Here is a 242,349-nt window from a genome sequence, read left to right as displayed (position 1 = left end):
TGAGCCTTCTCACGGGGGCTCTTTTATTACTGACGGGGGCTCTTTTTTATACAAATATCCATTGAAATGGTACCTATGATACTCCTCAATTATTTGCTATTTCATCATTATCATTTCAATCAGCATTTTCCCTCTTACAAATTTAAAAGCTACATAGCTGTTACTGGCCTGTGTATATAATATATACGCATACAACACTGATCTTTATGTTGTCTTTAACGTGACATATCGTCTTCTCCCCTTGCAAACGAAAAAGAAAACATGGTCATTAAAAGGGATTAAGCGACAAATAATGATTGTGATTCAAATTGATGCGAATATTTGTTTGAATAAGCACTGCTATATTCATCCGAATCTTCTTTGTAAAAACAACTTTTACAAATCTCAGCCATGCTTACTAAGTTGAGACGTTCCATTCAATTTAAAATACCCATTACATAATACACTCCTAATCTCAAAGTGATCTTACAGCACAGTGGCAGAATTGCATGGCTGAGATTTGTAAAAGTCGTTTTTACAAAGAAGATTCTGGAATCATGCCCCCCCCCCCTCCACGATTTTTCTGATTGCTCCGGAATGCATATGGATGGCGGCCCGCCGCTCGCTGACTTTCTTCTTTCGAGTCTTGCGCAACTTTAAACAAAAATTGAAAATCGGACCTACGGTTACAAGGTCGCGTGTCCTTTTGTCTTGGCATGTCAGCCCGAAAATCGCTCATTTTCGTGATTTGTGTACAAAACATATGGAAAAGTCATTTTTCCTAAAAACAGATCAAACATAGGTTATTGGATCTTGTTTCAAGTTTAGGTGGTTGTTTTCGGAGTCATAAAAGTTGAATTGTAATAATAAATGAAATAAAACAACAAAAACAATAAAATACATAAGTTAAAAAAACAATAAAATACATAAAAAATTATCAAAACAAGGGATAACATAAGGAATAAGCTGGCTCTTCCAAATTTTTTTGTCGTATTATTATTCAGAATGGTCTAATGAATATATGTAGTGAAAAAGAATGCTCAAATATGAATAATGATATATGGGTAAAAATGTGATTTTTATGACCTTATTTGCATAAATTACCATAAATATGCAAATGAGTGAATTTTTCAAAAAATTGAAATTACACTTCACTTGACATGCGTGTAAATTTTCGCGGAGATCGGCCGCTTCATGGCCGAGATCTTATGGGGGGAGCATAATGCCCCCACCCCCCCCCCCGGCCGTACTAAAGACCTCAAATAGCCCGGCCTTTTTTAGGGACTCTTACAGAGCACACCATCCAAACGAAACCCAAGAGAGGGAAACTGCTCCTTTGTCAATGACCGAAAATGCTTACGTAGTCGTTGTTGTTAAAACAGCTGAATCTTCTCATTAAGATGCACATAATCAAAAAGCGGTGACTATCATTGGATCAAAGAAAGAATCACATCGAATGCCCCCCCCCCCCCACTCCGGGAACGGGGGACCCCATGCGTGTTCCCAAAATCTCCGGCTCATAACAAAGAAAAAGATCTGCTCGTATTGACTTTGCACACCGGACTTCAGTGCAGTTTCAGTTTCAGTTTCAGTTTATTTTCATATTTCACACATGTAGTATAATACATCATTACATTTAGCATGTTACATTTTGTACTCATTTAGGATACGTTTATACAAACAAACAAGAATAATACATAAGACTAAGTTGAATAAGGGAAGAAATATGATGGAGGGGGGGGGGGCGCTGGGAACACGCATATGCGTACCCTAAATAACACTGAGTGGGGGGGGGGTCGAATGTCCATCCGTAATAGGTCCATGATTCAACATAATGTTGCTATCCCAACAGATTGAGACTCTTGCCATCTACTCTGCTGATATCAGCGAACGTCCCTCTGCATCACGTGATCTCGCTCAATTCATCTGTAAGATAGCTTATCTGAAGAACCTAACACTCGAGAGTCTGTATCACGATGACTTCTACTCAACATCGTCATCGATGGCATCATCTACAAACAGGCGCGGATCCAGGATTTTGCAATAGGGGGGGGGGGGCCGGAAATTTGAAAATTGCGCAGACCGTTTTTCAACTCAACATACCAATACTGACAAGGTCATATTAGAAGCACCATACCGGACATTTTCATCGGGGGGGGGGGGGGGGGGGCTGAAGCCTCTTGCCCGAAAAAGTAATTTTCTGGTTTCACAATTCGGCTAGTGAGCGAAGCGAGCGAGCAAAAATTTGAGGATAATATGTATTTTGTGAAAGTGTTATTTATCATCAAAATATACGAGAAAAAATATATAACAAATTCATATTCGGGCAATTATTCGGGCAAATTATTAAAGAAAGAAGAGGATTCGTTGTACCATTCTCGACTCTTATTCCTTGTCTGAATTCAGTTTTCCCCCTCCCGCGCGAAGCGCTGAAGCATTGACCTTTGATAGTTTAATGAAATTTTTAGAGAAAGAAGATAATTCGTTGTTCCATTCTCGACCCTCAATCCTTCTCTGAATTCAGATTCCCCCCTCCAGCGCAAAGCGCAGAAGCTTAACGTTTCATTAAATTATTAGAGAAAGAAGACGATTTGTTGTACCGTTCTCGATTCTTAATCATTGTCTGAATTCAGTTTCCATACCCCCTCCTGCGCGAAGCGCGGAAGCTTTAACGTTTCATTAAATCATTAGAGAAAGAGTACCGTTCTCGACCTTTAATCCTCGTCTGAATTGAGTTCCCCCCACATTTCCCGCGCGAAGCGCGGAAGCTTTGACGTTTTATTAAATTATTAGAGAAAGAAGACGATTCGTTGTACCGTTCTTGATTCTTAATCATTGTCTGAATTCAGTTTCCATATCCCCTCCCGCGCGAGGCGCGGAAGCTTTGACGTTTCATTAAGTCATTAAAGAAAGAGTACCGTTCTCGACTCTTAATCCTTGTCTAAATTGAGTCCCCCCTTCCATCTCCCACGCGAAGCGCGGAAGCTTTAACGTTTCATTAAATTATTAGAGAAAGAAGACGATTCGTTGTACCGTTCTCGATTCTTAATCATTGTCTGAATTCAGTTTCCATACCCCCTCCCGCGCGAACCGCGGAAGCTTTGACGTTTCATTAAATCATTAGAGAAAGAGTACCGTTCTCGACTCTTAATCCTTGTCTGAATTGAGTCCCCCCCCCCCCCTCTCCCGCGCGAAGCGCGGAAGCTTTGACATTTCATCAAATTATTAGAGAAAGAAGACGATTCGTTGTACCGTTCTCGGTTGTTAATTATTGTCTGAATTCAGTTTCCCCCCCCTCCGCGCGAAGCGCGGAAGCTTTGACGTTTTATTGAATTATTAGAGGAAGAAGATGATTTGTTGTCCCATTCTCGATTCTTAATCCTTGTTTGAATTCATTTTCCCCCTTCCGCGCGAGGCGCGGAAGCTTTGACCTTTCATAGTTTAATGAAATTATTAGAGAAAGAAGATAATTCGTTGTCCCATTCTCGATTCTTAATCCGTTTGAATTCATTTTCCCCCTTCCGCGCGAGGCGCGGAAGCTTTGACCTTTCATAGTTTAATGAAATTATTAGAGAAAAAAGATAATTCGTTGTTCCATTCCCGACTCTTAATCCTTCTCTGAATTCAGTTTCCCCCTCCAGCGCAAAGCGCAGAAGCTTAACGTTTCATTAAATTATTAGAGAAAGAAGATGATTTGTTGTACCGTTTTAGACTTGTCAAAAATGTTTCTTTGTCTGCTCCTTTTTTTCGTCCTATGTCCTCTTATTGCCCCTACCGCCCCTAGCTACGCATGCTTTAAAGGGAAAATGAAACAATCATGATTGTGATAGCATACGATTAGGTCAGTAGAAATGAAAGGGGAAAAAAAATCTATTTATACACCAACCATGAAATAATTACGACCGGGAGCGTCATATCTTAGTTTTGTGTTATCGGGCGAGGGCCGGGCCGTAGCGACCAAGCGAGATTTTGCAATGTAGAATGCTGAAATTATGCATTCTAGAAAATCCTTTAGTCCAATATGTACGTTCTTTCCGCTACATGTATATTTCTTTCTAGCTATATATCTAAATTTCCAGGGGGACGTGTCCCTCTATCGGGCCCAGGATCGCCGCCGCTGTCCATTATCACTACCAACATGAGTTCAAATATAAGCACAAGCGAGTTGGTATGAGCTGAATCCAAATGAAGGGCAAAATAAGAGTTGTGAAGCGGCCCTACCGTTAATTTAAAATTTGACTGTTTAGTATATAGCTTCTATTTGAAAGACATCCAAAATATTGTGCCCTTTTCAATTTTTTTTCAAAAAGCAGGGGCTGTTTGTAACGTTTAACTTTGAATCCGTGGCTCGAGATTTTATGCGGCCGGCCCGGCCCCCTCTATTCAATAACGTTTCCCAAGCCTTCCTACAGTTTTTCCCTTATTCGTCGTTACTGTCACTTAGCGCCATTTCCTTGTCTTTTCCCCTTTCTCACCCGACCCTTCCCACCCCACCCCCCACCCACCCAGTGTTATCTAGGGTACGCACATGTATGTTCCCTCTCTTAGTTTGAAAGCACCCCTTTATCTTCGGTGTGTAAAGTCAGTGCGGGCCGGATTTGTGTGTATTACGGGCCGGACTTTGTTGCGTGAAAAGTAACCCTTTATCGGAAATTTGGGGAACAAAAAATCGGTCCCTCCGACCCCGGAGTGGGAGTGAGGTTGGGGGGGGGGGGGGGTATCTTCTTCTTTTTTTTCTTTCTCTCTCTATCTTCTTTCTTTTCTCTTCTCTTTTCTTTTCTCTTCTCCTTTCTTTTCTCTTCTCCTTTTTTTCTTCTTTTCTCCTTTCTTTTTTTTCCTCTTTTTTTTTGCGCCGCCAATAGGGGGGGGGGGGGCCGCGGCCGTTTCGGCCCCCCTGGATCCGCCACTGTACAAAGGTATTGATATGATCATATTTTTTGGACTTCATGTTTTTGTTATACTGGAGGTGTACTCTTTCGTATGTAGTCAATCGAAAGTGTACAATTTTACTCTACCAATTCGTGTACCGTTAAAAGGAAGCAAGTAGGAAAAACGAATCATTTTAGGAAGTGGATGCGAAAAGTGAATTTCTGTCATAATACAAAAACAAAGTGAAAATTGTAAGATTGATAGTGAATAATTTAAACCATATTTTTCGTTTCATATGACAATTCGAAGTGCGAATTGTTAATACTGATGAGACTAAATATTTAAATAAAAAAAACCTACAAAAATGAATAATCGAATTTCTTCGTCCGCGTTTGTATTATTTCTATGAACCATTGGAAATTGCAAAGTGTTCCGTGTATATTTGTTTTCACACTTTTCTGCTACGTGAAATTAGTTTTTCAAAGTACTATTTTAATCAAATATCAGGAAAACGTATTGCTTATGTAAATGAATGAGGAAGGCTATACTGTATCATGATGTAAAGTGTAAATATATCAATGTTAGCAATTGTTTATCCAACACAATGTTATTACTATACCAGATTAAGACTTGACATCCAGTATGTGGATCACACCCACCCCTCCACCACTCCCTCCACATCCTCACTCATTCCGATGTGAATATGTATTAGGGTCAGTAAAATTACCAGATCATATGCCCGGGGAAAACAATCCCTCCTTTCTGACAATCATAGATCTCCCACTCAAATGTAGTCAATATTTTAAACAGATTGAGACTCTTTACATCCACTATGGTGATCTCAGCGAACGTCCCTCTGCATCACGTGATCTCGCTCAGTTCATCGGTAAGATGACTCATCTGAAGAACATGTCGATACTCGGCAGTCAGTATCACGATGACTTCTACTCAACATCGTCATCGATGGCATCATCTGCAAAGGTATTGATTTGATCGTATATTTTTTGGAATTTTAGCAAATCAATACATGTTTTTTGTTACACTGGAGGTGTACTCTTTTCTATATAGTCAATCGAAAGTGTACAATTTTACTCTCCCTATTGGAACACCGTGAAGGAGAAGCAGGTAGCAAAAGTTGATCGTTTCTGGAAGATGCTAAAAGTGAACTTTCTTTCATAATAAAAAACAGAGTGAAAATTAAGAGATCAATATTATATTCCCCACTTAAAAAATCCAGCTATCTGATTGGTCGAAATTGGAGTCGTGATATTTAGCCATTCCCGTAAAGAAACGAAAAATTCCCAAACCGGCCAATAGTCTAAGAGTGAGATCCCTCAAAGTTCCGGTTACCATGCAAATAGTTAAATTTTTCTGCGATCCCCATTAGTTTACGTGTTAAAATGTTCTTTGAGCGAGCGTGTACACCATACAGTGCTTTTTGTTTGCATTTCCCAACTGATCGAAAATTTCAATAATTTTTCCGGCAAAGATAAACAGACTGTTTCTCAGATTTTCCGTGATGTTTTAACCAATCTTTACTAAAAAAAAAGAATAAGGTAAGAATTCTTGGTATATTTTTGTTTGAATTCAGCACATAAAAGACATACCGACTGCTTTAATATTCGAGGTCTGGCTGATTTATAGGCTCTCGAGAACTTGCACATCTTGCCATGACCCCTCGGCGCGCGGCCAACCCAGGCGCGCCTAGGTAATGGCAAGATGTGCGCGCATTCTCTTCAGCATATAAAACAGCCAGGCCTCTCGAAGCAGTCGATATCTCGTAAGAGGACACTTTTTTTGTTGTGGTCACGTTATTTTTAAATTTGACATTTTGCTCCGTTGTGGGGGAGGGGGGGGGGGGTAAGGTCACTTTTTTAGGACAGCCATTGGCATTTTTTTTTTGTTAATAACAAAAAAAAAAAAAAAAAAAAAAAAAAAATCGGCCAGGGGGGGGGGGGGGTACGCCCTTGTTTTTCAGTACATTTTGGGCGAATTTAGGGCTGATTTTAACATATTTTGTTTGGCCGGGAGGGGGGGGGGGGGGAGGGGCACGTGCCCCCTCTCCCCCCCCCTGGATCCGCCAATGATATAATTCGGAGTGCTACGGAATTGCTGAGGGAGAGACAGCTATTTCAATTGTGCCCGTTTGTATTATTTCTGAAACCCTTTGGGAATTGCAAAGTGTTACATGTACATTTTATTTACATCTTATAATAATGATACTAATAACAATATTTATAAAGCGCAACAAATCCATCTCTAGAGATACTCAAGGCGCATAACAGAGGAAAAACAATCCTGATGGGGCTTTAAGCACAAATTAATCATGAAAGACTGAAATTATCTTTAATAAGAAACATAATTTTATCAAATTAAAAATGCTTTCGGTGAAATTTAAAAAAAAGTTGGTACTAGTTGCTTTAAATTAAGAGCACTTTTTTATGGTGAAAGGAACCGGGGGCACTTATCCAATGCGAAAAGGACATATTTTAGAAAAGAAAAAGAGCACATGTCAAAGTAAAAAGGGGATTATCAGAGATGAAAATAGGGCACTTCTCGCACCTGAAAAAGGGGTACTCACCAGAGATGAAGAAAGACATATTTTAGAAAAGAAAAAGAACACATGTCAAAGGAAAAGTGGCAATTATCAGGAGGGAAATAGCACTAATTAAAAAGGAGAAGGGGCAGGTGTCTAAATAAAATGGGCACTTGTCAGAGATTAAAAGGGGCACTTATAACAGAGTTAAAGGGGGTACCTCTCAAATTAAAATAAAGGCACTCATCAGAGATGAAAAGAGGGCATACAAAGGTAAAAAAGGCACCTGTCAAAATCTAAGGGACACCTCTCAGATTTGAAAAGAAGCAATTATAAGAGATAAAGGGGCACATATTGCTCCGGTTGTCTCATTTTCGCTCACTGACCCATTGGCAGCACAAACGTAGCTAGTTCGACGTCCCTACCAAACTAGAATGTTCCACTATGTTGCAGGGCCATTGCGTATGATGTGTGAACCGAGTGTGCGTAAATGGTGTGTTGGGGAGTGAGAGTACGTCTTCGTGTGTGTGGTAATTGTATGTGTGTCATCAATTAAAGAATAATAAATGATGGCTAATCATAAATTCACAATGACGAGTAAACTGTCTACATAACACTCCACATATAAACGTGCCTATATAGAACGTATATAGCAGACGGCAATCGGCGGATCAGACGACACTTGATAGTGATTTTGAAAGTGAGATTATTTTGCTAAATATAAAATACAAGAACCTTTTCCATATCTTTAAACTCTCATCGATAACTGATAATTAAACAGTTAGTAAAATAAACCTACCAAACTACATAATACAATGAAATACTTGACTGAAAGTAGGGGAGTTTGATGTGGTGCACAATTGCACCCCTCTGTAAATAATCGAATAGTCTATGGCGTGTCATGAATAATCATGTTTGGCTTAACTCGGCAAAATGTTTGCCTATACTAAATGGGGAAAATACGGTGGGGGGGGGGGGGGTTGGCTGAAATGGACACAATGAACCAATCAGAAGTGATCTATGATAATTCATGCTTGTTATCCTTCGTGTGCTTGACCTATAACCTTACAATCGCGTGGCAAATTGCGTCCAAAGTTCGACTTGTTGCACATGTGTTTATAGGTATTGGCGAGCTGGCGACCTATTTTGATCAAATTACGGTGGGTGAACTTTCAAAAGTCAATGGGACATGAGGGTTCCAATGAAAGAGCTAGTGTCAACGTACGTCGGGGTGGATGTGCTTCTCGTTTAAACAAAAACATTTTTTTTAAAACGATTTTGGGGGGTAAAAGTCCATAGGCTAACATGTTAGGCTGCTGGACTCTGACGATAGGGGGCGTTGTCCAATGAGACTATTTGGAGCCGTATGCTTATCTGAAATGGTGAGGGCCACTTCTTGTGCCTGAAAAGGGGCACTCACCTGAGTTGAATAGGGGCACTTGTGAGAATGGAAAGGGGCACTTGTGAGAATGGAAAGGGGCACTTAATACAAGGGAATATGGGCATTTGAAGAAGGACAAGGGCACCCATGAGATTTTAATAGAGACATCTATTAGAGGTGTCAGGAGGGGCATTTATGAGAAGGGAAAGTGGCTCCGATTAAAAAAGAAAAGGGGTATTATCAAAAGGGCACCGATGAGAAATAAAAAGGGGGCACTTATCAGAGGTGAGAAGTGGCACTCATCAAAGATCAAAAGGGGTACTTATCAGAAGTAGGAAGATGCACTCATTACAACTGTGCCCCGGATCCGTCGCCTCCTGGTCCAGGGGCGGAGCTGGGTTTTCACCGGTTTTCAGACCGTAAAACGCACAGATTTTCTTCCGTTTGTCATACCAGTTTAGCAGCAAAATCAGGTAATATTTATAATTTATTTATTAAAACATCTTTATACAGGATAATATGTTCAGGTTTACTGTTTTTCAATATGGTCCTGTTAACATTAAAAAGCAAATAACATATGAAATGTATAACAAAGTTTCAAAATACAATCATTTAACTGCATATGTTGACATGAAATTTAAAAAAAAATCAAACAAAAATCAGGAGTCATTATATTTTGTTTCAGTGATACGTAATTATATCCTACTTATCTTGACTTTTTTCGATAGCCGGGCTAGCTAGCCTTTTCCCATAGGCATTTATTGAGTTAAAGGTATTACAAAGTTTTGGTATGGGATCATGAATTTGGTTCAAATTAAAATATTGGAAGCATATGCGTATCTACAATATTCATTGATCGTTGTCCCCGTTGAAATCGAGTCTAAAGTTATGAAATTATAAATAATAAATTCTTTATGTTGTATAGCTCCCTCTCAAGGTCAAGATCTTAATTTAGCTATGAAAAAAATGTTTCTTGACTTAAATCGACCAATTAGCTATTCCCGTTTGGAAATTATATATCACAACTACATATTCTGAGATTTTCATGGTCGCAGCTACCATTGTACGGCCGTAGGCGCTATTTGAAATTTATCAAAATTTAATACCGGGAGCACCGGTAAATTTTGATATTCAATTTTTCTCGAAAACAGAAGTGTTTTAGGGGTTATTGTTTTTAGTGCTTATAATACATCCACAGCGGCATCCAAATATATCAAAATTGTAAAGATTCGCTATCAACCCAATTTTCAAAATTTCCCAAAACTTTGTATTACCCTTAAAGCTTATCTGCCGTAGTTTACAGGATGGATTAGACCGCTCTGCGAGGTCACTGGACAGGTGGTTATCTTATTAACTCAGCTCTCAGTTAACATAAGAAAAAGAAGATCATGGGGGACCAATGGTCACCGATTAGGCATTGTTTGTTATATAGAGGGCGCAAGTAGCTACCAGTAGTGCAGTGGGCCTTTAATGGACAGTCGCTACGACAAGATAGCATCCATTTCACCCCCAAAATCAAAATGTCGGTACTTACGATATAGAGGTCTTGTGGTCGAGTGGATACGTCACCGGACTGTCGATCATTAAGTTCACGGTTCGAGTCCCGCCATGGCACTAATGTCCTTTGGCAAGACATCGATCTACATTTGCCACCCTCCACCCAGGTGTTAAATGGGTACCCGGTAGGATGGGAAAGCCAATGTGGTATGCTTCGCAATAGCAATTTGAGCCTAGTAGCTCTTATTGGAATGCTCCCCAGGGAGTGGAGAAGGTGCATACATTGTGTGTGCTTAGAAACTCGGACATTCCCGACGTATTGAGCGCTATATAAAGCAACAAATAACTTTTAGTATTATTATTACTAAAATATCTTAAGTACCAAAATGTAGGCCCAGTAGCGAAAGAGGAAATGCCTTTCATTCTATATCCCGAGTACCATAGTCATACCTGTGCTAAAACTTATTTAAAGTGAATATTACTAAGAAACTTATCAGTTTCTTCATCTTGAACAGGATATTAGAAGATAGTAATAAGTAGAAATACAGGAATGCGATTGATCACACTCCAAATTTTATCCAGGTATATATCTACAAAATGCACTGCTCGTACGATCAATATAAAAACATGCACTGGCGTACTGGTGGGGGGGGGGGGGTGGCTTGGGGGGCGCCAGCCCCCCCCCCCCCCCCCCCTCCCAAAATAAAATTGAACCATGACTTATTTTCAATTCCATATATATACAAGTGATATATAAATGTTCGTGATATCACATGATTTTCAACAAAATGCGCGTTTCTCTGCATATGTTTTGTTATAGTCACTAAGGGGCCGTGGCCACTAACAGTAACACTAGTAAAAAAAAATCCTTTCCAGAAGCAACTGTGACAAGCACTGTCGGGCGTTCCTACTTACATCATGTAACACTGCGCATGTACCGTTAAATTGAATTCAGACAAGATTCAGACAAGAACACGATACAACGAATCGTCTTCTTTCTCTGATAATTTAATGAAACGTGAAAGCTTCCGCGCTTCGCGCTGGATGGGCGAGTATGAATTCAGAAAAGGATTAAGAGTAATAGTTTAATGAAACGTCAGAGTTTCAGCGCTTCGCGCGGAAGGGCGAAAATGAATTCAGACAAGGATTAAGAGTCGGAACCGGTACAATGGATTGTCTTCTTTCTCTAATAATTTAATAAAGTGTTAAAGCTTCGGCGGTTCGCGCGGGAGGGGGGATACTGAATTCAGACAAGAACATGATACAACGAATCGTCTTCTTTCTTTAATAATATAATGAAACGTGAAAGCTTCCGCGCTTCGCTCGGGATGGGTGGAAATGAATTTAGACAAGGATTAAGAGTAATAATTTATTGAAACGTCAAAGCTTCCACGCTTCGCGCGAGATGGGCGAAAATGAATTCAGACAAGGATTATGGTAATAATTTATTAAAACGTCAAAAATGCCGCGCTTCGCACGGGAGGGGGGGGGGGGGGGGGGGAGGGAAGTGGATCCAAACAAGAAATAAGAGTCGGGAACGGTACAACGGATCGTCTTCTTTCTCTAATAATATAATGAAGTGTCAAAGTTTCCGCGCTTTGCGCGGGAGGGGGGGGGGGGAGACTGAAAAATAACTTAGTTCCTGGCACCGGGTTTATAGGGTTTAAGTTGTAGACATTTGGACATTTGCATTAATATATTTGTCGATAATTGGTTGCTCGTTTCGTCGGTAATCGGTGGCCTCTACACCCTCCCCACTCCCCCACTGACAAAGATCTAGCGACGCCCCTGATAACGACACAGTTTATACACTCGAGACAATTTGTGCAAGTTCTACTGATGAAGTACCGGACCACCGTCTTGGTGCATTGTGCGGCATCAAAGCATATACAACGTCTCAAGACGTGACAGATCACTTTTCTCTAACTTCAAATCAATCAGAAGGCCTCGTTTTTTTCAGGAAGTGCCGGTTGACATTAATGCGCCTAAATAATGTGGTTCTCAAATTGCAGAAGATCCCTACTCTTTGAAGGGGTAGGAGAAAGCAATTTTACGTCATATTACTCCAGGAAGTGCCTGTAAATGCGTCTAATTTGGTTCTAAAATTGCAAGTGCTTCTTACTGTTGGAGGGGGCTAGAACCCCCTCCCAGACCCACCCCGCTTGGTCGCTCCGCTCCCTCTCCGCTAAAGCCTCGTTCTGTCGCTTCATCGTTCTACATATATTTAACCCCATGCCATTTTTTGCCCCCCCCCCCGGTAAGAAATTCCTGGATCCGCCACTGATGCCCATACCCCTTGAGCTTCGGGGGCTTCGCCCCTAGACCCCACTTTGCGAAACGTTCAGCGGGGCCAGCATGTTAGAGCTGGGTGCTGCGGATTTTTTTTGTCAGCCCCCAAACGTTTTTGCTCATTACGCCACTGAAAACATGTCTGCCATTTTAAGGGCCTCTTGATCTGAAATAATGATATTTATGAATATGAGATATTAGTAGTCATAATGACTCAAACATACAATCCCAAAATAACAGATGCGATTGTTTCCCGGGGTAACTTATATTCCAGCGTGTACATCATGTGCGTACACAAACACCGAGGAAAAGGGTATTGCCGTTGGAGGCGGAACGTGCGTATCTCATTGAGGGTATCAAAAACAAACACATTTTTGAAGAAAAAGGTGTTTAAATTATTAATACACATCGCTTACGTTAAAAGGGTACATAATTTACCAATCATACACACAAGATGACGAGAATGAAAAGAGCACTACTTGCGTGTTAAACCAGCACGCCGATTACACTGTTTGTTAATCTGGAAGAATGCCACAATCGTGTGCAGAAAACTGCTGAAATAGAAATACTCGTTATTATCAGTTACCGGGAATAAGGGAACAAAATCAACCATTCAACCACTGTTGTTTGTGTCCCCGGGAAGTGATCCAACTTTTTTCTTTCTCAATATTGTGGTAGAAAAATTATTTAAGGAGCATTAGCAACTGAGCATCGTACATTTGCAGCATGTCAAAAGCCTATATGGCAATTGCTTGTTTTTGTGAATATACCCCATTGACATTTTCCTCTAAGACTTTCTACAAACTTTGATTAACATATTTAAGGAGTATTTTAAGAGGAATAAAACATATGCTGATCTTGATCTTATGTCATGTCATTTGGTCGGTAAGGGTACTTGTAGCACACGACACACACCAGCACTATCATACACCACCAAGATCCGCGCGAATAATCATGGTTGATGATCGATGATAATACCAGTTTTCACCAATCAGAGAACTGGAAAAGTCTACGCCCCTTGTTAGCCTTGATAATGGTTTATATCTAAAATCTAAAGCACGATTTTAAGAAGTTGGGCCCCATAGAGCCTATTATACGAGAAACAAGACTTCCAAAAATTGGGGGGAGGGGGGCATACCCTATTTTTCTTTTTTTTTTTGGGGGGGGGGAGGACGTGTCCCCTGGTTTGTGACCGTCCTGCCTTCTTGCAATATTGTTTCATCCTCTTTTGCTCCGTAAGACTTGAGATCATGTTCGAAGTCCTTCATTCATACCCACTAATCCCTCAGTCAACAGGTCCATGTCACCATGTGATCTAGAAAACATGATCATTGACTTTATCCGTAATGCCCAGAGTACCGATTGGATCAATCAAAAACATATAGATCACCTCTGTCATTACCTATATGTTATGAATAAACACCATTATCCCGGTCTCAAAATAAATCCACGAACTATTGCAATTAGTGCTAATTTCAGGTTTCAAGACTTGTACATTATTACACAATAAATGTAATTGTGTTAAGAGTTTTTCATTGTGGCAACGATATTAATATAATTTTAAAGATATTGTTAATTGGTGGATATGTTTTATTGGGTTGTTATTTGTAATTATTCAAGATAATGTTACTATCATAACAGATTGAGACTCTTGCCATCTACTCTGCTGATCTCAGGGGACGTCCCTCTATCTGCATCACGCGATCTCGCTCAAGATAGCTCATCTGAAGAACATGTCGCTAATCATTGGTCAGTATCACGATGACTTCTACTCAACATCATCATCGATAGCATCATCCGCAAAGGTATTGGTTTGATCATACATTTTAGGATTTTAAGCAATCACTACATGTTTTGTTTTACTTTAAGTGTACTCTTTTCTGTATAGTCAAACGAAATTGTACGATTTTACTGTTCAAAGTACTACACCGTTAAAAGGAAGCAGGTAGAAAAAGATGAAGTTTCTGTCATAATACAAAAACGAACAAACGTCATAGCTATACTTCATCCAAATATATTGAAAAATGGCAATGGACCGCTTCTATGATGAGCATGAATTGATCACTTCTATTAGTTCTTTCAAAGCTATTGTGGCTGCAGCGAGGTCGACAACAAATCAAAGTCTAAACAAAGGCTTCTACGGGAATTCATAGCTCTTTAACTGGAGTAATCGTTTCGTTCCAATTCATTCCGTACCAATACATTCCATTTCGTTTCATTCCGTACCAGTGTATTCCGTTTCATTCCGTGAAAACTGGAGAAATCACAGATAAAGAATCATAAATACAAGTACATCATAGCATCATCAACATAGCAATAAACACAGTCTCTTTGAGAAACTCATAAAATAATTTACATTGTGTCATGATCTTCATAACTCATTAAAATAACCCGTGTTCCTATTCTAGTCCATCCGCATTATAGCTTTAAATACAAACTCGCACTACCAGTGTCTCAGCTAGACTTCACTATAGCTTGTTTAAACAATTAACTAAACAATTATAAATTCCAAATCTCTATACTTAGTGCTTCAGCACTCTCATAATTATATCTTTAAAGTATTTAGCAGTATCACCACTGTTATCTTTGTTCTTGATACAAGTTAAATGTACATGATAACATCATGGGCTTGCATGGCTTACATTACACTACATACTAACATCAATATCTCTCAGTAAGAAGTTCAAAACATACACACTAATTTACACTTTATGTTCCGACAATTCATAGAAATACATTCAATATAACCTCTTTGCCTGACATAATGACAACCTTATGACTGAAATCTCCTTGATGCTCTAGCAAAAAGGGGATTCTTGTACCTCAACACAACCATGTCTATTTAGCCTTCTGAGTGTTTAATATCAAGTGAATATCAATAGATGGCGCTATACTAGGCACCTTGCCTGAGGAAGTGCTATTACAAATATATGTGTATTCATGTCATGCATCAATAGTACAAGAAACAAATGACTTGGGTGATAAAGTAATTAAGTGCAACTGTCACAACAGCTATATCTAGGAGGGACTGTTAAAATGTGAACATTAGGCATAATTATCATCAATGCAGCCAGGTTAAACTGGTGATAATCCATAAAAAAAAAATATACACCAAGGGCCTGTAATTCTGTTTTTCACTAGATTAATCAGGTAATAGTTTGCACGACAGATTGAGACCCTTTTCATTGGAGATTTGTATCTCAGAGGATAATTATAATGATAATAATAATAATAAGAGTACTAATAATCAAATTCAAACAGCTCCTTTTCCAGGTGTTACAAGACGCTGAGTGTCAGCAACGATATCCGCTTGCACCACAAGATCACTTAACGGGATAAATAATGGCGGATCGAGAATAGAGTCAAACGCTCCACCCCCTTCCTTCGGCAAAACCCAATCTGGTATAATTATACAAAATAAGAATGGGTCCGTAATTTTGCAATATGCCCCCCCCCCCTCACCCACCCACAACGGCGCTTAAATGTCATAGGTCTTGTTTTTTTCTTCTTCTCCATCTCACTATGTATCGAATATTTAGAGAAGCTAAATACAAACTTCCATAGCGCTTACAAAGAAATAAACTCAAAGTAAATAGACTCATCATTGCTGGTCAGTGTTGGGGGCCCAAACAATTTGATGGAAAGATTTCACCTAAATTGTATCATATTGTAAAAGAGGATGTCATCAATATCAACATTTTTTGTCAGGGGGGGGGATCTTTGCAGAAATGTGTCTTAAATGGTGTCCTTTTTCACATTATGATGTAATTAAGTGAAATTTTGCCGTCATATTTTTGGCGAATTTGTGGCTCCCAACACTTTCAATTCAATTCAAATCATTTATTTCCAAATTCCAACATCAATTCAAACACTGTGTAAAAAAAAGATGGGCAATAAAAAAAAAAAAACATTGTAAAAGTATGACATTTCAATCAAACGATTAAGAAGATAAAAAACAGAACAATTATAATACATAATTAAGTATGAAGAGGGGCTTTAAAGATATATATATATATATATTTTTTTTTTTTTTTTGGGGGGGGGGGGTAAGGTCACTTTTTTATAATTTTTTTTGTTTTAGTTAATAAACTAAAACTGAGGGGTGGGGGGCGGGGGGGGGGGTCATCAAAAATCACACACATACACAATTTGAGGGGGTTCACCCCCCCCCCCCCCCGCTGCGTACGCGTCTGCGCTCAATTATATGGTGGTATATATGTAATTGTACCTGTAGGCATGTTTCATATTAAATAGCAGTTAATCCTGCAGTAAAATTTGACATCGGACATTCTTAAACGGCCCACTGTATATCACAATTCGGGTAATATGATCAATTAACTCTATATATCTCGATAAAGGTTTAAATATACATTTAAAAAACAAATAATTTTCAATATTACTATTTCAGACTCTGATACATGTATTTTAGTTACATTGTATTTGATTATTGCATATACGATGTACGGAATACTTGCGTTTGACTTATTTGAAATTATTTAGTAAATGTTTATCCTAACGTATGGTAAAATTAGGCTGGTTTCCGTTTCATTGAATCTATAAACTGTATTTGCTTTTAACATACCTCTATTAGGAAATAATGAATGATAAACATGTACAATTGCATTGCATGAAAGCAAAAAGATTTCAGAAAATTGACTTTGACTATCATGCAACTTATACTTGCTTTTGCAAAAGCTTTCTCGCATTTGCTCGGGCAATGTCTTTTAAAAATCCTTGCTTATATTCTACAATACCCATGAGGCTAGCATAATCCATTTTCACGATTTGGGTTGCTTTCACTATGAACATGACGGACAAAGAAAGCGGACAAAATATACAGTTCCTCAGGTAGACAAAGGAACATCCCTTCACTGCTATTATGTAAAAAGGTGTAGAACAGGTGTCACATGCATATTCACCTTTTTACATAATAGCAGTGAAGGGATGTTCATTTGTCTACCTGAGGAACGTATATTTTGTCCGCTTTCTTTGTCCGTCATATTCATAGTGTTTTTTTTTTCTTCATGAAACGTTATTATATTTACCAACAATCGAACCTACTACATGTGTGCTAGTGTACTTTAATTTCTTTTTTGTATGTACATGATAACGACCAGAGTTGTAACACGAGCCCCACCCTGGCTGAGCTGACAGTGGATGATCTCACATTAGAAGGATGGCAGGATTGTGGTTCGATGTTTGACAATGTGAAGAGGGTCACTATACAGGTATGGAGCACGATCAACTGTGACGTCATCCAGAGGATCCATCTACCAGGAGCAACAGAACTCACCATTCAAAAACATGAGTATGTACGTCCACCGACTGGTTTCCACGTGGATCACACTTCATTACCCAATGCCCTCCTGATTATCTCCCCTCAGCTTGTCAAGGTGACATTCAGCGATCTTGACATTGGTAACAGTAAGATGGAACTAATCTTACAAGCTTTCAGATCACCTCACAACCTCAAACATCTGAAGATTATCAGGTGAGACATGATGTCATTTGTTAAAAGAGCACTTTGATGTTTCATTTCTTTTACCCTCTCGATCCCTCCCTCTCTCTCTCTATCGTTATCTCTCCCATCTTTTTTCCTATTAAAATTCCTTTTAAATATTGACAGCAATCTTACTTTCAAACAACACATTAGTAATATTTGTAAGTCTGCTTCCTTTGGTATATATAAGATCAGTAGAATCAGGAGGCTACTTGACCGACCCACAACTTCAAAATTAGTCCATGCTTTTGTCTCGACCCATATCGATTACTGTAATTCTTCTCTTTCTCTGGCCTCCCTCAGTCACATCTAGTCCCACTTCAAAGGGTACAGAATAGCGCTGCTCGGCTTGTGACTCTCTCGCGTAAATCAGAGCACATAACTCCAATATTGAACTCACTACATTGGCTTAAAATTCACCACCGCATATCCTTCAAAATTCTTCTCCTGTGCTACAAAGCTATCAATGGCTTAGCCCCCTCTTACCTTTCCGATCTCATATCCTTACGTTCCCGTACGTCGTCACGAACACTTCGTTCATCTTCCACATTACTGTTAACACCTGGACCCCGCACTAACACCCGGTATGGTGACCGCGCCTTTTCAGTTATTGCCCCCGCTCTCTGGAACAAACTGCCCGCCTTTATTCACTGCGCCCCCTCTGTATCTCAATTCAAATCTCTACTCAAAACCTATCTTTTCAAATTGTAAATTGTAGTTGTGCGTCGGTCAATTGAGGTGCGCACCATATTTGTCTTTATTTAGTTGATTGCCACTGTTTTTCTTACCTTATCTATGTTACTTTTGTATTTTTGCTTTTTCTTCTAATTTAATTCTACGGGTTATAGTCTTCTCTTAATCAGAACACTGTGCGCTTAGAAACATCAGTATTAAGCGCCTAATAAATGTTATGTATTATTATTATTATTACTATCCATAATACACTCAGCCCCCCCCCCCCCCCCACACTATTTAAATTACGAATTTTCAAATTAAATAATTAAAAAGTACTTATCTTTCATATCTCAAAATAAACATAAATTATTCCTTTTTAAGATGATTTGCAATTGGTTGCATACCATTCGCCCATGGGTGAGATTAGTCGTTTAACAATAGTCTATCATGAAAGAAAATCGTAAATTTGGGGCATTTGGCCTTTCAAATTTTGATGAGCATTTCCAAAAAAACAATACAAAAAAATCACGAGGAGCACGAAAGGAGAAATGCTGTATTCCGTCTATTTTGATACTGGTAGATTCATACGATGCAGGTCAGATGAGGGCGTGGATGATGCCATAATTGCTTGCAATAAATATCAGGTCATGGAGGTGGAGGTGGAGCATGGCAGACCGCAGGTAAGTCCTTCAAACTCTTACTTCCAGGCTTGCAGTGCTCTTTAAAGTACTACATGTCCCATTTGCAGGTCAAACAAATGCAAAGGTTGATTCCAACGGCATTTGAAAGACAATACTTATTAAAGACTTCCCTCAAAAAGAAAAGGTTTGAACATGGCGTTTGTGGGAAAATAACGACTGTTAGTTGTCGAATCGACATAAGTGAATGCAATCCCCTAACTAGTAGTCTGATTTTCAGACCCTGGTTGTAGATGTATCCCTTCACAATAAAAAAAAATGCTATAATAGACATACATAAATAAGTGTTAGTTACTATGTTTAATTGTTATCTCTGTTTTTATCAAGAATCGGAAAGGAACTGACATAATGTACCACTCATATACAAATTACCTCAGAGAGAGCCCTCTCTATTCAGCCTCAAAACTTTTCAATAACCTACCGGCAAACATCCGATTCGAAAACGGCCTGGCAACATTCGCACGTCTAATAATCCCTCTCTTAAATAATACACCCCTCAATTGTTTCTGTTATCCAAGTAATTTTTAATTCATCTTGTTTGTCTTCATCTTATTATGTTATGATATTTTTTTGTGATTTCTTTTGTATATAATAATTTGTATTCGTTTACTTGTTGTGTTCAGTTGTTGTTTACGGCCTTGCTGAAAAGCAGCTTCTAGCTGATGGCAGGCATGTTAACCGTGATTAAAAAAATAAAATACAAAAAAATAGTCTCACATCAATTAATTTGTGCAAAATGTAATATAACAAAGAGTTGACAATGGCGTGCACATAAAATAATATTCCTTTGGAAATGTGTAATCATGAATGTTCAAGGGGAAAACTTGGCTTAGGTTACTGGATTAGCAAAGTGATAAACTGAAGGTATTTACCATTTTTTCATATTACATGTTGGCTTATTTCTTTACATTATTCGCGCATGTTTGTATTAAGACGTTTTCTACGTGCTCATTAACTGATTAACAGACTTTGCCCCTTTACATGTTGTAAAAGAAAATAAATTTTAAATTTGTAAAGATGGCTCTGTTTGACGTAAAGCTGTGTGATATTCACGCTCTGTTCTTTGTCCTCCGTTTACTGCTCTATGTGATTATTTTATAATGTAGTGCTGTTTGTATGCTGATGCACACATTTACACTTCTCTCTCTTTCTCTCTCTCTCTCTCTCTCTCCCTTTCTCTCCATCACTATAATGATCATTTCTTTCAGATGTCATAGAGATGGCACCACACTTGATCAGACGAATCAGACGGATCAGACAATCTTTGCACAAAAACAGGAAATGTGGGCTGAAATGAAAAGTGCCTCAAACACTCGATTTCAGTATTCATCCAATGAATCATGTTGAAATTCATAGATTTAGACGTAATATATGCTTTACATCCGTATTGCATGCAGCTCTTGTTCATTTGTTTAAACCCTAAAAAGGTATTTGAGGTCTTAGTACGGCCGAGGGGGGGGGGGGGGGGGGGGCATTATGGCCCCCCTTAAGATCTCGGCCGTAAAGCGGCCTATCTCGGCGAAAATTTGCACGCTTGTCAAGTAAAGTGTATAGAATAATTTCAATTTTTTGAAAAATTCACTTATTTGCAGATTTATGGTAATTTATGCAAATAAAGCCATAAAATCAGATTTTTGCCCATAAATCATATATTATTCATATTTGAGCATTCTTTTTCACTACATATCTTTATTAGACCAATTGGAATAAAATACGACAACAAAATTCGGAAGAGCTAGCTTATTCCTTATGTTATCTCTTGTTTTTATAATTTCTTATGTATTTCGTTGTTTTTTTTAACTTATGTACTTTATTGTTTTTGTTGTTTTATTTCATTTCTTACTACAATTCAACTATTTTGACTCCAAAAACAACCACCAAAACTTTAAACAAGACCCAATAACCAAGTTTTTAGGAAAAATGACATTTCCATATGTTTTGTACACAAATCACAAAAATGAGCGATTTTCGGGCTGACATGCAAAGACAAAAGATCACGTGACCTTGTAACTGTTGGTCCGATTTTCAATATTCTTTTTTTTTTTAAAGATGCGCAAGACTCGAAAGACAAAAGTCAGCGAGCGGCGGGGCGCCATCCATATGCGTTCCCGAGCAATCGGCCGGGAAAATCGTGGAGGGGGGGGGGGGGGCATAATGGCCCCCCGGCCTTAGCAGGGTTAAGAAATTGTGCTTTGGACTTCCCTTCAAAATGTCACTCTCATACTTTTAAAGGGTTTTACGTGGATTTACATGGTGAAAATGTCAAAGCTTGTTAAAGGGCCGAAATGTGTAAAATATCATGATTTATTAGAAAAAATACAGTAATATTTCTTTTCGAATTTGAAATTGTGCAACTGACAGTGCTTTACTCACCACATTTGCTATGTAGAGAATGTACACGATGTGGAATGTTCCTAGAGTATGACTGCGTCAACGACGGGCGGAGGCATTGACGCACCATGTGAGAGAAATATCGTACCGTAAAGTGAGTGCAAATCAAACAGTGCAAATCTCTCTTCGAATTAAGGGTGTTATAGTCCAAACTGAGTCACCTAGCTCGGTTAACCCTAAAAATGCCGGGCTATTAATTTGAGGTCTTAGTACGGCCGGGGGCATCATGCCCTCCCCCCCCCCCCCTTAAGATCTCGGCAGTGAAACGGCCAATCTCCGCGAAAAATTGTACGCATGCCAAGTGAAGTGTATACAATATTATATCCCTCATACTAAGAATCTTGCAATCTGATTGGTCTAAACGAGGTCACATGATCAATGATAGATATCTCCCTGCGATGGGACTTTTGTCCAGTAATTTTTGCTGCTGCCCCACTTGCCCATTGAATAAGCATAGCAAAGTAGGTTATGCGAAATGTCGATGTCAATGTCAATGTCAAATGAGCGCGCATCGACTTTATTACATGTATGCATGTTACGCTTTGTAAAATCTAGCTGAAGCTGAACTGTCTGCAGAATCAGTTCTTTTAATTATGTAAAATTCACTTTAAATAGAGCTTATTGCCAATGTGGGATATAAAACAAATATTAACCTCCTTTACTCGGGCAATGGATATAAACTATCATCGCCTCGGTGATAGTTTGTACCATTACCCTCGTAGTCGATTAATGTTTGCTTAGTATGATAATTTCAAATGTTTGAAAAATTCACTCATTTGCATATTTATGGTAATTTATGCAACTAAGGTGATAGAAATCACATTTTTACCCATAAATCATATATATTATTCATATTTAAGCATTCTTTTAAATTAAATATATTCATTAGACCATTTGGAATACTACGACAACAAATTTGGAAGAGCCAGCTTATTCCTTATGTTATCTCTTGTTTTGATAATTTATTAACATGCTATATGTAATGATGTACTATACAACATGTGAGAAATATGAAAATAAACTGAAACTGAACTGAACTGAAACTGTTTTTTTAAAACTTAGGGTAGGTGTAGGGAATTGCAGACCGTAGGAAATTGGAGACCACCAAGCTTGAACCCATCACTGTCTGTCCGTGTTGGCTCCAATATTGCCATAGCGCAATATGTGGTTATAACAACACTACTGCACAGGGGCGTACGCGGGGGGGGGGGGGGGGGTTTGGGGGGTTAACCCCCCCCCCTTTGGTATTTTTATGTGTGTAAACCCCCCTAAAAAAACCTAAACCCCCCCTTTGGTTTTTTTTTTTAATAAAAAAAAAAAAAAAAAAATTATGCCCACGGCTAACCTAAAAAAGGTGACCTTACCCCCCCCCCCCCCCAACGAAGAAAAATGTCAAATTTTCAAATTTCGAGACCCAAAAAAAAAAGAAAAAAAAAAGTGTGCGCTTAATTTGCATAAAATTAATGAATAGATAATTACTACAGAAATTGGAAATATACTCTGCCTAGAAGTCAAGTCTACTGGGACTGAAGAAAGTTGTTTAAACTTTTTTAAAGTTTTAAAGTTGTCTTAATGATGTGACCAATGTGCAAGTCACATTGCCAGGACAGTATTCTGAAAGCGTTTTTTTTTTTATTCCATCATGGTGTCATTCTCATTCCAATGCATTTCATATTAAGATAACTAGTTTTAATGTTTAATGATGTTAGTTTAAACAAGACCCAATACCCAATGTTTGATCTATCTTTAGGAAAAATGACATTTCCATATGTTTTGTACACAAATCACGAAAGCGATTTTCGGGCTGACATGCAAAGACAAAAGGTCACCTGACCTTCTAACTGGAGGTCCGAATTTCAAAAGAAATCTTTTAAAAGATGCGCAAGACTCGATTGAAAAAAGTCAGCTAGCGGCGGGGCGCCATCCATATGCGTTCCCAAACAATCAGAAAAATCATGGAGGGGGGAGGGGGCATAATCCCCCCGGCCTTATTAGGGTTAAAGCAAGGAAATAAAGCAATCTAAACGCAACCTCGTGTGCAACAGGCATTGTTCAAAATCATGTCTGTGCTATTAGAATCAATTGTCTTTCATGATTTATTTATTACGTTATGTCAAAACAGTGTGGTCTTCTCAAAATCAAAATGGATGCTTTAAATGAGAGACTATAAACACGGCACACATGAACAAATGAAATTAAGTTTAGTGAATATAATGAAATGTATAAATACAGAACATAACAGTAATGAAGAAAAAAAAGAATATATAAAAAGAACAAAAAGTATAAACGAACGCACCATATAAACGAACCAACAAAAAGTCAAAGCAAACATAATGACCGTTACTTTTGTCACCCTTTTCTGAGCCATAATCTAGGACAAGGTCATGAAATTTGCTAACTTGCAGGCCTATTGTCTTTGTGCATAATAATTTAAACTAAAATTATCGATTTTTTTTTTCTTCTAAAAATCGATTGCAAACTTAGAAATGATGTTATCATTGATAATGTTTTATATTGACGATAATTTCAGCACCAGGCATATACAAGCACGGGAGTTTTATGGTAAACATTTTTAATTTGTATCCACAGATGGGAAATGAAGGAAATGTATCTATTCGTACAGTTTTAATTCACAAATACTGTATAATATCTGTTTTATCCAATATCTCTTGTGTATGAACTATTGCATGTTTTACATGAGGTTTGTTTTGATTTATGTTTTATGATTTTTATTTTGAAAGGGAAAACAATCTTGTCTGATAATGTTTGAGTTGGTAATTTTGTCTGTTGATGTAAATAACGAAGCCAAATGACATGTGCCCACTAACTTTAAATGCATAGGAATTTTTAATATCCATTCAGCTGTTTTTCTACAAGTTCAACTAGTGATTGTACACTATTACATTCAATGCAAGAATCATGTGGCATTCAGCTTAATATTTTTGATATATTTCTGTATTTATCATGTTTATTGTATAGCGCACTGAGACATTACCGCATTTTGTGAAAATATTCCAAACGCATAATTTATCACTACTACTAGTAGTAGTACTTGATTATGCTCTTATTGTTGTGGTCTTTTTGACGACGTTGTTGTAGTGACGGTATTAATAAAGGTATTTATTATAATTATCATGATATATCAATATCAATTTTAATTATCTATTTGGTATAAGCGAAATATTGTTAAAACGTCAAATATTGTTAACTGAAGTGAGTATTTTGTACATATTGATTAGATTATATAAAGGATGTCGTATACGTCGTTAATTTACGATGTAGGTCTATTTCGTTGCACACACATGACTACCTATATATAGTACAAACCATTATCTTGGATTTAGCAGTGATGAATTACATTCATCTTCACTTGTGTATTGTAATCAGGGGCGTCGCTAGACCTTTTCAGTGGGGGGGGGGGGTGTAGAGGCCAACGATAACCGACAAAACTAGCGACCAATTACCGACAAAATTAAATGTCCAATATCTACAAATTTAACCCTATAAACCCGGGGCCGAAGGCTAAATTGTTTTTCCTATGGACTATCTATAGTACTTGCATATGCGCAAATGGTCATTTTCCTCGACGACATAAATATACGAATTATTTCGTCAACTTAGTCAGCATCATAGCTGATATATTTTAATGCAGGCGCGGAACTAGGATCTTATTTTAGGGAGGGCGGTAGTGAGCAAGCGAATCACTTAAAGAGCGCTCATTACGGTGTGGGTGATAGGCCTCTAAATTATTAGGAATAGAAGACGATTTATTGTACCTTTCTCGACTGGTAATCCTTGTCTAAATGAAGTCCCCCCCCCCCCCATCCCGCGCGAAAGCTTTGACGTTTCATTTAATTATTTTGAAAAGAAGACGATTTGCTGTACCGTTCTCTACTGTAAATCCTTGTCTGAATTCAGTTTCTCCCCCAGTTTTGACGTTTCATATAGAGAAATTAGACGATTCGTTGAACCTTGCTCGACTCTAAATCCTTGTCTGAATGAAGTTTCCCCCTTCGCGCGAAGCGCGGAAATTTTTGGCGTTTCATCACAATATAGAGAAAGGAAGACAATTCGTCGTACCGTTTTCGACGCTTATTACTCCCTATTCATCTGAATTCAGTTTCCCCCTCTCGCGCGAAGCGCGGAAGCTTTGACGTTTCATTAAATTATTAGAGAAAAAAGACGATTCGTTTGTACCGTTTTCGACTCTTAATAAGCCCTATTTGATGTACTGTTTTCGACTCTTAATTCTTATCTGAATTCAGTTGTCCCCCTTCCGCGCGAAGCGCGGAGATTTTGACGTTTCCTTAAATTATTAGATAAATTAGACGATTCTTTGAACCGTGCTCGACTCTCAATCCTTGTCTGAATAAAGCTTCTCCCTCCCGCGCGAAGCGCGGAAAATTTGACGTTTCCTTAAAATATTAGAGAAAGAAGACGATTCGTTGTACCGTTCTCGACTCGTCTAAATGAAGTTTTCCCCTTCCGCGCAAAGCGTGGATTTTTTTTGGGCGTTTCATCACAATACAGAGAAAGGAAGACGATTCGTCGTACAGTTGTTGACCCTTAAACCTTGTTTGAATTTAGTTTCCCCGAAAATTTTAAACCTCTGATTTCTTTAGCTGATATTATAGGAAAGTGAAACTTCGAGAAAATACAAGTATTGTAGTTGTAGTCACTCTCGAAGTCGTCACAGCGGATAAAAAGTCACAGTTCGTAGGGAAAAAAACTTGTCGGCCGACCGACAATATACATCTCACCGACTTCAAAATTCTGCATTGAAATACACGAGGATCGAGCAAGAATACCGTCACAGCTGACCCGACATAGCAACATATTTACCCGTGTCTTTCTTGCTCCCTCGACGAGACGACTCCACCCAACAACCCCCTTCTCTCTTTTACTCCCACTCCTCCTCTCTCAGGCTCTTACCTCTCCTCTCTCTCCTCTCTTTCACCCCCGTTTCTTTTGTTTCCCTTTTACTCTTTTTTTCTTCCCCCTTTTCTTTCTTTTCCTTTCTTTCCTCTCCTCCCTCTTTTTCTTTTTTCTCTTTCTTTCTTCTCTTTTCTTTCCTTTCTTTTCCTTTCTTTTTTTTCTTTTCTTTCTTTTCCTTTCTTTCTTCTCTTTTCCCTTTCTTTTTTCTTTTCTTTCCCTTTCCCTCTCTTTTTTCCCTCCCCCTTTTCTCTTTTTTCCCGACGGCAGCGCAATTTTACCGACAATATCCTGACAAGTGGGGGGTGTCGCACCCCCACACCCCCACACCCCCCCCTTTTGGCGACGCCCCTGATTGTAATATAACGTGACAGAAATGTTTACATGACAATTTGAATGTGGTTATAATGTAGGCTGTATTAACTAAATGTAAATAATATAATGTGCCTTAAATTTGTTGACTTTTATCTAAGTACATGTATCTATCTTTTCGTTTATTGCGTATGTTCCAATTTATCTGTAGTTTTGTGTATTTTAATGAGTATGGCTATATTTGTTTTTGTAATTAGTTTTCAGAATACAAATATTTTGCATTACCATGTACAGCGCAAAGGGACTGAACCGGCAGTATAATGCGCTTTATAAATATTTACTTATTGTTAATATCCGAAGATTCTATTATTTTGAACTTTGAAGTAGTCAGACTTTTGTCCACATTATTGAAATAAAATTCATTCTACAACTATTTAATTGTTACTCCAGTTTTTAATTCAGTCGTATAGGCCTATACCCCCCCCTTTTTTTTTTCCTTGTTGTCTGTTTCTCTCTCCTCATTGTCGAGTCTTTTATCAATCAGTTTTCAAGTTGACCAGCGAAATAAACGTTATTGTTTTGATTTACGGAATTTCCTTGCTCTTTCCCCATCATCATTGTAGAAGTCGAGTGGTTTCATCACTAACTGGGAATGCAAACATCTTTTGTTCGAGGCCCTGCACGACACTCATATCCTTGAGCAAGGCATTTAATCTACATTACTCCTCCCCACCCAGGTGTTTAAAATGGGTACCCGGTGAGGAAGCGATAGTCAATGTGATATTGGAATAGCATGTGCACGCATGAGGACAGTCGTCGTGCCGACTCGTGTTCTATATCTGCTCCTTAGCTTTACCCTTGTACACACACATAGGTCATTCAATGGTTTCTAATTAGTCTCCTTCTTGTATTATTCATTATCCCCAGCGATCTTAAGTCGACATATTGTGGTAGGCCTACATGTAATCTTTGCAAGTTTTGGTTTCATTGCTGATTTTTTTATTTTATTGTAAAACAATTTTGATGATGATGATGATTATTATAATAATAGTAATAACAATAATTTCAATAATTACCATTATTATTATTATGACAATGATAAATTATGAGTGACAGGCTGAAGAAGAAAAAAACTTCAAATAAAAAAAGTAAATACCACTTACGTTTATAAATTTAAAGGAGACGTCTTTTGTTAATTCGATGGGGCAATATTGTTTAACGGGTAAAAGGTTTTGATGGTGTAGTTGTAGAGTTATTGTAGAAACGGGAATATGTTTTGGCGCTATCATTACAATAATATCCGCCTATAACTAGCTCAGAACTTTAGCCTTAGAACTTAAGCCTAAAACCCCTGAGCTTACGGGAGCTCCGTCCCCTGGACCCCACCAAGGGCCCTAAGGCTGTCCCCTGGATGCTCATCTGACCGTAATTAAATACCTAAAACCCATGAGCTTCCGGGGGCTCTGCCCCCTGGATGCCCATCAGACCGTAATTAAATATCTAAAACCTCTGAACTTCCGGGGCTCTGACTCCTGGACCCCATCAAGGGCCCTAAAGAGAGCCCCTGAATGCTCATCTGACCGTAATTAAATACCTAATAAACCCGAGCTTCCGGGGGCTCTGCCCCCTTAAACCACCGTCAATTATAGTGACCTGCCAGTGTCACAAATAAGGTATCTAAATATGCTTATCTGACCGTAATTTAATGCCTAAAAATCCTGAGCTTCCGGGGGCTCAGCCCCTTCAGGCGCGGATCCAGGATTTTCCAATACTGACAAGGTCATTATAAGAAGCACCATACCGGTACAATTTTTTTGACATTTTCATTGGGGGAGGGCGATAGCCTCTTGCCCGAAAAGTCATTTTCTGGTTTCACAATGAGCGAAGCGATCAAAAATTTGAGCATTATATGTATTTGGTGAAAGTGTTATTTATCACCAAAATAAACGAGAAAAGATATCAAAAATTCATATTCGGGCAGCTCGCTGTCCCCCCCCCCCCCCCCAACCCATTACGCGCGAAGCGCAGAAGCTATATGATGTTTCATGAAATTCCATTGTCCATTGTTCCATTGTCGACTCTTAAAGAGATGGTTGAGTTCTGGGAAGAGGTGAAAAATAATTTGTGAGCATTACTCATTCTTATTATGCAAGTGTGGAAGAAAATCAATTAAGACATGTTCCCTGAAAAGCATGGCTCTTCAAATGCCTTCATATTCTAAATTTGCATGTAACATCGTAAAAATCGGGGGGCCGGCTTTTTACGCCACGTGTTCGTGTAGTCCCATATACATCTTTCTGTGCAAGTTTGTAACTTTACCAAGACTTGGCCACATTTCTTATCATTTTGATGATTCCAGAACCTTGCAATACACACAAATTCTAATATGCTAGATGATCAACCTTTTCTGGTCGGTTCCACACCCTTTCTTTCACAATGCAATCGCATGACCAGAACTCAACTTCATCTTTAATCCTTGTCTGAAGTCAGTTTCCTATCGCCCGCGCGAAGCGCGGAAGCTTTGACCTTTCATTAATTATTAGAGAAAGAAGACGATTCGTTGTTCAATTCTTGACTCTTAATCCTTGTCTGAATTCAGTTTCCCTCCCCCTCCCGCGCTTTGCGCGGAAGCTTAACGTTTCATTAAATTATTGGAGAAAGAAGACGGTTCGTTGTACCGTTTTCGACTCTTTGTCCTTGTCTGAATTGAGTTCCTCCCCCCCCCTCCCGCGCGAAGCGCGGAAGCTTTGACGTTTCATTGAATTATTAGAAAAAGAAGACGATTCGTTGTACCATTCTCGACTCTTTAATCCTTGTCTGAATTCAATTAGGGCTTTCTTCGTTTTATTTTCTATTTTTTTTCTCTCTCTGTCTCTCTCTGTGTTTCTTTACTCTTCTTTCTTTTCTTTTCTCTTTTTTTCTTCTCTTCACCTTTCTTTTCTCTTCTCCTTTTTTTTTCTTGTCTTCTCCTTTCTTTTTTCCCCCTTCTTTTCTTCCTCTTTTTTCCTTTAAGTTTGTGTCGCCAATAGGGGGGGGGGGGCGCGGTCGTTTCGCCCCCCCCCCCCCTGGATCCGCCACTGCCCTTGACCCCTGCCGGGGGTCAAACCCTGGATCCCACTGCCACTACGCTCGCTACGCTCTACCTGATCGTTAATGGTGGTGATGCAGGTTTTTCTTCTCCCTCCCCCCCCCCCTTCCAAACGTTTTTGCTCATACACGGTACTGCCCCGGCCTGGAAGGTGAACCCCCTATAGCTGGCATGTTTGCACCCCCCCCCCCCAATCCCAAGCTGCCTGGACAGCGGCGTAGATAATATGGGACGGGGGCCAAGCGCGGATCCAGGATTTCCGAGGGGTGCCGGCCGGGGCCCACATTTGAAATCAATTTGAAATATAGTGTGCTGAAATATGAAAAATCGTGAAGGCCAATATTTCACTCAGTGGTGGTGGGGGGGGGGGGGGGGGGGGGGGGGTAGTGAGCACTAATTTTTTTTTTCAGGGTCCTCGAATACTTGAAAAAGTGCACCACCCCCCTCCCCCCCTCCCCCCCTCCCCCCTCCCCCCCCCTCCCCCCCCCCCCCCCTTTGAGCGCCAGGGGGGGGGGGGGCATCTAGAAGAAAAGGTAAAATTAACGTTACACATTTTTTGTTCCGCCCCTGGATTCACCACTGACGGGGGCACGGTACGTCCCTCGCCCCTATCCGCTATGCATGAGTAGAAATAAGAATTTAGGGGTCGAGACTCGAGAGAAGGTGCCTTACGCACGTTGCGTAGCTAGCTCACTGACAGTACAGAGCTAGCTAGCTAGCTGTGCGATGCAATCATTTTGCGCTACGAACTACGTCCCCGCCTGGTGTACTTTATGAAGTAAAAATCAAGTAAAACAATGATTGTTCAGCTTTCAATATTTGCGATTATCGTCTACTTATTACGGAGATTTCAAATTTTCAAGAAGATGTTCAAGCCTGGAAGTCCTCTGTTTGCTGTCGGGTAAGATTGTCTCTTTGACTTTGAAAACTTATAATGTAATGTTTGTGGCTCCGAGTTGCGTAGGGGTTCAACATGCAGCAAGCCCCGCCGGACTTCCCGGGAATGATCGTGCGCTTTACCGCACGTGGGAGTAAAGTGAAGGGCAGTGCGTTCATGTACAGTGTACATGTGCTGATGCTGCACTGTGCACCGTGCACGGCATGGCATTCGTTATGTCTCATGATGACTATAGACTAGGCTAGGGACACTGGGGACTTAGGTAGTACACTCCAGCAAAGCATAGAGAGTCCATGCTAATGCGTATGGACCTCTAGCACTGCATGTATGTGGTATGCACGGGGTGGATTTTTTCCACTTTTAATATCATTGTGGGACGCGTGTTCCACGGTTCAAATCATAGCCAACAAAAATGAAGAAGTTGAGACGCCATGGTGAAGTGCAATGAAGCTGAAGTTTATAAGTTTTTATGAAGTAAATAACAGAAGAATACATTTAACATGCCTCGGTACGTTTCTACCGTACAGTGAATAAAACATCTCATTACATAATATACAATTAATGAACAGACTCGTATATCAATGATATTACGGCATCATAAACACTGGTAGCAAAGTAAAACTCAATAGCATCAAATATATTCAATTATCTCTACATCTACATACCTGTTAAAATGGTGCAACACAAACAGGCTACATTGACGGCAAAGCTTAAGCGTGTCGGAGTAAAATGGAGACAACCAGCTTCGCTTAAAGCAAGTGAACGAATGTCCGTTGTATAAAATGCCCATCAGGGCCTTGCCTGACATAGCGCACATTCGTAAAGACTACTTTTCGAGCATGAATGCACATCCTTCTGAACTAAGTATAATAATCAAGTTTATGATAGAACAATAAAACATACATGAGAAAATATCATAATTTCATTACGGTCCATTTAACTTTACCTACAAACAATTTATAGATAAATAATCAAGGGACTACTTTGTCCTTAACGTAAGTACACAGACCCACGTGACCATTAAAGTAATAAGGCTTCGGGTCTGACATGTATGTTTAAATTAGACACACACCCAATATGCTATACGGTGTTCTTCAATAAAAAACCAAGTTTTGAAATGGTAAAAACGAGTTTGGTCACTACATCATAAAATGTAAGACAAATACAACATAACAACTGTGTTTGTTGTAGGCCTACATCTTATTTAATGAACTAAAAACCTAGTAAAACAATGATTGTTCAGCTTTCAATATTTGCGATCGTCTACTTATTTCGAGATTTCAAATTTTCAAGAAGATGTTCAAGCCTGGAAGTCCTCTGTTTGCTGTCGGGTAAGATTGTCTCTTTGAAAACTTATAATGTCATGTTTGTGGCTCCAAGTTGCGTAGGGGTTCAACATGCAGTTAGCCCCACAGGACTTCCCGGGAATGATCGTGCGCTTTACCGCACGAGTGAAGGGCAGTGTGTTCATGTACAGTGTACATGTGCTGATGTAACTCCGGGAAGCTCCAACACCGGCGCCGGTGTTAGAGCTTCCGGAGTTAGTGCTGATGCTGCACTGTGCACGGCATGGCATTCGTCATGTCTCATGATGACTAGACTAGGCTAGGGACACCGGGACTTGGTAGTCCAGGGTCCTGGGCCCGTATTCAATAAACTTCTAAGACATTTTTCTTAAGTCTAAGAAAATGTCTAAGAATTTGTCTAGGTTAAAAAGTTGCCTTAGCCGTATTCTAAACACGTAAAGCAGTTTGTCTTAGCTAAGACGAAATATAAGACAAATTCTTAGACCCGATGACGTCATGTGGGAAAGTTGATGTGGTCGACTCGAGCAAATTAATTGCAACTCGATTTGCCTATGTAATTTGCGTGTTAAAATAAAAATCGCACTGCACGAAAATTATACACTAACATGTATGGGAGAGCGTAAGGGAGGAACGATGCTCACATAATTATTTCGGGATTGACCAACTGACACTAAAACAGTCTAGTCAAGACCACCTGAGGCTAGATCTAACATCCACTGTAGGCTTTTTATACTTTTCTGTCTTGAAACAACTCCGAGGAGCCCAACCGGGCTTACTTATTATGTCGCAGCCGCAGGGTCTGTGAGTATGAAGGGAGCGCCGTCACTAGCCGGCCGACCAGCACTAGCATTGGATTTGGAGCTACCCTTTCATTGTTTTACATCGTCTACTGTTATGATGGCCTAAAATTAATCAAATGGCTAGATGTAACCTTTATCAGACTCATACTATAACAAATTTTGTCTCACCTAATATTATGCCGATTGCACATTATTCCCTGTTTCCATACTTAAGCGCCAAAGACTTATAAAGTAAGAGACGGTTTCTTTATCTACGACAGCCATGTCATGATTTAGTGTTATGCATGTATGCTACTACTCGTTTAGTTGTGTACAAACAAACATACATAAGTACAAGTACACAGAGCCTATGGCGCTCCTGCGCGCTGCGCTGTCGATGCTGTATACGCGAAGCTTACGTTGTTATAGGTCAACTGATAACCTGCGCTCGCGCTGCATGCATTGTTTTTATTCCATTTGATCGAAACCCGAAGCGGTTGCTTGCAGCATTACTGAGCTGCCGGTGCCAAAGCCCCATTAAGCATCCTCGTAGTATGCTTAAATATAGGGTAGATTTCTTACTTATCTTAGATATCTCGATTGTATTAGAATACGACATGCTACTTAAAGGTACTATGTCCCATTTGCAGGCCAAAAAAATGAAAAAGTTAAATTCCAACTGCATTTGAAATATAATACTAATTTAGAACTTCCCTAAAAAGGATGGGGCTTGAAAATGTCTTCAAGTGGGAAAATAACGACTATTAGTTGTCAAATTGACTTTAGGGCTATAGAGCCCAAAAGTAATAGTCTTGATTTTCAGACAGTTGTACCGAATGGTCATACGTTTTATGCTGCGCAAAGATTCAATCAGTTTAATCTTGGCCATCACAAAAAGTGGGTTATTGATGTAGAAAAATGCTCATGTACCCTTTACAACTCTTTTCATGTATGTTATTACCAAAGAAGGAAAAAAGCCAGTCAGTCACTCAATAGTGTCTGACAGTGAAGTCTAGCAAGTAAACGGGTTTCCTTGCATAATTTGAATATGCGGACCCTGCTAACGTTTAAATTTCACAGATAGGACATACATGATATATTCATAATTCCTGCAAAGTTCTACAGAATTTGAGGTTGGCTGCAAAAGGGACATAGTACCTTTAAGTCCTTTTTCTTAGATAAAATCTAAGAATCCTTCTTAATCTTAAGGCAAATTTCTTAAGTCCCCATTGCTGTTATAGAATACGATTTTTGGCTAAGATTTTTTCTTAGCCAAAATTTAAGAAAAAGTACTTAGATTTCATGCTTAAGAAGTTTATTGCATATGGGCCCGGTAGTATAAATCATTCAGATCTAGTTCAATCAATCTTAACTTTATGAAGTAAAACTTGTGGTTAGTACTAGATAGAATAGATGAGATGAATGATGGCAGAGTTATATAGTTAGACCACCGTTTTACTTGTTACTGTGAAAGTGGGATGGATGAGATGGATGGGATGAAACAAAGACATTCACTAACATTCACTAACTTAGTAACTAACCTTATATTATCAGCTCAGCTATAGATGCTCAGCTTGTCACTCAGCTATACTCCTGGGTCGTAAGGTCGTAAGGGTCGTCAGCAGCAGTAGGAATCTGAATGATTAGACAGCCCGCGGCCCAGAACGCTATAGCACATCACACGCCCTAATATCATATCAAGAGGGTGGCGACAGACGGATGCGCAAGTGCATTCAAGATGCATACATGGTGTGAATACCGTACAAGCCGTACACCTGTACAAGCATCTCACATCGGCAATTTTGGGGATGTTCATTGGTTCATCAAACACACCAGTCGTGACGAAATCATTCAACCAATGATCCATTAAAAAATTCTTCCTGTATGTAGGAACTGTGAGAGGCATTGATCCATGTAACAGTTCCTGTTTATTTATAAGAATACAACTTTTGTCAGTAAAATACAACTTTTGGGATTAAAGAATACAGTTTTTTTAACTCCAGAGATTGGCATGTCTGGTTTGGTGCCTTTTCTTTCGTAATGTGTGGCAAAGGGAGTGATTGTGGGCTCCAGGTGGTCGTGACCAGGTAATGGTCAGATGTATTCAGAGGGTCATCCTCCCTTATGGATATGTTTCCAAATTGTGTCGGAGTAGTTGATGGTATCAGGAAGCCACCGATGCTTGATCGGTGCCAGGTAAAAATGTCAGAGGTAAAAATGTCAGAGGAAAAAATGTCAGAGGTAAAAATGTCAGAGGTAAAAATGTCAGAGGAAAAAATGTCAGAGGAAAAAATGTCAGAGGAAAAAATGTCAGAGGTAAAAATGTCAGAGGTAAAAATGTCAGAGGTAAAAATGTCAGAGGTAAAAATGTCAGAGGACAAAATGTCAGAGGTAAAAATGTCAGAGGTAAAAATGTCAGAGGTAAAAATGTCAGAGGAAAAAATGTCAGTTGTAAAAATGTCAGAGGTACAAGCAAAAAAAATGAGTGCCGTCATAATATCTCAACACTTTTATCACACAGAATGTTGAGACGTACTGCTACTGCATGGGCTAGTCTATTATATTCCTTTCTTCCATAATGTAAATTTTATAAATGGCTGTGTGTTGTATTTCGTACATGTCCCGAGGATAATACAATGTGGAAAATAGATTTTGAAATTTATTTTGTTGTGATCAGGCTTGCATATAATGAATGTGTAACATTTTTGATATTTTGAATTGGTTGATGTGTTAATGTTTGTGAAACGGACCGGTTTGGCCGGTGGCAGCCTGCAACATACATGTAGCCCGTGTAACATTCCAGAGACGAACAAAGACCAAACGAAGAAATGAAAATTCTCGACAAAAGTCAAGTGTTAAAGTGAGTAGTGCATTTAGTACAAAATAGTTACATAATCATGAGGAATCACGAAAAGTTACATATAAGGGCTGGGCGCCCCGAACTCTGCTAAAGCTTTTAGCACCTCATGGCGGCAAAGGAAGTGGAGTAAGAATGAGAAAAAACAAGAAGTCGCCCGAAAACTAAAAAGTCGCTCCGAAAACTAAAAACCCACTCCAAAAAGTAAAAGACCGTCTCGATTCAGAAGCTCATCCCCATTTTAAACTCTCTGACAATTATAAATAACGATGTAATTTAAACCGAACCTCTGCAAAGCGCGCGCTTCTCTAAAATGTGATGGTGCGGTTGGCATTTAAAGATAAAGTTGAGTTCTGGTCTTGCGATTGCATTGTGAAAGAAACGGTGTGGAAGCAATCAGAAAAGGTTGATCATCTAGCATAAACATGTAAGTATTGGTGTGTAGTGCAAGGTTTTGGAGTCATCAAAATGATAAAATCTTTGGTACACAGAAAGATATTGATATGGGACTACACAAACATATGGCATACATTATTATCGGGCCTCATTTTAAAGCTGTTACTTGTCATATCTGGGATATGAAGTCATATGAAATAGATTTTCAGGGAATAACTTTTTTCTTTGATGTTCTTCCACACTTGCATAATAAGAATGATACAAACGCTCACACATTATTGTTCACCTTTCCCCAGAACTCAACCTTCTCTTTAATTGATGTAACATGGGCGGCTTGCTGCTTTGTATCGGAGTAACAAAGCTGCTTATTGATTTTTCCCAGACTACTCTATATCGCAATAGTAATCGACAATATTTTATTGCAACGTGAGCACTTCGGGAATGTGATGGTGCGGTTAGCACTGATAACATGGCTTTCTGCTTTGTTTCAGCATGGACCCTACTTTCAGAGTATCAAAATACCAAGCCCACAAGAAAGTGGAATTGTCGGAAATATGCATTTATTGGAAATTACATATAATAGTAGTCATTGCCACGCAGTTGAAATGTCCAACAATCTTCAAAAGTGAAGGAGAAGTTGGGGGGGGGGGGGGGGGTCATAGATATCTGTTCCTATTTTGTGGGCTGTACTGACTTTTCTTTTTATTTAATGATTACACCATGGGGCGACAACTCAGCCTATAAAACATGGCCAAACTTCTCGATTTTAGAAATCTTTTCCCCAGAAGTTTGCTCAGTGTACCAGTACCATTTGCTTATACAAAAGCATAATATACCGGTATATCAATATTGAATAAGGCAGACTAATGGGACATGCATGGTTGCTACTCCGAGTTTCACGCCTTGCAAGCGATCATCAGACAACTGATAGCTTTCGTCAAAGTACATGATTCCTCTACAACCTTGGTACAAATACGCACAAAATAAGAGCTATACAATACAATAAGACTACAATACCTGAATACAATACAATAAGAATACTCATGAGTAATTCCAATTGTATTTTATTAGTTAAGTCTTATTTTAGGGGTATTTGTACCGATTTAAAGGGGAAGTCCACCCTGAAATTAAGTTAGTTTTAATAGGAGTAGAAAAATGAGAGAAACAAGTCAGGGAAAGTTTGAGCAAATTCCGATTAAAAATAAGGAAGTTAGGATTTTTTAAGTTGTGATCAATCAAACACAAATTGGCAACTCTATGACGTATCATGCGAGCTCAACTTCCATTTGCTCAGTACTAAAAAAATCTAAAATTTTCATTTTCCCTCAAGAAAAATTTCAACCATGCATGCACCCTAAATATAATAATTGCAAATATGTTTCTATACTCCCCCTGCAAGGAACAAATATATATTCCGTCATCAATAACGAAGAAAACATGATTTTATGGAATATTATGCACAAAGCAAATGAAGGATAATGAATGTATAATAAGTCACAGAGTTGCCAATTTGTATTTGATTGATCACAACTTCAATAATTCATAACTTTCTTATTTTCATTCAGAATTTGCTCAAACTTTCACTCACCTGATTTTCTTATTATTCTGCATCTATCGAAACAAACTTATTTTGGGGATGGACTTTCCCTTTAAGGTTGTAGGATAACCATGTACTTTTAAGAATGCTATCAGTTGCCTGATGACTGCGTGTAAGGCGCGAAACTCGGAGTAGAAACCATGTCCCATTAGTCTGCCTGCTCTGCCTAGGCATTGACCACTGTTCGGAAGGATATATAGCAAAGCATATAAGAGGAAGGGGGAGAGCAGCCGGGTTACCGTGCCCCAGAAGAAGAATAATACCCCCCCCCCGTCTTCCTTCGACAATAATCGAGCAAAAAGTCACATTTTGGGGCCGAAAGGTAAATAAATTTAAACTGGGAAAGTGGAGAATAAAGCAGCGGTGAAATAACGACTGCAGAATATCCCTCGCTGTTCTTTTTCGATAAGCCTAATATATAACCCGGGTGTAACCATAACAAACTTGTCACATGCTTTTGTTTTTATTTTATACCTCTAACATTTATACCTCTGACATTTTTACCTCAGACATTTTTACCTCTGACATTTTTACCTCTGACATTTTTACCTCTGACATTTTTACCTCTGACATTTTTACCTCTGACATTTTTACCTCTGACATTTTTACCTCTGACATTTTTACCTCTGACATTTTTTCCTCTGACATTTTTACACCGAGCCGCTTGATCCTTTCTTCCCATCGTGTGAGATAGCAGTTACGGTAATAAGGAGCAAGCTTGCTCTTGAATGCCTGAGTTTGACTATGGTTGCTAATATTAATTCTTGGTGACTGGCATGGGATTTTCATGTATTCAACAATTACATTTTTTTTATTACACTCTTTTTTAACATATCAAAGCAAGGAGTAGTGTAGTGGTACCTTATATATAGATCCATAAGACTATATGACGTACAGTATAATGTTCGCATCCTGTCAGTAAAAATAAAAAGGAAGGAGGGTCTTTTCAAATTTCAATGTCAATTAGGCAATCTGCATTTGTTCAGCATTGTTTATAAATTAGATAGACTGGAACTTGAAGTGCATGATACACATAAAACACCAAGATCAATTCTCCACTTTTTGAAATATAAAGGAAGTTTGTTTTTCTTTTTGGGTCAAAATATGCAAAATCCTTGATAGCTTTCAGCTGAGCCCCTTGCAATTCTCAACATAAGGGAATTTAAATCAAAATTTACAAACATAAACATGGTATTTTAACAACCAAAATATGTAAGTTGAAATGCCTTTTTATTTTGCAGCTACAACCTTTACACCAAGACCAGAGTTGGGAACTATCTGAACAGCAGAGACATCGCCAAGAACAAATTAGTGTTCCCTGATGGCCATTCTGTGGTGGAGCACACTGAAGTCGAAGGTGACCAAAAATAGTGACTTGCTTCTAAGTTGCTTTGTAACAACTTTTAAAGGGGTACAGTGTATCTCACTGAGCGGCGAATGCTTAGGAATGTTGCAAATTTTGGCAGTTGGCGACTATTAACGACTGTAAGCAAATGTTAGCAACAGTTTTTGCGAAGATTAGCAACTATTTGCTAATCCTTTATTTACATGTATGAATGTTTGGGACCTTTTGTGAACCCTGGTGAAACTCCAAATTCACTAGATATTCGCAAGTATTAGTTGCTCAGTGAGATACCCTCTTTAATAGTGGCATAGTTATTGTTCATTTTTCATCACAGTTCAGGTACTTTTTGTGCTATATACATGTACATACATGATATCCAAATAATTATAAAGTTTTGTTTACAAATTCAATGAGAAAAATTGCAAAATTCCTAGTTTCAATAAATGATTGGAAAAAGATCAGTTTTTAGGCTTAGAATTTCAAGAATTATAAGGCTGATGTGAAACGTACAGATGTTGAAAAACTTGGACTTGACTATGGCAGACTGTTTATGCCACTATTTTCTCTCGTCATTTACTGACATCGGTTTCTCAAGGGACGTACCAATCGTAACAAATCTTCAGAATTTACATTTTTTGATAGTTCATTATTGTAGGAAGAAATGTTATCTAAAGATAATAATTGAGAGACCAATCAATGGTGAGAGCACTCCTCAGGTCTTTTGCGGTTAAAGCTATTATAATACTTGTACAAAATGCTTGAATCACTACATTATAATTTACATGCATGTTCCATAAATGGTACTACCTTTGGCTGTTTTGTAATGTACCATTGTGTGTCATCTTCCTCTTACAGGTGTGATAATTCTTCCTATCCCGTATCTGAAGGATAACTATGCATACTTGGTCATTGAGAAAGCATCAAACATCGCTGCTGTTATAGATCCTGGAGATGCGGAAGCTGTGCAGGTACAACAATCCCTTTGAATCTATACCAGGGGGTATAGCTGTTCATAAAGTTACGCATGACTTTACGAATGACTTAAACATGAAAAGCCATGCTCAATCATTATTAAATGCATGAACTAAAGTTAAACTGTGAAGGTGTAGATTAACATTCTTATTAAATCAAACATTTTTATGGCGCAGTATATTTTTTTGCCATAATTTAATTGAGGTTATTGGAAATATATTCACACTTTGTTAAAACATCAGGAAAAACTTTGGGCATCCTATCTGGCACTTCATATACAAGTCGTTCGTAAAGTTTCGGAACCTATATGACTGCACAATTTCACATACCGGTAATTATATCTGAAGGATGTATCTAAGTCGCCAAGTCCAGTGGAGTTTGCACAAATCTGCAAAAGGGACTTACTGCCTTTAACATCCCTAAATTGTCTTTGATTATGGGATTAGAATTTCCTTCATTAATTGTCATGTAGCTAGAAAAGAGTTAATAACGCATGCCATAAATGATGTAAGAAAGTGTGTAAAAAGATAGATGTCATGATCGCTTGGATTCGTAACAGCTAAACACTAATTGACATTGGCCATTCTCAATCCTTGGTACCAGCATTGCAGGTTCTCAAAAAGGCATCTTTGCTAAAACCAGGGTAATAGTATTATTATGTTGGCACCTTGAGCATCCCCTTAGATGGATACATGTGTAGACAATATAAAAGAGCTTATTTATTGTTGTTAACCTTTCTCATTTGGTTTGTTTACAGAGGGTGATTGAACAACAAAACGTGCAACTGACAGCTATCCTGACAACCCATAAGCATTGGTAAGCTGTAACATGAGAATCTATCTCTCAACAATAGGTTTCTTTAGTGTAGATGGCTTACATATCTCCTGTTTGCCACTAGAAAATAGTTCAAAAGTAAAGGAAACAGAATATGCATTACAAATGAAGATAATACATGTACATACAGGTAATTACAAATCACTTACAACCAAAATACAAATAGTTCATAAATTAATAGAATCCTACGTTAATCTACAACGTGACGTGGTCAAGCATGTGTGGTGGTGGCTGCCAACCAGCTGAGGACCCATATGGAGCTGTAGCTGTAGCTCCAGGATGTTACCCCCTCTTGAGCTCAGTATCCCTCTCTTTATACATCAGCACAGCCTTCATGATGTTCCTATGTATATATATACATGTATATATATTCCCACAAAGTTGGATGGATATCGTAGGCAGTCTCCCGATGTACTCCATGAAGGTCTCCTTCATCCGGTCTGTGTTGAGCCTGGCGATGTGCTGCATAAGACGACTCTTCATGTCCATAATTTGGTCAATCTTGCCGCTGATGCCTGAGCTGAAGGAGTATGTTGGTTTGGGTGCGGAGGACCTGGTGGTGGTAGAGGTGGTTGTGATGGTGTTGGAGGTGGTTGTTGTGGTGGTGGAGGCTGTTGAGGTGCTAAACTTCTGTTGAGTGTCAGACTAACTTGTCACCTGTCCAGAGAGATGGACAAAGTTTTCTTCATCTATGGGGTCGGGAGTTGTAGCTGGTGTTGCTCTTGTAATTACATGTACACTTACAAGTTTCCTTTTCTTCACTTCATAAATAAGGGGGCCAGAAAGGAGAAGTTGTCCAACACCCACTGGTCTCTCTCTCTGTGAGCTCAGGAGCACCATCACCATACTTCTTCTTCCTCAGCTTGGTGTAGTGTGTCCTCGGGCTGGTATACATGTACCAGATGATCAGCTCCTCACTGCTGACACCCACCACCTCTGCTTGCTTCTACCACAGGAAGTTCTTTTTCTTTGTGACCTTTTAGGCCTCAACTTTTTTCTTCTAGAGGACTTCATTGGCTTTGAGCCGTTCCACCATGGCTTCCTCTTGGTCAGGGGTGAGATGGGTGTGAGTACGAGGCAACTGTAGTAGTATTCTTGAATGTCTTGATCTGCACAGCTTGAAGCATTGCACGGGAATGAGGAATGGCAAGAACGTGCTGGGTTTTTATATCCCTCGAGCCAGGAAGGGTTCTGGAGAGAAACATGCTTAAAATGAAATACATCAGCAACAGGTCCATTTATCACTTGATATTTTAACAAGAAGATGCATAAATTTGAATACATTAAACAAAAATGGGCTTATTCCTACCCATTGTAGTAGCATCCAATCTCAGAGGCATCTGGTAAAGATGACTGCATGGATTTGAATACAATTGTGAAATGATGCATGTTCCTTGAGCAAGCATGTCACATTTTTATAATACCTTTATTTCTTCTGATATATCTAGGGATCATTCAGGAGGCAACCAGAAGCTCAAATCTTTGCATTCTAACCTTGCTGTGTATGGTGGCGAGAGGGATGGAGTGCCAGGATGTAATCAGTAAGTATACATGTGCTCGCCAAATCAGCATTTAGTGAAACAGGAAAACACTGCTAGCTCTGCACAGTAGTGCTTCATTTTGTCACGCGTATTAGTCTTTTAGTCTCCCACTCCACAGACGACAAAAGCATGTTTTTGCAAATGAACAAGTGGTTTCCAAAATCACGATAAAGCTGTTTACTCTCAAATCTTTGCATTCTAACCTTGCTGTGTATGGTAACGAGAGTGATGTGAAAGTGAAAGGTTTGCCAGGTTCATTGTGTGCTGGCATGGGTGAATTTTGTCAATGTTCCTTAGTGTATTTTTTCTTTCTTGTTTGCAGTAAACTTAAAGATGGTGATAGTTTCCAGATTGGAGGCTTAAAGTTCACTGCACTATTTACTCCTGGACACACTGTTGGTAGGTTGTTTCTCAATAGGCAGATTTACCAACATATTCCAATTGTATGCAAAATTTGTAAACAAAGGTTTTTCTTGACAACTTGAAAGTTTGCCAGAGGCTTGCCCAACATAGCAACAAGTATTGTAGTTTATTCACTAATAACAGGTTGATGGAATAACTCTTCACTAAATCCCCTGGAAAGAAACATCCATGAATTTGAATAAGTTTGATAGTAAACCGGTCTATAAGATGGTACTCAGAAAGTATCTTAGTGTTTGTTCATGCTTTGACTTAGTTTTGCTAAACTTCCCTTCTTTGTTATCCCCACTTCCAGCTTTCATCCAATTCCTTTACAAGAAAGTGACTAGACCTGGGGATGTTTCACAAAGATTCTAATTGAAACTTAACTCTAAGTTGGACTTAAATATTATGGAAAGCCATTTGTAGCCTTATAATGATATAAAAGTAAAATTAAGTATTTTAGACTTTTCATAAATTCCAAATCAAGAACATGAAATCTCCTGACATAATTGAAAATATGAATGATTTGAATCAACATTTTATGCCTTTTCAAATAATTTTTGCAAAATATTTTCATTGATGCTAACGGCTTTCCATAATTGTTACATGTAAGTCCAACTTCGAGATAAGTTCAACTTCGGATCTTTGTGAAACACCCCCCTGTTTATTTATGTATTTCAATTGGCCATTTTCGTAATGTAACCAGATTGAATGTATACGTCTTTTTAAAGAGAGAGGAGGCCACTAGGGCAGGTTAGACTGTACACTCTCACATGTTTGCCTGTAGTGCAATGCATCCTTTTTCATGTTTTATTGCTTGCCTTTACATTCGTACAGGTCACATGGTCTATCTACTTGACAGATCAGATAAGAATTTACCTAACTCTCTTTTTACTGGAGATATTCTCTTCTTAGGCGGAAATGGTGAGTATTATTCAGGAATAGGTACATATGCATTATATGAAATTCTTTGGGGATGACAACTTTTATGTCTCTGCCCACAGAAGGTGATGGTCAGCTTGGTTGCCTCGCTTATTTTTCAGGGCTTTCATGTTTCATATTTTGAAGAATTGGGGGTTGCGTCATGTCTGGGTTTCTTTTCAAGCTTAATAAGCAATTGGAATCATCCCTGATTTTCCTTTTTGTTAGTTTTTATGCATGGTAATTAGAAAGGCATCTTATAGAGGCTCTTTCAGATATGCCTTGGTAAAACGCCACAAAAACAAATCAAAACGCTGTGGTTAAGTGGTTTATTTACTGCGGTGAATGTTATAATATACAGAAATATTTTTCCACGCCATATCAGAACAATCCCTCATAAAGTTGTTACCTGCATATCTATGCACAACTTTTGAGATCAAGTTTGCAACAATCGGTCAATCCATTGTGATGTCATGTACCATTCCATTTTGAAGGTGCATGTCAGGCCAGAATAAACCACTTCATAGATACTCTCTCCGTATGGGCAGATGAAAGTAATTTTTACAAAACTTTGACAAAAGGAAACCCATCAAGACGAATACCGAACACATGCTCATGAAAGTTACGGCATCATTATTCATTCTTGCACCAACTGGTACAATTTTCAAAATTTCCCAAAACTTTGTATTACCTTTAAGTGCCATGTTACAAATTATTTCATTCACCTGTTACCCACAATTGTATTTTAATAGTCAGAATACATATTGCATACATTAATTGTTGCTGGGTAGGATAACACTTAGTGTATGCAATTCGCATTATGACTGTTGGGGTACAATTATTGGTAACAGGTGAATGAAATAATTGGTAACTAGGCATACAAGGATTTGTGTCTTAAATTTGATTAAACTACGAAAACGGCCCATTAGTCTTCATATTTTTTTTTTTTTTTGGGGGGGGGGGGGAGGGATTGAAGGGGCAAAGAACTTGTAAAGGAAACCGTTATATCATATTACAGAGTCTGAAATTTTCTGCCTTTGTTTTATCTTCTATTAGGTCGAATGTTTGAAGGTCCTCCCTCCCTTATGCTAAGTAGTCTGGATAAAATCTGCCAGATTCCTGATGACACCCTCGTGTGGCCAGGTAAGGAAAGCCTTTGTCTCTCATGTGTGTGTAATTGGGTTTTTACAGATGTGTATCAATCAGATATGACCGACCTTTAACGTCACCATCCGGAAAATGACTTAGTTTCGAACCTGGGTCATCTGAGCCAGTTTGTAGGCGAAGACAGAGAGCTGACCAAGTGAATGTGCCGCTAGACCAACTCACATCTCATAAAGAAATTTGGAATTTGTAAATATTTCTTATCGTATGCAGTCTGAAAAAAAAAATGTTAAAGGCTGTTCTCAATAACAGATGCTTTTTTCTTTAGATCTCTCCCATCCTCATTTCAGAATTCATAATAAGAAGAAAGTTTTCCATGCAAACAATTTTGTTTATTTTGAAAGTATTATGATCTTTTCAGAGTAGAGTGGTATAAAAATGATATCTCCTGTATTCATCACTTACTTTTATCTTTGAAGAAAATATAGTGGTCATATATATATATATATATACATTATGAGTTTAAAACATGGCATTCTTTTGCTCTTTAATCATAAGATGCATCTTAATCACCCTTTTCTGTCTTTAAACAGGTCATGAATATGCAGTAGACAATCTCCGTTTTGCACATAACATTGATCCAGCAAATGAGGATGTAACGGTAAGTATCCACAGCCAATGTCTTATACAGCGTAGTGTATTACATACAGTCATTTTGACTTTCTTGGTCATTATCCTGATTAAAAGCAACCCAAATGATGGCCCAAGTAGAAAGATATTGTTCATTAGGGTATAATTGTTCTATGTCTATGTTTATTAAGTGAAACTACAGTAACGATGACTTCTTTCATTTGATGGTGTCTATCATGAGTTTTACTTTTGTGCCACATGAAATGTTGAAGAAACTAAATCTTGCAATGACTAAATATTAAATAAGGTTCAATGGCTTGCTTTACTTTGTCTACAGGTGTTGGCTACAAACTAGTTTCGATATGACATAGTTCTATATATATCTTGAATCCAGTATTCCACTGGTTAAATTCATGGAATGATTTATTATTACAACAGCTGTTTAACAAAATGTCTGTGATAGTACAATAGCCAATATATTTTGAATGTAGGTAAGTGTGGTGTATTTATTTGGTATTTTGATGTTTATCTCTTTCAGAGAAAACTAAATTATGTGGAGGAAAGGAGAAAGGAGAGAAGGATTACAGTAAGTCTTGCTATAGGATATATTTGCTTATCTGTGTTATTTTATGTTCTCTTTTGGGTATTTGGATATCATTTGAAACTGCATAGGGTAGTCCATAGGCCAACAATTTTTTATAGCAAACTTATGCCTTTACCATTTTCCAATCTTTTCCAACAATTGTAATGGTACAGTGCCCATTCCATTGCTTTCTTAGATATAAGGTGCTCTATCTATCTTGCCCCACCTTCACCAAGAGGTCTTGTGGTCTACATTTGCCACACTTCATAACCTACATTTGCCACACTCGACCAATGTGAGGTATATGGGTACCTTGCAGGAATCAACTCCTTGAAATGCTAGAGCCCCAAAATGGCAGCCATGCTAAAGCTGGGATCATTATTGTGAAACGCCAGGAGTCAGACAGAAATGAGCACTGTCCAAGAACCCAGTATTACTATTTTTTATTCTAATCCAGTTCACACATTGTTGTCTGTTCTGGGCCCTGTCTTACAAAGAGTTGATATCAATTACAACTATGTACATCGTCAGCGTTTAGAGTCCATTTGTCCCACTTTGTGGGGTTGGACATTTCATTTCCTTAATGACCGCCTTCCAAGCTTTCCTATCTGTGGGATCCACACGACTGATACCCAATGTTTTGGCATCCTCTTTGATGGCTTCCCTCCAAGTTTTCCTGGGTCTCCCGCGAGGTCTTCTTCCGGTGACCGGAAAGTTTAGAGCCCTCTAGAGCCAGTGTGTTGCCTCTCTTCTTGCCACATGTCCAAACCATCTAAGTCTATTCATCCTCATAACCTGTGCCACCCCCATCAATCCCATTGATTGAAGGAGGACTTTGTTCTTCTTTCTCTCGTGAAGTGATACCCTGCGCATCCACCTCACCATCCTCATCTCAGCTTTCTCCATTCGCTGTACACTGGATGATTTCATTGCAAACTTGCGATTGATTGGAGGACTTGTGATTGATTTGGATCAATCGTAAATCTTTGTAAGACGGGGTCCAGGAGTGTAATTGGTTGAGGGTGCTCTATCTATTTTGCCCCACCTTCACCTAGAAGTGTTGTGGTGTAGTGAATAAGTTGCCACACTGTGAACCACACAGTATGGGGTTCGCACACAGTATGGGTTTCGAATCCCTGCCCCAGCACTCATGTTCTGTGGCAAAGCAGGGACCCATAAGCGACCCATTTCTCCTCCCCCCCCCCCTCACCCCCTCCTTCTACCCCCTCCTTCTACCCCCTGATCATGAGCGTAGCAGTATTAAAGAAAGCCATGTCTCCATTTTGTTCCCTTCCAGAGCCCATCAACCCTTGGTGAGGAGAAGAGCTACAACCCTTTCTTGAGGACATCACAAGACAGTATCCTGCAGCAGGTCGACCCTGGACACCAGACCACGTCAAACAGACAAGCCTTGAGGGCCAAAGCACTGGCTTACCTCCGCAAGAACAAAGACTCTTTCAGTTACAAGCTATAGCGCTCATTATTAACTTGGCAAGCCCAAGGTACAGTATGTCTTATATGTTGCAGAGTATATAAATTGATTTGAATTGTACTATGGAATCGTTAACATAAGTTGACTCTATAATATTTATACGTATATGAACTTTTGCAACATCCATTTATGAGGATGACTCACAGATAACTGGCCCCATTCCTCATTTGTCTTCTCAGAATCAAGAGAAAAATGGTGTCACATTCTAAATGGACGAGAAGACAAAGGAAGATGTAACAACTAGTAAATGTTTTCATTTTGCCGATCAGATTGTCGCCAATGCTTTTGAATAGGCAAGCTCTTTTTTAAGCTTCTTTTCTTGAGCACACAACAGAAGTCATTTTTCTTTGTATTTATGAAACAATTATTGAAAACTTATGCTATTACTAATGTAACACTCTAAAAATAAATCATGAAACATTCGATTCGAATTCAGGCAAAGAAACAAGCTAGTGAGAGCACCAAACCAATTTAATTAAGAACTTAAAAGTACATATGTAAACTTTCTTTCATATGATCATAGTCCTCATTATGTCTTGGCTGTGTTAGTCTCTGCTGGCAAATTTGGAAGCACTCCAATGGGGTCGAGACATTAAAGGAAAAGTCCACCCTAATATTTAGTTTGTTTTAATAAAATTGTCATCGTTCACCTTTAAACCCAAATTGGCAACAATTTGACGTATAAAATCAACATCAACATATATGAGCAATGCACAATAAACATACAATCAATATTAAAATGGCAAAGTAGCAAGAAACAGAATAAGTTCATACATGTAGGTACAAACAAAAGTATGTGTATAGTGCAGAAAACCGGTAAATAAGATGAATTGGCTAACAGACCACTCCAAATTAAAAACATCAGAACAAATATAATGATAGATCTTCAAGCATAGCATATGAAAATACACCTGACAAGAAATCAATATTATGTACATTGGAAAATATGACAATTCAAAGAAATATAATTTTGCAAAAAAATAATGGAAAATAACAATAGGATGGGAGAGTGAACGAATACCAAATGAGAAGTGGCATCCCCCGAGAAATATGAAACAGTTAGGCCCCAAACGACCCAACAAAATATCTACAAGGGGAAAAAAAACTGTGACCATCTATCACGACCTGTGGACTCGTCATCGAATGGCACCTTTGAGAGGAGAAAGATAAATCTATTCTTGCTCATTGTTGCTCCGAAGATCGGGTGTCCAATTCGGTCATTGAAAAGCCGGTTCCTGTTGTGATGGCTCATGTTCTGTGGCAAAGCAGGGACCCATAAGCGACCCATTTCTCCCCCCCTCACCCCCTCCTGAGTGTAGATCAGCCCGATGAAAGCAGTTACTTCCACATTATCTGTATCGTGGAGGTACGTAATCTTGTTGTTGGAGAGCACAGAGGGATCGAGACCTGCTCGGAAAGCTTGGATTTTCTTGTTCGTATGTTCAACCACCATGTCCAGTATGTCATCGGTGAACATATCCACGCATCTCCTGGGGATGTCAGATTTTGTGCACGTTGTTGACCCCTGGTGTACCAGTCAGGATGTTTGCCATGTTCTGGCGTCCTCTTTGGGTGCTGGGTTTGTTTTTCCAAGTTAGGGTCTTTTCTCGATTGTCCCTTGATTTCTTCTCCAACAAAACAGTATGCTGCTTTACCTCATCGGGCAGTTTCCATTCCTCGTAGTTGGTGGGATCAAGAGCGGTGTCAATACATACATACATACATATTAATATTTATATAGCGCCTTTACATAAACAAGCTCAAAGCACTTTACATTAGTGAATAAAAAACAGAATAATAATATGCTCTCCAAGTGCATTACACTCTAAAAAATAACACAGCTCATCTATTTGTTTATTTATTTATTTGAACATATTTCATCAGGATAACAAGATCAGAAAGGACTAGTTTACATCCTGGTCCTGAATAATAAAAGCTTACACTAAAACATCAAAACAAAATATTCATACATATATAATGAGAATTGTTAAAATACTCATGAAGTCATGATAAAAATATTTAGTGACCATAATCTAGGTCGTCTACATCGCCGTCATCTAATGCCTGCAGAATCTCCATCTCAATGTCCAGGCTGGTGACATCCTGTGTCTGTTATGAAAGAAAAAAGAGATTTGTTATGGTATTCATCCAGGGCAAATGGCAAATGCCTTGAGACCATGGTATGCATTGTCACTAAAATCAAATTTATTAGAAAAAGAAGCTAAGTTGCAAAATATTACAATGATATCCCTCATTTTCAAGAGAGAAACAATATAACAACACAACCATAAAGAAAAAAAAGAAAGAATAGTTTGACTGAACTTACCTTTTCTTTTCTTTTTTCCTTGGGGGGTCCTACTACTAGATGCCATTTTGATTCGTTAGAAGAAATTCCATTTGTCATGTGAACTGTCAGAGAGTATGAATGCCACTGAACTGAAAGATCCTAAGCCGTATTGCACACATATTCGATCCAATAGGATTTGCCGCTCTCTTTCTGGTTCGTGCAAAAATCGGTGTGCAGCAGTTATGGCAAGGAGGATATGATTGAGATGAAGTTCATCATCCAAAGCAGATGTCCCAATAACAAGGTCTTCACTAGAAACAGCCTCCTCCACCTATAAATAAACAAATAGAGACATAAAACAACCATGAAATAAAAAACACATCACACAACACAAACCACAAAACCGGCTGCAAAAAAACTGTGCACTAAAAAATCATTTTAAATCTAAAACACTATGTTCCTTTACAAACAAAAAAATCAAAATCATATTCTGTAGATTTTTGCATGAATTAGGAATATGTGATGTGTGTCCTATCTTTGAAATTTGAACACTGTCCTACAAAACAAATTCAACACTATCAACAAAAATATGTCAAAAAAGTAACACTCACCCATCATCATCCAAAGCAGATGTCCCAATAACAAGGTCTTCACTAGAAACGGCCTCCTCCACCTATCAATAAACAAATAGAGACATAAAACAACCATGAAATAAAAACACATCACACAACAAAAACCACAAAACCGACTGATTGTCTCATGCTATTCCTAGCACTTCATCTTCCATTGCAGCTTGGGTGAGGCTTGTGTCTCCTTCTTTCTTACCCTCTCCTCATAGAGACTCATTGCTCGTCCAGCCCTTCACTTTGTAGCCACCCTTTTCCAGTACTTGGTCTATGTCGTCGGTTAGCTTCTCTGCTTCTACAGATTTGACTGACTCGCAGATGTCGTCCATATATAAACTAATTTCTTTCAGCACTTGTGCAGCCTCAGGAAACCTTGATTCGGCCAATTCTGCTGTCATTCTCAGTGCTAATTGGGCCATGGCAGGTGCTGGCTTATCACCAAAAGTCACAACTTTCATTATATAGACTCCTGCTCCTCGAGACGGGTGACTAGGCCAGCGACCGCTTCTGTTACTGCTTTTTTTCACTGCCTTTTCCACGATATTTGTCAACAAATCACTATTTCCAAGCTTGCTTATAACATGGCGAGCAATCTCTGCAGGGGTATTCTTAGCAGGAGTCATGGTAACGGCTTCCCGATCCCAAGAATTAGGCGATAAAGATGATGGAAATAATCTGTGGCTAGGCTACTAAACAGCATCAAAACAGCACAACACAGGAGTCAATTAGGTCAACAAAAATCAGTACCAGTACAGTGCATGGCTGCATACATATTACCACAGTGGGCTGCACATGGTACGCACTAACACAAAAGTTAATAGGTTGTACAGTTGAAAGTGGCCATGTGCAAACCCAGAATGATGCATGTGGTGATAAAACAAATCCAGGTCTATATCTGGCAAGTTGAAGGTTTTCCCTTCCTTCTGTTGGCCTCACAAGCTGCTCTTGTCCTGTACTCCATTGTTTCTTGGTCCTCTTCAGAGAGTAGCCTTATTCTGCAAGTGTCCACCATTTTGAAAAAGATAATGAATGGCGAGCTGTGTTTGGTAGCCGAATGTCCCATGTGGTGATAAAACAAATCCAGGTCTAGGTCTATATCTGGCAAGTTGAAGGTTTTCCCTGCCTTCTGTTTGCCTCACATGCTGCTCTTGTCCTGTATACCATTACATGTTCGTCCTCTTCGGAGAGTAGCTTGTTTTGCAAGTGTTCACTATGTTGAAATAGATAATGCATGGCGAGCTGTGTTTGGTAGAATTGACTAGTGAATGGTAGCCGAATGTCCTATGTCCCACCTATACCCCAGACCGGGGGCCCTACGCTTGGATATTCTTCATAACAGATTCTGCTGGTTTTCGGTAACATTTTGCGCCTTTGGGCGCCAAATGTTACCTGGTTTTTTCAGTATAAAATCACCTCATTTAACACAGACAGAATATTCTTGTACACTTTCATGTGTCACATTTACAACTAAACACTTGTGATAGGCAAATTATTTATATTAGCCCACCTTTGCTTATTAACTAGTACCTTGTTTCAAAGTCATCATCATCCGAGTTCACTAGTAGGGGTGAACTGGATCTGCGGGTTGATCCGGATCTGGACGGTTGATCGCGATTCGATGTACTACATGGAGTAGATGGACGACTTGATGTAGCATACGATGTAGATGGTTGATTGCTACAATTGCTACTGTCATGCGAAACAATCTATAGCCATTCATTCAGCTTCTTATTCTTCCATTAGAGTACATCCCTCTTTACAGAGTATTGTTGTACTTACTGCTGGTCTTGTCGAGTTCCTCAAGTAGGGTACCATCCATCCACACCCCAAACTGGGGGTCCAATGCTTGAATAGGTCTACATGTATTCTTCATTGCTATGCTGAGTTCTTCTTTCAAATAGGAACTTGGCCGGCTGTATGATGTAAATGTAGTTAAAGTAGCGTGAGCTTAACTTTAACTGGCACTACATTATATACCAGTACGTCATTAGTTAATCTTTCGACTGATCCGTCTCTTTTATCTGCTGGGGCCTTCTTCTGGCCCTTTATGACGGTCCTGCCTCTTCTGCTTTTTCTTATAGCTGGTGCCACGATGATCTATCAATATTCAAACTGATGAATAATGAGTATGTTTCTTGATCACGTGTTCCACAATTGTAGACTAAGACACATTAAAAAAATACCCTATTCATCACCTTCTTCTTGTTCTTCTACCAGCAGTGCGTTCTCCTGAGCCCCTGGTGCAAGCCTTGGAGCCTCCCGCACCCGCTGGTAGGCATACTTCAGGAAGTTCTTAATGGCATCTTCCACCTCCTTTAGTGTTGCAGTTTTAAAATTGGCCCTTACTGCTTCTGTAAAAACAATAGGAGTGTTGAAAGTAGAAACAATGAATGCTATCTGCGGATAAGGGGTAAAAGTGATGAGGGGAATTATAGCTTATTTAGAGAGGATTGAAAAACTTGAATTTGAAGCAATGAAAGAACCTTGCTCCTGATATACGACAGCGGTCCTCTTGAGAATGATGAATATTCTACCATGGCTAATAATAGTGCTTTTCCACAAGGATTCTCAAAGTACCCTAGGGTGCGCTAGGGCTGCATTTCTTGTTAAAACAATCAGGTGATGCAGGTATGTAGCTCTTTTATGGCACATCTGAAACCTACCTTTTCCATTGCCACAGAGCTTGTTGCTTCTGACAATTGAACCAGGGCCATGGACAAGATCTTATGTGTGCTCATGTTCATCATAGTGTAACTGCCGTACTTCGCATTATGACCAGGGGAATCACACCTCCCATCCCCACATACAGTTATTTCTTCGTTTCCAACTTCCCTCCTAGCTTCAGCTATAATTTCCTTGTAGGCAGAGTGTATGGCAGCAAAGAAAAATTCATCTTAGAGGTCGTAAAAGTGAGACTTTCCTATGAAATCGAGGTTCAGTATAGATGAAAAAAAATCCATAGTCTCAAACATTTACCCACTAAACAAGGCACAAGCTGAGCAAAGTAGGTTTCCAACGGACGCTTGCCCTATCATTGGCTGTGAGTCCCAGCGAGAGACAACATTGCCACAGATGCAAGTAACAAACACGGAGAGAAGTGTACCCTGTACAATTTTCTTCAAATCTGAAATATGACCCCCACAGCACTTGGTGCATTCCATGGAATAAAAAATCCTATCCAATTGCGAATTAAAAACAACATATTTGGGATCGGTACAGTACTTCAGCCAAAGTCCCTCATCTACCTCTGAACCAGAAGATCTTAAATCAGATGATGGAGTGTATGGGGAGTCCTTTTCATTCCCAGATCTAGAGGATGGTGATGCTGTAGGATTTGCTGGATGTGTGGAGATCCAAGATGAGATCTTCTGGACGGGGGCAACACTTTCCTCATTTCCCCCACCTCTGGCTCGACTAGGGACATCAAAGCCTTCTGGTTTACACTGCAAAGTGACTAGGGGAGGATGAATCTGCCTTTGCCCATTTAGACTATATTTCAAAAATGTACTCATGAAATGATCGAGCGCCTCAGTCTCGGTGAACTCCAGAAATTCCTTCCTTGACTTGTTACTTAGCTGAACAAACATTTGCCTTATCAAATTTGTTCGCTTCAATCGAGTTGCCTCGATTTTCACTTCATCCAATTTGAGTGATCCATTCACTAGCTTGGTAAGAATGTCAAATCTGTCTTGACCTGAACCACATTTTCATTGTTCTTCCATTCATGACATGCATTTTGAACTGAATGTTCTACACTTTTAAATCCCTTCGAAATATTTCAAACAGAATTCTGTCATCAGTTCATATATGGATGCTCTCCAAGTTTTTAAAAATGCCTTTAATAGATTTATCCGTAGAAGGTAAATTTAATTCCTGTGGTTCATTCAGACGAATGTTATTGTGTCTCTCCTGTCCATCTGAGGTTCATTGAGTACTTATATGATGTTGCACCTCCTAACAATTTCATCTTCATCAACTGCTGGCCAAACATACTTGTTAAGTGACACTTATAGAATCTTAGACTTTAATATATTCAAGTACCTGGTGCACAGGGTAAGGCTTTTTCTGCTTATGATCTGTCACATCCGTATCAGAGACCTTAGGAGAAGTCGGGACGTCCTTATGTAATGAAATTAAATACATAAAATATATTGCATTAATCAATGTACAGACGTACAGGAAGGAATTGTTGTTGTTGTGGTTTTTGTTTAATTTCGACAAATCTAGTCATATCTGTTTACTTATACAAACAATTTGTATCATGATTTAAAGAAACACAGATAAAATTCAAAGTATGTTAAGCGATTCCATTATTTAAATTCAAAATGTTAAAGACAAAGTGTGCCAATGCCGCAGCAGGTGACAGAAATCATCATGTCTGCCACTCTCTCACATTATACTTATTCTTGACCAACCCAGCTAAGTCACTTAACGCAAACCCAATCTGAAGAGCGAGGGAGTAACTGTCATGTGTTTGACTGTGCTCCCCATATCCTGATATCCATCATTCCACCAATTTACTTATATAAATTGTTATCATTCCTAGGGAAAATTGGTTATCATTCCAGGGTGCTACAAGAATTTTTTTCACCACTTGCCCTGTCGGGCAAGTGGGTTTTCAATTTACTTGCCCAAACAATATTTCCACTTGCCCAAAACTTTAAAGCGAAAAAGGACTCGAGGTTAAAGCATTTATTATCTCGTAATGATAAGTTAGTGTTTTAGATAGCAAATTAATGCACATACATGTACAGTGTAACTGTACTGAATAATAACCTAATATGTCAAAGAAAATGGTCAACAAAGGATGGTTGAAGGTTTAAAAAACGCATTTTATTGATTCTCCATAAATAATCAGATTCACATGAATCTCGGCAAGGTAGACATTTCATGGTATTTTCATCACTATTGAATTGTAGCCATGGAAATTCCGTCTTCCATTTCGGAACGAACCCTCGTTGTCTGTTGTGTTCGTAGTTCGCTTTCTTGGCTGGCGGTGCCTCCATGTTTACTAGCACAATCGAGAAAAAACAGCTGATCAACGCACGTGTGTGTCTGTGCAAGCCGCTGTCATTTGGAAACGTAGGCTAATTTTCAGCTGTTAATAATTTGGGTCAACTCTTCCATCAAGAAACGTCATGTAAATAATGGGTAATCAACTATTTTAAATAAAGTACGGACATTTTTATTTCATCATTCACTGCTATAAATATCATGCCAAAATTTGTAAATTCTTACTAAATAATAATATTGAAGATATTTTACGATAAATCTCGGATAAGTATGCGAAAACTAGACTAAACAACGTCGCTAAAACCATGAAAACAAAACAACAACGGCTTATATTCTGGGGGTCTCGATACTATTATCAAAATGACTCGCTCGGTCGGATCTTGAGACCGCAGTAATAAATTGAAAACGAGACAAAAACATTCATCTGATTTATATGAGCAGCGAGTTTTAAATAATATGTTCACAATCATTAACAGTCATTATGAATAAATATCAAACATTTGACTTTTTGTACTTACTAGAAAATCCCTGTTGTTTATTCCATTCCGATTCGCACGTGTTCATTTCCCTAGAATAATGACGTCATATTTGGCGTGATTCAACCAATCGGCAATCAGAGAATAGCAAAGGCCTGTCGGTGCGGCCTGCAGAGCTAGAGAGAGAGAGCGCGAATAAGCTCGCAGCTGGTACGATCGCGCTAGCTGTCTCTAGCTAGCTCACGGCCGGCCGTGCGTGGAGGCGGAGCGGCATTCATGGCTTGAAGTGTCACTGTTGCATGCGCGCTGAGCTAGCTGAGCTGGCTAGCTGTCTGTGAAGTTTTTTCGAAATCGGAACGATCGCTTTTTTGCTTCTGGATTTTGACGACGGGTAAGAAGTTGACGGGTGAATGGTAGAGTTCTTGGACACTAGGAAATTACTGTAAAAGTATCACTTGCCCGAATCGGGCAAGTGATAATTTGATTTACTTGCCCGACGGCTCAATTTGGTTGCCCCGGGACGTCGGGCAAGCGGGTTTGTCGCGCCCTGCATTCTTTTTTAATTAATTACAAACCTCACCAGTGTTCTTGAACTTCTTACAACACATTACAAAGTTAATAATTTTCACCATTTTTCAGTACAAACGCACATTATGAACCTAAACAGGTCTGAACATTTTCATTGTTCTTCTATTCATTACATGTATTTTGAACTGAATGTTGTACATTTTTAGATCCTTTCTAAATATTTCAAACAGAATTCTGTCATCAGTTCATATATGAATGCTGCTCCAGTCAGAATGTTATTATATTTTAAAAATGCCTTTAATAGAATTATCAGTAGGAGGTGAATTCAATTCCTGTGGTTCATTCAGACAAATGTTTTTGTGTCTCTCCTGTCCATCTGAGGTTCACTGAGTACTTCTATGATGTTGCACCTCCTCACAGTGTCAATATCATCAACTGCTGGCCAAACATATTTGTTAAGTGAAACTTGCTTGAAGAACTTCACTGTGAGGTCTCATCCACTGCTTGTTATTACCTGACCATATAATTAAATTTATTCTGCTGGTTTTGTCAAGTTCCTCGAGTAGGGTCCTATCCATCCATACCCCAGACTGGCGGTCCAATTCTTGAATATTCTTCATTGCAGATGACAGCTTTCAGATGCTTGGACTCGTTTAGGGACACGCCTTGATAAGGTGCAGAGCATTCAAAGGTTTTTGCTGCTGTGGTTGGTGGTAGTTATGGTAGGGTCGCCGTGGTTGAGGTTCTGACTCTTTGAGTCGTCATCGACATTCCCGCCAAACATTCACAGGAATGTAGCAGGAGTCACATATTATTCTTGGTCGTGATTGCTGGCCCTAATAGTTTTGGTCACGGCGGTACGTGCTCCTACCGCGTCGTGACTCCATTGGCGGCACTTTCCCCATGAAAAGTTACTTTCAGGGGAAGGCAAAGGTTAAAATTGGACCTTCTCAAAGACCTCAGAGTATCGGTCCACAATGCGTGCTTATGTACACGTAGCGACTGATAATCCTCATCATTGTCAATGAGATGAGTGCCCCTTAAGTCTTTGATTCTCTGCCCTATTCTGTGCCGTGCACCTTTCAGATCTGTCACACTGCAAAACAATAGACAATAAATATACAGAATAATATACGTATAATGACATGAAAACACTATATATTAAAGTAGTCTTGTCAGCATACCTATCAATAAATTAACATATCACATGCCTGTCATCAACCATTCTTTCTTCACTGGAAATGACTTCCATGTATCTGTTGGAGGCTCTCCTTTCATTGCCGCACCAACTACCCGACTTTCGGAGTAGTGACTAGGAGAGAGGAAACACTTCTGCCCCTCCTTGTCCCTCCACACCTCTGGCACTACCTCCAGGGTAAAATTCTCCTTTCTGAACTTTATATGAATGCTCTTGGCCCTGGATATCAATAAATGAACATATCACAGACCTGTCGTTAGCCATTCCTCTTAACCGGATAGGATTTCCAGGCATTGGTTGGGAGCTCTCCTTTTTTGGCTGCAGCCACCATACGACTACTATTGTAGTGGCTAGGATACAGAAAACACTTCTGCCCCTCATTGTCCCTCCACACCTCTGGCACTACCTCCAGGGTAGTCTGGCCACCTACTTCTTTCTCGATTTCGACAACAACATATTTCAGAGTTCCCTTTCCTGGCAGCATTGACTATGCGACTACTTGAATAGTGACTAGGATAGAGAAAAATCCGGGTCCACCATGGACAAGTGACAGGGTCAGAAAGGACTCCCCAGGTCCTGTACAGGCCTCTTTCAAGAGCTTTTTGGTTGAGGCTCAGATGCATTCCATCACTGTGCATCTGAAAGCACTGATGGTGATGCATCTGGCAGAGGACTAAGCAGAAAAACTCTTTCCTCGGTCCACCCAAGTCCACGGCTCCCTCGCCCGTCCTGTCCGCTCCTGAGGTCCTAAATATGATATCCAGCATCCCAGCTGGATCAAAATTTGGCTGCCTCATTGCCCAGTAAGGCCAACTACTTCTTTTTCAAACTCAACCACAACATATCTTAAAGTTGCCATTTCCAAAGTTTTGGAAAATGTAGAATTTAGTGGAGCACTGGTATGATATTACATGCAAATATAAGGTGTAGTATAGTAAACAGTTCTTCCTCCTCTTCCCATGTGTGTTCTATGGCGAGCAGTTGCTGTAGGCTGTACCCCGATGTGCTTTGAACTTTTCAGGCAAAGGGGGTTCATGGCAGCTTTTTGGGCTGCATAAGGCCTCTTTCTGAAACCAGCAGCTGAACCACTTCCTCTTTTTGTTGGAAAAAATAATTTAACACTCCGATAGAGACCTCCAATCAACAATATGGTGTCAATACCTGGGTATTCTACCGCATCACCAAATGCTTGGATGGTTGCTGCGTGATTCATAATTACTGGGCGAAACCTGGTTCCTAGTGCATAACTGTAACAGTCTGCACAGGCAGCTGAACAACTGACTCTTTATTCGAAAGAGCCAATGCAAGGCTTCCATATAGCCCCCCTATCGACAATATAGTTTTGATTACAGGGTCTTCTATGGCTTCATTAAAGCCCTCAGCGGTTGCTGCGTGATTCATACCTACTGGGCGAAACCTGGTTCCTGGTGCATTACCGTTATTGTCTGCACAAGCAGCTGAACAACTGACTCTTTATTTGAAAGACCCAATGCATTGCAAGGCTTCCATATAGCCCCCCTATCGACAATATAGTTTCGATTACAGGGTCTTCTATAGCTACATTAAAGCCCTCAGTGGTTGCTGCGTGATTCATACTAACTGGGCGAAACATGGTTCCTGGTGCATTACCGTAACTGTCTGCACAAGCAGCTGAACAACTGACTCTTTATTCGAAAGAGCCAATGCAAGGCTTCCATAAAGCCCCCCTATCGACAATATAGTTTCGATTACAGGGTCTTCTATGGCTACATTAAAGCCCTCAGCGGTTGCTACGTGATTCATACCTACTGGGCGAAACATGGTTCCTGGTGCATTACCGTTATTGTCTGCACAAGCAGCTGAACAACTGACTCTTTATTCAAAAGACCCAATGAAAGGCTTCCATATAGCCCCCCTATCGACAATATAGTTTCGATTACAGGGTCTTCTATGGCTACATTAAAGCCCTCAGCGGTTGCTGCGTGATTCATACTAACTGGGCAAAACCTGGTTCCTGGTGCATAACTGTAACTGTCTGCTTAAGCAGCTGAACAACTGACTCTTTATTTGAAAGACCCAATGCAAGGCTTCAATATAGCCCCCCTATCGACAATATAGTTTTGATTACAGGGTCTTCTATGGCTACATTAAAGCCCTCAGCGGTTGCTGCGTGATTCATACTAAATGGGCAAAACATGGTTCCTGGTGCATTACCGTAACTGTCTGCACAAGCAGCTGAACAACTGACTCTTTATTCGAAAGAGCCAATGCAAGGCTTCCATAAAGCCCCCCTATCGACAATATAGTTTCGATTACGGGGTCTTCTATGGCTACATTAAAGCCCTCAGCGGTTGCTGCGTGATTCATACTTACTGGGCGTAACATGGTTCCTAGTGCATTACCGTTATTGTCTGCACAAGCAGCTGAACAACTGACTCTTTATTTGAAAGACCCAATGCAAGGCTTCCATAAAGCCCCCCTATCGACAATATAGTTTCGATTACAGGGTCTTCTATGGCTACATTAAAGCCCTCAGCGGTTGCTGCGTGATTCATACCTACTGGGCGAAACATGGTTCCTGGTGCATTACCGTTATTGTCTGCACAAGCAGCTGAACAACTGACTCTTTATTCAAAAGACCCAATGAAAGGCTTCCATATAGCCCCCCTATCGACAATATAGTTTCGATTACAGGGTCTTCTATGGCTACATTAAAGCCCTCAGCGGTTGCTGCGTGATTCATACTAACTGGGCAAAACCTGGTTCCTGGTGCATAACTGTAACTGTCTGCTTAAGCAGCTGAACAACTGACTCTTTATTTGAAAGACCCAATGCAAGGCTTCCATAAAGCCCCCCTATCGACAATATAGTTTCGATTACAGGGTCTTCTATGGCTACATTAAAGCCCTCAGCGGTTGCTGCGTGATTCATACTTACTGGGCGAAACATGGTTCCTAGTGCATTACCGTTATTGTCTGCACAAGCAGCTGAACAACTGACTCTTTATTTGAAAGACCCAATGCAAGGCTTCCATATAGCCCCCCTATCGACAATATAGTTTTGATTACAGGGTCTTCTATGGCTACATTAAAGCCCTCAGCGGCTGCTGCGTGATTCATACTTACTGGGCGAAACATGGTTCCTGGTGCATTACCGTAACTGTCTGCACGAGCAGCTGAACAACTGACTCTTTATTCGAAAGAGCCAATGCAAGGCTTCCATATAGCCCCCCTATCGACAATTTAGTTTCGATTACAGGGTCTTCTATAGCTACATTAAAGCCCTCAGCGGTTGCTGCGTGATTCATACTAACTGGGCGAAACATGGTTCCTGGTGCATTACCGTTACTGTCTGCTTAAGCAGCTGAACAACTGACTCTTTATTTGAAAGACCCAATGCAAGGCTTCCATATAGCCCCCCTATCGACAATATAGTTTCGATTACAGGGTCTTCTATGGCTACATTAAAGCCCTCAGCGGTTGCTACGTGATTCATACTTACTGGGCGAAACATGGTTCCTGGTGCATTACCGTTACTGTCTGCTTAAGCAGCTGAACAACTGACTCTTTATTTGAAAGACCCAATGCAAGGCTACCATATAGCCCCCCTATCGACAATATAGTTTCGATTACAGGGTCTTCTATGGCTACATTAAAGTCCTCGACGGTTACAGCATGTTTCACCTGGCGAGAGATAATTAAAAACAAGAGAAAATAAAATACAACTGCTAGAAGCACACAAACCCAATTACACTTCAACTAATAATATTGTAGCAAAATTATCCCAATCGCTATATATAACTTAAGAATGTGTATCAACAAACAGCACTTGCTTCTCGTAAAACTAGTTGCTATTCAGTGCAAATCCATCAATATATATTCCTACTAAAACAGTTAGGTGCCATTGTCTATTATAAATGTTTCTCCGTTGCCCACAGTGATTTTCTTTTCTATCCCATAGAGTTGGCATGATTTAGTTTTCCTTAGCCTAAATTTTATGCATCCTACTGTAATGTTTCCTAAATTAGGTGATTCATACTGTTAAAAGTTGCCCTTCCAGGTCATGGTCAATTCATGTTTTACTTTCATATGTTGTTGGAACGCAGCCACCATGGTGAGACTGCAGTTGCAGGAGGGGTAGGTGATCATCATCTTGAAAGTCCTAGTGCATATAAAGAGAAAGAATTTGGGGAATTATATTTCCCTGTCCAGTTACTCGTTAAACCTCTCAGGGAGACGCTTATTCCTAGGAGGGTTACGTTGCCTCTCATTTTCCATATTCGTTCTTAACCACGATCGTTGTTGAGGGCCTTAATGTTATGTGTGATGCAGCGAGAATCTGCAGGTCCCTCAAACAACAAGGGGTTCTTTAACAGTTCTCAAAGAACTTCTGTGAAGAACTCTCTGGTTGGTCCTCCCTCTTCTGCAGCACTTTCCCCATGAAAAGTGACTTTCAGGGGAAGACAAAGGTCAAAATGAGACCTTCTCAAAGACCTCAGAGTGTCAGTCCACAATGCGTGCCTACGCACACGTAGCGACTGATATTCCTCATCATTGTCAATGAGATGAGTGCCTCTTAATGCTTTAATTCGTTGGGCTATTCTGTGCCGTGCACCTTTTAGATCTGTCACACTGCAAAACAATAACATAGAAACACTAAATACTATATTTTACAGTAGTCTCATCAGCATGCATAGTCTATAGTCTATTCAAAGATAATTCAATAGATCTTTCACTTCAAACTGTACTAATCTAAGAAACATTCTTCAACTTACCACATCAACTTTTTCCCTCACAGCATTGTCACAAATATTGGTGTGGGAAGGCTTCAAATTCTGAAGTTCGCTACAGATGTACTCGAATTGAATTCCTGACAAGCACTTCGTAAGGATTCCCCCGTGAATCAAAGACATGGCCAAAATCTGGCCGGCTAGTTTGAATTCCCCACTGTTGAGGGCCTCGATATTGTGAGTTATGCAGCAGGAATTATCTGGGCTCTCAAACAGCAAGGGGTTCTTCAAAAGTTCGCGAAGAACTTCAGTGAAGAATTCCCTTGTAGGGCCTCCTTCGTCGGTGGCACTTTCCCATAAAAAGTTACTTTCAGGGGAAGTCTGAGGTCAAAATTGGACCTTCTCAAAGACCTCAGAGTATCGGTCTACAATGCGTGCCTACGCACACGTAGCGACTGATAATCCTCATCATTGTCAATGGGATGAGTGCCTCTTAATGCTTTAATTCTTTGCCCTATTCTGTGCGGTGCACCTTTTAGATCTGTCACACTGCAAAACAATAGACAATAAATATACAGAATAATATATGTATAATGACATGAAAACACTTAATACTATATATTACAGTAGTCTCGTCAGCATACCTATCAATAAATAAACATATCACATACCTGTCGTTAACCATTCTTTCTTCACTTGGAATGACTTCCATGTATCTGTTGGAGGCTCTCCTTTCTTTGCCGCACCAGCTACCCGACTACTGTTGTAATGACTTGGGTAGAGGAAACACTTCTGCCCCTCATTGTCCCTCCACACCTCTGGCACTACCTCCAGGGTAGTCTGGCCACCTACTTCTTTCTCGATTTCAACAACAACATATTTCAGAGTTCCTTTTCCTGACCGCATTGACTATGCGACTACTTGAATAGTGACTAGGATAGAGGAAACACCCGGGTCCACCATGGACAAGTGACAGGGTCAGAAAGGACTCCCCAGGTCCTGTACAGGCCTGTTTCAAGAGCTTTGTGGTTGAGGCTCAGATGCATTCCGTCACTGTGCATCTGAAAGCACTGATGGTGATGCATCTGGCAGAGGACTAAGCGGAAAAACTCTTTCCTCGGTCCACCCAAGTCCACTGCTCCCTCGCCCGTCCCGTCCGCTCCTGAGGTCCTAAATATGATGTCAAGCATCCCAGCTGGATCAAAATTTGGCCGCCTCATTGCCCTGATGGCACCAGCCAGCGGGCCCTCCTTGTCTCTCCAAACCTCTGGCACTACCTCCAGGGTAGTCTGGCCACCTACATGTACTTCTTTTTCAAACTCACCACGACATATTTTACAGTTGCACTAGCCCTTTACAAAGTTGTGGAAAAGGTAGAATTTACAAATATGGAGTACTGGTATGATATTACATGCAAATATGAGGTGTAGTATAGTAAACAGTACTTCCCCTTCTTCCCATGTGTGTTCTGTGGCGAGCAGTTGCTGTTGGCTGGACCCCGATGTGCTTAAGAGTGTCCGTCCACAATGCGTGCCTACGCACACGGAGTGACTGATATTTGTCATCGTCGTTAATTGCAGATGATGTGTTTACAAAATAACTGGGAATCCAGACAACTGCAGATGTTTACATAACACACTATTAGTTTCATTCATTCAGGCATGCTCTTTGAATTAGACTACAGTCGTTTGTATTTTTATTCAATGACAGATCAGATGCATCAGTTTTATCATTTAAAGGTAGGCCTACAGGCTACAGCTTACATTTATCGAATCTTTCGAACACCCTCTTCTGATATTCAATGTGGGTTTGCCTTTCTGCAGCTAGCTCTCTTCGTAGAATCGCAATTTCAGCTGTCAGTTTACTTGTAGCTGTCTCCGATGGACCAGATACATGTCTTGACGGACCAGCTTGAGCTATATGTACATGTCTTGACGGACCAGCATCAATAGAGGCAGAGCTTGAGGCCCTCTTCTTTATCTTCTCCGCCATTATTCTTTTTAAAAAAACTGCTCTTGAAGCTTCTTCATTCTTCTGTATTGGATAAGCATAATATAATATTGTTTAGTAACAAGTCATGTACTACAAAATAGAAATTTCCTCACTTTAGTATTTTTGAGGCATTAGAAAAGTTAAGTGGTAGACAGAAAATAAAGTATATTATTATTCATCACTTGTGTGTATGCCGACATTGTGTCCTATGCAAAGTCGACCCATTGAGTACCAGGAGTTAGCAAAAGGTCCCAAACATTTGTGTAAGAAGTGGCAAAGGTTTGGCAAATAGTTGATATTCTTCGCAAAAACTGTCGCTTACATTTGCTTAAAGTCGCTAGTATATGTCAACTGCCTTTTGTACACATCCGCTCAAATGATGCTAATTGTCCCTAAATATCGCAGAACCGAACCCTGATTTTCACCAACATTCATCAGAAAAGTTGGCGAATCCAAATTCTCAATGTTCGTAAGCATTCACCGCTCAGTGAGATACACCCTTTATGGATTAAAAATTGTTCATAAGCTTCTTTGATTTCCAGTTGAAAGTAGATTACCCTCATACTTTTTTATTCAAATTACCGGTAGTTCATTTCACAATTGCAGCAAATTTGAATAACTACATTATTTAAACGATGGGGACTCAGGGTCTCTTGTGGTGCAAATCTTTGTACCACGTATGCAATTATGTTTTAGCTTTTTGCAGGGCAATGATTTAAAGCTTTAAAGTTTTCATATTCATTTATAAGATGGCAGAAATACACTACCCAAGACAATTAGAGAATATTAATTTCCATTATTATTGTTCATCAATAACTACTTTTTAGGCATATTCCCAACAATAGATTCCATTAACAGAAAATACTGCCTTTAAGTTAAGAAAGAGGATACATGTATGTGCCTTTCATGAAGAACTTCTGTGAAGAACTCTCTGGTTGGTCCTCCCTCGTCTGCAGCACTTTCCTCATGAAAAGTGATTTTCAGGGGAAGGCAATGTCAAAATTAGACCTTCTCAAAGACCTTAGAGTGTCAGTCCACAATTTGTGCCTACGCACACGTAGTGACTGATATTCATCATCATTGTCAATGAGATGAGTGCCTCTTAATGCTTTAATTCGTTGGGCTATTCTGTGCCGTGCACCTTTTAGATCTGTCACACTGCAAAACAATAGACAATAAATATACAGAATAATATATGTATAATAACATAGAAACACTAAATACTATATTTTACAGTAGTCTCATCAGCATGCATTGTGTATAGTCTATTCAAAGATAATTCAATAGATCTTTCACTTCAAACTGTACTAATCTAAGAAACATTCTTCAACTTACCACATCAACTTTTTCCCTCACAGCATTGTCACAAATATTGGTGTGGGAAGGCTTCAAATTCTGAAGTCCGCTACAGATGTACTCGAATTGAATTCCTGACAAGCACTTCGTAAGGATTCCCCCGTGAATCAAAGACATGGCCAAAATCTGGCCGGCTAGTTTGAATTCCCCGCTGTTGAGGGCCTCGATATTGTGAGTTATGCAGCAGGAACTATCTGGGCCCTCAAACAGCAAGGGGTTCTTCAAAAGTTCGCGAAGTACTTCAGTGAAGAATTCCCTTGTAGGGCCTCCTTCGTCGGCGGCACTTTCCCATAAAAAGTTACTTTCAGGGGAAGTCTGAGGTCAAAATTGGACCTTCTCAGAGACCTCAGAGTATCGGTCTACAATGCGTGCCTACGCACACGTAGCGACTGATAATCCTCATCATTGTCAATGAGATGAGTGCCTCTCAATGCTTTAATTCTTTGCCCTATTCTGTGCGGTGCACCTTTTAGATCTGTCACACTGCAAAACAATAGACAATAAATATACAGAATAATATATGTATAATGACATGAAAACACTTAATACTAATATTACAGTAGTCTCGTCAGCATACCTATCAATAAATAAACATATCACATACCTGTCGTTAACCATTCTTTCTTCACTTGGAATGACTTCCATATATCTGTTGGAGGCTCTCCTTTCTTTGCCGCACCAACTACCCGACTACTTGAATAGTGACTAGGATAGAGGAAACACCCGGGTCCACCATGGACAAGTGACAGGGTCAGAAAGGACTCCCCAGGTCCTGTACAGGCCTGTTTTTAGAGCTTTTTGGTTGAGGCTCAGATGCATTCCATCACTGTGCATCTGAAAGCACTGATGGTGATGCATCTGGCGGAGGACTAAGCGGAAAAACTCCTTCCTCGGTCCACCCAAGTCCACAGCTCCCTCGCCCGTCCTGTCCGCTCCTGAGGTCCTAAATATGATATCCAGCATCCCAGCTGGATCAAAATTTGGCCGCCTCATGCCCTGGAGTAGTGACTTTGGTAGAGGAAACACCTCCGGCCCTCCTTATCTCTCCAAACCTCTGGCACTACCTCCAGGGTAGTCTGGCCACCTACTTCTTTTTCAAACTCTACCACAACATATTTACATATTTATATTAGATCTATTCAAATATCCTTTATACACCATTTTGCATTACAGAGAATACTAACAACGATACAAATATGTAAATAGAAATATATGATATCTTTACGAACAATCCCAATTCGGTTACCTTAGCCCATTTGCTGTCAATTAGGGAGCTCGAATGGGCTGCCATGCTTCCTGCTTGAGCTGCGTCATAGTACTTTCGCTGTGTACTTTCGCTGTGTAACATGTGGTTAGCTACCTTTCATACCAGTACTCCATATTTTAAATTCTCCTTTCTGAACTTTATATGAATGCTCTTGGCCCTGGATATCAATAAATGAACATATCACATGCCTGTCGTTAGCCATTCCTTCTTAACCGGATAGGATTTCCAGGCATCGGTTGGGAGCTCTCCTTTTTTTGCTGCAGCCACCACACGACTACTGGAGTAGTGGCTAGGATACAGAAAACACTTCGACTGCTTATAATGAAGCTCTAAATAAGCAGTCGACTGCTTATAATGAAGCTCTAAATAAGCAGTCGACTGCTTATAATGAAGCTCTATATAAGCAGTCGTGTTTAAACCTTCCTAAGCCTTCGAAGGCTTATAAGCAGTCCGTAGGCCTTCCCACAGCCAAGTTAATATGCAAATTAGCTAAGCCTTCATCATTGACTGCTTATACCTTCATCGTTGAATCACCTAAACCTTCGTTGTCGACTGCTTATCCCCTAAACCTTCGAGCGTTGTCCACTGGGTACAAACCTTCGACTGCCTATATTACCTAAACCTTCCGTCATCAACTGCATAGTGTTTTTTTTTTTAAATAAAAAGGGTTAGTATTTCCAATAATTTTTTTATTCAAATCGGCTACCCTAGTAGCAGTCAAGAAGGAAAAAATAAAAGACTATGTATAAAAAGACATCCATTGCGGCTGGTAGAAAGCTACATCACAGTTCATTCTGCATTGGGAGCTAGCTTCCGTGGTCCTCCCAGGGACAGATCCAGACTGGGCTTGTTGCTTTTCTTTTCTTCTTTTTTTCAGTGTGAAACAATATGCAAGGGTTAGCCACATCAGTTTTGTTTTGTGTACCTGAAAATATTGCCATATATTTTTGTTTTTTTTGTCATTATGAGGTTTGCCGGTGAATATGGAATCACTTGTTATGAAATGCAATGGTTACTCAAATAAAGAATCAAGAACACAGCTAGATTTTGTAATGCACTTGAAATATATTTGTTACTATAAATTTACACTTTATACACATACATTGTTATTGAATCTATCAAAACTTGGCTCATGAAAATTACAATAACTTTTGATTATATACGTGTCCACGAGAAATTCGAGCAAAAAATATCAAAATGCTCTTTAAAAGGTCATTAACAACAAAGTGAGAATTTAGAAATATGTAGAACTGATATCTCAGCTGTATTTATGAAAAAAAACCTCAAGAGTACAAATGTTATAACAAATTTCCCTTAATATTAAAAATGATGCATCGATTGCAGTCTGAAATAAGACTAGTGCAAACCAGCTTAATTATTAACGATGAGCGGGGAAAGTACTTTGGTAACAGATCATACGGGTGTGCCAACATAGTCTTGTTTCAGGCTTCACGGAAGACCCAGGGACTTTAATTTTTCCAACACCTTACTAGAACCTGAGGAGGGGGGAGGGAGATACGCAATAAAACCAGTTAATACTTTTGTACTTTTTTTTTTAAAGCTCTTGTAAATAGCGTTAAAGGACTAAAAATTTTACACTACATAAGATCTACGGATATCTTACAGTTTTACAAAATAATATTGTAATATACAGTCAACCTTGCCTAAGTCGAACTTGCATAAGTCGAATAATCGCCTAAGTCGAAGGCCTTTTCAAGTCATCTTCTCTTTATATTCTATTGTTTTTAACCATTCATAAGTCGAATTTTTTCTAAGTCGAAGCTATTTCTTCAGTCCCAACAGATTCGACTTAGGCAAGGTTGACTGTATATATATGTATATTAAATATGTAAAAGTGTGTGCGCTGATATTTCACGACCGTTATATTTTTTTTATAGAATTGACAATCAGAAAAAAATTCCAATTTATGTCAATTACAGCTCATGAAAACGCCACCAAAATCATGAATAAGCCAAAATCATGAATCAGCCCAAAATCGTGAAAATATATTGGCTTACACAGTAGACTGCAAAATAAAATGATGTACCACAATAACTCCTGAAGTTAGGTCATCACTAGAATACATTGTATTGTGCTCAAAAGTGGAGAAAGTTCAAGACAAAAATAAGCATTTCCCGTTATTGGAGCAAAGTTTTTATTTGCCCCCCACCTACAACTTGACATATATATCGAAAGTAGGAAGGTTGCAATAACTTAATCTCTGAAAAATGAATTCAGCATCAAGAGTTTGCTCATCAAGTCTTAATTTTTCATATAAAAAAATACAGGATTAATAGCTTAAAGTAAAATGACTACAAATATTCAATAAAGGATATGAATACTTGACTTAGAACAGTAAGTTTAACAGCTAGAGTATCAAAACATATCTACAGTACATGTATATTGACCCGTTTGAGGAAACATATGGAATGCCATCAACTGGAATGTCCTAGCTCATCTGCGCGCATTTGTTACTTTGTTGGTGATAATGCGATGCATGTCCTTTTCATTGATGACCTCCCAGCTATTCGTCGTCGCGTAAGACTTTGTGAAATCTGCAAGACATAAAAATTAAGGGACAAAATCAACATAAAAGCAAAAATTATTACAGCCTTGTTATGGACTAGGGTTGCATTTCGTATATATAACTGGAGTTGCACATTTTAAGATTAGATGTAGCCAACTTGCAGTCAGTAGGCTGAATGCGTCATAAGGGGCCTTTAATCTAGAAAACAAATATACTCTTTACGTGCGTCACAAAAACAAAAATTAAGTGATGAGACAGTCTGTGAAAGGTGTATTTATTGTACTCTTTGTACTTTTTTTTTCTTTTTCTCATCTCATAAAAAATCCGGATAAATTCGGAAGACTGACATTCCTGATGAGATTTCATTATAACGAGGTAATTAGGTTGGTCACGAGCACCTCGTTATAACGGGAGTTGACTGTACATCTGAATCTATACTGTAAAGGTTGACCAGACAATATTTCTTAGTTGCACTAATGGAATTGTCGTAGATAACTACTCAACATATTTTATTTAAAGCGAGACCGAACTAACCCACACTGTGTGTGGGCTCTAATAGGGTAATGTATTATAAAAGCTAGTCTTATAAATATGCCTTTTTAGATAACTATTGACAATACATTGTATATTTCAATGCTTTATTCAACATAAAGTCAATACACACACTATAATCTCCTGATTAGGGGATTATGCTGATAAGAGAGTCTGCATGGTTGAGGGAACCAATGATCACATGTAAAACACACTGTTTACAACCACAATTATGGGCATATATTATAAGACTACTTTTATCAGAATGGTGCATTCTGGGTTAGGAAACAGGATAGGAAGTTTAAGACTCAAGGTGGAGCTATACAGGGCCTCTGGTTCACTGTGGCTTTAAGAGATAACAATTACCAATAATTGCTGCAATCTTGAGGGGATCCAGGGGCTTGTTATTTGGTCTCTTCTTGTCCTTTCTCAGGCCCATGCCGCTCGAGTTGGCCAATTCGTCCTTTGTGAAGATGAGATCCAGGGCCTCATTCAAAAGCTTTTTGCAACTTTCTTTACACTTAGAGGGCCTGGATATCATTATCCGGTACCCAGCCCTGCAGCCAGCGGGCCCCCCTTGTCTCTCCAAACCTCTGGCACTACCTCCAGGGTAGTCTGGCCACCTACTTCTTTTTCAAACTCAACCACAACATATTTTACAGTTGCACTTGCCCTTTACAAAGTTGTGGAAAAGGTAGAATTTAAAAAATATGGAGTACTGGTTGAAAGTTGATCTAGACCCGTTTCACTCTCAGCAGACAATATTTAAAACAGTTGGCTGTATAGCAAACTGTTTATACATTGTACATGTTATTCTATATGAATGCTCTTGGCCATGGACACCAATAAATGAACATATCACATACCTGTCGTTAACCATTCCTTCTTAACCGGATAGGATTTCCAGGCATCGGTTGGGGGCTCTCCTTTTTTTGCTGCAGCCACCACACGACTACTATTGTAGTGGCTAGGATACAGAAAATACTTCTGCCCCTCCTTGTCCCTCCACACCTCTGCAGCATTTTGTACAATTTTCAAAAAAAGCACTTTAGGTGAGGTAATTCAGCACCAGACTCATCATCCTTGAAAGGATGTACATCTTGCAGACTTAGCAAACACCATACCATTCTTTTGGAATCTTTCATAAACACAGATAACCTCGTTCATATTGACAACATGACCCAAAACCTGAAAAGCAGCTCCTTCTTCCAATGTACACACTCTTGATTGGCCACTCCCTAAAATGGATAAAGTACCAACGCTAACATTCAAATTTCTCTTCAGATTTAGCATTTTTCTACAGAAAACTTTAATTTGCGGTGAAACATCCCTGGCCTTGACAGTAGGTCATTCTCTAAGCTTAAAGAGGAATTCCCCGCTGTTGAGGGCCTCAATGTTATGTGTGATGCAGCAGGAATCTGCAGGTCCCTCAAACAACAAGGGGGTCTTTAACAGTTCACGAAGAATTCCTGTGAAGAACTCTCTGGTTGGTCCTCCCTCATCTGCAGCACTTTCCCCATGAAAAGTGACTTTCAGGGGAAGTCTGAGGTCAAAATTATTGGACCTTCTCAAAGACCTCTGAGTATTGGTCCACAATGCGTGCCTACGCACACGTAGCGACTGATAATCCTCATCATTGTCAATGAGATGAGTGCCTCTTAATGCTTTGATTCTTAGCTCTATTCTGTGCCGTGCACCTTTCAGATCTGTCACACTGCAAAACAATAGTAAACAAATATACAGGATGTTTAACATAGAAACACTTAATACTATATATTACAGTCTGTAGTCTCCTCAGCATAACTATCAATAAATGAACATATCACATATCTGTCGTAAGCAATTCTTTCTTCACTGGAAATGACTTCCATGCATCTGTTGGAGGCTCTCCTTTCTTTGCTGAAGCCACCACACGACTACTATTGTAGTGGCTTGGATACAGAAAACACTTCTGCCCCTCCTTGTCCCTCCACACCTCTGGCACTACCTCCAGGGTAGTCTGGCCACCTACTTCTTTCTTGATTTCGACAACAACATATTTCAAAGTTGCCTTTCCTGGCCGCATTGACTATGCGACTACTTGAATAGTGACTAGGATAGAGAAAACACCCGGGTCCACCATGGACAAGTGACAGGGTCAGAAAGGACTCCCCAGGTCCTGTACAGGCCTGTTTCAAGAGCTTTTTGGTCGAGGCTCAGATGCATTCCATCACTGTGCATCTGAAAGCACTGATGGTGATGCATCTGGCAGAGGACTAAGCGGAAAAACTCTTTCCTCGGTCCACCTAAGTCCATGGCTCCCTTGCCCGTCCTGTCCGCTCCTGAGGTCCTAAATATGATGTCCAGCATCCCAGCTGGATCAAAATTTGGCCGCCTCATTGCCCTGATGGCACTAGCCAGCGGGCCCTCCTTATCTCTCCAAACCTCTGGCACTACCTCCAGGGTAGTCTGGCCACCTACTTTTTTTGCAAACTCAACCACAACATATTTTACAGTTGCACTTGCCATTTACAAAGTTCTGGAAAGGAGAATTTTAAAATATGGAGTACTGGTAAGATATATAATATCATGCCAGGTTACCATATCCCATCTGTTCTAAAATGGCATTATCCCGACAAATCTGCTCAAAATTGGATGTACCGTATTTGCCAATGTTATACTGTGTGATTTTCCAAGACACTGGTTTTGTATTTTTACCAGCATGACTCCAGCTATGGGGCGCTAGAATTTTTCTCCTCTGTGGTATGGGAAGTACAGCAGAAGACAACTGAGATTAGCTCTGTGCATATGCATCTTCAGGGACAAGGGACATTTTTGTAGGCCGCCCTGATTGGAGACGACTTCCTCAACAAGTCACACCAGCATGCCTTGAACTTTCTTTTCGGCTGCTTGCCTATGTTGAGAGAAACTTTAAAAACTCTAACATAAGGCACCATGCAGGGCCATACAGTCGCACGTCATTGAGTACTATGGTCTCTGCACCCTTACAATAGTGTGGGCCACCGCTACATCAGGCAATCCATCGCAAGAATTATCAGAAAGATATTTGCTGATGATGACTGAATGACAAACATGATTACAATGATTGTATGAGAATGAGCATGAATGTAACCGCGTATGTAAACAGCATCTCTGTCATTTTTCGTTAACTTCTCAAAATAATATACTGTTTAATGCGTTAATGAGCCCAAGTTTGATCATTTCACTTAGGCATCAAAATACAAACTGATGGCAAGAAAGACATCCTTTCAGAAGAAACATGTCCATAAATGATCACACTTGACCAAAACCTTTGCACCAAAGGATAGCCTGGCAGAGAGAAGTCATGAAGGAGTCGTAAGTAGGATAGTGAACGGGCAACACTAGAGTCAAAGTGCATGTGGATGAACTGGGGAAACGGCGGCATGGCTGTTTATCAAGGGGAATTTGGCTCACGTAACAGTCATGCTTGAAGCTGACCGAAGGGGGCCCCGACCACCCTGTCACTGGGCAGCATGGTGCCCCTGTCATGAAGTAGACAAGATCTGATATTGTGACTGGATTATCCTCACAGTAAAGTGTACCTAGTTTTCTTTTCCTTCCTAAGAAGTCTTCGGCGCCCATTTGGTATGCTTCTGAATGACACATCAGAAGCCGCCCCTCCTCTCGGCATTCCACCAACATCTCCAGGATGTCATAGACTTTCAATCCATCCTTAAATTGCATCAGCTCTGCATTAACATGCAAGATACCAAAGTGCAACGCAATTCTCCTGACGATGATCTCCCTGTCACTGACGGTTGCACGCGGCTTGACAGGAATGTCACATCGCATCATTAGGTCCATGATGCCTTCGGTATGGAGTACGGTCGTAAAAGAGTCATCATCTGTGGCTCGCAACATCTGTAAACACACAATACATAGACAATCTTACGTAATGAAGCTATAGAAAAATTGCCTTATAAACAAAAAATATATTAAAAACTGTGCAGAATGCAGCTATCAATAGAATGAGATATAGAATGAGAATGAGTTGCCTTTCCTGGCCGCATTGACTATGCGACTACTTGAATAGTGACTAGGATAGAGGAAACACCCGGGTCCACCATGGACAAGTGACAGGGTCAGAAAGGACTCCCCAGGTCCTGTACAGGCCTGTTTTTAGAGCTTTTTGGTTGAGGCTCAGATGCATTCCATCACTGTGCATCTGAAAGCACTGATGGTGATGCATCTGGCGGAGGACTAAGCGGAAAAACTCTTTCCTCGGTCCACCTAAGTCCACGGCTCCCTCGCCTGTCCCGTCCGCTCCTGAGGTCCTAAATATGATGTCCAGCATCCCAGCTGGATCAAAATTTGGCCGCCTCATTGCCCTGATGGCACCAGCCAGCGGGCCCTCCTTGTCTCTCCAAACCTTTGGCACTACCTCCAGGGTAGTCTGGCCACCTACTTTTTTCTTCAATACAACAACAACATATTTCAGAGTTTCCTTTCCTGGCCACATTTACTTTGCGACTGCTCGAATAATGACTTGGACCTGTGGCCCTCCCTATCACGCCTATCAGTACTTCAAAGTTATTTTGGCCACCAACATCTTCTTTTGCCCTGCAGCTTATGTTTGCTGGGCCAGTTAACCAATACCTCCCGTTGCCAATTCCACGTCTCGTTCGTGAATTTCTCATACTCGTCCTCAATCTCGATCAAGTTTGTCGATCCAGAGTTGCCTTTCCTGGCCGCATTGACTACTTGAATACTGCTCTAGGTGGTCCATCCCTGTCTGAAGCTTAGAGATGACCTGGTTCTTGTTGGTCAACTCCTGTTGCAGAGCCTCAATCGATTTCATCTTGCCATCCTTATTAACCTCCAGGCTCATGATGGTAGACTCCATCTGATGGAATATAGATGACAAACTAACATTGATGTCGTTGATTTGGGATTGTAGATCATGGCATAAGAGATCTGTCTGCTCTAGGGATTCCTCTAGCTTAACCACCTTCTGTTTGGATACTGATAGCAATCATCAACAACGTTAAATTGCTCAAACATCACAAACACTTCAGACAAAGTTGAATCTTGTTGATCTCTGATAATATTCCTTATCAGTCCGTAATGTGAACCAATCGGAACACAATTATCGCTGTCTTGGGCCGACAAGTAAATCCCATTCAGCTGCATACTCCGATGCTGGGGAAACCTCTGATAGGAGAGGACGATTGGGCCATCAGCATGATCCACCCCAAAGCAAATATCTTCCTTGACTTTCTTCTGACTTCCAATTTTCATTTCTGACAGCCTTCATATTACTTGAGGTAGACACCTGTTCTTCATAATTTTCTTCAATTTTCCCAGAAAATTCTCAAATGGAAAAGCAAAATAAGAATCAAGAGGTCCTAATTCTTTAGCATCAGATGCCAGATTATGCGGCAACCACCAGCAGACCATCGAAAATATGTTCCAAATGTTCACTTTACAATCAGAAAACTATACTGACCCATGATGATGATGCCATCCTTGGCGGCATGCTTCACCACATTCTGCTCTATCATATCCCCTGCCAGGGTATTTACTGCAGGACAGATGTATTTTCTTTGAATACGATGAAAGGTTGAACTGGAAGGCATCCCACAGCCGACCCGAGATGCCAGAATGGAAATCTTTGCATAGTTATTTCCCGATAGAACTACTCCAGCTGACATCGGCATGTTTCACCACATTCTGCTCTTATCATATCCCCTGCCAGGGTATTTACTGCAGGACAGATGTATTTTCTTTGAATACGATGAAAGGTTGAACTGGAAGGCATCCCACAGCCGACCCGAGATGCCAGAATGGAAATCTTTGCATAGTTATTTCCCGATAGAACTACTCCAGCTGACATCGGCATGTTTCACCACATTCTGCTGTATCATATCCCCTGCCAGGGTATTTACTGCAGGACAGATGTATTTTCTTTGAATACGATGAAAGGTTGAACTGGAAGGCATCCCACAGCCGACCCGAGATTCCAGCATGGAAATCTTTGCATAGTTATTTCCAGAAAGAACTATTCCAGCTGACATCTTCAGGTCGCCTGTGTGGACCCTATTGACAGTGCGCTGGGTGCAGTACATCTCGATCTTGTGTCCAGCAGGACATGTCTGGTAGAAGATAGGTTGAGATCAAAACAGAACAAGATTGCATGAAGAAAAAAAAATGTAAATGTAAATGATGTCATTCCACGTTAGATTATACTATTGTTGAAAGAACAGAAGGAGTGAAGTGATATCAACCTCCTCCATATGATGCGAAGCGGGTTCTCCCACTGTAGATGTTCCAGTAGTGTTCCTTTCCCCATTCTTTCAAGATGAAGTTTGATAGTTCATTCTTGAAAGCAGAACTCACAAGTAGTTTTGATGCACTCTGTCTGATTGTCTGCTCTGGTCCAGTGATGATATAGTGAGTATCCACTGCACCCCTCAACCTCCTGTCACTGTCTTTTATTGATGCTCCCTCATATAATGTCCAAACGGATATGTGCTTCAGATGCTTTACCCGCCATGACAACTGAGAGCATAGAACTTGCTATTGATGCATTACTTGTCCGGCATTAGGAAACACTAGAGAAATGTTCAGGAAAATACATGTACTTGTATCTCACAAGAATAATACAAATGGTTACCAAGGAAATCTAATAATATGAGAAATACCAATGGTGAGTACCAGCTTCCATAACATTATATACATGTATGTGTAATTTTTTAGCATTAAAGTTTTAAAAGGTGACATAAGGTGTCTCACTTTAAGAGAGGAATTCCAGTCCCACACATTGTACTTGGTGTGGTAAAATGATCTAAAGAAAGTTTATTTATCAATCCCAATCCATATAAAGGTAAACATGTATATTTTATTTACCCACCAATTGTTTAATTAAAAGAAAAAGTAGAGGGGTGGGATAAAAAATGCCACACTACCCCCCGCCTGTTAAAATTCGCTGTCCTCGGCGAATAAAACTTATTTTTATTCTAAACATGTACATTTATGAGGGAATCGGTATATATACAATAATAAATACATCAATTAGAAATACAAAATATTAAACTAATAGCTCGTCGTGAGGGTAAAAGTGGGACGTTTTCTTCTCCTGTAGAACGCTTTTCCCTCCCACATTTACGAAGGTTTCTGTGGTCACTGAAACGCACTTAAGCTGGGGAATACCGAATTTGGGGGATTTTAGATGGCAAGTGAGCTCAAAATCGTTCTCGCTCTCTTTGACGATGGCTATCCTTTAAGGTGGCACCACCTGTTCCTTGTCACTATCACTCAGGCTCAGCTCTGCCTCAGTCTCAGACTCCATCTCCTCCCCCTCTGACTCACTCGCCTCCACACTCAGCTCTGCCTCCCTGGTTTGCTTCCCCTCTTCGATTTCCCTTGCTATTCTTCTTGCCATCTCCCTCCTGTTTCTTTTCTCCTCCTCCCTTGCCTTCTCATCCCCCCTTGCCTCTACTTGTCTGCTACGCTTCTGCTTCCTCTCACTTGCGTCTCTCTTACGGAGGAATCGGATCGACGCAATATTGTAGCGGTTGTGTTTGGTGTCCGTTCCCTTCAACTGGTGCTGCCGTTTTAGATGACGCACCAGCTGATCCTCTTCCTCTGACTCGTAGTCGCATTTTCGACACTGGTATGTGAGGTCGGAGTCGTGACTTTGCTGTAGGTGTCTTTTAAGCTCTGGGTAGGTGCCACCACATACAATATAATGAAGTGGAGAAGTAGCCCTCCGTTGTACACCTGAACATAGCTCCTGGGTATGTCTTCTTCAGTGAGTAGGGCAGACTGGACCGATTCTAATTTCTTTAGAAGAGTTCCTTTGCTGGTTTTGACACGGGTCCCATCACAATGCGCAAGGGAGAGGGGGTAAGTTGTGATGGGGTTCGTAAGAACAGAACGAAGATCAAATGATGCCTTCTCTGCATTGGATCTGATATTTTGAGACTTGATGACTTTTACTTTGTTTTTTTCCGCATTGTCAGCTGCAAAGTTTTGGACCTTTACACGTTTCACTGGTCGCAGGAATTGACTACTGTCTTTCGACCACTCCACTTGGAATTTTTCCCTCTGTTCTTTTCCTTGCTTCAGTGTATCTAGCAGGTAGGATGTTGTTGTTTCAGATGCTGCCTGACCGGTTGCAAGATTCACCAGTGATGTTAGTGTGTCAGGAGAAAAGGGATAGCAGAATTCATCTATTGTAGCACTGAGATTTGCCATCTGTTTGTTGTCCCTGCAAATTCTTGATGGGCGCCACTGCGCTGACGGACTCTCTCCAATGTCAAGTCTGGAAAGCGATGGCAGCTCGGTGACTGCCATTTCTCCCTCATATCACCCTCGTCTGCACCTTGGGCGATATGATCTATTTAAGGCTCTTAGGCCAACCTTCCTCGTCTTGCCTTCTCTGCCTCTGGTCTTCTCTGCATACCTCACCTCCGTTTGTCTTCCAATATAGCCTTTTATAGCTGGAATATTTATATGTTTTGATGATCCTCGGCATGGCGTTTAAGCTCGATCATTTGTTTCTTCCTTTTCATCATTCAGTTCTCAAGATCAGAATGTTTGCGTTCTAGGTCAGATATTCTTTTGCTCTCATACTCAACTGCTTTATTGAGTTCAGCTTCTAGTCTTTTAATCTGAGAGATGAGTGTACATAGCACTTTTCTTCCCCTGGGAGAGGGATAGGCCTTGGTTTTTCAGCTCTGTTGTTGCCTTATTCATGCTCGCATTGTGTTCACAATTAAGCTACAGTTGTATGGTTGTATTGACCCGTCACCTTTACCTTTACATCTCATGATACCAAACATAATCAGATTTCCAGACACCTTTATTGGACCTCAATATTCCATGCTCGAGTGAGCAGTTAAAGTTGAGTGATTCATCATTTTACTATTGGTAAATCTATTATCAACTGCTTACTCACAATTTTTTTTTTCTGGTAGACCCTAGTTCTTTTGTTTTTTTATCAATATTTCCAAAAATAAAACAGTATCATGCAAGGTTACCGAATCCCATCTGTTGTAAGATGGCTCTATCCTGACAAACCTGCTTGAAGTTGTATGTACCGGTAGGTGTATTTACATCTTTATTTATAGCTATATGAAAATATAATAAAAGTCATATAGGTCTATGAATATAGATATCGCATATTTACATGCATGGTAGATGGCTTTGATGTGAAATTGAAAAATACTCTTGTTTGGTTTATCCAACTTAGGGTGTAGTTCCGCGTAGTGAGTGCGGATGTACCCCGTCAATATTTGTATCTCCATGTATGTGTAGGATGTTCTTCCCACTTCCTGTGCCAAAACAAAAATTTAAAAAGAAATTTAACCTTAACAGAAAAATGACAACCAATTATTTGATTTTGAATAATGTTTCATACAATCTGAACAAAGCAAACAAGAACACACACAATGAACAAAATTCATACAACAATATGTAGTCCAGTGTGATAAATTAACCGAACAAAGACGTCTATACTTATGTGTGAACGTCTATTAAAATCAATGAAAAACAAATCTCTGTAGAAAGTCACCACTGTACCACAATCTACCGTACATCATGCTTTGAAAACATAAGTGAGATTATTTTTCAGAATTTCTCCTACTTGCTTCTAAATCCTCTTTTTTTTCTCTCTCTTTAAAGATGAAGACAATAATAAAAAAAAGGTAAACATACCCTAAAGGAATTATAGTAAGATAACTTCAAATCAACGGTGATAACTGTGAGCAAACTGCTGTCTTAGTGAGCGAAACTCCTGACAGATGAAAAACATTGTAGTTTCCGGCACTTCTTTACTTAGTTTTTTCCCCAAGTCCTTATTAAATTTAATCAAGAAAGTGTCATTCATTGACAGATGTGGATATAAACCTCTTTCTGACAGGCTCCCTCTAACTTTCGTTTGACACCACTTCCAGATGTGGATATGAATCTCTTTCTCTTAGGCCAACCTTCGTTGTCTTGCCTTCGCTGCCTCTGGTCTTCTCTGCATACCTCACCTCCGTTTGTCTTCCAATATTGCCTTTTGAAGCTGGAATATTTATATGTTTGGATGGCAAAATGGATGAGTGGATGACGTATTGTCATTGTCGAAAAATATCAGAGATTCTCGATAGCATTTAGTGGAGGGACTTTCATGTTGCTACTTTAACATTTTCAGCTGGGATTCTGTTCATTTTTCAAGGATGGTTGTGAGGTGGGTCTTCAGTTGCTCTTCAGTGAATGCCACCCATTGGCTAGATTTCTAGAAAAGTCCTGGACTTCCTTTGGCATTCCATACTTTCTTCTGATATTGAATTTGATCAATAAGTGCTCCTTTCCTCTATTCTTGTGGAGGTCCCATGACCTTTCTGTCAATTTCAGCCACATTGCTTGTAGCTGCTGGCTTGATGCAGGTTAGAATGTCCAAGTTGACAAAATCCTGCTCTGATACTGTGTTAGTTCTTGGGACATTTTTTGATGATGTCTTCATCAATAATTACAATTTGTAGGTGACTTATGACGTATACTCAGTATATACACATTACAAGCAGGATATATAGCGCAAAATCCTTGCGCGTACGCTATTTAGTACGACTTACTAACGATTTTTGCCGAGGACCGAGGCATTCGCTGATCCTCAATTTACTAAAGTGAAAAGATATTGCGCCAGTCCCCTTCTCCCTTTTTAATATAAAAATGGACAAGGGCGACCCAACCAAAATGAAAATGTATCAAAAGGAAAACATCCCGGGTGCATTGCAAGCCGGCAAGGTACCAAGGCCTCGAGCCAATGTGGTTTTAGGCCCCCTGACTTCAATGGGACTTCACCTACGATAAACCGATATAATACCTCCAGGTCCTCCCTGGGTTCAATGATGCTGCGCACGGCATCCAGGGCATCATTTCCCTAGAGGGTGCCACTGGTAGCGACAGTGACGCCCCATGCAGGATGTACGTTAACACCCCGCGCGGAATAGCAGGGGTCAGCCACCCGACACCCCACTCCGAAACGCAGGGGCCATTTCCATCACCCCTGGAATACCCCACCGAGCATACATTTACATACTTGCTCTGATATAGATGAAGGCCATTACAGTCGGTGGCCTCAAGGAGCTCATATACCGACTCCGAAAATGCTTTTCATAAGTGCACAAACTATTTTACAGCATCAACAAGCAGAGACTTTTCTCCATTTTAACCAGCACGTGACCCCCTTAAAAAGGAGAAGCAGATCAGTCCAACCGTGAATTATGTTATCCTCTTTGGGTGTTCATAGAAAAGAAATGAGAGCAAATCATCAATGGCAGTAATAACAACAACACTAACAACAACACCAACAACAACAAATGATTATCAAATTGCTCCAGGCCAAATACATGCACATTTCACAAACAGATCAAAATAAACCAAAGACAAACTAAAAACAAAACAACAATACAACAACAAAAAAAAAAATTTACTACAAAGTGACCTTGATAAAACCTTCATTTCTAGACAAATTTAAATATGGAGGGGTCAGATATGCCAAGAAGGGGCAGGTATCTTGAACCATCATATTAAAGTCTACTAAAGTTTGTGGACATCCCATAGAAACATGTGTTAATTCTTTCACACACGTTTTAATGGGATGTCCAAGAAGTAAGACTTACATGTATAGTGGTTTCAAGAAACACCCTCAGAAGTTAGACTTATAATGGTTTCAAATTTGTTTTTCATGTCATTAAAAATTCATAACTTTCCTATTAGTTATCTGATTTTGCTCAATTTTTTTTTTTTAGTTTGTCTGATTTGTTTCTATTAAAAGTAAGTTATTTTTGGAGTGGACTTGCCCTTTCATACATAATGCCATATATATTCTCTATTCCTATCCTATGTTTTGGATCACCTGGAAATTTCTCACCTTTTTATTTCATTGCCTACATTCCTTGTGCATTTTAAGACATGTGCTGGACACTGTAGGTACACAATCAAGTCATGAAGGGAATTTGAAAAGAACAATCCTGAACTAAGAGCTATTGCAATTTATATCAAAGAATAGAAAAGAAGAACAAACAAACAATCATAAAGAACAATCTTGAACTAAATGCCATTGGCTTTTAAATTATTTAAACTGAAAACATACAAAAGAACAATCTTGATCTTAAAGCCATTGTTATTCATTTAAGACAGAAACAAAAAAATAAACAAACAAACAAATAAACAAACAAACAAACAACGTTATTTGCAGCAGAATTCCATGTGGCCTCACACGCTTATTGTAACATGATATCAACTGGTACAATAATTAATTTACATGTTGAAAGAGCATCTACAAAATGCTGATTGAAAATATGCATTAGTCTTCTTAATGTGTAATGTTTCACCTTTGTGGAACGCAATTCCGCAGGTTTTTCTTTTTAGAATGTTACTTATTGAGTATTCTTTCAAGTTTGCTACTGCCAGAAGAGCTGATGTGCGATCATGATATTCATATAATAGTGGTTCATTGTTTTGCGCTCTACATAATTGTACAGTGTGTACCCACTGTAGATTTACAAGTACTTATTGGGTGTTGCATACATTGTATATTGTATCATATTTTGGAAATAGGAATTTTGTGCAATTTTGTATTTTTTTTCAGGCATGTAACTTTTTTGTAGAGTGACAGATTAAAAAAAATATATATATTTTTGTATATGTATGTATAGATTATAGATGATGAATTATTTATGAAGTAAAAACATGCAGTTTCTAAAAAGAAGTTCCATGATATATATATATTAACATTAACACATAATTAAGTAATATATTACATACAGGTAATAAAATAATCATTACAACTTGTTCATTCCTGAAATATAGGTACAGTATTGTGCTGAATCAATGTAGAGTTGTAGACTGTTTTTTTTTAAAACTTAATTTTTGGTACTCGTGTATTGATGTGAGACATATCCTATTCATTGGAATGGTCAATGTATACACAGAATTTGCTGAGAATTTCTTGTACAACCTGTACAAGTATGTCTGAGGTATTCCCTAAAAAGTGGGTTTGAATCAACAAAATATTAGTTATATTTGAATAAAACGTTTTTCAAATTTTGTTTAAATTTCATTATTTTAAATGTTACGTATGAATTCTTGATAGTGACATTCTAGCATTAACTTACATGTACATGTAGATATATTATCTTGCAATATTTACACAAATTATGAATATTGTAAAAATTGTTGAACCCCATGTTTTTGTTTGTACATGTACTCCAGTCAAACACTCATCCCAGTTTTTTAATTATAATTATGAAATATGTGTATGATACAATAAAGAATACCTACAACTGGAATTTGTATTCCTTGGCCAATTTTAGTCTCTTATTGCAATCTTCCCCTCCTTTTCTCTGCTGTCTTTCTCTTTCCCATGTTTCTTCGCTTTCTCTGTCTACTCTCCTATCACTGCATTTTTCTCACACCATTTTCCCTTTGGAGCACTTTCCTCTTTCAATTCCTCCCTCTCTCTCACTCTTCTTGATTCCTCAGTTTTCTTTTGATTCTTCCTATGTTCCTCTCCACTCCTTTTACACTCTTCTCCCTCTCTTACCTTTCTCTTTCCATAGCACTATTTATGTTTAAGGAAAAGTGGTGACAGAGACAGATGGAATAAGAGAAAGTGAGAGAAAACTTTAAGAGAGAGAGAGAAAAAAGGGAAGTGGCAAGAAATGGTACTGAATGTACATTTACATCAACAGCTGATGAAAGAGAGAGAGAGAGAGAGAGAGAGAGAGAGAGAGAGAGAGAGGGGGGGGGGGGGGGGAGAGATAACATATCAACAAGTCTTACTTTGATAAAACAGGAATTAGGAGCTATGGAAAAAAAAAATGAAAATATGACTCCACTAAAGAAAGTTAGGCCATAAATGCTCATGCGCACCTTAGCTTTGAAGGGCCAGCTGATCATGTATTGACCATGTACAATACCAGGAAGTCCAGGCATTGTGCATGGTCAATACAGAACCAGCTGGCCCTGTACAGCTATGGTGCATACAAACATTACTGCAGAATGTCCTTAAACAGAGAAATCATCACTTCATGTACGTCATCACACATGCGAACATCAATGTTCTACTGACAATTCAATCAAATTTCTTTGTTAAAGAACAATTTATTGTAAAATCCTTCCAAACAAATCAATGATGAAAATAAAATAAAGATGCATTGACGAAGTGTAACTGATAGTTCTAATTTAAACATTACCGTATACATTTATATATAATACTAATAACGAATTAGGAAAGAGGAACCTTAATAGATTACAACATAATTTTATCTAACGTGCAGCATTTATGATATTAGACATCTGTATTAAAATCTCTCTTTTTCTTCAAAGATTAAAGATAAAGGCGAGTTCTGGTAAAAAAAAAGAAAATTAATTCTCTCAGAATCAAACGAATATAACACTGAATGTTCAAGATTACAAATAAATGTCATTTGCCAAACAATTTTGGTAGAAAATGTATACTGGCTGAGTAATGAGCATAGAAATATTAGGAAATTAAGGTTAGTACCCCAACACCATTTGTGTAGTCCCATATGCATCTTTCTGTGTACAGTGCTTGTTACTTTACCAAGACTGGGCCAAATTTATTATGATTTTGATGATTCCAGAACCTTGCAGTACACACCAATACTTATATGCTAGATGATCAACCTTTTCTGATCAATTCCATACCTTTTCTTTCACAATGCAATCGGATGACCAGAACTCACATTTATCTTTAAAATCTCTCCTTTTCTTCAAAGATTACCATATCATACAAGAGTAATCACAGAACATGGTTGCCAGCAATTCGTAAAAACAAAACTTCTTGATTTTCGCTAATGTCTAAATTTCACAGATAGGACATAATTTTGTAACATATTCATCATTCCTGCAAAGTTCAACAGAATTTGATGTTGGCTGCAAAAGGGATACAGCACCTTTAATTAGCAACAATTTGTATTCTGACATTTGAGATACAATAATTTGTAGAACATGTAGGTGAATGATAGAATTTGTTTCAAGGCAATTATTAAACAAAGATGTATGCATTACATTTGGTTACATTACAAAAGTGGATTCCCTGATTTTTAGTACCGGTACTAGGAAAATGGGGAACTAATGGTCTAGGTTTTCTCTGATTACAATAGGGATTTGATAGGGCCCTAATACACAGCATATAACATTTAATGATTAAGAGCAAATTGTGGCCTAACTTGAAAGATTCATTCAAACTGTATTTCTAGTATACCATAGTCATTATTGTATGCTATTTTACGTACATGAAAGTAGTCCCAACCTAGGTAGAACATGAATTAATTGAAATCAGAAAGGATTACAGCTTTCCATAACTTGACATATTGCACACTGCTATCAGAAATTTCAGCACATTCGCTAATGTGTCTGCTAAAATAAATTTTGATAAAATGAAATACTAATCATTTTATTGTCTCCTTTTAAAAGCCAACTTGAAAGCAGTTGATTTGTAACATTGTTATTTCACTTGATCAAGTTGAAACACCCAGACATAATTCAGGTAAATATCACAGGAGCAAAGATGTCACAATTTTAAATTTCAATTTCATTGACTTTCAGCACCTATTCATTGCACTACCTTGCTTTACCTTTACTGCAGTTTCGTTACTGCTCTATAGGGTCAAGGGTTGAGCACCTTAAGAAACTGCTGGAGCAAAATAAAATGTCATACACATAGAGCAGAGAGCTGCTAATATTCTTAATCTTTTCACACACAGAAAAATGAGTATGCTCTGGGTTCTTTGTTGCACACATCTACTTGTTTCTCACCCCTACTTGACCTTTTTAATTACAGTTTCTATTTTGCTGCAGCGGTTTCCTACAGCGGGTTAGCCCATCTTTTATGAGCAAGTCTTCAAATGTAAATCAGAAACTTCTTTGGATATGAGCAATGAGGCATGAATACTGAAATTGTATAGAGACCGACAATAGACGATAGACTGATCAAACAATTATTATAATGGCAAAAAGTCGATTTGATTTAGCAGACCTGCCAACCAGTACGATTTAGTCATATTTTGTACGATTTTTAGAAGCGAATACGACAGTACGATTTTCCTCAATAAAATACGATTTAAAAATATAAAACAAATTCTTCCTGTATGTACATGTAGGAACTGTAACAGGCATTGATCCGCGGAAAAATCCAGTTTATTTTTAAGAATGCAACTTTTGTCAGTAAAATACAACTTTTGGGATTATAGAATACAGTTTTTGAACTCCAGAGGTTGACATGTCTGGTTTAGAGTCGGCGTTGAGTCCATTTGGTGACGCAATTGAGGTATAACAATGTTGAATGCTCACTGACAGCCTATGCAGATGCGGCAAGTTGCATGCATGATTTCCAGAACAAACCATGAAGTATTTGGTAAATCCCTGTATCAACTATTTAACAGAATTTCTCCCTTTCTAAGACATTTTCTTCTAACGATATCAAATAAAGGACTGCATGTGTCTTTGGTAGTTTGGTAATGATGAAATTTGTAAATACAGCAAGGAATTTTACGATGGACGTCACTTTTCAATGATTGATGCATTTTCTGACCGATAAAAGATGGTTGCATGCCTTTCTTTACTTGGCAAGAATAAAGTTAACAAACAAATAAATACATATTAAAATAAAACTGCATTGCTAACTTGATAAACATAGAATCATACACATACATGTAGACATGATTGGAAGGAACAGCAGAGCATGCAAGGTAAATTGATCAATACAGTCATGTTATATATTACTTTTAAATTATCTATTTCACAGAGCCTGCCATGTATTGAGAATGGTTTACAGCACACTTACAGCTTAAACTGTCTTAGAGCAATCACTCATATTGGACGGAATAAGAGTAATGTTAAATATCTGGAGAGCACTAAAACTCTACATACTGTACATGAACATGGGTTTATGCTACACAGCATGCCCACAGGGGAAAACATATTTCTAAAATATTTTCTCAAAGACTTGTATGCGACCAAATAACATGGGAGGCTGAGAGGGTCTCATTATTTGTTGCAACTTCTAGGGATTCCTTGTCCCTGAAAAAGTGGGGGAGGGGGGGGGGGGGGATCGACTCGGGAATGCTAAAGAATATTACATTCATGCACTACGGTACTATATATCCGACTTCATCACATTCAAGCCCTATAATCACTTTTCTCATGATTTCAGTGGCCCCCGAAGTCATAAAGACAGTGTACATTCTCAATAGCAAACTAATGCATATTTCAAATAATAGCTTTATAGTATTAGGGCTTTACCTCTTTGAAAACCAACAATGATGTACAGAGTAAACAACAGAAACATTGGCACCATAAATTGCCACTATTCTGGTATACTTAGGGCGTATTTGTTTGAAGTTCAATGTTCTGGAATAAAAATCTTTATCAAAACATGTTTTCCAAACAGACGGCTTCACATGGCCCATGTGGGATCAAAGGTTGAAATATGTCATCTTTGAGAATGTTTGTTCTGACATGAAATACGTTTTTATATAACTACAGGTAACATTTATACGATCTCATGTACATGTTTACTCTAAGAGAGCTATATTTGCAAACATAATATATCTAAAAATGCTTCAAAAATGTTAGTGTGCAAGATTTGACTAGCTACATTTTTTCATGAAAATGGATTTGTCTCTTCTCTTAGGTTTCAAAGATATTCACATAGAATTTGAACAGAAAGTAACCCTAAATTGGACCGCTTGGTGCCTTTTTGAATAAGAATGTGCTTCAAAAAAAAAAAAAAATTTTGGTCACACTCAAATGCATCAAACATTTAGAATTCATGTAACAATATTCCAGAATTTGGTACAGAATTTTGGCACAGCTTTTTATTTCCAAGGGCAATGAGCAAATTTGGCAAGGCTTACCTGCTGTACATAATATCAAAGAGAAAATGTGTGCTAGGATGTAAATTTGGCAAAGAAGGGTTTTATGAGTCCCATTGAAAAGAGAGATAGGGGCAACTAGGCATAGTGGCGTGCGCCTGTAATCCAGCTAACAATGGAAGTTATAAACTGATTCAGCTTGGGACGCAGGTTCGAAACTGAGTCACATCTTTCGGATGGTGACGTTTAAAGGTCGGTCCCCAGACGTAAATAATCATATCTGATTGATACACGTCTGTAAAAACCCAATACACACGCTGTCCAATCTCTGATAAATAGCAGGCTCTGATTCACCTATACACAAGACAAACACGCAACACCTACAACCACTCTGCTAGGAAGCAACGCACCTCGAAGCAGCTCCACATAAACGTTATGTCGGTGCCGCATCCTCTGCAAGTATAGACGTCTCATACTCCTCCAGCTGACGCATGAAGCCCTCGTTAGGTCTTACGCAAGGACGGTGTACGCGGATCTCTTCAAGGGTTTTACTGATGCGGGCTCGCTCGTCGGCCAGGATGTAACCTACGACGATGGTCGTTGAACGAGACCTGCCAGCATTGCAGTGCACCAAAACACGACCCCCGGTACTTCTCGCTTGGTTGATAAAATCAATTGCATACTTGAAAAATCTAAGGGGAAATGAGGAAAATTTTAAAAATGCAAAATTTAAATAATATTGGTCCTCATTGGTTTCTCTGTACAGCAAGCATTATAAATGAGACAATGACCTTTTCTCAAGTCATTAGAATCAGAGAATCTATACTGAATTTCCTGTAATCAGGACACATGTTTCACAAATAATGAAGTTTGTATTTTTACAATAGCTAAAAGGATGACCCCCCCCCCCCCCAAATAAATTTAAAAAAAAAATAAAATAAATAAACTACAGGTAGCTTCAAAATAATAGAACAAATACATGTCAAATATTTCAGCCTGGGAGTGTAGTGTAAAACCAGAATCATTTGTAAAATGAAACTTTCAAGCTTCCAAAAATGTAGAGTTTTGATTCACTTCTCCTCTGCATTTTTGGAAAGGGGTCTGGAATGTTTTTTTGGAGAATGTATCCATGAGCCTTTTGTAAAAAAAAGGGTGACATTTTTGAGGTCCGGATTTACATTTTGGGAACCCACGTGACCTGGTCGCCTGTTTGTGTTGAGCGCTGGTTTGATTTATATATCCTTTAAAACGTATCTGTACTAGTGTGGCCAGGAGGGATAAGACCTCCCTGCATGGTCACTGACAAGTGGTTATATCATCAAATCAGCTCTCATAAGAAAAAGGGGACCATGGGAAACCAAAGGTCACAGATTAGGCAATGTTTGCTATACAGAAGGCGAAGTAGCTATAGGTAGTGCAGAGGGGCATTAAAGAATTTGGGACAACAATTTTACTTACTTGGTTATTTTAACTTCAGGAAGATCCCAGATTGGTAGATTTTTATAGGTGAAATGATCAGGGTAGACGTTATTAAGGTTGGCTACGTTCAAGATGTGGGTGATGTTGTGGTACTTCAAGATCTCTAGATTATACGCTACATCACAGGAGGCTGGAAGGAAGAACAATAACCAACAAATGAAGAGTTTAATTACAAAAGGAGCTAAATCCGCTTTTACAACTTCATAGAAAAAAGAAATTGCTTACCAGATTTTGTACAGGTGTCTATGGAAAAATGATATTACAAGGTGCATTTTTTCATAATTGCTACCAAAATTTAGGTAAATCATTTCTTTGAAAGACAGGTACTTACATGTACAATGTTCTGATATCAATAACTCAATTTCATCAAAAGTTGATTTAACTCCTTTTGGAATTAAGCTCTTCAAATACACTTAGTCACAGAATGAGAAGTATTTCATTTATTTATTTCACTTTCTTTTAAATAACATCATAAGTATATGTACATGTTTGTTCATTGTCAACATAAGATAAAAGGAAGTGGGGAATCATGAAAGCCAAAATTGGCTTGATGAGAATGATCCCCAATGTTGTTTATTAAAAAGGATTGTGATTTTTTTTTGTGGGGCAGTCAAACATTTATCTGTAAATATAATTTATTTGGTATCCAGCTCACAGCAATACTATTTAAATAAAATAAAAAAATAATTTCTAAGTCCATATCCATCATAGGTGCTATCAAATTTAAGTATTGTTTGCTGTGAGAGATAAAGTCAGAGTCTTATAAATCAATGGAAAGATGACTAAAACAAACAAATACAGAGTGATAAATTTGTTCCAAATATGCAATGGTAAAAAACTAGTTTGTCATAGTTGTGTCATAAACTGATTTAAAGTGATAGGAAAAAAAGAAGTAATTTCTCTATATTATGTTTTAAACAACAAAGAAATAGGACAATTCTTTACTTTAAACTTTAATTTTTAATACATTTTTTAGAATGCACAATTTAAACATTAGCACTTGAAGATGACAAAGTAATTGGTTAAAATAATAACATCAAACATTTGCCCTAGTTCATTCAAATGAAGGCAACTGAATGGTTTTGCAAAAATCATACTTACACATGTATAGATATGGCCTGACTTGCACGATCTGCAGGTCTGGCTCGTAGTCTGGAACGAATCCATACTCCATGTCTGATCCCGCGCTGCTTTCCGGCTTTTTGTCTGTCAAGACGGAAAACCCTCCAGATGCATTCCGCGCCTCCAAGACACGGGTCTCGTCTTCTCGTCTCACACAGGTTTCTACACTCTTCAGAGCTCCCTTTGAGAACGAGGAGACGTCGTCCAAGAAGCTCATTGGGGTTCAAAGGTCAAGTCTGGAGATACAAAAGTTGAACATGAAAAAGAACTAGATACACACTACAATGTAAATTAAATTCATGTAAGTAGCTAGTAGTCCACATTATTACGATCGCTTACTTCACGCACGCAGGCCCACCCGCACCCCTTCGTCAGTCTCTACAACTACGGTATGCAATTGTGCAGAGGATTGCTGTGACACCTGTGAGAAAGTGTATAGCCTTATAGAGTAAAGGAGCCGGTAATCGGCCAGCTCCAGTTTTCGGCCGATTGGTTGGATGCTAGGTAAAATCCCTCTAAAATACATCGCATAATAGCATAACACATATCCCACACATACCATACCATGCCAGTGTCACTGAAGAACCACATTTGCAATGAAAAATAAATCCTAAAATATCACATTTTAGCGATGTAATCGGCGGTCCCGCTACCCGAATCTGAAAAATCGAGTATCTTACGCGTGTCTGTAAGAAATATGGGTACCATAAAATGAGCTTTATATCAAGTATTTTTCAGATTTAGAGCCCGATTGTGTGCTAGTCGCAAGCTCAAAAGTATCTCACCGCATGTATTAAATCAATGCAGCCGCACACCGCACGCACACACGATATCTCTGTCTAATTCAGATTCCAATATCCGATCACCGCAGTACTAGTTTTCGGCCTGGCAAGCTCCGGGGAGCTCCGGCGTGGGATATCTGCTCCGTCCGCTAATGCTATAGATCAGCGCGGAAACGCACGGCGCGTGCGCGCGATTCCTATTGACTTTGTACCTGCGGCCGAAAACTGGTACGCTATGCCGAAAACTGACTCCGAAACAGTGAAAATTGAAATGAATATTGTCATGGCAATTCGTGATTTTTTTCTGGGATTCTTGTTTTGTTTAAAGTAGATATTCATTGATTTTAAATCTAGCTTTATTTTCATTATTGCAAAGTTGAAACTTTGATTCGACAAGGTTATCAAAATTCAATGCTTGGAAACATTCGAAGTAATGATTATTATAAATTACAAAACGCTTAAATACAGCCCCGGCATAGCACCTGAATAGCTCTCCAAACGCTGCTGAGATGTGTGAGATCACAGCAGGGACATGATTTGCACAAGCAGACGATGTCCCATGACATCTCACACATTTTCAGTGCCTGTGTTTTCATCTTCTCTTGAGTTCTTTCTCTTACTTCACTACCGTCAGGCTAAATGTATAATATATTGCCTCACTCTAAACCCCGCGCATGGTTTTATTTTGATGACAAATGCAGCGATACAAAAATAAAGGAATCTGTCGCTTGTAAACAAAATAAGACGCCATTGTATATTCAGCTGCAGACACCGCGGTATGTTCGGCGTTTTAAGAGGGAACAAATGCCGTCCTTAATATTAATCCGGGGGCTTTTCAATTTGAAAGTCTGGTTTCTTTGATTGTTAATTAACCCCTATCCTGTGTATTTACAAGCAAAAGATTTTAGTTATCAGAATCGGGTCATGTCCCCTTTTGATCGGTTTGACGTGCCAGTACATTTATATACACTAAACTCATTATAATTTGACAAATAATAGCTTTGCAATTATGTTCATTCTTTATGGGATGTCGTCTGCTTGGGCAGTATTGGTCCCTGTTGTGACGTCATTAAAATATCGTTATTTTTCTGGCGAATCTCTCGTATATCCCAGCTGCTATGGAGGTGGTTGTATTTTTATTTTTATAAATCACCCGATATGTAGCTGACCTCAAACTTGTACGATGGCCATCTGTTAGCTTACCAGTTTCTAGTGATACATTAGTTGACATAGATCTAGACCCTATTTGTGATTTTCTTTGAATTTCACCTTTAAATAATAATAATATTTGCTTCATGATTTGAACAAAAAATGATACTAAATAGGAAGTAGATCTAAAGGGTCCAATAAATAGGAAGTAAAGGGTCCAAAAAATAGGATTTTGTCTTAAGTGGCCGAAAACCGGCTCCTTTACTCTATAATACTGGTTTTTAGGAAAAATACTCCGAAAGAGATAAGAAAATTGACACGAAACAGGCTAGAAAAAAAGATAACAACTTTTAATTCATAACCAGGCATTGAATATTTGAACAATTGATGAAGATTTAGGGTCTAGTCTAGTAATTGACTTTTGTTAATGTTATGTTTGACTAGATCTAGAGTCTAGATCTAGTTTGAGTAGATCTAGAGTCCTAACGTTAGGTCTAAGTTAGACTCTAGATCTACTACAAGTACTAGTAGGAAGGTACGGGTCGAAAATGGATACAAAAGTACACAAGCGCCCTTCTCACTCTGTCTACACAGGTGAGCTTAGTGCACTGATTGGAGCTGTAGAGTGCATGGTCTCTACTCCGCTCCGCTGGCTGCAGATCCTATCATGAGAGGCAGAGCATGCATGCATGCAGCGGAGCCTACACTCGGCTTGTCAAAGTTCACCGCTGCTGCTCTCCCTGTGGCTACGTAGCGGTACCGTAGAATCTACCACGACTTCCGCGCGTGATTTTTAGCGATGAATGCCGATAAATTAATTGATTAAAACAAAGATTAGAAAATGGATCTACTTGATTCAAATGCATGAAACAATAATTCAAAGTTATAATTTTACACTAATCTCCTAAATCTCGTCTAAATGTAAACAAAAATCGTAATTCACCTCGTATGATCCCGATCTCCTTTTTCACTTTACTCTCCGGCTGTTGTACTGCGTATCCACTTGATCTGATCTGTCGACTACACATGCACAGGCCATCCGCTGAACACACTTACGTCACCATTATCTTTGATCTAACGGTGTATTTATTTCCATCTTTCTCTCTCTCTCTCTCTCTCTCTCTCTCTCTCTCTCTCTCTCTCTCTCTCTCTCTCTCTCTCTTTATTTTTTTTCTTTCAAAAGATATCTTGATTTATATTCCCAACATTCTGTCCTATAGTCTCTCATCTGCTATATATTCATTTGCTATCACTGTATCATCTGTTTAATTGGCGCCATAAGAGTTAACCCATCGATCCCTATAATTCTGGCTCTGAACAGATGATATACACGTCTTTTAGTTATCTACTCTTTCCATTCTTCATGTACTATTACACTCCCTCCTCTCAAATATTCTCATCATCTGTTCGATCTGTAATTACTTTATCTGATAAATACTTGTTTCTTCTGTATCAGCTCGATACTCCCAACATACTATCACCATCAGCTATCATACTCTCTTTATCTGCTTCTATTTATGTTTGAAAAACAAGTTATCCATAACTATTCATTAGTGAGAGGAAATGAATCAAATGGAATGAAACACATTTTACTCAAATGAGATAAGATTTATTATTTTCCTGCAATTTACAGTAAGCTTCTTGATTACAAAACAAGAGTATATATGCCAATGCTCATGCATATATCTATGTAACATATGTTTTATGGACCTCTGCCTTGTGTAGTTGAGTCTGAAATAAAGTTCTGAATTGAATTGAATTGAATTCCAAATACAGGATCTAACTGTCTTCTGTAAATATTGAGAACTTTGAAAATACAGAATAAAAAGGCTCAACAAAGAGTTCTTTATACAAAAATCCCTCCATTCAATATGGTTACAAATATATCATAATTACATATATGCTCAATATCATCAATTTATTAATAACCATAATCATAATAAAGACACACAGAATGTACGTGGTTCAAAACATATTTGACCAATAATGCAATCACAATGAATTTCCAAAATCAACTGAAGTCAAATTCATCAGCCTTGTGTGCACCATCTTTTCTATGTACATAATTTGAACCCGATTGCTTCAGGTAATACAGATAGGGTACTGAAATGACTTTGAGTTGATTTCTTTGAAGTCGTAGCGATCATATTTAAATTAGGGATTCAACTATTCATCTAGAAAGATGTAAGCAAATTATTTTTAAAAAACACTCTCTGCCCTCCTAGCAAGATGAATAATTTTGGCAAGATTAAGAAACAGTTTGTGATAGACTAAAGTACTAAAATTGGTAGTACAAGGTTTCCTTCTCTTATTTTCTATATGAATTAATTTGTAACAAAGATCTGTGCATGATATTTAATTATATTACGAAAATGGTTGATTTTATGCATTGTATCTTGCCAGTAACCTTCTCAACTTTTTTTCTGAAATCCCCTTCGCTTGTTCCCGTCACCATGAAGGGAGCCATGTGCAAGATGAGAGACTCCTGCTTACATGCAGCCATGATAAACTATTCTATTGATTACCCACATACTGCATTTATAAGCTGTTGGTCTTACAGACCTCTGACAAGCAACTGAGATTTGGACAACTTTTGACTGGAATGCATGCATGAAATATTCCGGAACATAACAAAATCCTTTCTGCTTTAAACAAAATTATTCGACTATCTTCAACCTTATATATTCTGGATTAAAGGGATAGTTGAGTTCTGTTGCAGAGGGCGCTACACAAAATGATTTTTTTGTGAGACAATGGAAAACTGACCGTCAAATTTGAAAGAACATACAATATAAATGACAAAATCATATTTCTTTGATCAAAATCAGGTCAGAGACGGCTGAAATATCCATAAATATAACGATTTCTAATACTTGTGTACCACCACAAATATTAGATATTTTGAACCAGCCGTTGAAAGCCGTTGAAAAAACAAAATAGCGCCTTTTACGTTTTATTTCAGCCAACGCCGATGTTGGCTTTTTTGTTGGCTATTTCGTGTTGGTTATATTACGCACAATCAGCTGGCCCATGTATTGTTATTATCAATTAATTAATTAACGGTCACCATATTTTTTTAAAAGTGGAGCTGAATTGGTATGATCATATTGCCTAAATTTCAAACATTTTGGGGTCTAAAATTACCTTCTTAGCAATTTTAGGTCTTAAAAGGTCACTAGAAATGTCATAGATAAGAATAAGAGCAATAACCATGCACTTTGAAGGCATTTTCGATCTGAAAACAGAACTCAACTATCCCTTTAATTGGTTGTCTCAGAGCTGTGGAGGGAAAAATCCACCGAGGATAAATACTCTACATACTACAACAATCCCGTCTGTTGGACTGTAGCAATAATGCATCCTGCAGAAGTGTCCTAAATCAAATAATGTGCAAGACTTGGGGCCATATTGCCCTGAAATCTTTGACTAACCCCTTTGCAAAAGTTCAGAGTGACTAGATCTCTTCCCTCATGCCCTTTAGGTAATTAAAAAAAAAAAGTTAAGAAAACAATCAGTTTAAAATCCATTTTGGTATCCACTACTAACCTGACAATGTTTGGACCACAGAGTCAATGACATTAATATGTTTGTAAATAAGCAATATAAACCTACCTATTGGCCAAACAGGAGCAGCACTGCAGGACATGCTTCAGGTCATTTGATAACAATGTATATTTAAGTTGTAAGTAAAGTTTCAGGGTTACACCATGTCATTCTTTAAAGGGGACTAAAGCCCTGAAAAGGGCTGGAGAGCTCTGCTAAGAGCTATTAGTTCTAAATGTTCTCAAAAGCCATTCTCCTGAAGACGATCAGAGTATACTGATCGCAACATTAATAGCCAAGAGCTCTTTAGTAGTGGAGATCACAAGCCTTTCCAGGGATCTCATTCCTTTGAAAGAATTACATGGTGTAACCCTGAAAACTTACAATTCACAGTCTCCCAAATGAAATGTACCACTTATACTTCATTTAAAATAATGTACATTTGTATATATCTACCGACTTGTTCACGCATGACACAGGAAATTCCTTTATTTTTCATTGTAAGTAAATGGCAAGTTGGGATGATAAGACAGTGCTGCTGTTTCCCGATAACCCGTGCTCATGCATGGCTCTTTGCCAAGCGGAGGAATTCAATAATAAGAAGAAGACATAAACATGTGACTTGAATACAGGTCTGCCATTGGCTACCTCCTGTGCACAGCCTCACGTTGTGTGTAATCTTTAAGCATTTACGTCTACCGGTAAGTCACAATTAAAAAAAAAAATGCTGTCTTTTACTGCCTCATGTATAGATGAGCCTTACAAGATACTTATTAATGGTTAAATGAGTAAGAAAATAATTGCACATATAATGGAAGCGGATAGATCTCTGATATACTCCCTGGATCAGTCACTATCACTGTCACTACCAGATTCACTCAGCTGAAGATCCTCACCTGCAGAAACAAAGAGTGAGATGACAAACAGTCAGTTTAAAGAGAAGGTTGAGTTCTTGGAAGAGGTGAAAAATAATTTGTGAGCATTATCATTGTATCATACAAGTGTGGTAGAACATCAGATAAAATATGTTGCCTCAAAAGCATAGCTCTTCAAATGCCTTAGTATTCTGAATATGGCATGTATAATCATACAAAATTGGGACAGATTTGTATGCCACATGTTGTTCGTGTAGAGTGTACAGTGCTTGTAACTTTACCAAGACTGGGCCAAATTTTTTATCATTTTGATGATTCCAGAACCTTGCAGTACACACCAATACTTATATGTTAGATGATCATCCTTTTCTGATCGATTCCACAACGTTTCTTTCACAATTATGCAATCGTATGACCAGAACTCAAATTCATTGTTAACCATGGTAGCAAACCTACATGTATCTCGTGCAAGTGCAAGGCCAGGCACGGTGAAAAAACTTAAAGTATGAACAAGCGACTTGAATACATGATTGGTGTTGGCTACATTCTTTATTCTTTAATATGAATGAAAATAACAGTTAAGGTACATGTAGCTCTCCACCTGAGAACCCGAAGGGACAACATACAATCATTAAGATACTTACTGAGAGTTAATAAAGGGCTGACGTTCAGTAGTCTTGACACTGGACTTGGCTGGGCTGGTGACAATTTACTGGAAACTGGAGCAAAAGAAAAATAAGATTGATAGTGAGAATACACCAGACAGATATGAATTTCAGGTCTATAATAAACCCCTATTCCCAGTCACACTGCTTTATCAAAGGCTTGCTGGGCAGCCAGTTGTCTCAATGAGAACACTCATGGACATAAGGTATCAGGTGCAGTATCTGGTTTCTTGATAAAATTAATAATAATCTAAAATCGTAGGAACATATTTTGAAGACTAGTTAATGATAATATAATAATAATAGTTTGTTCTTATATAGCTCATTTTAGGACCACAGGCCCTCTCAAAGCGGTTTACAGGTATATATATTATTACCCGGTCATCGAATTCAGGCTAACCTGATACAATATATGAATATTCTTCACTCCCTGGGGAGCATTCCAGCCAGGCGTCATTTTTTACTAACCACATTAACTTTCGCATCCTACCGGTTAACCATTTAACACCTGGGTGGAGAGTGGCAAATGTAGATCAATGTCTTGCCAAAGGACATTAGTGCCGCGGCGGTATTTGAACCACGGTCCTTGTGATCCACAGTCCGGTGACATATGCACTCAACCATGACACCTCTACTTAGTCCAAAAACTACCCCCCCCCCCCCATACGAAATGGACTGGCTTTATCAAGGCTACCTCTCTCTGTTGCTTGTTCAATCCTCCTAGCTCCTGCATCCCTGTCACCGTCATCATCATCCTCATCATTGTCGCTTGAACTGCTTCCACTGCTACTACTGCTATCGTCATCACTATCACTGGCCGACATGTAGCTGTCCGACGAGTCTGCCTCTCTGTCCACGACGCTAGGTACACTGGGTGGGGCAGGGGAAGGCTCGGAAGCGGCGAGAGGGGACGGCTGGGGTGCTGGTGACCTTTCAACTGCATCAGAAAAATATTGAGGGATAATACATAGGATTGATACAAGTCATGGGGAGTGTTTCACAAAGATCCTAAGTTCAAGTTATCTCTAAGTTGGACTTAACAATTATGGGAAGCCATTAGCATCCTTTAAAATATTTTGTAAAAATTATTTTAAAAGGCATGAAATGTTGATTCAAAATGTATCATATTATCTATTATCAAGGAGATTTCTTGTTCCTGATGTAGAATTTATGAAAAGTCTAATATACTTGAAATTTTAGCTTACGCATTCTACAAATACTGACTTCTTCAAGGGGCAGGGTTAAAATGGTTAAAACTATTGCCCAAGAGGATATCAAAATTATACCGAGACATGAGACAAAGTCAAGGGGCATATTGCAGTCTCGAGATTAACCAAGAATACTTTCAACTGTGACCTGAAACATAAGCAGTCAATATTAGAATAATTTGAATTGAATTAACTAGGTTTACAATGTATCTATGAAATTGGAAGTATAATGACACCAATTACCTCTTCTTTCAGCTTGTTGAGCCGGTGAGTTGAGAGGAGTGTCTTTCTTCTTGTTGCCTTGGCTGTTTGATCGAGGGTTGGGAGAACTCTTGGAGCCGGACGCTTGGCTGCTTGATCGAGGGTTAGGGGAGCTTTTTGAGGATGCTTGGCTGCTTGATCGAGGGTTGGGCGAGCTCTTGGAGCCCGACGCTTGTTGGCCTTTAGGAGGCTTCTGGGCTTTGCTTGTTCCCTCTTGTCTTGAATACAAACACAAAGACATAAGAAGTGAGAATTCAAGTGATACCATCCAAGACAATATCATAAATTTTAAGGAAATTTCAAGCAGAAAAATTAGAGCAACAGACTGGTGAAAGTTTGAGCATATCGGGCAAAAATTAGAAAGTAATGAATGTTTGAAAGTTGTAGTCACTACGCGTATGGACTCTTCAAATTGGATGAATACACTGTAGGTTATTATAAAGTTACTAAGACGTAGTGTCTTAGTGTTGTCAAACAACTGTCCTGTTTGTTTCAATATACAAAATGATTTAAATTTAAATTTAAAAAATGTATTTTGACTCAGTAGACTCTTTTCTTTTAGAGGACTCTAAAACAATACAATGCTATCCATGAAAAATACTGCTTACTACTGACCCAAGGGAGAAGGCACTTAGGAGAAAAAACAGAAATTAATGATATTTTTTAACTCAATAAATAGGGTAGCTATGTCCGTGTCTATGTCACTCTCCACTGACCAAATTGCCAACTTGAGATTCGCATATTTCAAACATTCACAACTCTCTTATCATTGGTCAGAATTATTTCAAACTTTCAACAATCTGTTTCTCTTGTTTTTTTGCTTTCATACAATTTAATTGCAAAGGTTGGATTGCCCTTATATGACAATGTGAATATATTGAGGGTCACAAAAACACTTTCAATTATAAAGAAAACTGTTTACTCCACTATTTAAGTCTTTACTCAGAGCCACAAATACGTGTGGGTTCCTGTAATATGTAAGTGGGACACCAAAAATGTCACAAAGTGGGTCCTTAATTTATGGAATTCCCCGTAAAGGAATACAGAATATATTTACGCTTACTCCTAGGGACTTGTAGATTTGCCCTTTGACATAGTGGACTGCTACGTGTGACCTCCTTTTAAAGCACTGGCAGTGCCTTAAAAGGAAGTCACTGCCTTAAAAGGACGCCACACGTAGCAGTCCACTATGTCGACGTGCAAATCTAAAAGTCCCTACTATCTCAGCCTCAGGACACATCAAGATTTGAAACTCACCTCAGTCTCTTGACCTGAATGTTACAGCTGAGGCGTTCAAGTGTAAACTCTCCAGTCCGATGATCAAAGATCAGCACGCATTCCTTCTGATATGGTTTCTTAGATCCACCAAATACTGTACTACCCTTGTTCTAGAAGAAAAAAAAGTATCAGAATTTGCATACCGGTTTTATACCGTTTCACAAAGCCTTTTTTCAATGACAAATGACAAAAATGAGTGACAAATGTGCTGATAACCAATCAGAAGCAAGGATTTCAGTAGCTTATAACAAAAATTGTCATTTGTCACTGATGACAAGTTTTGTGAAATGGGGCCCTGAAGAAATATTACAAAGCAAAAACAAATTAAATGCAAAAAATAAAATAATTCATTGTACAACTGCAAACTTAAAAATACACAGCAACAACAACAACAACAAAGATGTTTTACACTGAAAACCCTAACCTCTGCATTTGGGAATGTAATGTTGACTTCATTGCTTTCTCCCACATCTAGTGCAGCCTCTCTTGAATAATCTACTGATGCTGGCTTGAAGTCATCTAACAGGAGAAAGGGTAGATGAGCAAAGAATGTTGTAAAATAATATAGTAAAAGAGAAACAATAAAATATGTCTGAGTGTGGTAAGTGAATAGCTCTGAAAAAGCTAGATAAAAGATCTCTGGAAATTTCAATATTACAGAGATCTTAAATAAAGAGTTTTAATAAGTAAAAACTGTTTAAAGGTAGGCTTTACTACTTCAGCCAGAAGGGATTAGACCACACAGCGAGCCAGCGAGGTCACTGTGACAGGTGGCTATCTCATTAACTCAGCTCTCATTTAACATAAGAAAAAGAGGATCATGGGGGACCAACAGGCACCGATTTGGGAAGTTTTCTATATAGAGGGAGCAAGTAGCTACAAGTAGGACAGTGTGCCTTTAAAAGACTGGGCAATCTTATATTTTAAAGGCATCTTAATTTAAATTTTGAAAAGGTAAACAAAAGAAGAAGAAGAAGAAGAAGCATAAGAAGAAGAAGAAAAAGAAGAAAAAGAAGAAGACAAAGAAGAAAAAGAAGAAGACAAAGAAGGAAAAGAAGAAGAAAAAGAAGAAAAAGAAGAAGACAAAGAAGGAAAAGAAGAAGACAAAGAAGGAAAAGAAGACGACGAAGAAGAAGACGGGAAAAGAAGATTTTCCTCATTATTTTACATCACAAGTGCCTGAAACAACCTAGATCAAACTATTCAAACTCGACACATTTTAACATGCATAACACATAAAACTAATAAAAACAAAAGAAATAGGTTAGGACTAGGTGGAAATTACAACCGAAGAAGGCAATCATATGAGACAAAAATATGATGATTCACACATTGTTTATGTCTCACATCTTATGGTATGGAATCCACAGCTGTTGTCTTCTTGAAAGCTTTTGCCAAGTTTCAGCTCATGTTGTCTGCTCCCAAAAATCTGACCTGCTTGTTGATCTCTGTCGCTTTTTGCCATGATGATGCTCAGATATGGTCTGCAGATTGAAAAGAAATAAGAACTGTCCATTGTCAAAGTTATACTGAAACACTGGTAGACTCATCAACTGAATACAACTATGCAATTCGTTGCCTAGTATACCCAGGGTACGTTCACGTTCACCCCCCCCCCCCCCCCCCATCAAAAAGTTGTTTTGAGTCCTGAAACTTTGATCATCAACATGAATACCAATATAAATTTAAATATCCATTACAATATACATGTCACAGTTAATCATTAATGATTGAAATTATATGTCAAAAATACACACACACATCAATATTCAATCAAATCAACAAAATTCAAAAATCCAATAAACAATGTATTACAACTACCATCTAGATCTACATTGTAAGGCATATAGGCCTTATGTGCAGAATATAGTATACTTTTTGTTGTAGTCTAGATCTATACAGTGTACATAAATTGGTTTTAAGATAAAAACAATAATTTTTTTCATTGACACTTGTTCTCGACCTTTTCTCACAGTCACAGTGCACCAGGAAAAACTTTAGAGCAAAGTGGTCAAAATGATTCTCGTACTTACACAGTACCAGTTAGTAAATTTAAATCATGAACAGCTACCTAGTAAAAGATTTATATTTTAAGGAACAAGCTAGTTAAGTCTTAGTTTAATCACTCCAGCAGAGCATTAGTAGCCGCCGCCATTAGTACTGCATGATTACTAATGTCTTTTTGAAATGGCAATGATGAATGCGTATTGACTGTTGACTGTTGTGTTGACAAGTTTGATGATATAACAAGTTGAAATACTTACCTACGACGATGAAATAGACACTGTTTGCTCTGTTTCCTGTTGATTTCCAAGCCAAGTTATCGTGTTTTTATACTATTTATTCAGAATTCTTGAACACATTCAAAGACTTTTAAAATTAAAAGCCATAAGGAGCATGTCCACGTCGACAGCACGTCACTTGCTTGGTTGGTACACCATTAGCATATAGCTCACAGGAATATCAGCATGTGGGACTGTAATGTAGCTTGACGCGCTTCTTATGTCGTTTCCGTATGGACAAACAAGTACAGAAATCTCGTTTCCTCCAGAATAAAAGCAAAAAGAAATTCAGGATTAAACAAAATAAAAGATACAATGTTGTTGGTATTCATGAAAGAAAAAAAAAAAGGAATTTATAACAAATGCAAAAAAGTATACTCTCGCCCGATGAGGGACTTGAACCCGCGACCCTCTGATTAAAAGTCAGATGCTCTACCGACTGAGCTAACCGGGCTTCGGCGATAGAGAGGGAAAATGTTGGTATATATTCCGTATTCATTCACCGCTAGGCTAGTTAGCAGGGAGTTGAGTGCTCCCCATAGAGCTCCGGTTAATACCGATTTGTCTTGATGGTGTGTATGTGTGTATAAAATATTCTTTTCCTGGTGCTATATACATACACAAAGCCACAATTCCCCCCCTATTTTTTTTTGGGGGGGGGGGGGGGGGGGGGGGGGGGGGGGGGGGGGGGGGGGGGGGGGGGGGGGGGAAAGGTTAAATGTTTTTTTTAATGTTATCTTGTCAATGGTTATATTGTTGATTAAATGTGCTCTTACCCTCTGTAAGTGGACTTGTGTCGTTCAATTGCGTATATACTTGTTTATGTTTAAACTTCACCCAACTAACATCGGACGTTTTCTGAACGTTCTAAAAAGGTTCCAAATTGGTTTCCTAAACGTTTTGTGAAAACGTTCTAAAGACGTCCATTTGTGGTAGGTTTTGGACGTCTTTTGGAACGTTCCAACTGGACGTTTTTTGAACGTTTTCTAAACGTTTTTAGAACCAATAAAAAACCTTTTATAGATTTGCTTTCAAGTGAAAGGACCTACAGAAAACCTGTCGGAACGTTTGGGACGTTTTAAGAACGTTTTAAGAACCTTAAAAACGTCCGGAAAACCTTTTAAAAACGTCTCGAACGTTTCCAGGACGTTTAAAGAACGTCTATAACGTCCAAGAGAACCTTTTAAGAACGTGTAGAATGTACTGGAAACGTTTTGAAAACGTTTAGAAAACCTTTTACGAACGTCTAGAACGTCCTGGAAACGTTTTGAGAACGTTCAGAAAACCTTTTAAGAACGTCTAGAATGTCCTGGAAACGTTTTAAGAACGTTCAGAAAAACTTTTGAGAACGTCCAATATACAGTGAATTTTTAATAAACGCTAGGTCACACATGTATTTGATTGATTTTATGAATTTATTATCAAACATATTTACAAAATATGTACAAAGGCTTGGCAATACAGTACATCATGTATATTTGAAAAAGAGTATTGGTATTTCCCGAAGTGCCCCCGAAAGAACATACAATTCTAATATTCAGAATAAATTGTTATTTGATCAATATCGATTCATAAACGGCTGAAATATCCATAAATATATTTGTATTCAAAATATTAAAAATGCTTGAAGACTACTTTGAAGAAAACAAATCTGAACAGTTCTTTAAAAAGCAATTGATATAGATATTTATTTAATTATTATTTTAACAAACATTAAATGCAGAAACTGAAAGTAACGGGTCATTTTGAATAATAACAGGGGCTTTACTTGGCCGTTTGTAATTATTACTTTGCACCGTGATGGTGCAGGTTTTGGTTTTAAAGTTAAGTTTGACCAATACTAAACTATCCCTTTAAAACTATAGATACATAACACATGAACAATCTAAAAAATAAAACATAAGAAAATGATAGATGAGTTGAAGATATGCCTCATTAACTGGCAAATATGAATACTCATATAATTCACGGGTCTATGTCTCTATGAATAAACAAGGCAAGATAAAATGAATACTTTGAATAGTGTCAATAATTTGGCAGCACACATATAGCAACTTTGGTAACACACTTTATAAAAGCAATTTGAGTTATTTACAGAACCTGGCAATTCATGCCAAAACGATGCCCCAGCAAATGATTAAGAAATCTTTCTATAATAAGTCTTGATCTTTGTAAAACCAAATAGTGGATTGAATTTTTTGTGTACTATATCAAATTCACCAGAACCTTTTAACAAAATGTCACAAATTATCATTAAATACATGTGAATAACCGATTTAGCTATGTGCCTCCACCCAGGATTAGCTTCATCATCCGGTGCAAATTATAACTATTCAAAGAGTACATGTATTTACTTTCTCATCAACTTCTACAAGTGATAAAAATGTGACTATTTTGAGAAGTCACATTTCAAGTGAAAGTACGGCCAAAAAAAACAAGGAAACTACACTCGTTTCAGCTTTACAAATTGGCAACACTGATGACACCACTGTGAGTAGCTATCCATCAACTTTGTACTCAAAATTTCATATTTTCTAAATTTTCCTTAAAGTTACACATTTCCACAGCTTTTAATCAGAGTATGTTCAGATTACTAATGACGAGTAGCTTTCTACACAACATGCTTTGACTATGGGGGGTTAGAAAATGTGAAATTTTGTGCACAAAGTGAATTTAGAGCTACTCAAGATGTCATCAGCATTGTCAATTTGAATAGCCGGGAGTAATTTACTAGAAAATGTAAAAAAAAGAGTAGTTTCCTTACCGAGTTTTGCCCATTTCTTATTTTTAATTTTGTTCAAATTTGTCTCCTTTGATTGAAGCAGTGAAATTTCTAGGGTAGATTTCCCCTTTAAATCCCAGTAAAAAATTGTCCTTTTGATCGACCAAAGATTTAGTGGGCAGGTTAAGATTTCCCAGAAGCCTTGCATCTTACTTCAAATATAAAATCAACACAAAACACATGAACAATCTACAAAAAGCTTTTTACAATAAACTGATAGAATTGAGTTGATATGAATTATTAACAGGCAAATATAAATACTCAAATTTAAGGGTCTATGAATATAGAAGACAAGGTTATAAGAGAGTTTGGCAGCACACACATTGGCCCGAATTCACAAAGCAAGGTTTGAGCTCAGACCAAGGTTTGAGCTCAAACCTCCTTTTGTTTCGCCAAACCTCCTTTTGTTCTTTACAAACCAGGTTTGTAAAAAACGCGTAAAACGCGTCATATGACGTACGAAAACCAAGGTTTGAGCTCAAACCTCCTTTGTGAATTCGGGCCATCGGTTTCAGCATCCTTACAAAAAGTAGTAAATTTACAGACCTATACAACTTTGTCTTGCATTCTCAACAAGATGATGGCAATTAAATTAAAAAAGATGCACCAACAAAACTGTTATGTCGCTGATAAAGTTTCTCCATTATTAGCTGAAATGGTCAAATTTGGTTTCAATACGAGTTTTAGGATTTTTGCATTGCCCCTGAATGAAGGTATCTTAATCTACCTTGAATGAAAATTTGGTGTTCACTGGTTTGGTAAACGGCTCCCTCAGGTCTTCCACATCAACGGCCGCTCTCGATTTGGACAAAAGCAGTTTTTGTACCAACTGCTTCAGCTGCTGCTGCCCTTCCTCCAGCCTCTGCAGCGTACACAGTACCTGCACTTGAAAATTGCCTGAGAAGAAAAAACAGACACATAAAATACATTATAATAACAGTTCAAGTCATTAAAAAGTTTGACAGCAAATTAATAGGATATTTTGGCGAGATATGTTTGATAGCTGAAAAATTTAGTCACTTCAGGAATATATCACCCAGCTTCAAAGACGACACCTGTGCAGCGCTTCCAACAAAGTATACATACTGTAAGGATTTAAAAGCGACTCTTCTGTAAGAAAACTATACCCATGCCTCAGAAACTTTCGTTTGTGAAATGCTATCTGAATTTCTGAAAAAAACTTACTTTCCGAAGCCCGAGCCCTTGCTGGAGTTGTGGGTTGGAACTGAAAAATGTGATGTGGACTTGGACTTCGCATTCAGTTTCGGCATTGGTACCTCTGCTGCCACAGCCTTAATCGTTCCTCCGCGTACATGTTGTTTTCTTTGGTCCTAACCGATTCAAGATCTGAAAAGTAGAGACACATTGCAGATGTTAAAAGGGATATCAAGACACGACAAGAATTCTCATAAACTGAACAAACTTTTGGGTAATGCAAACTTCTTGTCCGAAATTTATGCCTAGATTACAAATTAATTTCCAGTTTTGCCAGAATGGTGCCACATCTATTAATCATCATTTTGCATGGCTGGGACACAAAGCAGGTCTAGCTATCCCAAATAAATTATATTAGGTTTTCATCTGTCGGATTTTGAAGAAAACAAGAAATAAGATGTAAATTATACGTCTCTGGCCGAACCAAGCACTACCAACCATCAAGAGACAAATACTTACCAGCGTCAATTCCGGAATCACTAGAAGATTTGCTAAATCTCTGGGAAGACGTCTCTTTCGCTTCTACACAGCATCATCTTCCGATACCAGGTTTGACGTGTCCTCTGCCTTCCTGGCGATGCTTTTGCGCTTTCACATAGTTGCCTGTATGTAAAAATAAAACAAATCAATCCTTAAGTTATTAATCTACGTTATTGGAAATTAATTTCTTTAAATAATGTGTCATCTGAACTAAAAAGATTTTTTTTAAAGAGACGAAATTGAGAACAAGATAGGCCTATAGATCTAGGTCGCGATATTTCTAAAAAAACAATTTCCATACAAAAAAGGTGGTTTGGGGAGCCTGTTGTAATAGGGGGTGGGATAATATAAAGTTGCTAAATGGTGGTGGAGGGAAAAGCATGGAATGTTCCACTGGGATTTTAAATGCTATTGAGGGAAGAGTAAATAAGTCGCGAAATGAGCTGGTAGTCGAGGGACTTATTTTCTTCACGAAATAGCATTTTAAATCCCGATGGGAACTTTCCACGATTTTTCCAGACAGCAAAGTTAACAACTCAACTGTTTTAATCATCCGATTACCATGTAATGTAACGAGCCATGCGCACATACCCACTCCAGCAAAAAGTCCATGCTATTATGCGTATTGACCTCTAGCACGTGTTAATACTTTTAGGCAGCATTTGCTCAAAAGGAATAGTCAATACACACATAATACAATCATGCCGATGCGGCTGTAAGCAAATTTTGACAGTAGAGTAAAGTACCCGGTAATCGGTCAGCTCCGGTTTTCGGCCAATTGGTTGGATACATGGTAAAATCACTTTAAAATACATCGCATAATAGCATAACACATATCCCACACATACCATATCATGCCAGTGTCACTGAAGAACCACATTTGCAATGAAAAATATATCCTAAAATATCACATTTTAGCGATGTAATCGGCGGTCCCGCTACCCAAATCTGAAAAATCGAGTTTCTTACGCGTGTATGTAAGAAATATGGGTACCATAAAATGAGCTTTATTTCAAGTATTTTTCAGATATAGAGCCCGATTTTGTGCTGGTCGCAAGCTCAAAAGTATCTCATCGCATGTATTAAATCAATGCAGCCGCACACCGCGACGCACACACGATATGTCTGTCTAATTCAGATTCCAACTTCCGATCACCGCTGTGCCTGTATTCGGCCAGGCGAGCACCCGGGAGCTCCGGCGTGGGATACCTGCTCCGCCCGCTTTTGCTATACATCAGCGCAGAAACGCACGGCGCGCGCGAGCGCTTCCTATTGACTTTGTACATGCGGCCGTAAACTGAAACGCTCGGCCGATAACCGGCTCCAAAACAGTGAAAATTGAAATGAATATTGTCATGGCAATTCGTGATTTTTTTTTGGGAATCTTTTTTTGTTTAAATAATAATAATATTTGCTTCATGATTTGAACAAGAAATGATAATAAATAGGAAGTAAAGAGTCCAATAAATAGGATTTTGTCTTAAGTGGCCGAAAACCGGGTACTTTACTCTAGATCTAGACAAACAATTTGAATTTCTAAATTGTTCTTTCTAACAAAATAACATCGGTAAGTTGAACAAATTGTATTTTATTAGACTAGACTACTGCTATTTAAAGTCTAGGTGTCATCAATTGTCACTAAAGTACCGATTTTTAGTGAAAGAGTTTTGTACAGTGGTGTTTGAAATGTTGAGTATCAATAGCACAGCTTTTAATACACACAACCAGGATAGTAATGCAGCTATGTATGCACTAACTCGCAGCTATGTATGCACTAACTCCAAGAAGCTCCGACGCCGTTCGGCATCGGAGCTTCCTGGAGTTATGTGTGCACATACCCTAGCCTACCCAATTACCATACCAGTCAATGCAATGAAAGTTTCAACGGCCTGCACATGCAACATAGAGTCTGCCGTACTTTTAGTTTTAATGCAAATAATCAATATTTTATTTCATTTTACATGCTTCAAAATCAATCAAACAAAGCTTAAATTCCTTACAGATATCAAAATGTTAAAATAACGCTTACCTCGGTGTCGCAGTCTAACAGATTATTTGAAATCTCGAAGTCACGTCATCAAGCAGTCAACTCGTCAGTCAGTTTAAAACACGCGCGCGGCAAGCTCTGGTGGAGCGAGCGCGCCGCACCGGCCGCGCTGGATACGATTCACTGACCTATACATTGGTACTATTATATACGGTGCGTACGCACTTTGTATACACGTGGTTGAATGGAGCATAATAAATGATGTAGCGCGGTCGGACTGATTGGGCTGGGGGGGGGGGGGGGGGGGGGGCACAAACATTATGTGAGGGGGAGGGGTCACTCCTTATATATTTCTTTTTTTCTTCAAATAATTTCACCTTATGTTTTCTATTTTTTTTCCCTCAAAATTATTGGGGGCACGTGCCTCCCTACATCGCTACGCCACAGGAGTGCATCAGTTTGACATACCTCGACCCCCCCCCCCCCCCCCCATGCGTATGCATGTGGCCTAATTTCGCCAGCTGGTATTTTTTAAGAAATATTTATTTGGACATAAAAATAAATTCAACAAAATACGTCTGAATAAAACATTCTGTAAACGTTTTACAGGACCTATCCAAGAACGTTTAATTTGTAACGTCCAAAAAACGTTTTCTGAACGTCTTCAAAAGATCTAGCTCCGCAGCGAATGTAAAGTCCCAACTTAGACGTTATATAAACGTTTTTTAAACGGTTAATATGGACGAAGACGTACGGAACCTGATAAGAACGTTCTGTAAACGTTCTAAAAACGTTTTGTGTTTGCTGGGCAGTTTATGCCTCATGAATGTACGTTAAAAGATTTATTCCGTCAAAATTCACAAATTTATAATTATAATACACGTCAAAGGGGTCTTATTTATCAACCTTTTGCAAGAACAAATATTTATTTATTTATTTATTTATTTATTTCTAATCTTTTGACAGGGTAGCCCATTCACCAACAAGTAGTGGTCTTCCATGGGGCCCTGAATGAACATAATTATGTACATCGTTTATAACATTTATACAGAACAGTTACAAAAATAATACTTGTTTGCAAAATAAGCATTAACCTAGTAAACAGTAATGTCAATAGGAACATATTAATTAATTAAGTCACAATATCACTCTGATCTCTTGCATAATGAAAATGGAACAGTTGCCTGATGATATAAAATCTTTCTAGGTTTAGAAGGTTATCTAAAACATAACTACTTGGAAGACTGACATAATTTAATAATTTTTCATTCTCAAACGCTTTTTGACCACTAAGGACCTACTCATCAGTGTGTTTGCTGTGTGTGTGCGCGCGTGTGTGTGTGTGATCACTTTTTGTGCTCTATATTCTGTAGCTTAGTTTTTTTTCCATCCCTTGTATATATATATAGAATCTACATTACATTCCTTTATTTACCTTGCTATGTTGTTAATGTATGTAATTTGTTGACTATAGGGCCCCGCTCACAAACTTAGCTTCTACATGGGTCCTAAAAACCATTAATTTGATGATGTAATCAATATTAATATGTTGATTAATGTGCTATATTACCAGTCTCTTTTTTATGTAAAAGATTATATCATGTTTTGTGTGGTTTGGAATAAAATGAACTTGAGCATGAAAATGAATCTCTCTCTATCTCTCTCTCTCTCTCTCTCTCTCTCTCTCTCTCACACTTTCTTTCTCTCCCTCTTCCCCCTCTCACTTTCTTACTCTCTCTCTCTCTCTCTCTCTCTCTCCCTCTCTCTCTCCCCCTTCTTTTTATTTGTCACACGTCTATAAATTATTAATCACTCTTTCGATCGTTTTGTCTCTCCCTTCTTTTTCTGATTGAGTTTCCATTTACATAGGCAAAATGTCATACTTGTCGCTATCTGCAAGGAATATTAATGGTAAGGCATCGAAGCCAATATACTGCCATCCTTTTAACGGAGCACGTTCGTTCTTTGATGAAAGCTAATTCAAATTGTCACCTGTCTGTTCAGTTGCGTGAGTGGCGGGGGCGTAACAGCTATGTCATTAGTCCAAAAGTTGGCGTGAACAAAAAATACTGAACGTCAAGAAAACTTATTTGTATTACCACTGAATTGTTTTCATGTCGTATTTTATGTGAAAACAACATTTCCTATTGTTAAGTTGTTAAGGGCATATCCTACTGATACCAGTCATGCATAGTCGTGACCAGGCGCGTACACAGGGGGGGGGGTGGGGGGGGGGGGGGGGGGGGGGGGGGGGGGGGGGGGGGGGGGGGGGGTGGGGGGGGGGGGGGGGGGGGGGGGGGGGGGGGGGGTTTTTGGGGGTTAAACCCCCCTTTGGTATTTTTTTGTTGTGTGTAAAACCCCCCCCCTAAATTCCCCTAAAACCCCCTCCCCCCCCCTTTTGGATTTAAAAAAAAAATTAAATTTTTAATTTTTTTATTAACCCTAATCCCATGGCTGACTCAAAAAGATGACCTTACCCCCCCCCCTAGCGGAGCAAAATGTCAAATTTCATTTCCAAAAAAAAAAAAGTGTCCTCTTACCCCCCACCCCCCCCCCCCCCCCTCCCCGCTTTTCAGCGGCTGGCTGAGTCTTGCGAAATTTTCGGCCCGATTTATAAATGTTAAACCCCCCCCACCCCCCCCCCCCTTGAAAAAATCCTGCGTACGCGCCTGGTCGTGACACCTACCCCTGGACATACACCACCCCCGAATAACCACTCTCTAGGACAACAACCCCTAGGACGACTACCACCTAGAACAACTAACCCGGACAACTACCCACAGACAACTACCCCCTAGGACAACCACCCTCTAGGAAAACTACCCCCGGACAACTATCCCCAGACAACTACCCCCTATAGGACAACCAACCTCTAGGAAAACTACCCCGCGGACAATTACCACCCACACAACTACCCCTTAGAAAAACCATCCTCCAGGAAATTACCCCCAGACAACAGTTACTACCCTCTAAGGCAACCGCCCTCTAGGATATACCTCCTTGACATCTACCACCTATGGTAACTACCTCCCAACTATCCCGGACAATAACCACTTAGGGTAATTATCGGTCGGGGGTAGCTGTCTTATGGGGTAGTTGTCTAAGGGTTGTGGTCCGGGGGTAGTTGTCCCAGGGGGAAGTTAGATGGGGGGCGGTAATCATCCTTGAGGGTAATAATTGTCCAGGAGAAAGTCGTCCTAGAGGGTGGTTGTCCGAGGGGCAGTTGTCCTAGAGAGTGGTTATCCGAAGGGTGGTTTTCCAGGGGGTAGGTGTCCTAAAACTATGCATAGAATTGCCCCCAGAGGAAACTAAAAATCATATTTATTCAAACATATACCATTGACATGCTCCGGTGATTTTAATTTACCATCTTCATAACATGTTTCATTTCGGAAACTGATAAACTGTCCTTTAAAGAGACTATTAAATTCATACCCATTAGCTGTATCAAAAAGGTCACTTAATTGATTTAACTTCTCCAACGTTGCCAGTGGTCCGCCAGTGGTATATAACATGTCATCCATCATGAGCAGCCCATCAACAAAAACTACCGACAAACGGTGGTGTCATAGTAAGGCTAATTGGGGAGTGACAGGGTGTGACGTATCCAGAAGTTAGTGAATAGGATTTAAAACCCCTCCTGGATTGGACACGGAACATGATCGCGCTGCAATTCTAATGTGGACCTTCAATCAATGGCGTAGGGCTACTCCAGTGGCGGATCCAGGGGGGCCGGGTCCTCCCCTGGTCCCCAAAACAGGTAACTTTAACCTTTTTTGAAGAAAAAAAGAAGACGGGCCCCCTCCACCTGGCACCCTCCTTTGCCGCCGGCTGGATCCGCCCCTGGGCTGCTCCACCCTTTTCCGTAAACGCTTTTATGAGGGGGGGGGGTCGGGGGAGGGGCGCTGTAGACCAAACCCCCATCTCTTGCCTGTATACTCCAATGTTCCTCAAGTTTTAGCCAGTTTTTTCTCTCACCTATTAGAGGAAAACATGCACGAAATCTAGACGTAAGACTTCGGTAGCCATTTCTTGCCACAATAAGCAAACAAAAATATGATTAAGAAGTCGTGCCTCGAGCCGCTCCAAACAATCATAGTATTTCGCCCTTCGCCATTAGCGGTTGTTTGATTTGCGATAGGTTTATCATAATTTTATTGATGAGAATGACTTCGTGCGAGAGTGCCATAATGGAAACGATGAATGGTGGTATGGGTTGCTGATGTAAGCCCTGCTTTACTATTATGTTAAGACTTGTTGGCGTGAATGATGTGATGTAAGGCATGGAGTCTAGTGAAATGAAAGAATCGTTGCTTCTGAACAATAATAAATCTGTTTTCCCAACGGTGCAAGAAGACCTGGATGAATCTGTGAGTTGGGCTCAAGTATGTCAAATCCTCATAGGAATCATTGGGGTGTTCGGAAACTTGACAAGCGTGATTGTTCTCTGTCGTCGTTCTGTTCGAAACAACACCAATCTCCTCATCGTCAACCAAGCCGTTGTCGATTGTCTTGCATCTGCCCTGCTCATGGCTGCCACCCTGTCCGACATTGGGGGTATACGTTCATCGGAGAAGACAGTTCTAGGAGCTATTATCTATTGCAATCTTTGGAACTCGTTAATCCTCGTATTTGGATGCTTTACCGTATCAACCTTCAACATGGTTGCGCTCTCCATTGAGCGTTACCTCGCTGTGGTCCATCCTATCTGGTATTCAAGGAACTTCAAGAAGCGTGCTCTAGGCTTCTTCATAGCTTCAACATGGGTATTCGGCCCCGTATTTCAAGTTTTAAATGTTATCCTTCATTATGACGCTTCTGGCGGCCAGTGCCACTTTGAAGGCAGCATCATTCTTGTATTATTATTTTTCTGGGAGTACTTCATTCCTGTGTGCATAATGACATATTCCTTCGCAGCCATCATCCTCAAGTTCCGCAAGCTGAATAAAGTGGCAATAGAACGAGGGACTGGGCAGCTACATCGCTCCGTAATCTTTCAGATCCCTAAGACATCCGTGGCAGACAGATCATCGGCAAGACAAGACAACAGAGGTCACTGCGAGGAGCCTGAAGCGTATAGAGTTGGTGCAGCAACAATCGACTGTGAAAACAAAAATGTTGTAGAGACGGGAAACACGACACGTTTACATCTGCAAGTTCCAAATACAGATCGTACAAGGTCTCAGGAACAAATCGAAGCCGGTGAGGAGTCAAAGTGCTCAACTACGAAGAGCCACATCCGCAGCGCGCAGAAGAAACCGCCAGCAGTGAAAAACGGGGCTAAGCTCCAGAGACGCAATACGACTAGAGTCCTCCTCGCCATGTACCTTCTCTATCTCATCTGCTGGTCACCTAATCAGTGGATGTTCTTGTCTTACAGTCTTGGAGTGAAGATTGACTTCTTTTCGTCTTGGTATAAGTTTCTGATATTCCTGGCAAACCTGAATGCATGCGTCAACCCGCTCTTATTTTCTCTTCGCCTAAAGGTGTATCGACATGAGTTAAAAGCGATGCGGCGGAGATGCTGCTCATGCACCTGATCATGTTCTACCGGAGCCACACCGATGGGTCGACAGCAGACAGACAAAAGGCCAAACAAACTAATAATGCAGATCTCATTTTTCAAAACAAAAATAACGCTAGGTGATCGAGCATTTGCTTGTGCAGCCCCAAAAGTCTGGAATGACTTGCCATTTGAAGTCAGGAAATCACCACCTGTAAATGTCTTTAAATCGGAACAAAAAAACACATCTTTTTAATTAACTGTAAATCTAAGCATACCAGGAGCTCTTGTAGCGCAGTAGAATATATACTTAATGTTGGATAGTTTCTGCGCTCTATAAATGTATTATTATTATTATTATTATTATTATTATATTAATTATATCCAACATGCACAATATAGCGCCTTTATACAACGACATAATTATAAACCTACCAACGAATTAAAACAAAATAATGTTTATCAAAAAAGTGATCCGGCCTACGCTTTTGCTTCAGCAGAGATATTTTAACCCAAAAAATCCAGTGAGCAAAGAACAGGGGATAGAATTATGGTCATGATTGTATCCTACTTAATGTGATCAATCTAGCTGCTTAATTTTAGATACGCTGAGAAGATATATGAGAAATTGGCAGGCCAGCAAGGAGGGAGTTGCAATAGTCCAGATGGGAGGAGAAGAAGGCGTGACAAGTCTTTCAGTGGAGGCTTTGTCAAGCAGTCGCCTGATCTTACCAATTTTGTAGATGCCCCAAGATGCAGATTTGCAGGCGTTTCGTATGTGCCTCTGAACAGTATTAGGTGTTTGATACTGCTCGAATCTACTTTCACAGCGTGTGGTTTATAAAAATGGAAATGATGAACTTTGTAACTTTTCAGTTTCCACAAGGCACTCCCGTCCCCCCCCCCCCTTCTCAGTGTTATTTAGGGTACTAGTATGCACGTTCCCTCCTTTTGAAAACACCCCCTATAAGTCCGGTGTGTAAAGTCAATCCGGGCCGATATTTTGTGTGTTACGAGCCGGATTTTGTTGCGTGAAAAGTACCCCTTTACCGGACATTTTGGGAACATGAATGCGGCCCCTCCGTTACCGGATTGGGGGGGGGGGGGGGGGGACTGCAGACACTTCATAATTATAGTAAGTATATATTTTAAAACATTTCTGGCATAGATATGTCTATGATGACCGTGGGAAAATAGAGCCCACCACCGATGCCTAATTCACTGGAGGGAGTCGATTTCGATTTATTATGCTAAAAGACATTAACAATTCATGAAAGCACAAACATTATAATGCAAGCTCAGCCAGTGTGTCAGCTTTAGTAGGCAAACGGAATGTTTAAACTAGGTGCTTGGTGCGGGAAATAGATAGATAATGGGAGTGGGCGAGGAAGAAGAGATGGGGGGTAGAGGCTGGTAGAGGATAGGACAAGAGAGGGGGAGGTAGGAGAGAGCGAGGGGATGAGAGAGAGAGAGAGAGAGCTTAGCTGGAAAATGAATGATTATGCAAGTTTTCGAAATCGCGTCGAGACAAGATAATTTTTCCTCTCGGAGATATATTTTGCCATTTTGTTGTGTGCTAACTTTCAAATATCTGCATGAAATGTCCTGTTATTATTTTTTCTCTCTATTTACCCTTCCACAGGGTTCCTTTCTTAATAATCGACATAACCATTAAATAAATCACAAAAGATCGAAACAGGCACTATTCCATGACGTGTCATACACATATTCAAACAATAAACTTAATATTAAAACACAACCTCGGCCGCACAGCGACTTATAAGATATTAAGCTAACATGCAAACTGAACAAAGACACTCAGAATCATTTAGTAAAATGAAACCATTTTTTCACGAAATTTCCATATCATAATAAGTTTTTACAGCTAACATAACCAGTGCATCTGACTTTTGAATTTGGCTGAATAGATGTCTTTTCTAACAATAATTTGATACAATCAAAAGCGTAGTTATGACCTCCAATCAAGCCAAAAAATCGCATATTAGGATCGACCTACACGTAAGACGCCTCATGAATGACTTTCCGAAAGATCTTCGATAGCAATAATTTGACATGATTTGGTTAATTGGTTTTTGTAATGCTGTTTTGAGCAAATATCTGATAATAATCAAATGTGAAAATTCTTTGCTTACAAGTATTACAAATGTACCTCTTTTTTTGGAGATGTGGAGGATTTGTGGTATAGTGGTTCATCACTTGACTCTCAATCCAGGGATTTAGGGTTCGAATCCTGCAACCCAGCACTTATGTATTTTGGCAAGACATTAATTCACATTATGTCACTCTCCACCAAGGTGGTTAATGGGTTTATACATGACAGGATTTATTCCACTTTTATCCAAAATTCTCAATTATCCCCACACCCCTGAAATTACCCCCTAGGACACCCATCCCCCCATCCACAAGGTCAACCAAGGGCAAGGGCAATTACCCGGGGAGCATTCAGTATCAGCATTTGTATATGACCTGCAGAAAGGACATTTACCACATTCGTTAATGGATTACTTTGATTTAATGAATCACATGTATAGAACAAGAGGGAGAGAACATTTAATGCTACGATTACTAGTACCTAAATGTAGTACGAGACATGGGACTTTTTTCAATTTAATTCATTGAAGCAAAGCTGTGGAACAATTTGCCCATAAATATAAGAGAAGAAAAACAAGATCATCATTTCGTAAAAATCTCAGATTAAACTCTTCAGCAGAGATAAATCATATATAAGGATCAAATAATATGCTATTAAGTCAAAATAAATATTCCTGCTTAATTGTTGAGTGTGAATATATAGTATGACTTTGCATACAGTTTTAGAAAACTTGGAGAACCAATCCCGACTAGCACTCGTGCTAACTTTTGGTTCTCCCTTTAACAACATTTTAAGTTTTTAAGTTTAAAATATCCTTTATTTGAATCAGTTAACTCTGCGAATTTCAATTACAGCAACATGTTAAGTTATGTCTAATTCACAGGTTTGATATGACATGATATGATGAATTTGGTACACAATGGTTCAACTATGGACATTTTCTTTTTCTTTGTAACTCATGTATGGATATGTATACGACATCAACTGTTTCATTGTTATTTTGTAACCCACTAGAATACATTTGTAACATTGTGTTATGTTGTTAATAAATTCAAATTCAACTCATTATTATTATTGTTATTGTTATAATTGTGATAACATCCATAGTGACACCGTGTCAGCTATGCTGGGCCGATTTAGTTTACAAGGAAGTCCGAAAACTGAGTTACAATCATTATGAAGATGAGGGTTGCGACTTTAATATATATGATTAGTATAACCCAGCCTTCAAGTCATTATGAAGGATTTTAAATGAGTATTACCAAACGAAGTGCGGGCACAGAAGTAATGAACAATGCAATCATGACGTAGGTGACCCATGACAGCAGGTGGCAGGGCATGGCCCAGTGGATATCCATTTTCAGATAAGTGAAGAAAGATATTTGATACGTAAATAAGCTGCATAATGTTCAATGCATTATATAATTAAATGTTCATTTTCACTGGTGTGTGAATCATTTGTCAAATATATCAATGTACCTTGAAGTGACAACATTTTTTTTAATTTTTTTTTTAAAGCATATTCACGAGTAAATAGTTACGTATATAAATTACTAAATACATAAAGGTAAAGTAAAAGATATCAAAACGAAGATAAATGATATTCATGATGTTTCTTTATTCATTATTCAACCTTATATTGAGATAAGAGTCCATAATAAGACAAAAACGAATCAAATGAAAGCAACTCGATTCACAAACGAATGGCAATTCATTGTTTTGATGAATATATCCTACTCTTGTGCGCGAATCGATTCTAATATACTAATATTGCTGGTTTTATCGTTCTACTTCGATGATAAGATTTTAGATTTAGATTTAGATAAGATTGTATTTATTTGACTTTATCGACCTGCGTCAGGGGTATGAAAGCACAACATATTTACAATACAATACAGAAAGATATAAAACAAAGTAAGATATGGTACATTTTATATTTCTAAAACACAATAAACATGAGCTAAAGACTAAGTATACAATATACAGTTTTAAGTTATAAGTCTAAAATATCACTTGGTTTGGTTTGTCTACCACTACGAGTAACTACACTTTTATTAACAAAAATAGGACAATGCCTTACAGCCTTAGGATCCAACGAAAATAATTGTATTATTACTGTTATGAATTTAACGGGTTTTCTTAATTGTTTAGCACTAGATCTATTAAGCAATTTGTCCATGTGAAATGTGCTGGGGTTACTCGCAACAAACTATCGATCTAAGTATAACTGCCTTTCTTTCTTGAAAAAATGTCAGACATGTCGAAATGTCGTTCTTTTAAAACTAAAGAGACGGTCACAAAGAATCCCCCCCCCAAAAAAAAAGCCAACTTGGGGCCTGAAAAATTAATGTTTAGACGCAAACTTATTGCATAAGGGAACCATGTTCTGATTAGGCAATATATCTTTTTTAATAAGATGAGGTCTAGAGAAAATACCATTAATTGCTAACGAAATGAAGATGATTAAATTACACTTAAAACAGGAGATGATATATCTCTTCGTTCTATAACTACAAAAAAGGGTATATTCAATATTGAGTGCATGGGTTTCTCAACAATCGTCAACTATATCATTTTGGTCTAATGTTTTGTCATTACCAGACTTTTTCAATTGGAAAATGTTATTTACAATTTAGGGAAATCATGATTAGCAATTTAATATAAAATTTCTGAACAGTAGTTTACCTTCAAAAGAAAATTTGCTAAAATGGTGTTCTTAATGACAGCAAATGTAGACAGTGTGAGGAGAGTGAAATAACTTTTCATTTTTTATTACACTGTAAACTCGTACGAACATTTTGGAAATCCTTCAAAGGCTTTTATATCACCATTGCAAGATAAATATATATTTAAGCGAAGAACTTCTAGTGATAGACTATAAAGTGGACGATGTAACTTACGATATGATAAATCTTATTGGCAACATAGCACAGAAACAGTCTATCGAAATTATACAAAATGTACATTCATAGGTTAACAAAACCCGCAAATTCTTTATGGGTTAATTTTAATTTTATGGGGAAATCATATCTGTAAAGTGTTAGTTACTATACATTTGGAAAAGAAGGTAAAGTTCAAATTTTGTTATCAATGGTTGCTGTAAAATTATGATTGTTTAAACAAAAATTGTATATACATATGTTAGTGCTAATAAATACCTCGAAAGAGGTTGAGAAGGAAAACAAATCTTTGTAATATTCGCACATTTCAATAGGTGATGGCCAAGGCTATTGAATTCGCCTTAGGTTGATTTTCTTCGAAAGCCTTTGCGATCGGATTCACTGTACGTGAGTTAATACGAATCACAGACATGAATAACAAATCTTCCCTCGGTCGTGTATTTACAAATTGCAACATGACGAATAGTGAGCGGGTGAGGATCGGTGTATGTCATGAACGGGGTTCGGTCGTGATCATTGAACATCTTGATGGTTCCCTGCTCGTACGTGACGAGGATTGACAGCGTTCTGTTACTACTCGGTCCATAAGATGGGTTGCGTTGCCGAGCTAAAACACATTGAGTCCTACACCGAAGAATGAGATGAGATGTTCCTCCTATATCTACGAGAACACAACAAAACAGATAAAATGAATGCGTGCTCTTGGCCAGAAGCATTAAACAAATATCGGTGTATCCAGATATTTATAAACAAAGGGGCAGGGAGCACAGTTGAGTCCTTTCAAGCCAATAACCAACAGGTCCATAAACGATTCCACCGCTATACGGGAACTGGCATAATGGGGGGGGGGGGGGGGGGGCTACACATGCTTTACTCGATGGATGACATGAAAAGGGCCATTGGTTAAGGGAGGGTATGGGAGGTGTCGCAGCGTCTTCATTCCTTCATATTCCCTCTATCTTTTGATTTTCCTGGGGATTTCGCCATTTTGATTGATGATCCTATGCCCCCCCCCCCGCCCATCACCAACGCCAATGCCTTTGACTGTAGATGGTAGATGCCTGTAAACCATAAGAAATTACCTATTTCGGCGGTAAATGTACAGAACTTACAAAATGACCTACCTTCATCGATTGAACAACTCACACATAGGTGTTGGAATAGGTGGGGGTAGAATGATGTTGGTGCCCTTCCTTTATTTCTATCATATTCGGACAACCATCATTAGGGAAAAAGGTGGTATCGTTTTATTTTGTATATCGTGTCCGTGTTCAAAATCCCATCAATATGCGATAACAGGATTACGTAATGCAACGCCCGAGACTGACACACCTGATCGAAGTCTCAAAATATTTGGTTGCTTTAGTATGATAGCATCATTCATTTTGTATGATTTATAATTAAATAGTGATACATTTTGATCATCTTACGTATGCTGTAGAGTGGTTCATCTGCTCTCTGAGGCGAATGGTATGTAGATCGTTCTGCTAGCGCGATAAAGGTAGTGCCTACCGACTGAGTAGAAAACCGAATACTCAAATTCATGGATTTATCAGCTGGGACAGGCGGCAATTTTTCAAAAGGATACCGCTTTCTTACAAGATTACATTTCGTAGTCCGGAGATGGATATCACCTAAAGAAATGGCATGATAATGAATTGAGAATATCACCAACCCGCTCAATCAATCAATCACTGTTATATTAATGTTCTACAAAGAACAAACAAAGCATTTGTTATGTTTTATGTTTATGTCCTCCAAGTTCATAATGTCTAAAGCGCTAAGGGAAATATATCGTACTTATTATGCCATAATAAAACACAGTACGTCGGAATCGTATACATCACTAATACGTTCACTATTTGAAAGAGGGGCAAGGAGGGAGGGGGAGAGGTGTCCATCGTGACAGATTTCCCGCACATTAAAAATTGTCTTAGTATTTAAAACTTTCAATCCACCAGTTCCCTTCCCCTTTTCTTCCCCCCCCCCAAATATTTTGGGGTCGGGGGTGCTATCCGCCCCTCCATTGTTTCCTCGCTTGTCCCTCCTGAGGTCCATACCTGGATACGTCTATGACATGCCCATGAAACACATGACTTTGATTACCTGTGAAGTTACCGCTCCGAGCAAGAGAACCATGGCAGTCTCCATCATCTAAAGGTGACGTTGATGCTGTTGGGGGCACTGTAGATGGTTGAGTTTCATATGATTGAGGTTTCTCCGTCGCTGAAGAAAAGAAATCGTTATTTAAAAAAAAAATGAAATGACAGGAAAGATATTGGCAAAATGCGGGCAAAACAAGAAATACTCCCCTTAATGGTTCCCCGGCAGCCATTTTATGCCCCAATAGCACCTGGATTAGATTTGTTTTATTGTGAAGAAGGTAAGTAACATGTGATCATAACTCTTTATTTTGTTTTTTCAGAATGTTTTCTGAGAAGTGCACCACTATCCCCCGGACAGGAAATTCTGGATCCGGCATTGGAAGAAGTACTTCTCTTTAATCAATATTTCATTTCAAGTAAATTGATTGCTATACATCCAGCTCTTAAATGGGTAAATCTGTTGATTTATCCGACATATTTGGTTCTGTATTTACCGAGAACGCTGCAAATTTCGTGCTGTCTACTGTTTCTTATTCCACACCCTTTTGGAATCCACGGTGCTAGGTCGCGCTCAGACGCGATCATCGAGTCATTGCTAAGAAGACTTCTTCGACATCGGAGTCGAAAAAATGTCGTTGACGCATCATCAAGTCTGTCGTGACATGACTGGCCATGTACACCTGTGGGGAGAGAGATAGAGAGAGAGAGAGAGAGAGAGAGAGAGGGAGAGAGGGGGGGGGGGAGGGGGAGAAAGGGGGCACCACGGTAAGAACTTACGAAGAACAAACTATGGTGAAATGAATAAAATACTTTTTTTTTCTTTCTTGGCGATTTTAGAGACAAATGCTCACCTACTCTGTTTAAAGAATTTTGCATCCGCCACTTGACTTTGATTTCAAACGTGCAAAGTGGATATTAACGACAATTATACTACCTACAACTGTCAACATGTATATAAATCTATTAAAAACAAAAAAGGAGGGAGGGGCTCTGAAATTATAAAGCATATTTCTTTGCTTAACAATGGTTACGAGACTATTGGTACTCTGAAATCGAATAATAATGAGTTATTCCAATGAGTGCAAGTCAGACAAAAAGCTTCAATTTTTCTATCCTGAAAGATTTATCTTTATAAATTATTGTGTTTGTGTATGATTGTTAAAGATGTCGCACAAAGGAGGTCCCGTGTGACCCCCACCCCCCCCCTTTGAACATGAAGTGCCACATGGGTATTTTTGCTTGTTTAAGATATTTTCGGCAATTCTTTTGGCAAATTTTTTCAACTCAAAAGGTTATGAATAAAGGGATTCCGAATATTATAACATCAGAGGTAAAGACCGATCGACAATAGGCAGTCAATAAAACTGAGAAAGAAATAAAGATGTTATAGACCTACCTGGTAGACCGGTTCCAACTATCACGGTAAGCAAGATTGGGTAGTAGATTCTGATCTAGAAAACAGATTGAACAAGAACGTATAACATTTCAATACGACAAGATAATATTCCTAACCCAAACAATACATTGCCACGGAAGCAAGTCACAATTCTCATCATGTACTTTAAATTATGTTTTTTATTTTTTATTTAATGAGATTGTAATCTATAAGTATGTATTTTACTTTCTTCCTATATATATCCCAATCTATAGTTTAAAATCTAGACTTTCGGGGAGAGGTAACGTAAAGGGAAACCTTAGAGCCGTGTTTTAAAGACTGGAAAAATAGATAAATACATGCTGAAATATTTAATCAATGATCATGAATTTTCATGAAACGAATTTTTCTGTCAAACATTTATTCAATACAAAAAGACGCTGATATCTACATGTATTGGTTAAAATGAAAAAACCACCCTTTTATCTCCTTGTAATAACATTACGCCCAAAATGTCGGTTGTTAGAAAACTGTTCCGATGAAAATATTGTTTCACAGTCAATATCCTACATTGACCGAATTCCTAATCTCAACCCTTGACTTACAGTCATATCTAATAATCTTACCCTAACCCTATCCTAACCTTTAACCCAATTGCAACCTTAACCCTAGCCCTATACACTCTTATTTCCACGGCGTCAAATTTCACTCTAAATGGCGTCAGCTGGGAGTCAACTCTATTCCTAGTTAAAGTGACACGGATTCCGAATCAATTTGACTCGGATTGTGTGGCATCAGCTGAGAAATGACTCAATTCAGAGTCAAGATGACTCCTTTTCCGTGTCACTTTGGAATAGAGTTGACTCCCAGCTGACGCCATTCAGAGTGAAATTTGACGCTGTGGAAATAAAAGTGTATCTCGATCGGACGCATTAAATCCCGGATTCAATGTCGCCAGGTCACTAGGCGGATCGCCGGAAATGTTCGAATTTATAAAATCCACTTATTGTGTATACAATAAAGGCTTCCTCATGAAAATACGCACACTGAAGAGACACATCCTGACTTCAAAGATTAAGAATACCAAGTGAAGCACGAATAGAATTAATCGACAAATTCTAAAAGAGTGGTTCTATGTGTGGGGTTGTGTGGGTGTGTGCGAATGTGTGTTTGAGACGCCACCATAATGGTGATTTCTTTTTTTATTTAACAAGGTTATACTAAGCAGTTTTGTGTAGCTTGTTCCCATAAAAAATATTTATGTTCACTTTATCCGTTTTCACTTAATTGAATTGTTCCATTTACTGGAAAGCCATTACATTTGATTGTGCAAAATTTCAGGGACCAATTCCAGAGACGGAGGTAATAAGACAATTTATGGAACAAGTTACGACCGTTTTGTTTCATGTTCCCATAGAAATAAGAGCTCTCCTCTTTTGAAACGCTCGTTTCATTTCCACCCGTAAAGTACAAAACAAGGGACGTGCGCTGGCTTCATCTGGTGCTCAATATTCGTCACTGACATTAAACTTTACTGCGTTCGCACGCACGCAACAACACAAGATGGGATAAAATGGAAGAATTAAAAAAAATCTTCAAAGCTTTGGGAAAAAGGTATTTACGACAGTGTTGTCTTTGTTTTAATATCAAATTGCAACTCATTCCATTCCTTTATACAAAATATATTGAAGGAATTCATTTAGAATGCTGTGCAAGATCTAACAAAGATTCGTTTCAATGCCTACCTTCTTGAAGAAAAAAAGAAGAAAATTCGCTTGATTCCTAGAGCTAACAACTATATCTGACATTTAAGAAAATACAAGCTGGCAAGTAAGCTAAATGGGTTCCTCATAATGCTTCAACATAATTTGTTTTTGCATTAACGTTGCCTCGACATTTGATGGAAACTATTTCTGGGTTTCTAAATAACAGCGTTCAACTTCGGTATAGGACAGAATAGAAATGGAATAATGAAAGGAATATGCAATGACATTTTACACGCTCTATGTCTATACCAAATTGATGGGGAAAATGAGACGTCATTTCCAATTATATTTTGTGTTCATCGGTAATTTGAGAGAGGTTAATGAAAGCCAGTAAGGAGTCACGAAAGGCCATTGTTTGCTTGCTTCAGCTCCGTCAATATGACAGAATAGGTATCTTGTCATGGAAGGTTGAGGATGAGCAATTACAAATTGTTGATCAGCGAACTAGACCGTGTTATTGTTGTTAACTCTGGTGCTATCATATTTTGAGAAGTTCAGTTATCTTGAATATTTTTCATATAGTGAACATGGTGCATAGAATGCACAATATACTCTGTTACCGCCTCGTGATAAAGTTCTGGACCAGAGAAAGATATATAATTAACAAATGAGATTAACGAATAATAAACTAAAGAAACAAACAACCCTCCCCCCCCAAAAAAAAAATATATATATTGGTTAGTGAGCACAATTTCTTTTGCTCCCGAAAATTTGAAAATCGCGCCGGCCGATAATTCGCTAAGTGGGGGGAGGGGGGGGGGGGGGGGGGGGGGGGGGGGGGGGTGGCCCTCGGAAATTTGAGAATCGCACCCCCCCCCCTTGAGCGCCAGGGTAGGGGACCCATCTCCTCCCAAAAAGTAAAATTTACGTGTTCTACACATTTTTCTCCCAAGGGTGGGGGCCCGGCCCCGGTCCGCCTGGATCCACCACTGCCACCACCCCCTATTAACACCATCACAACCACCACCGGCATATTCATGCTTACGACCATCACCACCAACCCCGCCCCCCCCCCCCCCCACTGGATGTTATTTAGGGTACGCATATGCGTGTTCCCAGCAGTAGTGAGCACTATTTTTTTTTTTGGTCCTCGAAAATTTGAAAAATTGCACACCACTTTGAGCGCAAGGGGGGGGGGGGGGGTGGGCCCATCAAAGGTGAAATTAATGTTTAAAAATGTAAAAATACACACTTTTTCCTGGGGGGGGGGGGGGAGGCCTCCCCCCTCCCCCTGGATCCGCCACTGGGTCTAATCCCCCTGCCAAACTAGTTGAGACGGACTTTAAGGGTCTGTGCCAGCAGACTAATATTCTTTTTTTCTTTCTATGTCGGTGCAGACGACAAAACGGTTAAAATACACCAACCATTCGCACCGCACAATGACCAATCGACCGATAAGGTCAGTTAATCGCGTATATGGTACATGTACTCGCACCTCTCCACCTTATGATACATCAGATCAATTCCATGCAATCCATCATGGCGGGAACTACAGCTTTGAGAGTGAAGCTTGCATTCGTAGCAGTCGTCTCCTTGGCTGTTGGGATAATCTTTGTGCAGTTTGCAGCTGACGGAGAGAGACAGCTATGGCAAAGACTTGTGTCAGGTAAGAGTAGACTAGATATCTTTGCTAGAAAAGTGAAGTAGAACGTACAAGCCTTTTTTTTTAAATACTATAACTATAAGACCATGCAACTTAATTTTTCATGGAAGTGAATGTGCCGGGGGGGGGGGGGGGGCATGGGTACCACTCCCGATACTGTAATGTAACTGTATAAGCGATCGGCTGGGAGTAGACCATGAACATTTACTTAAGAATAGACGATCGCATGCATGCTTCAAATAACAATGCTTGGGTATATTATTACCCTTGTTGTAATTTAATGGCATCAACTGCGAAGAATTATAGCACTACAAAAAAAAAAAATCATGATTATATAAATAGCATAGTGGCTATCTGTTAGGATTACGTACATTAATGAATATCCAAATGCGATTAACAAACCAACTCCCCCTTAGCCATTCGCGAGTACTAGCTATGCGTACAACATGTACCAAAATAAACGCATTATTTGTGGTCGGCTGCGGCTGTGTATCACAAAAGGATGTCTCCGACCACTCAGTGACCTGTAAATGAGGCAAAGTCAAACAGATTACGACGTAGTCTTTAATACTTAGGCTGATATATTGACAAATCTCGTTTGCCACTAGATTTACGCTTTATCATTATCCAATAATATAACAAATTGAGTGCAATTTTTTAATTGTGAAGTTTGCTTGCAAATTTAATTTTTTACACCTTCCACAATGTTCCAACGATTTTTTTAAATATTAACATTACACCTAATTACTTTAACCATAAAACTTATATTTAGAATTATTGTCCTCCTATAATATGACAATGTATAATTAATTACTCACTTTTCCACTTCAAATGTCCGTCTAATGACACCTTTAACAGGTACTATATGTCCCATGTGCATGCAGGCCAGAAAAATGAAAAAGCAATACTAATTTAGAACTTCCCTCAAAACAAAAGGGCCTAAAAATGGTTTTTAGTGGGAAAATAACGATAATTAGTTGTTGCAATTACCTAAGTAATAGTCTGATTTTCAGACCCTTTTACCGAATGGTGGTACGTTTTGAGCTGCACAAAAATTTAATCAGTTTAATTTTGGAAATTTCTAGTACGTAGTGGGTTATTGATGGAGACAAATGTTCATGTACCTGTTACAGCTCATTTATTTTATGTTATTACCAAAGAAAAGAAATTGTTAGTCAGTCACTCGATAGTGTCTGATAGTGAAGTCTAGAAGGTAAACGGGTTTCCTTGCATAATTGGAATACTAGACACCGCTAATGATTAAATTTCACAGACAGTACATACATGACATATATTCATAAATCCTGCAAAGTTCTACATATGAAGAGTTTCATTCCAAAAAGGAGCTAAATCCACTTTCGGTACTTCTGAGTAAATCGCCTTTTTTAATTTCTCCACTTTCCCTTCAGTCATGTACCTTCATGCTGTTATATATGTTAACGGTGTCAACCTGGACTAATAATATATGATTTTAAAAAATCTAGAAGTTATTTCTGATTTTTTATTAATTTTTAGATTTTTATTTTTCGTGGATTTAGCTCCTTTTGGAATGAAAAATGATATTGTACCTAAAATTTGTAAAATTTTATAATATTTTCTCAATAAAGTGACTGAAATTTATTTTAATTTAGTAGCAAACCTTTCCTTTTAAATAATTACAGTGAATTCACATCTAAAAATACCTTTTGAAAAGAAAGTAAACAACATTTTACAGTTTCATTCCAAAAGGAGCTAAATCCGTTTCATTCCAAAAGGAGCTAAATCCATGTTTCATTCCAAAAGGAGCTAAATCCACAAATTTCAATAATTTAGAAAAAAAATCAGAAATAACTGGTACATTTTATTTCTTATTATATATTATTGGTCCAGGGCGACACCTTTAACATAAATAACAACATGAAGGTACATGGCTGAAGGGAAAGTGGAGAAACAAACAAGGTGATTTACTCACAAGTGGATTTAGCTCCTTTTGGAAAGAAACCAATTTGGATTTAGCTCCTTTTGGAATGAAACATGATATTGTAACTAAAAATTTTCATACTTCCTGGTAAAATTTTAGAATGTGATATAGTGCATTTTGTCCCCATGTAGGACACCATTATTTTACGACAAAAAACTCAGTTTTGATAAAATATGGATTTAGCTCCTTTTGGAATCAAGCTCTTCATATTTTGATATTGGCTGCAAAAGGGACATAGTATCTTTAAGTAAAAATTATAGAGAGATATATTTTTGTTAAAGAGGCCTTCTATGAGAAATAAAACGTGCAAACGTTTAAAGGACACAGGATTGTCCTCCTACCATGACAATGTCTACTTATTGACTCACTTTTTCGCTCCAAATGTCCGTCTAGTGAGGCCTTTAGGAAAATATCGTTTATATATATTATATATACATAGACATATTATGTAGTATAAACATTACCGTAATGTATACAGTATATGAATATATGTCATATACATCTATATGTATTCATATTTATTGTTTACTCTCCATTTGTTGTCCAAGCGGTGATTCGTCTTGTTGTACATGCATGCACAGAAGAAAAGCATAAATACATTATTAAAACAAAAGGACAAACATATACTTGAGAATGTATATATGAGCCTTATGAGGGTACGTATTAATACACAAACAAGTTTTGTTAAGGAACAGAGAATAGATACTCACATTTATTCATCCTGATACACTAAATCAATTACAAACAACATTTTACAAAGTATGCAAAAGTATTTATAAAAGTGTATGTTATTTTTCTTTGCATAACAGAAAACACAACCACACTTTCATATATACACGCACACGCGCTCCACCAGCCCCCACACACATACATAACACACACGCTACAACATTTGTTATACACTGTAATGATACCTTGTGGTTAATTGCATCAACTGCAAAGATTTAATCATAACACTAAAAAAAATTCATGAATATATGAATAGCATATGAATAGCATATGGCAACGGCAAACATATAGGCTATGTGGTAACAACAACACCAACAACAACAAAACGGTGCTTTCAAAGCGCTTACCACCGAAGTCTCTAAGGCTATATAAGAAGCAAAATAGAATGATAAACAATTACACGCACATACATAACACACCCACACACCCTATTTGCACTATATTTTCTTCTTGTTTGTTTCAGGGCTGCTCGGAACGATAAGTATACTGCTTGCCGTGCTATCGCTATGGATGGCCTCACTACAGATAGCGTATGGGCATGGCCTAAAATCAGCATACACCCAGGTCTTTATTATGTCAGTGATGTTATTTATCCGCAATCGAAAGGTTAGCAGATGTGAGGAAGCTTGGAAGAACCCCCGAAAAACACAGGAAGAATATTTGAAAGCCATCCTCGAGGTAAACATCAACACGGAATACGTGAAACTTTATGGACTTGATTCTGTGACGTCTTTGAGGGACCTTAGAGAGAAACACCCTCTGACAACTTATGAACGTTACAGACCATTCGTAGATCGCATGGCTAAAGGTGAGCAGGGTATCATGACAGGAGAACAAACTATAAGATTTGCTCTTACTTCTGGAACTACGGGAAAGTCAAAGATGTTGCCATATGGTCAATCCTTTCTGACTATACTATCCACACTTTATATGGTAAACATCCACGCCCGTGTTAACGCATTCGGTTATGGTAGTCTCCTTCAACGAGAAATAAACGTGTATACAGCACCAAAGAGGAGATATACAGAGACCGGGATTCCCATCGGTCCTGCATCCATGATACCCCCTTCGATGAAACCTCTGCTAGTGATCTACGCCACACCAGGCGAAGGTTTCCAGGTTGAAGATCCTAACGACGCCCTCTACGTTCATCTTCTTTTCGGCCTTCGCGACCCAAACCTCCGGTCCGTTAGCTGTAACTTTACATCCACCGTGATGTCTGCCATGCAACTGATTGAGAAACGTTGGCCCGACTTCGTTCGTGACATCGAGATCGGAACAGTGTCGACGAACAACGTTCCTCCAGAGATTCACCAAGTACTTGTCAGAGAGATGGGTGAGGGAGATCCGGAACGTGCGGCAGATCTGAAGAGAGAATTCGAGAAGGGATTCGAAGGCATACTGAGAAGAGTATGGCCCTGCTTGAAATTTGTGCAAGCCAGCGATACTGTGGGTATAAAGCAAAAACTGCTGAAATCATATTTGAAAGGTACGAAGGACTAGTTGTCCTAAACCACATCATGCAAAGTTTCAAGGTCTTTATTTCACTCCCTCTCTATCTCTCTCTCTCTCTCTCTCTTTCACACTCTGTTTCACCTTATCTTTAAGCCCCACTGTACTACTTGTAGCTACTTGCTAACTCTATATAGAAAACAAAGCCTAAGCGGTGACCATTGGTCCCCAATGATCCTCTTTTTCTGATATGAATTGAGAGCGAAGTTGATGAGATAGCCACCTGTAAGTGGCCAATCTAGTCCAGACGGGCTTTAAGATTAAGAGGATTAATATCAAAGTTAGGTGTCATTAAATTATTGGAGGATTGTCTATTTCAACTCTATTTGAAAATGGAGATTTATTCATTTATATTTTGACATTTTGACATCATTTGGACAGACCTTATTCAATTCTATGGTTGTATTATCATGGTTGTTATGACCATGCCTTTGAACCTGACAAGATAATCTATGCTTAAAGTGCCGTCTGCCGTTATGTATAGTGAGGTTTTAAGGATGACATCGAAAGACGTTACTCTACCTTGAGTTTTAGGCGAACTGACTTTATGATTAATTTATTACCATTGTGTTATTTTCATATTCTGCCAGGTGTAACGTTATTTAGTCGCGCCCTAGGTGCTACTGAAGGTGTCATCGGTATCAACCTTTGGCCTCTGCAGGAGAAAGACGAATTTGTTCTCATGCCATCTCTTGGCGTCCTCGAATTCATTCCCGAAAACGAGATGTAAGTGATGATGAACTTGTTCCATTCTCACATATTTCTAACGGGGAAAATGCTTTACAGCAGGCGCACCAATATCTGAAATCACATCCTTTTTGATAAAGTCTACGATTACCCCAAACCAATGAAAATTCCTGTATTAAAACTTTGATGAGTTTGTTTGTTTGGTATTAATGCTAATTACGGATTCCATATACAAAGATTTCAGATATCAATCACAGTGACTTACATTTTCTCTTCGACATAGGCATGAGGATCAGCCGAAGACACTCTTCATTGATGAACTCGAGGTCGGAGGCCTGTACGAGATCGTCATCACACAGACATTCGGTATCTATCGGTTCAGATATGGTGACGTCATCAGGGTTAGGCGTTATCACTTGAATACACCTGTAGTTGAATTCATGTATAGGTAAGCCTGTATAGTGAATGCATTTTTGTAACTCCCGTTTCCCCCCCCCCCGTGCTTTCATGACTGTTATCATGGAAAGACACACCCCAATGAGCAAAATAGGTTTTGACTGAAAAGAAAGGACATTTACTTTTAATCTAAGTATGACAGCTGCAGTGTAAGTTTACATTTTGAGAGCCATTTAAAGTACACTTGGATAAAAGAAAAATGGAATCGAATTTTTGTTCTAGTTATATTTTTAAACGCATTATACGGGCCTCCAAGAATTGTGTTTTGCGTTATTGGCAGGCGTATCAGAAACAATTCAAGTAGGATGCTCGTTCATTATGTTTAATGGACGTTCATACAAGAAACATTTTCTCCTATTTACAGATCAGGCCAGATGCTCAACGTAAAATATGAGAAACTTGATCAAAGCATTGTGAAGGAAGCCATAGAGGCTGCAGTAAACCACTGGTCTAATTTCAGCCTGGATGATTATGCTGTAGCAGAAAGCTTTCTCTTGGATAATCATGGTAATAATGATGATAATAATATTAGTAATAATACTAATGATTATAATATTAAGAATAGCAATAATACTATTGATAATAGTAATAATACTTATGATACTAATGGTAATGATAATAGTTATAATAATAATAATAGTAATAAGAAGAATAGGAAGAATACTAATAGGTCTATTTTTAATGCGCATGTATGCATCCTGGGGGATGCTCAGCTCAAGGCGCCTACAAAGTATCATTATTACCCTGGCTTTAGCCTAGCTGCCCATGGCTCTGGCGCTAAAAGCTTTCAGGAATACATTCCTACAAGGTACCCTTACTCTCCACCTGGGTGGAGAGTAGAACAATTTAGAGCAAACGTAGTGCCCTGGCGGGACTCGAACTGTGAACCATGTGATCCACAGTCTGGTGATGTAACCACTAATCCAGTACACCCATCGTATAATCTTTTTTTTTTTTTCGAAATTTTTATTGATTTTCGAAATTTTTTGTAACATTACAAAAACAACAATCATACAAGAATTAAATAATTGTATAACATTAAAAGAACAATAATCAAATACGAATCACTGTAACAATTACCCCAAAAAACAACAACAATCAAACAAACAAACAAACAGACCTGATGTAAAAACTAAAAAATCAGTCTCGGGTGGTTTGAACTGTATCATTATCAAAATATAATTATGGATAATTAAAATAAATTCTCAATTGGGGACCATTTTCTATAGTGCATGTTTTCTTTGTGCTTTTGTTTAGCAATTACCAATTCTATATGTCTGATATTGCAAATGAACGTTTCAAAACCTTTGAAACTTACTACTAAATTCCTGCATTTCTGAATATAAATGTATCTCTTCAATAAGATAATTAAGTGATTTAATAATATTTTATGTGGTCCCTACCAATCCTTTATGAATCCAAACATCATTCTTTTCCTAGATAGATCCTCATATCTGACAGATAGCTTTAGACCAATTTTATCAACAAAAGCTTGTCTTAAATCTTCAGCAACCTTACACTCATAAAAAAGGTGTAAAGGAGTTTCAACAGAGGTCTCGCACAATGTGCAAAGTTCTGTCTGAACTTGCTTCATTTTAAATAGTCTCTCATTGGTGTATAGAATATTATGCAAAATTTTAAACTGGAAGACTCTCATCTTAACTTCTATTGTGCATTTAAATGGGAGTAGATACATTTGTGGCCATTCCTCCTCTTCTATCCCATATTTAGTTGAAAATAGGGGTTCACAGACAGGTCTACATGTCAATTTACTAACTAAATCAACATAAATATTTCTAGTTTTTAGTTTTTGAATTTCTACTGTCAAAAGGTCAGATTGATCATGTTCATAATCTATTTTCTCCAAGAACATTTGTATCAATAATTGATTAAATGAAGTTCCCCATTTCTTCCTGACTAGCGATACTATTGCCAAATATATCATGCAGTATTTACCTGGTACTCCTCTTGCTTTCCAAAGATTAAATTGCACAATGTTTCCATGTAGATCAAAAAGTTGAAAAACATAACATAGACCTGCCTCATGAAAGGCCTTACAGTAAACTGATTTATTATCAATAAGAATATATTGATTGTTCCAAACAATTTGACTAAGTACACTTGCTTGGGCTCCTTGATCATCAACAAATTGATTATACTCCTTTGTCTTGGACCATGCTAACAACAAGTTATGATAAAATATGGGAATTTCAAGAGAATTCAACTGGCTCATAGAATAATTACTCATAAAAATCAATTTTCCACCAAATCGTTTACTATAGTGGTCAAAGAACAACTTCCAATGATGATCTGATTCTGTATAATATCTCTGAATCCACTTAACCAGCTGTGTCTCTATCATGCATTTTAGTTTCGGGAATTTAAGACCACCTTCAGTGTAATCTGCAATCATTTTTGCCCGTGATATCTTATCTGGACCTTTCCATATAAACTGAAACATCAACTTTTCAACCTCCTTAACAAAATCATCGGGTATTTCAATATTGGAAACTATATACATAATCTTAGACATAACAAATGTTTTCAACAGTTGAATTTGTCCTATTAAAGTTAACCCCCGATTCTTCCATCTTAAGAAAGTACATTTTATTTCATCCAGTCTCTTATCAAAGTTCAGTTTCCTGACTACTTCCTGACTACATGAGAAATGAATGCCTACAATTCTTATGCTTTTGTCTGCCCAATATATATCATTTGTTTTTTCTCCATTGTGCCTATCTTTCCCAACCCATATACCTTCCGTTTTTGTTTTATTCAAATAAAGACCTGATATGATTGAGAATTCTTCAAAAACTTTGAAAACCATCTTCATTGTTTGTATATTCCTACAAAAGCAAGTTATGTCATCAGCATATGCTGTATACTTTATTTGTTTTCCACTAAATTCAAAAGCCTGAATATTATCATTATTATTAAGGCTTGTAAGAACAACTTCCATGCTCAGTATAAACAGTAAAGGAGCCAGAGGATCACCTTGTCTGACTCCTCTAGACACTGGAAAATATCCAGTGGTAAATCCATTCACCAATACACAACTACTTATATTAGTGTGCAATGTTCTAACCCATTGTATGAAAGATGGTCCAAAATTGAACGCTTCTAAACAATTTAGCATGTACCTGTGGCTTATTGAATCAAATGCTTTTGTTAGATCAAGGGCTAGCATAATACCTCTCAAATTCTCCTCCTTAGTATATTGTAAGAGGTCTGATATTAATCTTATTCCTTCCTCTATGTATCTGCCTTTAATAAAGGCAGTTTGTTGACTATCTACTAACTTTCCTATCACCTTAGCAACTCTCTTCGCCAAGCATTTAGAAAGTATTTTAACATCTACATTCAAAAGAGTTATGGGACGCCAATTGCTCAGTGTGTGTTTATCTCTATCAGGCTTAGGGATGAGTTTAATTGTACCTTGTCTTTGTGACACAGACATTACACTATTTTCATATGCAAAATTGAAAGAATCAATAACTTCTTTTGATATCAAAGGCCAAAACATCTCATAAAACTCCACAGTTAACCCATCGTTCCCAGGTGTTTTATTTCTAGCCATTTTTAACAATTCTGCCCTAGCTTCAGAGCAAGTGATATTTCCTTCACATGAATTTCTTTCTTCGTCTGTGAGTAAGAGTTGCTTGATGTTACTCTGACTTATGTAATCTTTGCTCACCTCATCTTCCACCTTATCTTTGTTCTCAAACAAAGTTTTATATGATTTCTTAATGAAATCCTGTATTTCAGACTGTTTATCAATACGTCCTACATCTGAAATCAAAACATCAATATTGGAATTTGCTGCTTGACCTTTTTACAATGACAAAAAATATTTAGTACTCTTTTCCCCTTTCTCATCCCATGTACACCTTGACCTCAAGATTGCCCCATCTGCAAAATAGTCATATATTTTAAACAGCTCCTGTTCTATTTCCCTTTTCTTTTTCATTAATTCTTCATCTATATCTTCTGCTGCCATCCTGTCATCTAATTTTTTCAATTCTTTTTCAAGAGCCTTTCTTTTCTCTTCCCTTTCACATTTCTTCTTCTTAGAAAATGGTACAGTAAATTCTCTAATTTTAAACTTTAACCAATCCCATAGCCCTCCTTTATCATTACTATCTGTAAACTCACCAATCCATTCTGAGTATTTATTAGCTAAAGCATTAACATACTCCACATCATTCAATAGACTATTGTTAAATTTCCAGTAGGACGGACCAGAATTTTTTGTCTTAATTTTCATGTGCAAAATAACATGATCATGATCAGACAAAACACACGGTATGATATCATTTTCACTAATTGTATTCTGTAAGGATTCATGGATTAACCAAAAATCCAATCTAGATTGCACCAGTGGGTTATACCTTCTCCATGTAAATCCTTTTTTGCAGGGGTTTCTGATTCTCCAAACATCAACCAAACCAAAATATATTTTCAGATTTTCTATAAGATTCACAGAGTGCTTCCAAATGCTTTTCATTGAGCCACCTGCCCTGTCCAGATCAAGGTTTTGAATTAAATTAAAGTCCCCACCAATTATTAGAATTTCCCCATTTTCAACGTTATCTTGTATGGTCAATTCTACTTTCTTAAAAAACTCAACCTGATCCTTCTCATTATTTGGTGCATATATGTTGCATATCACATAAACTTTCTTCTGAATTTCAACTTTTACCAATAAAAATCGTCCCATTATATCTTTAATGGAGTCTAACAATTTAAAATCGGGTGTCTTTCTTAATATAATGCATACTCCTCTGCTCTTAGAAGTTCCATGACTGAAAATAATATCAGATCTAACTTGATTTCTCCATAATGATTCTTACTTTTCTACAGAATGAGTTTCCTGTAAAAGGATAATATCTTTGTTCTGTTTAAGCATATAATTAAAATAACGTTTCCTTGCTTTAAAGTCCCCCAATCCGTTAACATTATGTGTCATCAGCTTCAAATCCATAATTGAGATATGAATTTCTTAAAAATACCACCATTATAAGATCAGGTTTAATCTTTGCATATATAGGATATACTTCAAACATTAGGAAATACTTAGGAAAAAGATCGGCAAGTCCTAGAAGATATTGAGCGCGTGTTTCATATTAGATATTCTCGTTATCAAGTCGGTAGAATTGCACATGTTAACCTTAGTGGTAGGCTCCACTGAACAGCCACTGCACCTGTAAACATGGTTTAAATATTCTTATTCTTCTTGCCTCCCTGCAGACAAAGATGACGCTGACCATCGCCCATTCTACGTGGTGTTTCTTGAGATTTCCCCTACACCTGATGAAGTTTCCTCTGCTGACATCTCGCTCAATAAGGTAAGATTGTTGTATGAACTTGAAATCAATAAGTTTTATATGGTGAAAATGTCGTGTTTGTATGTGTGCGTGTGTGTGTATGTGTGTTGCGCGCGTTCGTATGTGTGTGTGTTTCCTTGCTTCTTGCTGCTTGTTATTACCATTATTTCTAGAGATTCTCCCCATATATTAAAGTCTAATTTTTTTCTTAAAGTTTGTGTTATTTTGTCTATGTTTGAACTGATATATAATGTATTAATTGTGCATCAATTGTGGGTCTTAGTAGTAGAACTAGTAAGAGTAGTAGTAGTCGTAGTAGTAGAAGTAGTAGTAGTATAGAAGTATAGTAGTAGTAGTAGGAGCAGTAGTAGTACTATTAGTAGTATTATTATTATTATTAGTAGTAGTAGTAGTAGTAGCAATAGCAGTAGTAGTAGTAGTAACAGTATTATTATCTTTATTATTATTAGTATTATTATCATATTATTATTATTATTATCATCATAATCGTCATCAATATTACTAGTATTGTTATTATTATCCTTATCATCATCACCATCATCATCACCATCACCATCATCATTTTCCAGTTATTTAAATGAGATTTCATATAAAATGTAATGTTTGTTATAAACATTAACAGGTCGATGAAGAGCTCCGTCTGCATTCTAACACCTACAATCTGTTCCGAGAGCAAGGAAGTATAGCCCCTCCTGATGTGCACATCGTCAAACCCGGCACATTTGATCGTCTGCATGATTTCATTTTGGCTAACAGCACAACGACTGCAAACCAGTACAAGGTGCCGAGAAAACTCCGTACAAAAGAAACGCTACAGCTCATGCAAGACAACTCCAGTTACTCCATGTAATAATAATAATAATAATGTTAAATTCTTATATAGCGCATATTACAAAATTGTCTCTATGCGCTTAGATACGAGAGGGAGAGAGAGAGAGAGAGAAGAGAGAAAAGACATGAACAATATTGAGCTTTCACCGTTTAGCAATTACAATTATCAAATCAATTACAAAATTCACATGTTTACTATATAAATTTAAATTTAAGACTGGCATGATCGAAACAGATATGTTTTTAAGTCGGATTTAAACTGATGTAGTGAAGGACAACGTTTTAGAGACTCTGGAAGATTGTTTCATAGTTCTGGTATGGCATACTGGAAAGCACGGTGCCCATATGTTTTGGTGGATGTGACTAAAGGTGTGAATGTACACTGTTGGTCATAATGGTGGAATAATTTTTTTTACCCCAATTTATTGAATGATTTTGACAATGATTTATTCCCAATAGATCTAGATAATAGTATACATTCTCATATTTTATTGAATGACAATTGGGGAGTGTTTGTTTTGCGTGACTGCTAAAGAATGTGTGTGCTACTATGCTAATCAACTAGGGAACCTACGTCCTTAAGTCATAACTGACAGTAATGGGGATTAATACCTCATAAAAGGGCACTAATATAGCACATCGACACGGTTTTGATCCTGGGGGCTCACAGTAACGAGGCCATTGCTGAGCCAAAGAATCATGACTGTACACAGCGGTTGCTTGGGTACGTCGACGCCCCCACAAAAACAAAAAAACAAAGAAAATGCAATAAATTTTCAATAATTCATTGCATTGTCCCCCAGTCCCCAACAGGAAAAATTCCTATGTAGGTCCATGCATTATGGTTCAAGGCAAGCCCACATAGAAGATATTTTTATGTTGGGGGTCGGGGCAGAATGCAATGAATTATTGACAATTTATTGCATTTTCTTTGTTTTTTTGTTTTTGTGGGGGCGTCGACGTACCCTAGCAACCGCTGCGTACAGTCATGATTCTTTGGCTCAGGAATGGCCTCGTTACTGTGAGCCCCCAGGATCAAAACCGTGTCGATTTGGTATATTAGTGCCCTTTTATGAGGTATTAAATCCCCATTACTGCAGTTATGACTTAAGGACGTAGGTCCCCTAATTGATTAGCATTGAAGCACACACATGCTTTAGCAGTCACACAAAACAAATACACTACCCAATTGTCATTCAATAAAATCTGAGAATGTATACTATTATCTAGATCTATTGGGAATAAATCATTGTCAAAATCATTCAATTAATTGGGGTAAAAATAATTATTCCACCATTATGACCAACAGTGTATGTTTTGAAGATGAACGGAGATTGCGAGTTGGTAGATGACTTGAAATAATATTTTGCAAATACATGGGAGTATCATTGTGTTTACATTTATATGCAATTGATAAGAGTTTAAAGATGATTCTATCTCTTACAGGTAACCAATGTAAATCATACAACACGGGAGTAATGTGATCTCGTTTACGTTTACGTGAGACAATACAGCAATAAAAGTGTATGATGTCTTTGAAAGGTGTAAACTTAATTTCTTTGTTTGTATAATTGTCTTTATGTAGGACGACCATATTTATGAGAGAACATTTCAGTGGTTTTAGATATATTTTTATTTGCGCTTTATTATAGTGTACATGTTGGTATATTTATTTAACTTGAATTTGTGGAATAAAGTTGAAATTAGAATTTAACTGGAATGTGAAACACCCAACATAGCCATTTTGCATATTGTAGTATAAAAACAACAACATGCATGTTATTACCGCCCTCTATTAACCGTGGTGAACATTTTGCGAGGTTGTGAGGAAAGAAATCTAACTGTGAAGGCAAATCAAAGAGAATTCCTCTCAAAATGAAGTTGGGTATCATTAAAGTAATATTGAGACATTTTTAGTAATATGTTCGGAATGACCCATCATTATTTCTAGGGTACGGCATACCCTATCCTCCTGAATTTGCTACCCATCCATTTCTTTTTGTGTAACTTGAATCCTTATAAAATGCTCAATAGAATATCCGCTTTAGTATGGTTGAAAGAATACATGTATTGTAAAGTATTTCAAAGAATACTATAAGATGAGGCCTAGGGACCGAGAGATAAAATATGTTTCTATAATGTATATTCTGATTGTAAAGTAGCATTATAATGCACTTCAGAGCTTAAATAGTGCGTCGCAGCCCTCCCCATCATCCATACTTGGGGAATTGAAAAGTTTTCCACAGATTACCAGAGGACATCGTCACCTCACAACACCCTCCATCACCACCACTGACAACTTAGGTGTTCCCACCACAAGTTGAAAATTCGGAGGTTTTCTGATTCCGTTTTTAAATATTTACTCATTTTAGTATCCTTCTCAAATGTGTTTTTTATCATGTTTTTATTTAAAATAAATGAACCTGTTGGCATATGAACCATGCTGTCTTTCTTCGCACATGATATGTCATGCTATCGTTACATAATAATATAATAATATATAATTATACAATCTAATTCACATTTGTTTAATACTTAGAGGTTGGTGGTGATGGTGGTGAGCATGAGTATGCCCAAGATAGTTGTGATGGTGTTGGTGGTAGTGACGTCCGGGTTGGCGATGAGTGTGATGGTGGTGGTTGTGGTGGTGGTGGTAATGAGGGGGGGGGGGTGGTAGTGGTGGTGATGATAATGAGGATTATAATGATTGTGGTGATAGTGGTATTAATGTTGATGATGATCATGCTGCTCCTGCTTCAGCTGGTGGTGGTAGTGATAATGGGCACCCCCCCCCCAATTCCTGAGAAAATATTTAGGGGCGAATCAACCAGCCGGTGAATAAGGGGTGGGGGTGTCGGTGTTTGAACACCCAAAAGTCAAAACACCCCCCCCCCTATTTAATACGGCCTTGATATGGGTGGAACTGAAATAGGGTACAAATTAACCCTCCACTTTTAAGGCAAAGAGTAAAAATGAGGGGGGGGGGGGCAGATATAGTAGCCACACGATCACCCGCATAAACACACGCTCTCATACGCAAATACACACACACACACACACCTTTTGGGGGCCTCCTTTCCATTTAAAATGTACAGGCATGAGACGCGCAAATTACAAAAATATGCGCCTCCTCATTTTGGTGTAGGAGGTGGGAATTCTTATTCCTTATCTAGTATTTTTTAGGACGAAATGACACTGTCATGTCTCTCATATAGCTCCGTTTAGTCTCATTTGACAACGCCCCCTATCGTCATCGTCAGCATGCCTATAAACATATGTTAGCTAATGGACTTTTACCCCCCAAACTCGTTAAAAATTCTTCTTCTTTTTAAACGAAAAGCAAATGCACCCCGACGTTCGTTATCACTAGCTCTTTTATTGAAACCCTCATGACCCATTGACTTTTGAAAGTTTACCCACCGTAATTTGGTCAAAATAGCTAGGTCGCCAGCTCGCCATTGCTTATATAAAACATGTGCAAAAAGTCGAACTTTTGACGCAATTTGCCACTCGATTGTAAGGTTATAAGTCAAGAACACGAAGGATAACAAGCATGAATTATCATAGATCAGTTCTGATTTGTTCATTATGTCCATTTCAGCCAACCCCCACCATAATTTTTCCATTTAGTATAGGCAAGCATTTTGCCGTGGTAAGCAAAAACATGTATATTCATGAACACCATGGACTATTCGATTATTAACAGAGGGGTGCAATTGTGCACCACATCAAACTCCCTTACTTTCAGTCAAGTATTTCATTGTATTATGTAGTTTGGTAGGTTTATTTTACTAAGTTCAAGTTTTATTTCCACATCTGATTTTAAAAAACACAAGTACAATTTATATGCATATATATACATTAACAAACGTTAAAATGAAACATCTTCAATCTAAATCATAATATGGTGGAAAAAAACAAAGGCCAATAGCCTATCAGGATTATTCCCAAAGATAATAAAATTTACATAAAAAGTTTCTTAGATTTATTAAAAACGAGATAAAAATACAGAGATTAAAATAACACAAAGCATCAATAAGCAAAACTTACCCGGACAAATCCATTACAAAAAGACAGGAAACAGAAAAGGCATTTATGTAAAAAATAATAGTAATTATACATATTCATTAACAAGATTTTTCTTAAGTTTTCTTTTAAAAATTGATACAGTTGGGCAAATTTAGAGTTCTTGAGGTAGTTTGTTCCATAATTTTGGTCCGGCATAAATAATTGTTGTTCTTGAGAAATCATAAGTAAACATTGGCAGGTGGAAAAGATTTGATTGACGAGTTTCACAATTCGTCACATTTCTATTACAAATAAAACAGTCATCTAGAAACTTTGGAAGTATCTTTTTAGAGTAAGAAAACATAACTGTTTAATTATCAGATATCAATGATAGTTTAAAGATATGGAAAATGTTCTTGTATTTTATATTTAGCAAAGCAGTCTCACATACAAAATCACTATCAAGTGTCGTCTGATCCGCCGATTGCCGTCTGATATATACGTTCGAAGGCGCATTAATATGTGGACTGTGATGTACACAGTTTACTCGTCATTGTAGATTTATGATTAGCCATCTGTCATGTATTAGTCTTTAATTGTTGACACACATACAATTACCACACACATGAACACTCTCACTTTCCCTCCCCAACACACCATTTCCGCACACCCGGTTCACACATAATACCCAATTGCATATACACCCTGCAACATAGTGGAACATTCTAGTTTGGTAGTGACGGCGAACTAGCTACGTTTGTGCTGGCGATATGCAATATGCACAAGATTTATGAACTTTAAAGTTGAAAGTCGGGTTAGCGACGTCATCCGCTCCCTCCTCCCTTGTGCCTCCTTATATACGTCATGACATGTTAGTTTCAAAGTTAGATGAAATTGAAGAATACTAACTAGACCATTTTCGTTTTGTAACGGATTCAAATTTAATACACAATATGGTGTCAAGTACCTCGTCACAATTTTTTTCTTTCACCTGTTACGAATAATTATATTTCAAGAGTCAGTATTCGAATGGCATACATTACGTGTTGTAAGGTAGGTCGGACAAGCCATAATATTTGACCTACATTGACCTTTAACGGATGGACATACGCGTTTTGTTAACGTATTCATTGTGATTGTCTCTGTCTCTGTCAATGTCGTGAAAAACATGAAAAACAAGTTGATATTACCAGATAGAGGTTTTATTTGGATTGTTTGTCATTTAAAATCCCGTTTTCCCCAATTTCCTCACAATGCAGATCCCGGTCTTCTAATTGGTTTATATGGGTCATTGGCGCGTGCGAAAGTGTGCGAATCAGTAGCCTATCAATCAATTTCTTATCACCAAAATCGTCTCCTTTTTCAACTATTCTGCTCCACATTGGTAATATTTGTATTCAAGACAGACTCTTACAGAGCACACCGTCCACAAAAAAACAACACAAGAGAGGGACACTGCTCCATTAAAGGGATAGTTGAGTTCTGTTGAAGAGGGCGCTACACAAAACAATTTGTTGTGAGAAAATGAAAAACTGATTGTGAAATTTGAAAGAACATACAATTTAAATGACAAAATCATCTTTGTTTGATCAAATCGGTTCAGAGACGGCTGAAATATCCATAAATATAATGATTTCTAATTCTTGTGTATCACCATAAATATTAGATAATTTGAAAAACCCGTTGAAAAAAAATCCCGCCTTTTACGTCATACTTCAGACAATGCCAATGTTGGCTTTTTTGTTGGCATTGTTTTGTTGGTTATATAACGCACAACCAACCGGTCCGTGTATTGTTATTTATAATTAAATAATTAATTAACGGTCACCGTATTTGTTTGATTTGATTTGATTTGATTTTTGCATTTTTCCAATTTATATAATAACAAAATAACAAAGAACATATAAACGTAAGGTATATTACAAAATATGCATACAAGGATAACTTCATGTCATTTTTTTTTTTTTTTACTTTTTTTTTTATTTTTTTTTTTACATATGTACATATAATAACGAAACTTAACATATTATTATGAATTTAAAGTATTATCCAAACTATCAGTGCAGGAGACCGCAATCATAAGCGAAGCTTGACTAGGATGGCGGCCTCAAAAGGAAAAAAGAAAATCTTAAGCTCCAGTCCCATATAAAGCCGGACCAGCACGGACGAGCACGGACCACTCCGGACCATCCCGGACCATGGTCTGGGGTGATCCGGGATGGTCCGGGATGTTTTGTTAAAAAAAGTGTGATGCTTTTAAGCTACAGTCCCATATACGTCCGGACCGTCCCGGACCATCCCGGACCCCATCCGGGGTGATCCGGGATTCGGTCCGTGTTGACACCGTGTTGGCACCGGGGTGGTCCTGGATGGTCCTGGGCGGTCAATAACTCACTCCCGGACTGCCACGGATCAACACGGACCGCCCCGGCGCCACTACGGATGACCCCGGACCCAGCACGGTGGCTACACGGATCACCCCGGATCAAACTATTGTCCCGGACCGTCCCGGACCACCCCGGCAGTTTTTGACCGTCAAAAACATCCGGGGTCGACTCCCGGACCGCCCAGGACCATCCAGGACCACCCCGGTGCCAACACGGTGTCAACACGGACCGAATCCCGGATCTACCCGGATGGGGTCCGGGATGGTCCGGGACGTATATGGGACTGTAGCTTTAAGGTAAAACTTAAAGTGAAAAAGCTTTTAAACGTTCTTTGTGTATGAGTTTGTGAGTGTGCTGTGCGAGTGTGTATTGTGTGTAAGCGTGTGTGTGCGTGTGTGTGTGTGCGCGCATATGCGCGCAAGCGTGCGTGTTGGTATGTGTAGCGAATAGTGTATGTGCACGTAACTCTCTGTTGGATGGTGGAGTGGAAACAAAATGTAGCCTTTCCAATAAAGGAAACCAAGAATACAAAATAGTATACGAAATTTGCAAACATAAGCTGCAATTAATGTGACCAATATTTGAGATATGTATGATAATTGCCTATATTTATGATAATTGTTTGAAAGTGGAGCTGAATTGGTATGATGGTATTGGCTAGATTTCACACATTTTGGGGTCTAAAATTACCTTCATAGCAGTTTTAGGTTCTTAAAGGGCACTAGAAATGTCATAGATAAGAATAAAAGCATTAACCATGCACTTTGAAGGCATTTGCAGTCTGAAAACAGAACTCAACTATCCCTAAGATGCATATAATCAGAAGGCGGCAGATCTCGTTGGATCAAAGAAAGAATCCCGTCGAATGTCCATCTGTTATATATAAGTCCATGACCATACTAAAGCAGAGATTCTTTTGAGTATTTTGTAAGGACTCGAGTTACAAAAAAAGGAAATGAATAGGAAATTTAATAGGATAGGGCATGACGTACCCTACTAATAATAATGATGCGTCATCCCGAAAATAGTACCAAAAATGTCTCAATGGTACTTAATGATACCTAATTACTTTTTGAAAGGAATTCTCTTTGATCTGCCTTCACAATTAAATTTCTTACCTCACAAAATGTTCACCACAATTAACAGAGGGCGTTTATAACATGAAAGTTGTTCTTTTTATACTACAATATCGAACTGGCTATGGTGGGGGTTAAAAATTTCAGTTTAATTCCAATTTCAACTTTATTCCACAAATGCAAAGTATATGTACACTAAGGCGCCTTGGATTAATTCTCATGCACGAGAAGCCGCGGCCTATTTTTTTTTTTACCTAAGAACGCATGCAGGAACGCTGCATTGCGGTAATCCCGGATGCGGGATTTGCCCACGAATGTGTGTCTGAAAGACGGGGACGTCTTTTTCAAGCCAGAAAAACCGCGATCGATTTTTCAACCCATTTAAAGATTCGTCATACTTGTTTAGCTCCCTATGCGGCTAAACTAACTTATTTCCGCTTATACAGCGCAAATACAAAACATTTCTAAAAACACTGAAATATCCTCTCATTTTAATTGTTGTCCTACATGAAGACAACTAAACAAACAAAGACTCTGGCCCGAATTCACAAAGGAGGTTTGTCGACAAACCTAGGTTTATGTGCGTCATATGACGCGTTTCGACGTTTACACCTTTTAAAGACATCATAAACTTTTATTGCTGTGCATGGACCTGCCTTGCATGAGTTGTAGTGTTTCTTTTGTACGGAGTTTTCTCGGCACCTTGTACTGGTTTGCAGTCATTGTGCTGTTATCCAGGATGAAATCCTGCAGACGATCAAATGTGCCGGGTTTCACGATGTGCACAACAGGAGGGGCTATGCTTCCTTCTTCTCGGAACATATCGTAAGTGGCAGAATGCAGACGGAGCTCTTCATCGACCTTTTAATGTTAATACCAAACATATGCATTATATATGAAATCTCATTTATATAACTGGAAAATGATGATGATAAGGATAATAAAAACAATAATAGTAATATCGATAATGATAATTATGATGATAATAAAAATAATAATAATATAATAATAATAGTAATGAAGATAATAATACTGTTACTACTATTACTATTACTGCTATTACTACTGCTAATACTACTTCTACTTCTACTACTATTGACAACCTGGACCAATTCAAAGCTTCACTCAAAACTCACATTTATTGGAGGAGCTCGCGCCTTTTGAATGTTTTTTGAAACAGATATATGGCGCCATACAAATGCTGTTCATCATCATCATCATCTTACTACAACTTCTAATACTCTACTACTAAGACACATAATTGATGCACAATTAATTAATCATATATTAGCACAAGCATAGACAAATTAACAAAACTTAATGAGAACAAAATTAGACTTCAATATATGGGTTGAATTTTGACAAAGTACGGTAAAAACAAGCAGCAAGAAGCAAGAAGCAAGGAAACAAATAAACACACACGCGCGCACCACAACGCTCTCTCTCTCTCTTCACACACACACACACACACACTTTTCACCATATAAAAGTTCTTAATTTCAGGTTAATACAACACCCTTACCTTATTGAGCGAGATATCAGCAGAGGAAACTTCATCAGGGGTAGGAGAAATCTCCAGAAACACCACGTAGAATGGGCGATGGTCAGCATCATCTTTGTCTGCAGGGAGGCAAGAAGAATAAGAATATTTAAACCATGTATGCAGGTGCAGTGGCTCTTCAGTGGAGCTTACCACTGATGTTTTATTATGTGAAATTCTACCGACTTGATAACGAGAATACGAGGCAGTCCTACGCTTTCGAATATGAAACACGCGCTCAATATCTCCTAGTACTTGCCGATCAATTTCCTAAGTATTTCCTAGTGTTTGAAGTATATCGTATATGCAAAGATTATACGATGGGTCTACTGGATTAGTGGTTACATCTACGGACTGTGGATCACATGGTTCACAGTTCGAGTCCCGCCATGGCAATACGTTTGCTCTAAATTTGCTATTCTCCACCCAGGTGGAGGATAAGGGTACCTTGTAGGAATTTAATCCTTGAAGGCTTTTAGCGCCAGAGCCATGGGCTGCGAGGCTAAAAACAGGTTAATAATACAACTTTGTAGGCGTCGTAAGCATCGCCCAGGATGCATATATGCACATTAAAAATGTACCTATTAGTATTATCACTATTATTACTGTCAATATTATGATTATTATACTTACTCTTCTTCTTCTTCTTCTTTCTATTCTTCCTCTTCTTATAACTATTATTATTATTATTATTATTATTATTATTATTATTATTATTATTATTATTATTATTGTTATTATTATTATTATTATTATTATTATTATTATTATTATCATTATCATCAGTATTATTACTATTTTTATTGTTATCATCATTAGTATTGCTATTATTAATATTATAATCAGTAGTATTATTACTAGTATTATTATCATCATTATTACCATGATCATCCAAGAGAAAGCTTTCCGCTACAGCATAATCATTCAGGCTGAAATTAGACCAGTGGTTTACTGCAGCCTCTATGGCTTCCTTCACAATGCTTTGATCAAGTTTCTCATATTTCACGTTGAGCATCTGGCCTGATCTGTAGTTAGGAGAAAATGTTGCTTGTATTAACGTCCATTAAACATAATGAAACGAGCATACCATTTTAATTGTTTCTGAAACGCCTGCCAATAACGCAAAATAAAATTCTTGGAGGCATGTATTATGTGTTTAAAAAAAGAACTCGAATTTTTATTTTTTTTAACCAAGGGTACTTAAATGGCTCACAAAATGTATACTTACATTGCAGCTCTCATACTTAGATTAAGTAAATGTCCTTTCCTTTCAGTCAAAATCTATTTTGCTCATTGGGCTGTGACTTTTACTGATAACCTCTTTGGAAAAAAAGATGGTCCAAGCTGCATGCCAATTAAATAAATTTGAACAATGACATTAACCCAGATGGTCACGATTGGGGAATTCTTAATTAGTTATCAGCCTGTCACTTGTATGATTTGCGAATTTTATATATATTAATTCTTAAAAAAAGCCAATTTTAAAACCTCCTAATTTAGTATTCATATGGCTTTCTTTGTATTAGTGCAGGGAGATTTTCACGTGCTGGTTTTGGGAAACTGCACGGTCATGAACGCACGGTTAAACAAAATTAACTACGAAGTTATCGAGGGGGTAAAACGGGAGTAACAAAAAAATCATACACTACTTTGATGCTATACCGGCTTACCTATACATGAATTCAACTACAGGTGTATTCAAGTGATAACGCCTAACCCTGATGACGTCACCACATCTGAACCGATAAATACCGAATGTCTGTGTGATGAGGATCTCGTACACGCCTCCGACCTCGAGTTCATCAATGAAGAGTGTCTTCGGCTGATCGTCATGCCTATGTCGAAGAGAAAATGTAAGTCTCTGTGGTTGATATCTGAATTTTTGTATATGGAATCCGTAATTAGCATTAATACCAAACAAACGAACTCATCAAAGGTTTAATACAGGAATTTTCATTGGTTAGGGGGTAATCATAGACTTTATCACAATGATGTAGTTAATACATTTTATATCTTTGATGAAGGCGGTGAAATAGGATGTGATTTCAGATTTTGGTGCGCCTGTTGTAAAGCAGTTTCCCATTTGGAAATATGTAAGAATGGAAACAGTTCCTCATCACTTACATCTCGTTTTCGGGAATGAATTCAAAGACACCAAGAGATGGCATGAGAACGAACTCGTCCTTCTCCTGCAGAGGCCAGAGGTTGATACCGATAATACCTTCAGTAGCACCCAGGGAACGACTAAATAATTGTACACCTGACAGAATATGAGAATAACACATTGGTAATAAATTTATAATAAAGTCAGTTCGCCTACAACTCAAAGTAGAGTAACACCTTCTTATTGCGATGCCACCATTAAAAGTTACTATTTTCAAAGCGACAGACGGCGCTTAAGCAGATATTATACTGTCAGGTTAAATAAAGGCGTGGTAATAACAACTATGATAATTGATATGGAAATGGAAATGAATAAATCTCCAATTTCATTTCAAACAGAGATGAAATAGGCAATCCTCTGCTTTAATGACACCTAACTTTGATATTAACCCTCTTAATCTTAAAAGGCAAAGCAGGGTGTGAGAGATAGAGAGAGAAAGAGAGATAGTAGAAAAGAGTGAGAGAGAGGAAGTGAAATAAAGATCTGGAAACTTTGCATGATGTGGTTTAGGACGACTGGTCGTTTGTACCTTTCAGATATGATTTCAGCAGTTTTTGCTTTATACCCACAGTATCGCTGGCTTGTACAAATTTCAAGCAGGGCCATACTCTTCTCAGTATGCCTTCAAATCCCTTCTCGAATTCTCTCTTCAGATCTGCCGCACGTTCCGGATCTCCCTCACCCATCTCTCTAACAAGTACTTGGTGAATCTCTGGAGGAACGTTGTTTGTCGACACTGTCCCGATCTCGATGTCACGAACGAAGTCGGGCCAACGTTTCTCAATCAGTTGCAAGGCAGACATCACGGTGGACGTAAAGTTACAGCAAACGGAGCGGACGTTTGGGTCGCGAAGGCCAAAAAGGAGGTGGACGTAGAGGGCGTCGTTAGGATCTTCAACCTGGAAACCTTCGCCTGGTGTGGTGTAGATCACTAGCAGAGGTTTCAGCGAAAGGGGTATCATGGATGCAGGACCGATGGGAATCCCGGTCTCTGTATATCTCCTCTTTGGTGCTGTATACAAGTTTATTTCTCGTTGAAGGAGACTACCATAACCGAATGCTTTAACACGGGCATGGATGTTTACCACATAAAGTGCGGATACTATAGTCAGAAAGGATTGACCATATGGCAACATCTTTGACTTTCCCGTAGTTCCAGACGTAAGACCGAATTTTATAGTTCGTTCTCCTGTCATGATACCCTGCTCACCTTTAGCCATGCGATCTACGAATGGTCTGTAACGTTCATAAGTTGTCAAAGGGTGTTTCTCTCTAAGGTCCCTCAAAGACGTCACAGAATCAAGTCCATAAAGTTTCACGTATTCCGTGTTGATGTTTACCTCGAGGATGGCCTTCAAATATTCTTCCTGTGTTCTTCGGGGGCTCTTCCAAGCTTCCTCATATCTGCTAACCTTTCTATAGCGGATAAATAACATCGCTGACATAATAAAGACCTGTGTGTAAGCTGATTTTACGCCATGCCCATACGATATCTGTAGTGACGTCATCCATAGTGATAGCACGGCAAGCAGTATACTTATCGTTCCGAGCAGCCCTGAAACAAACAAGAAAATCACAGTGTAAATAAGGTGGTGTGTGCATTTCAGGAAAAATGAGCCAGGAATAACAAATTTCTGTTTGTTTAAAGTAATGCTTGCATTTCCATAGTTTGATTAAACGAGTTCGTTTTCGCTGGCTCCCTGCCGTAGCAACAAACATAGTTGACAAAAGACTTAACTCCGCTTCGTGGACGATCAGCCAAGCACAAAGAAGACGAAAGAGGTGATGCAATATAAAAAACTACAATTATGGCATTTCTTTGACAAGTGCCCCTTTTCATTCACTTATCTCAAGTCAGACCATGTTCTCAAATCGAATATCCTTTGCATATTACCCCTTCTTGGAATAAGTACCCCTTTTATCTTGACAAGTGCCCCTTTTCCTTCGACAAGTTCCCATTTTCCTTTGTAATAGGTGTCCATTTTCAATTCTCATAAGTGCCCCTTTTAAGGAACGAGAAGTGCCCCTTTTCACTTTTGATAAGTGCCCCCTTTACCTCTGAAAATTTGCCCTATTTAGATTTGAGAGGTGCCTCTTTTACTTTGACAAGTGCCCCTCTTTCTAATGATAAGTTCGCCTTTTCCCTTCAGATAAGTTTTGTTTGTTTTATTTCCGAGAATCATCATAGAAACAATAACACAATATAACAAAATCAAAGACTTATATAACTACTGTATAATATAATGATAAACCGGTTCGATAGTCCATTAACCTAATGGCTGTATTCTTACTGTATTCTTGCCCCTTCACTTCCGATAAATGCCTCTGTTAGAATCTGGTCGGTATCCCTTTTTTTTCAACTAATGCACATTTTGTTTTATTGTAAGTGCCCCTTTTTCATTCCCATAATTGCCCCTTTTCATATCTGGTCATCGTTCCTTTTCAGGTGCGATACGTGCCACTTTTCACCTCTGATTATTTACTTTTACAGCGATACGTGCCCTTTCCCTTTCTAATACGGGCCTTATCCCCTTTTCATAAATGCCCCTTTTCATCTCTTATAAATGCCCCTTTCACAATCAGATCGGGGCCCTTTTTCCGTCGAAAAATGCCCATTTCCTATTTTCATAAGTACCTATTTTGTTTGCTTGTGGAAGAAAAATATTCGGTCCGACAACCAAAATGTTGTTGGGGATTCCCCGCGCAGGTTCGAACCCTGCCAACTACGCCAATTATAGTAATTCCTACTATGGACTGTGGTATACCCACCAAATCCTTATTCTGGTGAGTGCCTCTTTTAAAAGGTGTAAAAAGTGCCCCATTTTCACCTCTGATAATTAGCATTTGTACTTTGACACGAGCTACTTTTCCTTTCTGATGAGTGTCCCCTTTTCCTCTCATTATTAAACGCACCCACTATTTAAAGCTCGGTCGCTACGCGCACTAACATTTATTGATGATATAATTTTGTTACTTATCAAAGGTCTTTACAGTCTTCCGTTATGAGAATGTGCTTATAACCCCATCAGGATTGGATTACTTCCTCTTTTAAATTTAATTTATCGCACTGCAACCTCACAAATTTTAAAATTGTTTCCTCGCTCGCAAATTGATTTTCCATCACACCCAACTGCAAAGTATGATGCTTAAGCAATTGTACTGGGGGCACTCATCAAAAGTGAAAAGGGGCACTTATGACGATTAAAAATTGACACTTATTGCAAGGGAAAATGGGAACTTGTCGAAGGAAAAGAGGCACTTTTACAAGTTATAAGGGGCACATTTTAAAGATAAAGGGCAACTTTTCCTATGTAAAAAGGGGCACATACTTGGAAAGTGAGGGCGCTGTGCCACCTGCCCCTTTACCCCTCCCCCGGTTAGGCCTACCTTTGATTTTGGCGCTCTCCAAAATAAAGATGGATGCCAGAAGCATATTTGCTCGATATGCTGGAGGAAGAACAGGCCTTGATCTTCTGCACAAGGCCATGCAGCTGACGTATATGGTGCGCTTGACATGCTCGCCTTGCACTCATGCTCATACACTGTCGCTCATAAAGGTGGAATATTTTTTTTCAATCCCAATTCATGGAATTATTTTAAAAATAATTTAAAAATAATAGATCTAGATAATAGTATACATTCTCAGATTTTATTGAATAATAATTTGCCAATGCGTGTGTTGCGTGACTGCTAAAGCATGTGTATGCTACTATGCTTATCAACTAGGGGACCTATGCCCTTAAGTCATAAATGACAGTAATGAGGATTAATGCCCCACAAAAGGGCACTTATATAGCACATCGACACGGTTTTGATCCTGGGGCCTCACAGTTACGAGGCCATTGCTTTGTCACTGAACCGTGACTGTACGCAGCGGGGGCTAGGGTAGGGGGCAGTTTCCATAAATAAAATAAAAAACAGAAAATGCAATAAATTTTCAATAATTTATTGCATGTTACTCGGGTCCCCAACATAATTTTTTTTCCTGTGTGCCCATGCTTTGAGCCATAATGCATGGCCGTCCAGAGGATTTTTTTATGTTGGGGAACGGCCAACTGTCTTTGAGTTACGTTTAGCTAGCGGCACAGTGTCCCCCCACTTTTTCAAGTTCCCCCAAAGTGCCCCTTTGTATGTAGGAAAAGTACCTATTTTACTTTGACAAGTGTCCCTATTAATTTGTAAAAGTGCCCCTTCCCCTTTTCAACTCTGATAAGTGCTCCTTTTCTTTTGACACACACCCCTTTTCCTTCGACGAGTTCCTATTTTCCTTTACAATAAGTGTCCATTTTCCATTCTCATTAGTGTCCTTTTAATCTCTAGTAAGTATCCCTCTTTAAGTACGAGAAGTGCCCCTCTTCACTTTTGATAAATGCCCCCATCAACTCCGATAAATGCCCCTATTAAAATCTGATCGGTGCCCATTTTCTTTCAACTAAAGCTTTTTTCATCTCTCTCTCTCTCTCTCACTCTCTCTCTCTTTCTTTCAATATCTTTCCATTCCCCCATATCTTTCTCGCCTCTCTTTCCCTCATTATGTTCCCCTCTTACCTTATTAATTTGTCTCTTTTCCTCTCCGTTTCATAGCCTTCTCATTTCTGTTAATTTTAGGTTTCGCCCTTCCTTTTTTTTATCACTCTATTTCACTCTTTCTTTTCTTCCGGTCAACTTTTTAGTTTTCCCTTTTTTCTCTCTTTTTTTCTGTTTATCTTTATCGTGCCTTTCAACCCTCATTTTCCTTTTATATGTTCCCTTCTCCTCGTAGCTATCTTTTTCCCTTAAGTATTTCATCTATCATGTCTTCCTGTTTCTGACGTTTTCCTACCTTGTCTCACGGATTAGTATACGAGTTAGTGGAAAGTGCTGAGGTTTATACACGAATATAAAGTACAGTAATTAACTGATGTACACTGAAGGTAAGTTGTGTATAAAGCAATTGGTGTAAGCAGGATAAGATTTAACGATTGTTGCAGCTTGTCGTATCGTTCTACCAATGCCCTTATAACCCTAATAACTATTTACACGATTACACGATTCAGAGCGACATTCTTCAATCGTGTAAATTTCCACGATTACACAGTTACACGATTGTTACATCTGGTCGAATCATCCGACCAATGCACTTAACTATTTACACGATTACACGATTCAGAGCGACATTCTTCAATCGTGTAAATTTACACGATTACACAGTTACACGATTCAGGTGAATCGTGTAAACCGTGTAAGGGATAGAGCAACGTCGATCTGGCGCTGCTCAGTGGCTGCCGGGCTCACGATCAATTGGGCAAAAAGAATTTCCGTTTCGGTTTAATAAAATTTGGAGTGGACTATTAGGCTATTATTATTATTATTATTATTATTATCCCAAAAATAAATCGTGTAATCGTGTTGCGGAGATTTTCGGCGTGTACTGTACTTTGCAGTTGAGTGTGATGGTCCTCAAATTCATTTCCGACCGAGCGAATGGAGCGAGGAAATTTTTAAAAGATTGGCGAGGTCGCAGTACAAAAAATTACATCTTATAAAGAGCAAAAACCCAATCTTGATGGGGTTATATGCAAATTCTCATAACGGAAGACTGAATAGACCTTTGATAAGTAATATAAGTATATCAGCTATAAATGTGAGCGAGCAGAGCGAGCAAGCTTTAGGAGGAGGTGCTGTTAGTCGCTTGAAATTAGGGGCGCATTTAATGATGAGAGGAAAAGGGGACATATATCAGAAAAGAAAAGTAACTCGTGTCAAAGTATAAAGAGTAATTATCAGAGGTGAAAATGGGCACGTTTTACACCTTTAAAAAGAGGCACTCACCAGGGATGAAGAATAGGCACTCATGAAAATAGGAAATGTGCATTTGTCGACCGGAAAGGAGATTCGATCTGATTTTGAAGGGGCATTTAGAAGAGGGGAAAAGGGGATAATGCCCTTATTAAAAAGGAAAAGGGGCACGTATCATTGTTGAAAGGGAAATTATCAGAGGTGACAAAGGGCATGTATCGCACCTGAAAAGGGACAATGAACAGATATCAAAAGGGGCATGTATGGGCATGAAAAAGGGTCATTTACAATACAAGAAAATTTGCATTAGTTGAAAGTAAAGGGGTACCTACCAGATTTTAATAGGGAAATTTATCGAATTTTATTTATGAAGGGGGGGGGGGGGACTTATCAGTGCTCCATGGAAGAACAGAGCCATTCGATTAATGGACTATCTAACCGTTTTATCATTCTATTATAGTTACATAATTATTTGATTGTGTTATATTGTATTATTGTTTTATGATGATTTTAGGAAATAAAACAAACAAAAGTTATCTGAAGGAAAAAGGAGTCACTTCTCGTTCTTGAAAAAGGACCATTTACCAGAAATGAAAAGGGGCATTTATGAGAAGGAGAAAGGGCTTTATTTTAATAAGGTTACTTATCATTAGGAAGAGGGGCACTTATTCGAAACGAAAAAGGGCACTTGTCAAAGTAAAAGAGGCACCTCTGAAATCTAAATGGGGCAAATTATTAGAGGTAAAGGGGGCACTTATCAAAAGTGAAAAGGGGCACTTCTCGTTCCTGAAAAGGGGCACTAATGAGAATTGAAAATGGACACTTATTGCAAAGGAAAATGGGAACTTGTCGAAGGAAAAGGGGCACTTGTCGAATAAAAGGGGTACTCATACCAAGGAGGGGGCAATATGCAAAGGATATTGGATTTGGGAACATGGTCTAACTTGAGATATATGAGTGAAAAGGGGCACTTCTCAATAATTATTTTTTTATATCATTTTTTAAAGCAAAAATACAAATACTCGCAATATCAAACGTCAACAATGTTATTACAAAAATATTTTCATTTCTATTTTATATTCGTATATTGTCGTAATGACTCTTTAAAAGTACATGCAATTCGTATTATGAATGTTCATGTACTTTTACATCTTCCTATCTTACTTCTATTCTTCATGTTTCTCCTCTCCGTGTTTTAATTTGTGCTGCCCAAGCAATCTTACCATATTAACTATACATAATTTGATATTGAAAAATTAATTGTAACTGTATTTTATGTTTGAAATATGTAAAAGGTCTTTTAACCCTAATAAGGCCGGGCTATTTGAGTTGTTCGTATGGCCGGGGGGGGGGGGCATTATGCCCCCCTTAAGATCTCGGCCGCAAAGCGGCCGATCGCCGCGAAAATTTGCAAGCATGCCAAGTGAAGTGTATAGAATAATATGATAATTTCAATTTTTTGAAAAATTTACTCATTTGCATATTTATGGTAATTTATGCAAATAAAGTCATCACATAAATCACATTTTTACCCATAAATCATATATTATTCATAATTAGGCATTCTTTTTCACTAAGTACATTCATTAGACCATTCTGAAAATTAATACAACAAAAAAATTTGGAAGAGCCAGCTTATTCCTTATGTTATCCCTTGTTTTGATAATTTCTTATGTATTTCATTGTTTTTTTTAACTTATGTATTTCATTGTTTTTGTTGTTTTATTTCATTTCTGACTACAATTCAACTATTTTGACACCCAAAACAACCACCTAAACTTTAAACAAGACCCAATAACCCATGTTTGATCTGTTTTTAGAAAAAATGACTTTTCCATATGTTTTGTACACAAATCACGAAAATGAGCGATTTTCGGGCTGACATGCAAAGACAAAAGGTCACGTGACCTTGTAACCGTAGGTCAGATTTTCAAAAGAATTATTTTAAAAGTTGCGCAAGACTCGAAAGAAAAAAGTCAGCGAGTGGTGGGGCGCCATCCATATGCGTTCTTGAGCAATCAGAAAAATCGTGGAGGGGGGGGGGGCATAATGGCCCCCCCGGCCTTATTAGAGCTAATTGGACACATGACCATTTCAGTAATAGGGCTGTGGCTCATGCTTTTAATAAATCTTGAATTGAATTGAATCGAAATGAAATTTTAAGAGGTGAAAAGGGGAAGGGGCACATTTACAAATTGATAGGGGTTTTTGCCACTTTTACTATGTAAAAGGGGCTCTTTTTATAAAGTTAAAGGGGCAATTTTCCTATGAAAAAAGGTGCACATTTCGGGTACTTGAAAAAGTAGGGGCACTGCCCCCTGCCCCCTGGGGAGGCCACATCTGATTTTGGCGCTCTCCAAAACAAAGATGTATGCCAGAAGCATATTTGCTAGATCTGTTGGAGGAAGAACATGCCTTGAACTTCTGCACAATGGTAGGCCAGCTGACATATCATGGTGCGCTTGTCATGCTCGTATTAAAGGCTCGCCCTACTCTGCTCATGCTCATACGAAATTCGCCGTAAGTCCCCGTACTCGATATAAACTCGCGTAAATCTCGTGGGCAATTCGACATGACCTGCAGCACGATCGTCGTGCTTGTACTCCACTCTTAGAAACTCGAATAGCACTCGCGTATACTTGAAGGTGGCGAGTTGATACGAGTTATGTACAATGCAGTGCGAGCTTGTTACAAACAATGCGAGTATATTGCGAGTGTAAGCGATTTCATCTCGAGTAACAACGAGTCAGTAAAAAAAAATTGAACTGCTCGCGACTAATTCGAGGAGAGTCGTGGAATGTTGTAGAGAGTTACGTCGAGCCATAACGAGTTGTCTCGAGTTACAAGAAGAGCTTTTCGCGAGGTATTGCTAGTGCCTCTTTGAGGCAACTTACCACAACTCGCCATAATTCGCCATAACTCGCTTATACAACTTGGCTAAGTGGGAGCCCTGCTTAACATGAAAAATTCAGTTGCATGGTTTTATAAAAAAGGCCTGTTATACTTCACTTTTCTAGCAATGTTATCTAGTCTACTCCTACCTGTCAAGAGTCTTTGCCATAGCTGTCTCTCTCCGTCAGCTACAAACTGCGCACATGTTATCCCGACAGTCAAAGAGACGACTGATATGAATGCAAGCTTCACTCTCAACGCTGTAGTTCCCGCCATGATAGATGGATGGAATTGATATATAGTACCAGGAGTGCATAACCAAGTACCAGGTATACGCCTATGCGACTCACTGACCGTAATGGTCGATCATTGTGCGGTGCGAATTGTTTTTTTTTAACCGTTTTGTCGTCTGCACCGACGTTTAATTGAACTTTGCATTCAAAGAAAAGAAGAAAGGAAGAATATTAATCTGTTGGCACAGACCCTTAATGGTACTATGTCCCATTTGCATGCCAAAAAATGAAAAGGTTAAATTTCAACGGCATTTGAAAGATAGTACTAATTTAGAACTTCCCGAAAAGGGGGCTTGAAAATGTCTTTAATTGGGAAAATAATGACTATAAGTTGTCGAATTGACTTCAGTGATACCAATACAGTAAGTAATAGTCTGATTTTCAGACCATTGTACCGAATGGTCGTTCGTTTTGTGCTGGCAAAGATTCAATCAGTTAAATTTTGGCCATCACAAGAATTGGGTTATTGATGTAGACAAATGCTCGTGTACCCTTTACAGTTCATTTTATGTATGTTATTACCAAAGAAGAAAAAAGCCAGTCAGTCACTCAATAGTGCCTGACAGCTAGTGAAGTCTAGAAAGTGAACGGATTTCCTTGCATAATTTGAATATTAGGACACTGCTAACGACACACATCCCTGCAAAGTTCTACAGAATTTGATGTTGGCTGCAGAAGGGACATAGTATCTTCAAATGATCGCAATTAAACTTGTCACAACTCGGGGCTATTTGATCACCACATACCTAGCTTAAACTCCACAAGACCACAACAACGCCCATCACCACCATCCTCTTTTTCTTCTTCCTAAAAAGTACAAGCTCCATGAAAGGAAGATTAAGGCATCGGTCTCATCCGACGACCCGGTGGACTTGTATCACGTACACGAGAAGACCCTCCTCACTCATTACACAGGTTGGGTGAAAAAGGGAACATCGTTGTTTGTTGGGTAAAATATAAAATTACGTAAATGAGTACACAGAATTGGTTAAATCAATTTTACCTATCCAACAAAGTACCTTCTTTGTGTTAACCCAAAGTTTTAAACAAATCTTTTAAGGTATTTTTTCTGGCGGATGGAGTCCATATCTTACCATATAATTGATCCAGACCTCGATTGCGAGATAGGGCGGGGTAGGGGGACGGTGGGAGGGGACATAACGCCGACAAATCACTTACTAGCTGAACGATAATTTTTTTAATTTGGATTATTAAGAGGGGGCATGGGCAGGTTGTTGGTCTTTTTAAAATCCACTAGCTCACTTGAAGGTGTCGAAGTAGGCTAGCTAGTGACTAGTGGTTCAATCACTCTCAAGCCTAAGGTTGAATGGTTTGAATCCCAACCCGGCAGGAATGTCCTTTGACAATACATTAATCCATATTTGAAAATCTCCAGCCATGTGTGAATGGGTATTTCGATCGATCTGGCAATTGCCGGGGTAATAGTTACTGCAGGGCCCTCAGGAAGAAAAGCCTTAAGCCAATGCATGAGGCACTCCAAGGGAAATAAAATCACTCTTATTATTACAATCCGTGTCTATAGAAGAAAAATAAATGAAGCAAAAGAGTCAGAGATGATCCTTGATCCTTATCAGGAATTGAATGCCTGCACACAGCTTGACACCACACACCGTGGAACACGGTCCTACCCTATAAGGCTTATTGTGTTTCGTGTTTATTTAGTGATATCTCTTCTAATACGAACAATCCACCACGACAAAAGTCAAAACACCACCCCCCCCCCCCATTTAATACGCCCTTGATATGGGTGAAACTGATATATGGTACAAACTCTACACTTTCAAGGCAAAGAGTAAAAATAGGGGGGGCAGATATTGTAGCCACACAATCACCCACATAAACACACGCTCTCACACGCAAACACACACACACACACACACACACACACACACACCTTTTAGGGGCCTCCTTTCCATTTACAATGTACGTGTATGAGACGCGTAAATTACCAAAATATGCGCCTCCTCATTTTCGGGTAGGAGGTGGGATTTGTAGTTCTTATTCCTTATCTAGTATTTTTTTTAGGACGAAAATTATAATGACACTGTCATGCCTCTCATATAGCTCCGTTTAGTCTCATTTAACAACGCCCCTATCGTCATCGTCAGCAGCCTATAAACATGTTAGCTTATGGACTTTTTTTTTTTTTTATGCGAAAAGCACATCCACCCCGACGTACGTTATCACTAGCTCTTTCATGGGAACCCTCATGTCCCACTGAACGACATGAACAACAGTCACATGCTGGCCATAATAGAGAGAAAGATGCGTCCAGAAGATCGGAGGTTATGGTTTCGAGACCAGGATGGTAGTTCGGAGACGACTCTTCCTTCTCTGATGAACTGGATGTAGAAGGAGATGCGAGCTCGCATGAGATCATCAGCTCCGCTCCGCAGTGAAGCCAAGTCCAGCATTGTGAACATGGTCTCAAAGGCAAAGGAGAAACCATCCAGGAACCAGTCCACAAAGGAGTTTAAGTGCTGGGTCTGCAAAAGTTATACTGGACATCGAACAGATCAGTGCAGGGATTTCATCTCAAAATCGGCACCTGAGCGATGGAAGATGGTGAAGAGCAGTCGTGCCTGCTACAGCTGTTTCAAGAAAGCTGGACGACACCACACGATGAGTAACTGCAACAGGCGACACCGTTGTAGTGAATCCAGGAATGTAGTGCAGTGCATATACTATCATCATCCATTACTCCATACTGAAAGGAGCATAGTTGATGAAGGAGGAATAACGAAACAAGTGGGAGTAGCTACGGTCATTGCCAATGAATGTCTCCTTCCAGTGATGATAGTTGATGTGATCTCTAAACGAGCTGTGCAGCAAGGAAATCTACTGTTAGATTCTGGTGCTGAGATAAGCCTTATTCGTAAAGTTTTTGCAGAGAGGCTCAGGCTTAAGGGAACGCCGATAACCATAATAATGGTCAAGATTGGTCGAAATGAGGAGGTTATCCAAACTCTCAAGTATCGGATACCCATCAGAGAAGCAGGGAAAAGCTCCATGCCTACCATGATTGACGCTATAGGCATACACTGCAGCAGTAGACTTGGGCCTTCTATCGAAGAAGTTTGGACTAAAGGAGCAACAGTTGAAGCGAGTTACTGGAGCAGTCGACCTCCTAGTGGGCATAGATCATGCCAGGCTCCATGGCGGAGAAGTTAGAGAGGTTGGACATTTAGCAGCTCGCAGATTTCCAGTAGGATGGGTGGTGTTTGGCAAAGGACCCACTGACCATGTCGGCGCCAGTTCAGTACTTCCCATAAAGATCTCAAGCCCTGCGGATCTTACAGACTTCTGGAGTTCAGAGACAATGGGTGTTGGGCCAACATCCTGCCAGTGCAAAGCAAAGTGGTCTGAGTAGACAGGAAGAGATTGAGGAGCAATTGATCAGGAGATCATGCAAGAAGGTGGGAAATTAATGGCAAGTTTCCTATCCTTGGAAGAAAGACCCCAATCTTCTACCAGATAACAGGATCCAGGCTGAGAAGATCTTGGTGACTACAGAAAAGAGACTGGCCAGAAATGAGAAGTATGCATCTGCATACAAAGAGCAGGTGAAAGAAATGGAAGAGCTGACATTTTCCAGGAAGCTGACAGAGGACGAGATGAACAGTTACAAAGGACCAGTGCATTAAATTTCCCACCATGCGATGATAAGGCCAGAGAAGAAAAGTACTCCAGTACGAATAGTGTTCAATTCATCGGCCACTTTTCAAGGTCACACACTCAATGAGTGTTGGATGAAAGGACCGGACCTTCTCAACAGCCTTCTACGAGTTTTGCTGAGGTTCAGAGAGAACAAAATAGCTGTATGTGGTGATATTTCTAAAAATGTACCACAGAGTTCTAGTCCCGGAGTCCGACCAGCATGTTCACAGGTTCTTGTGGAGGAACATGCAACTCACCAGAGAGCCAAGTACTTACATCAAGACTGTACTGACATTTGGGGACAAGCCTGCATCTGCCATGGCTCAGATAGCACCAAGGAAGACAGCTAAGGAGGCAGAAAGTAGATATCCAGAAGCTGCCCAGGTACTTAAAGATTGTGTCTACATGGATGATATCTGTGAGTCAGTACAAGACCTACCTACAGCCCAGAGACTCACAGATGAGATTGACAAAGTGCTATCTGAGGGAGGATTTAAAACCAAAGGATGTTTATCAAACAGATCGCTGACAGATAGTGTACAGAAGGAAGGAGAGATGAAGCCCGTGGAGGCGCTTGCTGAGGAGAAGGTCCTGGGATCTGTATGGGACAACAGCAAAGATGTCTTCTCCTACAGAGTCAAAATAGATATGCAAGAGTACTCTGAGGGTAAACCAGAAGGAGAATGGAGTCTCAGCAAGAGAAAGATCTTGAGCCAGATAGCACTTGTATTTGATCCACTCGGCTTTGTAGCAGCCTTCCTGATTCGTGCCAAGATTGGGATGCAGAGCCTTTGGGAAAAGGGCTATGACTGGGATGAGATGCTGCCAGAAGCAGACCAGAAGTGGTGGATAGACTTTTTCAAGGAGATGAAGGAGTTGGATGAGGTTAAGTTTGAAAGAAGCCTCACACCATCAACAACGGTTATCGATCATTCAATGCCGTGTATTTTTGCAGATGCATCCCAGAATGCTTTCGGAGCATGCGTCTATCTGAGGTGGCAGCTTGAGAACGGTAATTATGATGTCAGATTTGTAATGGCCAAGTCCAGAGTGGCCCCATTGAAGAATATGACCTTTCCCAGATTGGAACTACAGGCAGCAGTTATGGCTACACGACTCCTCACCACTGTAATAAAGGAGCTGAGACTGCAAGTTGAACAGGTGGTGTTCATGGCTGATAGCCAGATTGTTCTATCGTGGGTACAGAGTCAGAGAAAACGCTTCAAGACGTTTGTCGCAGTGAAGATAGCAGAGGTTCAAAGTCAGTCTGACCCTGCCCAGTGGAGATAAGTTCCAGGTGATCAGAACCCTAACGATGATGTGTCAAGAGGTCTGCCAGCAGCAAAGTTAGGACACAGATGGCAGCATGGCCCAGAGTTCCTGTACCCTCCAGAAAGTGAGTGGCCTGAAGATCAGATAATAGGCCTGGAGAGTGAATCTGTGATGGAAGTGGAGAAAAGTAAATTTCATCTTCTCTCTATGGCAACTAATCAAGAAGTCATTAAGACTGAGAACTTCTCAAGCTGGAGGAAGCTTATCAGAGTAGCTGCTTATGTATAGCGATTCGTGCACAAGCTCAGAAATGCACGAACAGATGAAGAGAGAGATGACATCAGCCAATCTCTGACACCGGAGGAGTTAAGAGAGTCAGAAAGAATGCTGATCAGAGGAGCTCAAACTTCCCTCAGAGCTTGTCTTGAAAAGGGTGAATTCAAGGTGCTAAGTCCCTACACAGATGCAGAGGGAATAATCCGAGTTGGTGGTAGGACAAAGCTTTGATCTCGTTTGATATGAGACACCCTGTACTCTTGCCACGTGATGACTCCATATTATCGTGTCCCATAACACGTGAGATGCATCAGGATGGACACAGCGGAGTTGCAGCCACAACTGGGAAAGTGAGGAAGCAGTATTGGATCTTGCAGGGACACATACTTGCCAAAAACCTGCCAGTTCAGATGTTCAAAATGTAGAGAGATGGAACACAAAGTAGAGAAACAGCTGATGACAGAATTACCTGACCAACGAGTTGCCCCTCATACTCGGCCATTCTACAGTACTTCATGCGACTACTTTGGTCCATATAGAGTGAAGATTACCCGGAACACAACAGCAAAGTACTATGGGGTGATTTTTACTTGCCTGAGCACGAGGGCAGTTCACTTGGAGATTGCTACTGACTGCTCAACCATAGAATTTCTTCAGGTGCTGAGAAGGTTTTTCGCATTAAGAGGCCAACCCGCATATCTGCTAAGTGACAATGGCACACAGTTCATTCGAGCTGAGCGAGAACTCCAAAAGATGGTCAGAGGTTTGGACGTGCAAAAACTCCAAGAATACTGTGCAGACAAACGTACAGAGTGGAAATTCACCACCCCTTTAGCACCTCACCAGAATGGATGTGCAGAGTCGCCGGTGAAAAGCTGTAAATTAGCATTTTTACAAAAGCCATCGGAGATCAGCGCCTTTCACCGTTTGAACTTTACACATGCTTAAAAGTAGCCAACCTGGTTAATCAAAGTCATATTGGTAGGATTGCTAACGATCCTGATGACGGAAGTTACTTGTGTCCAAACGACATGCTACTAGGGAGAGCTTTGCGCCAAGTACCACAAGGTCCATTCAAAAGTTCGGGAAATCCAAGACATCGAGTTGAATATGTTCAACAAATTGTCGACTCCTTTTGGCAACGACGTTGGACGAGCGATGTTTTACCTCTACTGGTGCCAAGGAGAAGGTGGAATGCAGATCGTCGAAATGTTCGCGTCGATGACGTCGTAATGTTAGCAGATGCTAATGCAGTTTGCGGAAAGTGACTTCTGGGTAGGGTAAAACAAGTGTACCCTGGGCCAGATGGGAGAGTTCGAAATGTTAAAGTGAAGACGTTCGAAGGCACATTTATCTGTGGACTGTGATGTACACAGTTTACCTGTCATTGTAGATTTATGATTAGCCATCTTTCATGTATTAATCTTTAATTGTTGACACACATACAATTACCAGACACATGAACACTCTCACTTCCCCTCCCCAACACACCATTTTCGCACACCCGGTTCACACATCATACCCAATTGCATATACACCCTGCAACACAGTGGAACATTCTAGTTTGGTAGTTACGGCAAACCAGCTACGTTTGTGCTGGCGAAAATGAGACAACCGGAGCAATATGCACAAGAATTATGAACTTTAAAGTTGAAAGTCGGGTTAGCGACGTCATCCGCTCCCTCCTCCCTTGTGCCCCCTTATATATTCATGACATGTTAGTTTCAAAGTTAAATGAAATTGAAGAATACTAACTAGACCATTTTGGTTTTGTAATGGATTCAAATTTATTCTTTTTTGTCAAGTGACTCGTCACAAATTATTTCTTTCACCTGTTATAAATAATTTTATTTCAATAGTCAGTATTCGAATGGCAGACATTACGTGTTGTAAGTTAGGACAAGCCATAATATTTGTCCTACATGGACCTCACGGATGGACATTCGTTGTTTTGTTGACGTATTCATTGATTGTCTCCGTCAATGTCGTGAAAAAACATGAAAAACATGTTGATATTACAAAATAGAAGTTTTATTTGGATTGTTTGTCATATAAGATCCCGTTTTCCCCAATTTTCTCACATTACAGATCATGGCCTTCTAATTGGTTTATATGGTCATTGGCGCGTGCGAAAGTGTGCGAATCAGTAGTAAATCTATTTCATATCACCCAAATCGTCTGCTTTTCAAATTTTCTGCTCCACATTGGTAATATTTTTTATTCAAGACACACTCTCACAGAGCACACCATCCAAACAAAACACAAGAGAGGGAAACTGCTCCATTAAATGGATAGTTGAGTTCTGTTGCAGAGGGCGCTACACAATGTTGTTGTTGTTGAGATAATGAAAAACTGAGTGTCAAATTTGAAAGAACATGCCATTTAAATGACAAATAATCTTTGTTTGATCAAAATCGGTTCAGAGACGGCTGAAATATCCTTAAATATAATGATATCTAATTATTGTGTACCACCACAAATATTAGATAATTTGAAAAACCCGTTGAAAAAACGAAATAGTGCCTTTTACGTCGTACTTTTTTGTTAGCATTTTTGTTGTTGGTTATATTACGCACAACCAGCCGTCCCATGTATTGTTATTTTTAATTAAATAATTAATTAACGGTCACCGTATGTGTTTGAAAGTGGAACCAATCATATTGGCTAGATTTCACACATTTTGGGGTCTAAAATTACCTTCGTAGCAATTTTAGGTTCTAAAAGGGCACTAGAAATGTCATAGATAAGAATAAGGGCAGATCTCGTTGGATCAAAGAAAGAATCCCGTCGAATGTCCATCCGTTATAAGTCCATGACCATACTAAAGCAGATATTCTTTTGAGTATTTTGTGAGGACTCGAGTAACAAAAAAGACATGAATAGGAAATTCAGGTGGATAGAGCATGACGTACCCTGGAAAAATAATGATGCCTCATCCCGAAAATAATACCAAAAATGTTTCAATGGTACTTAGTGATACCTAACTACCTTTTGAAAGGAATTCTCTTTGATTTGCCTTCATAATTAGATTTCTTACCTCACAACCTCGTTCACCACAATAAACAGAGGGCATTAATAACATGAAAGTTGTTTTTTTTATACTACAATATGCAAACTGGCTATGGTGGGGTGACACACTTCAGTTTAATTCCAATTTCAACTTTATTTCACAAATGCAAAGTATATACACTAAAATACCGCGCATATACAAAATATTTCTGAAGACACTGAAATATCCTCTCATTTAAATTGTTGTCCTACATAAAGACAATTAAACAAACAAAGACTCTAGCCCGAATTCACAAAGGAGGTTTGTCGACAAACCTAGGTTTATTCGCGTCATATGACGCGTTTAGACGCGTTTGTACAAACGGTTTGTAAAAACGCGTCGAAACGCGTCATATGACGCTCATAAACATAGGTTTGTCAACAAACCTTATTTGTGAATTCGGGCCATTAAGTTTACACCTTTCAAAGACATCATAAACTTTTATTGCTGTGCATGGAGCTGTCTTGCATGAGGTGTAGTGTTTCTTTTGTACCGAGTTTTCTCGGCAACTTGTACTGGTTTGCAGTCGTTGTGCTGTTATCCAGGATGAAATCATGCAGACGATCAAATGTCCCGGGTTTCACGATGTGCACAACAGGAGGGGCTATGCTTCCTTCCTCTCGGAACATATTGTAAGTGGCAGAATGCAGACAGAGCTCTTCATCGACCTTTTAATGTTAATAACAAACATATCCATTATACATAAAATCTTATTTATATAACTGGAAAATGATGATGATGATGATAATGATAATAAAAACAATAATAATAATATCGATAATGATAATTATGATGATAATTATTATGATGATTGTTTACCACTAGACTAGGCAGGCCGCGTATACGCAAGGACAAATACAATTTGGCGGCGAAACCAGCCAGGCGTGAATCTCGTCGTGAATTTAATCGCTAATTATTCACGACTAAATTGACGACGTCGTGAATTTTATCGCCAATTATTCACGTCGAAATTGACGATATCGTGAATTTCGTCTTGAATAATTCACGATTTCGTCTATTGACGACGTCGTGAATTTTATCGCAAATTATTCACGACGACATTGACGATATCGTGAATTTCGTCGTGAATGATTCGCGATTTCGTCTATTCGCGATGTCCCTTCAGGGCCACCAAACTTACCTTATTGAGCGAGATATCAGTAGAGGAAACTTCATCAGGGGTAGGTGAAATCTCAAGAAACACCACGTAGTATGGGCGATGGTCAGCATCATCTTTGTCTGCAGGGAGGCAAGAAAAATAAGAATATTTAAACCAGGCATGCAGGTGCAGTGGCTGTTCAGTGGAACCTACCACTGAGGTTAACATGTGCAATTCTACCGACTTGATAACGAGAATACAAGGTAGTCCTTCGCCTTCGAATATGAAACAAGCGCTCAATATCTTCTAGGACTTGCCGATCTTTTTACTGAGTATTTCCTAGTGTTTGATGTATAGCCTATATGCAAAGAGTATACGATGGGTCTATTGGAATAATGGTTACATCACCTGACTGTGGATCACATGGTTCACAGTTCGAGTCCCGCCATGGCACTACGTTTGCTCTAAATTTGCTACTCTCCACCCAGGTGAAGATTAAGGGCCTTGTAGGAATTTATTCCTTGAAGGCTTTAAGTGCCTGAGCCATGGGCAGCTAGGCTAAAGCCAAGGTAATAATACTACTCTGAAGGCGCCTTGAGCATCCCCCGGGATGCATACACGCGCATTAAAAGTGTACCTATTAGTATTATTACTATTTTTTCTGTCAATATTATTACTATTATACTTACTCTTCTTCTTCTTCTTCTTCTTCATCTTCTTCTTCTTCATCTTCTCCTTCTTGTTCTTCTCCTTCTTCCTCTTCTGTTCCTCTTGTTCTTCTTATTACTATTATTATCATTATCATTTGTATTATTATTAGTATTATCATTAGCATCATTGCTATTATTATCATTCTCATTAGTATTGTTACTAATATTATTTTCATCATTATTACCATGATCATCCAAGAGAAAGCTTTCTGCTACAGCATAATCATCCAGGCTGACATTAGACCAGTGGTTTACTGCAGCCTCTATGGCTTCCTTCACAATGCTTTGATCAAGTTTCTCATATTTCACGTTGAGCATCTGGCCTGATCTGTAGTAAGGAGAAAATCTTTCTTGTATTAACGTCCATTAAATATAATGAAACGAGCATCTTATTTTAATAGTTTCTGATACGCCTGTCAATAACGCAAAATAAATTCTTGGAGGCCAGTATAATGTGTTTAAAAATATAACTAGAACAAAACTTCAATTTCATTTTCTTTTAACCAAGGGTACTTAAATGGCTCACAAAATGTATACTTACACCGCAGCCCTCACACTTAGATTAAATAAATGTCCTTTCTTTTCAGCAAAACCTTTTTTGCTCATTGGGATGTGTCTTTCCCTGATAACAGTCATGAAAGCATGGTTAAAAAATAACCATGAAGTTATCGCGGGAGTCAAACGGGAGTTACACAAAATGTATGCACTACTTTGATGATATACAAGCTTACCTATACATGAATTCAACTACAGGTGTATTCAAGTGATAACGCCTAACCCTGATGACGTCACCATATCTGAACCGATAGATACCGAATATCTGTGTGATGACGATCTCGTACACGCTTCCGACCTCGAGTTCATCAATGAAGAGTATCTTCGGCTGATCCTCATGCCTATATCGAAGAGAATGTAAATCATTGCGATTGATATCTGAAATCTTTGCATATGGAATCCGTATTAACTCATCAAAATTTTATACAGGTATTTTTCATTGGAGAGGGGTGATCGTAGACTATATCGAAAATGATGTAGTTATGATATTATACAGTTAACAGTGAAATAGGATGTGATTTCAGATTTTGGTGCGCCTACTGTAAAGCATTTTCCCCGTTGGAAATATGTGAGAATGGAAGAAGTTCATCATCACTTACATCTCGTTTTCGGGAATGAATTCGAAGACGCAGAGAGATGGCATGATAACAAACTCGTCTTCCTCCTGCAGAGGCCAGAGGTTGATACCAATGATACCTTCAGTAGCACCTAGAAGACGACTAAATAACGGTAGACCTGGCAGAATATCAGAATAACACATTGGTAATAAATTAATTATAAAGTCAGTTCGCCTAAAACGCAAGGTAGAGTAACATCCTCTTATGTCGATTTCACCCTTCAAACGTCACTATTTTCAAAACGGGAGACGGCAGAGATAATCCTTTCAGGTTCAAAGGCATGGTTATAACAACTATGATAATACAACCATAGCATTGAATAAAGTCTGTCCAAACGTTGTCTCTGTAAAAAAAAGGAAATGGATAAATTTCCAATTTTAAACAGAGATGAATTAATAGGCAATCCTCTAATTTAACGACACCTTATTATGATATTAAAGATAAACTTGAGTTCTGGTAAAAAAAGAAAACGAATTCTCACAGAATCTAACAAAACTTACACTGAATGTTCAAGATTACAAATAAATGTCATGTGCAAAACAATTTTGGAAGAAAATGTATACTGGCTGAGTAATGAGCATAGAAAGATAAGGAAATCGGGGTAGTACTAGCCCCGACACCATGTGTTTTGTCCCATATACATTTGTCTGTGTAAGTGATTGTTACTTTACCAAGACTCTGCCACATTTATGATGATTTTGATGATTCCAGAACCTTGCATTACACATCATTACTTGCATGCTATATGATCAACTTTTCTGATCCATTCCACACCTTTTCTTTCACAATGCAATCGCATTACCAGAACTCAAGTTTATCTTAAATCCTCTTAATCATAAAGGCAAGGTAAGGGAGAGAGAGAGAGAAAATGAAAAAAAGATCAGGAAACTTTGCATGATGTGGTTTAGGACGACTGGTCATTCATACCTTTCAGATATGTTTTCAGCAGTTTTTGCTTTATACCCACAGTATCGCTGGCTTGTACAAATTTCAAGCAGAACCATACTCTTCTCAGTATGCCTTCAAATCCCTTCTCGAATTCTCTCTTCAGATCTGCCGCACGTTCCGGATCTCCCTCACCCATCTCTCTGACAAGTACTTGGTGAATCTCTGGAGGAACGTTGTTTGTCGACAGTGTCCCGATCTCGATGTCACGAACGATGTCGGTCCAACGTTTCTCAATCAGTTGCATGACAGACATCACGGTGGATGTAACGTGACACCTAATGGAGCGGAGGTTTGGGTCGCGAAGGCCATAAAGGAGATGGACGTAGAGGGCATCGTTAGGATCTTCAACCTGGAAACCTTCGCCTGGTGTGGTGTAGATCACTAGCAGAGGTTTCATCGAAGGGGGTATCGAGGATGCAGGACCAATGGGAATCCCGGTCTCTCCTCTTTGGTGCTGTATAAAAGTTTATTTCTCGTTGAAGGAGACTGCCATAACCGAATGCGTTAACACGGGCGTGGATGTTTACCAAATAAACTGTGGGTAGTATAGACAGAGACAATTGGCCATATGGCCACATCTTTGACTTTCCCGTAGTTCCAGAAGTAAGACCAAATCTTATAGTTTGTTCTCCTGTCATGATACCCTGCTCACCTTTAGCCATGCGATCTACGAATGGTCTGTAACGTTCATAAGTTGTCAAAGGGTGTTTCTCTCTAAGGTCCCTCAAAGACGTCACAGAATCAAGTCCATACAGTTTCACGTATTCCGTGTTGATGTTTCCCTCGAGGATGGCTTTCAAATATTCTTCCTGGGTTTTTCGGGGGTTCTTCCAAGTTTCTTCACATCTGCTAACCTTTCGATAGCGAATAAACAACATCACTGACATAATAAAGACCTGAGTGTATGCTGATTTTAGGCCATGCCAATACGATATCCGTAGTGACGCCATCCATAGCGATATCACGGCAAGCAATATACTTATTGTTCCAAGCAGCCCTGTAACAAATAAGAAGAAGAAAAAAAAGGACAATACAGTGTAAAAAGAGTATGCGTGTGTGTTATGTATGTGCGTGTAATTGTTTATCATTCTATTTTGCTTCTTATATCGCTTAGAGACTTCGGTGGTAAGCGCTTTGAAAGCACCGTTTTTTATGATGATGTTGTTGTTACCACATAGCCTATAATACCTGTCACAAGTCTTTGCCATAGCTGTTTCTCTTCGTTAGCTGCAAACTGGACAAAGATTATCCCGACAGCCAAGGAGACGACTGATACGAATACAAGCTTCACTCTCAACGCTGTAGTTCCCGCCATGATGAATTGTTGGAACTGATATGTAATACCAGGGAGGTGGGAGTGCATAACCAAGTACCAGGTAGGCCTATGCGACTCACTGACCGTTACGGTCGATCGTTCATTGTGCGGTGCGAATTGTTGTTGTATTTTTAATTGTTTGTCGTCTGCACCGACGTTTATAAAGTGAACTTCGCATTAAAAGAAAAGAAAGAAAAAAAAAAAGAATATTAATCTGCTCGTACAGACCCTTAAATTAAAATAAACTTGACACAACTCGGGGCTATTTGGTCACCACATACCTAGCTTAAACTCCACAAGACCACAACAACGCCCATCACCACCATCCTCTTTTTCTTCTTCCTAAAAAGTGCAAGCTTCATGAAATGAAGGATAAGGCCTCGGTCTCATCCGACCCGAGTAGACGTAGTGTATCACATACATGAGAAGACCCTCTACATTCATTACACAAGTTGGGTGAAAAAATGAACATCGTTGTTTGTTGGGTAAAATATAAAGTTGGGTAAAGAGTACACAAAATTGGTTAAACCAATTTTCCCTATCAAACAATGTACCTTCTTTTTTTAAACCCCAAATTTTAACCAACTCTTTTTAACCCTATCTAGCCCGGGGGGGGGGGGGGGGGGGGGGGCTTTAGAAGCCCTTCCTCGACATTTTCGCGATAATTTTTTAACGCAAGAAAATCTTGCACTGAAATTTTGTGAATTTTTTCTTTCGAGTCTTGCGCATCTTTTGAAAGAAATTTTTCGAAAATCGGACCTACCATTACAAAGTCACGTGTCCTTTTGTCTTTGCATGTCAGTCCGAAAATCGCTCATTTTTTTGATTTGTGTACAAAAATATGGAAATCTCATTTTTCAAATAAAGAGATAAAACATTGGTTGTTTGGTCTTGTTTATAGTTTAGGTGTGTTTATTTTGGGGTCAAAATAGTTAAAGTATAGTTGGAAATGAAATAAAACAACAAAAACAAAAAATACATAAGAAATTATCAAAACAATAGATAACATAAGGAATAACCTGGTTCTTCCAATTTTTTTTGGCTGTATTATTATCCCAAATGGTCTAAATAGTATATGTAGTGAAAATTAATGTTTAAATATGAAGAATATATGATTAATGGATAAAAATGTGAATACTATTAACATATTTGAATAAATTACCATAAATATGCAAATGAGTAAATTTTTCAAAAAAATTGAAAATACCATAGAATTCTATACACTTCACTTGACATGCATGCAAATTTTTGCGGCGATCGGCCGTTTCACGGCCGAGATTATAGGGGGAGGGCTATGCAGTTTCAAAATAGTCCGGGCTAAATAGGGTTTAGGTATTTTTTGGGGCGGGTGGAGTTCATATTTTACTATACAATTAAACCAGGCCTCGATTGAGGGCTATGGCGGGGTAGGGGGACAATGGAAGGGGACACAATTCCGACAAATCACTTACAAGCTGAACGAGAAATGTTTTAATTGGGATTCTTAAGGGGGGGGCATGGGCCGGTTGTTGGTCCTTTTTAAATCCACCAGCCCACGTGAAGGTGTCGTAGTAGGCTAGCTAGTGACTAGTGGTTCAATCAATCTCAGGTTGGAGGGTTCAGGTCCCAACCCGGCACGAATGTCCTTTGACAAGACATTAATCCACATTTGAAATTAGCTCCAGCCAGGTGTGAATAGGTATCGGTCTGGCAATTACCGGGGTAAAAGTAACTGCAGGGCCCTCAGGGAGAACAGATAAAGCTAATGCACGGGGCACTCCTTGGTAAATAAATCTCTATTATTATTACAATCCGTATCTATAGAAGAAGAATGTATGAAGCAAAAGAGTTCAGAGATTTTTGATATTGTCAGGAATTGAATACCTGCACACACCGTGACACACGGCGCCTGCACGGCGCTACCTTATAAGGCTTATTGTTTATAATGTTTATTTAGCGATATCTCTCCTAATACGAACAATCTACCACGACAAGAGACCCTTGATCTGTGTGTACTATACTGTGGCCGTTTTTAAGGTTTAATGCGTTTGTATATATAGTTAAACACTCGTGATAGGCAATCTATTCTACCAAAAGTCTCAATCGCTCTTGATCGCTAGTTTCTACATAGTCTCCAGAGTAAGTAAGTTCTTTTCAGTTTACCTCACACAAGCTCGTTTTGAATTTGCTAACTTATACATAAATAGTGTGATTTCTCTATTGCATATTCTATGTATTTGTTAATGTTTTCCCCGGAGCTCTTTTTAGCTTTACCTCTTCATTTAGATTGAAGCTCTGGATTCTTACAAGGGGAAAACCCCATTCGGAATTCAAGTTTTGTCTTTGCTCGTTTGTGAAACATGTCCTCCCATTTGTACGAGACCCGGGTTTTTTTTTACAAATAACCTAAGTTGAACTTATTTCTAAGTTGGATTTCACAATTATTATGGAAAGCCGTTAGCATCTTTGAAAACATTTTGTAAAAGTTATTTTAAAAGGCATAAAATGTTGATTCAAATCATTCATATTTTCTAATATCAAGGAGAATTCATGTTCTTGATGTAGAATTTATGAAAAGTCTAAAATACTTCAGTTTTTGCTTTTGAATGTATTTTATCCTAAGGCTACAAATGGCGCTCCATAATTTTTATAATAACTTAGAGTTCGACTTAGGATCTTTGTGAAACACCCCCCTGTTCTCTATAATATCCATTAAGTCCCTCGAAATTACATTTTTTTTCTTCTTATATACATCAAACTCAAATACGGATATAACTTGTTTTGTGTCTGCTTTCTCTCTCTCTCTCTCTCTCTCTCTCTAATTGCAAACAATCCCTGATCAAAACATTAGATTACTCCTTTTCCCAGTGCATGTGCCTTGATGCAGCAAGGTACTTTTTGAAGGTCATGCTCTGACCAAAAAAATGTAAAACGTTCTGTTCTTCTTTGTCCATCATTCTATGTTCTCCAGCGAGTGGGCAGAAAATAAGCACACTTCGTTTACTTTAAGTAGGTCCTTTGAAAGTCGAAATCTAGTTTTATCTGAAGAAAATGTTTTTTTTTTGCATGTTTTCATTTCAGCCAAATGCATCATGTCTTTCCTTTTAACGTTGTTTGGTTTGACTGTCGGAGTCATTGTTGCTAGAATGATTGAATACTTGATAAGAAGACCCTACATCGATAATATCACAAAGGACAAGTGAGTAATAACATTTTTACCGTATTTCATCGCTGAATTCCGAACACTGCACACAAATGAAGGGTTATGACCTTATAGTTGATTTCGGGCAGCGCACATATTATTTTGGGTTGTACAAAAAGGTTCTAGGAAATCCAAATGCCCCCCCCCCCCCGGATAACCACCCCAGTCAACTAATGTCCTAGAGCAACGAGGACAACTACCCCTACGGCAACCACCCTGTAGGACGACCACCCCTGGGACAACTACCCCCGGAAAACTACCCCCAGTAATCTACCCCCTAGGACAACTACCCCCTAGGACTACTAACCCCCGGACAACTACCCCCTATGACAACTACCCCCGGACAACTACCACTCGGGCAACTACCTCCCGGACAAATACCCCCGGACAACTACCCCCAGACAACTACCCCCTACGACAACCATCCTCTAGAACAACTATCCCCGGACAACTACCCCCTATGACATCTACCCCCGGACAACTACCACCCGGAAAACTACCCCCGGACAACTACCACCCAGACAATTATCCTAGGGGGAACTTGACTTGGGTGGTTATCCGGGGTGGATGTTCAGGGGGCAGGTGTCCGAATACGGTACAAAAACCTTCTACATTGATCACCTATAGAAATAGGAAGGAACTCGCTTTGCAATGCTGCACAGGAGTCAAAGGTTTATCTGTTGAGTAAACCATACTCGCAAAATCAAACCAGTATAATCGTTGATTAATTGCTTTATTAGACCATCGCTATTGTTTCTACTATCGACAAATTTTGCTTTTAAAGTATATAGGTCATGTAGATTGTTGAGGTGAAAAGCTCCAGTTATGTTGCCAGTTGTATCAACTAAGTATTCAACGCATGCTTATTGAAATAGTTTTGGACAACGCAGTGTACGTCCCGATCATGCTAGCAAAGTAAACCAACACTTCCGGTGGGGGGGGGGGGGGGTAACATTTGCCTCCTCTCACGTACCCCTCCCCCTCATTATAAGTAATCGCCACTCCCTGCCTCTCTCGAAGTCAGAGAGTATATTCTTACTCCCTCCCTATACATTGTTAATTTTTCTCTCTCTCTCGCTTCCCTATCTCTCCATTTAACCCACTTTTGGTCTGCACGTCTTCTCTGTCCCTCTCATCCTCTTAATTTTTACTCTTTATTTTATGAAGAGCAATTGACTCACCCCTGCTGTAAAAAATCACACACTGCTCTCACAAAGGGAAACATATGACCCTACTTTATATATTTCAGGGATGATAGTTTAGTCCATATTTCATCTTTATATTCCTATCATGTCCGTCTCAGGTATGTCTTCATCACTGGTTGCGACACGGGATTCGGTAATAAGCTCGCTAAGCAGCTTGACATCATGGGTGTTCACGTGATCGCCGCGTGTCTGACAGAGAAAGGTCGCACTGACCTTGATGACGTCACTTCTGACCGGGTCAAGACCTTAATCTTGGACGTCACTGACCACGAAAGTGTCCTCAGAGCATATGAAGAATTGAAAAAGATTATACCGCATAAAGCAGGTAAGTTTTGATTCTGTCATTTAAATAACCTATGTATAGGACAAAATCTGTTTCAAAAAAAAAAAATGTCAACTAAATATGATTTGAATGTTTCCTTTAAAAAAAAATGAAACAGCAGTTTGCTATTTCAATCAATATTTTGCCGAAGAGAGGAGGAATATTTGTCACTGGGAGAGGTACCCTTAACCTTTAAAAATGACTCTCGGACGACAACTTATAGGCCAAGTAATAGCGATGATAATTCAAAATATTTGTATGATGCCATATTTTGTTTTAATACATACAGAAGTACGTTCTCCTTCGGCGAAATCCTGTAATGTAAATAACATATTAGATAAAAAGTAATGCAAAGTTTCAGGAAATTTTGAAAATCGGATGGATAGTAATTCTTTAGAATGTTGATATATTTGAATGCCCCTGCGAATGTATTACAAGCACTAACAAATTTAGTCCCTAAAACATTCTCGCTTTCGAGAAATTGAATAATCAAAAGTTACCGGTGCTCCCGGTAAATTTCAAATATTTCAAATAGTGCCTAAGGCCATTCCATGGCAGCTGCGACCATGACAATATCAGAATATGTAGTTCTGATATATGATTTCCAAACGGGAATAGCAAATCGGTCGATTGTTTTAAAGAAACATTGTTTTAAAGCTGAAATCAAATCAGTCTTAAGAGGGAGCTATACAACATAAAGAGTTCATTATTTACCATTTCATCACTTTAGACTCGATTTCTACCGCTACAATGATCATTGAATATTTTAAACTCGCATATGCTTCCAACATGGTCATTTGAACCAAATTCATGACCCCATACCCCAAAACTTTGTATTACCTTTAAGCATTTCTTTTTTAATGCAGCGCTCTGGGGCGTTGTCAATAACGCTGGAATCTCTAACCTTGCCGGCTATCTTGAATGGACAAGACGAGAGGACTACGAGAAAGTTTTGGCGGTAAACCTGTTTGGTGTCGTCGACGTTACTCTGACGTTCTTACCGCTGCTCAAGGAAAGCAGCGGTCGATTGGTCAACGTCGCCAGTAGCGCAGGGAGAGTATCCGCTTTACCCGGGGGTTACTGTGAGTCTAAATTCGCCGTGGAAGCCTTTTCGGACGCTGTTCGGTAATTTAGATTCAATGATTATATATATTGCTTTAAAATATGATTATTATTTCAAATTACGACTATTATAATATGTTCATTAATATATCGCTCTCACACAATTGGTTTCACAGCGCTTTACAAGGTATTAAGGTGGGAAAATCAGTTGAATAAATAACCATATCGATCGTTTGTTTACATGATAATAATAACCATTTTATATAGTGCAGCTACTATATATATATATATATATATATATATATATATATATATATATAATAATAATAATAACAATATTTATAAAGCGCAACATATCCATCTCTAGAGATGCTCAAGGCGCATACAAATAATTTAAATTAATATTCAACATATTCAACATAAATTTAACAATATGCATCAGGTGAGTTTTAAGCCCAGTTTTGAAAGAAGAGAGAGTGTTGGCCGTCTGAATAGAGAGAGGTAACTTATTCCACAAAGAAGGAGCATCAGGTGAGTTTTAAGCCCAGTTTTGAAAGAAGAGAGAGTGTTGGCCGTCTGAATAGAGAGAGGTAACTTATTCCACAAAAAAGGAGCTGCTGATGCAAATGCTCTATCCCCCCAATTTCTTTTGGTACGTATTTCTTAAAGTCTAATATTATGTGATGAACGTAAACCAGAACGACCTGCAGAGTGGGGTGATAGAAGGAATGAAATATATTCTGGAGCTAGATCATTTAGTGCACTATAGAGATCACACGCTGTTGAACAGGGAGCCAGTGCAGAGATTTCAAGATATGAGTGATATGTGATGATCTTCTGGTGTTAGTTACAAGGCGAGCAGCAGCATTCTGATTTTTTGCAATCGGTTAATTTGGTTGGCGGGTAGTCGAAAGAGTAATGAATTGCAATTATCAAGGTGCGAAGAAACAAAAGCATGTACTAACTGTTGGGTGGATTGAGGTGAGAGATATTGCCTAATTGCACGGATATTACGTAGATTACAATTGGCCAGTTTAACACAATTTGATACATGGGCTTCAAGTGACATGGCAGAATCAAATATTACACCAAGATTTTATAAATGTAATGATAATAATAATGTAGATTTATATAGCGCTTGATACGGAATACCGTAGTAAGCGCATTACAGATATCATTTCCCCGGTCATCGGATTCAATCACGCTCAATGTGCACCATCTCCACTCCCTGGGGAGTATTCCTACCATGTGGTCACCGTGAGGGGATAGGCAATTACTAACACAAATACTCTCGTCATCCTACCAGGTCCCCATTTCTCTATTGGGTATTGAGTGGCAAACTATGCAGATTAATGCCTCGCCGAGGGACATTAGTGCCGTGTCTCTACTCTATTGCGATGTGATGAAAACAAAACTCCTAACACTGCTACTTTACAGACTAACAAAAAACCTATTCAAAAGCTCCTGAAAGCCAATGCGTCTTCAACAAAACTTTGAGGACAACAACAGATGAGGCTTTTCTTATGTCTAGTGGTAGGTTATTCCGAGGCTTTGGAGCGGCGCATCTGAAAAAGTTACTTTTGTTTTTGTGTGATGTAACTTTAAAAGCAGCGTGTTCTGTGATCTTCGTAACTTATTTGCGTATAGATATGGTTTAAAAGATAATAATTCAGACATATAGTCTAGGGCTTGACTATTCGATGCTTTGTAAACAAGCATAAGTATCTTAAATGTAGTTTATTTATTTATTTATTTAAGTTTTACTTAAAATAGAGGGTAGGTACATTCAGTTTAACAAAACTGCTTTCCAAGTACGCCCTCTATAGTTCAATGCCTTATTGGCAACCTATGGAACTTAATCAAACCATGTGTAATATCGGAATTTTAAAAAGGAATTGGACACAAGTCTTGCACATGCGTTCTGAATATGCTGCAACTTGATTATTATTGAATCTGTTATTCAGGCATACATAATTATATTATTTGTTAAATTTGCAGGAGAGAGCGCAAGCATTTCGGCTACCTCTTCAAAGTGAGCATCATTGAACCTGGATTCTTTGCGACTCCTCTGGCCTCAAAGGATAACTTATCACGAAGTGTCACAGCTGCATGGGAACGGCTTTCTGATGTTCAGAAGAAGGAGTTCCCGGAATCCATGCTACATGAATGTAAGAATCAATTTTAAAATGACTCTACTAATGACTTCGTTGCGATTCAAGAAGTCATAATTTAACTTTTTTTTAAAAATATAATTATACAATATTCATTTCAAGTTTTCTTTTCACAATGTAAGCCTTTTTCTATATTCGTTCTATTATGATAACGGTAGTTTAAGGAATGAAGCTGAAATAGGGCCCGTTAGAACAACATTCTCATATCAACAAAAAATACGTATAGTACTTGACAGCGGACACTTGGAACTTGATGTAGAATTCTGTTTGGGTCACTGAACCTATCATACTGACATATCACTATTGATGATGAGTATACTATAAAGCAAAGCCTAGATCTGCATACTAAATCAAATGAGTCGATTATGTTCCAGCCATTCCCACATATTTAAATGCGTCTAGAGTTACGTATATAATTTATTGTTGTTTATAATGCAAAAGACAATACTCATCGCGGCAATAATATTTTTCTCATCTCATTTCTGTTTTCAGTCGTCGATGAAAAGTCCTCCCTAATCAGCTCCATGGCAACAACCGACCTCTCGAAAGTGACTGACGTCATCGAGCATGCGCTGTTCTCCAAGTGGCCTAAGACGAGATATGCTGTAGGGTGGGATGCAAAGATGGTCTGGGTGCCAATGTCGTATATGCCATCCTGGATTCAAGACAGACTCTGCCCTTAATGAAACTTAACACATTGCATACGGGAATCGGGTTTGCGCTATATGAAGCCTGTGGAAATGAGAGTATCTGGTAGTCAGGTGCTTACAATTAAGAAAAAAATGTTAGCAAAGACTCTTAAAAATGTGTCGTGCCCGTAATGTAATTCAAAGAGTTATCCTGAAGGCTGCGGCAATGATGTTGATTGCTATCTATTTTCCTTTCCAGATGGTACAATAACTAAGTGTATTTAATATCTTTAGCGCAGTACCCGGATGACTAATCAACATTGTTTTCGTATTGCTCTGTCATCCGGGAACTGTATTATTTCGCTAGTCAGCCTGATATAAATAATAATAATATTACTATTGTATGACTTTGTTTTCGTGTGATACTTTATAAATATTGCTCTCGCTGTGACAATATATTATTGTGTCACACTCAAAGCCATCAAATATTATATAAATATTTGACAGCCTGTGCGATACTCTTAGATATAACTAGTAGTACGAATATATAAGCATCTGAGCTGATCTAGAGGGTTTGCCGTTATCGATGGGAATCCATTGGGGAGGGCTATTTTATCTTCCATTTCTTGAGGAATGTGGGGGGTGGGGGGGGGGGGGTATTCGGCATAATTGTCGGCTGTAGTCATCATTTATTCATTGTTCTGAAACAACCAATGTAGGTATCACGTGAAAATTGTACGTGTCAGGAGAAAATTTGTCATTTAATTCAAATTAATATTCCGTATTTTCATTACAATTGAAGGACCCGTCGTAATATAATTAAATGCCATGTTACTCATACTCAGTGAAAAAGAATCATTTGCTTTATTAAATAGTAAATATTTACTCTATTTTAATCACTTGTATATGGATTTGTTTTCAGTGCATGCAGCGTCACCTTCAGCCGGGTCAAAGGGTCAAACTTGGTAAACAAACTGAATCTGCGGTTGTTTAGTTAAGTTCAAAGATATAGTCATAATCGAATATCAGGTAGCTGTTATTGATACAAAGGTGTGTTTGGTCTAGAGCTCATCACGTGAGGATTGCGAGGACTGTAATTAGGATTTCTTTCTCCCGGTCATTCATTTATCTGATATATTTACCAATGTCAGACTTGGATGAATCAGTGGTCGTCCCCAAGACAAGGTCCACTTTAAAGGTGTAGACCAGTTTTTGAAACGCCCCTCTCAAAAATTGACATGGAAGCTCTTATTACCAATTATGTGAAAGAATATGTTTTGAATAATACGTGATGATACAAATTTTGCCGGGAAACCGCCTACTAATTGATATATTTGGTAAATTATCATATCTATCCGGCCTGGAGAGATATCGCGTAGTCCCATAATATATCATACATCTTTCTGTGTACAGTGCTACTTTACCAAGACTGGGCCAAATTTCTTATCATTTTAATGATTCCAGAACCTTGCAGTACATACCAATACCTATATGCTAGATAATCAACCTTTACTGATCGATTCCACAACGTTTCTTTCACAATGCAGTCGCATGACCAGAACTGGTCTATACCTTCAAAGTATTTTAGGTAATGATAGGGGCACACACTATGAACGTGACGGACAAAGAAAGCGGACAAAATATACAGTTCCTCAGGTGGATAAAGGAACATCCATTCACTGCTATTATGTAAAAATGTGTAGAACAGGTGTCACATGCATATTCACCTGTTCTACACATTTTTACATAATAGCAGTGAAGGGATGTTCCTTTGTCTACCTGAGGAACTGTATATTTTGTCCGCTTTCTTTGTCCGTCATGTTCATAGTGACATCCTATCAGCCCGGTGAAGACGCACACGAATCTTTAATCTACTTATCATACCTATTGAGGACGAGTAGTATATGTTGTATTCGGCCTCAGGCGTGGTCGATGTTAGAAATAATGTTGAGTTCTGGTTATGCGATTACATTATCAAGGAACTGCCTAAAAGCGATTTAGGAATATATATATATATGAGCACATAATTATGCACAAGGAATTATTGTTAAGATACGATAATTAGATCAGTTGAATATTGATTGATTAAGGGGTCGAACTCCGAATAAGAGATATTGATGTTTTCACGAAACTATCATTGGTGATTCTAAAAGGTTATACAAAAATTGCTTAATTTTCGTATAAAATCTTACTTATTATATTCCTTCTACTGCACTAACCCTCTGACATGCAAACAATCCTGAAAAAAACTCAAACCACGAAGATATCGATGGTTTTCTTTGAAGGCGTCACTGTGCAAAACCCTCTAACAGTGATTAACAGTAAACCATATTTGAATTTTCCCAACCTTTTTACAATTAAAAAAAACATAAAACAGGCTATTAAAAACTTTCAACTCTTAAATTTCTGGAATAGTTTGTAGAGCCAATTTATTGCTTTGAGCCCTAGGTCTTTTCACTACATTCACCTAAAATGTAATGAAATTGTAATAATATAGTTGGGAGAAGTAAGGAAGAAATCAGATTTTTCCCAATTTATATCATTAATAATAGTCCGTTTTACAATCAAATTTTCAGATTATCGTTAATTGTACATCTAGCATTGGAGTAACTACCTTTGCACCACTTTCTCTCATCTGAACAAAGTTACTAAATCCCTATAAAGCCCATCTGTACTAGTATACAGGAGGAATTAGACCACTCTGCAAGGTCACTGGAAAGGTGGTTATCTCATCAAATCAGCTCTCAATTAACATAAGAAAAAGAGAATCATGGGCGATCAATGGTCACCGATTGTGCAGTGTTTGTTATATAGAGGGTGCAAGTAGCTATAAGTAGTGCAGTTGGCCTTTGAACAATCTTCTTTGAGAACAAAAATCAATATTCCAACATCACATATATTTGTATTATTAATATTATCATTATTCACCTTGAACTGAAGTACGTCCTTGTGGACTTTGAGATGTCGGAAAGGTCACGGCTAATCAAATTTGTCTCAGACACTTGGCTCAATATTGATCCTGCGACTACAAGGAAATGAAAAGAATCGATCATGGTGTGATATATCTTGCTAATTTCACAACACGCACAAGAACAAATTGCATGTTTCATGCTCATGCATAAAGGCACAGGTACATTTTTGTCCTGGAAGATTTTTTTTTTCCTTTGCGCTCTTCATTTTACTAACTTTTATTTAGAAAATCTGAATACTGAAACATATATATATACTTCAATAGAACTGTATACTAATTTCTTTCATTTTATGCTTGTTTCCCTCCCGAACCCGAGTCTCCCCCACCCAACCGCACCTCTCTCTTTCTCACTTACACACACATACACACACACACCACCACACACGCGCGCGCTCATACACGTACGCACATTTTCTTCTTAGGGTTACCTATCTCTCGCCACGTTTTCTTCCATTCTCACATCAAATCTGCGATCCTGGAAACATTTAAAGATCTTTGTACGTTACACATGGTGAGACGGGTATAGCGTGACAGGTCGAATTCTACATGTATTTGCCAATTATGTTTGCCATTCAGGATAGAGTCCAAGTGTTGTGTTGACAGTCAATATTCTCTGTATTAAGTAGGAATAATCAAGAATCCACTAATCCATAGGAGTAGACGACTTTGTATGGGGGCCTTTCCTGGTTAAAACATTTTCGTCATGTAATCTTTTGTTTAAGAGTACCTCTTTAATGTTAAATAAAGCAGAGTCGTAATATTTCAGGAGTAGGCATAATTTACATAATATTCCATGTTCATCTCAAATAGGAAAAACTAGGTTAAATCATCACTTTATGTATAACAATGTAACAAATGGAATTAAGGGCGATATTTCTCGACGACTTGGACTGAGTCTCTGATTATATGTTGACAATTTATTACTCCTAATTAAAAAAAACCTAGGACTATATTCGAAGACACCAGTTACACCAACAAGAACGATAAACAGGATGATCTAGATATTTTCATATCACCAGTGACGAAGAATCCGTCAGTTTTTAATCGTCTTGGCGTCGGGTTGGCGGTGTAACTGAGGTGGATTACACTTAATTCATCATTAAAAAAAAAAAAAAAACCGCCACCATTTAATCAGGGTAAATCTTTTAGATTCTGTAAGATTAAACAATCCTCCGTACGATTTTATCGCTAATGATAACAAAATATAAGCAGTTTACAGATGATAGTGTAGATATTTACAGAAGAATAAAGTAAAATAATATTTTACAGGAGATTAATAATGAATTTTGCTACTAGAATGACATACTAGTAATGCGTATTTATGACAAAAGATTTGCAACAAGATATTTTTTTTTTTTTTTTTTTTTTGTAAAATGAATTTATTGATAAATATATGCATTTGAACAAAACAAACAATCATACACAATCAATTGAAATAACATCGTAGCATCTTAGCATAGTTTAAATAAAACATGTTTCGTTTTCTTGAATAACAGTGTTTTCAAAAATGCATATCTTTTTTGTTTTACAGTTCCTTTCGATCTTTAATCGATTATGGATTAGTCTTTTGAAAATACAAAGAATAGAGACTTCATGAAACATGAGTTTGCGATTTTCTGCTTGCATAAATGTTAAATAAACTGCGTATTTTGCATATATGATAAGAAAATTTAAACTTTCAAATATTTTGTTTTTCAATTTATAACCTTCAATTAAAACGAACTTGTCAAAAGAAAAATTAACATTGTAAAGTTTTCGAATTATGTCTCCAAATTTTAACCAAAACAATCTTGTGTGCTTGCACTTTACAAATAAATGGAGATTGTCGTGTAACTGATCATCATATAAACATAAGGTATTGTTACACAATTTCCATTTAAATAAATTATACCTATTTGGTAATAAGTTGTGTAATAACTTAAAATTGAATTCTGATATTTTGTTTTCTTTCATAGCTTGTAAATTAAACGACCATATGACTTTCCAGTCGATTTGCTCTGCACTATTTAACATTTCTTCCCATTTCTCTTCTATTGGAGGTCTAACAATTGAATGAATAGACAACGTAGAGTAAAAAAACTTCGACTTTCGTTTAGTGTTAACATTCATTAAAACATTTTTCATGACACCTTCATTTTCTTCTCGTGTCGCATCATATACATTTACCTGTTTTAACATATTCTGTTTCCAAACTTTGGGAATTGCATTTACTATGATATAATATTCTTGAAACAAAGAAGCATGTTTTTTCTCAAATCTTTCTTCAATTTCTCTCAAAGACATAAATCTAGAGTTTTTTACGACATCATTAATTTTCAAAAGGCCTACATCGAACCATTTTTTAATAAATAGTACATTTTTGTTGTGATCTCTTATATTTGAGTTAAACCATATGTTTTCACTTCTAACATTAGTACATTGTAAATCAATTGGCGTCTTACATTCTACTATCTCTTTAAAGTCAAACCAAGTATATACCATATTCTTGTAATATTGGGGCATTTTTATATTCTTTAAACAAAACTTCATATCATCTTTTGTACATTTACTATTTAACACATATTTTAAATTGCCCACTTTTTTAAAGAAACCATCAATTATCTTTTTCCACTTTGAGTTTTCGTGGGAGAAGTAGTGCAATATCCACTTTAATATAAAACTTTGTAACAGAGCATTCAAATCAACCATTTTTAATCCTCCATACTCATAACTCATACAAACCACTTTTCTTTTTATTTTGTGTTTTTTTCCATTCCACAAAAAAGTATACAGTAAAGAGTCAATGAGTTTCATTACATTTTCCGGCATGGAAATCATTTGAGCATTGTATATAATTTGAGAAACAAGAAATGATTTGATTATAGTTATTTTACCAGAAAAAGTTAAGCGCCTCGCTTTCCATAGACGTACTATATTTTCAATCTTTGATATTTTGGGTTTCCAATTAAGGTTTATTAGGTTTTGTTCATTTTTCCCAAAGTGAACCCCTAATATTTTATCATCAGAATAGGTCCATGGAATGCCATAAATGTTTTCACCAGTGGTGTCTCCATTAATGTTAACTATGGAACTTTTTGATTTATTCAGCTCTAAACCTGAAAATAAACCGAAATGTTCTATCTGCTTTATAGCTTTCTTTAAAGATTTTGTGTCTTTAACAAAAATTGTTGCGTCGTCTGCAAATTGCAGTATCTTTATTTCGACTGAATCAAAAAGGGTAATTCCTGTGATGTCTAGATCGTTTCTTATTTTAATAGCAAGATATGAAACCAGCAATATTAGAATGAGAGATAGTAATGCGTTTGAGAATACACGTGCTGCCAAATTAAAATTATTGACAGTCTAACTTTTGTTCCAGTGTCGAGCTTTTTTTTCCCTCCGGTGCTTTGCTGTACAGCAGGCTTTTGGGGGAATGACAACAACTTCATTCTTTTCTGGCCTGAGATCTTTCCTTCATCATTAAGTATGTATGATTTTTTTTAATACCCTTACGGGCACCGGGCCCCATCGGGCAGAGCTGAGGATTGAAATGGGTGATACAAATGTTGCAAAATGTATTCATGATATCTCTCAGGAGTCCATCATGACGTAGAAAATGCTCAATCCATTTTTTCAGTCTCTCCTTCCATTTTGTTACTAACTTCCGCTCCCCCCCCCCTCTCTCTGCAAAACTTCATTATTTGTCACCCTATTCACCTTACTTATCTTTGCCATCTTCCTTCATAGCCAAAATTATTTATTATATGTGGAGAACTGTTGTACGTCGAGTTTTCCCATTTATAAAGCCTATGAAATCGAAATCAATAATCGTGTATAATATACAAAAACAAATATAACCAAGATGAATATCATTATGATAGACATATATTAATACAAAATGAATAATGCATATACATAAGAAAACTAAATAAGTTTTGTTCTAAACATTTATGATCGGGGATGACTAGTGAAAATATACTTCACTAAGAGATAATATGCCAAAATAAACCTTCAAATTAGACGTGAAATGTTAAACAATCGCATTTCTCTCAGTGACAAAGAAGTTGCATCGGAAGATTAATGCAGCGAATGAGAACAAAATCAGCGCTCGATGGCGCAAATTTTGTAGGGTTTTGGCTTCATGGTGATCCCGTTTGCTCCACACATGCTCGGGGTTGGTTGGTTAGGAGGAAGCTTGAATTCAAACTGCTGGAAGAGATTGGTAAACAGGAGGAAGGCTTCCATTTTGGCCAGCTGACTACCAACACAATCACGACGACCTGTGTTTAACAGGAAAAGAACAAGCGCCTTGATGAAGTTCTTATCTTGGCACGTAATGGCACGCATAAGTAACATAAGTATACTTTAAACTCTTCAATGTTAGGCAAAAAAGGAATGCGTTTGATTAAGAAAATTTTTATTTTTCTTTAAAGGAAACCTAACCCCAAAGAATAAGTGTAGGTATTCTGAAAAATGATATGTATTCCTACCCTTTGATGTACAATATTCCTTACGAAAATGTACAAGATATATATAAATGAAGATATTCCTGGCATGATGTGATGCCTTTTAGCATGACATGGGCGCAGCCATTTTCTTGAAAATGTGACGTACCTATTGAAGTTGTACAGGTATCATGAACCAAGCTTTAGTTGGAAAGAGTTTTTGAATCAATAACGAAACCTTTACTTTTCAATGAAAAAAAAAATGATAACTGAGATGATAGAAATTATATTTGGTGAACAAATAAATAGCAGGGGAACAATTGTAAATTCATTTATAAATACTACACTATAGCAGTTGACAAATCTATTTCATTTATGAGAAACCTTCACCTCAGAAGAGCACTAACTTATTTATACAATTGCGATCTGCAATTGTAGTACAAAGGATAATAGCAGGTGAATGAAATGCTTCATCACCACACGCGTCTGGGAAAGAAGCATCCATAAATTTGAATTCATTTACTTGATAAACGACTTCGCATAGTACTTCACATTATCAAGAAAATGGCGATGCCAATGTCGTGCTGAGAAACTGTACATTATTCTTGCTTTATACCTCTCTCATACATTTTAGTTGGGAATCTTGTAGCTTTATGGGCAATAATATAATAAATCTCTCAGAATAAGTAAAGTTATTTCTTGGGGTTCGATTTCCTCTAAATCAATGTTGGAAATACGGCACGCTGCCTAGTTACAAAAAACTATCCTCTAACTCAGTGGGAGCGCCCAACACCATATCCAAATTGATGATTTCGATACGCCACCGATTCCAAAAGCAACCCGGAGGGCATTGATAATTAGAGCATCGTTATTGCACAATATATTGATACAAAGACGATACCGGAAAGGGGCCAGGGATTATTACCCCCCTCCATTATCATTGTCATTATAGCCTTACCAACACCAAATGGCATCCACGCATCGTTCATCTGGAATTGTTTTCCATCAGCACTGAGAAAACGATCCGGGTTAAATTTGTCTGGTTCATTCCATTCCTTGGGATCATGATGAACAGCATACAGGTTTGGAATAATGATGCTTCCCTTTGGAATCGTAAAGCCTCGGAATGAAACGTTATCTGATGTCATATGGGGAACTGAGACCGGGAGGACTGGGCGTATTCGCATGACCTCTGTTAGAGTAGCATTGCAGTAGGGCAGGTCTGGACGATCAAGAGTATTCGGTTGGCGGCCACGCCCAACAACAGTATCCAACTCAGTTTGTACCTATAGAGGTTGAAAACATAATGATGTTTTTTCATTATTCAATAAATAATGCAGAATTCATATTATATGTAAAGGAATTATGATGAGGAGGATGATATCGATATTAATAGGGGTAACGATGATAATTTTTGATTTCGTAGCATGTTGCCTTACAAAGAAGTCGAATTGTAGGGGCATAAATAGACATATACTGTATGTAGAACCCGAAACTGTTACTCAGTTTTATGCCGAGTTTTGACTTTGCTGTAAAGCATTTCCCGATTTGTCTTTTTTAATTTCCGGACGTTTCTTACGGTGCCAAATTTTGATAAGCTACCAACCTTTCTTTGAACATCTGGGTGAACAGATAGAAACAGAATCGCCCAAGAGGTAACCACCGCCGTGGTGTCGGTACCACCTGCAAAGAAATCAAGCAAAACTCGCCAGAAATGCTCCAACTTGAATTCCTTGGATATGTCGTCTGCTAAGAACGCGTCAGTGAAGTCCCGAATGTTGTCTTTCTGAAACGTTTCTTGATGGCTTTTGAGATGGGACATAATGAAATCCCTGTCAGAGAAAATAGATTCACGGTAGCGCTTGTATCTTTGAATTGATGTATGTATGAGTGGTTCGAAGATGTTCACTAGATCCGTTTCCGGAATGAGGGTGAGGGTTTCGTTCATACGCTCAAGAACCCTGCTCATCTCGCCATCACTGTATTCGTATCTCTGACTAAATAGAAGTTGACAAATGATATTAGCGGTTGCCTTGCTAAATGTGGTTAATAAATCTGTGGGTTCTCCACGAAGATTTCTGATTTCCTCTGACAGGTAACGTGCCTCCAGATTAATCTGAGGTACCAGGCTCTGCTTCCCAAATCCAAAGGAGCGCAGAGCAGGAAGAGAGAACCTCCGTAAGTCGACCCATGGTTTGCCATTACTATGAGCAATGGTAGCTGCATAAAAAGAGAAAAATATCATCGAAAAGATTAAAAGATTTCCTTGCAAATGACTTACAAATTGGGTATCCTGTGAGAATAATTTTTTTAATGAGCCCAACTTTTTCTGAACTATCACCAACAGAATTTTAAATTCCGCTTACCTATACGAACGAGCCAGCAGAACCCCCCTTCAAGGATATTGAACTATAATATTCGGGGCAACCGTCTACTTATATTTAAAAAGCGAGATGCTTACATTCAGGCAGTTCAGGTAAATTTGCTGCAAAGGAATCTACCACAGTCTAGACATTAGCCAACGAATATTCTTTGTCTACAATTCTTTATTAATCCATTTATTTTGTTTATTTATTCTGTGTTCTGTATACGGAGAGCCTCTTCACTAAATGAAAACTGCTTTGCGAGAAAGCCTCGGATTACATAATGCAATTGAAATGCAATGTAAAATTATAACAAAACAATATCAAGTAAAATTAAAGTACATATAAATAAAACAAGAGAAAATATGTGGACTGATAATGAAATCAAGTATTACCTGTTTCGTCATGATACATAAATCATTTAAAAATATATTTTTATCAATATCGATCAAATACAACAGAGGGAACAGTTTTCATTCTCCAATCCCTTCCTCATTTGTATTTCACCACATCATATATGGCTTTAAATTAATGTATGGAGCTCTCACACTCTGCCGTGTAGGCCTACCGTCCACCTGCCGGGCTATTAAAAAAAAAAACAGAGTCCAGAACGTTGGGTTTTGAGCGAACTTGTCCCCGGCCGCAAAAAAAATTCATAAAATTAATCTTTTCACCGTTTCGTTGCCATCTTCTGACCGTTCTCACCGGTCGCATACCGGGTGTTGAACGTGCTTCTACCGTCTTCACCGCCCAGATTGACTTTTGTTGAAAATTTTGGCCGTTTCCATACCGGGTCTCGAACGTGTGCACCGGGTTTGTAGCAGCCACCTACCAGTCACTTAGCGTCCCCTCAGCGCTCGGAGCGTCCTGTGAGCGAGTCCCCGGACTGCTGACGTTCATGACACGTTCACAACCCGCTTACAACCCGTTGCAGACGGTGGATTTTTTTTTTGCCCGTTCATCACCGTTCTGTAACGGGTTATGAGCGTGTTGTGAACGTGTTCATACAGTGTGACCGTTTTCATAACGTATTCATACCGTCCTCATACCGTTCAACACCGTCCTATTGCCGCTTACTTGCGGCCGGTGCCAGCCGGCCAAAGTTTTGAACATGCCCAAAACTTTCGCCGGGTCCCACCGGGTGTAAATAAGCGCCAACGCCCTATTAACGTGTTGCCCGCTTTGATAACGAACCACCGTGTGCCCTCGCCGTTCTCCCCCGTCCGCAGACATTTTCGCGCACGGTGGCACACGGTAGGCCTACACGGCAGAGTGTGAGAGTCACTTAAAGCTATGGTCACAAATCTGAGCGGCGACCGACCGATTAGTAGCCTGCTCGGTCGCAGCTGGAATTTAGGCATCGCCCAGAGATTTTTGGAGAAGTCGAGCAGTCTGTACGATACATGTGCGGTGTCCTGTCGATTTCCCGTCGGTCGCCGGTCGATTTTATGTCAAAATTGGGCGAAATCGGGGAGCTTCTCTGGGCGGCGTCCCGGCAGTGACCGACTGAGGACCCACCGATTCCCAATCGGTCTCCCACCGGCCACCGGCTGATTTTAAAGAAATTGCCTGGCGGCCGGCCGGTGATCGGCGGGCCATCAAAATACGCTTGGTGTCCGGGCGTTCGCCGTCGAGCGACTTGGGTCAAAACTCGAATCCGCTATATAGGTCAAACGCTGCCGACCGATTTCTGACTCGCCGCCGAGTAACCGGCCGATCTCCAAGCGGCGACCGGGCAGTGACCGGGCGGCGACTGCTCGCCAGCCTTTCACCTAGCGGTTTCGATTTTTGACCTAAATCTCTCGACGGTGAACGCTCGATAAAGTCGTTGCCCGGGCGGCGACCGCCCGAGCACCGAGCGTACTTTGGGCAGCGAGTGGAAGTGAGCAGACGCCGCCGAGCAGGCTCCTTTTAGGTGGTGCGACCAATGGGCAAGTTATAAACTAAATTATGAAGCTCAAACTATGCATTAATGGTTAACCACTCTAAGTCATTTATTATACAGGTGAAAAGAGCACTTTGGGGGCAATGCCGCCTGACCCACCCCCCCGGAAATAACTCGTTTCCTAACTATCAGTGCCAACGTACTGTGCCCCTCTACTCCCGTGACTCCTGGGCCTAGGTCCGTATCTACTTTTAAAACTTACTCAGTACCATGTTATACAAAGGTGTCCAATCTTCTCTTGCTTATTATCATCTTGGGAGTCTTTCTTGCATGGGACTAAGTCAGGATTAATACTTTCGCAAAGATCAAAGACAATTGAAAAACAAAATAAACAAAAAGCAATTCGAAAAGCGTCATCTTTGAAATGAATCGGCCCTATGGTTTTGGAATGATACGAAGTTCAACCTTTTAAATACTTAAAATACCGATACATCTGAACTATGAATCTTACCTTTCTTTCCAGGATCAGGTATTCCCCAATTAAAGTGTCCCGGTACAAACCGATCCGAGAAGAATTCTCCTGACTTTACCAGAGCCTGTGTGATACTCTCCCTGTCATTCAGAACAACGAAGACAAACGAACCTCTCCGCAAACTGAAAATAGGGCCGTACTTCTTAGCCAGGTCCATGAAGGCTTCGTGGATAAGACCTGGTTTAAAGTTATACCCGATGATTGGGAGCGACCATGGCCCAGGTGGGAGGTTCTTGGGTCTCCGGACGACCCAGAAGCAGAGGAGAAAAATCACCACTCCTAGAAACACAGATGTTGCCGACAGTTCGAACATTTTATGTGATATTAATTAACGCAAGTCCAAAGTGTGGGCCAATGTGCAGTAAGAACTCTCAAACTGCTCAGACGTCTAGCAAAATATTGTATGGATTGTTGTCTCGCACTGAACCGCTTACCTGATGCAGACGAACAAACCGATATACAAATTTCAATAGTCTAACACACTCGAAGCTGTGTATGGGGGAAATAACATATAATACAAACAGGAGGCTAGCCATGCTATACACGTCACAATAAACGTGCCTGCCCTTCAACCAATCAGATAGATATTAGAGGTCACATTGGTCAAAAAACGTTCAAAGTCCTAATGGAAGTTATTAAACTAAATATTTGTCTTAATTCATGGTCTGTCAAATTTCTCGTTTCTTGTCCCCTCGTTCTTCCTTTTTGAGGTCCACCTCATTATTTCATATTTTTTCTTCAAATGATACAATTCCCTCGTACTATGAGCTTCTAAAGTACACGTATGAACATGTTTAAATGAAATTTAAATGACAAAGTCGGTATAGAAAATATTTTAATATTATTTTTGTACAGGAAAAAACGCTAAAGATCGTGGAAACCTACTTTACTTAAAACGGACAGCTAGGACAGGGTACTAGGAATTTTACATGACCTTAAATCTTTTTTCTCCTTCAATTTGCCATTCGGATACTAGGTGTGATGGCGGGGATTCAGCTTATTCATGTTAAGATTTGAGATACACAATGTAGCGTTTCTTTTCCCTCAAACGGTATATATCATGATGCAAACATAGGAAATGAATTTGGAGCAACGCCTCTTCCTTGCATTCGAATCTCTTTTCCCAATTCTTCTGGGCAATTCCATAGAAAATGTTTATTTGCAAAAAAAAATAATATCTGCGAAACTTCGAGAAAACAGTTTGGGCTACCCTGACAAATTTAGTATCAAACAAAAGGCTTCAACAACCGTTGAGTTGTGTATCAATAGGATTTAACTAAGTTAAGCGGATTTTTCTTTTTAAAAAGACAACTTTTGGGGCAAAATGTAGCGACAGTTTGTATGGTTAAAACGTCTTTTCATATTTAGGTCTCAGTTCTTTACGCCCAAGCGCTTTAATTATTATTTTATGGTATTAAATTGTGATGAACGAAATAAAGGTTACTGCTACGAGCTTTTCATGGTCCATAGCAATTGTGAGATCGAAGCTAATGGGTATATAAAGAGCGGACCCATGTGTAATGTCCGTTACTCACATGCTTCAATATGAATATGAGTACTCCACTCTACTTGTTGAGCTTCCAAAAGGAACGTATCAACATCCATTCCCGAGGAAAATTACCCCTACCCCTGAAAATTTTCCCTAGGACAATTACCTCCCTCCAGGACAACCAAGAACAATCACTCCCGAGGCCAAGTAAAAGGGAAGTCTACTCCGATAATATTTTGGTATTAATAAAAGCAGAATTTTTCGGGGGGTAATTGTCTGTGGGGAAGGGGATATAATTGTCCAAGGGGGTATTTGTTCACGGGTACAGTGGTCCTTAGGGGTAATTGTCCCGCTCGCTGGTAATTGGCTGGGGGTGATTATCCAGTGGGTAATTGTCATAGAACCTCTGTTAGTGTTGTCCTTTTGCAGCCAACATTAAATTCTGTAGAACATTGCAGGAATTAAGAATATGTCACGTACGTCCTGTCTGTGAAATTTAATTTAAAACTTGCTATGATAATATTGGACTCGTCTCCGACTCCTTCAATATTTTCATAGCTCAAGCAATATATTCTTGTATCACACTCGAAGTCATCCAATTTTATATAAATATTTATTTAATATTTTATAACTTTCTAACTGTTTATCGAATTTTCCTCAAACTTTCACTTATCTTTTTACCCATTTATATGTTTGTGTTAAAACCAACTCGTTGCCTGATTGGACTTTTCCTTAAAGCCCCCATCATACCAAACTAGTTCTCACTACGTTCTGAGAAATGTTGCCAAACGGGCTCAAACTGTGTGTGAATGGAGTTGAATGTAGTATCAATTGTTTACGATCTGTTTAAGAACTTCATGGACGGGCTCGGACTGGCTAACACGGGAGAGTGCCTTAGAACTTTGATCCTGTTCAAATTTTCCCCGTCGTGCAATTAGACGGAGTAACAATGTACCCTGGGTGAAAAAATAATAACAAATAGTTATCTTTATTATTATCGTTATCATTATTTACATGGACTTTGGATTGTTGAAAAGGACTTGACTAATCAAATTCGGCTCACAGACTAAGGTCATTAGGGACTCTGCGACTGTAGAGTAATGAGCAGATTCGACCATGGTATAATATGTTGGTAATTTCACAACACGCATGGGAAACGTTTTAATGTTTCTTATTCATACAGAAAGGGGCATACACATTTTGTCTCCCAGAGGACAACGAATTCTTCCTTTTCGCTCCTCAGATATTATCGTCATAAAGTCACAAAGTACTGCAACTCATTTCATCTCTACTTCAATATACCTGTACACTAATTCCTTTTATTCAAAGCATTTTTCTCTCCAGACCCTGAGCCCCCCCCCCAATCCCACACCCCTCTCTCTCTCTCCCCTCTCTCTCTCTCTCACACACACACATATGCAAACACAAACACACACACGCTTAATTTTCACCTATCCTTCGCCACGATCTCTCCCACTCTCACATCATATCAGTCATCATGAAGATATGTATACGTTACACGCGGGAGCACGAGCATAGATGGGTAATGCCCTCTCTTTATTTCCCAATTGTGTTTTTTTCATTCGGGATAGAGCTCAATTGGTGTGTTTACAGTTATTATTCTCTGTATTAATAAGGTATACCCCAGAATCCTAACCGCGGACCCTGTGATCCACAGCCTAACGACGTATCCACTAGACCACAACACCTCTAAATAAAGTAGAGTCGTTATATCTCAGAGTAGGCATAGTTTACTTAATAATCCATGTTTATCTCATAACAGGAAAACTAGGTTAAATCATCAATTCATAATGTAACGAATGGAATAAAGGGCTATTTTTTCGACGACTTGAACTGAGTCTCTGATTATATATTTACAATGTATTACTCCTAATTAGAAATTATCTAAGATTATTTTCTAATACCCCATTTTTCAACGACCTGAACGATTAAACAGGATGATTTAGAAATTTAATATCGCCTTGGCGTCGAGTTGGCGTTGTAACTGTAACGGATGTATAATGTTGCATTAATGATACCGAAATGTAAAAAAAAAAAAAAAAAAACCGCCACCGTTTAGAGTTGCATATATGAACAAGGCATTACAGTTGCTAACCAGGGTGAATCTTCTAAATTTTGTTAGATTATAATGACAATCCTCAGTTATAGTTTGATCGCGCATGATAACAAAATATAAGCGCTTTGCGAATGATAATATAGGTATTTACGAAAAAAAAAAGAAGTAAAATGATATTTTACAAGAGATTGATAGGGAATTTTGCTACTTGAGTAACAAAATGCATATTTATGGCAAAATATTTGCAACAAGATATAGGAAGATAGAGTTGCGTTGGAAAACATCAAGTTAAAGTTATTGGAAATTAAAATTGGTTCCAGTGTCAAGTTTTATTTTCCGTATCTCCCTCTGGTGCTCTGCTTGTACAGTAGTTTTTTTGGGGCATGACAAAAACTCCATTCTTTCTGGCCTGAGATCTTTTCTTCATCTGTTGGTATGTATCATTTTCTTTGATACCATCCAACTCCATAATTCTGTTCCTTCCCCTTTGTCTTTTTCCTTCCATCCTTCCATCAATGCTATCTGTCAGGAGTCCATCAGGATGTAGAACTTTCGCTCCTCCCCCACTCTCTGTAAAACATCACCATTTGTTACTCTATATACGCACATTATCTTCGCCATCTTCCTCCACAAGCAAATTTCAAAATCTTTCTCATATTTTCTCAATTCTTTTCTTTAGGTACTTTTTAAGTTTTTTGCTGGTGAGAATTCGATGCTTTCAAAGAGATTCCTTTGGCCATGAATAGGGACTTTTAGATTGAGTGGTCGAGAACACGACGAACGCCGACTGATCATGCGTGTCAACGTACTCAACTGCCCATGTTGACTACAATTAGAAATCTCTGTGTGCGTTTATTGACCAAATTTTGGGCTAGAATCAGGTTTCTCAAACGTCTTTCAGGCAAATTTAGAAGGTGATAAACGCAAAGCCTTTTTTTAAAGGTCTTTAGATATGGGCAAAGACGCAAAAAGGTGTGTTTTGAATGTGACATACAGCCAGAATCACGTTTCTGAGAGATGATAAACGCAAAGCTGTTTTGAACCCCACATACAAATCGGACCACCCAGGTTAATTTCCGGTTCGGAGGCTAGCGCGCCCCATGTGTTGTGTACAAGCATGTGTGTGTAGTTGACCTCTGAGAAACTGTCTGCTTCCCGGGTAAAACAGCTGTGCAGACACAAGGCCTTTATTTTGAATCGTGAAGAGACGATAAACGCGACAACCCGCAAATCACTTTCGTATAGTGGGGTATGATAGTGGAGTACGATATGTACATATCTAGTGGCAAGACCCAATAAACGCAACCTTAGATTGCACTCAACGATAAACATGCATGCAGGAAGTAACACTATGAACATGACGGACAAAAGAACATCCCTTTCACTGGTATTATGTAAAACATGTGTAGAACAGGGGAATATGCATTTGACACCTGTTCTACACATTTTTACATAATAGCAGGGAAGGGATCGATGTTCATTTGTCTACCTGAGGAACTGTATATTTTATGCGGCATACTAGTACCGTACTAGATTTAGGAAAATCAAGGTTGACGCATTCTCGATCGCCGACTGAGATGACGTGACGCATGTGCAGTGCCTTAAAATGACGTCATGCGTTGCAGTCAAAGCTGTCGACGTGCACATCTAAAAGTCCCTAATTGCTACTCTGGTTCGTACTTCCTTCTGACATGAACCATTGTAACTATTGTCCTCCAAAATTTGAATTGCGTAGCTTGCTCCAGTGTTTCACCATAGCGTGATGTGAATGCAGCTGGGATTCTGTCTAAACTTCATCACCTTTGTCCTATTTATGTTTATCCTCCTACCCCAACGCTTTCATTTATGCTGTTCATCATAATTGTCAGTATAAGTATAAACAAATCATTCCAATTGGCTAAATGCAATGGCTACATGCAATGGACAGGTGTATAAAACATGGTATAAAACGTAACGACTTATATGAATTTGAACTCACTGTCTATAAATTATTCTAAAAGTATGGATATGTATTAAAGATAAACTTGAGTTCTGGTAAAAAAAGAAAATGAATTCTCACTGAATTTAATGAAACTTACACTGAATGTTCAAGGTTACAAATAAATGTCATGTGCCAAACAATTTTGGAAGAAAATGTATACTGGCTGAGTAATAAGCATAGAAAGATAAGGAAATCAGGGTAGTACTAGCCCCGACACCATGTGTGTTGTCCCATAAACATCTTTCTGTGTAAGTGATTGTTACTTTACCAAGACTCTGCCAAATTTATGATGATTTTGAAGACTCCTAAACCTTGCATTACACACCATTACTTACATGCTATATGATCAACTTTTCTGATCAATTCCACACCTTTTCTTTCACAATGCAATCGCATTACCAGAACTCAAGTTTATCTTTAAGTTGAACTATTGGGTATCATAAAGTTCTAGAATCATCTTAATAGGGAGTTTATAGATAGCACATGGTACAAATGACCCCAAATATCCACAGATCTTTTACACATGGAGAAGTTCCACTTTGAGCATCTTAAAATAATAACTGCCAAAGTCCTTGATGTGCTTCGTGAATACCTTTTGTTTGCCCTCTTGAAAAGAATACTTCCACCTGCGTATCTTAGAATGTACCGTTAATGCATAAATGAATAATGTTCACATAACTTTCATGAGCGCATAACCAGTATTCATCTCTGTGGGTTTTACATTTTTGGTACAAATGACCTTTATCTGCTCATGCTCAGACTGCAACCGTAAACTGGCTTATTATGGCAAATTGACATGAAATAGAGTGGGGAAACTGGAAGAGAAAATGGTATGCCTATATGGCCTGCACCAATGATTGTTATCAGAACATGAGAGCAACTGTTGTTTTTTTTTTCTCGAAAATCAAAAATTGATTATTTTTAGTAAGGCTAGTCGTATTTACAACATGAACGTTTAAAAAAAAAAAAGTTTTTTTCGTTAAATAAAGACAAATTTTCTTTCACATGGAAATGAAAAAGCTATTTACCTGTACATTGAATTATATACTAACTGTGGAGAATTGATGTACGTCGGGATTTTATATTTGAAAAACCCACGAAATTGTAAATCCCTAATCGTGTACAAACAAAAATAATTATAACGAAGATGAATGATCATTATGATAGACATATATTAAATACAGCATGAATAATGCATTATACATAAGCAAACTGAGTACGTTTTTTCTAAACAATTATGTTCGGGGATGACTTGTGCATATATACTAAACTAATATATAAGATGCCCAAATAAACCTTAAAACTAGTCGTAAAAACAATCGTGTTAAACAATCGCATTTCTGTCACTGACAAATTAATTGTATTGGAACTTTAATGAAGCAAATGAAGACAAAATCAGCGCTCAATGGCGCAAATTTTGTAGGGTTGTGGATTCATGGTGAATCTATTCGCTCCACGCATGCTTGGGTTTGGTTGGTTAGGAGGAAGCTTGAATTCAAACTGCTGAAAGAGATTGGTGAACAGGAGGAAGGTTTCCATTTTGGCCAGCTGACTACCAACACAATCACGACGACCTGTGTTTTACAAGAGAAAAACGAGTGCCTGGTGTGAGTTCTTATGTTAAACTACAAAATACAATCACTGATTTATACCAATGGTCAGCTAAAAATAATATGACTTTGAATCCGTGCAAGTGTTTTTCTATGGTTATAACATTTATGAAAAATTGTGAAGAACAAACTTCAATTTTCATTGGCGACAAAGAATTAATTTATGTTCATCAAGCCAAAGTCCTCGGAATAATGTAACAATCAAACCTAAAGTTGGATAGTCATGTATCCGATCTCACAAAAAGGTGTAATAGGAAGTTGTTTATGTTTCGTTGCCTTAAGAAGTATGGATTGCCTGTAGATGACCTTTTACTTATATATAAAGGATACATTCGTTCGATTTTAGATTATGGGGTACCGGTTTTCAATGGTAATTTAACAAAAACTCATGTATATATTTTAGAACGTATTCAGAAAAGAGCTTGCAAAATCATTTTAGGACGTCAGTATAAAAATTATGAAGCAGCATAAGAAACGTGCAATCTACGTTCATTAGAAGCAAGACGTGAGCAGTTATGTATAGACTTTGCCAATGCACTTGTCAAACACCCACAATTTAAAGAATGTTTACCTTTTAGACAACAAAGCACTTATTCTCTAAGATCTCAATCAAAGTTAAACAATACCAATGTAAAACAAAACGCTTCCAGTGCAGCTCTCTTCCTTACTTTATAAATCTTCTGAATAAAATGTAATACCAACATAAATTGTATTTTTTCTCAATCTTCTGCATTACTAAATATTTCTTGCCATCTCCCCTCATTTGTAATGATAAGGTACCCTTTGTCTGTCTCTTCCTCTCTTCAACTCTCTCTCTCTCTCTCTCTCTCTCTCTTTCGTCCCTCTTCTCTCCTTCTCTCTCTTTGTCATCACTCCAACTATCCCTCTCCTACACCTCTCCCCATCTCTTTCTTTTTTTAACCAAAATTTGAATTTGATCAATGAATTTTTATGAAATGTCTGTATGTTTGATTATTGATTTATGTCATATTTTGTGTTATTTCAATTTGAATCGCAATTGTATTGTATATAACCTTGTGAAATGGATCGCAATTCAGCCATTGGCTGCGATGATCTTTTTAATAAAAACCATTTCTATCTATCTATGACCGTGTTTTGTTTCATGCGCGTAAATAACATAAGTATATTTTAAACTCTTCAATGTTAGGCAAATAAGGGATGATTATGGTTAAGAAAATTTAAAATTTTCTTTAAATTAATGTTGGATATCTCTCAGAATAAGTAAAGTTATTTCTTGGGGTTCGGTTTCCTTTAAATCAATGTTGGAAATACGGCACGCTGCCTAGTTACAAAAAACTATCCTCTAACTCAGTGGGAGCCGCCGCAGCGTACCCAAATTGATGATTTCGATACGCCACCGATTCCAAAAGCAGCCCGAAGGGCATTGATAATTAGAGCATCATTATTGCACAATATATTGATACAAAGACGATACCGGAAAGGGGCCAGGAATTATTACCCCCCCCCCCCCAATGATCATTGTCATTATCGTCTTACCAACACCAAATGGCATCCACGCCTCGTTCTTCTGAAATTGTTTTCCATCAGCACTGAGAAAACGATCCGGGTTAAATGTGTCCGGTTCATTCCATTCCTTGGGATCATGATGAACAGCCCACAGGTTTGGAATAATGATGCTTCCCTTTGGAATCGTAAAGCCTCGGAATGAAACGTCATCAGATGTCATATGAGGAACTGAGACCGGGAGGATGGGGCGTATTCGCATGACCTCTGTTAGAGTAGCATTGCAGTAGGGCAGGTCTGGACGATCAAGAGTATTCGGTTGGCGGCCACGCCCAACAACAGTATCCAACTCAGCTTGTACCTATGAAGGTTGAAACAAAATGACGGTGTTTTATAATTAAGTAATGCAGAATTAATGTTATGTATATGTTTTTGATGAGGAGGATGATTTCGATATTAATAGGGGCAACGGTAATAATTTTTGATCTCGTGGCATATAGCCTTTCAAAGCAGCCGAAATGTAGTGGCATGAATGGACGAGTCTTTAGCGCAAAGCCGATTATTGTAGAAGATCATGTTTGTTTTAGCAAATACTGATGTAGAACCCGAAACTGTTAGTCATTTTTATGCTCAGTTATGACTTTGCTATAAAGCAATTCCCGATTATGTCTTTCATATTTTCGGACATTTCTTTAGGTGCCAAGTTTAAACAAGCTACCAACCTTTCTTTGAACATCTGGGTGAACAGATAGAAACAGAATCGTCCAAGAGGTAACCGAGGCCGTGGTGTCGGTACCACCTATAAAAAAATCAAGCAAGACTCGCCAGAAATGCTCTAACTCGAATTCCTTGGATATGTCGTCTGCTAAGAACGCGTCAGTAAAGTCCCGGATGTTGTCTTTCTGAAACGTTTCTCGATGGCTGTTGAGATGGGACATAATGAAATCCCTGTCCGAGAAAATAGATTCACGGTAGGGCTTGTATCTTGGAGTATGTATGAGTGTTTCGAAGATGTTCACTAGATCTGTTTCATGAATGAGGGAGAGGAATTCGTCCATACTCTTAAGAATCCTGCTCATCTCGCCGTCACTGTATTCGTATCGCTGACTAAATAGAAGTTGACAAATGATATTAGCGGTTGCCTTGCTAAATGTGGTTGCTAAATCTGTGGGTTCTCCTCGAAGATTTCTGATTTCCTCTGACAGGTAACGTGCCTCCAGATTAATCTGAGGTACCAGGCTCTGCTTCCCAAATCCAAAGGAGCGCAGAGCAGGAAGAGCGAACCTCCGTAAGTCGACCCATGGTTTGCCATTACTAAAAGCAATGGTAGCTGCATAAAAAGAGAAAAAATAGCATCGAAAAGATTAACACTTGCAAATGACTTACAAATTTGGTATCCTTTGAGAATAATTTTTTTAATGAGTCCAACTTTTTCTGAACTATCACCAACAGAATTTTAAATTCCGCTAACCTATACGAACGAGCCAGCAGAACCCCCCTTCAAGTAAATTGAACTATAATATTCGGGGCAACCGTCTACTTATATTTAAACCGCGAGATGCTTACATCAGGCAGTTCAGCCTAACTGTTGCAAAGGACTTATAATCGTCGGCAGAAAAACAACCACATTTTCTCGCATGGACCCCACTACACAAATCTACCACAGTCTAGACAGTAGCCTAGGAATATTCTTTGTCTATAATTCTTTATTAATATATTTATTTTGTTTATTTATTATTTGTTCTGTATAAGGGAGCCTCTTCACTAAATGAAAACTGCTTTGCGAGAAAGCCTAGGATTACATAATGCAATTGAAATTAAAGTACGTAATAAAATATAACAAGAGAAAATATGTGGACTGATAATGGAAACAAGTATGGGCTTTTTCATCATAATACACAAATCATCTAAAAATATACTTTCACCAATACCGATCAAGTACCACAAGGGGTATACATTGAGAACAGTTTTCATTCCCGAATCCCTTCCTCATTTGTATTTCACCACATCATATATGTCCATAAATGACTGTAAGTCAATGTGTCGGCAAGACATTAAGCAGGTTATAAGCTAAAATTTAAATGATAAAGCTCAGATTATGCATTTTTTAATTGTTGTTCACCACTCTAAGTCATTTAATATACAAGTAAAAGCAGCACTTTGAGGCGATGCCGACTGACCCCTCTCCCATCTACGCTTAAAGAGAAATAACTCGTTTCCTAACTATCAGTGCCAAAAACGTGCACTGTAAAAAAAAATAATAGTCGAAATAACTCAATAAAATTGAGGAAAAGAATTGCCTTATTTTTATTAAGTAAATATTACCTACGGCATCTTAAATTCTTAAGTAGAATTAATTATTTTGCTGAATAACTTTTTACTCAGTTAAATCGAGTTTCATTAACGTAAATAATTTAAGTATTGTAATCATTTTAGATAATTAAAAAAAAGCTATGATAGGATTACATATTGCACGATTTGGTACCCATCTAATCTAACAAGTAACATCCACTAATCATACACTACTTCTATTTAAGATTAATCACTAATCACTAACACTACTTCTATTTAAGATTTAACCGTATATATATATATATATCTACCACCATCACAAATTATATACCTCACTTAAGTAATCCAGCAATCTGATTGGTCGAAATCGCATTCATAAACTTTAACTGTTCCCGAAAATTCCCGGTAACCATGGTTAAAAAACAGTTCAAAATCCCAATAGCCATGGTTATTGGGAAAATAGTTCAGTCTTGGTGAAATACCCATAGGTTTACATGTTAAAAAATGGTCTGAGCGATCGAGGATACCGTACGTGTGCGAAGAATTGGTCGGTAATTTCAATACAATTGAATCTCGATCGATCTTACCGACAATTTTATCTTGCATTGTTGACATGAAGACGAAAATAAACTTCCAAAAACAGAAAAACAACATTTGCCGATAGATCTTGATCTAAGTTCGTGCCAATATGCATTGCAAAAGTAAAAGAAGGGCCCGTTTAATGGAGCAGCGGCGAAGCATCGACCACGCGAAGCCGTTTTCAATTCATTTTAATGTATATATTAAAGAAAACTACCGTGCATGGTGACAGAGCGCGCTGGCCGAGCGGATTAATGCGCTGACTTTAATATCATCACCTTTTGTACGCAAGAGTTCGAATCCCATCTTCGACATTTTTTTTTTCGGCATATAAAAGTATTAATGACTGCTTTAATATTCGAGAAATAGTTGTTTTTATACGCTCTCGGGAAGGTTACAATTGGGCTGTTCCCCTCGGCACGCCTCGGGTAATAGCACAATTCTAACCTTCCCTTGAGCGTATAAAAACAACGCCGAGGGGAATAGCCCAATTGTAACCTTCCCGAGAGCGTATAAAAACAACTATTTCTCTCAAAGCAGTCATTAATACTATACTATTACATACGCTTCAATTCGACACATATTGAAAGGCTCCAAATTTTATATATACTTGATCGTAGCATCTTAAAAGGAAAATTGGTTGACAATTTCCTGCAATATCAAGTTTTGATTTGTTTTGAACTGGGTAACAATTAAAATTTGTCTTGTCTTTGCTTAGCCATGTTAAATAAATTAGTAAATGTTTTAAAGTCCTTAAATTTTCATTCAACCACAAAAAAAGAATTGTTTTATTTAAAAAAGAGTTTAATTTGGTCTTAATGAATATTCATAAATTATGTAAATATTTCTATTACGCACTGCATCGGTCCTTACTTTAAAAAGATAAGAAAAATCAACATAAATCGTTTGAGTAATACGTATAATTCCTGATTTTGAGTTAAAATTACTAAATTAATACAAGCTAAAATTACTTAAAGTTCTTATGTATTTGATTTTACTTAAATATTCCACGTATGTTCTACTAAATTGAAAGTTTGAGTTAGCAAGACTTAAATTTAGTGCGTAAGTGGCAAAACTAATGTTTTCAAGTAAATTCTACATGGAAAAAATACGTAAAAATTACCAATGAACAAATTCTTTTTTACAGTGTGTTGTGCCCCCCCCCCACATACATGTAATCGATCGAGGCCAAAAAAAGGGGTCTACAAAATTTCAACCGATCCTGGAAATTGAAGGGGGCACGTGCCCCCCCCCCCTCACCCCCCCCCCCCCCCCCCCGTGGCTACGCGCCTGCTCCCGTGACTCCTGGGCCTAAATCCGTATCTACTTTAAAAACTTTACCAGCACTACTTGCTACATCCCAAGGGATCCAATCTCTTCTCTTGCTTACTCTCATATACACCTTGTATACAGGTCTTGGAAGTCTTCCCTGCATGTGACAAAGTCGAGATTAATACTTTCCTAATGATCAAAGACGATTAAAAAACAAAATATACAGAAAACAATTTACAAAGCGTCACCTTTGAAATGAATCGGCCCTATGGTTTTGGAATAATACGAAGTTCAACATTTAAATACTTGCAATACCAATACATGTGAACTATGAAGCTTACCTTTCTTTCCAGGATCCGGTATTGACCAATTAAAGTGTCCCGGTACAAACCGATCCGAGAAGAATTCTCCTGACTTTACCAGAGCCTGTGTGATACTCTCCCTGTCATTCAATATTACGAAGACAAACGAACCTCTCCGCAAACTGAAAATAGGGCCGTACTTCTTAGCCAGATCCATGTAGGCTTCGTGGATAAGACCTGGTTTAAAGTTATACCCGATGATTGGGAGCGACCATGGCCCAGGAGGGAGGTTCTTAGGTCTCCGGACGACCCAGAAACAGAGGAGAAAAATCACCACTCCTAGAAACACAGATGTTGCCGACAGTTCGAACATTTTATGTGATATTAATTAACGCAAGTCCAAAGTGTGGGCCAATGTGCAGTAAGGACTCTCAAACTGCTCAGAGGTTTAGTGAAATACTGTATAGATTGCTGTCTCGCAATGAACTGCTTGATTACCTGATGCAAACGAACAAACTGATATATAACTCGAGTCTTACACTCTTGAAGCTGTGTATGGGGAAATAACATATAAATACAAACAGGAGATTAGCCATGCTATATCACGTCACAATATGCGTGCTTGCCCTTCAACCAATCAGATAGATATTAGAGGTCACATTGGTCAAAAAACATTCAAAGTCCTGATGGAAGTTATTAAACTAAATATTTGTCTTCATGGTCAGTCAAATTTCTCGTTTCTCGTCCCCTCGTTCTTCCTTTTTGAGGTCCACATCATTATTTCATATTTTTTCTTCAAATGATACAATTCCCTCGTACTATAAGCTTCTAAAGTACACGTATGAACATGTTTGAATGAATGCTAAATGACAAAAGGTATTAAAAATGTTTTAATATTATTTTTGTACAGGAAAAATTATGAAACGCTAACGATCATGGAAATCCACTTTACTTTAAAACGGACAGCTATGACGGGGTACTAGGAATTTTAAGACTTCTTTCTCCTTCAATTTGCCATTCGGATAGGTGTGATGGCGGGGATTCAGCTTGTTCATGTTAAGATTTGAGATACACAATGTAGTGTTTATCCCCCTTCCCGGTATATATCATGATGTAAACATAGGAAATGAATTTGGAGCGACGCCACTTCCTTGCAAGCAATTTTCTTTTCCTAATTCTTCTGGACAATTCCAGGGAAATGTTGATTTGCCAAAAATCATAATATCTGCGAAACTTCGAGATAGCAGTTTGGGCTACCCTGAATAATTTAGTATCAAACAAAAGACTTCAACAAGCGTTGAGTTGTGTATCCATAGGATTTAAATAAGTTAAGCGGAGTTTTCTTTAAAAAGGGATAACTTTTGGGGCAAAATGTATCACCAATTTTTACGGTAAAAACATCTATACATATTTGGGTCTCAATCTTCACAAACTGATTCAGCCGAGGACGTAGGTTCAAAACTGAGTCACGTCTTTCGGATGGTGACGTTAAAAGTCGGTCCCCAGACGTAAAAAATCATATCTGATTGATACACGTCTGTAAACACCCAAATACACACACACACACTCACGCCAAAGCGCTTTTATTTATATTTTATGGTATTAAATTGTGATGAACGGAATAAAGTTTACTGCTACAAGCTTTTCATGGTCCGTAGAACTTGTGAAATCAAAGCTAAAGGGGTATATAGAGAGTGTAAAAGAATGTAAAAGTGTAATGTCCGTTTCTCACAGGCTTCAATATGAGTACTTTTCTCTAATTTTTGAGCTGCCACAAGGAACGTATCAGGACAATTACCCCCTAGACAATCACCCAGCGGAAAATTACTCCCCCGGAAAACTATCCCCAAGGACAATAACCCCTCGGGAAATTACCGCCAGGGGGTAGTTTTCCTGGGAAAAATTTAGCGAAATGCCTTATCTTTCTTTTCACTCTTTCCATTCCATTCACACAATGATATATATTGATGGAAATAAATCTGGATCAAAATGGTGCTTAATACGAAATATCGTCTCCAATCAATTTACAGATACTATTAGGTTCTGTAACCCAAATCATTGGATTGTGCTCGTTTGTGTGTGTGTTTTTGTGTGTGAAGTATGTGTGAGGAGGGGGAAGAAGGGAGATAGAGAGAGGGAGAGAGAGACAAGGAGGAGAAACGACGAGTAGGATAGGAGAGGAATATGTCAATAGAGGGAAAGGGAGACACACAGAGAGAGAGAGAGAGAGATAGGAGAGAGAAAGAGAGAAAGGGGAGAAATGATGCGAGGGCTAGGAAAGGGATTTTAAATAGAGGGAAAGAATGTAGATCATATATAGCGCAAATCAGTTGATTATGACATTATTTAATAAAACGTCAATTCATTTGGGGTCCAACGAAGTATAAATGCCGACAGTACAGTTAGTCTGCAAGCACAAACTGTAATGTGATACTTTAACCATAATTCATAATTATCTGACAGAGAAGAAGGATGGAAAAGGAAATCCTGAAAATAGTCAATCATGACATGTAATTGTACATATATATATATATAAATGATTGAAAAAACAGTGTGTGGCAAAAATAGTCAATGGTGACTAATTGCAAAACAAAATCAAATCAAGAAAGAAAGAAAGTCTATTTCAGGAGCAGCTAAAGCACAGAGCTTAACCAGTAAGCTGTCAGCCTAGTCTTACAGTGAAATGGGTTTGTGCCTGCATACTACACTATAGTGGTGTAAGAATAAGCCTGATTTTTTAAAAGCAAATATTAATGTAAATATATATAAACTATACATTAGAATTTAAAGTACCGTTGATGAGGTCGCAGTGTGTTTAATTTATTTGGGTTTATTTAATCACTATGATTTTAAACAAATCCTGATTTCAGTCATTGCCCTATAATCACAAGTAAATTGAACGAGGTCAAACGTTTGATTTTTTTCAGTGATAAGTCTAAAGTCCTCCTGGCCATATATTGTACATACATCAACCTGATGTTGATATAACCACTATTCAGTCACTGAATTTTAGCCATTTGTTGGCATGGAGGGGGGGGGGGGGGAGAGAAAATAGTTTATTTGAATGGTTGATTCAAATATTTTCAATGCGCATGGAAGTCCAAAGTCGTTTGTAAATTCAATTTAGCGTTTAGGGTCAATACAGGGTATGAAACAATATAGATGAAGACAGTTAACAACAATCATGGCAATAGGTAAAATTATGCTTACCCAATAGGTTTCGACTACTGGTTGAATCTGTCAAAGTCCAGTAACACAGTCGTAGCCTGTGCAGTTCCACAGATAAATAATTGTTTCAGATTCCCCATGGAAAAAACTAAAGTAACTCTCGGGGACCGTGCTTTTGCTATTGCTGCCTCCAAACTATGGAATAGCTTGCCGTGAGAAATACAAAGCAATCCATCTCTCAATGTATTCAAATCCAATCAAAAAACTTATTTGTTCAATTGACAGATCTTATTTTGTAGAATTTAGTAAAAAGAAGCTCTTAACCAGCGCAGCTGAATATATTTTGTATAAAAGCTGCGCTATATAAATTTATTATTATTATTATTATATTATGTACTGAACTATATCTGTACTGTACTGTCTCTTGTACCTGTATCGAATTTCGTGACGTCTATGCGCAGGTTAAACATGGACTATTCCATGCATGAATGATAGGAAAACTCCTTTAAGAGTGGAGATGGTGCACATTTGTGTGCAGTCTTTAAATCCAGTGAAAGGTGGGTTGAATAACGACAACATAGTGAAGCGCATTGTAGTATTCACATGACGCGCTATATGATTATAATCATTGTTTTCTATGAAGGCAATCTGTTCGAAATAAAATCATTGTTTTCATCATTCGGCTCGTTTCATTGGCTTCATTCCGCAGTAATGTTCAGTGATGGAATGGTCATGTGGATAACAACATTGCATTCTTCACAAAAGAAGTTTATATACCTCATACATTTCGGACCGTTCCATCTTCTTTAATTTGAGAGCACGTTTGCTCTGGCTTTTAATCGTAGCGAGGTAAATATTTTTAGGGTAAATTCTGTTGTTGTAAAGAAAAACCAATACCAACAACAACTAAAAAAATGAATTGGAAATTTGATTGGTAACTTTTATCATTTCATGTCTTACCAGCCCCCTTTTTTAGGCAACTAGTTTGTGGCGCTCTTCAAATTCTATTTTAGCATTGAAATACTAGGGTATATAAAAGGTTGAACACCAACCGTTGGTGTCGCCCTGCAGTTGCGTTTGAGTCGAGGGTCAACTCCTTTCGTTCTTTCGGCCTTTGCAGGAGCAAATCACAGGATCACAGTTACTGTTATGTTGCAAATACCCCCATATAAAACCAAAGTAACCCTCGGGAACCGGTAATTTCTCTGTGCTGCCCCGTTATTATGGATTAAATTACCACTAGAAATAAGGAAAGCCCCATCACTAGATAATTTTAAATCAAAACTGAAAACTCACTTGTTCATATAGTATGTATAGCACAGCATTTACGATCTCTTGCAGCGCAGTAGAATATATCCACATAGTTATTGCGCTTTACAAATGAATATTATTATTATTATTATTATTATGTATCTACAAAGGTCATATCCCAAACATATCATATAGAAACAAGGCATATCAGCCTTGTTCATAATAATATCCATGATTAATCTTGAATATATTAATTTGTTTTTTTGTAGATTTTGTATATGATTTATATTTTTTCAAACAAAACATTGATGCTTAAATCTAATGACTAGAAGGAGTAGAAGTCGTTTTTCTGTTGGGAGCCAGAAGGGTATTAACTATTTGCACCAATGCACCAATATCTGTGTCCAATGCTTTTCATTGTCATTTTCAGCAAGATTTGGTCACTTTGCTATGAGTGACAATTATAAAACTCTATAATACACAAGCGTTCTTATTTACGCCATGATCCTCAAAGAGAAAGACTTATTGAGAGCGCTTCATAACTTCATTGAAACATTCCATCTTTGATCTAGTTTAAATTGCATAAAATGGGAATCAAACATCTTATACCTTGAAACATTTCCAAATATTCAATCACTTCTTGCACTTGTATTTTTAAGCCCAACGTTTGTTTTATTCTACTGTATGCCAACTTAGTAGAATAGGCATAGTCTAATTATTACCCTATTCATTAATAGTCATGTTATACATTTTTCTCTTTTGCTAGTTTCAATACTTTTTATTATTCTGTAAACTTATAGGAATACTCTCTGATAAGCGTTATACAATTTTAGTAGAAGCTGCTTTAGCTGTTTTGTCGTTCTTTTATAGTAATGGTACTGATCTAAATAATAATGATAATAGTATTGATAACAGTAATGAATGAATTCATATTATAATTATTTGTAGTAGTATTAGTAGTAGTAGTAGTAGTAGTAGTAATAGTAGTAGTAGTAAGTATAGTAGTGGTAGGTTTAATAATAGTACTATTAGTAGTAGTGTTATTATTTATATTATGAATAATTCATGAACATTTTAGTTAAAATGTACGGGATTTTCTTGTGCCAGGAATCACCAAAACTATCGCTTCTATATGCTGAATAACTCGTAGGGTTTCATTCTTGTCAGTTATCTGTCCTCTGGACTGTAGACGAAGTCAGGGACTTCACTAATTGCATTATGTTATTGGTATAGTGGTTCATTCACTGATTGATACACATACACAAACATATCTGATTGATACACGTCTGTAAAAACCCAATTTACTCTCAATCCAGGATTTGAGGGTTCAATTCCCAGCCCGGCACTAATGTTTCTTTTTGACAAGACATTAATCCAGACTTGCCACTTTCCACCCAGGTGTAAATGGGTACCTGGAAACAGCTGCGTTAATAAAAATTGCAGGTCCCGCAGGAAGAACAGTATTAACCCTAATGAGCACCCTGGGTAAAGAATACAAAATAATTATCTTTATTGATATCATGATCATTATTTACATGGAACTGAAGCACGTACGATATCTTGGACTTTGAGATGTCGGAAAATATGGGCCAATTAATCCAGACTTGCCACTCTCCACACAGGTGTAAATGGGTACCTGGAGACAGCTGCGGTAATAATAATCGCAGGTCCTGCAGGAAGAACAACCCTTATGAGTACCCTTGGTAAATAATAGAAAATAGTTATCTTTATTAATATTATTATCATTATTTACGTGGAACTGAAGCACGTACGGTGACTTGGACTTTGAGATGTCGGAAAGACATGACAAATCAACTTTGTCTCACATACTAAGCTCATTATTGGGTCTGCGACTGAAGAGTAATGATAAGTTTCGATCATGATATGAAATGTTGGTAATTTCACAACACGAATGAAACATTTTCATGTTTCATGTTCATGCAGAAAGGGATATTTACATTTTTTTTCTCCCGGAGGAAAACGAATTGTTCCTTTCAGCTCTTTATATATTATCGCCATAAAGTCACAAAGTACTGCAATTTCTTTCATCACTTCTTAAAGATGAAGTTGAGTTCTGGTCATGCGATTGCATTGTGAAAGAAACGGTGTGGAACCGACCAGAAAGGGTTGATCATCTAGCATATAAAAATAATTTGTGTGTATTGCAAGGTTCTGGAATCATCAAAATGATAAGAAATTTGGCCAAGTCTTGGTAAAGTTACAAACACTTGCACAGAAAGATGTATATGGGACTACAAGAACACGTGGCGTAAAAAGCCGGCCCCCCGATTTTTACGATGCTACATGCATATTTAGAATATAAAGGCATTTGAAGAGCCATGCTTCTCATGTCTTAACTGATGTTCTTCCACACTTGTATAATAAGAATGAGTAATGCTCACAAATTATTTTTCACCTCTTCCCAGAACTCAACCTTCTCTTTAAATAGACCTGTATACTCATTCCTTTTAATCAAACTTTTTCTCTCCCGACCCTGAGTCTTTCTCTCCCCTTTCCCCCACCCCTCTCTCTCTCTCTCTCTCTCTCTCTCACACACACACACACACACACACACACACACGCACACACATTTCCCACCTATCCTTCTCCACGTTTTCCCTTACTGTCACTGATATAGTTATCCTGAGAAACAATCAAAGATCTTTATACGTAACATACTGGGAGACGGGCATAGTTAGATAGGTAATACTATCTCTTTATTTCCAAATTGTGCTTTGCCATTCGGGATAGAGTTTAATTGGTATGTTTAATGTCATTATTCTCTGTATTAATTAGGTTTAATTCAGAATCCTCTAATCCATAGGAGTAGAAAACTTTGTTTGGGGGTCTTTTCCGGATAGACCATTTTCACTACGCAATTTTTTGTTTAGTACCTCTTTAATGTTAAATAAGTAAAGTCGTAATATTTCCGAGTAGGCATAATTTACCCCAAAAATTCCATGTTCATCTCATAATAGGTTAAATTATCACTTGATAATGTAACACATGGAATGAAGGGCGATATTTCTCGACGACTTGGACTGAGTCTCTGATCATATATTTACAATTTATTACTCCTAATTAGAAAATAGATAGGATCATATTCTAATACCCCAGTGACAACAACCAGAACTATTAAACAGGATGATCTAGAAATTTCGAATCACCATTGACGAAGAATCCGTCAGTTCTGAATCGTCTTGGCGTCGGGTTGGTGGTGTAACTGTAACTGATGTTTAATGTTGCATTAATGATATAAAAATGTTAGGCGGATTACACATGATTCATTTATTTTAAAAAAACCCACTTTTTTAGCTGCATATATGAACAAGGCATTATAGTACCTAATCAGGATAAATCTTTTAGATCCTTAAAAAATATAACGACAATCCTTCGTTATGATGTTATCGCATATGATAACGAAATATAAGCGCTTTACGGATGATAATATAGGTATTTACAACAACAAAAAAACTTAAATGATATTTTATAAGAAATTGATATTGAATTTTGCTACTTGAATGACAAAATGCTTATTTATTGAAAATCATTGCAACAAGATATAGAACGATAGAATTGCGTTGGAAAACACCAAGTTAAAGTTATTGGAAATTAAAATTGGTTCCAGTGTCAAGTTATATTTTCCGTATCTTCATCTGGTGCTCTGCTGTACAGTAGATTTTTTTTTTTTTTGGGGGGGGGGGCATGACAAAAACTCCATTCTTTCTGGTTTCACCATAGCGTGATGTGAATGCAGCTGGGATTCTGTCTAAACTTCATCACCTTTGTCCTATTTATGTTTAACCTCATACCCAACGCTTTCATTTATGCTGTCCATCATAATTGTCAGTATAAGTATAAACAAATCATTCCAATTGGCTAAATGCAATGGCTACATGCAATGGACAGGTGTATAAAACATGGTATAAAACGTAACGACATATATGAATTTGAACTCACTGTCTATAACTTATTCTCAAAGTATGGATATGTATTAAGTTGAACTATTGGGTATCATAAAGTTCTAGAATCATCTTAATAAGGGAGTTTATAGATAGCACATATCCACAGATCTTTTACACATGGAGAAATTCCACTTTGAGCATCTTAAAATAATAACTGCCAAAGTCCTAGATGTATTTCGTGAATACCTTTTGTTTGCCCACTTGAAAAGAATACTTCCACCTGCGTATCTTAGAAAGTACCGTTGGTGCATAAATGAATAATATTCACATAACTTTTATGAGCGCATAACCAGTATTCATCTCTGTGGGTTTTACCTTTTTGGTACAAATGACCATAATCTGCTCATGCTCAGACTGCAACCTTAAACTGGCTTATTATGGCAAATAAAAATGAAATAGAGTGGGGAAAGTGGAAGAGAAAATGGTATGCCTATATGGCCTGCACCAATGATTGTTATCAGAACATGAAAGCAACTGTTGTTTTTTTTTCTTCTCGAAAATCAAATGATGATTATTTTCTAGTAATGCTAGTCGTATTCAAATCATGAGAGTTTTTTGTTGTTTGTTTTGTTATATAAAAAGAAATTCCTTTCACATGGCAATTAAAACGCTATTCATCTGTACATTCAATTATTTATTATATGTGGAGAACTGATGAACGTCGAGTTTTTATTTTATAAAGCCCACGAAATCGAAATCAATAATCGTGTATAATATACAAAACAATTATAACCAAGATGAATATCATTATGATCGACATATGTTAATACAAAATGAATAATGCATATACATAAGAAAACTGAATAAGTTTTGTTCTAAACATTTATGATCGGGGATGACTAGTGAAAATATACTTCATTAAGAGATAATATGCCAAAATAAACCTTCAAATTAGACGTGAAATTTTAAACAATCGCATTTCTCTCAGTGACAAATAAGTTGCATTGGAAGATTAATGCAGCGAAAGAGAACAAAATCAGCGCTCGATGGCGCAAATTTTGTAGGGTTGTGGATTCATGGTGATTCCATTCGCTCCACGCATGCTTGGGTTTGGTTGGTTAAGAGGAAGCTTGAATTCAAACTGTTGGAAGAGATTGGTGAACAGCAGGAAGTATTCCATTTTGGCCAGCTGACTCCCAACACAATCACGACGACCTGTATTTTACAGAAGAAAAACGAGTGTCTGGTGTAAGTTCTTATCTTGGACCGTGTTTTGTTTCCTGCGCACAAATAACATAAGTATATTTTAAACTCTTCAATGTTAGGAAAATAAGAAATGCTTATGGTTGAGAAAATTTAAATTTTTCTTTAAATTAATGTTGGAAATATGGCACGCTGCCTAGTATCTTCTAACTCAGTGGGAACGCCCCACACCATACCAAAATCGACGATTAATTTTGGATTCGCCTTCGATTCCGAATATAGTCCGGAGGGCATAGAGAATTAGTGCATCATTATCGCGCAATATTCACCCCGACCCCCCATGATCATTATCATTATCGTCTTACCAACACCAAATGGCATCCACGCCTCGTTCTTCTGGAATTGTTTTCCATCAGCACTGAGAAAACGATCCGGGTTAAATGTGTCCGGTTCATTCCATTCCTTGGGATCATGATGAACAGCATACAGGTTTGGAATAATGATGCTTCCCTTTGGAATCGTAAAGCCTCGGAATGAAACGTTATCAGATGTCATACGAGGAACTGAGACCGGGAGGATGGGGCGTATTCGCATGACCTCTGTTAGAGTGGCGTTGCAGTAGGGCAGGTCTGGACGATCAAGAGTATTCGGTTGGCGGCCACGCCCAACAACAGTATCCAACTCAGCTTGTACCTATGAAGGTTGAAAACAAAATGACGGTGTTTCATAATTAAGTAATGCAGAATTAATGTTATGTAAATGTTTTTGATGAGGAGGATGATTTCGATATTAATAGGGGTAACGATAATAAGTGTTGATCTCGTGGCATATAGCCTTTCAAAGCAGCCGAAATGCAGTGGCATGAATAGACGAGTCTTTAACGCAAAGCCGATGATTGTAGAAGATCATATTTGTTTTAGCAATTACTGATGTAGAACCCGAAACTGTTACTCGTTTTTATGCTCAGTTATGACTTTGCTAATAAATCAATTCCCGATTTTGTCTTTCATATTTTCGGACATTTCTTTAGGTGCCAAGTTTAAACAAGCTACCAACCTTTCTTTGAACATCTGGGTGAACAGAAAGAAACAGAATCGCCCAAGAGGTAACCACGGCCGTGGTGTCGGTACCACCTACAAAAAAATCAAGCAAGACTCGCCAGAAATGCTCTAACTCGAATTCCTTGGATATGTCGTCTGCTAAGAACGCGTCAGTAAAGTCCCGGATGTTGTCTTTCTGAAACGTTTCTCGATGGCTGTTGAGATGGGACATAATGAAATACCTGTCAGAGAAAATAGATTCACGGTAGGGCTTGTATCTTGGAGTATGTATGAGTGTTTCGAAGATGTTCACTAGATCTGTTTCAGGAATGAGGGAGAGGAATTCGTCCATACTCTTAAGAACCCTGCTCATCTCGCCGTCACTGTATTCGTATCGCTGACTAAATAGAAGTTGACAAATGATATTAGCGGTTGCCTTACTAAATGTAGTTGCTAAATCTGTGGGTTCTCCTCGAAGATTTCTGATTTCCTCAGACAGGTAACGTGCCTCCAGATTAATCTGAGGAACCAGGCTCTGCTTCCCAAATCCAAAGGAGCGCAGGGCAGGAAGAGAGAACCTCCGTAAGTCGACCCATGGTTTGCCATTACTAAAAGCAATGGTAGCTGCATAAAAAGAGAAAAAGTTAGTATCGAAAAGATTAACAAATATCTTTACACATGACTAACAAAATTGGTATCCTGTGAGAATAATTTGTTTAAAAGGCTCAACTTTTTTTTGAACCAACAGAATGATAAATTTGGATAACATAGACAAACTAGACAGCAGCAACCCTCGCCCTTCAAGGATATTAAAACTCTAATATTTTGGGCAAACGTCAATTTATATTTAAGCTGCAATATGCTAATATCCAGGCAGTTCAGCGGAATTGCTGCAAAGGACTCAAAATCGTTGGCAGAAAAACAACAACATTCTCTCGCATAGACGGCACTAGCTTGGGGGTCTTTCCTGGATTGACCATTTTGATGTCTATAATGTCTAATGAATCTATCTGTTTACTCATTCTGTGTTCATTATACAGGGTAGTTTCGTCACTACATGAAAACTGCTTTGCGTGAGAGCCCTGTATTCCATAATACCATTGAAATACAATGAAACATTATTTAAAAATAATATCAAGTAAAATTAAAGTACATAATTAAAAAAAACCAAGAGAAGAAAATTATGTAGATTGATATTGAAAAAAGTATTAGCTTTTGCATCACGATACTAAGTTCAGTAAAATATATACAGTACTTTAATACCGATCAAATACCACAAAGGGTCAGGATACTGTAAACAGTTTTCATTCACGATTCCCTTCCTCATTACTATTTGAGCACATTATATATGCCCATAAATGGCTGTAAGTCAATGGTAACATTATAAAGCTCAGACTATAATAATAATAACTAGACCTGCAATCGTGGCACAACGATATGCGTGCAATGACGGGCGATTTGGCACCAAGGGTTATCTATACTAACATAATTATAAACAGTATAATATGGTGTCTAAAATGCGATTAACTCACAATTTTATGTGAACATATATCATACTTGGTATCATCCGAATGGGCACTTCATTGCGGTCAGTTTGACATCATTTTCATCTGCGCGAAATGTACTGCACGCATTTAACACGCTATTACGTAATGCATAGTAAATTCATCATTTTTAGCGATAACTTTGCGCTGAGGTTATTACAATTTACCAAACTTGGCTGACAGTTGTCACGTATACATGTGTCTGCTAAGTTTCATTGTTGTAGGTATAATGATCGCAATTTTAGAGCAAGTTGAAGTTATTTCGCAATTTGCTTGAAAATGGCGAAATTGGAGAGTAATTTTCTCAAATTTGGTCAAAAATAGGGTATATAATTTCGTATATGGCTTGAAAGGGGATATCTTCGGGTATCTAAATCCAAAAAAAAGGGTACGGGTCTGCCAAGCCATAATGGAGATACGGCCACAGAAAGAAAGCCAAGTCCCAGAACTTTAGAGGGCGCTATTTATGTTTTGCATAGCCATTGGAGCATGAAATTTGGCATGGCTATGTGCAATTATGGGATAAGGATACGGTGAGATTTAAAAACAAAACGGAATTTATATGATAAAGTTATGGCAGTTTTAGATTTGTTGGGGTCCACTTTTCAAGAATTTTAAAGATTTTTGACGGAGTCGGTTTTGGATTTGAATTTTGAGTACAAAGATGGCATTTTGAAGGTCAGTTTATGCATCGCAGATGAAAGAACATCTCTCAGACTATCTGAAGGAATTTGTTAGAAGTTTGTAGGATCTAGGATAGTGAAGATAGGAAGGAATGAAGAAAGGCCTTAAAATGGATCAGAAACGGACAAAATGGCGCCTGGATGGTTATGCATGAGTGATTTCGAAAATCGAAAAAGTAGGTGACCTTGATGAGATGCTAGAGACTATGCCTATGAAATTTGAACGGAAATGGACATGAGGAAAGCACCTAACTAGGATTAACAAACACTACGTGCAAAACGAACGTGATTTTCTGCAAAGAAGAAGAATATTAATGGGGAAGAACGTGAACGAAAACAAGGCAATGACGAAGGTCGTCATTGCAATAATAATGGTGGCTTCTACATAGCGCACATGTCCGTCACGTTGCGGCGCTCCTGGCGCTGCCCCGATTATTACCCATGCATTATTTAGTGGTTGTAATTTGATATGCAGGTGAAAACAGCCTTTTGGGGGCGATGCCGACTGAACCACCCCCCCCCCCATCTACCCTTAAAGAGGTATAACTCGTCTCCTAACTATCAGTGCCAAAATGTGCAATGTCCATCTCCTCCTGTGACTATAGGCTTAGATCCGTATCGTCTTTTTAAACTTTACCCAGTACCACTTTATACATACCAAAGGTGTCCTTTCTTCTCTTGCTTACTATCGTATACACCTAATTTATACAGGTCTTAGAAGTATTCCCTGCATGTGACAAAGTCAGGATTAATAATATCCCAAAGATCACAGACATTTAATAAAATCAACTGAAATCAACTGTGCGAACAGGCCAATTATATAATTACGTTTTCATAATAATTTCATCGTGAATTCTTCCGTCGTTACCACAAGGCCGATTGAAAATGCCCCTTGACTTTATTAATCGAAAGTCTCTGCGATCGTGTTAAAAAATTATTGACATAAGAAGTCAAAATGAATAGGACCTATGGTTTTGGCGGGATACGAAGTTCAACATTTAAATACCTGCACTACCAATACATCTGAACTATGAAGCTTACCTTTCTTTCCAGGATCCGGTATTCCCCAATTAATGTGTCCCGGTACAAACCGATCCGAGAAGAATTCTCCTGACTTTACCAGAGCCTGTGTGATACTCTCCCTGTCGTTAAGAATAACAAAGAAAAACGAACCTCTCCGCAAACTGAAAATAGGGCCGTACTTCTCAGCCAGGTCCATGTAAGCTTCGTGGATAAGACCTGGTTTAAAGTTATACCCGATGATTGGGAGCGACCATGGCCCAGGTGGGAGGTTCCTAGGTCTCCGGACGACCCAGAAACAGAGGAGAAAAATCACCACTCCTAGAAACACAGATGTTGCCGACAGGTCGAACATTTTAATTGATATTAATTAACGCAAGTCCAAAGTGTGGGCTAATTATACAGAAAGAACTCCCTAACTGCTCAGACGTCTAGCAAATTAATGTACGGATTGTTGTCCCACAATGAACCGCTTGTTTATCTGATGCAGAAGAACAAACCGATATATAACTTTCAATACCATCAGGCCTGACACACTCGATGCTGTGTATGGGGAAATAACATTAGCTATGCTATATCACGTCATAATATACATGTTAGCCCTTCAACCAATCAGATACATCTAAGAGGTCACATTGGTCACAACATGTTCAAAGTCCAGATAGATTTTTTTATCAAACCAAGGAGTTTTAAGAGCTGGAGACCCAACTAGCAACAAATTATTCTAAGCAGCTGCCGTTTTCTCAGGATGCACAATAGATGTCCAAGGTTCGAAGCCGCTGATATCATTGGAAAGCTTGATTAGTGATTTTGTTCTTAAATATCCTTATTAATTCATTTCCTTTTTAAACTAACAAGGGGGAAATATAACAGATAATATGAATACAAAAGCCTATTGTGTCAAGAAATTTGCTTACATTGTATTGTAGCAGCTTTAATTTTTTTTAAATAACATTTTACAATCCTAAAACATGTGAAACAGTGAACATGTTTTATATTCACAGTTCTTTATGATGTTATATGCCAGATTAGTGCCCACACATGCCCAGTCGATGTTATGTCTACGTATTTGCAAGGAAGATCTAGTTAAGCTCCTAACATTTTTCTCCTGGCGACCTCGAAGATTGAACAAAGGGAATGAGCTACACATGACTCCATCTCTTAAAACTCCTTGATTGAAATGAATATTTCCATGTTCCCTATCTAAGTTTGAATTGCGAGGTGCCTGGATGTGGGACGTCGCTCGTATTGTTGGATGTAACGCCATTGATGTTATGTTGTTATTATGTTTTATAACTGGTATACTTGTGTACGTTATTTTTATCACACCTGTACCAGTGAGCAACGAATTTCGATTTTTATGGACAATAAATCAATTCAATTCAATTCAATTTTACAATAAGCCAAATAGGATTTTAAAAATCCGAGATCCGAGGGGGGGGGGGGGGGTATACACATACAAATACCAAAGGGGGGTTCAATCCCCCCCCCCCCCTGTGTACGCCCCTGCACACATAGCAGTCCACGTTCTCGTCGTGTAAATCTTAAAGTCCCTATTATCTGGAATGTGTGTTCGCATATTCGGCGTTGAGGAGAAGCCGGGTGGAGACACCGACGCAATAGCAGTAGAGATCATCATCGAGCAGGTTGGTGTTACTCTGGAACTGAGAGACATCGACCGCTCCCATCGCACATGGAATGTAAAATCCTCAGTAGCAACTCCTAGATAACCTCCCAGGCACCGCACTATCATCGTGAAACTGAATTCCTACAAAAAGAGAAGGGATATTCTAGCAAATAGAAAAACCTCAAGGGATTAGGAATATTAATAGTGGAGGATTTGACAATGAAGAACCATGCACTTCTCACGAAACCTCGCAGCACACCAAAAGTATTGTCAGCATAGACTTTAGAGGGCAGGGTCATCGCTCTTCTACCTGCAATTGATGGACAAACTGTGAAGAAGTGTAACAGAATCGAATATGACTAATTACTACTACTACTAATACTACTTTTCCTACTCAGTCATGGCTGTGTGCAAACACAGACATTTTGCCATTTAACTACAAATTTAAAGGCGGGCAGTAGCCAAAAATGTTTTGTTCAAAATAGTCTTATTCATACTGATTCTAAAGAAATTGCTTATATTATGAATGATCAACTAAAAGATGAAAACTACTTTGATTATAATTTTAGTGTATATTTTTACATAAATTGCTTTTATCTACATATTAAGATATTGATCGCCTTGAATAACATTGGACAGTACAAGCTGTATGCTTTGTTTTTTAAATTATTGCACTAATTCTTACCACATTCGTTATGCTCCAAATTCATTTGAAAGGAAAAGTTTTTTTCTTAGAAATTCAGACTACAATTTGTACGCTGGTAAACCAAAACAAATTGTATGCGGTTGGGTAGCATTTATGCCAGTACTAAATTATTTAATCGATTGCCATGTCTTTCACGTGTTAAGCAAGATTACAACAAACTTGTTACAGCAGTTCAAGAATATTACGGAAGAATACATTTAATATGCCATTTTTAAATTGTTTTTAATGTTGGTATTGCTTTTTACCAAATATTATTATGTATTGTAAATGTTGTATTTATTTCTTTTTATCTTGACTTTCTCTTTTGTTGCCCTTCCTTATTTTACTTATCTTACTTATCTTCACTTTAAATGGTCGCCTAGTCTTTTCTTCTGCTATTTGTAAAACTATATATAATTAATCTGTTTATTTAACCTGTTGAAAACGGAAACAGTACAGGAAATGTTAATTACGCTACAGTGCTTATAATTGACCCTTTAATCTTAGATAACCAAAAATATGTCCCAATCAGGCTAAAGTCATGACCATTATCCTGTGATTGACCTGTATTTCTACTTTAACGAGGTGAATTTGTTCAGCAGCGTCGATATCTGACTAGAACATGGGCGCCAACTCAAGGAAACAACCTCAACGCAGACTCAAATAGGATGCTCAGAGCCTGGGAGGCAATGATGAGGAGAATTTGGACAAAAGCTTTAAAAGTATCAAGACAAATTACTCTGACTTACTTCTGTAGAACGCTCGACAAGCGAAGATTGCTGTGTGAAGAAAACGGGGAAAATTACGCTCGTCCAACGAGTTGGGTCGTAATATAGGTTAACACCTGTAAACATGACCTCTTTTCCTGTATATTTAATACCCTATTCAACCTTTGAAATTATGATTTTTCTGCACGAGATCGAGGATGAAGAGTTATAGACAAATCATTTTTCAAACCTTTATGTAAAATAATTCCCTTCACAACTCCAAAGGATCATATACGCATGCTCTAGTAACATTTTACAGAAAAAGTCCTCTGTCATAGTAGTGTGGTACGCAGGGGCGTAAATCCGTACCGAGGAGTGGGGGGGGGGGGGTGATCGGCGATAGCCATCACATACTAGCATGAGCACACGCCCACACTAATTTACGCAAGCGCGCACGATCGCGCACGCACAAACACACAACACACAACACACACACACACACACACGCACACACACGTGCACACACGCGCACACACGCACACATACACGCGCACCCACACGAACAAACAACAAACACACATGTACATAAATTTATACATGCATACATACATGCACGCACATGCCAAATTTGACAACCATTAGGTAAAAGAAGTGGACATATTTCGAAATACTGAGAGCTGCAAGCTGTAGTGTTTTATTATATTGAACTCCGAAATAAGACGACACACTTTCAAGTAGTAACATCAAGATTGAGTATTTCGTCAGGAAGATGCGAACTCTTTATTTTGAGTCCCATCACTTAGAAAATGATGTATAATGGTCAGGGGCGTCGCTAGACCTTTTTTAGTGGGGGGGGGGGGGGGGGGGGGGAGGGGTGTAGAGGCCAACGATTACCGACAAAACTAACCCCCAATTACCGACAAAATTAAATGTCCCAATATTTACGAATTTAACCCTATATACCCGGGGCCGAAGACTAAATTGTTTTTCCTACGGACTATCTATAGTACTTGCATATGCGCAAATGGTCATTTTCCTCGACGACATAAATATACGAATTATTTCGTCAACTTAGTCAGCATCATAGCTATATATTTTAATGCAGGCGCGGAGCTAGGATCTCATTTTAAAGAGAGGCGGTAGTGAGCAGGCGAATCACGCAAAGAGCGCGCAGCACGCTCATTAGGGGGGTGTGGGTGATAGGCTTACCGCGCGAAGCGCGGAAGCTTAGACGTTTTATTAAATTATTAGAGAAAGTAGACAATTCGTTAAAGCGTGCTCGACTCTTAATCCTTGTATGAATTCAGTTTCTCCCTCTCTCTCCCGCGCAAAGCGCGGAAGCTTTGGCATTTCATTAAATTATTAGAGAAAGTAGACGATTTGTTAAAGCGTGCTCGACTCTTAATCTTTGTCTGATTTCGGTTTACCCCTCCCGCGCAAAGCGCGGAAGTTTTGACGTTTCATAAAATTACAAGAGAAAGAAGACGATTGGTTGTATTGTTCTCGACTCTTAATTCTCGTCTTCATTCAGTTTCCCCTTCCCGCGCAAAGCGCGAAAAGCTTAAACGTTTGATTTAATTATTATAGAAAGAAGACGATTCGTTGCACCGTTTTCGACTCTTATTAAGCCCTATTTATCTGAATTCAGTTTCCCCCACTAGCGCGAAGCGCGGAAGCTTTGACGTTTCCTTAAATTATTAGAGAAAGCAGACGATTCGATGTACCACTTTCGACTCTTTATTCTCAATCAGTTTAGTGGCATTCGCTTCTGTCTGCTTGATACCGGTACGTATTTTGTCACGTAGAGTTTGTATAAGTCTTATCTTATTGTTGCTGTTGGCAAGGAATGCTGTTTTGGGTTGTGCTTGTTGGCATATAACATATTATCATCAAATAAAAAGGTACATCTTTGGGCTATTCGTCTCTGCTCAGCTACATTTGTCGAAGTTGCACTTCCATATCCATCGAACACCACCGTCAAATGAGCTCCATAATGCTTAAGGGTGCTGTAGGCGACCACCATCTTAAACAAAGAGACCATTTCTGGCACGTTGGATTGTTTGGAGAACGAATTCAGCAGGAGACCCAGAGAACTCTTAGTTGGCTTCCGCATCACCCCACCTTTGAAAGGGAAAGTGCGTGGGAATATGTTCATAAGCAATGACCGATTCCACCTCAGTGTTGTTATTCAGGACACATGTTATTCTGTTGAACAGTAGTTTTGGGTTGGCTTATGTGCTTTGTCCCCTGATTTTCACTCTCTTACTCTTGGCACCAATGGTCTTCACCTTGTCCTTACGATGTACGTAGCTTGAATTCTGTAAACTTCGTACCATGCATTTGTTTCGGATGCCGCTACTAGGCCGATTTGTACAGGTTAATCACAATTAACAGATAAGCCAGCGACGATGCCAGTTGACAAGGAGACCAGGTAATTAGTTTCGTATAAAGCAAATGGTGATGTGCCTGCAGCCATCCAACAAAGATACATCTTTCTTTATTGTCTCTTGACCTGGTACTTTGCTGTATGTCTTTATGCTGCTCTGGTGTACCAGTGTGTACTCAGGTGAACTGTTCCAGTTCAGCACAGGTAGGAACACAGTGAGGAAGTGCATGAACCCACTTTAATAGCCAATGTTCTGTCTGTGATTCCACGTCCACGAGTCATTTCTCTAGATGTTTTCAGCTGCCGCATCAGGAACTTTTCAATGGTCTGATCAGAGAAGTTTCCACCCGAGAATGAATCCACACGGCGGATGGTGAAGTATCCCATTTCTGCGAATTGTGTATATTCATTTCCTGGCATGGTTTGCTCTAGAGCTTTTATCTGTTGTAAAAAAAAAAAAAAAACTGGCATATTTTAACTAGGGAAGATGTCCTGCAGCATGGAAATGTTGTATCATTTCCCTCACACAGCTGAGATGGAGCTTCCAGTCCCCTGTCCTTTCAGCTGGAATGAAACTGCAGAAGAGACACATAAATGTCGGATTTACTGCAACCAAAGTTTCCCTGTCCTATTGGACGTGCCCTGCTGCCCGTTTAATGAGTTGTGAAATGATCTGGTTTTAACTGTTTGACACACTCTTCTCAGGAACAGCAGTCACCTTCTTGTCCTGGTTGAGGAGTGCACCATACATATTCGCTAAGTGGTCCTTATATATGCTGTCTAAGACGCCAGGTTTACCCATCAACACTGCCAATGAGGGCAGCTGAAGTAAGAATGTGATCACGAAGAGAAGGGGAAATGCATGACCAGATTGCATATGTATGACAGACCCTTTGGCGTACACTGTCTCCCATAGCTCTACAAGCATACTTCTGCCCATGACGTGGACTATATGCTGCCGAGATATGACATGAGGAGGTGAAATCGACCAAAACGGACGATTACTTTTCCTAGGTCTTGAGAATAAGCTACAATCTCTGCTGTCTTGATGTACGAAGGCTGGTTAAATGTTACTGCACATATTCTTAAGTTATATGTTTTTCACATTGTGACGGTGCAAAGTATAGTGCCGTGTAGATGGTACTCGGATTGGAGGGGTCTAAATTTACGAAGGGCATAGTTTCAATTCTCGTACTGCAGTCACTCTGCATGACCACTTTCATGAAACCAATCCATGAAGGACAAAGCTCATGTTGCTCAGCTCAAGATGTCTATCTGTTCACGTGAGCCACTTTTCCGGTGTTTATACGAAGCCATTCCAACAATATTGGCGACAGAAATGACCTGGTCTACTAGCAGAAATGACCTGGTCTACTAGCAGAGATGACATGGCATGTGCTATTAAGGTGCATTTCCTGTTTGAAACCTTGTGACTTTTGCCTTTGCGACAATAATTGGTAATAATGTGTCTCCATTTTCAGTTCCATCTAACGTTGAGTACTCTTCACGGTTTGCACACTGTCAGTCTGATGGAAGCAGTCTGATGGAAGCAGCCATATGTGTGCATGTGTGTGTGGGTGGGTGGTTGTCTACGTTATGTATAAGAAATATTTAATTATTTAATGAAAGGTTTATTTGTACTGATATGTATTACAATAGTGCTTTTCTAGTATAGACATTTGATTGTATTCATAACGTACCTACTTTAATACAGTGAGATAAATTCGAAATAATGGCCATTTTGGACTCCATTTTGGATTTCAGAAAGGGCTCATGTGGTTTGACTGCCACTTGTGTGTTTCAAAATTTATTGATAAGTATTTGGTTGAGTTGCTTATGCTGAAAAACATATATTTAGAAATTTAAATTTGGTATTTGGGTTATCTAGTTGCATAGTTATAAGAAATTCAGGAAATGGCAGCAATTTTGGGCGCCATTTTGGATTTCGGGAAGGGCTAAAGTGGTTTATAGCTACTTGTGAGTTTCAAAATTTATCAACAAGTATTTTATTGTGTTCCTTATCCTAAAAAACATATATTTAGACATTTAAATTTTGTATTTGGGTTATCTAGTTGCAAAATTCGTCGCTGTTTTCACGAAGTGACGGTAGTGAAAAAAAATTGCATTCACTTTGCGTTACGATTTTCCTCTCTACCGTCACTTCGTGAAAACAAGGACGAATTATAAGAAATTCAGGAAATGGCGGCCATTTTGGACGCCATCTTGGATTACGGAAAACGCTCAAGGAGGATATACGAGGACTTTTAGTATGTTATTCTAGATATATTCCTGGAGCTATCCTGAAAAAATCAGCTTGTTACCAAAAATTTCCAGGTTTAAGCCTATTTTGACCTAATGCTCTTGGCCTATGTACGCAACCCTACACCAAAGCAATTTTTTTAGGAACGCGTTGCCTAGGCACAGGGTACATAACCATCGTACGCCAGCCTACGCATAACCTACGCAGGGACTACACCGAAGCAACATTTTGTTTCAGGAATACGCAGCCCAATCCCGGCGTAGTCGGTACGCCACACTACGCAACTCTACGCGGATCCGGTGTGAAAGGGGCTTAAGTTTGCAGCTAGGCAGTAATCTTATGTCTACGTATTTGCAAGGAAGATCCAGTTAATCACACATCTGACATTTTGCTCCTGGCGACATCGAAGATTGAACAAAGGGAATGAGCTACATAATGACTCCATCTCTTAAAACTTATTGATTGAAATGAATATGTCCATGTTCCCTATCTAAGTTTGAATTGCGAGGTGCCTGGATGTAGGACGTCGCTCGTATAGTTGGATGTAACGCCATTGTATTGATGTTATGCTGTTATTATATTTATTCAGGCGCGTACGCAGGGGAGATTTTTGGGGGGTTAAACACCCCCCCCCCTTTGTTTTTTTTATGTGTGTATTTTTGAACACCCCCCCCCTCCTTTTGTGTTTTTGGGGGTGTTTTTTAATAATGCCAATGGCTGACCTAACAAAAGTGACCTTACATGTACCTCCCCCCCTACGGAGCAAAATATCAATTTTTCAAATTTAAAGACCCCCCCCCCCCCGCTTGGCTGACTGAGTCGAAATTTTTGGCCCGATTTCAAAATGTTAACCCCCCCCCCCCCTTGAAAAAATCCTGCGTACGTCACTGTTTTATAATTGGTATACTTGTGTACATTGTTTGTGCTTCAATTTTTTTTTCTCAAATAATACAATTCGATCGTACTATGAGCTTCTAAAGTACACGTATTAACATGTATAAATGAAAAGGTTTGGAAAAGGTCTGAATAGCATTTTTTGTACAGGAAGAAAACACTTAGTACCCTGGAAGCCTCTTATGCTTATTACGGAGAACTCCGACAGGGTACTAGAAATCAGTTTTACATGGATTAGAAATAAGCTTGAGCTCTGGTAATGATAGAAAATAAATTTCAGTTCAGTTCAGTTTAGTTTATTAATTTTTCTCAAGCATAAAAACAATATTATAATATATACAAAAATGGGAAATATACATAGTAAGAAAACAAACGGAAACTACATAAAAGTTATAATAACCTGTATCGCGTAGTTCCTAGTAAAGGGAAAAAATACATGGTATAAACAAATGCAATAACAAAATACAAAATTATGCAGATTAATCAGTAACACACTACACCAACAGACACCAGCAATCATACAGGGAGGGTGGGGGGGGGGGGGGTAATGGTAATTGTAAATTTGATGAGAATTTTTTTTTGTATAATCATTAATACATACCCTTTTCAACTTTGCTTTATGAAGTTATATTTGTTGAACTCTTTATTTCCTCTGAGAGATAATTTTCCACACGCGTGGACCACTGTGCCTTAATGAGTTAAATAAAAACTATGTTTTAACCTTGGGATAATGAAATTTATTATTTGAGCGAGTATTGTGATAATGAACCGATCTATTTATGGTGAACATTTGGGAAACATTGCAAGGAGTTATATTATGGATTGTACGAAACATTACTTATGCTATTTTAAATCTATGTATATCATATATGTTTAGTGTTTTTAATCGGAAGAATAACGGTCGGGAATGGGATCTAAAGGAAGAATTTGTACATATTCTCAAGATTTTCTTTTGTAATTTGTGTAACGGTTCCAATTTCGTTGTTCCACCATTCTCCCGAATAATATTACAATATTGAAGATAAGGTAAGGCTAGACAATTATAAAGCATATACATTTCCTTTTTTGGTAAAAAATCACGAAGTTTACAAAGAATTCCTACAGTTTTTTTAGAATTTGCTAGTTATAGTGGAACGATGGCAATTGAGAGATAGTTCGTCGTCGTAGGTTTATCATTATTTATCACCCATTCATTAGCATGAAACCAATTTATAATCTTAATTAATTCCTCATTTGTCATTATTTACAAGAACATCGAAATCATTATGAGAGGCAACTAAATTAGTGTCGTCTGCAAAGAGGACAAAATGGAAAAATGAGGAAACATTACACAGATCATTTATATAAATCAAAAAAGGAGCGGGCTCAGTGTTGAGCCCTGGGGGACTCCACACCGGACCCTCTCATGATGAGAAATAACATTTTTGTAAACAGTATAATGAAAACGGTCAGATAAATAATCCTTAAACCAATTAATTGCAATACCAAGTATACCAAAATCAGCTAACTTAGAAAGTAAAATATTAGGATTAATTACATCAAACGCCTTACTTAAATCGAGAAATATACCAAGTGAGTGCAAGTTATAATTTATATTATTAAGGACATGATCATTAAAGTCAATAAGTGCAAAATCACAGGAGGAATTTGATTTGAGAACTATTTAAAAGATTATTGTTATCAATATGACTTATAAGTCATATTGTTGTACATTAACTTTTCTAAGGGCTCTTTCATGTCTGCTGTAAAGATATAATAGGCCATGTAGCATTTTTCCTCCATACCTTGTAAATATTGCTGATTATATATTTCCGATTCATTACTCCTAATTTTAAAAAAAACCTAGGACCATATTATAATACCCCAGTTACACCAACCAGAACGATGAAACAGGATGATCTAGATATTTTCATATCACTAATGACGGAGAATCCGTCAGTTTTGAATCGTCTTGGCGTCGGGTTGGCGGTGTAACTGTTACTGTTGCATTAATGATACAAACATGTGAGATGGATTACACTTAATTCATCATTTAAAAATAGAAATAAAAAGTAAAACCGCCACCATTTACAACTGCATATAATTATAAACAAGGCATTAAATTAGCTAATCAGGGTAAATCTTTTAGATTCTGTAACATTATAATGAATGTTCTACGTTACGATTTGATGGCGCACGATAACGAAATATAAGCGCTTTACAGATGATACTATAGATATTTACAGAAAAATAAAGTAAAATAATGTATTCCAAGAGATTGATAATGAATTTTGCTACTTGAATGTCATAATGCTTATTTATGGCAAAATTTTTTGCAACAAGATATGAAACAAGTAATACTAGCATAGATTTTGGCACATTGACATTAAATAAAGTCGGGAATAAAATTGGGAAAATGGAATAAGAAGTTGGTATGCCTATATGGCCTGTACCAAGGATTGTCATCAGAATATGAAATCATTTTTTGTTTTTCTTCTAGAAATTCAAAAAATGATTATTTCTTGTAATGCTAGTCGTATTTATATAATGAGCGTTTTTTTGTTCGTTGGTCTTGTTATATAAAAAGAAATCCCTTTTACATGGAAATGGAAAGGCTATTCACCTGTACATTCAATTATTTATTAGCTGTGGAAATTGATATACGTCGATGTTTTATATTTATAAAGCCCACGAAATTTAAATCAATAATCGTGTATAATATATAAAAATAATAATAACGAAGAAGAATGATCATTATGATAGACATATATTAAATGCAGCATAATTAATGCATATACATAAGCAAACTGAATACGTTTTTTCTAAACAATTATGTTCGGGGATGACTTGTGCAATATACTAAACTAATAGATAAGATGCCCAAATAAACCTTAACATGAGACATAACATTTTAAACAATCGCATTTCTCTCACTGAAAAATTAATTGTATTGGAAGATTAATGCAGCGTATGAAGACAAAATCAGCGCTCGATGGCGCAAACTTTGTAGGGTTCTGGATTCATGGTGATTCCATTCGCTCCACGCATGCTTGGGTTCGGTTGGTTAGGAGGAAGCTTGAATTCAAACTGTTGGAAGAGATTGGTGAACAAGAGGAAGGTTTCCATTTTGGCCAGCTGACTACCAACACAATCACGACGACCTGTATTTTACAAGAGAAAAACGAGTGCCTGGTGTAAGTTCTTGCTTTGGCCGGTGTTTAGTTCCTGCGCACAAATAACATAAGTATACTTTAAACTCTTCAATGTTAGGCAAATAAGAATGCTTATGGTTGAAAAATTTAAATTTGTCTTTACATTAATGTTAGAAATATGGCACGCTGCCTAGTTACAAAACAGTATCTTCCAGTGGGAGCGCCCCACACCATACCAAAATCGACGATTAATTTTGGATTCGCCTTCGATTCCGAACACAATCCGGAGGGCATAGAGAGTTAGTGCATCATTACCGCTCAATATTCACCCCCCCCCCCCAGGTGCATAGCCAGGGGGGGGGGGGTGATGGGGGCGGTCGCCCCCCCCCCCCAAAAAAAAAAAAAAAAAAAAAAAAAAAACGCCTCTTAAAAGAGAGAGAGAGAGAGAGAGAGAGAAGAGAAAAAAGTAAGAGGACGTAGGAAGAAAAAGGAGCAGACAAAGAAACATTTGTGAAAATTCGGACAAAATAATTTAATGAAACGTCAAAGCTTCCGCGCTTCGCGCGGTAGGGGGGGGGGAACTGAATCCAGACAATTAAGGATTAAGAGTCGAGAACGGTACAACAAATTGTCTTCTTTCTCTAACAATTTAATGAAACGTCAAAGCTTAATTCCGCGTTTCCTGAAGGAAGGGGGGGGGGATAAGAGTCGATAACGGTACAACGAATCGTCTTCTTTCTCTAATAATTTAATGGAACGGCAAAGCTTCCAAGGGGAGAAACTCCCCCTCTTTGCACCCACCCTCTAGGGAGCGCGCTCTGTAAGTGATTCGCCCGCTTCGCGGGCTCACGAGCACCCTCCTTAAATTAAATCCTGGGTACGCGCTTGCCCTCCCCCCATGATCATTATCATTATCGTCTTACCAACACCAAATGGCATCCACGCCTCGTTCTTCTGGAATTGTTTTCCATCAGCACTGAGAAAACGATCTGGGTTAAATCTGTCCGGTTCATTCCATTCCTTGGGATCATGGTGAACAGCCCACAGGTTTGGAACAATGATGCTTCCCTTTGGAATCGTAAAGCCTCTGAATGAAACGTTATCAGATGTCATATGAGGAACTGAGACCGGAAGGATGGGGCGTATTCGCATGACCTCTGTTATAGTAGCATTGCAGTAGGGTAGGTCTGGACGATCAAGAGTATTCGGTTGGCGGCCACGCCCAACAACAGTATCCAACTCAGTTTGTACCTATAAAGGTTGAAAACAAAACGATGGTGTTACTTTATTTAATAATTAATGCAGAATTTATGTTATATGTAAAGGAATTATGATGAGGAGGAGGAATTCCATATTAATAGGGGTAATGATAATAACTTTTGATCTCATGGCATGTCGCCTTTCAAACCAGTAGAAATGTAGTGGCATGAAAAGACCAGTCCGGAACGCAAAAAAGATGATTGTAGAAGATCACGTTTTTTCTTTCATAAAAACCTACAATACGTAGAACCCGAAACTGTTAGGCCTACTCAGTTTTATGCTTAGTTACGACTTTGATATAAAGCAATTCCCAATGTTGTGTCTTATATTTCTGGACATTCCTTTAGGTGCCAAGTTTCGAAAAGCTACCAACCTTTCTTTGAACATCTGCGTGAACAGATAGATACAGAATCGCCCAAGAGGTAACCACCGCCGTGGTGTCGGTACCACCTGCAAACAAATCAAACACAACTCGCCAGAAATGCTCCAACTCGAATTCCTTGGATATATCGTCTGCTAAGAACGCGTCAGTGAAGTCTCGGATGTTGTCTTTTTGAAAGGTTTCTCGATGGCTGTTCAGATGGGACATAATGAAATCCCTGTTGGCGAAATTAGCTTCACGGTAGCGCTTGTATCTTTGATTTGAAGTATGTATGAGTGGTTCGAAGATGTTCACTAGATCAGTTTCAGGAATGAGGGAGAGAATTTCTTCATTATCCTTAAGAACCTTGCTCATCTCGCCATCACTGTATTCGTATCGCCGACTAAATAGAAGTTGACAAATGATATTCGCGGTTGCCTTACTGAATGTGATTGCTAAATCTGTGGGCTCTCCTCGAAGATTTCTGATTTCCTCTGACAGGTAACGTGCCTCCAGATTAATCTGAGGTACCAGGCTCTGCTTCCCAAATCCAAAGGAGCGCAGGGCAGGAAGAGAGAACTTCCGTAAGTCGACCCATGGTTTGCCATTACTAAAAGAAATTGTAGCTGCATTGAAAGAGAAAAATTAGCATCGAAAAGATTAAAGATAAAGGTGAGTTCTGGTAATGCGATTGCATTTTGAAAGAAAAGGTGTGGAATGGATCAGAAACAGTTGATCATGTAGCATATAAGTATTGGTGTTCACTGCAAGGTTCTGGCGTCATCAAAATCATAATAAATTTGGCCGAGTCTTGGTAAAGTAACAGGCACTGTACACAGAAAGCTATATATGGGACAACACACATATGGTGTCGGGGCTATACTACCTTGATTTCCTTGTCTTCCTATGCTCATTACTCAGCCAGTATACATTTTCTTCCAAAATTGTTTGGCACATGTCATTTACTTGTAATCTTGAACATTCAGTGTAAGTTTCGTTTGATTCTGTGAGAATTAATTTTTTTTTTTTTTTACTAGAACTGGAGTTTATCTTTAACACATATCCTTGCAAATAACTTACAAATTCGGTATCCTGTGAGAATAATTTGTTTAAAGAGCCCAACTTTTTCTGAACTATGACCAACAGAATTTTAATTTCCGCGACGGGCCCGCCCCCCTCCCTGGCCCCCAAAAAACCTTATTCGCCAGCTGGCTGATTCGCCGCTAAATATTTTCTCACGAATTGGGCCAAACTAAAAAAAAAATGAGTGCTTTTACCCCCCCCCCCCCCGCTTATTATTTGCTGGCTGGCTGAGTCACCGCTAAATGTTTTTCTCACGAATTTGGCAAACAAAAAAAATCGTATTGTTGTTATTGTCATGATGTTGATTTTCAGTGTAACAAGAAAACATCCTGTATTAAATCTCAAGTAACCGCAAAAATAGGAATTCTGTTTCTTTTGTTACTGTGAATCTAAAGCAATTCGAAAAATCTTTTAAATGGATCGGTCCTATGGTTTTGGAATGATACGAAGTTCAAAATTTAAATACTAACAATACCAGTACATCTAAACTATTAATCCTACCTTTCTTTCCAGGATCCGGTATTGCCCAATTAAAGTGTCCCGGTACAAACCGATCCGAGAAGAATTCTCCTGACTTTACCAGAGCCTGTGTGATACTCTCCCTGTCGTTTAGAACAACGAAGACAAACGAACCTCTCCGCAAACTGAAAATAGGGCCGTACTTCTTAGCCAGATCCATGTAGGCTTCGTGGATAAGACCTGGTTTGAAGTTATACCCGATGATTGGGAGCGACCATGGCCCAGGAGGGAGGTTCTTAGGTCTCCGGACGACCCATAAGCAGAGGAGAAAAATCACCACTCCTAGAAACACAGATGTTGCCGACAGGTCGAACATTTTATTTGATATTAATTAACGCAAGACCAAAGAGTGGGCCAATGTACAGTAAGAACTCTCTACTGCTCAGACGTCTAGCAAATTATTGTATGGATTGTTGTCTCGCAATGAACCGCTTATATGCAGACGAACAAACTGACTTTCAATACCATCGAGCCTTACACACTCGAAACTGTGTATGGGAAAATAACATATAATACCAATAGGAGGTTAGCCATACTATATCGCGTCACAATATACATGTCTGCCATTCCACCAATCAGATAGATTTAAGAGGTCACATGGGTCACAAAACGTTCAAAGTCCTGATGAATTTTATTAAACCAAGGAGTTTTGAGAGCTGGAGACCCAACTGGCAACAAATTATGCCAAGCAGCTGCCGTTTTCTAAGGTTGCACAATAGAATCTACAGATATGCTGTTACTTTTGATCTCCGAGGTTCGAAGCCGCCAATATCATTGGAAAGCTTGAGTAGTGATTTTGTTCACAAAGAAATATCCTTAATATTCACTTCTTATTTGAACGAACGAGGGGAAAATATGACAGATGACAAAATATGAAAACAAAAGCTAACCTAATTGTGTCAAGAAATTTGCTTACATTTTATGATAGCAGCTTTAATTTGATTAAATAGTAAAAATTCTACAATGATATCCTAAAACATGCAATTTGATCCGATTACTTCCGCCTCACGAAAATAAACAGTGAATTTGTTTATGCACAGTTCTTACAATGTTATATGTCAGATTAGTGCCCTCACATGCCCAGTCGAGTACTTTTGGTTAATATTTCAGGAAATTTTGCTCCATTTTCTTTCGCTTGCTTCATGTAAAGCCTCGGTCACAAATGCCATTACGAACTGCTACGAACGCCGTACGAACGATCTTAAGACAATGGAAATTCGGAAAGACAATGGAAAAACAGGGAGATTCGTAAGAAAGCATCGTTCGTACGAACCTTTGTGACCGTAGCTTAAAGGGAAAGTTGAGTTCTGTTTTCAGACCGCAAATGCCTTCAAAATCCATAGTTAATGCTTTTATACTTATCTATAACATTTCTAGTGTCCTTTTAGAACCTAAAATTTCTATGAAGGTAATTTTAGACCCCAAAATATGTGAAATTTAGCCAATACGATCATACCAATTCAGCTCCACTTTAAAAAAAATACGGTGACCGTTAATTAATTATTTAATTAAAAATAACAATACATGAGCCGGCTGGTTGTGTGTAATATAACCAACACGAAAATGCCAACAAAAAAAGCCAACATCGGCATTGGCTGAAATACGACGTAAAAATTTGCAATAATTTATTGCACTTTACCCCGGTTCCCAACATAAAAAAAATCCTCTGTGTGCCCATGCCTTGAGCCATAATGCATGGCCGTCCCGAAGATTTTTTTATGTAAATTTTCACAGAATGCAAAAAAACTTACACAGGTCACTACGTGCAAATGGTAAGTTTTATTGAAGATGATTTGTAGCAAGTTTTTGTGAGTTTCTTTTATTTTACTTGTTCAAACAATCAATCTACTGCAGGATAAACACTCGACAATGAATTATAGCCATGCTCTCTCGATATAAGATTCCCATATATTAAGGCTCAAGATTAGCCTTAAATCTTCTTTCTCCTTCAATTTTTTAGTCGGAGGGGCTCGATGGGGGGGGGGGGGGGGGTTGATTTAGCTCTTTCATGTCTGCTGTAAAGATATAATAGGCCATGTAGCATTTGTTTCCTCCATAGCCCGTAATATTGCTTTTGGTTATTAAATACATACCAACCCACACAATGTTCATTGAACTGTGTCTTTAACAGACAACGACATAAGTTAATGGGCTTTGTTAATTTCTTCCATTCACAACTATCTGCACACAATGCATAGTGGCGGAGGAGTCTCAATCACCAGATAAACGGCAGCGCTGACATGTCTGTTCACCAAACACTTATTGAAGAATGAAGAGTTTGTCAACCTCATGGATAAGATAGTGAGCAATGAAGTAGAGAACAATATTGGGAGAATTGCCAAATTTCAAGTTTCAAGTTTCAAGTTTATTTATTCCACTATATAAAACATAACATAATTGAACATAATGAATAATGGTAATTATTATAACTAAACAAACAATATATTAAACATAATGTACATGATAATAGTAATAACAGAGAATACAATCATATAAATCAATCAATAAAGTGGGGGATCTACTAAAAAGCAAAGCTTGTATTATGTAGGTCCCTGTTCTTAGGTTTACATATAAATTAGGGTATCTGAATTAACATATTTACAAAAGCATATGAAACTAGAAAGCAAAAACCTCAGCAGGGTCAGTCCGTAGTGCCAACTAAATAGCGTCAAAATACCACTTTCCTAATGTAGTCAAGTTGAATGCAAAATTCTGTATTAAGAGCCTCGTTACAAATTTGTTAATTCACCTGTTACGAACAATTATTGTATTTCAGTAAGAAGAATGCGAACAGCCTACAATTGTTGCTAGGTAGGACAAACAGTATTGCTTGTCCTACCTAGCAACACGTAGTATATGCCATTCACATTTTGACTTTTGAAATACAATTGTTCGTAAGAGGTGAATTCAATAACTTGTAACGAGGCATTTAACGAAGATTTGCGCATTAAATTTGACTACATTACGTAAATGGCCTTTTAGGGACTATTAGATTTACACGACGAGAAGGGGGTCTGGCTATGTGTGACATCCTATTAAGCCAATGTGACGTCCTTTTAAGGCACTGCCAGTGCCTTAAAACGATGCCACACATAGCAGTCCACGTTCTCGTCGTGTAAATCTAAAAGTCCCTATTATCTAGAATAATATTCACGAAGGTCGTGTGTTCGCATATTCGGCGTTGAGGAGAAGCCGGGTTAAGACACCGACGCAATTACAGCAACAGATTATCATCGAGCAGGTTGGTGTTACTCTGGAACTGAGACACATCGACCGCTCCAATCGCACAGGGAAGATGAAACCATCATTAGAAACTCCCAGAAAACCTCCCAGACATCGCACTATCATCGTGAAACTGAATTCCTACAAAAAGAGAAGGGATATTCTTGCAAATGGAAAAACCTCAAAGGATCAGGAATATCCACTTCTCGCGAAAACCCGCAGCACACCAAAAGTATTGTCAGCATAGACTTGAGGAGACAGGGTCATTGCTCTTCTACCTGCAAGTGATGGAAAAACCGTGAAGAAGGGTATTAGAAGCGAATATGACGCATTGAACATTTGAATGGATGATATTCTATTTTAATAAAAACTAAACATCGGGTACGAGTAACAATGCATTGCCTTACATTCAATAATTTAATAATTTATTTTAGATTGTATAATCCAGGCTACTTCATATACCCGAGCCACAAGATTTTAAAAATTGATATCCATACTTTGATTTGACTTGTAGTTAAATATATATTGTATATGTATATATAGGTTCTTGGTGTGAATGAATGTGTTTGTGAACTGCGATACTACTTCTCCTACTCAGTCATGGTTGTGTGTAAACTGTGTTTCTGATATTTTGCCATTTAAAGCATATCAACGCTAGTGTGGCTAGGAGGGATTAGACCACACAGCGAGGTCACTGACAGGTGGCTATCTCATCAACCCAGCTCTCAAATAACATAAGAAATAGAGGATCATGGGGGGACCAACAAACACCGATTGGGGAAGTTTTCTATATCGAGGGAGCAAGTAGGACAGCGGGACTTTTACCACAAATTCAAAAGCGGGCAGTAGCCTTAAATGTTTTTTTCTTCAAAATGGTCATAAACATACTGATTCCGCAAAAAAATTGCTACGATTATGAATGATTTTTTGTTCAACTGTCGCTAGGATATGACGTACTCTTTCAATATGTACCCATTGATAACAAAGTCAACTCGTAATTCAGCAAATAGAGCTTCTCTAATTCATAATATCTGTACAAATACACTTGAACAGAAGATTCAAAGTGAAATAAATTACGATGATTTTGCTGATCACTTCCCGATATACGCTATTAAAAAAAGGTAACATTAATAAACAATTGTCATTTTAAGACAAAAACCATTTCATTGAATTCTCTTCTTGACATCCCATACCCAAAACCGACTTTAAAAAAAGATCATTCTCGTATAATTCTCGTATATTCTAGAGGGCGTACTTGGAAAGCAATTTTGTTAAAGTAGATACACGAAGTATCAAAAGTGTTTTGAATTGATGCAAAACTCATATCATTGCGAAGGGGAAGCCTTACTGATCAAATACATCAACTCTCCTCTTCAAAATATGTTTGGGACCCGCAGTAATCAACTCTCAACATTTTTTAGTTTTGAGATCCAGATTTTCTGCCTTCAGCGGTCCTTTGTAGAGCGTCAATATTTGTGACGTCACACACTGGACACGGCTGGCTAGCTGCAGGTTGCTACACGCGCGACTCCGGTACTGAGCTGTTTGTCCAGTGTGTGACGTCACTATTCAGAGCTCGCTACGCTCGTGTGTTTGGCTTACGTTCAGGGGCGTTTGGGGGTCTAAGAAGGGTCTTCAAAAATTGCATTTTACGCTTTTCCATGATATCTATATGATTTCTCAGCGAATTATTCGTGTTTTTCAAGAGAAAATCTTTCCATCCATATGTAATTTGTTCTAATCATCAGTTGTAGTGATTTTTTCTTTGTGTAGCTCCTTTAAACTGAATGTACCTACCCTCTACTTTAAATAAAACTTGAATAAATAAATAAATAAATTAAGAAAAAATGAAAACTGGTGATTGGTCAAGTGTTGATAATTGCACCGAAGAATGTAAACGAGAGGTATACTTTTTGGGTAAATTGTATTTTATATATGATGCATTTTTTCCACTCTAGACTGTTAGCAGCAATAAGGAAACGTTTAGTTGGCAAAAATCAAAATATCTACGAAACTTCGAGAAATGTTTGGGCTACCCTTTCAAATTTACTATCAATCATAAGACTTCAACTCGCGTTGAGTTTTGAATCAATAGAATCTGAACAAGCTGAGTGGAATTATCAACTTTTGGCGCACAATGTAGCAACAACAAGATTATCAAAATTCAATGCTTGGAAACATCCGAAGTAATGATTATTATAAATAACAAAACGTTTAAATACAGTCCCGGCATAGCCAGGCGCGGATCCAGGATTTCTTAGGGGGGAGGCCCAAATTTGAAATTATGCGAGCCAAATATTGGAACGTAAAGGTGACCAGCAGTGACGTAATTAGGGGTGGGTGGGTGCAGGAAGGGGCGAGTTTACCCCCATCCCGCGAGAAGCGCGGAAGCTTCGACGTTTCATTAAATTATTAGGGAAAGAAGACGATTCTTTGTGTCGTTATCGACTCTTAATCTTCGTCTAAATTCAGTTTCACCCAAGCTTTTACGTTTAATTTAATCATGAGAGAAAGAAGACGATTCGTTGTACCGTACTCGATTATTAATCTTTGTCTAAATTGAGTTTCCCCCTCCCGCGCGAAGCGCGGAAGCTTCGACGTTTCATTAAATCATTAGCGAAAGAAGACGATTCGTTGTACCGTTATGACTTTTAATCCTCGTCTAAATTCAGTTCCCCCCCCCCCACCGCGCGAAGCGCGGAAGCTTTTACGTTTCATTAAATCATTAACGAAAGAAGACGATTCGTTGTCCCGTTATGACTTTTAATCCTCGTTTAATTTCAGTTTTCCCCCTCCCCCTCCCGAGCGAAGCGGGGAAGCTTAGACGTTTCATTAAATTATTAGAGAAAGAAGAAGATTTGTTGTACGGCTCTCGAAAAAAATTAGTTTCCCCCTCCCGCGCGAAGCGCGGAAGCTTCCACGTTTCATTAAATCATTAGCGAAAGCAGACGATTCATTGTACCGTTATGACTTTTAATCCTCGCCCAATTTCAGTTTTCCCCCTCCCGCGCGAAGCGCAAAAGCTTTTACGTTTCATTAAATCATTAGCGAAAGAAGACGATTCGCTGTATACTGTTATGATTTTTAATCCTCGTCTAAATTCAGTTTTCCCCCACCCGCGCGAAGCTTTTACGTTTCATTTAATTATTATAGAAAGAAGACGATTTGTTGTACCGTTATGACTTTTAATCCTCGTCTAATTTCAGTTTTCCCCCTTCCCGCGCGAAGCGCGAAAGCTTTGACGTTTCATTAATTCATTAGAGAAAGAAGATGATTCGTTGTACCGTTCTCGACTCTAAATCCTTGTCTAAATTTAAAAAAATGTTCTTTGTCTATTTCCTTTTCTTCCTACGTCCTCTTCCTTTTCACTCCTCTCTATTTTTGGCCGGCGTTTATGGGGGACCACCCCACCGCCCCTGGCTACGCGCCTGTGGTCAGATGAACATATGTTGATACCTTGTCCGCCCCAGAAGAACAGGGATTTAAGGTTTTAATTTACGGTCAGATTAGCATTAAGGGATCCGCCTTAGGGCCCTAGGTGGGGTCCAGGGGGAAGAGCCCCGGATGTTCAGGAGTTTTTGGCATTTAATTACGGTCAGATTAGCATTATTTTGATATCTAATTGTCACAGTGGCAGGTCACTAATTGGTTTGGGGTTCAGGGGCGGAGCCCCGAAATCCCAAGGGTTTTAGGCACTCAATTACGATCAGATGAGTATCAAGGGGCCTGTCTAAGGGCTCTTGGTTGGGTCCAGGGGGCAGAGCCCCCGGAAGCTTAGGGGTTTTAGGCGTTTAATTACGGTTAGATGAGCATTTTTGATACCTTATTATTTGTGACACTGGCAGGACACTATTTGGCGTGGGGTCCAGGGGGCAGAGCCCCCAGAAATCAGGGATTTTAGGCATTAAATGACCGTCAGATGAGCATCTAAGGGCCCGCCTTAGGGCCCTAGGTGGAATCCAGGGGGCAGAGCTCTTGGGGTTTTAGGCATTTAATCATGGTCAGATGAGCATATTTTGAAACCCCATTATAATGTGACACTGGCAGTTAACTTTTTTTCTTTCTCGCTATCTTTCTTTCTATTTCTCTTTCATATACTTTTTCCAAGAAAGAGTTGGGGGGGGGGGGGCTCGAGGATACCAATCCCCGTCGTTCCGCGGGCCCTGTTTATGTAGGCATCTCAAGAAGCATTTTCTTGCCCGGCTGTAAATTTAGAAATTTGTCATTTCCCAACAAACGCATAAAGTGAGGAAAAATCTCGGAAAATTATCTCATTTCAGCATTATTTGTAAACCACCGTTATGGAATTAGAAATTAACCACGTTTGAATTCTATTTCTCCAAAGCCCCCAGCCTCCCCCCCCCCCCACACTCCCCTATCAGTACGCCAGTGGCGGGAAAATTGCAACTGATATCCCCTTTCTTTTCTTTTCTTCTTTCTCTTTTGTCCTTCCCTTTATCTCCTCTTTTTCGTTTTGCTTTCCCTTTCCTTCCTTCTATTTTATTTTTTTGATTGGCAACAGCCTGGGAGGCATGTCCTTTTGCCTCCCCTCCCGATCTCCTTTTCCCTCTTTTCTTTTCTTCTTCCTCTTCTTTTTTTTCCCCCTTTCTCTCCTCTTTCCCTTTCCCTTCTTTTCCTTCTCTCTCTTTTCTTTTTTTCCTTTTTTTTGCGGGGGGGGGGGGGGCAAGGCCCGCTCGGCCCCCCTGGATCCGCGCCTGGGCATAGCACCTGAAGAGCTCTCCGAACGCTGCT

The 242,349-nt window shown here is 38.5% G+C and overlaps 13 protein-coding genes, 3 long non-coding RNA genes and 1 other non-coding gene across 22 annotated transcripts; 6 read left to right on the top strand and 11 right to left on the bottom strand.

The window, feature by feature from the left end:
• Positions 1-17,514: 17,514 nt before the first annotated feature.
• Positions 17,515-19,893, top strand: LOC115925925. The gene is made up of 2 exons (XM_030989970.1): positions 17,515-18,042; positions 19,307-19,893. Exons 1-2 carry the CDS (start codon positions 17,747-17,749, stop codon positions 19,449-19,451), a joined length of 441 nt encoding a protein of 146 aa, XP_030845830.1. The 5' UTR covers positions 17,515-17,746; the 3' UTR covers positions 19,452-19,893.
• A 10,967-nt stretch (positions 19,894-30,860) lies between these two features.
• On the top strand, positions 30,861-50,561 carry LOC763234 (probable hydrolase PNKD). Of its 2 annotated transcripts, none has more exons than XM_030990809.1 (11): positions 30,861-31,048; positions 39,223-39,338; positions 40,182-40,294; positions 41,056-41,114; positions 42,581-42,673; positions 42,996-43,072; positions 43,913-43,999; positions 45,053-45,139; positions 45,694-45,761; positions 46,269-46,316; positions 47,611-50,561. In XM_030990809.1, exons 1-11 carry the CDS (start codon positions 30,945-30,947, stop codon positions 47,785-47,787), a joined length of 1,029 nt encoding a protein of 342 aa, XP_030846669.1. In that variant the 5' UTR covers positions 30,861-30,944; the 3' UTR covers positions 47,788-50,561. The 2 variants fall into 2 exon arrangements, with proteins under 2 accessions (XP_030846669.1, XP_030846670.1); XM_030990810.1 differs by lacking the exon at positions 30,861-31,048 and adding an exon at positions 32,303-32,376.
• Positions 50,562-68,349: 17,788 nt separating this feature from the next.
• On the bottom strand, positions 68,350-70,868 carry LOC105446118. Its single transcript, XR_973629.2, has 2 exons — positions 70,681-70,868; positions 68,350-69,811 (listed from the first exon to the last, which is right to left on the bottom strand). It is a non-coding gene; the product is annotated as an uncharacterized LOC105446118 (long non-coding RNA).
• Positions 70,869-84,409: 13,541 nt separating this feature from the next.
• On the bottom strand, positions 84,410-93,715 carry LOC764210 (dual specificity protein phosphatase 19-like). 2 transcript variants are annotated; one of them, XM_001200447.3, is made up of 4 exons: positions 93,642-93,715; positions 90,747-91,003; positions 89,625-89,775; positions 84,410-88,858 (listed from the first exon to the last, which is right to left on the bottom strand). In XM_001200447.3, the coding sequence occupies exons 2-4, from the start codon at positions 90,982-90,984 to the stop codon at positions 88,600-88,602; spliced, it is 648 nt and encodes a 215-aa protein (XP_001200447.1). In that variant the 5' UTR covers positions 90,985-91,003; positions 93,642-93,715; the 3' UTR covers positions 84,410-88,599. The 2 variants fall into 2 exon arrangements, with proteins under 2 accessions (XP_001200447.1, XP_030846668.1); XM_030990808.1 differs by lacking the exon at positions 93,642-93,715 and adding an exon at positions 93,280-93,618.
• Positions 93,716-96,188: 2,473 nt separating this feature from the next.
• LOC105439058 (ELL-associated factor 2) lies at positions 96,189-103,239 on the bottom strand. Of its 3 annotated transcripts, XM_011667577.2 has the most exons (9): positions 103,189-103,236; positions 102,793-103,073; positions 101,876-102,012; positions 100,953-101,047; positions 100,508-100,638; positions 99,233-99,468; positions 98,476-98,718; positions 97,761-97,835; positions 96,189-97,137 (listed from the first exon to the last, which is right to left on the bottom strand). In XM_011667577.2, exons 3-9 carry the CDS (start codon positions 101,991-101,993, stop codon positions 97,088-97,090), a joined length of 948 nt encoding a protein of 315 aa, XP_011665879.1. In that variant the 5' UTR covers positions 101,994-102,012; positions 102,793-103,073; positions 103,189-103,236; the 3' UTR covers positions 96,189-97,087. The 3 variants fall into 3 exon arrangements, with proteins under 3 accessions (XP_011665879.1, XP_011665878.1, XP_030846666.1); XM_011667576.2 differs by having other exon boundaries at positions 102,793-103,239; XM_030990806.1 differs by lacking the exons at positions 102,793-103,073; positions 103,189-103,236 and adding an exon at positions 102,562-102,686.
• On the bottom strand, positions 103,192-103,264 carry TRNAK-UUU. Its single transcript has one exon. It is a non-coding gene; the product is annotated as a tRNA-Lys (tRNA).
• Positions 103,265-105,462: 2,198 nt separating this feature from the next.
• On the bottom strand, positions 105,463-109,401 carry LOC588554. Its single transcript, XR_004065011.1, has 4 exons — positions 109,317-109,401; positions 107,267-107,410; positions 106,778-106,939; positions 105,463-106,489 (listed from the first exon to the last, which is right to left on the bottom strand). It is a non-coding gene; the product is annotated as an uncharacterized LOC588554 (long non-coding RNA).
• Positions 109,402-113,572: 4,171 nt separating this feature from the next.
• On the top strand, positions 113,573-115,520 carry LOC115925865 (octopamine receptor beta-3R-like). The gene is made up of 2 exons (XM_030989892.1): positions 113,573-114,687; positions 115,367-115,520. Exons 1-2 carry the CDS (start codon positions 113,573-113,575, stop codon positions 115,518-115,520), a joined length of 1,269 nt encoding a protein of 422 aa, XP_030845752.1.
• Positions 115,521-126,414: 10,894 nt separating this feature from the next.
• Positions 126,415-138,407, top strand: LOC100890162 (jasmonoyl--L-amino acid synthetase GH3.5). The gene is made up of 7 exons (XM_030990804.1): positions 126,415-126,642; positions 129,792-130,817; positions 131,431-131,566; positions 131,811-131,975; positions 132,348-132,490; positions 137,231-137,328; positions 137,951-138,407. The coding sequence occupies exons 1-7, from the start codon at positions 126,453-126,455 to the stop codon at positions 138,176-138,178; spliced, it is 1,986 nt and encodes a 661-aa protein (XP_030846664.1). The 5' UTR covers positions 126,415-126,452; the 3' UTR covers positions 138,179-138,407.
• A 6,935-nt stretch (positions 138,408-145,342) lies between these two features.
• On the bottom strand, positions 145,343-150,770 carry LOC105439851 (jasmonoyl--L-amino acid synthetase GH3.5-like). Its single transcript, XM_030989891.1, has 6 exons — positions 149,864-150,770; positions 149,295-149,430; positions 148,841-149,005; positions 148,053-148,195; positions 147,153-147,250; positions 145,343-146,491 (listed from the first exon to the last, which is right to left on the bottom strand). The coding sequence occupies exons 1-6, from the start codon at positions 150,768-150,770 to the stop codon at positions 146,255-146,257; spliced, it is 1,686 nt and encodes a 561-aa protein (XP_030845751.1). The 3' UTR covers positions 145,343-146,254.
• An 11,388-nt stretch (positions 150,771-162,158) lies between these two features.
• LOC100891637 lies at positions 162,159-163,265 on the top strand. The gene has a single exon (XM_003724886.2). It carries the CDS (start codon positions 162,159-162,161, stop codon positions 163,263-163,265), a length of 1,107 nt encoding a protein of 368 aa, XP_003724934.2.
• Positions 163,266-167,748: 4,483 nt separating this feature from the next.
• LOC100891482 lies at positions 167,749-169,218 on the bottom strand. Its single transcript, XR_004064862.1, has 3 exons — positions 169,113-169,218; positions 168,567-168,709; positions 167,749-167,811 (listed from the first exon to the last, which is right to left on the bottom strand). It is a non-coding gene; the product is annotated as an uncharacterized LOC100891482 (long non-coding RNA).
• A 4,642-nt stretch (positions 169,219-173,860) lies between these two features.
• LOC581727 (retinol dehydrogenase 7) lies at positions 173,861-181,282 on the top strand. 2 transcript variants are annotated; one of them, XM_011669331.2, is made up of 6 exons: positions 173,861-173,934; positions 174,877-174,994; positions 176,301-176,527; positions 177,391-177,649; positions 179,585-179,754; positions 180,250-181,282. In XM_011669331.2, exons 2-6 carry the CDS (start codon positions 174,888-174,890, stop codon positions 180,438-180,440), a joined length of 954 nt encoding a protein of 317 aa, XP_011667633.2. In that variant the 5' UTR covers positions 173,861-173,934; positions 174,877-174,887; the 3' UTR covers positions 180,441-181,282. The 2 variants fall into 2 exon arrangements, with proteins under 2 accessions (XP_011667633.2, XP_011667632.2); XM_011669330.2 differs by having other exon boundaries at positions 173,861-173,938.
• Positions 181,283-186,765: 5,483 nt separating this feature from the next.
• Positions 186,766-193,024, bottom strand: LOC583978 (cytochrome P450 2U1). The gene is made up of 4 exons (XM_030990802.1): positions 192,541-193,024; positions 189,388-190,001; positions 188,740-189,067; positions 186,766-187,616 (listed from the first exon to the last, which is right to left on the bottom strand). The coding sequence occupies exons 1-4, from the start codon at positions 192,872-192,874 to the stop codon at positions 187,438-187,440; spliced, it is 1,455 nt and encodes a 484-aa protein (XP_030846662.1). The 5' UTR covers positions 192,875-193,024; the 3' UTR covers positions 186,766-187,437.
• A 6,177-nt stretch (positions 193,025-199,201) lies between these two features.
• LOC590514 (cytochrome P450 2J2) lies at positions 199,202-206,093 on the bottom strand. Its single transcript, XM_030989889.1, has 4 exons — positions 205,676-206,093; positions 201,926-202,533; positions 201,237-201,564; positions 199,202-199,682 (listed from the first exon to the last, which is right to left on the bottom strand). The coding sequence occupies exons 1-4, from the start codon at positions 206,019-206,021 to the stop codon at positions 199,504-199,506; spliced, it is 1,461 nt and encodes a 486-aa protein (XP_030845749.1). The 5' UTR covers positions 206,022-206,093; the 3' UTR covers positions 199,202-199,503.
• A 6,650-nt stretch (positions 206,094-212,743) lies between these two features.
• On the bottom strand, positions 212,744-219,987 carry LOC580809 (cytochrome P450 2J2). Its single transcript, XM_030990801.1, has 4 exons — positions 219,484-219,987; positions 216,232-216,839; positions 215,541-215,868; positions 212,744-215,187 (listed from the first exon to the last, which is right to left on the bottom strand). The coding sequence occupies exons 1-4, from the start codon at positions 219,815-219,817 to the stop codon at positions 215,009-215,011; spliced, it is 1,449 nt and encodes a 482-aa protein (XP_030846661.1). The 5' UTR covers positions 219,818-219,987; the 3' UTR covers positions 212,744-215,008.
• Positions 219,988-229,341: 9,354 nt separating this feature from the next.
• Positions 229,342-234,826, bottom strand: LOC580757 (cytochrome P450 2J2). Its single transcript, XM_780795.4, has 4 exons — positions 234,358-234,826; positions 232,786-233,399; positions 232,076-232,403; positions 229,342-231,161 (listed from the first exon to the last, which is right to left on the bottom strand). The coding sequence occupies exons 1-4, from the start codon at positions 234,689-234,691 to the stop codon at positions 230,983-230,985; spliced, it is 1,455 nt and encodes a 484-aa protein (XP_785888.3). The 5' UTR covers positions 234,692-234,826; the 3' UTR covers positions 229,342-230,982.
• Positions 234,827-242,349: the final 7,523 nt, after the last annotated feature.

This window comes from Strongylocentrotus purpuratus, unplaced genomic scaffold (genome assembly GCF_000002235.5).
Source record: "Strongylocentrotus purpuratus isolate Spur 01 unplaced genomic scaffold, Spur_5.0 spur5_scaffold_19, whole genome shotgun sequence".
In the NCBI taxonomy this organism is placed as follows: Eukaryota; Metazoa; Echinodermata; class Echinoidea; order Camarodonta; family Strongylocentrotidae; genus Strongylocentrotus; species Strongylocentrotus purpuratus.
The sequence above is the reverse complement of the archived record's forward strand: the minus strand, read 5'-3'. Positions and strand labels throughout refer to the sequence as shown.

Coding starts and splice junctions, on each gene's coding strand:
- LOC583978 (XM_030990802.1), bottom strand. CDS start 192,874: ATGTTCGAACTGTCGGCAACATCTGTGTTTCTAGGAGTGGTGATTTTT. Junction 190,002..192,540: donor ACCTGATCCTGGAAAGAAAG/GTAAGATTCATA, acceptor CTTTTTATGCAG/CTACCATTGCTCATAGTAAT. Junction 189,068..189,387: donor ACCCAGATGTTCAAAGAAAG/GTTGGTAGCTTA, acceptor CAACCTCTATAG/GTACAAACTGAGTTGGATAC.
- LOC580757 (XM_780795.4), bottom strand. CDS start 234,691: ATGTTCGACCTGTCGGCAACATCTGTGTTTCTAGGAGTGGTGATTTTT. Junction 233,400..234,357: donor ACCGGATCCTGGAAAGAAAG/GTAGGATTAATA, acceptor CTTTCAATGCAG/CTACAATTTCTTTTAGTAAT. Junction 232,404..232,785: donor ACGCAGATGTTCAAAGAAAG/GTTGGTAGCTTT, acceptor CAACCTTTATAG/GTACAAACTGAGTTGGATAC.
- LOC581727 (XM_011669331.2), top strand. CDS start 174,888: ATGTCTTTCCTTTTAACGTTGTTTGGTTTGACTGTCGGAGTCATTGTT. Junction 176,528..177,390: donor GATTATACCGCATAAAGCAG/GTAAGTTTTGAT, acceptor TTTTTAATGCAG/CGCTCTGGGGCGTTGTCAAT. Junction 177,650..179,584: donor GCCTTTTCGGACGCTGTTCG/GTAATTTAGATT, acceptor TTAAATTTGCAG/GAGAGAGCGCAAGCATTTCG.
- LOC105439058 (XM_011667576.2), bottom strand. CDS start 101,993: ATGGCAAAAAGCGACAGAGATCAACAAGCAGGTCAGATTTTTGGGAGC. Junction 100,639..100,952: donor TTACATTCCCAAATGCAGAG/GTTAGGGTTTTC, acceptor TTTTTCTTCTAG/AACAAGGGTAGTACAGTATT. Junction 97,138..97,760: donor CAGCCCTTTATTAACTCTCA/GTAAGTATCTTA, acceptor TTGTTTCTGCAG/GTGAGGATCTTCAGCTGAGT.
- LOC100890162 (XM_030990804.1), top strand. CDS start 126,453: ATGGTACATGTACTCGCACCTCTCCACCTTATGATACATCAGATCAAT. Junction 131,976..132,347: donor GTAGTTGAATTCATGTATAG/GTAAGCCTGTAT, acceptor TCCTATTTACAG/ATCAGGCCAGATGCTCAACG. Junction 132,491..137,230: donor CTTTCTCTTGGATAATCATG/GTAATAATGATG, acceptor GCCTCCCTGCAG/ACAAAGATGACGCTGACCAT.
- LOC115925925 (XM_030989970.1), top strand. CDS start 17,747: ATGTTTGACAATGTGAAGAGGGTCACTATACAGGTATGGAGCACGATC. Junction 18,043..19,306: donor AAACATCTGAAGATTATCAG/GTGAGACATGAT, acceptor TGATACTGGTAG/ATTCATACGATGCAGGTCAG.
- LOC580809 (XM_030990801.1), bottom strand. CDS start 219,817: ATGTTCGACCTGTCGGCAACATCTGTGTTTCTAGGAGTGGTGATTTTT. Junction 215,869..216,231: donor ACCCAGATGTTCAAAGAAAG/GTTGGTAGCTTG, acceptor CAACCTTCATAG/GTACAAGCTGAGTTGGATAC. Junction 215,188..215,540: donor GTGGATGCCATTTGGTGTTG/GTAAGACGATAA, acceptor TGTAAAATACAG/GTCGTCGTGATTGTGTTGGG.
- LOC115925865 (XM_030989892.1), top strand. CDS start 113,573: ATGAAAGAATCGTTGCTTCTGAACAATAATAAATCTGTTTTCCCAACG. Junction 114,688..115,366: donor ATTGACTTCTTTTCGTCTTG/GTATAAGTTTCT, acceptor TGATCAATCTAG/CTGCTTAATTTTAGATACGC.
- LOC590514 (XM_030989889.1), bottom strand. CDS start 206,021: ATGTTCGAACTGTCGGCAACATCTGTGTTTCTAGGAGTGGTGATTTTT. Junction 202,534..205,675: donor AAAGAAAGGTAAGCTTCATA/GTTCACATGTAT, acceptor CTTTTTATGCAG/CTACCATTGCTTTTAGTAAT. Junction 201,565..201,925: donor ACCCAGATGTTCAAAGAAAG/GTTGGTAGCTTG, acceptor CAACCTTCATAG/GTACAAGCTGAGTTGGATAC.
- LOC763234 (XM_030990809.1), top strand. CDS start 30,945: ATGATTGTTCAGCTTTCAATATTTGCGATTATCGTCTACTTATTACGG. Junction 39,339..40,181: donor GGAGCACACTGAAGTCGAAG/GTGACCAAAAAT, acceptor TTCCTCTTACAG/GTGTGATAATTCTTCCTATC. Junction 44,000..45,052: donor TCTCTTCTTAGGCGGAAATG/GTGAGTATTATT, acceptor ATCTTCTATTAG/GTCGAATGTTTGAAGGTCCT.
- LOC100891637 (XM_003724886.2), top strand. CDS start 162,159: ATGTACCACAGAGTTCTAGTCCCGGAGTCCGACCAGCATGTTCACAGG.
- LOC764210 (XM_001200447.3), bottom strand. CDS start 90,984: ATGAGCTTCTTGGACGACGTCTCCTCGTTCTCAAAGGGAGCTCTGAAG. Junction 89,776..90,746: donor CAGGCCATATCTATACATGT/GTAAGTATGATT, acceptor TCTTCCTTCCAG/CCTCCTGTGATGTAGCGTAT. Junction 88,859..89,624: donor CCTGAAGTTAAAATAACCAA/GTAAGTAAAATT, acceptor ATTTCCCCTTAG/ATTTTTCAAGTATGCAATTG.
- LOC105439851 (XM_030989891.1), bottom strand. CDS start 150,770: ATGTTATTTATCCGCTATAGAAAGGTTAGCAGATATGAGGAAGCTTGG. Junction 147,251..148,052: donor CTTTCTCTTGGATGATCATG/GTAATAATGATG, acceptor GCCTCCCTGCAG/ACAAAGATGATGCTGACCAT. Junction 146,492..147,152: donor CTGATATCTCGCTCAATAAG/GTAAGGGTGTTG, acceptor TAACATTAAAAG/GTCGATGAAGAGCTCCGTCT.